We start from the raw sequence: 288,358 nt of genomic DNA, 5'->3' as shown, positions 1-288,358 counted from the left end.
GAAGATCACCGGTAAACAGTCCCTCTTGTGCTCATGGTGCCTTAAACTTACGTTTATGAGTGTTGGTCTTGTTGCACCCCCACCCCCCACCACCACCTCATTGGCAGTGCCATTGGAGACAACCTGCTGACTCTGCTGTCCTGTTGGCCTTGATGACCTTGGCGGCCGTCCTCTGGCCAGTGGAGCCTGTGCTGGCCCTGCCTGGGATGGAGCGACCAGTGCCACAGCTGGCATCTCCCCAGACATCGCAGCCTCATCCGATACCACAATCACTGGCAGAGGGGCAGAGGAGCTGCTGAGGAGCGCCCTGAGAGGAGCCCGCAGAGACAACAAGCAGGTCATGCGCCAACGTGATGTCAAGCTGGACCTCCCCGCTCACCATTGATGGACGGACACCTAGCTGGGATACTGGGTGCCTCAACCATCCCCCACACTGACACTGACCACTTGAGCTCTGTGCCTGTGTGAGGGCTGCAGGTCCATGCACAACCCCAGGATCCTGATTCTGTCCCTGGAGCTGTGTCTCCATGAGAGTCCTCACTCTCTCAATGGAGGAGGCAGTGCACTCAGCGATGTGGGTCAATACAGTGCCAATGTTACGCATGGACTCCACAGCAGAGACCATGGCACACATACCCTGATGGATCTCTGCCAGATCCTCCCACACATCCCACTGGACATCCAACATCTGCCGCCTAATGGACGACTCCAGAGGCTTATCATCAGCCTTCGACTCAGCATTGTCCTGGTCTCCAGCAGTCCTCCGACTGCTGGCGCCCTGGGCATTCTCTGCCTCTGCCTGCTCCTCAAGTGATTATGAAGTGCCCTCACTGCTGTGCACTGACATTTTAGCCGATGAACTAATGTCCACTGAGGTGCTGGTATCTGCGCTGGTGCTTGGTTCAGAGAGCGGGTGTGACACAGGTGTCTCTGAAGCCTGGCAGTCCTCTGGCATCAAGGGTGGCTCTTTGGGATCCTGCAATTGAGTGCGTGCTGGCGAATCTAAGGGAGAATAATGACGTCATTAGTTAAGGTCATCACACTGTCACTGTGCATGCCAGGCACCCTGGTGAGACAATGGAGATCTGCATCGTGATGCCATCATCTTTCAATGATCAATGGGTTTGAGGCTCCCATTAATGATGAGACTACACAAGAATGTTTGCACAATCAGACACTCACACCTCTGTGCACTGCACTCTTCCTTTCGTCAGAGGCCTCTGCCTCTCCACGCCTGGCTGATCAAGGTAGGTGGTGGCTCTCCAGCTCCAAAGTGTCCGTTTCAAACCTCATCATGATTAGGAGGTTTGGGGGCCTCCGCCTGTCCTTGACCTCACTATGTCGTTATGACTTCTTTTCTCCTGAAAGGACAGAGGAGCATGGATTAGTCCACTCTCTACCTGCAGCACCACTGCAGCCTGGCCAACCCCAGCTGAGGAACACCTCACATGGCACATCTGAGTCGTGGCCCTCAAGCCCCAAGGCACTCAGTCCAAGCAGCCAGGGCTCACCCCCTTTGACCAACTCCAGCGTCATTGAGAGTTGGCACTCAGACTCTAGCACCCCTGAGCTCCACGGGGAGGACGGCCAGACCTTAACACTTCTCCACACTGACCCATGGCAACACGGTATTCACCCTTGCCGAGCGCAGCAGGTCATTGAACCTTTTGCGGCACTGCCCCCATGTGTGCCTCACAACATCATGGCTGCTGACCTCGACTGCCACCTCCTCCCCAGCTTTTTTGGTCTGGTGTGGTAGCCTCCTCCTGCCATCCCTGGGAACGAGGGTGTCCCGCCTGACACCCGCTCCCTCCACGAGAACCTTAAGCCACTCATCCGAGAAACAGGAGGCCCTGAGTGCCCACCTGACCTGCCCTCCCGCCTGCCATTTCCTGCCGCTGGTGAGGCCACTGTTCCAGTCTCCGGACTAAATAAAGATTCTCCCCTGGCAGCCTTCAGGGAGCTGCCTTTGTTGAGTCGCCTGCCAGGTCACCAATGGACCCAGCGCCCGACAGGCCACTGCCCCCCGGCCGGCACTTCCCAACCATTCAGAAGGTGTGTTTCATGTTGGGCGGGCTTTAATTGTCCGGCCAGCGTGAAATCGCGGTCAGAGGCCGGTTTCCTGTCTACTCCCGGGCCCACCGATCGCGCGCGCCCGACAAGGGGACAATTCTATCTCTGCAACCCCTGCCAAACCTACAACCCTTCGAAATCTCTGCACTCTGCCAACACTGCCCTCTTCAGCATTCCCAATTTCAATTGATCCACCATTGGTGGCTGTGCCTTCAGCTGCCTAATTCCTAAGTTCTGGAATTCCTTCCCTAAATCTTTCCATCTCTCTACATCTTTCTTCTTTAAAGAGCTCCTTAAAACCTACCTCTTTGCCCAAGATTTTGGTCATCTATCCTAACAGCTTCTTATGTGGCTTAGTTTCAAATTTCTGTCTGCAAATTACTCTAGTCAAAGGCCCTGGGATGTTTTACTATTTTAAAGTCCTATATAATTGTTGTTGATTTTCTTATTTATTTATTTTTTAGGGGGTTGGGGAGGGTTTTTTTTCTCTCTTTCCTTGTTCTTTTTCTTCCTCCTACTTCTCTTTTCCTTTCCTTCTCTTTCTCTCCCAAATGTAAGTGTATTGAATTATTGCTGCACTGTAAGCTTTTATTTTTGTAAGGTTACTCGTTATGACTGTTAAAATATTTTTTCAATGAAGAATTAATTTTTTAAAAGTCCTATATAAAAACATATTGTTGTTGCTGCTGGAACATAACTCTTCTGTGAGCAATATCCTTTATTAATGTTTTGACAATACTAAATGACTTAGTGCATATTCAGGTTGTCCACAAACAATGGACAATAGTGGATTATTGACTTACTGTACATTCATGTGCACAATTCTACTTCTACCTGCACATATTTACATAAGATGAGAATTACCTTCCAAAAATTCAATGATTAGTGAGCTTTCCTCCAATCTTGGATCTCTTTATGCTGTTTTTCTCGATATCAGTTTGAAAACCTTTATTCGGAGATCATAAGAAGTACACAAGGATCTGTACCAGAAATAAATCTTCAGGAACTGAAAAGCCTTGATTGACCTGCAGTGTTGGCACCAGCACATACTTCTATGGCCAACTTTTCTTTTTATTTGATTGGCAAGCTGTTCTATGATTTAAAATGCAGAGGACTGATTGAATTGAATTGCCAGTGAAAACCATGTGGGATACCCCAAGGATACCAGCACAGCATGCTAAGGAAAACTGTAAGAGCAATAATCTTTGAGTACAGGGATAGCCTGCTGATTTATGCGAGGGTATGTAGCTCAGGGATATAAAGAAGCAGGACACAACTTATATAAATGCAGAGGCCTCAACTGTAACAACCTCACTATTCAAGTAACTGATGGATGCTTCAGAAAATAGCAGGAGCTGATTCAAAACTTGGGAAGGGCTATAATCTTAGACTGGGAATAGGAGAGAGAAGAGCTGCCCTCCAAATGAGGAGCTGTAGCACTCTAACTGATTAAAGAAAAAATTCTGGCACAGAGCACTCCTTTATTCTATATTAGAAAATTACAAATGGACACAGTCATCTTTCATATGTCAGCGATTGCAGGAAACATGTTTAAACTTGAAGACAATGAAAGAAGTGAGGGCTCCATGGGCGCTTGGTTTTATTATGTTTTTGGAAGACTGTTTCTGGCTTTGCAAACAGCGCTCAGAACAGAACAGTTATTTCAAAGATATTTGTGAACTGCTAATGCCTTTTATGGGGAGATTTTCCTGGCTCTATGCCCAGGCACATTGGATGGCCAAGGTGCAGCAAATATTCCATTCCAAATCACACAAGATCCCGGTTTGGAAATAGGTTGCTATTCCCTCATCATTGCTGGTTCAAAATCCTGGAATTCCCGACTTAACATCACTGTGGAATTCACCACATGGACTGCATTGGTTCAAGAAGGCCACCTTGGTGAGGGCAACTTGGGATAGGCAAAAACACTGGCCTCGCCAGTGTCACCTACACCCCATGAATAAACAGATAAGAGAAAATAACAACTTGTATTTATATAGCACCTTTGACATAATAAAGTTACCCAAGATGCTTCACAGAGGCATTATAAAACCAAACATGACACCGAGCCTCAAAAGGATGATCTTAGGTCAGGTGATCAAAAGCTTGGTCAAAGAGATGGGTTTTAAGGAGTGTCTTAAAAGGAGAAAGCAAGTTGAAGAGGTGAAGCGGTTAACAGAGGGAATTCCAGAGCTTAGAGCCCAGGCAGCTGATGGAACCAACACCACCACCAATGGCCTGGAGCAATTAAAATCAAGGATGCTCAAGAGACCAGAATAAGAGGAGCACTAATATCTCAGAGGAGGGGTGGAGGAAATTGCAGAGGCTGGGGGGCGCCAGACCTTGGAACGAGTTGAGAATTTAAAAATCGAGGCATTGTTTAACTGGGAGCCAGTGTAGGTCGGCAAACATGGGTACATGGGACCAGAATGTGTTGTGAGTCAGGTCACAGACAGCAGAGTTTTAGATGGCCTCAGGTTTATGGAGGGCAGGACATGGGAAGCCAGCCAGGAGTGTGTTGCAATATAAGAACAGTCAAGCCCGGAGGTAACAAAGGCAGGGATGAGTGTTTCAGCAGCAGAAGACTTGAGGCTTGGTGGGGGGGGGCTACTGGTGATGTCATGGAGGTGGATATATATGGTCTTTGAGACAGCATAGATATATGGTTGCAAGCTCACCTTGGGGTCAAATATGACACTGAAGTTACAAGCAGTCTGACTCGGTAAGAGACAGTTGCAAGGGAGAGGGATGGAGTTGATGGTGAGGGAACAGAGTTTGTGGCAGGGTCTGAAGACAATGGGCAGAATCATCCCAGATTTGCACAGAGTGCAGTAGTGAGCGGGAAGAAAGTAATTTTACCAGGTTTTCGCGCTGTATTGTCCCATTCCCGCATCATTAGTTATGCAGCCACAGGAATCAGGCTGTTTGGCTGGTGAGCGGCCTCTGATTTGCCCGTCACACCGTTACCTCACTGCTTCCTCACGCAGGGCGCCATATTTAAACTGCAGCTGCGCACACGCTTCTCAATGCTCGCAGCCCAGGAGGGCACTAGTGAGGACATGGCCGCAAAAGCCAAGAAGAATGCAACCCCCCCCACCGATTCAGTGACGCGTCCCTGGGATGCCTTCTGGATGCCGTGGAGGCCTGCTCCAATGTCCTCTACCCCTGCTCTGGCTGCAGGAGGCCTATCAGTCCCACCACTCCGGCTTGGGAGGTGGAGGCAGAGGAGGTCAGTGCCAATGTTGCACACAAGAGGTTGGCCATCCAGTACAGAATTGATGAATGATGAATGATCTCATCCGTGCCATCAGGGTAAGACAACCACCTCATCACTCTAAACTCGCACATTCACAAGGCCATCAAAGGCCATCACACATTCACTGGCATCTCAATCACTGCCAGCTTAAGGGACATCACCACTCACTCTCTCACACACACCCTCACATCTCCATCTGGCCTCATCTCCTCTGGCGACTGCCTTCTCAGACCTCACCAACTTGAGGCCACTTGCACAGATCAACATGTGCCCCACGCACACCCTGGGTTACCCCAATTTCCCAGTACAGTCCTCGCCCTGCAGCCTCTTCCCTTGCCTGAGGCCACTTCTCCCTCTTCCCCAAGCAAGCCCTAGTCCTGCAGCTGCTGAAAAGCCACCCCCGCCTTACGGCTGGTCTGGTAGGTAGGGACCTGCCTGGGAAGCCCCTTAAAAGTGACATGGTGCTGCCTGGGAAGCCTGGCGCTGATGACTGCGAGTGCTGCCCAAAGCAAGGTAGGCAAAGAAACCTCGAAGTCCCGAGCAAAGTGCAGCTCGTTAGGTGCATGTCGCTTGTGTACAGTTGTGAAACACGTCGGTGTGTCCAGATGATCCACCATGGGGAGATGATTCCAGTGAGTTGGGCTTATAATGAGATGCTAAAGTACTGAAATTAAGTTCCCAATTTGCGACATTGGGAAACACAGCCATTGATGGTTGGAGCGGACCGTTGCAAACCGGTTTCACCATGGCATAAAACCATTTTTTGGCCTTCTTGGCCTTCTTGCCATATTGTCCCTCCCAGCCTGCCCACCATGACAGGGCCAGGAAATCCTGGCCAATGGCTTCAATCTTCCTAATATTTAATTGGAGGAAATTACTGCTCCTCCAGTATGAATGCTGGATAAGCATTCTGAGAGGTTAGACACAGCAGAGGCGTTGGGATAGTTAGAGGTGAGGTAAAGCTGGGTGTCGCCAGCAACGCCTTGAAACTGACGTGTTTTCAGATGATGCAGCGTTAAGAAGAGAAATGGGACTGGTCCAAGGAGCTCTGCAATCTCTCACCATTTAGATAATAAGCTTCTTTTTTATTCTTCCTGCCAAAATGAACAATTTCACATTTGCCCACATTATACTCCATTTGCCAGATCTTTGCCCACTCAATTACCCTATCTATGTCACTTTGTAATCTCCTTACATCCTCTTCACAATTTACTTTCCTACCTATCTTTGTGTCAGCGGCAAATTTAGCAACCATTCCTTCGGTCCCTTCATCCAAGTTATTTATATAAATTGTAATTCTGGTGTGATTCTGTGAAAATCCAGATCACGGTATGAGCCTCGTTGTACCGTCGCTCTGCTGCAGTCTGAGCCTGCCACACGGGGGTCATCAGCCACGTCCTCTGTGGGTAGCCCTTGTCCCCGAGGAGCCATCCCTGCAGCCTCTCTGGACCGTGGAAGATGCCAGGGATCTGAGACCTGCTAAGGATGTAGGAGTCGTGGACATTCCCTGGGGACCGTGCGCAGACCTGCAGGATGTGTTTGTGGTGGTCCCACACCAGCTGAACATTCAGCGAGTGGAAGCCCTTGTGGTTGACATAGTTGACCGCTTGTTGCCACGGAGATCTAAGCGCCACATGAGTGCACCCTGCCCCTGTGGAAATCCAGAGAGCTGCACAAAGCCCAGCCTTCTTGCTTCCTGGCTTTCCTGATCCATGTGAAATGCACGAAGTTCTGTGCCTTCTTGAAGATACTGTCCATGACCTCCTGGATACACTTGTTCGTTGAGGCCTGCGAGATCCTTGACAGCTCACCTGTGAAGCCCTGGAAGGAGCCACTGGGGTAAAAATTGAGCACCGCAGTCACTTTCACGGCCACTGGCAGTGGATGCCCTCCATGTCCCCGTGGCACCAAATCCTGCAGCAGGTGGCATATACGTGACCAACCAGTTCCTTAGACATGTGTAGTCTTTGGAGACACTGGTTCTTAGTCATCTGCAGGAATGACAGGCGGTGTCTATAGATCCTGGGGCTAGCGAGGCGCCTATGAGTGGCGGCTCCCTGTGGATCTTCAGCTGCGTGCGCAGCAGGATCTGTCACCCCTTCATCTTGAGGGAGGTGCTCCTCCCTTTGCTGAGCCAGGTGCCTCTGCTGCTCTCTTCTTCTTCTTCTCTGCTCTCTGTAAGCCATGAGGCAAACTGCTAAATCACCAGGCTCCACGTTCCCGATGTTTTCCTCCTGCAGGATCAAAGAGAGAGACATGTGGGTTAGCATGGGTGTACCACGAACCTCTCTTGGTTAAATCTGAAAGCCCCTTCACGCATGCAGGAAAGCGCTGGCCACCACTTGGATGGCCAGTGTGTAGTGCGCCCATTGGCTGTCTGAAACCCCACCCACCTTCACCCCACTCCACTTGACCGATTGGCAGCAGCTTTGCCCACTGGACTGCAGGCTGTGCCCTCAGCTCAGGTGCAGACATTCTCCTAACCCACACTGCAAGGCTGCACTGTTAGCTTGAACCATGGGGGATACTGGTCCAAACCTTAATAAAGACATTGCAAAGGGCTCTGAGCACCTCCACCAGTGACTGCACCATGACCGCCTTTCAGAAGGGGATTGTACAACTTGTCCAGTCAGCCAATTGTTCTGCTGCCCCCAAAATAGACATTAATTTGCAGTCAGTGCCTGAGGGGTGAAATGTTCTGGAGCATTTGGTGGCACTTTCATACTTTTGTGTTGCTTGAGTTGGCAGAAAAGCTTCCGAGGCTCCGACTCCAATCCTGTCAATGGAGCTGCTGCTGAACGGTCTCAGCTGCGGAAGAACGCTCACTTTGGACCAGCTTTTCCAAGTGCGTGGACGCTTCCCTAAACCACCCCTCGCACCAGCCCACCCCCCCCACACCCACACAACAACTTGAGTATTTCCTTCAGTCTGTGCTGCCTTGCCCCGCAACCCCCCACCCCCCCCACCCCCCCCCCCCACCCCCCCGTGACCTGACCTGTACCGGAGCCCTTGCCCTGGCACCGCACTGAAAGCCAGTCTGGGAAAAGCGTCCTGCCTGTGCCCCCTGTGAATCTGTGGCACCTCTTCCTTGCTGTCCTATGGGCGATGTCTGCGAGCGCTGCACGAGGTTGTGTGCGCTCACCCCCGAGTTCCCCTCGAAGTTCAGGTCGCCAGGTTTAAAGGCAGTCGTGAGGCGCACCATTCTGAAGTCGCGCCAATGTGGGCAGTAAATTTGACGTGGGGCAATGATTCCATTGAGCAGAGCTTATAATTCGATGCAAATGTATTAACAGGGCGCTCCCAATGTGTGGCAGCAGGAAACGTGGCCCCACCACTGACGGGTGGAGCTGGGGATCGCAAACTGTTTTCACAAAGGTGTAAAACCGATTTTTGGTCTTCTCGCCATATTGCCACCCCCCTGCCTACCTTGACGCGAATGAGGCCAGAAAATCCCGGCCAGAGCGTTATCACCAACTTGCGCTTAGGTCTGGAAAAGGTTCCACCTTGTACTTCATGTTTATTCTTTTCTCTTTCGGGTCCTGCCACAGTGCACACTTCTCCCTTCCATGAGAGTGGCCGGCAACTGCTCTCAAACCTATACTTTTTTTGTGACCAGCTCCTAGGAATATCACAAAGGCAACTGAGAGGCAGTTAGCCAACAATCCTCCTCTTCAAATTTTAGGCAAGTTTGTATGCTCAGTGCTCGGTGACTCATGGACATGAAGCTACACGCTGCAGGTTGGTGATACAATGCATTGCTAAACCAACATGGTACACGACCCACAATGTTCTTTTATCCAATTTTCTCCTCTTTTTCCCGAACAGGATGATTCATGCTGAGGCAGCATCATGATGTGGAACGATCCCTGAATGCAGTGTGCCAACTTGCACATTGTGACTCAGACAGATCCCATTGTCCCCAGGCAGCCTGTATGAGAACACATCAGCGTGACGAACTGAACCTAAGACGTGCACAGTGGCAATGGTTATGCAAATGGAAAAACACAGAGAAATGATCAGGATCTCTAGTTCGTGAAAATAGTTTCAGTAAATCAGTCACTTTAATGCTGAGTTCTCACTTTGAGTGGAGTTTTCAAACTGAATTTAGCCCCACGTTCCGATTGGACAGCAGCAGGTGGCTCTAACTGAATTTAACATCCAAACTGATGAATTTGTGCCCAAAAGCAGAACTCAGAATTGAAAATTTAGCATTAATTATTATCGGGGACATGGAAAAGAAATGTATTCACTTCAGACATCAGAGCTTGAGATCATGACAAGCCTGAGTCTCAGTCCAGGAGCTGGATGCCAATTGACCATTGGCTAACAATGAACCCATTTGTCTAATCAAATATAATAGAACATTAATATCACTGTTTCACTCTAAAATGCCTAATTATATACAATAACATAAATCACTGAAGGGACATAAAGGACTCACTGATTTTACTAGCTTGCATGCCTCAATATAAAGCAATACTGAAGAATCAAGTGACTGCTAAGCAACCATGAACTAGGCTGGTGCCTGTTTAATTTGCAACAGGGGGCAACATTTAATGCGAGTGTTGCAGGTTCAGCCCACCCCACCGGTGTGGGAACAGGTGGGAAACCCATGTCACCTCTCCAAGGGGCACCTGCTGCTATTTCAATGCATTCAGGCACTTAAGTGAGCAGCATCAGGCATCCCTCAGAATTAGGTCCCCGGTAGGGCAGAAATTCGGGCCCCCGATAGCCAATCAGAGGTGGGCGGTTCTCCATCCCGGCAGTGCCACGGGAGGGTGGCTGCTGCTGGTGATTCAGTGAGTCTACACTCGGGATCATCGCCAGGTTCCTGGAGACAGGTGAGCATGGGTGAGTTGGGGGTCACAGCAAGGGGGTGGGGTGGGGGGCTTAGATGCAGGGCAGAGGGGGGTGGCTCTCAGCAGGCACCCCCTTCCTGATGCTGGGTTCCTCAATCAGGCACTAAATGCTTTTGAAAGAGGGGACCCCTCCCCCCACTCAAAGGCCACTGGCAAACCCCAACAGGGTTTGCCGAGCAACATTCATTAAATCCTGATGGGCTCAGGAATGATGGAGTGGTTCAATAATAGGACTAATTAGTCAACTGGTGGGTTTCCCCTTCCTCCCACTGACTAAATTGGAGTCAGTTTTCCGTCTGACAGGAATGAGTCCCACAGCATCTTCCTCATTTATATGGCCCGCCCATCACCTAGCCCACTCTGACGGACTCCATTAAATCCCAGCCATTGAGAAAGAATCTAGCAAGCCCAATAGGCAAGAAAAGAGAGAGAGCGAGAGTTCAGTCTGAGAGTCAACGAGAACAGCGGGGGATAAAAGCGAGAAGAGGGAGAGAGAGAGAGAGAGAGAGAGAGTGTGAGTTCACTCTGAGAGTTGGCAAGAACAGCAGGAAATAAAAGTGTGGAGAGAAAGGGAGAGAGAGAGAGCGGGAGTTCACTCTGAGAGCGAACGAGAACAGTGGGGGATAAAAGCGAGGAGAGGGAGAGAGAGAGAGAGAGAGAGAGCAGGAGTTCACTCCGAGAATTGGCGAGAACAGCGGGGAAAACTTCTAACCAGTTTCCGCATTCCAAAATAAAAAATCAAGGTGTGACATTACAGGGGAGCAGCCATTCCCTACAGCATTTCCTACACAGAGGAGAGCGCGAGAGAAGGACCCTGGGACAGGTAGTCAGCAGCACATAGAGGATCCAAGCTATCTAGAGGACCTAGCATCTAGTCCATACTCAGGTAGGAATAAGGGTCAAATAAAAGCAAGGGTTTATATTCTATTTAGTTAAGATATGTCTGGGGAGCTTATTCCTGTGATTTGCACATCCTGCGCTAAGTGGGAAATCCTAGATGCTCCTGGTGGTCTGGAATACCATGTCTGCAGGAGGTGCCTCTGACTGGAGCAACTCCAGCTCCGGGTTTTGGAGCTCGAGCAGCAGCTGGAGGCACTACGGTGCATTCACGGGGCTGAGAGGGTCGTGGATAGCACGTTTCAGGATGTGGTCACCCTGCAGCTTAAGGAAGTGCAAGAAGACAGGGAATGGGTAACTGCCAGACAGAAGAAGGGGACTAGGCAGGTAGTGAGGGAATCCCCTGAGTGCATCTCGCTCGCAAACTGTTTTTCAGCCTTGGAGAGAGCTGAGAGTGACGGTTCCTCTGTGGAGGCCAACCAGAGGCACTGTGGGTGGTCCAGCTGCTCAGGATGGGAGGAAGAAGTGTGGAAGGGCAATAGTGGTAGGGGATTTGTTAGTGAGGTAAGTAGACAGGCACTTCTGTGGCTGTAGACATGACTCCAGGATGGTATGTTGCCTCCTGGGTGCCAGGGTCAAGGATGTAACGGAATGGCTGCAGGGCATTCTGAAGGGGGAGGGTGAAAAGCCAGAGGTCATGGTCCATGTTGGGACCAACGACATAGGAAGAAAGAGAAATGAGGTCCTGCAAGCAGACTTTATGGAGTTAGGTAGGAAATTGAAAAGCAGGACTTCAAAGGTAGTAATCTCCGGATTACTCCCAGTGCCATGCAGTAGTGAGTATAGGAACAGAAGGAGAGAGAAGATGAACATGTGGCTGGAGAGATAGTGCCGGAGGGAGAGCTTCAGATTCCTGGGGCATTGGGACCGTTTCTGGGGGAGGTGGGACCTGTACAAGTTGGACGGGTTACATCTGAACAGGAACGGGACCAAGATCCTCACAGGGAGTTTGCTAGTGCTGTTGGGGTGGATTTAAACTAAATTGGCAGGAAGATGGGATCCTGAAAAGTATTTCAGAGGGGAGAGAAGCTAAGATGGAATTAGAAGTTAAAACACTAGTAAGTGAGTCTGGAAGGCAGAGGGAACAAAGGCTAACTAAGAAAGAAGTGAGTTTAACAAAGGCTAAATGGAATATATGTTAATGCAAGGAGCCCGAGTAATAAGACAGATGAGCTGAGGGCACAGATAGGCACATTGTAGTATGATATCGTAGCTATGACCAAGATTTGGCTAGAAGAAGGGCAGGATTGGCAGCTCAACATTCCTGTTATAGTGTATTCAGATGAGATAGAGAGAGGGATAGAAGAGGAGGTGGGGTAGCAATATTGATCAAGGGATCACTTATAGCAGTGAGGAGGGATGATATCCTGGAAGGATCATCAAATGAGGCAATCTGGGTAGAAGTAAAAAACACAAAAGGGACAAACACGCTGTTGAATGTGTACTATAGGCCCCCAAACAGTCAGGGTGAGATAGAGGATCAAATATGTAATCAAATTTCAGACAAGTGTAAGAATAATAAGACAGTAAGAGTAGGGGATTTTAACTACCCAAATATTAACTGGGATAGTTTTAGTGTGCAAGGTACGGAGGGAGCAACATTCTTAAGTTGCATCCAGGAGAACTTTTTTAGCCAGTATGTAGAAAACCCAACAAAGGAGGGGGCAGTTCTGAACCTAATATTCGGAAATGAGCCCAGGCAGGGGAGCATTTTGGAGATAGTGACCATAACTCAGTTAGATTTAGGATAATTATGGACAAGGATAAGGTTGAGCCGGGAATAAAAGTTCTAAACTGGGGAAAGGCTAGTTTTACTAAGATGAGATGCGATTTGGCACAAGTGGACTGGGAGCAGCTACTTGCAGATAAAACTGTGTCAGAGCAGTGGGAGGCATTCAAGGAGGAAATAGCAAGAGTACAGGGCAAATATGTTCCCGTAAAGACAAAGTGGGGGACCAAGTCCAGAGAACCCTGGATGTCAAGGGACATAAAGGTTGGGATTAAGAAAAAAAGAGAAGCTTATGACAGATACCGAGGGCTCAATACAGCAGAGTCCCTAGAGGAGTATAAAAAATGCAGAGGGAACTTAAAAAGGAAATTAGGAAAGCTAAGAGAGTGCATGAGAAAGCATTGGTGGGTAGAATAAAGGAAAACCCAAAGGGGTTTTTTAGATATATAAAGAGCTAGAGAATAATTAAGGAAAGAGTTGGGCCAATTAGGGACCATAGAGGTAATCTGTGTGTGGACCCGGCAGACGTGGGTACAGTCCTCAATGAATACTTTGCGTCGGCCTTCACAATGGAAAAGGACAATGCAGGTATAGACATCAGGGTGGAGGACTGTGAAATATTAGAAGAAATTAACATAGAGAGAGGAGGTACTAGCGGGTTTAGCGGCCTTAAAAGTGGATAAATCCGCAGGCCCGGATGAGATTTATCCCAGGCTGTTGAAGGAGGCAAGGGAAGAGATATCAGGGGCCCTGGTAGTAATTTTCAAATCTTCTCTGGCCACAGGTGAGGTGCCAGAGGGCTGGAGGACTGCTAACATTGTCCCATTATTAAAAAAGGGAGGAAGGGATAGACTGGGAAATTACAGGCCAGTCAGTCTAACTTTGGTGGTGGGGAAGTTACTAGAAAGAATTCTGAGGGACAGAATATATCTGCACTTGAAGAGGCAGATTAATCAGGGATAGTCAGCGTGGATTTGTTAAGGGAAGGTTGTGTTTGACAAAATGATCAAATTTTTTGAGGAGGTAACCAGGAGTGTTGATAAGGGTAATGCATTTGATGTGGTCTACATAGACTTTAGCAAGGCTTTTGATAAGGTCCTGCATGGCAGACTGGTCAAGAAAGTAAGAGCCCATGGGGTCCAAGGCAAAGTTACACATTGGATCCAAAATTGGCTGAGAGGCAGGAAGCAGAGGGTGATGTTAGAGGGATGTTTCTGTGACTGGAAGTCTGTTTCCAGTGGGGTTCCACAGGGTTTGGTGCTGGGGCCCTTGCTGTTTGTGGTGTACATAAATGATTTGGACTTAAAGGTAGGGGGTATGATCAAGAAGCTCACGGACGATACGAAAATTGGTAGAGTGGTAAATAGTGAGGAGGATAGCTGTAAACTGCAGGAGGACATTAATGGACTGGTCAGGTGGGCAGAGCAGTGGCAAATGGAATTCAACCTGGAAAAGTGTGAGGTAATGCACTTGGTCAGGGCTAACAAGGCAAGGGACTACACTATGAAGGGTTGGACCTTGGGAAGTACTGGAGATCAGAGGGACCTTGGTGTGCATATCCACAGATCCCTGAAGGTAGCAGGGCAGGTAGATGAGGTGGTTAAGAAGGCATATGGGATACTTCCCTTTATTAGCTGAGGCATAGAATACAAGAGTGGGGAGGTTAAGCTGGAACTGTATAAAATGCTGGTTAGGCCACAGCTGGAGTACTGCATGCAGTTCTGGTCACCACATCATAGGAAGGATGTGATTGCACTGGGGAGGGTGCAGAGGAGATTTATCAGGATGCTGCCTGGGCTGGAGGGTCTGAACTATGAGGAAAGATTGGATAGTCTGGGGTTATTTCCCTGGAGCAGCGAATATTGAGAAGGGACCTGATAGATGTGTGTAAGATTATGAGGGGCATAGATAGGGTGGCTAGGAAGGCACTTTTTCCATTACTAGAGGGATCAATAACCGGGGAACATAGATTTAAGGTAAGAGGTAGAAGGCTAAGAGGGGAGTTGAGGAGAATTTTTTTCACCCAGAGGGTGAAACTCACTGCCTGAAAGAGTGGTTGAGTGTTCAGAAACCCTCGTAACAGTTAGGGAGGATTTAGATATTCACTTGCGTTGCCATAGCCTCCAGGGCTATGGGCCAAGTGCTGGAAAATGGGATTGGTGTAGTCAGATCTTTGTTGACCAGCGTGGACACAGTAGGCTGAATGGCCTCCTTCTGTGCTGTAAACGTCTATGGGTTTATGAGTCTATAAAATAACTCTATTCACTTCGTCCCAGGTTTCACATACAGGGCTGGATTTTCACCGTCGAACCAGAATGGAGAAATTTCCCAACTCGGCATTCCCACTTCAGGAGAAAGTGCCCACAAAGGCAGGATTGTTGTTCTGGGGATGAGAGTACATGCTAGAGATTGGGCCTCTCATGCCAAGCTATGACACTTGCATGCCCATTTCAACCACTACCCGCTTTGTATAGAAACCAATTAACCCTTTAGTGACAATGGGTGTGTTAAAAAAAGCTTTTTAAAAAAGTTACCCATTCATAAAAAATGCTTTCACTAAAAATGCTTTCGGACTCCTGAGGTCTGACCCCCACCCCGACGAGGTCCAACCCCCCCCACCCCCACTCCTCCCACCGGCCCGAGGCCCCCAGCCAGTGATGTAAAGAAAGGGGCATGTCCCCCTTCACTTCGCAGAGCTGGACTTTGACACTGCTCCTCGGGGACAAACTGCACTGCCTGGATCTCGCTCGACCTGGGTCGGATGGTCGGATGAGACAGGCACGGAAGATATTCGATGTAAGTATTTGGACATGGAGCAGCAATCCAACACTGATTGCCACTCCAAGGAAGTTACAGCCCATTGTAATCTTCTAAACTTCATAATTGTAACAAAAATGTTGTCACCATCATCATGTTGGAAACACAGCAGCTAAATTGCAAACACTAAACTCTCACAAACAGCAATGTCATCAGTTCTAGATTAGACTGAGGGGTGAATATTGGCTAAGACACCAGGTATACCTCCTCTGCTCTTCTTCAAAATAGTTCCAAATGATCTTTTACACCTACCAGGGGAGTAGATGGGGCCATGATATAGCATCTCACCTCTGATAGTGCAGCCCTCCTTCAGAGCTGTCCTGAAGTGTTGGTCTAGTGTTTTGTGCTCAAGTCCTGAAATGGGACATGAACCCACAAGTTTCTGATTCAGAAGTGAAAGTGCGACTAACTGAACCATGACTGATAGCATATGCAGATGAAGCTGCTGAGCAGTGGGGACTGTAGGTCTCACCTTAGACAATGACTATAAGAAGCTGATGCATCACAACTGAGTCCAATCCGATCATCACTCAGCATTCATGTACCAACAGGATTCACTGGAAAGCAAATAAGGGTAGGAATCAGAGCTGATTTTGCCCTCTGGTTAACCTAGAAGCATGGCATATCTCACCACAGCCCTACTCAAGATCACCTAAATTGACGAGTGGCCATTGATTAAATCTGCAACTTTCTGACTGTAACCTAAGAAACAAATTGCAATTCATGTGTTCACCAAGGTGAGAGATGTTGATGCTGGGAAATTGAAAATTTCAGTATCAAAATCAGGTACTCCTGGGTCGGTTATTGCAGGATAAAGGACTTCCTCATCTCCAAGATCAGGAGATATTATTTCACAATATTTATCGTCTATACAAATTGTAGTTTTGTCCCCACCCTTTGTTGGAAACCCAGCTCTGAATCTCACCATTGTCTTCCTTAAAAACTGTTTCATGCCAGTGAGTTATGCCTTGAGGCTATTGATGAGCGTGCCACACACAAGTGAAGGGCCACATCTCATGGGGAGGAAAACTCAGCTGTAAAATTGCTGCCACCCCACATTGGACATTTCTTGCATAAATTAAGCCAGAATGAATTTGATGGCAATCTCGGAATAAGTGTTCAGAATATCCTGTCTTCCCAGCTGAACATCACCTGTGTGAAGATGGGGTGAAAAAGGAAGCATAGGAAACAAATCAACTAACGTTACAGATTAAGCCTAATAAACCAATGGCCATTGGTATCGGGCGTCTGGGCCCGATGAGCAGACAATATGGCGAGTAGGCCAAAAATTGGTTTTACGACGCTGTGAAACCAGTTTGCGATCGTCCCCTCCACCTGTCAATGGTGGACCGCCTTTCCCACCACCACACATCGGGAATTCATTTTAATTCAAATCATTTTAATACATCTGCATACAATTACAAGCTCTGCTCCCTGGAATCATACCCCCATGCTGGATCATTCAGGCATGTCGACGGGAGGTCACGTTTTGACCAGTGTGACTTGCAGAAGTCGGGACTTACCATTAGGGCCTTGCTCACATCGCAGATATCAGAGAAGCAAAAGATGCAGGAACCCTACAGCAACTGGACCCTCGAGGAACACGTGCATCGCGTGCTGGGTGAAGTTTCATGTACATGGCTCCGCTGTGAAGCAGCTCACAGATGGTGGAAGGGTGACCATTGATGTCTGGGGCCTGCTTCGGGGCATCAGGGTCTTGGCCATGGGCTGCTATGGATGATTATCGAGGGAGCGGAGAGGAAGGTCTAGGTTTGACTGGGAGAGGAAGGTGCATCAGGTGGGGTAGGAGGTGAATGCTGGGAGGGGAGGGATGATGGTGTTGGGGGATTGAGGTTGGGGGTTATGGAGTACAGAGAAGAAGGGTTTAATGGGGGAGAATATGGCAACTGAGGAGGTAGGTGGAAGGGGGGAGGAAAGTGTAAGAGAAGGGATTCAGAGGGGGGAAGGAGTTCGGAGGGGGACATGACTTTGGGGGGAGGAAAGAATTCTGGGGGGCAGGACTTCGGGGAGAGGCAGGAGTTTGGAGAGGGGCAAGAGTCCAGGGGTGAGAAGGAGTCTGAGAGGAGGAGCGAGCTCGCAGGGTGGAAGGAGTCTGGCGTGGGGGAAGGGAGTTTGGAAGGGGCAAGGAGTCTGGGGGGAGGAGGAAGTTCTTAGGGGGCAAGGAGTCCCAGGGGAGGAAGGAGTCTATGGGAGGAAGGAGTTCAGGGGGAGGAGGGAGTTCGGTAGGGGAAATGAGTCTGAGGGAGGAAGGAGTCCGGGGAGAGGAGGGAGTAAGCATGGAGGAAGGAGTAAGGGTGGAGAAAGAAATAAGGCTGGAGGAAGGAGTAAGGGTGGAGGAAGAAGTAAGGGGGGGTGGATGTCCAGGTGAGGGATCTCTAGAGTCGATGACTGCCTCCTGGGCAGTGAACTGAGGGTGGGCGTGGTAGGAGGGAATGGTGAGTATGAGCGAGGGCAGAGTGAGCCACTAGGGTAGGAGGGTAAGGGTGCAATGGGAGCGGTAGAAGGGATGGCGAGGGTGGTTGGTGGGGACTCGGAGGCAGACACGGATCCTGGGGGTGGGAAGGGGGGAGTCGAGGAGGTCAATGTAGATGGCGCTGGAATTCTTGGGAAGACAGGGAATGTTTGCCTGGAGATCCCGGATAGACAAGGGTTCTGGTTGGTAGGTGACAGCGGGGAGGTGGAAGGTGATGCCAAGTGGGGTCAACAGTGATGGGGGAAAGGACATGAGTGACTGGGGGAGGGGAAAGGACAGGGGAGCTGAAAACAAACTCAACAACCACCATGCTTCTCGAATCGAAAGAGAGAGGAGTCTCGTGTTGGACGGGCACTGGTGCTGTACGGGAGTGCAGTGGGTGGGCGGAGATACAGGTTGGCTCAGATGGACAACTGATAGAGAACCCGAGCAGGCAGCATTGAAAATGCTCGGGACAGTGAGGTGTGTGTGATGGATGAAAGCTCGGCGTGTGTGGGAGAGTGTTTGGCACAAGGCTTTGAAAGTCCCTGCCACACACACACTTCTCCCTCCAGAATCACTCCTGGTCCGGGTGCGTGCAGCTGAACTGCTAATGGTGGGGGGGGGGGCGCGCGCGGCGGGGGTGGGGGGTAGTTGGTGGAGGGCACGGTAGTTAATGAGGGGGGAGGACTTGCGAAGCCTGTAAATGAGGCTGAAAGACAACATTACCACTCCGCCAGCATAATTAATGAGGCGGGAATAGTACGATACTGCCTGAAAAGCCGCCATTGTGGCTGGCGGGTAAAATGTCCTTTTTCCCATCCACTACCGCACTTAGTGCAAATCTAGGACGATTCCGCCCAATGTTTATGAATCTCAGTGTGGTTAAGTGTTATAAAACGTTGAAAGAAATTGCTTAAATGTTATATTAAAATAAAGATTAGCATTTTTATTGTGTCTTTCACAACCTTTGGAGTGTCGTCATTGTTAACAATTTGTACACAGCAAGGTCCCACAAGCAACCCGATATTGACCAGATGATCTGTTTTTAGTGATGTTGGTGCAGAGATAAATATTGGCCTGAACACCAGGGAGAACTTCCCTGTACTTATTCGAACTATTGCCAGGAAATCTTTTCCATTTATCTGAGGAGGAAGGCGAGGACTCAAATTAATGCTTTTTTACCCCCTTCAAAAAAACTGCACCCCAGACTGTGCAGCACCCCCTCAGTGCTGCACTGAAGTTTCAGCCTAGGTTTTATGCTCAATTCTCTGAAGTGGGACTTGGACCCAGAGAGAGCTGCCCATTGTGAATGACTGATACCATTGGACAATTTGAAAAACATCACTAAAAAACACAAACTAGTAACCTTCTTTAAATCAGTGTAAACCTGTGTGACAAGGAGCGTATGACTGAAATCAGATTATGTTTAAATTATGTTTGTGGCATTCTAGGAGTTAAAGATAAGGCTAAACCTCAATCTTTTGCTTTTCTTAACTGGTGTTTTTATTAGATCTGATTAAATTAAACACTCCCACAGTGATTACGATGTTCTCATTTTACGCCCACATCATAGACGTGAAATGTGAGACCGATTGCTCAGGTTGTTTTCCATTATGGTTATTCAGGGCAATGAACTGCAGGGGTAACTCCCTGCAGTTTATATAGTCTGCAAGTTAAGGACTCAAGAGGGCCCATAATCCCATTAGAGAACATGTCAGAAATTCATAGGGGTCACTCTAATTTATAGGGTCACTCTAATTCATAGGGGTCACTCTAATTTATAGGGTCACTCTTATTAATAGGGGTCACTCTAATTTTCAGGCTTTAAAACTTGTTTGCATTTGTGGGCTGGGTCATTTGATAAACTCACAAGGTTGACTCAAGATGCCACGTATGACACAACTGCTGACTGCAAAACAATCATTTTACAATGACTCAATCATGATACATCTTCTACATTGAATTGTCGGGGTATAAATTATACATTGAGTTGAAGTTTTGACATTTATCGTGTGTACAAGTTCTGTATTGTGCAGGCACATGGGCTCTCCAGGAGGTGCAATTTTGGAGGTTACAAGCCCATCTTTATAGTATTTCTTCTCACTGTAAACAAGCGTCCATGATGCCTTTAGTCTCGCCTCACAGCTCAGATGCCCAATTACATTTATCAACTTTGTTACCCTTCCTTGGACTATCTCCAAGGCCAGGATGACCTCAGGTGGTACAATGCTGGGAACAGTGCACAACACTCAAGGTGGGGGTGGTGCAAAGCTTTTTGAAAATTAGCTGCTAGTTCCTGTCACCTGTGCGCTATCCCTCAAGCTATAAACCGTGGATCGTATTTTATCTTTGATTTTAATACTGCTGAGCATTGTGGTGATAACTTGAGGATGTTTTCTACTAAAACTCTGAGTCCTGATGTGTCTCATTACCTGTAAACTGTTCCCATTTATTTGGCATTCTCGTTGTTTCGTCTGGATTTTCCACTCCTGACCTCCCCAGTCTGCCAACGGAAATAAAGTGGCTGGGAGCAGAAAGTAAACAGCTTCCTTTCCTCAAAATGTACCTTATTCATTAAATATCTACAGGAGCATTCCAAAACATGGCAAATCGGTCATTACGGAAGGAGCAATAATATTCGCCTTTTCTCCACTGAGCACGTTGCACTCTGAGATGCCTCAATACAATTGCATTGATTATATACATTCAATGACAAGCATTCAGCCTGAGGGGTTCCACACGATCACCAGCCCCTTGGTGCACTCTGGCTGGAAGGCCTTAGACTGTGGCTCTCTCCATAGGAAATAGGCAGCAGTTCAATTCTGTCAAAACTGCACCCACTTGGCACCACAGTGAAGTTTCTAAAGGGTGTGACCAGGGGTATTGACTGCACCATGTCAAACATGTGGATATTTTAATTAAATATTAAGTTTGGGATTGGAGACATCCTGCTCATCATTGCTTAATGTTCTATCATGCAGGATGTTGCATGCAAAGCAAGCCCGTCTGAAATCGGCTTCCAGGTTGTTAGGTGGGAGTTGGCATATGGAAGGAGAGTGCTCATAATGTTATAAAAAGTTTATATCAGCCTCTTTGTCTTTTTCCTCCTGGGACACTGGTTCTCACGGGCCTTTGTGATAATGCTGTAAAAGAAATTTGTCTCCCAGGGAAACAATGGTCTCTCACTGTGGCTCCCCAGTCCAATTTAAGAATGTGAGAACCAAAGAAATAATGCGAGGCAGGTTGTGCTGTCTGTCAGTACTTACACCCCCCATGTCTGCAGACAGATGTGAATTTGACAGGCAATTAAAACACACTGAGGCTCCTTTTCTCAAAATCAAACTGACCCACTTGTACCACTGAATTATGTGAAGGCCAACCAACTATACTGTTACATGGTCCCTATGATGCAGCCTACAGGGTGTCATGCTTTCATTGCCACTTCATGAAAAGAGCCATGCCAGGGTGATCAACATCCTACTTGAATTGACTATACCCAGCCACAATATCTGTAGGTCTTGGCGCACTTACTGACCATGGGAACTGTCTTCACAGAGTCCAAGTCATTAGAAGCCAGCTGCTGTTAATACCATGAAGCATGGGGCTGCCACGTCCATCACCAACTGAGGATGGTCTGATGGCAGGTACAGAGAACCACATATAGTGGTTTGCTCGGATAACATGGTTGACTGCATTGAATGCCCTCAAGTCATCAGAGAGGACAAATATGGGCAAAGTGCCACACCTGCAGACATAGAGAACATCACTAGCGATTTTGACCATGGCAACCCCTGTGCTGGAGGAGGGTGGAAAGTCAGCCGAAGGCAGTTAGCAAAGACTTCTGGACAAGGTATGAAACTGCAAAGCAGCAAGATGTTCAAGGACCTTTGAGAGGAAAGGGAGGAAGGGGGTGAAACAGTCGTTAGAGAGGATACGCAAACCAGATAGTCATAATATTTAATTAAAAAGTTAAAAGAAGGAAGTTTCAAACTTTTATTTGCGTGACTGTCTGAAAATTGCCTGTTGGGTTTAGGTGCATGCTGATTAAGTCACTGGTATGATTAATCCTGAGAGATCTCAGTGAATCATTTTGTCACGCTGGGTTGTATTTTTTTTGGCAACTGCAGAATCTCATGTCCTCTAAACTGACATCGGCATGTTTTTTATTCTTGGAAATATAATGCAGTGAACTGAGGGTGACCTTACTATTTATTTCAAATATGACATTTGTACAAGAGTGGACTGGATTTGCCTCTGGCAATTGAACGGCACCAAGACAAACCATTTGAAAAAAGACAGCTGAACAGCTGTTACACCGACTTTAAAATGGAGGACTACAGACTTATTGCAGCCGCTGCAAGATTTGGGCTCCTATCCAAAAATTGCAAAGCATGAGTACAAATTGACAACTGTGGTTTCAGTTTCTGTCCTCAGCATCAAAATAGGTTTCTAGGAACATCCCACATGTATAACTTGCAATGAAGAAAGAATATCTGAAAGATCAACAATATTATATTGTGTCTCTTTGGGCTATAGGAGATTTATTATAAACAAAATATATCGTGATTGTATAACAGTGGCAATATTTATAGTGTACTGAATTTCATTTTTATTATCTTGGCACAGTTACTATTTGCATTTGGATGAAGGATCTCCATCCCACTGGGTATTTCAAGCATTTTACATTTTTAATTTAGATTTCCATCAATTATGTTTTTTATTTTGATCTAAGTTGCCATTTATGGTTATAGCTTAAGTTTAATCATTTCTTTTGTGTCCCATCCCTTCCTCCCACCTCATTTGACTCTCCAAGGCCCATATACCATTTCCTGGCCGGGGGGGCTGGGTGTGGGGGTGTAGGCGTTGTGTGTTGGGGTGTGGGGTTCAGTTGGCCTGTTCCCAGGACTCATGAACCAGGTGGGTTTAATCTCCCAAATTTACCACAGCCCCTCCGCCGCCCCGCTTGGGAAAACATTACAAATTTGTTTGTAGATTGTCACTTTTCTTATCACCTCTTCCTCATGTGGTTGTGCTATGTCAACCCTTCAGCCAGCACACCTGCCCACAGCATTACAAACTGCAGCTACTGTTCCTGCTGGCATCAGGGTGGGTCAGTACCTGCTCGCCACCCAACCAGATGATCTTGCAATTGCAGTGCTAGTATGTGCTGGTTCACATTATATTTTTCTGGAGCCCAAAGCTTCTTACAAGCATCCAGAATCAAGAAGGTTTTCAATCCTGACCATACCGTTACCCCATCACGGTTAAATGAGTCACCACCCCGCCTGGGACTACATTCCACTTTCTCCACTGCCGCTGTTTATATTGAAGCAGTATTCCAGATCTCCATTTCCAATGCCACTTAACATCTTACCCTTGTAGAGTGCTTACCCTTGTCCTGCAATGACCACATTCTGCTTTCTGACCTTAATGCCACCATCAGCACCTCCTTTAGCCAGTACCACTATCATTAACACCCCTTTGTCCTTTTGTTCATGACATCTTTGTCAACCTCTCCTTTGCCTCCACCCATCGCTGACCTTCTATCCAGCTTCACCTGCTCCACCCCCCCTTAAACAGTATAGATTTCATCACATTTTTACTTCTCTTTAGCTCTGAAGAAGAGTCATACAGACTCGAAACGTTAACTCTGTTTTTCTCTCCACAGATGCTGTTCGACCTGTTGAGATTTTCCAGCATTTTCTGTTATGTTTCAGATTTCCAGCATCCGCAGTATTTTGCTTTTATTCCACTTAACATCTTATCCACCCCTTTCAGGGGCAGCCAATGATTGCTACCTTTCAAAGCGAAAAAATCCTTCACTCTCTTCATTGCTTTGTCTTCTGGCACTGCAAATCAGGCTGATTGTTGTCTGTGCTTCTGTGGTGGAGTGCCATCCCAGTATGTCGGTGACCAGGACTGGACGCTGGACTTGAGATATGGTCTCACCAGAACAGTGTATGGTTCAAGTATGGCTTCTTCTAGTGGGTATTCTACTGCTTTAGCTATATAACAGGAGTGGCCAAACTTTCTGAACCTTAGAGCCACATAAGATAAACTTTTGACATTTGAAAGCTGCAAGACATGGACAATCTTTACAGACACATTAAGTGGAATTTCCTGTCCTGGAGACTTTGTCGGTCCTGGTGGTGAGAGCGGAAGTTGGAGTGACCTCTGCGAGATCTTGCACTGTTCAGCTCATTAATTATACATCCGCGAGGAGCTTGGCGAATCTTGTGGCCGGGTTGGGGGTGGGGATGGGGGTCAGTTAGTGGCCCACCTAGCCATTACCTCATAGGCTCCAACATCCAGGACACCATTTTTAAATGGCGCCCGGACAGCCATTCACTCACTGCAGGCCAGGACCTCCGGGTCACCCCCACCCACCCCCACCATCCCCACTCCCCACCCCCGCCCTTCCAGCCTTTGTCCGCATCCCCTGCCCAACCTCTGCTCCTCCCTTCCCCTGGGTACCGTTTCCAGCCTTGGCGCAGCTTTGGCTACCGGCACCCGAGAGCGATCTGCAAGAAGGAGAAAGCAGCAGCGGCTGACCTGAAAGCTCAGGATGACGTCTACCTCACTAGGTGCTGCCGCTCATGTACAGTCGTGAAACAGAACGTTCTACATTCCCACCGGCCGGCGCAAACTCGAAGGGCGAACCAGATGCTGGCGTGTTGGCCTTTTAATGAGTATCCGTGTGATGCAAATTGGATTCCCGACTAGCTCCATGGGACACTCAGCCTGTCTTTCAGCTGCCATTGAAAGCCGGGAGAAGTAGATTCCAGACTAATTCCCTGACGTCGGGAAATTGCATTTTGGCTCCTGCCGAATCTTGGCCCCTTTGCCCAACATGATTCCCGCTTCTGGTGGGAGCAGAAAATTATGAGGAAATATATTTAACAAAAAGTGCAAATAGTATAAAAAGTATACGTGCGCAAGAATGTTTACTAACGTATGAATTTTTTTATCTTTATGTTTTCTCCTAACTTCAATAACCATAAAGTACATTTGCCATAGCTGTAACTCTAAATTGTTATATTTTACCTGTATTCAATATGTTCATTTTTTAATTTGTTCATGGGGTGTGGGCATCGCTGGCCGGGCCCAGCATTTATTGCCCATGGCCCTTGAGAAGGTTTGCTTTGCTTAAATTAAAATGTTTGCTTAGATTAAACTCCACCTTTTAAAACTATAATAATAATAATATCCCGCAAGTAAGATGATACTTACAGGGCAGAATTTTCCTTCTGGCAGGGGGGGGTGCAGAGCAGGAGCGGGCGTGGGCGGCGGCGATCAGGTCCACGCCGCCATTTTGCGCGGGCGGGCCAATTAAGGCCCGCCCAGCGTGTTTCGCGGCTCCTGAGGACGGCGGGAGTGGGCGGGCGGCGGCAGGTCGGCAATCGCCGCCATAAGACCATAAGACATAGGAGCAGAAATTAGGCCAATCGGCCCAGCGAGTCTACTCCGCCATTCAATCATGGCTGATATGTTTCTCAACCCCATTCTCCCGCCTTCTCCCCGTAACCTTTGATCTCCTTACCAATCAAGAACCTATCTATCTCGGTCTTAAATACACTCAATGACCTGGCCTCCACAGCCTTCTGTGGCAATGAATTCCATCGATTCACCGCTCTCTGGCTAAACAAGTTTCTCCTCATCTCTGTTCTAAAAGGTCTTCCCTTTACTCTGAGGCTGTGCCCTTGGGTCCCAGTCTCTCCTACTAATGGAAACATCTTCCCCACATCCACTCTATCCAGGCCTTTCAGTATTCTGTAAGTTTCAATCAGATCCCCCCTCATCCTTCTAAACTCCATCGAGTATAGGCCTAGAGTCCTCAAACGTTCCTCATGTTAAACCTTTCATTCCTGGGATCATTCTCGTGAACCTCCTCTGGACCCTCTCCAGGGCCAGAACATCCTTCCTGAGATACGGGGCCCAAAATTGCTCACAATATTCTAAATGTGGTCTGACCAGAGCCTTATAAAGCCTCAGCAGCACATCCCTGCTTTTATATTCTAGTCCATGTCCAATGGCGACCCGGCACCCTGTTTAAAGGTCAAGCTGCAGCCGCTCCAAGGCCGCTGGACATGGCCGGAGGTTGGGGGCCAATGCAGATCCAGGCTGACCATGCAGGAGGGTAGAGCGGGTGGTCAAAGTGCGCCCTGGTTTTTGGACAAGTGCCTTGCTGCCCTCCTCGAGGAGGTGGCAGCACAGCAGGAGGTGCTCATCCCGGTGAGGAAGGGAGGGGGAGGCCACCCCACTTGACCAAGCGCGCAGGGGAGGAGGTAATAGAGGCTGTGAGCTCCCGCGATGTGGTGCAGCGTGCATGGACCCAGTGCCGCAAGCGCTTCAATGACCTGCTGCGCACGGGAAGGGTGAGTAACATGTTGGCATTGGTCACTTCACCCATCATGTAAGTTTCTCCCCCCCACCCCGGCGCCCCACCCATGTCTGAGTGGCCTGAGTGCAATGAGTCACTGACGGCCTGTGTCCTTAGGTGGGCGGCCCAGCAGATATTCCCTATGTGTTGGTCAGCCTGAGAGGGTGGTGATGGGATGGGTTCTGCACCCACAGCAGGTGGTATACTGAGACCCACATGACTGTGGTGGGGGCAGCCTGGAGGATCTGCACCCAGGCGCAGTGCTCGAACTCCAGGGCATGTGGAAGTCAGGGTGATGACACGGTGGGAGAGGGTCTTCAAGGTGGCATGGAGCAGATGGATCCGCTGCCCTCGGCACTCCACATCATTGTGCCTCCTTGCGACAGCAGGTACAACTGTGTGTTCCCAACTGTGATGAAGGCAGCATGTGGCCAAGGCTGGGTGGGGGGAAGGACACACCTGGTGTGAGTGTCCTGCAGCAGTGGGGTAAGGATGCATTGGACCCCTTCAATGGCCAACTGGGCTTGGGGTGGGCCGGCTGCGAGGAGATTGACGGTACAAGTATCACTTATCAATGCTCTTTTCTCATTTCCAGGAGAAGAATTCTCACCACACCGCTGAGTGGGTGAGGCCTGGTGGTGGACCAGCCCACGTAGTGATGCTTAGCCGTGTCGAGCAGGAGGCCCTCAACCAGGAGAGGCGGCACACGCCCAGGTGCGTCGGAGCCGGAGAGGCTGGGGTTCCACGGGCAGGTGGAACCAGCACTCACGTCACCCAGGAGTCTCCCAACATCCATGGCAGTGCTGGTTGTTGAGTGAGTGACGTTACCAACATGGCTTGCCCAGTGCGTGTGGAATGATGAGCACATGATGAGCCGGGGGACAGGCATGTACAGTGACATTGCCCGCAGGCTCACTGATCGAATTTCCTTTCTCTTCCTTTCAGCATCAGCAGCACAGGGACAGGACCCGGAGCAGCAGGGCCCCTCCGACACCTGAGGGCCATAAAGTGTCAACATCACAAGCGTCACATCATCTCTGCCAGGCAGGCACCAGCGCAGATACTGGCACCTCGGCGGGCATCAGATCTTCGGCTAGTGTCCCGGGACACAGCGGTGAGGGCACTTCACGGTCACTGGAGGAGCTGGCGGAGACAGAGAGTGCCCATGACGCCAGCAGTTGGAGGACTGCAGGGGCTCCGTCCATGGCAGATGATGAGCCTCTGGAGTTGTCATCAATACAGCCAACTCATGAGATGCGGGCGGGTGTGTAGGACCATCTGGGGGAGATACATGAGGCTGTGCTTGGCTCGGTGTCAGTGGTGGAGGAGTCTACGTGGGCTGTGGCCAATGCATTGAGCATCATGGCTGAGCGCCAAGCTTCCTCCACGGAGAGAGTGGCGACTCTCATGGAGAGGCAGCTCCAGGGGCAGGATCAGGGGTTCCTGGGGTTGCGCTCTGACCTGCAATCCCTCACAGGGGCATTGACCTCGTCTGGTCAGTGCCCGTGTGGGCGGTGGTTTGGCCACCTCGGTGCCCATCCATCTATGGTGAGCAGGGAGGGCCAAACGGACCTCACGTCGGCGGAGCAGCTGCCCTGTCGTCTCTGTTGGCGCCTCTCCGGATAAGGGCGGCAGCTCCTCTGCCCCTCTGCCAGTGACCACGGCACCCAATGAGGCTGCATCAACTGGAGAGATGCCAGCTGCTGAGTCATCGAGGCCAACAGGACAGCAGAGAGGGTAGGCTGTCTCAGGTGCCACTGCCAGCGAGGGGACACCACAAAGACGTAGCGCCAAAAAACGTAAAATTAAGGCACCTTAGGCACATCCCAGGTTCATCACTGGACCTTTTTTGTTAGCCCCCCCTATGAGTCCCTCCTGATTGTGTGTGAAGTGCGACACCATTTTATTTGTGTTATGTTAAGAGACTTTTGTGAAAGTATTAAATTAAGATCGTCTAACATGGTTAGGGATGCCTCTTTTCTTGGGCAGGTGGATGGATTCCTGAGATGTTATGAGTGATTTGTGTGTCATTTATATTTATTGACAGGGCCCATCGTCAATGCTCCTATTCTGACAGATTTGGCACTGATGTCTCCAGTATGGAGGCTGCAGTCCAGGCTTGTGTTGGAGGTCCATATGTGGTGTGTTAGCTGAAGGCTCCGTAGATTAGAGCGTCCCAGGTGACCCTGCCTCCCTGGAGTATGCCCGGGTCAGCGTTTGCCCCCTCAGCATTTCCCTGTGTGTGCTCATCCTCGGAGTCACTGCTGGACTCACCGTGTACAGCCACAGCCACTGCGTCTACACCTTCTTTGTCCACAGCCTCCCCCCTTTCCAGCGCAAGACTGTGGAGAGCGCAGCATGCAACCACTATCACCGACACTCGATCTGGGGGGTACTGGAGTGCACCCCCTGAGTGGTCCAGACATCAGAATCACATCTTGAGAAGACCGATGGCTCTCTCCACCACAGCCCTTGTGGTGCCGTAGCTCCTATTGTACCGCTGCTCAGCTTCTGTTCTTGGATGGTGGAGAGGTGTCATAAGCCACCTTCTGAGGGGATAGCCCTTGTCACCCAGCAGCCAACCATCCAGCCGGGCTGAAGCACTGAAGAGCCCCGGCACCTGGGAGTGTCTGAGGATGTAGGCGTCATGGGAGCTGCCTGGGCACCTTGCACAGACTTGTAGAATCAGCATCCTGTGGTCACGCACTATCTACACGTTCATGGAGTGGAAGCCCTTCCTGTTGACGAAGGCACCGGGCTCTCCCGCTGGCGCCTTGATGGCCACATGTGTACAGTCTATAGCACCCTGGACACGGGGGAAGCCAGCAATGGCTGCAAAGCCTCTGGCTCGCTGTGTCTGGCTTACCTGGTCCCAACTGAAGTGGATGAAGGTCAATACACGCCTGAACCTGCTTTACACAAGTGTGGACAGTTGATTGGGAGACACCACAAAGATCACCCACCGACCCCTGGAAGGAGCCAGAGGCATAGAAGTTGAGGACAGCTGTGACCTTCAGAGCCACTGGCATGGGGTGCCCACCCACACAGTTAGGGGAGATCTCAGGCCCAATAATCTGTCAAATATAGTTGACTGTCTCCTTTGACAGTCAGATCCTCCTTCGGCACTGCACCTCAGTCATATTGAGGTAGCTGCTTCCCCGCCTGTAAACCCTGGCAGCAGGATAGTGGCATCTTCTGCGGCCCCTTCCACCTTGGACTACCTCTTGGCCCTGCGCCCCTTGTGCCTGCGCCTGTCCTCCCAAAGGTGGCTCCCCTGGAGGCTGAATGTACACTCCTGGCCTCCTCCCCCTTCCTGCCCTCCCTTCCTCCTCAGAGGAGGTGCCTCCAGTGGAGAGATCACCTCCCATTCCCAGGCTGAGGGAGGCTTCCTAACACCTACAGGCCCTAAAACAAATCCTCACTGCAAAGTGCTGACCTGAAGGTTACGAGACCAGTCCAAGCAGCTGGTATGCGTTTTGAACTTTCCAGTTCACACAGGCAAGTTTCAGTTTTGTACAACAAGTTTTAAATCTGTAGAATTGTGACCCCACTGAGCCCTCTTCTTCCGCTTGTGGATGAGGTTCATGCAAATTTCTGCTACCCGCCTGCCCGTGTGACGAGCCGATGATCGCACAGGCGCCGGAAAATCCCCGTCAATTGGAGCCTCAAGGGCCTTTAGTGGCCCGTTAATTAATGGCGGGTGCGCAATGGAGATCGTCGTGCGCCCGCCCACCGAAATTTGGCGATGGCGCGCGGTGACGTCAGGATGTTCGCCCAATGTCACCGCCCATCATTTTACATGTCGGCGTGCGGGTCCCCACCCCCCCCCCCCCCCCAAGGTCAAACGGAAAATTCTGCCCAAAATTATCAGGGCTAATCATTGCTAGAGGTAGAGGCCTTATGAGTCTCCATCCTGGATACAAGTCTTTGAAAATCTAGCTGATATGTTATCAAGGTGGTTTGAAGGGGATTTTTTTTGCAAGGCTTCATGATGTTTTGATCTTATGGCCTTCATCACAGAGTACAGCCATTCACAGCTGAATGTCGTTCCAAAATTGAAAAAATTCGCACACTTATTTGAGTTGAGGATACTTCGCTTCTGGCACTTGCTTCCAGCACTTTATTGTAGGTGAGGCTTTATGCATCATCTTCCTGGTCCTCCTCTAATTCCAAAAGCTCCACTTCTACAGTAGCTGTTTCTGTAGCCAAGGGTTTGAGAATCAGACAACCATCGTTGATCACATCAACCATGAACAGGTTTACAAGCGAAGGGAAGCAGGATCTTGGCTTCTGCACATTATTAAACTTGGACTGAAAGTCATGAAGTAGTCCTTGCAATTTATCTTTGTATTCCTCCAGTCTGAAACCATTTACTTCAATTTTTGGAAATGCGTTTAGCCTAACCTCGAGATGGAGAAAGTGGCTGAAGTTTCTTGACAGTGGGTCTCTTAGAAACTTTACTTTATTCTGGAAACTGAAAAGTGAGCAAGGTCAGGAATAATCTTATCCTTCCCTTGGAGTGCCAACTTGAGAGTTTGCAGGTGTTGTATTATATCAATAAAAAACATCAGATCCGGCATCCATTTGTCACCTTTCAGTTGTGGATATGGACTTTTCTTCCATGAAAGCAACGATAGGCTCCATTAGTTCCACAAACCTATTTAAGATATTGCTGCTTGATAACCACCTCACAACGCAGTGGAAAGAAATATCCTTAGGTTTGTCTTCAATCTTTGATGAAATTTCTGAACTGTTGTTGTGTTTTTTCATTTGAACAGATAAAATTGACAATTGCTTGGGCAGTTTTCATAACATTTTATACTTGAAGTACCTGCTTGCTAAATGATCATGATGAATGATGTAATGAAGAGGGAGAAACTTTGGAAATTTGAGGTGACTTTTCAAGAGCTTGATAAGGTCGATCGTTTTTCCCACCATAGCAGGTACTCCATTTGTTGAAACGCTGATAGGTTTATTCACTGGAACATTGGCATCTGTCAATGCTTTGTTAAGTGTGTTCTTTATGTCAATGTTGAGAGTGGTTTTCCTTAGCAATACTAAGTCCAACATTTCTTTTTTAGTAAATAAATAAAAACAAAAAACTGCGGATGCTGGAAATCCAAAACAAAAACAGAATTACCTGGAAAAACTCAGCAGGTCTGGCAGCATCGGCGGAGAAGAAAAGAGTTGACGTTTCGACTCGAAACGTCAACTCTTTTCTTCTCCGCCGATGCTGCCAGACCTGCTGAGTTTTTCCAGGTAATTCTGTTTTTGTTTTCTTCTTTAGTAGTTGCATCCGCAGAAACATAACAAACACATTTTGTGGATTATCACGTATATTTGTGGATTCATCAAGAACTAAGGTGAATGCTAGGGAATTCTTCAGTTTGTTTTGCATCTTACTTACAACATCAGCACTAATCTGGGAAATACACAGTGTGGCACAAAATTGGAATATTTGCCATTAGTCACTGAAGTTTTGTGTTATTTGGATCTAAAATTGCAACAACTTCTGCTCTTCGTCTTTACAAATTCCCCATCAGAGTATGAATGCTTAGCATGAACGATATTCCACGACAGAGCAAAACTAGCTTCAGTCACTGAGTCAGCCTTCTTACTGAAAGTTCAAACTAGAGTCTGCCGACTACTTAGGCAAGATTTTAACATGGCTAGTCTGTTCTACCACAATTCTGACTCGGGAGGATATTCAGAAGAAAGGTTTTTGTAGTTCATTTTGTGCTGAAGTTTCAAGTCACTAGCTCTGTAGTGACTGAGTGAAAGATTGCAAACAAGGAACATAGGTTTCTCACCTTTAACAGTGAAGGCAAAATCTTCCGCCCATTCTTGTTTAAAAATTTGGTTTTCTTCTTCATGCTTCCATTTCTTACAATTTGACAGTGCTATTTGCATCCACAAAGTTTATGAAGGGTTTAAATTCAACTTACAATTTGATCAGAAATCTCCCTTTCCACTCCTGCCCAGGTTTTAAAGCCACTGGGAGCGATACACACATCCACAGCATTTGCGGAGGTGGATTAAGCAAGGATGCTGTGCCCCTGGTGTCCCAGGCATATTTAATCCATTGTCTCATTGTCAGGATCAGGGGCCTGTTACCAGGAAATGTCCGATCATAAAGGGGTGAAGCTGATCACAAGCCCACTCGAAGAGAACTTAACCCCTGAAAGCCGGAGCTGCTCCTTCTGCCTCCTGCTACTCATCCCCAGAGCCCTCACTTGCAGCAAGGGTTCAGGAGGAAGCGACAGGTGGGAGAGTAGGGAGCGGGAGCTTCGGCGAGAGCAAGGATCGGTGAGAGGATGAGTCAGGGAGCGACAGAGGCCACAAGTCGGAGGGTCAGCAGCAAGAGGGCAAGTTAGGGAGCTGGAGAGAGACCGCTCCAAAACGGCACTGATCAGGTCGCGTGGCCCTACGTCTGAGCAGCGGGGAACAACGTTAAAAGGAATCTCGCAACGCTGAACAGGAATACAGGCCCCATCAACTGACCGATGTTAAAGTGAAACAATGCACAGCGGGGCAACATTAAACTGGGGCTGCGATTTTCCAGCCCGCCACTGTCAAGCATCATCGCGGGTAGGGTTGGAAAATTTGGAGAGCCGTTTCCTGTCCTGCCCACGATGTTGCCCACTGGTGTCGGGGCTGGGAAATCCCGCCCTGGGGATTTACCGTATATTACTTTAAGTAAACCCATATTTCCGTGAATGAGACGGGGTAGTAGACCTGTCCTGTCCAGTATCTGTATAGCTCGTGGAGGTGGACACTGTGCGGAGGCTGAGGATGAGTTACACCCACGAGCTGCTCCTTACATGTTAAAGAACCACATGCGACTCACGAGCTGCGGTTTGGCCACCCATGGTATATAATTCAGCATTCATTTGCTTCATTGATTACTATTGCTTGGACGTATTAAGTATCAAAGCTGGTAATAGCCAGAGGTCTCTTTCAACTTCACATTTAGCTAATTCAATACTCATGTTGCCCATTTTTTTCTTCCTCCATGTAGTATTTGCATGGGTCCTTATTAAATTTCATGATCTAATTTTCCATTTCCATGTTTTTGCACCTGATCTTGTAATTCCAAGATTGCCTCCTGAACTGCCCATCCGACTCTGGTATAATTTACAAACTGATCAGTTTGTATTGAATTTTTTAATCTAAAGCTGCTTCTATATTGGTGCCAGGGGATTATTTGCTTCCAGTTTTCAACAACAGCAGCAACTTCAATATAAATTAGCCAGATTTTTTTGAAGGCTGGTGTCCTGCGTTTACTGAGTCTTCCTGCTTGTTGGCCTTTACAAATCTAAGAGGTTAATATCGGATTTTCCGTTGGTAACCTGTGCTTTGGAAATCAGGGTGCATGCATTTCACCGACACCAACACTAACAAGCTTTAGAACAAAAACAAAAATACCTGGAAAAACTCAGCAGGTCCGACAGCATCTGCGGAGAGGGATACAGTTAACGTTTCGAGTCCGTATGACCCTTCAACAGAACTAAGGAAAAATAGAAATTAGAAATAGAATATAAGCTGGTTTAAGGGGGAGTGGGACAGGTAGAGCTGGATAGAGGGCCAGTGATACGTGGAGATAGCCAAAAGATGTCATAGACTAATGCACTTTATTTCATTAATGTAAATCTCTCAACACTGATCTCTGCGATAATTCACTCAGCATTCCCCCTCCCCATTACGTGCTGACATAACTCTTTTAACAAGAACCTGCTACTTCCTATGCTTCAGCTATTTTTTACACATCCTTTCCAGTTTTATCTTGGATCTTCATTTTTTTTTTGAAAAATATACTTTATTCATAAAATATCTGGAAGAACATTGCAAAACATTTCAAAATCACAGTCAGATTCAACTTTTACACATGGATCACAAGGTGCATCAATACAGTAAATGAATATTACAATCATTTCAATCTGGTCAATACAGACAATCAGACAATGGGATTGGAGTTATCAACATACATCATGTTGCTCTCTGAGGTGCTTCAATACAATTATAATACAATTAGCATTCAATGCATACATTCATTTTGAGCTGTACAGCCCGAGGGGCTCTCAACAGTTCCCAGCCCCTCGGTGCACTGTGGCAGAAAGGTCTTAGACAGTGACCTTTCCCCATTGTGCCTTTGCGGTGGCTGCCCCAAGCTTTAGTGCGTCCCTCAGCACGTAGTCCTGGACCTTGGAATGTGCCAGTCTGCAACACTCGGTCGGGGACAGCTCTTTGCGCTTGAAGACCAACAAGTTTCGGGCAGACCAAAGAGCGTCTTTCACCGAGTTGATGATCCTCCAGCTGCAGTTGATGTTTGTCTCGGTGTGTGTCCCTGGGAACAGCCCGTAGAGCACAGAGTCCTGTGTCACAGAACTGCTCAGGATGAACCTCGACAGAAACCACTGCATCTCTCTCCAGACCTTCTTTGCAAAGGCACAATCCACAAGGAGGTGAACAATGGTCTCTTCCCCACCACAGCCACCTCGAGGGCAACGTGCAGAGGGGGTGAGAATCCTGGCGTGTTGGAAGGATCTGATGGGGAGGGCCTTTCTCACCACCAGCCAAGCTACGTCTTGGTGCTTGTTGGAAAGTTCTGGTGATGAGGCATTCTGCCAAATGACTTTGACAGTCTGCTCGGGGAACCATCCCACAGGATCCACCCTCTCCTTTTCCTGCAGGGCCTCTAAGACGTTACATGCCGACCACTGCCTGATGGACTTGTGGTCAAAGGTGTTTCTCTACATAAATTTTTCCACCAGGGACAGGTGGTATGGCACGGTCCAACTACTTGGAGCGTTCCACGGCAGCGTGGCCAGACCCATCCTTCGCAACACCGGGGACAGGTAGAACCTCAGCACGTAGTGACACTTGGCGTTTGCATACCAAGGGTCTACGCACAGCTTGATGCAGCCGCACACAAAGGTGGCCATCAGTATGAGTTGTTCTAAACCTAAGTACTGACCTTTTGTGTGCAAATTTGTCTACTGCTTTTTGATGTCAAGGTACGCCTCATTACAGGACTCTTTTCTTGGAGTCTAGCCGTGCAAATTCACTGCAATCCAGTCAAAATTTAATTAATATTCGCCATGTATTCAAGCCCTGGGCTGAACAGTATCTCAGGTGTGAATGCTACTGTGGTAAAGCCAAGTATTTAAATCATTATTTATCACACACATTGGAAAGCAGCACAGCACCAGACCTTGATTTATTTCAAAGGGCCGTGATGACTGTGCATTCAGAAATACAACCCATTCTTCCAGCCTGAAGCCCAGGGCTTGAATACACGGCGAATATTAATTAAATTCCGACTGGGTTGCAGTGAATTTGCATAGCTAGGCTCAAAGAAAAGAGCCCTGTAATGAGGCGTACCTTGACATCAAAAAGCAGTAGACAAATTTGCACACAAAAGGTCAGTACTTAGGTTTAAATACAACCCATTCTTCCCTCGGAAGATTCATCTTAAATTGAGGAAGCCACAGGTGAGTGACCTGCGCTTCAACACTCTACACCACGTCAGCAAAGTAAATCAGTTTGTTTCCCATCACAGAAAATATCTGATCATGTACCACATACTTCCTGTTCTCCATTTTTATCCCTGGTGACCTTTGCCCTCTTGTGGTAAAGGACAAGTGAGAGTTGAAGTTTCACCTTCAATGCTGATTGATCAGTCAAGGGAAAGCATCATTAACATAATAACTAAGATAAAAGCAAAATACTGCGGATGCTGGAATTATTTTATTTTAATTTATTTTCATTTTTATTCATTGGACAGAATTTCCCCCTCATTGGTGGCGGGGAGGGGAAGTTGAAGAGTGGGACACTGTCATATGGGTTGGGACAGGACCATAACTTTTTAAAAAATCTTTTATTAAATTTTTAAAAACCTACATGAAACCTCATCCCGCCCGTGGATGAGGTTTGATGCTTTTTCTAATTCCCGCCAGGGCTCCTGGCCTGCCCACCAAACCTTAAGGTTGGATGGGCAGGTCCATTAATCACTTAAATGACTCTGTCAATGGCCTCAATTGGGCATCGACAGGTCGGCGGGTGCACAGCTGATTTTGCTGAGCCCCTGCCTACCTGAAAATTTAAATGGGGGCGCGGTGACGTCGGGAGTTCTGCGTCATTTTACGCGTCGGCGAATGGGCCCCGGCCACTGCTCACCGATGGGAAAATCCTGGCCATTGTTTTATCCCCACCTTTTATCCTATTTTCGATCTTTTTTCCCACCACTGTCCCCTCTCCCCACCCCACCCCCACTCGGGCCATCTCTCACTTGTTCATGTTGTTCTTTCCAGGGTGCTTACCCTTGTCCAGTTATTATCACATTCTGCTTTCTACCCTTAATGTCACCATTAGCACCTCCTTTAGCCAGTACCACTACCATTAACGCCCCTTTGTCCTTTTGTCTGTGACATCTTTGTCAGTCTCTCCTTTGCCTCCACCTATCACTGGCCCTCTATCCAGCTTCACCTGCTCCACCACCCTCTAAACAGTATAAATTTCATCACATTTTCACTTCTTTTTAACTCTGAAGAAGAGTCATACGGACTCAAAATGTTAACTCTGTCTTTCTCTTCACAGATGTTGTTAGACTGAATTTTACCAGCATTTTCTGTTTTTGTTTTGAATAAGATAATAACATCACTTTGTGATCATCATGAATTTACACGAAGATTTTATTTAAATAGAAGAAGCGTTTTTTTAAACTGCATTGTTTTAGACAAAGCCAATAGCTGCTCTAACCCAATCTTTCAAACAGGCTTAGAAATGGAAGTAATGCCAAAAAACGGAAAAGTTACCAATGTAGAATTTCTGTTCAAGCCGGGCGTAAGAGACGGATCAGATAATTACAAGGCAGTCAATTAAACATCAGTAATGGCTAAACTTTTAAAGCCATACTATGGGATAAAACTAACACGGATTAATTAAGGACAGCAAGGAAGTGAAATGCAAGTGACTGTCAAAACTGATTAGGGTTTTTAAGACTGACAGATTTAGTGGACAGAGGAACCACAGTAGATGTGATGTACATGAACTTCCAGAAATCATTAGATAAGGTACCACAAAACTGACTATTGGAGAAGATTCGGGGAGTACTTCTCAGGAGAAGGCCGCAAATTGAATTAACAACTGTTTACTTGGGAGGAAACGGAGAGTAGAAATTAAAAGCATTTCTCACAGCAGTTGGAAGTAAGTAATGGTGACTTACCTTGTTCTGGAATAAGACTTTTCATCCTAAATTGGGGATTTCTGCTCCTCAGCCCTCAGTTGAGAACTGTTGTAACGTCAGCATGGCTTTGTTTGTTCTAACCAGGTGTACCTTGTAGAAACTGAGGCATGTGGAACCCACCTTTGGGTCTACGCTTGGGTGGTCTGGATCCCTGAAGATCAAGGTTGAGGGGAAGATTTTTTAACACAGGAGCAAAACGTTCAGCTACTTTCGGGGTGAGGCCCGGAACGTCCCGCCTCCCCAACACTCCCCACCGCGCCCTCCCCCATCCTGGGCTGACCAACCCCCACCTGCATCAGGGGCAGAATTTTACCTTCTGCGGGCGGGTGCACACCCAACCTGATCGGGAGTAAAATAGCGCGTGATGACAGCAGGCAAGCGTCCCGACGTCATTGTGCACTCGTGCCATATTTCGGTTGGTGGGTACACGCGCGAGAGTCTGCAGCGCGCCTGCCGACAATTAAGGGGCTGATTAAGGCCCTTAATCCATTAATTAAAAGCAATTTTTCGGGTGAATCAGCCAGGTGGCCTTTGGATTTTTTAGGGAACCTCGTCCTCAGGTGGGTGAGGTTTCCAACCGTAATTTGAAAAAGAATAAAAATGTTTAGACATCATTTTTATTATGTTTCTGCCATTGTTACTGAGTTCTAATTCAGGACATGTTTGTAACAGTTTTAAAAATCTTTCTTCTTGATTGTACAATCCTTCAGCTCCCTGAGGCAGCTCTGTGCCTTCAGGGAGCTTTCATGCGCAGATTTTTGCGCTCATCCTCCTCCCAGCACCCCCCAACCCCGACAGCACCGAGCTTCTCAGCATGCCTTTCATGCTGACTGGCCGTTAATTGGCCGGTCGGCGCGAAATCGCAGCCGGGGGCTGATTGCGGGCAGCTGACTGTTTCCCGGCCACTCACCGCGCCCACCCGGTGACCCGAAAATCCAGCCCCAGGAGATCTTCGTTGGGAGTTGCCATAAATATGCCCGTGAGCTATCAAAGGAAAACTTGAGCAGTTGACACAACCCCGTGTAACTGCTCTGATCATGCCCCTGGGGTTTTCTGGGCTTATAATGCCATAAATCTGAAACAAAATGGTATCAAGATATTCCAAGCGTCTGTATCAGGGGTTCTATGTGTTTAGGACACTTGGGGTTTTTAACTCAGGTCTTCTTCTGAAAAGGAAGTAATTCTTTTGTAACAAATTTGTGACTTAATTACAGAAACAGGTTAATTATAAATCATGTTGAATTATCTATTCTGATGCTAGATCATCCACTTGACATCACAGATGGCTGGGGTTAAGAAGCAGAGCATTTAAATCAGATTGTATAAAATAGTAACTGTCTCTTGGGAAAACATATGCATGTGCTAGGCAGGTAAATCAGTAACTTCTGTTGAAGAATTATATCAGTGCAGCCCTACTCATAAACCCCAGAGGATAATATTCACTTCAGCTCCTGACACAACTTGAGTGTCATCTCTCTGGGACTGATGATTTGTATGAGACTCATTGCTCTCAATTCAAATAAAGCAAGGGTGGGGGCAGGTGGCACAGTCTAATAGCACAACTTGTTTTTCACCTCTGGGACCGACATTTCAATCCAGCTCAAATCGAGAACATCCTGTCTGTGTTTCGACATAAGCCTACAATGTGACTTGTACTTGTGAGCCTCAATCCTCTTTGACTATATACAAAAAAAAACAATGTTAATTATGATTATTAATCAGCGAGGCCGCGAAATTCTCTGTTTGGGGCAAAGCTATATCTGGACTTTATCTGCACAAAACTTGATCAACGGGAACAGAAAAATGATTTTGCTTTCTTCAGAAAAATGTTTGTTTCCTGGAGTGCTACCTTACTGTCAGCTATTTCTCCACTCCTGAAGCACTGTGATATTTAAATAGCCACTCTCCTTTCCCACTTCTCTGTGTCACAAGGTTCCAGGTTCAACTCCCGCTCCAGGGCTTAAGCACAAAGAAGGCTAACACTCCAGTGAAATACTGAGAGAGAGAGCTGCACTGTTCAGATGAGATGTTAAACTGAGAACCCATTAGCCTACTTGGGTGGATGTAAAAGATCCCATGGCACTATTTCAAAGAAGAGCAGAGGAGTTGTATCCAGGGTCCTGGCCAACATTTATCCCTCAATCAACATCACAAATACAGATTATCAGGTCATTATCACATTGCTGTTTGTGGGAGTTTGCTGTGTGCAATTTGGCTGCTGCTTTTCCTATATGACAATAGTCGCTACATTTCAAAAAGTACTTCATTAGCTCTAAAGTGCTTTGAGACGTTTTGTGGTTGTGAAAAATACTATATAAATGTAAGTCTTTCTTTTTTTTTCATCACGTCTGACTCCTACTGCTGTTGTGAAACCTTCTCTCTCTGCATCCCCCCCTGCTGACTTGAGTCTGACTTTAAATCAGCAGAGGAAATAGTTCTGAAGTTGCAAATGGGAAAGGAGATTTAGCATGTAAATATTATAGTGCTGGAAGAGCCATTGTTGCTCCTCCAGCACAGTGAGATTTAAGTGACAATTCTCACTTCTGGCTCCTAACCAGAATCAGGTTACAGGGCTAAGAGATTTAGAATTAGCAGCAAGAGCCTGGACTGGGTCAGGATATATCACAGCACTGTAGAGGCAGATTTCATGTAACAACATACAACATCCTCCCATATGTACAAGGGCTTGGGTTGTAAGGTTGCATGTTGCCTCATGAAGAGTTCTAGAGGCTTGTATGGTTGAATAATAACTGTTTATTAATAACACTTAACTATATACATGTAAACAGGATACAGTACTGACCAAGGCGCTTTCTTCACATTGACCTCTACCGTACTCACCGCTACACTGTACTACTGCTGTGTGAATCTTTTCATCATAATGTGGGAGTACTGTTTCCCCAGTCTCACATTAACCCTTACAGTCCTGGCCCTAATATGACAGCTTGCAAGGCATAGCTCTGATTTTGGAATGGAAAGTGTTACACAGGAGCATGAGATGGTTTTCTTCTGCAGAGGCTGATTGTTGGAGTAGAATGCAAGAGGTTGCATTATATCTGAGCAGTCAGTCAAATGCTGACACGGGGGCTTGGATTTTCATGTAAGTCGCGGGAAAATGCAACTTGTGCACTTTGTGGCCTCCGAAATGCACACCCGACCTATGTGTGACTTTGCCTGAGATTTTTGTTTTTTTCACACAGGGTTCAGATTCACAACGCAATTTGTGAGCTGCAGTGGAATGAGGGAAGAGTGTGGATGCACAGGTGGGCTGGTTAGAAGGCCCATCTGTTCATATAGAAAGCAGTCCAGCTCTCAACATCGTTTAAAGGCCACCTAAACCTCACCCCTCACCCCTCACAACTGCACCCATGCCCCCTCAGGTCTCTCATGTCGCCTCCATGCCCCCCCATCCCATATCCTCCATAACCGCACACCCAGTATCCGCTATGTACATTCCTCAGGAGCCATGTTAAGCAAAGGAAATTATTTTAATTGCAGTTGGAAAAAAATTAAACCTGTGACAATCTAATAAAACTCACATTCAAACAAACTACCATTGATACTGCAAAAATATTTTTCCATGGAATAAAAAGTTAATCCTTTAAGAGGCCATTAAGTCGTATAAACAAAGAACCATATACTGTGAAACCACATCAAAGGCAGAGTATGTTATTACAACCTTGTAAAACTGTCAGTCATTCCCCCCAAGCAGCTGTGTTAACAAACCAGTAGCTTTTGGAACTCTGCCAAGCATTCATAATGCCCCCAGCTATCAAAATATTGGCTTCCAGCTCCAAAGCCTAAAATTAAAAAGCCTGAATGAACAGATGGTGTCTTCTCCATTTCAAAGCAGGTTGCCTGTCAATCAATGGAGGGAAGCAGGTGCTTAGAATTTCTTTACCTTTCAAAAGCAGGGGTATTTTTTTTTCACAGTAAGGGCTCTCTGTACATTTAGTTCCAATGCCAAACATGACAAAAAGAGTTTACCAACACATTTTGTTACATTTTTCGTGCATAATGGCTCATTCTCCAAAGGAAAAAGTACTGTAATGCATGTCAACACTTATACAATGGTAATTAATGTAATGGTCAACTTACCTTTGCAGGACAGAGCCCTATGATGAATAACTGCATTAAAACACATCTAAATTACAATATTGTATCTAATGGTGACATTTGAAGGTCGGAAAACATTTCTACTCACCTATCAGAATGTTCCCCACCCCTCAGCAGGCTTTCCCCAGTGACCATGGGCTTGCCAAGGAGGTCTGTCATTTAGGGCTTACAAAACCCACATCAGCACACGAAAATGGTGCGCAGGAAGACATACAATCTTCCAGTGGAAAAACAGAATTACCTGGAAAAACTCAGCAGGTCTGGCAGCATCGGCGGAGAAGAAATCAGTTAACGTTTCGAGCCTTCATGGCCCTTCGGCAGAACTGAAGCATAGTTAGGAGAAAGGAGAAACATAAACTGGTTTAAGGTGGGGGGGGGGGGCGGGGGGGGGAAGAGAGAAGTTGAGGGTGTGGTGATTGTGGAGATAAGCAAGCCGTGATAGGAGCAGATAATCAAAAGATGTCACAGACAAAACCATCAAAGAGGTGTTGAAGGTGGTGATATTTGTCTAAGAAAAGTGCTAATTAAGAATGGAAGACAGGATACTCAAAGTACAGCTCTAGTGGGGGTGGGGTGGACAGACTAACAAGGTTTTAGTTTTAGATTTAAACATAATGGAAATAGGTGGGGAAAGAAGAATCTATATAAATTATTGAAAAAAAAGGGGGCTGGGGGGGAGAAACGGGGTGGGGATGGGGGGAGGGGGAGTTTAAGATCTAAAGTTGTTGAATTCAATATTCAGCCCGGAAGGCTGTAAAGTGCCTAGTCGGAAGATGAGGTGCTGTTCCTCCAGTTTGCGTTGGGCTTCACTGGAACAATGCAGCAAGCCAAGGACAGACATGTGGGCAAGAGAACAGGGCGGAGTGTAAAAATGGCAAGCGACAGGGAGGTTTGGGTCTTTCTTGCGGACAGACCGCAGGTGTTCCGCAAAACGGTCGCCCAGTTTGCGTTTGGTCTCTCCAATGTAGAGGAGACCGCATTGGGAGCAACGAATGCAGTAGACTAAGTTAGGGGAAATGCAAGTGAAATGCTGCTTCACTTGAAAGGAGTGTTTGGGCCCTTGGACGGTGAGGAGAGAGGAAGTGAAGGGGCAGGTGTTGCATCTTCTGCGTGGGCATGGGGAGGTGCCATAAGTGGGGGTTGAGGAGTAGGGGGTGATGGAGGAGTGGACCAGGGTGTCCCGGAGGGAACGATCCCTACGGAATGCCGTCAGGGGGGGTGAAGGGAAGATGTGTTTGGTGGTGGCATCATGCTGGAGTTGGCGGAAATGGCGGAGGATGATCCTTTGAATGCGGAGGCTGGTGGGGTGATAAGTGAGGACAAGGGGGACCCTATCATGTTTCTGGGAAGGAGGAGAAGGCATGAGGGAGGATGCGCGGGATATGGGCCGGACACGGTTGAGGGCCCTGTCAACCACCGTGGATGGAAAACCTCGGTTAAGGAAGAAGGAGGACATGTCAGAGGAGCTGTTTTTGAAGGTAGCGTCATCAGAACAGATGCGACGGGGGCGAAGGAACTGAGAGAATGGGATGGAGTCTTTACAGGAAGCGGGGTGTGAGAAGCTGTAGTCGAGGTAGCTGTGGGAGTCGGTAGGCTTGTAATGGATATTGGTGGACAGTCTATCATCAGAAATTGAGACAGAGAGGTCAAGGAAGGGAAGAGAAGTGTCAGAGATGGACCATGTGAAAATGATGGAGGGGTGGAGATTGGAAGCAAAATTAATAAATTTTTCCAGGTCCCGACGAGAGCATGAAGCAGCACCGAAGTAATCATCGATGTACCGGAGAAAGAGTTGTGGGAGGGGGCCGGAGTAGGACTGGAACAAGGAATGTTCCACATACCCCATAAAGAGATAGGCATAGCTGGGGCCCATGCGGGTACCCATAGCCACACCTTTTATTTGGAGGAAGTGAGAGGAGTTAAAGGAGAAATTGTTCAGTGTGAGAACAAGTTCAGCCAGACGGAGGAGAGTAGTGGTGGATGGGGATTGTTGGGGCCTCTATTCAAGGAAGAAGCTAAGGGCCCTCAGACCATCCTGGTGGGGGATGGAGGTGTAGAGGGATTGGACATCCATGGTGAAGAGGAAGCGGTTGGGGCCAGGGAACTGGAAATTGTTGATGTGACGTAAGGTGTCAGAGGAATCACGGATGTAGGTGGGAAGGGACTGGACAAGGGGAGAGAGAAGGGAGTCAAGATAACGAGAAATGAGTTCCGTGGGGCAGGAACAGGCTGACACGATCGGTCTGCCAGGACAGTTCTGATTGTGGATTTTGGGTAGGAGGTAGAAGCGGGCCGTCCGAGGTTGGGCGACTATCAAGTTGGAAGCTGTGGGAGGGAGATCTCCAGAGGAGATGAGGTCAGTGACAGTCCTGGAAACAATGGCTTGATGTTCTGTGGTGGGGTCATGGTCCAGGGAGACGTAGGAGGAAATGTCTGCGAGTTGACGCTCAGCCTCCGCGAGGTAGAAGTCAATGCGCCAGACAACAACAGTACCACCCTTGTCAGCGGGTTTGATGACAATGTTGGGGTTGGACCTGAGAGAACGGAGTGCAGTGAGTTCAGAGAGAGACAGATTAGAATGGGTGAGAGGAGCAGAGAAATTGAGACGGCTAATGTCACGCCGACAGTTCTCAATGAAAAGATCAAGAGAAGGTAAGAATCCAAAGGGAGGGGTCCAAGTGGAGGGAGAATATTGGAGGTGGGTAAAAGGATCCGTTGAACGGGGAGAGGACTCCTGCCCAAAGAAGTGAGCACGGAGACGAAGACGGCGGAAGAAGAGTTCAGCATTATGCCGAGCCCGAAATTCATTGATATGAGGGCGTAAGGGTATGAAACTAAGTCCTTTGCTGAGCACTGAACGTTCAGCATCGGAGAGGGGAAGGTCAGGGGGTATAGTGAATACGCGGCTGGGGCTGGGATTGGAAGATGGGGTGAGGACGGAGGGACAAGCAGGGGTGGAGGGTCCCAGATGGGTGTTGGTGTCAATGAGTTGTTGGAGCTTGCGTTCTTTGGCACTTGAGAGAAAGAGAAAAAGTTTCTTGTTGAGGCGACGGATGAGGCGAAGAATAAAATGAAACTGGGGGCACGCGCAGCTTTGAAAAAGGGTGCGGCGGTGCTGCTGGAGGGAGAGGTCGAGTGTGTTCATATGGCGGCGCATGGCACTGAGTGTGGATCTCAGAATGCGATGGGAACAGCAGTCCGAGAAACGTTTTATGTCCCGGAGATACCTGTAATCCTGGGTGGGTTCGAAGCAAGAGGGATGGAATTTCAGTTGAAATCCACGTGGGGTGAGTCGGAGACGGAGACAGTCACTGAGAAAGGAGATATGGCTGTGAAAGCGGGTTTTAGTAAACACCTTGTCAAACACCAGGAGAGAAATGGAAAGCAATGAAGGTGATCAGGGCAGAAGAGACAGTCGGAAATCCTGTCGGAGATCAGAACCGTACTTCTTCAGAGAGGGCATTTCTTGAAGAGAGGTGGCAGTCAATTAAACACAGAGATAAAAACAAAAAGCTAAAAGCTACTGCGGATGCTGGAAATCCAAAACAAAAACAGAAATACCTGGAAAAACTCAGCAGGTCTGGCAGCATCGGCGGAGAAGAAATCAGTTAACGTTTCGAGCCTTCATGGCCCTTCGGCAGAACTGAAGCATAGTAATCTTCCAGTGGTCCTGATCTCGGAAGCTGTGCATGTGCATTTTGCAGCCAAGGCCTTCCCAAGCTGCAAAAAGGCCACATGAAAATGTTGTGGGATCTGGAAGGCAGAGGAAAATTGTTTCTCCAGCTAAAAAAAAACAACTAATTTCAGCCCTTCGCAATCTGGTTTGCAACTCCACGGGGAGATGAAAATCCATCCCTGAATGTCTGAAATGGAAAATGTTCCAATTCCCAGCCCATGCAGTACTCAATCTGATGACCCAGCTTTGCTTTTCACTGATCTGAAACAAATTTCCAGTGTACGACTGGAAAATGGAACTACTTCCCAAAATCACATGACACAAAGTGCCGCGAGCAAATGCACCCACCAAGCAGTTCTCTACAGAGGATCTTAAAATTAAGGAACCAAAATTAAGTTCAGGTTTCCATTGGCTTTATCATGATGAAACATAATTGCTTGATTTTTAATCTCCTTTTGCTAAAAAAGAAAATTGTGGAACAGCTAATGGACGCAGGCCTGCAGTTGATTGTTAGATGGAGTTTTGTCAGGCCTCCTAATGCTGACACATGGTATTTGTGGATTGTCTGGAGACTGGCTTTGCAAGAAAGGCTGCACGCTGTCAGGGTGACAGAATGCAGGAGTCACTTACGGCTGTTAAAGAGGCTGGGGGAAAGGGCCAGACCAGTGGGAGAAAAATGCTTGAAGGAAAATATTTATTTTATTATTTAGTTAGGCAACAAGTTGGTGAATGAGATTTCCCTGCGATTGTTAATGTACATAAAATCCTAGCCGGTGTCTTTGCTGCAAAATAAAGCAGAAAAAGTAACAACAGGGAGGAACAAAATGACAAAGCACAAATCTGCATGTAATGTGGTACGTGCATATTTCTATTCAATCTATTTTGTATTTGGCTGCTAAGGTTTCGAGCCCCATGTGATTCATATCGCACTCAAAATGTTAACTCTGTTCCTCTCTCCACCGCTGCTGCCAGACCTGCTGAGTTTTTCCAGCACTTTCTGTTTTTATTTCAGATCTCCGGCATCTGCAGTATTTTGCTTGTATTACTGCATTTGGCACATTGCTTATTTGTGCCGCAACACCAGGTGCAGCACTTTCTGCATATGCGCAGTTGCAGTGTCAGAATGTCAGCTGTATGCATTAAAACAAACAAGTTGGCCTGATACAGACTAACAATAAAGTCCAAGTTACCCATGTTTAGGTCCGTTACAGTCCTAAATCAATTGCAAGTTCTTGTATCTAGTCCACCTTTCATTTAGCAACATTTCCCCCTGTAATACATGCTTCTGATGATTCAATAAATGATGAAGATATATCATCAGGAATTTTCAGTAAATGAGATTCTCAACTTCCAATGCAGAGAATTACTTGTGATATTTAGTTTAAGAAAGCTATTTGATAAAAATCAATAGAAAAGTATTCTGACTTAAATATTTAAGGAAAAAAAAATCATTACCCAATCTGGAATTTAAAACAATGACCTTGGGATTAAGAGTCATGCCACAACACACTGGATCTAGTTTAAAGAGCCAGCCCTCCAAAATCGCATTGAGATTGCAATCCCATACAGATTGGGAACTGTGATGAATTGTTGCTGGGCAAATTAGATTTTTCTATGCGCTGCAGTGCTACAGTGAAATGCTACAGTGGAACTCCCATTATAATGCTACCTGGCAGTACTACTGGCAACATACACAGATGCAAGTTTTGAATTTTAACATTGGAATTCTCATAAGAAATGCTTACACTGCAGGTTCCAATGCAGTGTGAGATGACATTGGTATCTTGTTTTGATAGATCCAAACTCCTGCCGCCGACTGGAAGGGCCTCAGGTGCAGTTGCACCGAGTGTGTATGCGCAACTGGCCCTGATGCCTTTCGAGTCAGCGGCAGGAGTTACAGGGCGGAATCACCCCAGATTTGCACTAAGTGCCGTAGCAGGCAGGAAAATTACATTTTACCCGTCAGCCTCAATGGCTGCTTCTCGTGCTGCATTGTCCCAAACCCGCCGCATTAATTATGCATTCCCGGGAAACACACCATTTCCATGGCGGGTGGGCTCTGATTTGCCTGCCATACCATCGCCTCGCCGCTTCATTATGCCGGGCGTCAGATTTGAAATACGCACACACACCTCTCAGTGCTTCCAGCCCAGGAGTGCTGCAAATAAGACATGGCCCCGAAAGGCAAGAAGACTGCAGCCCCCAGGTTTAGTGACGCATCCCTCAAGTGCCTTTTGGACATTGTGGAGGCCTGCATTGATATCCCCTACCCCTGTTCTGGCTGCAGGAGGGGCAGCAGCATTACCACTCTGGCTTGGTAGGCACTGGTGATCAGTGCCAATGCTGCACAGAAGAGGTTGGCCATCCAGTGCAGGAAGAGGATGAATGACCTCATCTGTGCCGCCAGGGTAAGGCAACGATCTCATCATTCTAAACTCACACACTCAAGCCCATCACACATTCGCTGGCATCTCACTCACTGCCACCACTCACTCTCTCACACACACCCTCACATGTCCATCTGGCCTCATCTCCTCTGGAGACGGCCTCCTCAGTCCTCATCATCTTGAGGCCACTTGAACAGATCGACTTGTGCCCCCACAAAAACACTGGGATACCACCATTCCCTAGTACAGTCCTCACCCTGCAGCTTCTTCTCTTGCCTGAGGCCACTTCTCCCCCTTCCCCAAACAAACCCCAGCCCTGCAGCCGTACAAAGCCACCCCGACCTTATGGTTGGTCTGGTAGGTAGACACCTGCCCTTGAGTTCCCCTAAAACTGCTGTGGTGCTGTCTGGGAACCTGGTGCTGATGACTGTGAGTGCTGCCCAAAGCAAGACAGGCAAACAAACCTTGAAGTCCCAAGCGAATTGCAGCTCGCCAAGTGCACATCACTTATGTGCAGATGTGAAACACCTCAGGGCGCAGTCACAAGTGCCCCAGATTCGAAGACCTTCAGTGAACTAGTAGGCCTCATTAAGCGAAATTTTTAACCCAAGCCCTCAGTCACAATGCAGACGTTCAGGATCAATTCATGGAATCGAGCCCCAGGGGGAGACCATTGCTCCCTACGTGGCAAAATTAAAACAACTAACAGAATATTGTGATTTTGGAGAAACCCTGAATGACACCCTCAGGGATCGTTTGGTATGTGGCGTGCAGGAGGATGCTGTTCACTGAAGATTGCTGGCTGAAATGGATCTTGATTTTAAGAAAGCGTTAGAAATAGCACTTGCGATGGAAAGCGCTGTAAGGGATTCACAAGTGATTCAAGGTGCGCAAAATGGCGCCGTGTTCCTGGTTGGGCGGGAAAGGTCAGCTGGAAGTGGTGCAAAAAGCCAGGGCTAGTCCGTGAAGGGGGAAACAGCCCCCACTGACCGAAAATTTAGAGGAAACAGTTTAGCAGCAAATTCGAAAACTAATTTTTATCAATGTGGAAACAATAATACTCCTAACAATTGGCAATTTAAAAAGGTGGAGCGTTATTTTTGTCACAAAAGTGGACACGTATTGAAACATTGCAAACGAGTTTAAAACAGGCTTCCAAGGAACAAACAAAGTCCAATGAAGTATCTAGTGAGGAAGAGCCAGAAACAACCAACTCTGACATTCATTCCTTATTCAGCATGAAAATTGGGAAGACAGAACCAATTAGTGTCACATTGCAAGTGAGTGGTAAACCCTTAAAAATGGAATAGGCATGGGTGCTTCTACCACTGCAGTAGGAGAACACACTTTCAGATATTTAAATAAAGGTGCTCAACAATTAAATTTGGAACAAACGTTTGCCAAGTTGAAAATGTACACAGGCGAAGAAATCCAGGTAAAAGGTATCACCCGAGTAACAGTTTATTATAGACACCAAACAGCACAGCTACCAGTGATGGTGGTAGAAGGTAAAAGACCAAGCCATCTAGATCGTGATTGGTTGAAAGAGATTAAATTAAACTGGTTCGAAATCTTCCAGTTGCGAGCAGGGGGACTGCCAGAGCTGCCAAAAAAAATGACACCATCTTCAAGGGTGAACTTGGAAAAATCCAAGGCCTAAGGCCAAGATTTACATGGACCCAGAAGCAACTCCTCGCTCCTTGAAAGCAAGACCGGTGCCATACGCCCTGAGAGAGTAGGTTGATGCTGAGTTGAACCGACTAGAGAGGCTGGGTGTCATAAAAGCGGTTCAGTTCTCAGGGTGGGCAGCACCCACAGTTCCTGTCTTTAAACCAGACCAGACCGTCCAGATCTGTGGGGATTATAAACCAACGGTCAACAAAGCAGCCAAACTGGACAGGTACCCTATTCCCAAGATTGAAGACCTCTATGCCAAACTAACAGGAGGGACAACATATACAAAGCTTGACATGAGTCACACATATCAGCAACTGGAACTGGATGATGCCTCCTCAGAATTTGTGACCATAAACACTCACAAAGGGTTATATCAATACACACGCCTGCCCTACAGTGTTTCTTCAGCCTGTGCCATTTTTCAGAGAGTGATGGAGAGCTCATTACACGGACTACCTCAAGTTGTGGTCTGCTTGGACGATGTACTGATAACTGGATTTATAGAAAAGGAACACTAGGCTAATCTAGAGGAAGTCCTGAAATGAGTTTTAGAAGTGGGAGCGCGCCTAAAGTAGGAAAAATGCACTTTTCAGGCAAATGAAGTCATTTATTTGGGCCACCGGGTAGATGCCCAAGGGTTACACCCTGTTGAAGAAAAGGCTAAAGCAATCAGAGAGGCGCCTGCACTTAAGAAAATCTCTGAACTTAAATTATTTTTAGGAATGGTAAATTATTATGGCAGATTTCTACCAAATTTATCAACGGTTCTAGCCCCACTATATTCACTGCTAAAGATAATCCAGTGTTGGGTTTGGGAGTCACCCCAAGAAGGAACCTTCATGAAAGTAAAACAGCTCTTACACTCTTCAAATTTGTTAGTGCGCTACGGCCCAACAAAGGAATTGGTGCTAACCTGTGATGCGCCCCTCCTATGGAGTGGGAGAGGTACTATCGCACGAGATGGACGACAGCACAGAGAAGCCGATAGGCCATGTATAGGAGGACACTTACCACAGCAGATAAAGGATATTCTCAGATCGAAAAGGAAGGTCTGTTGATTATTTTCAGTGTAAAAAAATTCCACCAACACATGCACGGGCGACATTTCATGATAGTGTCAGACCACAAACCACTTTTGGGTCTGTTTAGCTTCTGCACGAATACAAAGGTGGGCCCTAATTTTGGCGGCGTACACATACACCTTTGTGCATAGACCAGGGATTCTTGTAGCCAATGCCAATGCCCTAAATCACCTTCCTTTGCAAGAGAACAACCACTATGTCCCAATTCCCCAAGAGCTCGTATTAATGATGAATCTCTTAGACTCCTCACCAGTCTGTGCCAGGCAGATAAGAAACTTGGCGTGTCATGATCCAGTCCTGTCTCAAGTGAGAGGCCAAGTGTTACACGGATGGTTCCAGGAACCAGTCTCTGATGAATTGAAGCCATTTTTCAACCAAAGACACGAAATGAGCAGTCAAGGTCAAAAGTTCAAGGTGAGGGGCAGGAGGTTTAGGGGGGATGTGAGGAAAAACTTTTTTACCCAGAGGGTGGTGATGGTCTAGAATGCGCTGCCTGGGAGGGTGGTGGAGGCGGGTTGCCTCACATCCTTTAAAAAGTACCTGGATGAGCACTTGGCACGTCATAACATTCAAGGCTATGGGCCAAGTGCTGGTAAATGGGATTAGGTAGGTAGGTCAGGTGGTTCTCACGTGTTGGTGTAGACGCGATGGGCCGAAGGGCCTCTTCTGCACTGTGTGATTCTGTGATTCTGAAGGTGGTATTCTATTATGTGGTGGACGAGTAGTAGTTCCTTCACAAGGAAGGGAACCACTCTTTGTAGAGTTACACAGTGCCCATCCGGGAACCTCCAGAATGAAGACAATAGTGCAAACTTATCTTTGGTGGCCAGGAATGGATGGCGGTATTGAGAAGGTGGTAAAACACTGTGTGCAATGCCAACAGCTACAAAAGTTGCCGGTGGCAGCCCCATTACACCCATGGAAATGGCCTGGTAGACCCTGGGTGAGATTGCACATGGATTACGTCAATCCTTTCCTTGGAACCATGTTTCTACTGATTATAGATGCTCATTCCAAGTGGTTAGATGTTTATGAGGTTAAGTCGCCAATGTCAGGCACTTCTATAGAAAAACTACACCAAAGCTTTGCTGCCCATGGATTGCCAGAGGTAATCGTCTCACATAGTGGTACTGTGTTTACGAGTGCTGAATTTCAGCAATTTGTCAGCCTAAATGGCATCAACCACATGAAGACTGCACCATACCATCCGTCATCTAACGGACTGGTGGAAAAAGTAGTACAAACTTTTAAGGCGGGAATGAAAAAGTTAACAGGTGAATCGTTGGAAAATAAACTAACTCGTTTCCTATTTCACTACAGAACAAACCCGCCCCACCCCGGCACTACGACAGGTGCAACACCTGCAAAGTTATTGTTGAGGCGCCGTCTTTGAACAAGACTAAGTCTGATACTTCCCAATTTGGAGGGGGTGGTGGAGAGAAGTCAAGGGAGTCAAAAAGCAACTCATGATTTGCATAGTCGTGAGCGACAGTTTACTGTTGGAGAAGCAGTATATGTACGGAATTTCGGTGGAGGACCGAAGTAGTTAGCTGGTAAAGTAAGCTCTGTGACTGGGCCATTGTCGTACCACATAGAAGTAGAAGGCCGGATCATCATAAGCGTGTGGATCATTTAAGAAGAAGGGAGATACCCCAACAAAACGATGTTCCACCTGTAACCATGGCTGAACCTGTGGTTTCTGTTGAAGTTGCTCAACCAAGCACATACATGCCTGATGTCTCTGTCGGAGTGGACAACACTGAACTGCCTGTGCCTAATGGAGGCACCTGATGTAAATGCAGTTCCTGAGAATGCCAAAGAATCGGAAGTCGTGGAGCTAGGACGTTTCACACGGATCCGGAAACCACCTGAAAGACCGAGCTTGTAATTTCATGACCTGTGTAAATATTGTAATGTCATGAGATAAATATCAATGTAAATACAAAATGTACAGAAAAGTTAAAGGGGGAGGAATGTCGTAATTATAGCTTTGATAAACATAGGACTGTAGCTTTAAGAATAAGCCTGTGTTATAAGATCACATGATCTGTGTAAACCAATGGGTTAGCCGTGCAGGGAACCTCTAGGGGAGAGTTCTTCTTTAGTTATAGAGTTAGATGTCCACATATAGGCCAGAAATCTCTGCCCACTGGGCGGGCGGGCCCGACCCAATCTCCGGCGGGCAGGGAGCCAATCCCCACCGGAGAAGTGGGCCCCACCGCCATTTTAAGTGGGCGGGCCAATTAAGGCTCACTCAGCGTGACGCCCGACAGGAAGAGCTATGCGTTCCCTGTGCGAGCCGGTGGGGGGGATTCCCCAAATGCGAGAGTGCGCTCTTTCATGCATGTGCACAAAAGAGCGCACATCTCCCTGAGGCTAAGTGCTGCCTCAGGGAGATCACTGACAGTTGTTCAAACATTAAAAATAGAAAAATGAAAAAATCCTTAACATGTCCCCCTCATGTGACAATGTCACACGATAAGGGACATGTTAATAAATTTCACTAAAAGTTTATTAAAGTTTTTTAAAACCGACATGAAACCTCATCCCGCCGGTGGATGAGGTTTTATGTTTTTTCAGAAGCCCGCCGGGGCTCCTGGCCTGCCCGCCAACCTTAAAGTTGGACGGGCAGGGCCTTTAATTGATTTAACTACCCTGTCAATGGCCTCACTTGGCCATTGACAGGTCGGTGGGCGGACAGCTGATTTTGCTGCGCCCCCGCCTTCCTGAAAATTTAAATGGGGTGGGATGACATCGGGAGTTCCCCCCAACGTCATCCGGTGTCATTTTGCATGTCGGCGAGTGGGCCCCGCCCCCAGCTCACCGACGGCAAAATTCAGCCCATAGTTGCTGATGCTGTCTTGTAAATAAAGTTCAATGTTTCCACCAAGTAAAGTTGCCTATAAAATCAACTCTATAACAGTTGACATCACCACAATATCACAGACTTAACAGTGTGTGGTAAAGTGGAGTGCTATGTACCTTTAAGAGAATGTAGTTGATTGACCACATGACTGCATTGACCTGTTGCTATACAGCATGGGCTATTTTGGTAACTTTAAGTCTAGAGCTGGGGGTGATTGAAAAGCACACAATGTGTCGGTGCTCTGTTCTTAGTTCCAATAAACCACCGGTGTTTGTCCAGTCAATCAATCTCTCTGCCTATATTGTATCAAGCACCAGCTAATGTGTTAATATCTAGGGTGCAACTCACGTTCGCAGGACAAAGCAAACTTGATAACCAAAAAAACATAAATCAGTGTCAACCTAGCTCATTTCGTAGCACTATCCCTTCTCAGTCAGAAGTTGTGGCTTTATAAGCCAACTACAGGCTTGAGCACATAATCAAACAAAAAGAACAACAACACCTTATATTTATATATTATCTTTAACATGATTAATCATTCCAAGGCACTTTAAAGGAGTGTTATAAAACTAAGTATGACACCAAACAAATAAGGAGAATTAGGTCAGATGACCAAAAGCTTGGTCAAAGAGGTACATTTTAAGAAGTGTCTTCAAGGATGCCAGTAAGATTGAGAGGCGGCAAAGTGTAGGAAGTGTATTCCAGAGCTTAGTGCCTAATCTAAATAAAAACAAAGACTTGCAATTATATAGCGCCTTTCACAACTTCACAATGTTCCAAAGTGCTTTGCAGCTAAATGAAGTTGTTTTGAAGGATTGTTGTAATGTTGTAACTAAGCTGGCATTTCAGTGCACTACTTAGAGAGAATGCTGCATTGTCAAAGATGCCATCTTTCAGATGTGATGTTGAACCTGCCCGCCTAAGTGGGCACAATAGATCCCTTGTCATTTTTAAAAAAAAACAGGGAGTCCTGGCATCCTGACTAAAATTCCTGCCGCAAGCAACAACTTCCAAAATAGGTTACTGGGCCTTTCATTTATTTGCTGTTTGTGAAAACCTGCTGTGTGCAAATTGACTGCTACATTTATGAATGTTACAGTGACCGAATTACAAAAGTAACCCATTGGTTGTAAGGTGCTTGAGGAGGGTACTTTACAACCAAAGATTATATGAAGGTTCTTTTCCCCTCCCCACTTTCTGTGCCTCTGTATCTGCATAAAAGCTGTGACATCGCTAACTTTTTCCAGTTCTGACACAAGATCACAGACCTGAAATGTTAACTCTGCTTTTCTTTCTTCATAAATGTGCCTGCCCTGCTGAGTTGAACCAGCTTTTTGTGTTTATATTTCAGATTTCCAGCAAGTGCAGCATTTTGCCCTTGGTAAATGAATTAAAATAATTGGCTATCAGCTCATTCGCTGGAGTGTGAGAGATGCCATCAAGAGCGAGTTTGACTCTGCCAACTTAAGTTTGTTTAATATCTGCATCCGTTGTTTTATTGGCCTTATATCTCCAGTGCCCTGCATAAACTTTATCTCTTGCTCTCCCTTCATAAATTAACGTATTTATTCCAACGTGAGAAAAACTGCAAATTTGCCTTGATTGCCCTTTAATGAGCCACGTCGCTTAACAAACATTTTCCTGTGAGCTAACTTTTGGAAACACATTTCAGCATGGGACCAAACTAAATAACAGTAATTGAAGTGGAAAAATCAGTTACAACTTTCTTACTTATTTACTCGCAACAACTTCATTGAACTTATCCACTAAGAAAACTTTCTAATTTATTTCTCTCATTCACCTATTCATTTTCAACTATTTTTTTCATTAATCTTCACCCACTTTTTACTTCATTCAGGTGATGCCAAGACCTTCAAGGCTTCAGGTTAATTTAGATTGCTCGACAACTGGACGTGGTCTGCGTGCTGCCTAATGAACATTCCTCAAAAGGGCCACTGGAAAACATCACCAAAAGGGTAAATTTGTTAATAAATACTTAGCTGAAAGCTTTTCGTTATTAATTCATGGGATGTGGGCATCGCTGGCTAGGCTTGCATTTATTGCCAATCCCTAATTGCCCATGAGAAGGTGGTGGTGAGCTGCCTTCTTGAACCGCTGCAGTCCGCATGGTGTAGATACAGCCACAGTGCTGTTCGGGAGGGAGGGAGGGAGTTCGTTCCAGGATTTTGACCCAGCGACAGTGAAGGAACAGCGATACATTTCCAAGTCAGGATGGTGAGTGGCTTGGAGGGGAGCTTCCAGGTGGTGGTGTTCCCATGTGTCTGCTGCCCTTGTCCCTCTAGATGGTAGCGGTCATGATTTTGGAAGGTGCTGCCTAAGGAGCCTTGGTGAATTCCTGCAGTGCATCTTGTAGATGGCACATACTGCTGCTACTATGCGTCCATGGCGGAGGGAGTGAATGTTTGTGGATAGGGTGCCAATCAATGCTTTGTCCTGGATGTGGTCATGCTTTTTGAGTGTTGTTGGAGCTGCACTATCCAGGCAAGTGGAGAGTATTCCATCACACTCCTAACCTGTGCCTTGTAGATTATGGGCAGGTCAGGATTATGGGAAGTCAGGAGGTGAGTTACTTGCTGAAAGATTCCTAGCCTCTGACCTACTCTTGTAGCCACAATATTTATATGGCTGGTCCAGTTCAGTTTCTGGTCAATGCTAACACCTCAGGATGTTGATAGTCGGGGAACTCAGCGATGGTAATGCCATTGAATGCCAACGGGCGATGATTAGATTCTCTCTTGATGGGGATGGTCTTTGCCTGGCACTTGTTTGGCACGAATGTTACTTGCCACTTGTCAGCCCAAGGCTCGACATTGTTCAGGTCTTGCTCATTTGGACAGGGACTGCTTCAGTGTCTGAGGAATCGTGAATGATGCTGAACGTTGTGCAATCATCAGTGAACATCCCCACTTCTGACCTTATGATGGAAGGAAGGTCATTGATGAAGCAGCTGAAGATGGTTGGGCCTAGGACACTACCCTGAGGAACTCCTGCAGTGATGTCCTGGAGCTGATATGACTGACCTCCAACAACCACAACCATCTTTCTTTGTGCTGGGTATGACTCCAATCAGTGGAGAGTTTTCCCCCTGATTCCCAAAGCCTTGATGTCAAGGTAAATGACTCTCACCTCACCTCTGGAGTCCAGCTCTTTTATCCATGTTTGAACCAAGGCTGTAATGAGGTCAGTTGCTGAGTGGCTCTGCCAGAACTCAAACTGGGCATCAGTGAGCAGGTTATTGCTAAGCAAGTGCCGCTTGATAGCACTGTTGATGACCCCTTTCATCGCTTTACTGATGATCGAGAGTAGACAGAAGGGGCGATAATTGGCCGGGTTGGATTTGTCCTGCTTTTTGTGTACAGGACATACCTGGGCAATTTTCCACTAGCTGGATAGCTGCCAGTGTTGTACCTGTGCTGGATCAGCTTGGCTATGGGCGCGGCAAGTTCTGGAGTGCAGGTCTTCAGTACAATTGCAGAATATTGTCAGGACCCATAGCCTCTGCAGTATCCAGTGCCTTCAGCCATTTCTTGATATCACGTGGGGTGAACTGAATTGGCTGAAGACTGGCATCTGTGATGATGGGGACCTCCGGAGGAAGCCAAGATGGATCATCCACTCAGCACTCCTGGCTGAAGATTGTTGCAAATGCTTCAGCCTTATCTTTTGCACTGATGTGCCTGGCTTCCTATTATTGAGGATGGGGATATTTGTGGAGCCTCCTCCCCCGGTGAGTTGTTTAATTGTCCACCACCATTCACGACCGAATGTGGCAGGACTGCAGAGCTTGAACTGATGCGCTGGTTGTGGAATCGCTTAGCTCTGTCTATCCCTTGCTGCTCATGCTGTTTGGCATGCAAGTACTCATGTGTTGTAGTTTCACCAGGTTGACACCTCATTTTTAGATATGCCTGGTGCTCCACTTGGCATGCCCTCCTGCATTCTTCATTGAACCAGGATTGATCCCCTGGCTTGATGGTAATGGTAGAATGGGGCATATGTCGGGCCATGTGGTTACAGATTGTGTTTGAGTACAATTCTGCTGCTGCTGATGGCCCACAGTGCCTCATGGTTGCCCAGTCTTGAGTTGCTAGATCTGTCTGAAATCCATCCCATTTAGCATGGTGGTAGCGCCACACAACATGAGTGTACTCATTCCACAAGTGGAATGACTAGGAGTGATTGTATCATCTCCACAGCAGTGTGAAGACACTGCCTTTCCCTCAGCCCCGTCCCAATCTCCAACGCGCTCTGATTGTCTCTCTCGCTCCCAAACACCGGCCTACTTCCCAATCACTTTGCCCTACATGGGATCCATCTTCTTACTTCCCAGAACATGTTTGGGAGTTACTGCTGGGGATGCAGCGGCCTAAAATCTAAAGTTGATTTGCCGGCAAGATGTGTGGGAGTTCCCAGAATGCATCTGCAGCTCACCAGTCTAACTTAAATGAGGCCCCAGGAACTTGCCGCTGCCCCCTCCGCATCCCACCCCAGACCATGCAGGCTTCAGGCCTACCCATTCCAGTGCAGGGCGTGTTTTCAGTGTCCAGTTCTCACTGACAGGCTGACGTGAACAAACTTCTGAGGCAAGATTTTGATACATTATAGATTTTCTTCAACAGCACCTCCCAAACCTGCGATCTCGAGCACCTGGAAGGACAAGGGCAGCAGGCGCATGGGCACAGTATCACCTACAAGTTTCCCTCCCAAGTCACACACCATCTTGACTTGGAAATATATCACCACTCCTTCATTGTTGCTGACTCAAATACCTGGAAATCCTGCCCTATCTGCATCGTAGGTGTGTCTTCATCACAAGGACTGCAGTTTTTCAAGAAGGTGGCTCACCACCACCTTCTTAAGGGCAATTAGGGATGGGCAAAAAATACTGACCTAGCCAGTGACACCAACATCCCATAAATGAATAGAAAAAAAATTAGAGATTCAACGTTGATTTAATTTTTTTCTATTGTTGATGATGTTCCGGTGAAACTGGAGAAATATTACAGAAAATACCCAACACTAAGCGAAAGAGATGCACTGAAGCAAATCTTTGAAAACTCACAAAACTATGATATAGGAAATCACTCAATTTCCAGGCAAAATTTGAGAATGATTTTAACATCTGGAACTTTATTGGATGAAACTTGGCAACAAAAACCTGAAAATGAAGTACCTTAAGACTAATATACAAGCTGAACATTGCCATTTTGAGGGGAGCGTTTAATGTCATCCCATTGAAAATGTAACCATCTGCTCTGTGTGTGCTGAGGGATCACATAACACATGGTAAAAGCCACTAGAGATGCTTTCTGATGTAGTGAAAATTGCTTGCTGCCCTGTGTAAATGAGTGGTTAATGTCACGTTTGTTTTAATATGGCAAGACATCTTTACGATTATGATCCTGGAATAAACCCGTACAGTTAGCACAGATGGCTTTGAGCATAGGAAATTAGGGCTTTGAGGCCTAGCTGGAGCAATACCAACTCCTGTCGCCACTCACCCCCGGTCTGCTGGCAAGAGGACTCATCTCCAAACAGTAAAACTGGCTGCCGCCACATGCAGAAACCTGGATGTGAACTGGAAAATCCCATTCTCCTTTAATATGGATTGGAAAGGTTCACTCTGTTTCTCCCTCCACAGTTTTTTACAGCATTTTCTATTTTTATTTAAGACAACAGGCCCCTTGGCAGACAACAGGACATAACATCTATCTCCTTAACCAAAGAGATTAAAGTGTTGAGAAATGGATTGAGACATAGGGTGAACTAGAGTATGTGAATTCAATGCCATATCAAATACAGAAAGAAAAAATAAACAGAGGAAAAGAAAGATTAGATTAAGGAAGAGAAAAAGAGGCAGAAAGGAAAACTAAGGAAAAAATTGTTTTAAATTTAAAATTTAACATTTTAAAAATCTCCAACAATAATTCACAATCTGAAGCGACTCCATGAGCAGGATTTTCCCTTCGTCGGGTGGGCACAGTGGGTGGACCCGGGAGGCTACCTTCTGTAGGCTGTCTCTGCCTCCAAACTCCCCATCCCTGTTCCATGTGCACCCCAATACTGCCCCTGTTCTCCCCCTCCCCTCCCGTGTTTCCCAACGCCCCCCCAGTCCTACCTCTGTCTCCCCCCCTCCCCACCCATATTACACACCCCGCCCCCCCCCACAGCTGTCTCCCCCCCTCCCCACTGGGCGAAGAGTGGAAAATTCCACCCCTTGTGTTCCCAGAAGAGCAGAATTGCCATTTGAGGGGTTGTTTGGCTTCCAAACTTGTAGACCCTGGCCTACCCCGATCACGTTAGAACCGTTGCCTGCACCTATCCCTGATCACCAATCGCCTCCAGGCCTGACTGCCGGAAACCATTCCCACGAGTTTTTGTTTGGCTTTCTGGGGCTGTGAAGGCCATGTTCGAGGACGCTGCATGTCTTGTTCCTGTTCTTGGGCTGGTGAAGGCCTTTCCATGCAGCGATGGTTGTGTACAGTATGGTGTGCAGGGCATGGTCTGCCTCCTAAAGATTTTGGTCCTGGGGGTTCGAGTCATGGTATTGTGAGGCAGCTGACACAGTCACAATCAGAGGAGGCATCTGTATCCCGTAAGTCGGTAGCTGAAAAGTCATGGGGGGGGTGGTATTGGTGGCCTCTGCAGTGGCGGGGGGTGAGGGGTTGGAGGGGGAGTCCGGGAAAGTCAGGGTGCATGTGGCTACAAGAAGGGGAGGGTCAGTTCAACAAAGGACATGGGGACATCAACATTAAAGGGTTCGGGGGTAGAACAGGAATATCCACATGGTTAATCGTGGGTTCAGGGGTAATGGGGGAGGCTGGCTAGTGATAGGAAGAAGGGGAATTAGGAGGCGGTGGGGATGCAGGAGAATGGGAGGAACTTGGTGGGTGATGGGGGAGGTTGGAAGTTGGTCTCCCAGACAAAGGACAGCAGCGCCATTTTCGAGCTCACCTTACATTGACGCTGTTCGAAAAACAGGCTAGAAAAGAATCGGCTGGGGAAGAGACTCAGGCCGTGTGTAGGGGGGAGGTCACCACAGCAAGTATTGGCCGATTGAAGGGGTACTCTCTAACTGTCCTGCTCAAACCATGGAGAGCTTGGCTCAGCTGAGGGCTGGGCTCGAGGGTCTAATGCACAATGAGTGAGCTTGGCTCCTTTCCTAATGGTGTGCATTCAGGGGACAGTTCATTATGTGAAGTTGCTGCGATGTATATGGTGTTAATTGGCCACTGACCCTCACAAAGGCAGGCCTGCCTCAGCAAAGGTCACCACTTCCTGAGGCAGCTGGCCCTCTGGTTGGACTGGCAGCTCTTGAGGTCGGGCCTGCAATCCCAGTCCTGGCAGCAGCCACTGAACTGGCTGCAGTCCACAAACTTCAGAGGGAAGGCCTGTGGCCGCCCGTCAGTGCCAGCGACACACCTTTTCTGTGGAGGTTGGGCAATCTACCCGGCCGGCAAATTTCAAACCAATATTATTTCAAATCTGGGCTGAGATCCTTTAGACTTTACCACTGTGATCCTATTAATGTCTATAAATAGTAACAAGCTTGCCTCAGTGTTTATTTGCTCGTGTGGTTTTCACAGAATTTGTCACAAAACAGAGAGCTATAAATGTCTCAGATGGGTTTTATAAATGTACCCTTTCAACAGTATGTTCTCTCTAACCTAACAAATACAAAATAAGTAACAGGATGGGTTCACATCCATTATGACTCATGTCGCCACTCTCTGCAACCCACGTATGACTTTAATTACAATAAATTGGCAGAATCCCAAAACTCTGTGGCCACACCCAGTAGTGAATGTGGCCACATGCATCTGCCACTCGGATTCTGCCAACTTCTCAGCTGGTGTAAATGTAGGGATCGCAAAACAAGAAACAAATAGGAATGAAACAGGACCTATTTTAAACAGCGTTTGATTCATGTGCACTATAATCTCATGACGGCATCACTGAATGATAAAGCGCTGCCACTATGAAGAGCGCTCCCATACTATTCCAAACCTGGGGATGCTATCCATCTTACGTCCCGCTTTTGATTTTTTACCTTCTTTCTCTCTTCCAAACATCAACTGCAGCTGGAGGATCATCAACTCGGTGAAAGACACTCTTTGGTCTGCCTGAAACTTGTTGGTCTTCCAGCGCAAAGAGCTGTCCCCGACCGAGTGTTGCAGACTGGCACATTCCAAAGTCCAGGACTACGTGCTGAGGGACCCACTAAAGCTTGGGGCAGCTGCCGCAAAGGCGCAATGGGGAAGGGTCGCTGTCTAAGACCTTTCTGCCACAGTGCACTGAGGGACTGGGAACTGTTTAGAGCCCCTCGGGCTGTACAGCTCACGATGAATGTATGCAAATGATTGTAATATTCATTGTTTGTACTGATGCACCTCGTGATACATGTTGTAAAAGTTGAACCTGATTGTACTTTTGTGATGGTGATTTTGAAATGGTTTGGAATGTTCTTCCAGATATTTTATGAATAAAGTATATTTTTCCAAAAAAAAAAGTACAATTAGCAGACATAAATGAAGGCCTCGATTTTTTTTAGCTGCAGAAGGCAATGGTGCGAGATGCCTGTGAGCTTGTGGCACACCCGGAGAGTTCAGGGACGGGGCAGCCGGGCCGATTTTGCAGGCAGGTCCTCATTTAAATCAAAGATCCAGGAGTCCTACCTGACACCCTGCTGATATTCCACTTGACTGGCGGGCGGGAGCAGGAATCTTTGGCAGCAGGAAGCCGAAGAAGGGGCTCATGCACTGGAATGGTTTCCAGGCCTGGGGAGGTGATTGGTGATCGGGGATAGGTGCGGGCAGCGGTTCTAATGTGATCGGGGTAGGTCGGGGCCTGTGGAGCCCAACAACCCCTCAAATGGCAATCCTGCTCTTCTTGGAACACAAGGGGTGGAATTTTCCGCTCCTGTCAGCGGCAGGAAGAGAGCTGGGCGGGGGCACTAAATTTGGTGTGATGGAAAATGTCAGTTTCCCACTGGCGGGAAATTAGTCTGGAATTTCGCCCTCCTGACTTTGATGGCAGGTTAAAGGCAGGTTGGGTTTCCCACTGTCGGGAACAATATTTGCATTAATTGGCATCTCATGAATGCTCATTAAAGGGCGAACTCAGCAGAATTACATTCCCTTTTTCAAATTAAGTGCCCCGCCAGCGGCCTGTTTCCCGAGTGTATATAAGCGGGATGCACCTGGCGAGCTTCAGTTCATTAGCGACTTCAAGCTACATAGATGTTGATTTTGCCTACCTTTAATAGTGTTGCTGTGAGATTTCGAGTGTCTGTATCACAAGCTGTGCCAAGGCTGGGCACAGGAGGCAATACCACCAGGGAGAGGGGGAGACAGAGGCAGGACTGGGGACTGGGGGCGTTGGGGAACACGGGCGGGGAGTGGGAAGACAGAGGCAGGACTGGGGGGTGTTGGGGAACACGGGCGGGGAGGAGGGGAGACAGAAGCAGGACTAGAGGGTGATCAAGGAACAGAGCGGGGTAATGAAAGACTGTCCTGGGGCAAGGGTTATAAGACTATCCAAGGAAGAGTCCGAGACTGTCTTGGGGCTGAGGCCATCCTGTCGGGGCATATTGAAGACATTGTCCTGGGGCTGTGTGGGCCATGTTAGAAGGCTTTGCATGGCACACATGTCTTGTTCCCCGTCTTGGGCAAGTGAAGGCCTCCCTATGCAGTGACAGTTGTGTACAGTATGGTGTGCAGGGCTTGGTCAGTCACCTAAAGATTTTGGTCCTGGGGGTTCGAGTCATGGTATTGTGAGGCAGCTGACACAGTCACTTTCAGAGGAGGCATCTGTTTTTTGTAAGTCGGTATCGGGGGGTGGTATTGGTGGTCTCTGCAGTGGCGGGGGGTGAGGGGTTGGAGGGGGAGTCCAGGAAAGTCAGGGTGCATGTGGCTATGAGAAGGGGAGGGTCAGTTCAACAAAGGACATGGGGACATCAACATTAAAGGGTTCATGGGTGAGAACAGGAATATCCACATGGTTAATCGTGGGTTCAGGGGTAATGGGGGAGGCTAGCTAGTGATAGGAAGAAGGGGAATTAGGAGGCGGTGGGGATGCAGGAGAATGGGAGGAACTTGGTGGGTGATGGGGAAGGTTGGAAGTTGGTCTCCCAGACAAAGGACAGCAGCGCCATTTTCAAGCTCACCTTACATTGACGCCGTTCAAAAAACAAGCTAGAAAAAATCGGCTGGGGAAGAGACTCAGGCCGTTTGGGGGGAGGTCACCACAGCCAATATTGGCCGATTGAAGGGATACTCTCTAACTGTCCTGCTCAAACCATGGAGAGCTTGGCTCAGCTGAGTGCTGGACTCGAGGGTCTAATGCACAATGAGTGAGCTTGGCTCCTTTCCTAATGCTGTGCATTCAGGGGAAAGTTCATTATGTGAAGTTGCTGTGATGCATGTGTGGTGTAAATTGGCATCTGATCCTTACAAAGGCATGTCAGAATGAATGTAGGGGTCCAAGAATCTTTGTCCACGTCTGCTCTACAAAGACAGCAAGGGCCCTACAAGGCTTCACGTTGTCAGTGCACTGGTCATGGCATTCAAAGCACAATATTTGCAGTCAGGATATAAGTGCAAATACTGGGTATCTATAGTTATTGTCAAGGCCACTGGAGGACAGCCAACACAAGGCTGACTGTGGCTCCTAGGACCTGGGTTTTTTGACCGAATTAAGACCCTTGTTTTGAATGTGCAGTCATATCTGAGGGGAAAGTTCAGCCACCTGTTGTCCCAGGACGATATCATCCTGCAAGGGGTATGCGATATGCAGACTAAGGGAAAGTCAAGGTTTGGAGACTGCATTCCTGTCTTGTATATGGAACTACCACAGGAACTACCACAGGAACTACCATTGTTTGCTCTATTATTCACAGATACAAGGAGGAGTGGAGAATGCAGGCTGCAGGCAATGCTGCCTTCTTGACAGCTTTGATTAGAATGAGGAGAAAAAGGGCCCATCACAATTGGCACAGCCCAGGAAAGACCCTCGCCCTGAGGAACAACAGCCAACGGGGCCCCAGGAAGACCTAGACGCTGATGACAAGGGGCCAAATGCATGAAGACATTTGGCGCGACCAAGAGTCTACGGAAGACGCAGCTCATACATGGAGATCAGTGAAAGACAGTGCCGCAGGTGCCTTTGTTTATCTAGGGATGTGGTAGCTTATATTTGCCATGTTCTCCATGAGGAACACACACTGCATGGGCTTGTAGGGCATCGGATGCTGATAGTTCTGAAGGTTACTGCCACACTGAGCTTCTTTGCCTGTGGATCCTTCCAGGGCTCCACTGGGAACCTTTGCTGTATCTCACAATCGATGACACACAAGTCCATAAGGGAGGTGACATATGTTTCAATAAAACTCACCATTGCGTGCAATTCTGCATGGATGGAGCAAGCCGGGGTTCCAGAGCTGTGGGACCCGCTGCGATTCTCAGGTTTTCTGCAAATGCAGGGTGCCGTCGACTGCACACATGTGACCTTGGGAGCTCCCTGGCAACAGCCTGTCAGATTCATGAATAGAAAAGGATTTCACTCTCTGAATGTGCAGCAGGTTAGTGCTAGCTACCCAGAAAGCTCATACGACTCGTACGTTTTGAGTCACTCCCAGGTGCCAGAGAGATATGAGGGAACTCGATGCTTAGAGGGTTGGCTCCTCGGTGATATGGGGTAATGCAACTTGTTTGTCATTCACAGAGTGCATCTGAGGAGAGGTACACTGCTGCGCATTCAGTCACAATGTCCTTAATAGAGCAGACTATTGGCTTCTTAAAGATGCGTTTCAGATGTTTGGAACACTCAGGCAGGGCTGTCCAATACTCACCGCAGAGAGTGTCCCACATTGTTGCTATTTGCTGCACCCTGCACATAGGAAATGCCTTTGTCCATGTCGCTGATGTGGAAATAAAGGTGATTCACTCTGATGAGATTGAGTTAGGCTTAATGAAAATGAGCGAGAAGATGGGAGATAATTGTGGGGGCTGGGGGAGTTCATGTTGTACACTTGAATGAATGCGGGTCATCGCATCACATCAATTATCCATTCAATTCCTGAGACTTGGAGAGGGATAAATGCGAAATATATGTTTACAATAATGCAGATTATGTCCAGTGAATGAACACTATTGCCACCATTGTGCATTCTAAACTTCCTAATTTTCCTAACTCTAACATCTAGGTGCAGTCCTGACATCTGCAGCAGAAGTGGAGGCAGCCTGCTGACTGCTATGCCCTGTTGCCTGAGATGGCCTTGGCGGGCTTCTCCTGGGGGCCTGATCCCTTGAGGGCCCTGGCCTGCTAAGGGTCTCCTGCTCTGGGCCAGGGGCACCCTCCTTGTCCTGGCCTGTTGGACTTGATGGGGTCACAGGCAGAGGGGATTTGATGCAGCTTGATACCCTTAAAGTATCTGGGCGGATGTCCACAGGTTGTCCTCCCTTTTGGTGCCTGAGGGCCTCTCCCTGACTCCTTAAGGAGAAGGGGCACCTGGAAGGAGGCCGAGGTGCCCCGTCCCTGTCTCGCCTGGTCACTGCTGGAACATACCCCTGGCTAAAGCGATGGTGTGCAGGGCCGAACATAAATCCGGTAAAAACTGTTGGACCTTCCTTCCCAGGGAGACTTCGATACGCTTACATGCCGGAGCTATGACATCAGGACTCTTCCATCCTTCATTCCAGTCTGGTGATGGCAACTCTGACAACTCTGTCTGATGTTCCTCTGCCTGTCTTTGCATCTCCAACACTTCTCTCAGGGCCAATTGCAGAGGCTTATCATCGGACTCTGACTCTGCAAGCACCTGGTAGCACGTGACATCTCTGTGGACTCTAACCCTTAGGCTGTCTGACACCCTTGGAGTGAATAGAAGTTTCACTTACCCTGGCGGAGCCCATCAGGTCATTCATTCATTTCCTGCACTGCAGGGCGGTTCTTTTTTGCGTGGCACAGGCGCTGACCTCCCTGGCGGACCTCCTCCCAGACCGGCATGGTCGGGTGGGAGGACCTCCTGCTCCCATCCCTCGGAAAGAGGACCCCTTGCCTTTCCCGGACTGCCTGGAGGAGGTCCCTAGCTAAGCCTCGCTGAACCGTGGCGCCGAGGGTTTGTTGCACTTGGTCGCCATGGTAATGCAGACGTTCAGTCCACATCTGGCTTGCAGTGAGTGAATGTCTGTGTGGGTGCTGTTTAAATGTGGCGCCAGGACCTTTGACCCCATGAGGTAATGGTGGGATGGATGAATCATTGCCCGTCCCACAATAAGATTCCATGAGTTCCGAGTTGATGCATAATTAAGGAGCTGAAAAGCAGAAAAGCGGGCACGAAAATCCACCCTGCCGCCAGAGGGGAATCACACCGACTCTCCCGCCTGCCACTGCACTTAGTCTCCAAAATGGAAAATTCTGCCCAAAGAGTTCAAACAGAAGCAAATTGCTTAAACTTACACTGGCCTCTTCTGGCCAGTCAGCTCCTGCTCCTGTGATTCTGCTGTCAGGCGTCAGGCAGTGTGGGACTCCACTTGGATTCAAGTTAATATTATGTTGGACGACTGCTGATGTCATCGGGCCACAGTTTCTGAAGGCCCCTGCCTGCCTTGTCTGTGGCTTGATTCATCATCATGAAAACCAGGAACACAGCCGGTTGGAGCGGGGTGCTTGGATTTTCTGAATTCAACTCTTCCTACAAACTATTGTCAATGGGGGGGAGGGTGGTTAAAATCCCAGCCAAAAAAATTTATCACACTACATTTTTAAGTCTACAAAACACAAAGTCAGACACACCCAAAACCCCACCAAACTAAAAACAAAACATATTAATGGTCTCTGGCGATGAAAGCAGAGAGAGTTGAAGGTTAAAATTATCCACCTAAAAGGCTTAACTTTGCTTGCATTATGTAGTTGTGACCTCGAAAACCAAATCATAATTTCATCATAAAAACAGTAAACTAATATTGCTGTCAGTCGGTACATTCTAACCGAGATCAACATTATAATGAAGCACATTTCATTCACTTCTTTCGGTTAAACATAAATTAGTTTTTTGTATTGACGCAGTTTCTGCATTTAGCTTACCTGCTCTGTGACTGGACTCAGTGGTGCTCTATCTGCAGGGGCAGGAACCCTGACAGTTGTGCTATGATTGCACCCAGTGATGCCATCCGGTGCTGATCCCAGCAGGGTATGCAGGGTTAGTGTGAGGACCATCCCATTGCAAGTGGGTCCAACATGACAGATGCATTTCATATGCCCACTAGCTCACAGAGCCTGAAAACCCCAGTGCCTGTTCCTGTCTGGTGGGGTGCCCAACAACCCTCGCCCACCCCCCCCCCGCCTCCATCCACCCAAAGAAATTATTTTCCCACCTCTTCAGTTCCCGAAAGTCCAATTCAAACGAATTTACTCATGAGAATGGGTCCACGAATGAGGAACTTCAGTTACGTAGACAGATTGAAGAAGTTGGGACTGTTCTTCTTGGGGAATGTTGAGAGCAGATTTGATAAAGGTGCTCAAACTCATGAGGGGTCTGGACAGAGTGGATAGGGAAAAATTGGTCTCACTGGTGGAAGAATCGAGAAGGAGAGGACGCAGACTTAATTGGCAAAAGAAGCAACGGCGACTTGAGGAAAAACTTTCAGGCAGCGAGTGGTTAGGATCTGGAATGCACTGCCTGAGGGTGTGGTGGAGGTAGGTTCAATCGAGGCATTCAAGAGGGAATTGGATTATTATCTGAAAAGGAAGATTGTGCAGAGCTATGGGGAGAAGGTGGGGTAGTTGCACAAGGTGAATTGCTCCTTCAGAGAGCCAGCACAGACATGATGGGCCAAATGGCCTCCTTCTGTGCTGTGACCATTTGTCATTCGGTGAAGTGCCCTCCCACTGACCCCAACTTGTAAGGCAGCTGAGAAATATTTCTCTTTAAAAATATGTCCCTCTCATGTGCCCACCTGGAGACTGAAGGTAGGGGGCCATGTTTAGGGCAGGAAAAGGTTCAGCCCTAGGCAATGCTCCCCAAGAAACTCCTAGTGAACTTACAAATTCCAGGGCCTTCCACTGTGTCAGAGTTACTGTGAGATAGCACCAAAAAGCCCAAGCAGATTCAGGGCCATTTTAATCATTTCAATGAGGCAGAGTTGTTGTAAACTCAGTCAAAATCCAAAGGTTGGCCATGAATTACAACTACTCAATCGTAAATCTTAAACATTAGAGTTAGCAATGTTTATTATAAGTATAATACTTTTTAAAAAAAGTTTCATCAAGGAAGTCTTGTTCTAATATCTTATAATCTTTTACACAATGCCGATACCAATTGAAACAAATTTTATAGAGCCTTAGAGCATAAACTTACATAGGAACTGAAGAATGGCTCACAAGCTCCACCCACCACCCTGAAGCAGAGTCGGAGTTGAGCTGACCTGCTCCATGCCAGCCCTCTCAGCAGCCATAATGCGCTGCGGGTGGGCTAAACAGGGCATTGTGGGACTTCTGCCCCTCGCTGGGGAGAAAGTCCCATATTCAAGAGCTGCCAATCAGCAGCTCCATCAGGCCCAGCGGCACCAAGAGAGCATTAGCGGGTACTGCCAGGACTACAACCAGGAAGGAAAAGGAGACCCAATGGATCCCACAGACAGGTAAGTTCGGCATCTTGGGCAGGGAGGGTTTGGGTAGGTAAGGGAGGGGTGTGGAGTGGTTGGGCATGTTTAATGCAGCAGATAGGTAGAAAGAAGGGGGGGTCTCTATTTTAGGAGGGCTGCCCCCATCTGCAAAGGGCAGCCCCTGGAGAAAGTTCCCCCTCTTCCTTCCCGCCCTTTGAAAGTTTTATATTAAAGAACAGGCTGCCGCCATTTTATGGTGCGGGCAGCACATTTTTGCAGTCAGCTGGCTTGGTAACAAGCCCAATTAACCCTTGATCATCTATTTATATATGGCGGGTGGCTGCCAATTTAGCATTATGGAGGTGAGCTCAGGGTGGCTGGGAAGGTGGTGGGGTGGGCACCCACCCGATTTTATGTGCCCCCTGCCGATATCTTGCCCTATGGGGGCAGGTAAAATGCAAGTCCCTTGTTACAAATTTCGGGTCTGGTGTAGATATTTTCTCAGATCAGTATCATTGATTTCTGCTTTGTCTCTCACAATCAGTTCTTTAGTCCGAGGTGACTGACAGCAAAATTCGGCGGTAGGGTTGGATGGTGGGCTGGGTGTTGATGGAAAGCGGGTATAGCAATTTGATTCTATTATTCTATGAGCTGGACGTTGTGATCCTCACACCTGTCCTCACTTGAACTTCAATCTTCCAGTGGATTAAACTCGTGAACACTCATGAGATTACATCGATGTAAAGACAAGAAACTGGCTTATTCTGCAGAGTTCACATATTTGAACAGGATAGTAATTCCAGGCTTCTTAAACTTCTTCTGTAATGCTTCGAATAATGTATAATGTGAGAAAGCACGCTACTTCATCCTTATTAGAAGAGAGGGTATTTATCTTTATTTTATTTTCCTTCTCATTAGCCCCCACTGTTATCTGACCGGATGACATTTTAGGGCAGGATTTTCCGGGCGAGCTCGTCGGGCAGGCCCGGGAGCGGCCGGGAAACAGTCCGCTGCCCGCAATCGGCCCCTGACCCCGATTTCATGCTAGCCGGCCAATCAACGGCCATCCAGCATGAAAGGCGCACTGAGGAGCTTGGCGCTGCAGGGGTGGGGGGGGGCGGGAGGAGGGCGAGCGCTGAAGTCAGCACATGTGCGGCAGAGCGCGCACTGTTAGCTCCCCCATGGCACAGAGCTGCACCAGGGAGCTGAAGAATTGTGGACTCAAAAATAAACATTTTTAAAAAGAGAGAAACATGTCCCCACATGTGACTCAGTCACATGAACAGGGACACATTAAAAATGGTGTGTAAAAATGTTTATTTCCTTTTAATTACTGCTGCAAACCTCATCCCGCCCATGGATGAGGCTTCATAAAAAATCCAAAGGCTGCCTGGCCAATTCGCCCGCCCGCCAACCGTAAGGTTGCTTTCAGTATAGCTTTTAATTATTCGATTAAGGGCCTTACTTAATAGGCCTCTTAATTGTCAGCAAGTGTGCTGCTGATTCTGGCATGCACCCACCGACCAAAGTATCACGCGAGTGTGCGATGACGTTGGGACGCTCGCTCGTGGGACGTAAAATGCCCTTAGTTTCCAGTCTACCCCCAACCTGTATCTTGCAGCCTTTGTTTGAACTGATCTTGAACATATGTCTGTCTGATCTATTTGAGACCTCCCAGGCTGGGTCATTAAATTTGTGGATCCATCTGGCCGAGCCCGAGGAGAGAAAATTAAAACACCTCTCACTCTACCACTCCACCCTTTCCCAAATGTGGGCTCCTTGATGCATAACTCCTGTTGCTTTCAGATAGAATACTGTTAATATTGTTATCTAGACATGGTAATGTTGGAATGCAATGCCTGAAAGGGCGGTGGAAGGTGATTCAATGGTAGCTTTTAAAAGGGAATTAGATATATACTTGCAAAGGAAAGTTTGCAGTTTTCACGGGGAAAAGATTGGGGATTGGGACAAATTGGATACCTTTATCGAAAAGCCAACAAAGGCACGATGAATTGAATGGGCTCCCTCTGTGCTGTAATATTCTATGATCCTACCCTTGATGAGTTGGGTGACAAGGAGTGGTTCCGTAACCACTTCCATTGTTCCAGAATGTCAGGTCAATGCTTAAATGGGTTTACTACTTAATTCTTTTTCTCTTCAGCCCGAGTGCTTGATTTTAACCTTTCCTGAATTCTTCAGTATAATTGACACTCAAATCCTGTTCATGCAATGTATTGCCTATCTCTAATTACCCTTGTGAAGGTAGTGCTGAGGCAACTTCTTGAATATAAGTGGATAGCTTACTAGACAATTCCAGAGAGCGATTTTGACTCAACCACATTGTTGTGGGACTGGAGTCACATATAGACCAGACCAGGTAAGAGTTGCAGATTGCCTTCCCAAAGGGACATTGTGAAGCAGATGGGTTTCTATGGCAGTCCTGTAATTTCATGGTCACCATAACTGATACTAACTTTCTATTCCAGATTTTATTTAATTAATTGAAATTAAATTCCCTAGCCATCATGCTGGGATTTGAACTCATGTCATGGGATTATTAGCCCAGTCTTGCTGAATTATTAGTCCAATAATTTAACCACAGTGCCACCATATCCTAGGCTAGTTCCAATTCTTGGATTCCATCACATTCTGATCCAGTGACAGTGCATCAAGGGCAAAAGGTTTCCTTTCTTCATTCATCTTACTTGAAACAGGCTTTTGCTAAGTTAACCATGGGCAGAATTTTCCCGTTGGCGTGCGGGGGGCGGGTCCTGCACACATGGGCGTAAAATGACGCAAGGCAACGTCAGGCGAGTGTCCTGACGTCACAGTGCGCCATCGCGATATTTCATTGGGCAGGTACGCAATGCTCTCCAATGCGCGCCCGCCATTAATTAACGGGCCACTTAAGGCCCTTGAGGTGCCAATCGATGCCGATTTTTCGGCGCCCGTGCAATCTTCGGGTCGGCGCAATGGGCAGGCGGGTAGGACACATTTGTATAAACCTCATCCACGGGCGGGATAAGAGATCCCAGTGGGGTCGCAAGTGTGCTCTGTCAAATATTGAGTTACTGTTACTTGCCTGTGTGATCTGCAATACTTCAAAACACATTCCAGCTGCTTGGTCTGGACTCACAACCTTCAGGTCAGCACTCCGCAGTGAGGAATCATTTTGAGCCTGCAAGTTTCAGGAAAGCTTCCCTTAGCCTGAGAATGGGAGCTGAACTGTCCACTGAAGGCCTCTCCTCTGAGGAGGAAGGGAAGGCTAGAAGGGGGAGGAGGCCAGGAATGCACATTCAGCCTCCAGGGGAGCCACCTTTGGGAGGTCAGGTGCAGGCTAAAGGGGTGCAGGGCCAAGAGGTAGTCCAAGGCGGAAGGGGCTGCAGAAGACGCCACTATCCTGCTGCCAGGGTTTACAGGCAGTGAAGCAGCTACCTCAATATGTCTGAGGTGCAGTGCCGAAGGAGGCTCCGTCTCTCAAGGGAGACAGTCAACTACATCTGTCAGATGATTGGCCCTGAGATCTCTCCTAACTGTGTGGGTGGACACCCCATGCCAGTGGCTCTGAAGGTCACAGCTGCCCTCAACTTCTATGCCTCTGGTTCCTTCCAGGGCTCGGTGGGTGATCTTTGCGGTGTCTCCCAATCAGCTGTCCACACTTGTGTCAAGCAGGTGACAGACGCTCTGTTCAGGCGTGTATTGACCTTCATCCACTTCCGCTGGGATCAGGCAAGCCTGACACAGTGAGCCAGAGGCTTCGTGGCCATTGCTGGCTTCCCCCGTGTCCAGGGTGCTATAGACTGTACACATGTGGCCATCAAGGCGCCAGCGGGAGAGCCCGGTGCCTTTGTCAACAGGAAGGGCTTTCACTTCATGAACGTGCAGATAGTGTGTGACCACAGGATGCTGATTCTACAAGTCTGTGCAAGCTACCCAGGCAGCTCCCACAACACCTACATCCTCAGACACTCCCAGGTGCCGAGGCTCTTCAGTGCTCCAGCCCGGCTGGATGGGTGGCTGCTGGGTGACAAGGGCTATCCCCTCAGAAGGTGGCTCATGACGCCTCTCCACCATCCAAGAACAGAAGCTGAGCAGTGGTACAATAGGAGCCACACCTCTAAAGGGCTGTGGTGGAGAGCCATCGGTCTTCTCAAGATGCGCTTCTGATGCCTAGACCGCTCAGGGGGCGCACTCCAGTACCCCCCAGATCGTGTTGCTGATAGTGGTTGCATGCTGCACTCTGCACAATCTTGTGCTGGAAAGGGGGGGACACAGTGGACGATGAAGACGTCGACGCAGTGGCTGCGGCTGCACACGATGAGTCCAGCAGTGAATCCGAGGATGAGCATGCACAGGGAAATGCTGAGGGGGTAGACGCTGACCCGGGCATACTCCAGGGAGGCAGGGACACCCGGGAGGCTTTAATCCAATGAACCTTCAGCTCACACACTACATATGGACCTCCAGAATAAGCTTGGGCTGTAGGATCCATATTCGAAACTAAGTGCAAAATCTGCCTCGTTAGGAACATTAACTAAGGTCCTTGTTAATGAAGCTGAATGTCACACAAAACACTCATAACATTATTGGAAACCATCCACCTGCAGAAGAAAAGAGGCTCCCACAGCCAATGGTGACATGTCTGAATTTCTTATCGCAACCAAAGAAACTTAATGAAACAAAGTGAAAAAGGTGTTAAAAATCACACCAACTCATAAAGACATCATCTCAGGCCAAAACAAAAGCCCCAGTGATAAACCCGTGGTGTTCCCAAGGTGTTTTATGTTTACGTTTTCGGGTGCTACGTCTTGGTGCTGACCCCTCGCTGGGACTGGCATCTGAGATAACCTGCTGGCTCTGCTGCTGTCCTGTTGGCCACAATGACCTTGGCGGTCGTCCTCTGGCCCGTGGAGCCTGTGCTGGCCCCGCCTGGGAGGGAGCTGCCAGTTCCACAGTTGGCATCTCCCAAGTCATCGCAGCCTCATCGGATGCTACGGTCACTGGCAGAGGGGCAGAGGAGCTGCTGCCCTCACCCAGAGCGCCCTGAGAGGAGCCCGCAGAGACGACAGGCAGCTGCTGCACCAACATGAGGTCACTTCAGACCTCCCTGCTCACCGTGGATAGATGGGCACCGAGCTGGGAAACTTGGTGCCCAGACCACCTCCCACACTGGCACTGACCAGCTGAGGTCAATGCCGATGTGAGGGCTTGCTGGTCCGAGCGCATCCCCAGGAAGCTCTGATGGGTCCCCTGGAGGAACCTCTCCACGAAAGTCGCCACTCTCTCCATGGATGACGCACGGCACTCGGACATGAGGCTCATTGCTTCAGCAACAGTCCATGTAGATTCCTCCACCACGGACACCAAGCTAAGCATAGCCTCATGTATCTCCCCCAGACGCTCCCGCACACCCGGCCGCATTTCCTGCATTTGCTGCATCGCGGACAACTCCAGAGGCACATCATCAGGCACCAACTGAGCATGTGCCTGGGCCCCTGCAGTCCTCCGACTGCTGGCGCCATGGGCACTCTCTGTCTCTGCCAGCTCCTCCAGCGACTGTGAAGTTCCCTCATCGCTGTGCCCGGGGACACTAGCCGATGTTCTAATTCCCATCGAGGTGCCAGTATCTGTGCTGGTGCCTGCCTGGCAGAGATGGTGTGACACTGGTGAGACTTCAGGGCCCTCAGGTGTGAGAGGGGGCCTCTGCTGCTCCTCCTCCCGGCCCTGCTCCGATGATGCTGAAAGGAAGAACAAGGACATTGGATCAGTTAACGTGGAGACGATGACAATGTGCATCCCTGTCCCCTGGATCATTATGCGCTCATCCTTCCATACGCAATGGTCAAGCCATGTTGCAAACTTCAATCACTGAACATTCAGCACTGCCATGGCTGTTGGGAGGACAATGCTGACCTCACTGCTGGGCAAACATACCTGCCCGTGGCACCCCAGCCTCACCGACACCAGTGGACCTGGGCGCATGGCGCCTCTCCAAATCTAGGGCCTCCTGCTCGAAATGGCTGAGAATTGCTAACTGTGCTGGCCCTCCACCAGTCCTCACCCGCTCAGCGGCATTATGTGCATTCTTCTCCTGAGAAGGAGAGAAGAGCATTGATTAGTGAAAATTGTACCTGGAATCTCTTCACAGACGGCCCACCCCAACCAGACTGGGACATTGCAGGGCTCCAGTGCCCCCTCACCCCGCTGCTGCCGAACACTCACACAAAGATGCCAGGCCTGTTCCCCCCACTTGGCCACATGCTGCCTACGTCACATTAGGCACTACACGGTCTAATCTTCCATAGCCAGGAGGCACCAGCATGTGGAGTGCAGAGGGCAGCAGATCGATCGGTGCCAACGCCACCTTGAAGCTCCCCTCCCAGCATCTCATCACCCTGACTTTGACATGTCCTGGAGTCCAGCACTGTGCCCAGGTGCAGCTCCTCCAGGTTACCCCCAAAACAGTCATGTGGGTCTCAGTGTACCACATGCTGCAGGGGCAGAACTCATCTCATCACCACCCTCTCAGGGTGACCTTGGCATGGGCAATATCTGCTGGCCCACCCAGCGAAGGACACATGATGTCAATGATTCAATTCAGTCACTACACTCAGACTTGCTGGGGGGGGACACCAGGGGGGAAAGCTGACCTGCTGGGTTAAGTGACCAATGCCAACATGGTCCTCACCCTTTCTGAGTGCAACAGGTCATTGAAGCGCTTGTGACACGGGATCCAGGTGCACCGCACTGCGTCGCGGGAGCTCACCACCTCCGCCACCTCCTCCCAGGCACATTTCGTCATGTGGGGGGGCCTCCTCCCCCCATCCTGGGGGACCAGCACCTCCCGCCATGCTGCCACCTCCTCGAGGAGGGCAGCAAGGCAATCATCAGAGAAACGAGATGCACAGTGCCCCCCTGCCCTACCCTCCTGCCCGGCCTGCTCACCAGCAGCGCTCCGGGGAGCACCTCCACTGGCCGTGATTCACAGCCTTTGAAAGGCTGCAGCAACTTTTTAAAACATTGCAGTCCCGCTGCTACCCGCCCACTCCCAATGTCCTCGGGAGCTGCGATTCACGGTGGGCGGGCCTTAATTGGCTCGCCTGCATAAAATGGTGGCGCGGACGCAACCGCGGGCGACGAATAGGTCCACGCCTGCTCCTGTTCCCTCTCTGCCACCACCCCCCTCGCCAGCCAGAAAATTCAGCCCCATATAAATTATTACTATTTTCTCCTTTTTAAAAATTCATTCATGGGATGTGAGCTTCGCGGGCTAGGATGGCATTATTACCCATCTCTAAATGCCCTTGAGAAGGTGGGAGTGAGCTGCCTTCTTGAACCGCTGTAGTCCGTGTGGTGTAGGTACACCCACAGTGCTGTTAGGGAGGGAATTCCAGGATTTTGACCCAGCGCCAGTGAAGGAACAGCGATATATTTCCAAGTCAGGGTGGTGAGTGGCTTGGAGGGGAACTTCCAGGTGGTGGTGTTCCCATGTGTCTGCTGCCCTTGCCCTTCTAGTTGGTAGCAGTTTTGGGTTGCAAGGTGCTGTTGAAGGAGCCTTTGTGAGTTCTTGCAGTGTATCTTGTAGATGGTACACACTGCTGCCATTGTGCGTCGGTGGTGGAAGGAGTGAATGTTTGTGGATGGGGTGCCAGTCATACGGGCTGCTTTGCCCTGAGGGTGTCGAGCTTCTTGAGTGATGTTGGAGCTGCACTCATCCAGGCAAATGGAAAGTATTCCATCACAGTCCTGACTTGTGCCTTGTAGATGGTGGACAGGCTTTGGGGAGTCCGGAGGTGAGTTATTTGCCACAGAATTCCTAGCCCCTGACCTGCTCTTATTGCCACAGTATTTATATGGCTAGTCCAGTTCAGTTTCTGGTCAATAGTAACCCCCAGGGTGCTGATAGTGGGGGATTCAGCGATGGTAATGCCACTGAATGTCAAGGGCTGATGGTTAGATCCTCTCTTGTTGGAGATGGTCATTGCCTCACACTTGTGTGACACGAATGTTACCTGACACTTGTCAGCCCAAGCCTGGATATTGTCCAGGTCTTGTTGCATTTGGACATGGACTGCTTTAGTATCTGAAGAGTCGCGAATGGTGCTGAATATTGTGCAACCATCAGCAAACATCTGCACTTTTGACCTTATGATAGAAAGAAGGTCATTGATGAAGCAGCTGAAGATGGTTGGGCCTAGGACAATACCCTGAAGAACCCCTGCCGTGATGTCCTGGAACTGGGATGATTGACCTCCAACAACCACAACCAGCTTCCTTTGTGCTAAGTATGACTCCAATCAGCAGAGAGTTTCCCCCCTGATTCCCATTGACACCAGTTTTCCTCGGGCTCCTTGATGTCACACTCAAGCAAACGCTGCCTTGATGTCAAGGGCAGTCACTCGCACTTCACCTCGAGAGTTCAGCTCTTTTGTCCATGTTTGAACCAAGGCTGTAATGAGGTCAGGAATTGAGTGACCCTGGCGGAACTCAAACTGAGCGTCAGTGAACAGATTATTGCTGAGCAAGTGTCGCTTGATAGCATTGTTGATGACCCCTTCCATCATTTTACTGATATTTGAGAGTAGACAGATTGGGCAGTAATTGACCGGGTTGGATTTGTCCTGCTTTTCGTGTGCAGGACACACCTGGGCAATTTTCCTCATAGCTGGGTCGATGCCAGTGTAGTAACTGTACTGGAACAGCTTGGCTAGGGGTGTGGCAAATTCTGGAGCACAAGTCTTCAGTACTATTGCCGGAATATTGTCAGGGCCCATAGCCTTTGCAGTATCCAGTGTCTTCAGCTGTTTCTTGATATCACATGGAGTGAATCTAATTGGCTGAAGACTGGCATCTGTGAAGTTGGGGTGCTCCAAAGGAGGCCAAGATGGATCATCCACTTGGCACTTCTGGCTGAAGATTGTTGCAAATGCTTCAGCCTTATCTTTTACATGATGTGCTGGTTTCCCCCATCACTGAGGATGGTGATGGTGGTACCTGGGACATTAGCTGTAAGGTATGATTCCCTGAGTATGGCTATGTCAGACTGTTGCTTGACCAGGCTGTGAGACAGCTCTCCCAATGCTGGCACAAGCCCCTAGATGTTAGTAAGGGTTGGAGGGTTGACTTGCAGGGTTGACAGAGCTGAGCTTGCCATTATCGTTTTTGGTACCTAGGTCGATGCCTGGTGATCTGTCCCGTTCCCTTTTGACTTTCCAGCGATATGATACAACAATGTGGCTTGCTGGATCACATTGCTCTGGATCTGCAGTCACATATAGGCCAGACCAGTTAAGGACAGCAGTTCCCTTTCCTTTTCTAAGGGCCATTAGTGAACCAGATGGGTTTTTATGACAATCAACACCATGGTCATCATTAGGCTTTTAATTCCAGATTTTTATTGAACCCAGGTCCCCAGACCCCCTTTACCCTGGGTCTCTGGGTTACTAGGCCAATGACCATACCACTACACCACCTCCTCATCCTCCTATATGCTTTGCACAATTTTATGATCCAGGTATTCTGCCACTTTTTAACTGTTGAGAAATGATTTCTGGAAAGCAATAACATGAAAGTGGCAGGATCAGGCCCTGACCTAACTCTCGAATGGACTAAGACCAACCTATGGAATACTGCACAACAAAAACAAAAACAAAAATACCTGGAAAAACTCAGCAGGTCTGGCAGCATCGGTGGAGAAGAGCACAGTTGACGTTTCGAGTCCTCATGACCCTTCAACAGGTTCTGTTTTTGTTTTTGTTTTGGATTTCCAGCAACCACAGTTCTTTGCTTTTATCTCTATGCAACACTGCAGCTTATTTACAGTAGTTTTGAATTTGACTTTATGTCATATAATTCCACTCTGATTGAAGATACATTTTGAAATTTTCCAAATGGATCAATGGACAGCCTACAAAACACAAGAACTCGATCTTTAAGAATTTTAATGTTAGTCATGGTGTGCCACTGCCATCTACTTATCTTAACAGACACAGAGCTCCAACCATTAAATGACAGTAATTCATTGTCGCTGATCAAAGTGCAACCTGCAATGATGTACAGTCAGCAGTTTAACTTCGGTCTACTCAAGGCACCTCACGCTCCACAGATATTGGTTTGGGAGCAGTAACCAAATAAAATCATATGTGAGCTTTGGATGTAATTTGGACAATTTAAAGAGGAACTTTAATGTTGGACTAAGTCGTCTGTAATGTTGACCAACAGTGTGCTTGTAATCTGTATCTCTGTTCTTAGTCTGTTTGTATTTTTATTTGCAGGTCCAAAAAAATATTTGCAAAAATACAACAAAGAGCACCAAGGACTGGACAGAGAATATGAGGAAAAATAATAGAATGTTTGCCTGTTTACTGATTATAAATACCCTTCCTAATGCTGTGGAATGGACACACCCAAAGTAATCACTTTGGCCTCTGTCACATAGTGGCATCCATTCTGAATTGAAAGGGGACAGTGCTGACCTATTTGTGAAAGCAAATATTAAAATGTTTCAGGAAAAGTAAAGATTAGAACAATCAATGATATGCCTCAATGCAGTTAAACAAATTTTACTATGAATGCTTATAAAGCATGGTAACAAGATTTTTGCATACCTTCCTGGCACAATTGTTAATAGAAAACAGCCAAAATACTTCAGTTTCATTTATTGAAAAAAATAAAATGTGGAACGTGTTCCAAGATAGTAGTACTTATCAGAGTTGGGATAATGATTAGCCCCTCAATAGACAGGCTGTTTAATCCAAGATTTAAAATAATGAAAGATCAGCTATTAACCATTTTAATGCCATTAAATGCCTGCTGACCAAATTTCGTTGAAAAAGACAAAGCAAAACAAGATCTTATTTTCAAAATGAAAAAGGATCAAATTAATGCACCATTCATTTTATAGTCACACAATGAAACAGATGTGATACAGGGAGATTTATCAGATTGAGGTTAATCTTGCAACCAGATGCCTTCACTGAGTGCTCTGTATGTTGTGCTTGTTTTACAATCATTAGATAAGCATGTTATTTTATTGAGATGATCATTTAGTTTAATTTACTAAAGTAATTTCCAAAGAAAACTTTTTAAAATGCTGACAAACATAGGTTTAACAAAGCCACTGAAGTTTAAAATAGGAAGCTAAAATTTCTTTCTTTCATTTCGGCTGTTCCTTCTCAATCAAATGAATTGTTTCAATAGGCGCCCACCTCTAACACCAGAAACTAAACAGATTGCTTTGAGGATCATGATCAACAGTCAGGATGCACATTGTTAAATGTAGAATTTGTGTTACTTGAATTGGCTTTATATCACACAGGATTAAAGGATGTATGTTCCTGAATTAGTTTTGACAAGAATATAAACAATCTTGCAGTATCTTGAGAATATCTAAAAGTAAAGCGATAACTGAGATTTTTCTATGTCAGCTGTAGGTAATCCAGTTTGTACGCTCTAGTGAAAAGTATGTTAGCCTCAAAGCTAGCAAATATACCAATAGTTCCTGTGTACAGAATAAATTCAAAGCACATTTTTGCTACCAAAACAGCATTGCCCACAGTTAGGAATCATAGGATCTATTACTAACAAGGTTATTATTGTACAAAAAGCTTTTTAAAAAGTTTCTAAAATGTCAATAAATATAAATTAATGTAGGAAATTGAACAATAATGGTTTTCAGTGAGGGATAAAAGTCTTGCTAATTTGTTTTAAAACTTTTCAATTTAAATTACCAATTTCTCAACGGCATTTTTTTCCATTCAGGAATGCACATAAATAATGTGCATGGTTGTACTTAAATTATAAGCAAAACTATTTTGTTGTTTTATAACTTTCAATACATTTAATTAGATGCAACCTGGGCTGAAAAATGTTTAAGAACCACTATGCTGAAAATACAGACCTTCCATATAAATGTCAATATTAAATCTACCACAGCATCTTCAGTTAATAATGATTGCCTAAGGAAGTGTGGTCCCGGCATGGTAAATGCAAGCGCTGTTCCTGACAACATCCCCAGCTAACAAGACTCTCAACTCTGAATTTTTGCTGCCTTATCCTGTGCATTGTCAAAAACCAAACCTAGCCTGAAAAATGTATGGAAACAGCTTAATTGCATCCTATTTTGCTGAATGATAAGTCATGTTTTCTTTGCGGTTTGTGAGTGCTCACAGTTAATTTAAGAATCCCAAAATATGCTTATTGCTTTTCTGTGGAATAGTGGTGCAATGAAGGCAATGATAAGAGGGATAGCTGCCTCCAGAATTGACCCAATACTGAAAGACAGCACAACCTGATGAGTTCGAGATGAAAAGCTTCGACAAAATGTCTTTTCCAGCAATACTCAAGTTCTGTACTACCAAATGACCACTTGTAAAACTAAATAAATTAATTTCCCACAAGCTTAAGAATTCTGCAGTACATCTGATACAGAAGTTAATCGTTAGCTTTGAACTTCTTGTACATACAGAGTTCCTTTTCTTTTGAATGCTTGGTTACAACATGCCAGCACTGACACAAAGAGCTGAACTTTCCCAGTCCCATGGAGACAGGGTTGGCGATAGAGGGAGTGGCTGGGAAAATAGGAGGTTGGCGCATCGGGATGGCTCCCTGACACACTCCCACTGTCGTGGAACTTTCCCAGGGGTGGGTGGGAACCTGCTTGGCTGCCTGCCTCTGCAATTAAGATAAGTAAGGCCCTAACTGGGCCGGATTTGTGACAGCGCATGTATTTAACCAACTGTGTGGCATGAATGTTACTTGCCACTTGTCAGTCCAAACCTGAATGTTATCCAGGTCATGCTGTATGAGGGCATAGACTGTTTCCTTGTCTGAGGGTTTCAGAATGGAACAGAGCACTGCGCGATCATCAGTGGACATCCCCACTTCAGACCTTATGATGGAGGGAAGGTCATTGATGAAGAAGCTGAAGATGATTAGGCCTAGGATAATGCCCTCAGGAACTCCTGCAGCGATGTCTTGAACCTGGGTTGAATGGTCTCCAACAACCGCAACTATCTTCCTTTGCTCCAGGCATGACTCCAGCCAGTGGAGAGTTTTCTCTTCAATCACTACTGAGTTCAATTTTGCTAAGTCTTCTTAATGCCATACTTGGTCAAATACTGCCTTAATGTCAAAGGTAACCACTCTCACATCACCTCTAGAATTCAGCCCATTTGTCCATGTTTGGACCAAGGCTGTAATGAAATTTGGGTCAAAATTTTACAGGACGGGGACAGGGCCATAACATGTGGTGAGCCATTCAAAACTCTTTTGACTTCAGTGGAACCATAAAATCCCAACGCTGTGAGGGGCCGTAAAATTCTGCCCTTGGAGTCAATTGGTCCTTGCCCAAACTGAACATTAATGAGCAGTTTATTGGCAAGTAAGTGCAACCACAATAGTACTGTCAACGACACCTTCCATCACTTGTTGAAGATTGAGGGTACAATGATGGGGCAGTAATTGGCCAGCTGGATTTATCTTGCTTTTTATGGTCAGGACACACCCAGGCAATTTTTCACTTTGTTGGGTAGATGTCAGTGTTGTAACTGGTACTAGAATAGCTTGGCTAGAGGTGCAACCAGTTTTGGAGCACAATTCCAGTACTACAACTGGGATGCTGTCCTTTGCTGTATCCAATACGCACAACCATTTCTTGATATCCTTTTGAGTGAATTGAATTGGCTCAATACAGGCTTCTGCAATGGTTGGCCCTCAAGAGGAGGCCAAGATGAATCATCTAACACTTCTGCATGAAAATGGTTGTGAACGCTTCAGCCTTGTCTTTTGCTTAAGTCCTGGGTTCTGTCATCATTGGCGTTGGGGATGTTTGTGGACACTTCTCCTGCCATTAGTTGTTAATTGTTCACTTCCATTCATGACTGGATGTGGCAGTATGGCAAAGTTTTGATCTGATCTGTTGAATGTGGGATCACTTAATTATGTCTACAGCATATGCTGCTTCTGCTGTTTATCATGCATGGAGTCCTGTGTTGTAACTACACCAGATTGGCACCTCATTTTTAGATGTTTCTAGTGTTGCTCCTGGCATGTTATTCTATACTCCTCATTGAACTGGTGTTAGTGAATTGGCTTCATGCTAATGGTAGAGTGAGGGATATGTCTGTCCAGAAGATACAGATTGTGTTGACATACAATTCTTTTATTTCTGATGGCACACAGATTCTCATGGATGCCCAGTTTTGAGCTGCCATTTTTGTTCTGAGTCTATCCCATTTAGAATCATAGTAGTGCCACAAAACACAGTGGAGGATGTAGTCAGTGTGAAGATGGGACTTTGTCTCCACAAAGGCTGCCGGGTTGCCACTCCTACCAGTACTGTAATGGACAGATGCATCTGCAGCAGGTAGATTGGTGAAGACAAGGTCAAGTAGTTTCCTTCATGTTGGTTATTTCACCACCTTCCGCAGGCCAAATCTGGCAGCCAAGTCCTTCAGAGCTTTGCCAGTTCAGTCAGCAGTGGTGCTACTGAGTCACTTTCAGTTTGAAAATGGAAGTCCCCTACCTAGAGTACATCCTGTGTCCTCGCTATCCTCGCTGTTTCTTCAATATGGAGTTGAAGGAGGACAGTAGGTGGTAAACAGCAGGTTGTTTCCATGTTTGACCTGATGCCAAGAGACTTCATGGGCCAGAGTCAATGTTGAGGGTTCCCAAAGCCACTCCCACCACCCCCCCCCACCCCCCCCACCCCCCCCCCCCCCCCCCCCCCGCCCCCTCTATACCACTGTGCTGCCATCTCTGATTGTTCTGTCCTGCAGGTGAAAATGGACAAACATAGCAACAATGATGGATTCTGGGACATCGGATGTAAGGTATGATTTGGTGTGTATGGCTATGTCTGGCTCTTGCTTGACTAGTCTGTGAGACAGCTCTCCTAATTTTGGTGCAAGTCCCCAGATGTTAGTGAGGAGGACTTTGCAGGATTGCTGACTGGGCTGGGTTTGTATTTGCTGTATCTGATGTCTTGGTTGATGCTGGGTGGCCAGTCAAGTCTGATTCTTAATTATAGCAGTTTATGTAGCTTAGTGACTTGCTAGGCCATTTTGGAGGGCAGTTAAGAGTCAATCGCACTGCTGTGGGTCTGGATTCAGAAATAGGCCAGACCAGGTAAATCAGATTTCCTTCCCTAAAGGGCATTAGTGACCAGGTGGATTTTTATGACAATCTGGTGGTTTCATGATGATACTAGCTTTTTCTTCCAGGTTTGTTTAGTTAATGTAATTTAAATTTGCTAGCTGTCATGGTGAGATGTGAATTCAGGTCTCTGGATCATCAGTCCAAGCCTCTGAATTCATAGTCCAGTAACATAACCGTTATACTACCAAACCCACAAAATCTAGCACGAAGTGTGATGGTCCTTTCAATTTTGTCATCTCCAGGTGCCAACGCTCTCAATGCTGAGGCAATTGGATCTCATAGTTCTCATCTTTGGTTATAAACCACTGCACATCCTTACCCTGCCATACTTTAGTGATCTCTTTCTGCTGGCTGTTTCTATTTATATTCTTCAGTTCTCAGTTGCTATCCTTATCTTTTTGCTGCTCTTTGCTCAGCTACTACATTCTGCCCTCTTGAACTCCCTACCCACTATCTACTTTCATGCCCTTTTTTTTTTGAATGGCTTTTCATGACTCGCTGAGAAACTTTGCATGTCACCACCAGATTTCACCTCTATTCACTTCTTCAAAAAAGTATATGCTGGCTATTTAGTCCACAAATTCCTCTCAATGATGGAATCTGTATTCCTAGCAGGTGACTCATTCCCATTTTTTCTTTGGCATGTTTAAGGGTCTCTCTTATCTTCCAGGTTCCAATTCCCATCAGTGATGTACCCCTGAAGCATTAAGATACCTACCATCTCTATGGGTACCAAGGGACTGGTATTATTCCACAATTTGCTCTTTTATTTTAAGGTTTCCAGCATTTGCAGTTTATTTTTTCATTTGACAGTAATTATCACGCTATGCGAAAGGGCTATTTTAAGATAACCACGTTTATTTGTCAGCAATATTTTACGTTTAACAATATGTTTCTATTCTATCACCAAGTTATTTATGCATTTCAGAAACTTCTTTCCATTAATAAAAATATAATGCGAAGAGGTGTAAAGTTATCAACGAAAGCAAAATACTGCAGATGCTGGAAATCTGAAATCTCTCCACAGATGCTGCCAGACGTGCTGAGTTTTTCTAGCATTTTCTGTTTTTATGTAAAGTTATCAACTTTGGTAGGAAAAATAAAAAAGCAGGATACTTTTTAAATGGTGAAAAACCTGGGGAATGTTGGTATACAGGGGGACCTGGGGTCTTTGTATATAAATTATAGAAATTTAGCATGCAGGCACAGCAAGCAATTAGGAAGGCAAATGATATGTTTGCCTTAATTGTAAAGGAAGTGGAGTACAAGAATAAAGAAGCCTTACTGCAATTATATAGGACCTTGGTGAGAAGTGCTGTGAACAGTTTTGGTCTTCCTACCCAAGTATGGATATGAGGACACAGTTGCCTTAGAGGGACCAATGGAGGTTCATTGGACTGGTTGCTGCCCTATTGGGGATTGTCCTGTAAGGAGAAACCAGGCCTATATTCACTAGTGTTTAGGCGAATGAGGGGTGATCTCACTAAAACATATACAATTCTTAAGGTTTTTTTTATTCTTTCACGGGATGTCAGCAATGCTGGCTGAGCCAGCACTTATTGCCCACTCCTAATTGCACTTGAGAAGGTGGTATTGAGCTGTCTTCTTGAACTGTTGTAGTCCATGTGGTGTAGGTACACCCACAGTGCTGTTTGAAAGGGAGTTCCAGGATTTTGTCCCAGTGACAGTGAAGGAATGGTGATATAGTTCCAAGTCAGGATGGTGTGTGACTTGGAGGGGAACTTGCAGGTGGTGGCATTCCCATGCAACTGCTGGCCCAGGTTGCGGGTTTGGAAGGTGCTGTTGAAGGAGCCTTGGTGAGTTGCTGCTGTGCATCTGGTAGATGGTATACACTATGCCACTGTGCATTGATGGTGGAGGGAGTGAATGTTTAAGTTGGGTTGCCAATCAAGCGGGCTCCTTTGCAGCGTACATCCCCACTTGTGACCTTATGATGGAGGGAAGGTCATTAATGAAGCAGCTGAAGATGTTGGGCCTAGGACACTACCCTGAGGAACTCACGCAACGATGTCCCGGGGCTGAGATGATTGACCTCCAACAGCCACAACCATCTTCCTTTGTGCTCGGTATGTCTCCAACCAATGGAGAGTTTCCCCCCTGATTTCCATTGACTACAGTTCTGCTAGGTGCCACACTCGGTCAAAGGCTGCCTTGATGTCAAGGGCAGTCACTCTCTTCTCACCTCTTGAGTTGAGCTCTATTGTCCTGGTTTGGACCAAGGGAGCAGGTTATTGCTGAGTAAGTGCTGCTTGCTAGCACTGTTGACGATACCTGCCATCACTTTACTGATCATTGAGAGTAGACTGATGGGGTGGTAACTGGCTGGGTTGGATTTGTCCTGCTCTTTGTGGACAGGGTATATTGTCCTGTCCACAAAAAGCACATTGCCGGGTAGGTGCCAATGTTATAGCTGTAGTGGAACAGTTTGACAGGGTAGATGCTGGGTGAATGTTTCTCCTGGTTGGGGAATCTAGAACTAGGGGTCAAAGTTGAAGAATAAGGGTTGGCCATTTAGAACTGAGATGAGGAAAAATTTCTTCATTCAAAAGGTTGTGAATGTTTGAAATTCTCTACTCCAGTAAGTTGTGGATGCTCAGACATTGAGCATATTCAAGACAGAGATTAATAGATTGTTGTATACTATTGGGATCAAGGGATATAGGGTGGTGCAGGAAGGTGAATTTGAGTAGAAGATCAGCCATGAATCTTGGTGAATGATGAAACAAGGTTTGAAAAGTCAAATTGTCTACTCCTGCTCCTATTTCTTATGTTCTTAAACTGAGCACATAAATTGCAGTAAAACTGAATTCACTACTGTAATATGAGCTTTGTCCATATGTTGTGGAGTATCACTGTTGTATTGCGTTTATGTACAATCTCAGATGACCAAGAACTGCCTGTGGAAAATATGAGCTGGCTGAATGGAAGATTTTCTCGATATCCCATAGAGGTGGTGATGTCATAAGCAACACTTTCTGTGTGGGTAGGTAGCACAACTATGATTCAGGTTAAGGAGAATCACTTTGTCATACTAATGTTACCATCAAAACTCCCACACCTTTGAATCACAGTAATTGCTGAAAAATATATTTTTCTTAAAGACAGGTGAGTCAGTGATCAAAATGATACCGCTCTGCAAATACCAAAATGATGCCTTTCTGTGACATCTGTTTGAACTGAAAAACTGTCATAAACGCTTGTAAATAATCTTACAAGTGTGAAAGTTTTGAAAGTATTTTACTATAATCTGATTTCCCTAACTAGCCAGCATGGATGAAGTTTTCCAATTATTTTTCTCTATTATGAAGCATTACTTATTCATGAGCAGTAGAGGCATGTCAATTATTTTGTTTATTTCGTATGAATGAAAAATGCCTGGCCTATCTTCACTGGCGAGATATTCTATTTATTTTATGAGCACTTTACTCTCAATATAATCCTCAAAGAAACCTCTCGAAAAAAATTGAGAATTAATCCGGCATGTTGCTGCTAACTATTAATCCTTATCTCATATGCATCTACTTTCACTTTCGCTTTTCACAAGTTAAATATTCATCCTTTGACTGGTAGATTTCTCTTCATAGTCCCAGAATAAATTATATGTTTTTAAATTAGATTATCAAGAAGGTATGTACTCACTCTTCAAGGTGGATGTGGTTTTTGCACCCATGACGTTGGCAGCTTAGACCACATACGACATGTCTCGCAGTTATATACCACACACTACATTAGAATTTTTCGTCATCTTTGTTTAAATCACGGTCTTAATATAAGATGATGCTTTTCCTTTGTGTGGTGCTTGCTGTGGTGGTTTTTACTTCCATTGAACAAGTGAATAATTTTTCCCTTCCAAAGATGGAGTGAAAGAAACTCCAAACAGGAGATGGGAAACAGAATTGTTGACATTGTGCATCAATAACCTTTTCCAATGACTACCTCACTGTGTCACACTAGTTAGGTTGGGTATTTTTCATCAATGGAACCATACAGGGGTTGATTTACAATGAAACACACTGTGCCATGGCACAGGGTCCCCAAACAAGGGGGCCCTAAAATGAATGAATTTCAAGTGTAAGGAGCAGAAACAAAAACAAAAATACCTGGAAAAACTCAACAGGTCTGACAGCATCTGCGGAGAGGAACACAGTTAATGTTTCGAGTCCGTATGACTCTTCATCAGAACTAAGGAAATATAGAAATGTGGTGAAATATAAGCTGGTAGAGGGGGGTGGGACAGGTAGAGCTGGATAGAGGGCCAGCAATAGGTGGAGGCAAAGAAGAGATTGCCAAAGATGTCATAGACAAAAGGACAAAGGGGTGTTGACGGTGGTGATATTATCTAAGGAATGTGCTAATGGGGACATTAAGGGTAGCAAGCAGGACAAGCTAGTGGCAGATGGCCCTAGTGGGGTGGGGAGGGGGGGAAGGGATTGAAATGGGCTGAAAGGTAGAGGTAAAACAGATCGAAATAAATTTAAAAATAGGTGGGAAAAGAAAAAAATATATATTTTTTAAATTATAAATTATTGGAAAAAGGGGGATCGGAAAGGGGGTGGGGATGTAGGAGAGAGTTCATGATCTAAAATTGTTGAACTCGATATTCAGTCCGGAAGGCTGTAAAGTGCCTAGTCGGAAGATGAGGTGCTGTTCCTCCAGTTTGCGTTGAGCTTCACTGGAACATTGCAGCAGGCCAAGGACAGACATGTGGGCATGAGAGCAGGGTGGTGTGTTGAAATGGCAAACAACAGAGAGGTCTGGGTCATGCTTGCGGACAGACCGAAGGTATTCCGCAAAGCGGTCAAGGAGCAGAGTCTGGTTAAGGCAGGCTTGTCCAACCCGGCCCCCAAAGTCCCTTGATGCGGCTCCTCCCGATCTAGTTTTCAAAATGCTGGTCAAACAGGTAAGCTGGATTGGAAGATTGTTCTCGCAGCCTTTCCTCCAATCACAGGCCACTCCTCTCCCACATTTGCTGCTGATAGGGGGTCTAGGGGGAAAAAATGAAGCTGAGCACAGGACCCCACTCACTGTAACTCTGCCACTCGAACCATATGTATAGAATAGGGGTGATTTTAACCCACTCAAAGTCATTTCACTTGCACAGTGAAATCAGGTCCAATATGACCTGATTTGCTATTTTACTAGTGGTAATTAGAAATAAAAAGACTCTTTATAAGTCAGTGATAAAACATTTGATACCTATGCCTGCTGCCAAATCTCTTTAATCACCTGTTCAAAACCTGAATCCCATTTATGCTGTTTTCCGGTTATGCACCAGTTTATCTTTAAAATATGTTTAACATCTGATAATCTAAAAATTTTGTTGTTGAAGTGCACCTATAATTTTTATGTTTTTGAATTAGTAGAATAATTTAGCAGGTGATGTTTGCATACAAAGTTTAAGCTGCTAGAATCTGTTTAACAAACATATAAAAGCAAAATACTGTGCATGTTGGAAATCTGAAGCAAGAACAGAAAATGCCAAAATACTCAATGTGTCAGACAGCATCTGTGGAGAGAAAAACAGAGTTAATTTTTCAGGTCTGTTGAAGGGTCATGGAATATAAGAGCTCGGAGATTCATCTGGAACTGTATAAAACACTAGTTGGACCACAGCTGGAGTGTTGCATGCAGTTCTGGTCATTACACAATAGGAAACATGTGTTTGCAGCAGAGAGGGTACAGAGGAGATTTACAAGGATGTTGCCTAGACTGGAGAATTTTACATGTGAGCAAAGATTGGATAGGCTAAGGTTGTTTTCTTTGGAACAGAGGAGGCTCAGGGAAGACCAAATTGAAGTTTATAAAATTAGGAGAGGTCCAGGTCGATTGGGTAGAAAGGCCCTATTCCCCATGGGTCAGGGTTCCATAACCAGGGGGCATAGGTTTAGAGTAAGAGGTAAAAGGTTTAGAGAGGATTTTTCTTCAGCCAGAGGGTGGTGTGGATCTGGTGCTCACTTTCTGAAAGACGGGTAGAGACAGAAACCATCATAACATTTGAGAACTATGTGGATATGCAAATGATGTGCCATGGCCTGCAAGGCTGCTGACTAAGAGACAGAAAGTGGGATTTGGCTGGATGGTGACTTTTTGGCCAACGTGGACAAGATGGGCTGAATGGCCATCTTCCATACTGTAAATTTCTATGATTCTATGATCTTAGCTGCTTATTGTAGGGCAGGGCTGAGCATTGCCACAGGACAGTAAAAATTAGAGTCATCGTAAGGCAATTTGAATACAATTCCAATTAACTCATTCAGGGCAGCATTGGTGGCAGCCTAGGAACAAGGTGTTCACCAGTCCCATCAGCTGCATTTAGTGTTTGAACGAGGGAGCTCACAGAAAAAGACAAGGGATTTGTACCCTTATTGATGCAACTCAAAAACAATACAGCGCTTCATTTCACCAAAAATTTCTACTGCATTTCAGATGTCAGCCTGTTCAGCAGTGGCACTCTTGCCTTAAGTCAGCAGATCAAAGGTTCAAGCTCCATCCCAGAAACAAGCAATTGATCTGGACTGACACTTCCATGTAGTACTGAGAGAATACTGCACTGTCAGAGGTACACAGGAGTATAGGAACAGGAGTAGACCATTCAGTTCCTTCCAGATGAGACATTAAACTGAAGTCCCGTCTGCCCTCTAAGATGGATCTAAAAAAATCCCATGGCATTATTTGAAGGAGAGCAGGTCTCTTGACCAATAATCACTCCTCAACAAAACAGATCAGCTGGTCATTTAAAACACTGTTGGACTTTCCTATGTGTAAACTGGCTGCTGCACTTACATTTATTACAATTAAAAAATACTTTATTGGCTGTGAAGTACTTTGGAACATCCTAAGGTCATGAAAGATACTAGGTAAATTCAAGCCCTTTCTTTTTGAGCAGTGAAAAATATCAACACAGTGGTAGGAAAGCCTAAAATTAACCTGCAAACAAATACACCCTATTGCTGTTAAGGCAAGAATTCCTACCTTGCATATAGATATAATTGGTATTTGGCATATTGATAATAATAGGAAGTACAATGGAGATTCTGCCAAATATATTATTTACAGGGTAAATGAGACATAACAACCTTTATGTTTTTTGCCTTCTTTCTTCTCCAAATTGCAGCAGCCTACATGATTAAAAATAGGATGACTGCAATGATGTAGAATATACATAATTAACATCTGATTGTAAGCATATCATATCTAATTACTTTCTGTATAGGCCAAGCCAAGTTCATTGACCCTCTCATCTTCCCAATGCTTATGAAGATCAGGTATTTTACACGTTATAAAGAAGCATGTGGACACAAGGTACTCACAACCTACTTTCTTTCCATAAACCTATCGCATAGCATGGGTCTGGATCTTGTACATTGGCAGAAAGATAGTGGAAACCACGAAATACAACAATTGGGATCAACATTCCTTTTATCTGTCATTCAATACTGTCAAGATCCCTATGACCCATGAAGAACTATAGAAATACACTTGGAGGTAACCAGCATATCACATTGGGTAACTCATTGTTCAGATGAGGTACAGAGCGTACAAGATGCCCAAGCAATTCTGTGAATAACATGACAGCAGAAATGCCTGAAATGGACAGCTGAATATTGTTCTTTATGATGTAATTCACAAAAGCACGTAAGATGACTGGGGATAATCTTGGTTCATTCGACTTTTAAGAAATAGGCATCTCTCTATCCTTATATAGGCAAAATTCAGGATTCAGCCATATAACTCTCAAACTTTCATACTTCCTCACGAGGGCTGCATGAGGAGATGGATTGAGAGTCTTCTGAAAATGGGTGAAAAATAGGTTTCTCTTGAGTCTTATGAACTTCATGGTCACAAATAAAATCACAGCTGCCTCTTGAATTCCCTGATAGTTTTCACTAGGATATTTCTTCTTATTAGTTAAAAACAATTACATTCTGGAACACCAAGGGAATTGACATCTGGAACAAAATCTAATATACTGACATCCGAAAGGCAGCTTCAAGATGAGACAGCTATTCCAGACACAGATCCCTGAGACTATTACCATCTCCCCATCATACTCCAAAGGCAAATAGCACTTAGGACTATCATTACTGAAGCAACACAGTTTGGAGTCCACTCCTCTAAACGGAATGGTTCATTAAAATTTGCTATGTGTGCAGCACTTTCCGCTCCACGAGTTTTTTTAAAAGAGGAGGATACACATTCATCATCGCACTTCTCCAGAAAGAACTCTTTTAGCCATGCATGCCTGATTGTTTTTGGCCAAAGGAATGATTTTGATGTAACTGTGGGTGAACTTAACCACTGATCTCCCATCTTCCCGATAATGACCCTCATGATGTGCTATAATTCACCCCTACAGATGTTCTTGTTTGGTCTAGAGGCTTTAAGTGTTGTTTTCAACCAACATAGAATCATAAAATCATCTCCACTTGCCTCCAAGTGAATTCAGAGCTTTTAGTTTCAGTTTTAACTTCAGTTGCAAAGGGAAGAAAATCACTTGTTACATCATCTGCCATTGAGTCCACTTTTTCAGCAGTCACGATAATCCCGTTCAAGTTTCATGAACAGCAATACCTTGCATGCAGTCGACTGCCTTGACATGATCATTTATAGCACTGGTGCCATCAGCCACTTTAACTAGGTGGTCATTCCTTGTCATGAGGACCAAGGTGCAGAGTTTTCTACTGACATCGAACTTGATTCTTCAAGGAATTCATAACCGCTTGATGCCGGCTTGATTCAAATCATACGCAGATACCAAGAATTTGGTTAATCTTAGACAGGAAGCTATGAAGACAGCTGCCATGGGGATTTACTAATTTTGACATTTCCCAATCCCCCTTTCAACCTTGATTGACAACAATACATTACACAACAGAACAATAATTTAAGATGATTTTTGTATGATTGTTAACCCTTATGGATGAGCTCAATGCACTAATTCCCCCTTCATCTGATTGATCTGATTGAAACTTACAGAATACTGAAAGGCCTGGATAGAGTGGACGTGGGAAAGATGTTTCCATTAGTAGGAGAGACTAGGACCCAAGGGCACAGCCTCAGAGTAAGGGGAAGACCGACGAGGAGAAACTTCTTTAGCCAGAGAGTGGTGAATCTATGAAATTCATTGCCACAGAAGGCTGTGGAGGCCAGGTCATTGAGTGTATTTAAGACTGAGATAGATAGGTTCTTGATTGGTAAGGGGATCAAAGGTTACGGGGAGAAGGCGGGAGAACGGGGTTGAGAAATTTATCAGCCATGATTGAGTGGTGGAACAGACTCGATGGGCCGAATGGCCTAATTTCTGCTCCTATGTCTTATGGTTTTCACTACCACAGAAGGCTGTGGAGGCCGGGGCACTGAGTATATTCAAGAAAGAAATTGATAATTTTTTGGATATCAGGGGCATCAAAGGGTATGGAGAGAAAGTGAGAATATGGCGTTGAGATGGAGGATCAGCCATGATCGTATTGAATGGCGGAACAGGCTCGAAAAGCTGAATGGCCTACTCCTGCTCCTAGTTTCTATGTTTCAGGAATTCACCTTCAACAGCACTTTCCAAATCCACGACCACTACCATCTAGAAGGACAAGGGCAGCAGGTAGATGGGAACACCACCACCTGGAAGTTCCCTCCAAGTCACTCACCATCATGACTTGGAAATATAGTACCGTTCCTTCACTGTCGCTGGGTCAAAATCCTGGAACTCCCTTCCTAACAGCACTGTGGGTATAACTATACCACATGGACTGCAGCACATGGAAGGCAGCTCACCACCACTTTCTCAAGGGCAACTAGGGATGGGCAATAAATGCTGTCCCAGCCAGCAAAACCCACATCTCATTGATGAATAAAAAATAAATTAAAAAAAAACCTGACATCGAGTTTACGCCAAGATGCCACTGCGGTGACTCTTGAGATGTCCAAAATCAGATTACACATCTTTTTACTATTGACTTCCAGATGCCCATTGCACAGTGTGATCCCAATATTTCGGGTGGAGGATGAAAAATTAGATTTGTACCTGGTGGGACCAGGAATTTGGGATGGGGCCTGCGTCTGCCAGGAATTTTCCTTTGTTACACTGGCGCTTTAAATTGCCATCAAGGGACATGTATGGGGAGTTCCCTTGCATCCTAGGGAAATTCCGTTCGTTCTTCCCTTAAAAGATCTCATGAGGAATCATGAAACAAAAGCAGAAAATTGCTTGAAACATTCAGCAGGACAGGCTGTGGAGAGAGGAAGGCATGGTTAACATTTCACGCTTTATGACCCTTTGTCAGACCTGCAAAAATGGAAAAAATTACGTCAGCAGCGAGTTAGCGTGAATCCTGCTGCTGAGTGTTTTCAGAAAACCCCAAACCTTTACTTAATTGGTTTTGAAGGAGGGTCTGCATCCAAACTGTGAAATGATCTGTTTTTTTTTCCCCCCACCACCAATGCTGACATACCTGCTGTGCGGTGCCAGCTTTTGCTCTAATTTCAATGATCACTACAGGATATATTTCGAAACCCAGATATGGGTCAGTGTCAGTGGAGACCTGCCGGGGATGGGTCGTTACTCGTTGGAAATGACCTTCACTTTGGGAGAGGTTGGGGCTTGGGTTAATGTCTGATGATGTGCACAGTCTACAACTCTATAAGTTCCACCCTGAAGGCTGATCAGCAAGTGTTGTGGTGGTGCAAATTAGATACTTTTAAGCTGATGCAAACCTCAGGGCTCTCGCTGCGAAACCTTTGCACATTCCAGAGCCCAGCACAGGAACACACCCTTCAGTTGTCTCCTGTTCTCCCTGCATCACGTGCTTGGAGCCCGCACCCCACCCCTCATACCAACCCCACCACCACTCATACCAACCTCATCCCCCTCATACCAATCCCACCCCCCCATACCAACCCCACCCCCTCATACCAACCTCACCCCGCACCACCCCATACCAACCCCACCCCCCACTCATACCAACCCCACATCAACCCCAACCCCCTCATACCAACCCCAATGCCCCCACCCCCCCATACCAACCCCAATGCCCCCACCCCCCCTCATACCAACCCCACCCCCTCATACCAACCTCAACCCCCCCCTCACCCCCCCATATCAACCCACCCCCCCACACCAACCCCACCCCTACCCCCCCCACACCAACCCCACCCCCCCACACCAACCCCTTCATACCAACACCGCCCCCCCTCCACCCCACCCCATCTCACCCACCCCCAAGCTCATTAGCATATAGTTGGGTGTCAAAACCCACCCCTGCCATCTCCGATTTGGTAGAGCCTCCGGTAGGGCGCAACGTGAGAAGGCGGGAGGGTGGGAAGAGAGAGAGGGGGGGGGGGTGGGGGCAACCGCACGATCGCTTCAATCCCCCTTTTTGGGGTGGGACGTTGGCTGCCGGCCTAATGGGTCCCCCCACCACCGGCAGCGTGCGAATCTAGGCGGAATAAAGCCGAGGAGGAGTGGGTGTGCGGCCGGAGAAGGGCCGGGAGGTTATGATAAACCCCCCCCCACCCCCTCTCCCTCTCTGCCAGTTGGTTGGGTCTGCGGTATAGCCGCTCTCGGTCGCTCAGTTGACGCCGGCCCAAGATGGCGGGGGTTTGGGGTCTGGTGACAGGGAGTCAGGAAAGGGAGATGATGACAAATTACCTTTGAACTTTTTTTTTGACTCATATCACATATTATTTAAAAAAAAAATCAACGCCCCCTTTCTCCCCACCCCCCTCCTCCTCCTCCTCCTCTCTCTCTCTCTCTCCTCCCTCCCTCCTTCTTCTCCCTCCCTCCCATCTCTATTTCGACTCTTAATTCCTTTTTTTTTTGGCCAAATCTTTTTCAATCCGTCAAAGACATAGCATGATAGTACCAGGAAGAAAATGGGTGAGAAGCACGAACTGCGTCTTAAAAGCCCGGTGGGTGCGGAGCCCGCTGTGTACCCCTGGCCGTTACCAGTCTATGTAAGTGAAGGGGGAGGGGGGGGGGGGAAAGGAAAGAAAAAAAATAAATAAGTAAAAATAAAATAAAAAACGCCGAGAGAGGTTTATTCGCGGGCTCTCTCGGGCGGCGAGAAGGAAGGCGGGAGGAGGGGGGGGTTGGGGTTGGCGGTGGAGAGCGCGCGGCTTCGGTGGGGCCCAAGCAGCGAAAACCTTTCCCTTCAGGAGAGAGAGAGAGAAGGAAAAGGGGGGGGTGGGGTGAGGGGATTGAGAGGGAAATTTTTACTTTGATCCCAAACTTATTGGTGTATATATATTAAAAAAATAAACCCATGTTCGGTGTGCCGCGTCGGAAATGTGAATTATGATGTGAGGGAATACGGCTCTTTATTTTTATTTTTTTGGGGTGGGTTGGTTGGTGTTGCTCATGGTGTGTGTTTGTGTGTTTTAAGACCGGTGCCGGCGGACGGTCTGTTTATTCTCTTTGTCTCGAGCCCCCCCATTTCATTGTCGGCTGGGAATTCATCAAAGAGTCGAAGCGGCCCCTGCTCGGCTCGAGTTTTCCTTGTTTTTATCTCATATGTATGTGTGTGTTTTTATATATATATATATATATATCTATGGGGAGGGGAGGCTTGTCGACAACAATAATTGCGAGAATTATTTCTAACCCTTTTGACTCTCCTCCACCCCCCCCCCCCCCAAATCATTCAATGACTTTTAGCCACTGCCCGGCTTCCCCAATCCGCCCCTAGTGTGTGTAGTAGCTTAAGGTGACTTGCTTCACTGCAAACCCCCCCCCCCCCCAGTACAGACTGGGAGGCTTAAATAAATAATGTTTGGCAGGGTATATATATTTTTTGAAAATTTGTTCGGTTAATTCCACATCAGTGTGTTTTCGGGATACGTCTACTTTCAGTTTGTAACAGTTACCACGTGCTGGATTTCCTCTTGTGTCTTGTCTGTCTGTCTATGATTATTTTTGTTGGGTTTGCGTTGAGCTGGAAGCAGGAGGGAAAAAAAAAAGCATGAGTGTGGAAAATGACTGTGTCGCTGTCTGACTTCGGAATGACTGGAATTCCTGAGGAGTGACTGCTTTTTATGGACGTGTGTCTGCGACGGCTACGTTATAGATGCCTACCCCATAGCCTTTAAGGCACCCACCCAGAAGTAGATGTTCTTCAAAAAAATATTGAACTTAAAAATTGGTGAAATATCGCCAGTCAGGCGTTAACAAGCTAGGCGTGGATGTTGCCAGTGTGTTTCTGATATAATGACCATGCGTTGTTATGGTTTGATAGTACACGGCCCTGTGCTGACGTTCCTCTGGGCTGTGGGAGGGGAAACTCATTTTGGCAGATCAGCATCAAACAGCTGTTGGCTCAAAACGATACCGTGATAGATTAGCCAAGGGAAAAGACGGGGATTCTTCCCTGAAAAGGTTGAGCATTGCCTTATCTGCGCGACTTGTTACCAGAAATGCCACATAATGTTACAAGCTTATTGACTAATTCGTTTGTAACCTTTATGTTCGCTGTAAAGTTCAGAAACTTCACTACTGTAACAATCAATGATTCGGCTATGAGTCACACTCACCAGTATGTTGAAGCGACAATTTTTACGTTTTTTCTACACATGATGTGCACATTCATCTCTATTGCCACTGAAGGAAATGTGGCAGAATAGAATATTTCAAACCATAGAATTCTAGTAAAATTTACGACTTCATATTAAAATAAGTTTTGAGGAAGAAAAGTAATCTTTCATATCTGAACGCATTGTAGTAAATATTCCTTTGATGCTTTTAAGCACAACTCATTTTGCTTGTGGAAAATGATTTAATAACTGCAAAGAATTGTTCTATTTATACATGTGTTTGGAAAAAACACATTTGCAAGGGCCAGTAGTGCCTAGTCAATTATTCAAGCAGAAAGCTAATTGGGTTTAGTACACTTTTGATTCAAAATAGCACATTATGAACTTTTGACTCTCAGAGTAACTTGTTTTATTTTTGGCCTAATGAGAGAATTTAATGTGTAAAATTGGATGCTTCAGTTCATAACTTTTATCTCCCACTTAAACTATTGACCTAAAACACTCAGCTATGGTCATCAATCAGAATAAGTTGAAGGATATTTTTAATGATGTTGTCATTGGTAAACAATGTTCTAATGTATGTTGAATTATATACTCTGTGTAGCCAAATTAAAGTTCATATAGGTTTTCTTGTGACATGGAGTGATGTGAATATGATAAATATAGCCACAAGCACAGCTTGCCAGAAAAAGCTGTAGGGTCACAAGTGAATTGTAACTGTACAAGTGAAAATAATTGAGGTCTCGCTGCAAATGATAACTGTCTTTTTATCAAATGTTACTATCAGGAGGGTGGAGCATTGTCAATATTCCAAATTAGTATAAAATTCTAATGCTAAAACAACAGCAACTTGCATTGATAGTGCATAAACTTGAGGTTGGCCAGGAGAACATTTTTGCAGAACTACAAACACCAATTTGGATTTAGATTGTGCCTGTAACATAAAATATTCCAAGACGCTTCACAGGAGTGATTATCACACAGAATTTAACACTCAGGCATATAACGAAACATTAGGACAGGTGCCTGAAAGGTTGGTCAAAGAGAGGTTTTAAGAACTCTGTTAAAGGAGAGAGGTTTGGAAAGGGAATTCCAGTGCTTCGGGCCTCGGCAGCTGAAGGCACACACTTCAGTTGTGAAGTGTAGAAAATTGGGCATGTGCAAGAGGCCAGTGTTGGATACATCATGAATGCTTTCTTTTTCTTTCTTGAAGACTCAGGTTATTGATGTTTGGTTTTAGAGCTATTTTACTGATACCCAGTCTAGACATTGAATTTTAGTGTACAATTAGCTGGAGTTTATCAATTAACTCTCAAATCTTGTTCGTGCTCAATAACTCATGCACTTTCTAGATTGCAGTTGGATAGCAACGAGGAGTGGAAATCTTGGCTTAATGCCTTTTTCCTCTTTATCTCCCCCCGCCAAAAACTGGGGCTTTGAGGCCATTTGGAGTTATGTAACAGTTGGTTTGGCTGATATCAACAGACGTCCATAGGGATATTGAACTGGGACCTTCTCGTCTGTGCAGCACATCAAGTTGTGGTTTTACTCATTCAACCATCAGGTGGAGCTGTCTCAGAAAACTGCTAATAATTTTGGTGTGGTTATTATTGGTTATGCAGGCTAATTTGGGTTTTGCCTCCAGTAATTGCTAATTTAAACATTAAAAAATATACTGCTTATTACTTTTACATGGTTGGATTTTTTTTCCACTTATTTACATTCTTCCATCTTTCATTGACCACCATAGCTAGTTGTTGCCGTGAGTGTTCTGCAATGTTCAACTTTTAAAAGAATCTAGTAACTAACAGTTTTCTGTTTACACCTGGTTGCTCAACTTCTTCGAATATGCAGGCTTTCATTTTTGCCCTTGACATTTTAAAGTCTTATGTTTCTATGGCTTGCCCCTAGAGTTCTATCAGCTCCATCTTTGATAAGCTGGAATGTGATGACACCTCCACTTGATTTTTTTTCCCTGTACTGCCTATGGCATCTTGGTGTTTTCCCCTGACTATCTGTGATTCAGTTCAGGCATTGAATGAAAAGGGAATTTGACCTTGTATACTCTCTACGAAGCACTATGTATTTAAAAATTTTAAACAGAAGTATGATAACTTGTGGCTCATTTGTGCCACCAAACTATTTCAAGAAAATGTGGCTCGAGGCTTTCATTGTTGCAGGATTCCACTGTAGTTGGACACACAAAAACAATATATGTAATTTTGCGCCATGTAGCTGTTTCTATGTCTTTGTTTGTTAAAGCAATGGGTCCCTTGTTAGTTTTGGGAAAGTCTGTACGAGCCGTTGAGTGAAAATTACATAATTGGCCGACATTGGATGTGAATTCAAATACTTAATACCCAGGTAAGAAGTTGGAAATGATTAACATTGTTGCTAGGGATGTTTCCTATCTGTTTAGGTGTTGGAAGTAGTGCAGTTTTGAATTTTATCGTCTTGCTGGCATTGGTAGCATGGCAAAGAGAGCATCGGTAGTTTGTACAGCATCCGTACGAGGAGTGGGTTTCTGTTATTCCTCAGGTGTCATTATTAGAAATTGAGAGAAGATGCAATTTGTAGCAAAAGTATATCCCAGAGAACTTCACAGATGAGTTAAATGATCATGGGAATGTGAAGATGGCCAGATAAAATGGACTTAAGGGGTAGAGCTGAAAAAGCAGCTGAAATGACAAGTTTTGTGCATACTATTGAAAGCAGGGATGGAGATGGTGAGGTTACAGGATTTTGGGAAGGAGTTACAGAAAGTGAGGATAAAATGGTTAAAATAGTGGCTGTCAATGAGGGAGTAAATTAAGTAAGGAAAACAGGGTACACCACTGCAAAGTATGATGTAAAGTATGAATATGGATGCACGATTGAAGATCAGTGATTGGGTAGGATAGATTGGAGACATTAGAATCATAGAAGTTTACAAGGAGGCCATTTGGTCCTTCATGCCTGTGTTGGCCAAAAGTAGCCAAACACCAGTACGCCACCTGTGGCCTCTTCCCACTTTCCAGCTGCTATTCTGTAACCTTGTAGGTAATGGCACTTCAAATGCATATTCATGTACTTTATCTCCCTTTCAGTCAGAGTTCCAGATCTGCAGAATTTCTACTCGAATCCCCTCTAAATCTCCTCTTACCCCCAATCTATGCCCCCTGGTTATGGACACTTAAACCAATATGAGTAGGGCCTTCCTATCTGTTCTATTTAGACCCCTTTTAATTTTGTATACTTAGGTCTCACCATCAACCACCTTTGTTCCAAAGAAAATGATCCTTGTCTATCCAATCCTTGCTCATAACTAAAATTCCCCAGTCCAGGCAACTTGCTCGTAAACCTTGTCTGTACCCTCTCTACTACAATCACAACTTTCCTGTAGTGCAGTAACCAGAACTGCATGCAGTACTCCAACTGTGGCCTTATTAATGGTTTATACAACTCCAGAATTACCTCCTAGCTCTCATGCCTCAGCTAATAAAAGCAAGTAACCCGTATGCTTTTTGGCCACCTTATCTACATCCTTAAGAGACCCATGGACATGCACCCCAAGGACCCTCTACACTTCTGAGTAGTTGCTCATTTATTGGCTCTTCCCTCCTGTATTGTTCTTCCCCAAATGCATTTTCTCTCACTTTTATGGATTAACTTCATTTACCACTGCTCTGCCCACCTAATTTGCCCATTGATGACTTCCTGAAGTCTACTGCTTTCTTCATTATCAACCGCACGGCCAGCCTTTGTATCATTTGCAAACTTCTTAGTCATTTCATCTAAATTCAAGCCCAAATCATTGATATATACAAGTGGAATTAAACACAAATCAGATGAAGGGCAATGGTGTTCATATTTGGACACTTATGCTACAACCCTTCAGAATTTAATGCAACCAGAATTTAAAATAAAACTTTCAACAGCTGAGCCTTGAATTCCTTGCAGAAGAAACTATTACCGACAGCAGCAATTTAAAAAGGCTTGCATAATTTCACCCCATTTGTTGTCTGTCATTGACCGTTTTGCATTATGCTGAGGTAGGATAATTGCAGTTCTCACCTCAAACATGTGTTTTTTTGTATTGTAGTTGCACTTTCTACATCACATTTCACTTAATTCGCCACTTCCAAAAGTGATTCAATTAAATAATTTGAAGTTACAGGACTGTTAAGCTGGAATCCTTGCTATCCTTATTAGCATCTTCATATTTTTGGAACTAAAATTGTTCTCCTTTATCCAAGCAACATTCCTAGGTTCCTCTTACGACTCTATCGTAAATCTTGATGTCACTGTTTTCTTCACTGCTGCCACAGTATCCCCATCTATAGCAAATGCCAGTGCCATTTGTTATGATTTGAAATAGCCAACCCTCCTCACTAAGTACTCAATCCTATTCTTCAAAACTCCTCCCCTGAAAATTTATTTGCGTGATGTGCGCAGTGTATCTGGGCTGCACTGCCATTAATCATGTTAAAAGGTCAAAGAATTGCACTCGTACAATAATGACCTGCATCACATGAGCTGTGTGTTGGACGCTGTTGAGTTATTCTGTCAGTCTACATATTTTGTGTGCACAGGAAAACTATAGATAGTGTTCTGCTAATGTTCAGAAATCTACTTGGAACCAAGATGTATATTTGCAGGACACTTGGTAATGCTAGTCTTTTAGGTTATTTTATTAAAATTTAAAACTGGTCCTGCTGTTCTGTTTACATGTCAAGATTGTGATTATCAGGCTCTTGAATGAAAGTGGTTGTAAATATAGCATACAGTAAAATCAATATACTGTGCATGGGTGTATCTTAGTATGTTCTAAAAGGAATTTTGTCCATGACATTTGTTTTCTCTACCTTCCTGTTGAGTATGTCAGAAAAGTTGTTTTGACTTTTTGTTTTTAAAAAAAAGATTGGTTCTTTTGAAAAGGAATTTAGAAATTTAAAGATTCTAATTTGTAGTTTATGTTGTGCATTAAAATACCAAAGAGATATTTCATTGGTTACACTTGAACCTTTCAGAGTATTACTTCATAAAATTATACAGTTCTGAAATGTTTCATTATTTGGATTAGGGTGATAGAATGATTTTGGCTATTGCGTTTTCCCACAGTAATGCAACAAAATATAGTATTCAGGTGCTGGGTTTCAAGTTCACTACTCAGCCAATTGTTGATTAAAATTTAATCTTGGTTATACTGCCTTCTCTGCAAGAAGACTGTCCTTAAAACTGAGCCAGATATAAGATCAATGGATATTGGGTCTTAATCAACTCTGAAATGGTGACACTGGAAAATAATCACATTACTTTGTAAGTCATGGACAGGGTGTTTAACTTAGTTTCATTTTCCAAGTAGGTTTTTTAGGGTAACGTCTTAATTTTTAATCTCTCTGCCAACTAATTATCTGTGTTGCTCTCTGTCTCCATCTCTTCTCCTACCCTGTTAGTTTATATTTTACATTTTGTTTGTGGCTGTAATGAGGCTTATTTTGTGATTTCAGACCGATGTGCATACTTTCCCTTATTCTTAGTCTGTCCCTGCGAATGTTTCTCTGCTTTCAATTGTTCCATTTGGTTTGATGAAATAATTTCAAACTATTCATTGTAAATGTATCATCCAATACTTCAGCCCATTGCTGCTGAGACCCATGTCCACACTGTTGTCACCTCCAAGCCAGACCTCAACATGATCAATGAACTTTCCAACTCATATCTCATGACTTCCAATTTTGCTGTTTCCATTCTTACCCATACTAACCCCTCAACTGATGTCCTGCCCCCACCAACCTCCATGTGTATCCTGTCCTCCAGTTTATTAACTTAATTCCAGCGCTTCATTATTCCTCAATTTATGTCTCCTAATCTGAATATTGTCAGAAAGTTTTGATATCCTGTCTTTGTACCTGTCCAAATCATTTTAATCATATGCAGATGAGAAGTATTGCAAAAATTGACACCTGGAAAGGAAGAGAACAGTCTAATTCATGCTGGCCTGAGGATTACTCATTTACCTGTACTTTCTATGCTTCAGCCATTCTTAACATTTTACCTGTAACAATGTGTGTATTAATTTTTGTAACAATATTTCCAATGCAGCTTTGACATACTTTTGAAAGGTTGCTTCGTTTCCTCTTATCCTTTTCCTCAGTCTATTTGAGGAACTGACATATGAGGAGAGATTGAGTCGGTTAGGATTATATTCACTGGAGTTCAGAAGAATGAGGGGGGATCTCATAGAAACCTATAAAATTCTAACAGGACTAGACAGGGTAGATGCAGGAAGGATGTTCCCAATGGTGGGGGAGTCCAGAACCAGGGGTCACAGTCTGAGGGTACGGGATAGACCATTTAGGACTGAGATGATGAGGAATTTCTTCACCCAGAGAGTGTTGAGCCTGTTGAATTTGCTACTACACAAAGTTGTTAAGGCCAAAACATTGTATGTTTTCAAGAAGGAGTTGGATATAGCTCTTGGGGTGAAAGGGATCAAAGAATATGGGGAGAAAGCGGCAGCAGTCTATTGAGTTGGATGATCATAATGAATGGCAAAGCAGGCTTGAAGGGCCAAATGGCCTACTCCTATTTTCTATGTTTCTATGTTAGCCAAGCTGTTCCAGTGCAGCTACAATACTGGCATCTACCTGGCCAAATGGAAAATTGCCCAGGTATGTCCTGTACATGCAGAGCAGGGGACAAATCCAACCCAGCCAGTTACTGCCCCATCAGTCTACTCTCGATCATCAGTAAAGTAATGGAAGGTGTGATCAACAGTGCTATCAAGTGGCACTTGCTTAGCAATAACCTGCTCACTGACTCCCAGTTTGGGTTCTGCCAGGGTCACTCAGCTCCTGGCTTCATTACAGCCTTGGTTCAAACACGAACAAAAGAGCTGAACTCGTGAGGTGCGAGTGATTGTCCTTCACGTCAAGGCTGCATTTGACGGAGTGTGGCATCAAAGAGCCCTAGCAAAACTGGAGTCAATGGGAATTGGGGAAGACTCTCCGCTGGTTGGAGTCATACCTAGCACAAAGGAAGATGTGGTTGTTGGTCAGTCATCTCAGCTCCAGGATATCACTGCAGGAGTTCCTCAGGGTGGCCTCAGCCCAACCATCTTCAGCTGCTTCATCAATGACCTTCCATCATAAAGTCAGAATTGGGGATGTTCGCTGATTGCACAATGTTCAGCACCATTCATGACTCCTCAGATACTGAAGCAGTCCATGTCCAAATGCAGCAAGACCTGGACAATATCCAGGCTTGGGCTGATAAGTGGCAAGTAATATTCGTGCCACACAAGTGCCAGTCAATGACCATCTCCAACAAGAGAGAATCTAACCATCGCCCCTTGACATTCAGTGTCATTACCATTACTGAATCCCCCACTATCAACATCCTGGGGGTTACCATTGACCAGAAACTGAACTGGACTAGCCATGAGGGCTCGAAACGTTGACTGATTTCTTCTCCGCCGATGCTGCCAGACTTGCTGAGTTTTTCCAGGTAATTCTGTTTTTATTTTGTTTTGGATTTCCAGCATCCGCAGTAGCTTTTAGCCATATAAATACTGTGGCTTAAGAGCAGGTCAGAGGCTAGGAATAATGTGACGAGTAACTCACCTCCTCCCTCCCCAAAGCCTGTCCACCATTTACAAGGTACAAGTCAGGAGTGTGATGGAATACTCCCCACTTGCCTCGATGAGTGCAGCTCCCACTACACTCAAGAAGCTTGACATCATCCACGACAAAGCAGCCCGCTTGATTGGCACCACATCCACAAACATTCACTCCCTCCACCACCGACACACAGTAGCAGAAGTGGGTACCATCTACAAGAGGCATTGCAGGAATTCACCAAGGCTCCTTAGACAGCACCTTCGAAACCCACGACTGCTATCTAGAAGGACAAGGGCAGCAGATGGGAATACTGCCACCTGGAAGTTCCCCTCAAAGTCATTCACTATCCTGATTTGGAATTATATCACAGTTCCTTCATTGATGCTGGGTCAAAATCCTGGATCTCCTTTTAACAGCACTTTGGGTGTACCTACACCACATGGACTGCAGTGGTTCAAGAAGGCAGCTCACCAGCACCTTCTCAAGGGCAATTAGGGATGGGCAATGAATGCTGACCCAGCCAACGAAGCCCATACCCTGTGAATGAATAAAAAAATAATTTATTGTGGTATTTGAAAAAAGTGCAATAATCCTGGTGTTGCAATATGGAAAAGATTTGTTATGTAGTTTGTGGTAATAGCTACTTTCTTCCCCTCTTTGTATTTGGACCATTTTTGAGTCTTTGTGTTATTTTTTATGCCTTTGGGTGTTTCAGGAATTTTGTTAAACAACTATTTTGATGAATTTGTATCACTGCACAGTGTCAGCCACATGTCTCAGAAGTTATAGTTCAAGTAATTTTGGGACTTTGAAGGTAAAGGAGAGCTAAACTGATTTAATGATATTGCCTGTGGTAGTGAAAGTTAGACTAGGCTTTACAAGATGAGCTGATTCTTTCATAAGATTGGAAGAATTCATTTCTAAGTACTTCTGAAATGAGTTGAATTATATTATAAATAATTCAAATGGTTTTGAGATTGGTCTTAGTTATGGAATATTGGATTCTGGCACCCATGACATCTATGATTAGAGCTGCAAAATGTGTGACTATCAAGCAACAGAATTTCCAATTTCCTGAAATTTCGCAAAATTAGACCGAGTGGACAACTTGGAATTTCCATCAATCTATCCATAATTAAGAATCTTAAGTTTGTGTGCTTCTTGTCAAATTCCTTTGTCCACACTTAGAATGGCAACTGCTTTTGAAATGTTCTCAGTCTGTACATTCTGCCCAGTAGAAAATGTCATCAGGTTCATGCAGCCATGAATTTTTAAATGTATTAATTGATAATATCAAATATTATGTTTAAAAGCACTGAATATGACTTCACAATGGGAACTGAATTATGTCTGTGCACCCTAGTCTAGGTGCTTTCTGCCCTGCCCACTACTTCACTTGAAGATTACACTTGGTCTTGATTCCCCGTGTGCCATACCACAGGAGGTGTTAGCCAATTTCTTTCATGACTTTGTTTGCCTGATCCCTTCTTTGAATTGAACTGTTTCATGTTCCCTGCCCCTGGCTCGATTTCAGTTATTGCAATGCACTTTTTATTTTCAATATCTGATCCATTTATACTATTCATGCCAGCTACAGTAACTGTAAACAATCTGTGGAATGAATGTGTTAATTAATGACCATTGATCAGAAGCCATACATTTGGACTAAAGGGAATCCCTTACATTGCAACACTTAAAGACTTTGGGATTTTGTCAAATAATTGAATAAAGAACCCCCTTTTAAAATGAACTTTTCTTGAAGTATGCCTACTTGAGGCTGTTACCTACTTAATTATTGATATGTTGTTTTGTAAGGTTTGAAATTTGTATTCCTCAAGTCACTAACATTGGTTCATCTGGTTAGAATGTGTAAATCCAAATGTTGGTTCTTAAACTAGTATTAACTTCAACAGACGTGATTAACTGTGGGGTGGGGTGCAGTCTTTCAGATGAGACGTTAACTTGAGGGCTTGGAAGGCTGTAACTAGTGGGGTACATCAAAGATCAGTACGTGGGCCTCGGCTATTTACAATCTATTGTTGATTTTGAGTCAAGCGTATCAAGTTTGTTGATTATACAAAGTTAGGTGGGAAAGTAAGTGGTGAGGAGGAAGCAAAGTGGCTGCAGAGGGATATAGACAGGTTGGGTGAGTCGACAAGAACATGGCAGATGGAATATAATGTGGTGATGTTACCCACTTAGGAAAAATAATTTTTTCAATTTTGAGTGGGAAATGTTTGCAATTACAGGGACTTGGGTGTCTTTGTACATGAATCATGGAAAGTTAACAAGCAGGTATAGCAAGCAATTGGGAAGACAAATGGTATGTCGGCTTGCCACTTTTACAGAATCACAGAATCACACAGTGCAGAAGAGGCCCTTCGGCCCATCGAGTCTGCACCGACACGTGAGAAACACCTGACCTACCTACCAAATCCCATTTACCAGCACTTGGCCCATAACCTTGAATGTTATGATGTGCCAAGTGCTCATCCAGGTACTTTTTAAAGGATGTGAGGCAACCTGCCTCCACCACCCTCCCAGGCAGCGCATTCCAGACAGTCACCACCCTCTGGGTAAAACAGTTTTTCCTCACATCCCCCCCTAAACCTCCTGCCCCTCACCTTGAACTTATGCCCCCTCGTGACTGACCCTTAAACGAAGGGGAACAGCTGCTCCCTATCCACCCTGTCCATGCCCCCCGTAATCTTGTACACCTCGATCAGGTCGTCCCTCAGTCTTCTCTGTTCCAACGAAAACAACCCAAGTCTATCCAACCCCTCTTCATAACTTAAGTGTTTCATCCCAGGCAAAGGGATGAATCTCCTTTGCACCCCCTCCAGTGCAATCACATCCTTCCTATAATGTGGCGACCAGAACTGCACACAGTACTCCAGCTGCGAACTCACCAAGGTTCTATACAACTCCAACATGACCTCCCTACTTTTGTAATCTATGCCTCAATTGATAAAGGCAAGTGTCCCATATGCCTTTTTCACCACCCCACTAACATGCCCCTCCGCCTTCAGAGATCTATGGACTTCCTTGTCAAATTACTCCTTCCAAAGTGTATCACCTCACACTTTTCAGGGTTAAATTCCATCTGCCACTTATCTGCCCATTTGACCATCCTGTCTATATCTTCCTGTAGCCCAAGACACTCAACCTCACTGTTAACCACCTGGCCAACCTTTGTGTCATCCGCAAACTTACTAATCCTACCCCCCACATAGTCATCTGTGTCGTTTATATAAATGACAAATAATAGGGGACCCAGCACAGATCCCTGTGGTACGCCACTGGACACTGGCTTCCAGTCACTAAAGCATCCTTCTGTCATCACCCTCTGTTTCCTACAACTAAGCTAATTTTGAATCCACCTTATCATATTATCCTGTATCCCATGTGCATTTGCCTTCTTTATAAGTTTCCCATGTGGGACCTTGTCAAAGGCTTTGCTAAAATCCATATAAACTACATCAACTGCACTACCCTCATCTACACACCTGGTCACCTCTTCAAAAAATTCAATCAAATTTGTTAGGCATGACCTCCCTCTGCTAAAGCCATGCTGACTATCCCTGATCAAACCTTGCCTCTCCAAGTGGAGATAGATTCTCTCCTTCAGAACTTTCTCCAATAGTTTCCCTACCACTGACGTGAGACTCACTGGTCTTTAGTTCCCTGGCTTATCTCTACAACCCTTCTTAAATTGCGGAACCACATTAACTGTTCTCCAGTCCTCTGGCACCTCCCCAGTTGTCAGAAAGGAATTAAAAATTTGGGCCAGAGCCCCTGCGAACTCCTCCCGTGCCTCTCTCAGCAGTCTGGGACCTGGAGATTTATCCACTTTTAAGCCTGCCAATACCTTGTCACTCCCTATATCAATTTGCTTAAGAACCTCGCAGTGTCTCTCCCAGAGTTCGATACCTTCATCCTCATTCTCTTGGGTGAAGATGGATGTGAAGTATTCATTCAACACTCTACCGATGTCCTCTGGCTCCACCCATAGATTGCCTCCTTGGTCCCTTATGGGCCCTACTCTTGGCCTGGTTATCCTCTCCCCATTGATATACTTATAGAATATCTTGAGATTTTCCCTACTTTTACCAGCCAGAGCTTTCTCATATCTCTTCTTTGCTCTCCTAATTGCTTTCTTAAGCTCCACCCTGCACTTCCTGTACTCCACTAATGCCTCCGCTGATTTGCTTCCCTTGTACCTGCTAAAAGCCTCTCTTTTCCTTCTCATCGTAACCTGGGAACTTTCCCACTTCAATTTTGCTGATTACACAAAGTTAAGACCTATACTCAAAAGGATTGCAGTACAAGAGCAAGAGAGCCTCACCAATGTCCTGAATAATTATAGTGAGGCCACTTTTGGTCTCATTACCTGAGGAAAATCATACCTACCCTAGAGGAAGTTCAATGTGGGTTCACCAGACTGGTCCCTGGAATGAGGGGATTGTGCTATGAGGAGAGATTGTGCAGATTAGGCCTATATTCCCTGGAGTTTAGATGAATGAGAGGTGATCTAATCGGAACTTGAAATTCTTAAGGGGATTGGCAGGGTAGATTCTGAGAAAATGTTCCCTGGCTTGGGAATCTAGAACATGGGGTCACTATCTTAGAATAAGGGGTTTCATTTAGGACAAATGAAAAATTTTTCACTCAAAGGGTTATGAGCCCTTGGAATTCTCTACCCCAGAGAGTTGTAGATGCACCTTCACCGAATATATTTAAGACTGAGCTAGCTCTTTGGTCACTTAGAATCGAGCGATGTTGGCGGGGGGGTGGGAAAGAGTGGAGGCAGAAGATCAGCCATTATCATGTTGAATGGTGGTCCAAGCTCAAAAGGCTGTATGGTCTGCTTCTATTTCTTATATTCTTATGGATGTCAAAGCCAACAGTTAAAGGCTATTCCTAAATATATTTATTAATGGATAAATGTGGGCCCATTAAAGGCACATTGTACAATAATGGGTAATAAAGAAATGGCAGACTTATTAAATGAGTACTTTTTACTGGCTTTCACAGTGGCGAAAGAGGACAGTGTACTAACGGAATATGTAAATGTTAAAATTAAGGTAATGAGAGGGACATATTCTATTTATATAAGTGAGACTGTGGTGAGGAAATTATAGAACTTAATAAGAACGTTACATAGGAAATAAGAGCAGGAGTTGGTCCTGCTCAGTTATTCAATACAATCATGGATGATCTTCTACCTCAACTTCTTCCTGCACTCCTCTTCTTCCGGCACCATCTGCATATTCCTTAATTCCCTTAGCACCAAAAAGTGTCTCAGCCTCTTACTTGAATATACTGAATAACCATAGCCCTCTAAAGTGTCGAGAATTCCAGAGATTCACAATCCTTTGAATTAAGAAATTTCTCCTCACCTCAGCCCTAAATGCCCAATCCCTTATTCTGAGACTGACCCCCTGGTTCTGGACCCCCCAGCCAAGGGAAATATCCTCTGAGCATCTACCCTGTTAAGTCCCTTGAGAATTTTATAGGCTTCATTGGGATTACCCCTCGTTCTTCCTAATTTTAGGGAATGTGGTGTGATGGCATCTGGCGGGCTGGAGCTAGAGCCTTTTTGTGCAAAGTTGTTGTGTGTGGAGGCTACAGAGCAAGTGCTGTCAGAATGATAGCTTTTGGCAGGACTGCTTTCACTCTGTTAAAAGCTAGAGTTGTCAGAGAGCTGGAGCTGCTGAACTAGGCCTGGCAGTTATGGGCCTGGGGTGATAGCGCAGGTTTTGGGCTATGGACTTGGTCTGGCATTGACCTTTGCCTTGTGAGACCTGCTGGAATTTCTGGTAGCTCATGCTAAGCATGCAGTTGTGACCTTGGGGATGGGTGTAAAAATGGGCTAGCGTGACCCTGGGAGTGTCATGAAAACAGGGCCAAGTGACCAGGCTTTGCAAGGGGGCAGTTGTAGTGCAGTTTTAAAAGAAATGAGCATGAAGGCTGGATCTGGGAGCAGAGATAAGGAAAAAATAAGGACACTGCTGCTGTTTGTTATTTTAAAGGAACAAGTAGACCAGAAGCAGCCATGGGTGTTGCCTGTGAGGATTTGGATAAACATACGCTGATGGATCCACACCATCAAGACCATTGTGATCAGAATTGAGGAGTTTTTGAAAAAAGTGTGCCATTTTGGTGAAGACCATGCCCGTGGAACTCTGAAGGGGAGCTGTGTTGATGAGAATTGGCTAAAACGTTTTTTGAAAAAGGAGCTGGACTTCTACCTGAGGAAGTTCAGAGTTTTGAAAGACTTTGCGGCTGAAATTAATGTCATATATGCTGAGTGGACTGCCTAGCAAATCAGTGAGATCTACCTTTTGTATCTGCTATTTTATGTATAATTTGTCGTATATTGACTGTGAGATGCCTGTGAATTCATGTTTATGTTGACTTTGGTTTTATAAAGAAAAAACTTTATTAAAAGTGAAATCTCGTCCATTTTTTTTTCATTGGGATTGTTTGGTAAATTCGTTTATTTGGTTTGTTGGCCTCCATGGGAATCATAATAGGCCTAGTCGATTCAAACTCTTCTCAAAGGACAAACCCTCATCCCAGGAATCAGTACAGTGAACCTTTGTTGATTTCCTCCCAAGGCAAGTGTATTTTTCTTGGGTAAGGAGACCAAAATTGTACAAGGCACTCTTGGTGTGGTCTCACCAAGGCTCTATATAATTAGAGCAAGACTTCTTTTTGTATTAAAGGCTAACATACCATTGCCTTCCTAATTGCCTGCTGTACCAGTGAGGCAGTGTGACTGCCATTTGATGTCAAGGCACCATTTTATGGAGTATGGCATCAAGGAGCCCTAGCAAAACTGGAGTCAATGGGAATCGGGGAAAACTCTCTGCTGGTTGGAGTCTACCCAGCACAAAGGAAGATGGTTATGGTGTTTGGAGGTCAGCCATCTCCGTTCCAGCACATCTCTTCAAGAGTTCCTCAGGGTAGTAGCCTAGGCACAAGCATCTTCAGCTGCTTCATGAATGAGCTTTACTCGATCAAAAGGTTCTGGGGATGTTCGCTGCTGATTGATTGCACAATGTTCAGCACCATTTGTGACATTTCAAATGCTGAAGCAGTGCGTGTCCAAATGCAACAAGACCTGGACAATATCCAGGCTTGTGCTGACAAGTGGCAAGTAACATCACCGGTACAGAAGTGCCAGGCAATGAGCATCTCCAAGAGAGAATCTAACCATCACCCCTTGACATTAAACAGCATTACCATCACTGATTTCCCCCACTAGCAACATCCTGGTGGGTTACCATTGACCAGAAACTGAACTGGACTGGCCATATCAATACATGGCTACAACAGCAGGTCAACGGCTAGGGATCCTGTTGAGAGTAACTTGCCTCCTGACCCCCAAAGCCTGTCCATATCTCCAAGGCGTGTGGAGTGTGATGGGATACTCTCCACTTGCCTGGATGAGTGCAGCTCCAACAACACTCAAGAAGCTCGCAACCATCCAGGACAAAGCCCACCCACAAACATTCACTCCCTCCACCACTGACACACACTGGCAGCAGTGTACCACCTACAAGATGCACTGCAGGAACTTCCCAAGACTTCTTAGCACCTTCCAAACCCATAACTGCTACCACCTAGAAGGACAAGGGCTTCCTTGTTCTAGATTCTCCCAAAGGATTACTTCTCTGTATCTAATAAGTCAAGTCTCTTATTTTAAATGTCTTCAGTAGATCACTCCTCAATATTCTAAACTCAAGGATACAACCCAAATTTATACAAGTCTTCATAATCATTTTGAGCTCTAGCATCATTCTGGTGAATCTGTAATATGCTCTAGTCCAAATCCAAAATATATTTCCTGAGGTGCATTGCCAAAGTCTGAATGCAGAGCTCCTGATGAAATCTGACCAAGGCTCTGTACAAATGAAGCATCGCTTCCTTTCCATGGTGTTCAGTTCCATTGAGATAAAGGGTAACATTCAGCCTTTTTGATGATTTTTCATACTCATGCACTAGGCATCAGTGATATATGTAGCTGGACACCCAAATCCTGTTCCTCCTTCACAGTTTCTAGTCTCTCATCATTAGGATAATATTACAATGTGTCTTTCTTGGATCCAAGTGATTAAACTCACACCTCTATGCACAATCAAAGTTAGATCTGGCCATTTAGGATTGAAATACGGAAGCACCTTTTCACAAAAATGATATTGCAAAACCTTAACTCCTAATTCCCCCAGCCTCCAAAAGGCTGTGTTAGATCAATTGAAATTTTGGAATACTGAGATTAATATACTTTTACAGCTGTCACAGGGAAATTGTTAGAATCATTATTCAGGAAGTTAAAGCAGGATACTTTAAAAATCATAATGGGATTAAGCAGGGTTAACATGATTTTGTGAAAGGGAAATGGTATTTAAATAATTTATTGGAGCTCTCTGAGAAAGTAATAAGCAAGGTGGAGAAAGGGGAACTTGTAGATGTGGTGTACTTAGATTTCTAGAAGGTGTTTGATGAAGTTCCACATCAAAGGTTGCTACACAAGATAAGAGAACATGGTGTAGGGGGTATCATGTTAACGTGGATAAAAGATTGGTTAGCTAACAGGAACAGGAAGCTAACGGATAAATGGGTCGTCTTCGGGCTGGCAAGCTCGAACTAGTGGAGTGCCAGTGGGATCAGTGCTGGGGCCTCGACTATTTACAACCTATACCAATGACTTGGATGAAGGGGCCAAATGTATAGTAGCTAAATTTGCAGATAACACCAAGATAGGAAAGTAAGTTGGCAAAAAGAGGTAAAAAGTTGACAAAGGGATATAGATAGGTTAAGTGAGTGGGGGAAAAAATTGGCAGATTGAATACAGTGTGGGGAAAATGTCCATTTTGGCAGGAAGATTAGAAAAGCAGTATACTATTTAAATGGATAAAGATTGCAGAAATTGGTGTAGAGGAATCTGGGTGTCCTGGTATATGGATCACAAAGATAGAATGCAAGTACAGCATGTTACTAGGAAGGCAAATAGAATGCTGGCATTTATTGCGAGGGGAATGGAATATATAAGGAGGGAAGTTTCACTGCAGCTGTACAGGGCCTTCGTGAGACCTCATCTGGAGTACTGTGTACAGTTTTTGTCTCTTTATTTGAAAAAGGATAAATTATATTCGGAGCAGTTCAGAGAAAACTCATTCAACTCATTCCTGAGATGAAGGGCTTATGATGAAAGGTTGAACTTATGCCCATTAGAGTTTAGAAGAATGAGAGATGATCTGATTGAAACATATATCAAGTCCTCTCAGGATCTTATAGGGTGGATACCAGAAGGTTGTTTCCTCTTGTGGGTGTAACTAGAACTAGGGGACACAGTTTAAGATTAAGAGGGCTCCCCTTTAAGACTGGGATGAGGAGAAATCTTTCCTCTGAGGATTATTAGTAAGTGGAATTGTCTTTCACAGAAAGCAGTGGAGGCTAGGTCATTGAATCTATTAAAGGCTGAGTTAGATATCTTTTTGATAGACAGAGGACTCGAGGATTATGGGGGGCAGACAGGAAAGTGGAGTAGAGACTACAACCAGATCAGCCATGACCTTATGGTGCAGCAGGCTTGAAGAGTTGAATGGCCCACTCCTGCTCCTAAGTCCATGTTCCTATGAGGGTTATGGGTCCAAGGGTGTTAGGTAGCGCCGAATTACAAATCAACCATGAAATCATCCAGTTGAATGCTGGTGCAGGCTTGAGAAGTTGAATAGCCTGCTCTTTTTCGTATGTTTCCATTACTGTCATCAATGCACTGGTCTAACTATTGGTGGGCGCTTAGAGTTCTTGAGGCAGATTTAGACTTAGCTATCTTGATTTAAAGTCTCTAAATGATGTGTACATCTGTAGTTCACTCTATATCCAGTTGATGATATAAGAGTCTGTTTCTATTAAGTAGATGTACAATGTACCATTTTTTTCTCTGGAGGACTTTCATTTCTTACACACTGTTTTAACAGAGCTGTATGTACCATTTGCCCTTTCAGGACAAACACCATGATGCTGCTCATGAAATTATCGAAACCATCCGGTAAGAACAGAAGTTCAGTTCTATTGGTTTTGTTGGTCAATGTGTTTTGTATTTTCTTTTTTACATATTGCCTCTTTTTTTATTGTTAGATATCTTTGTTTATAATTAGGTATTCTGACAATGTTCATAAAAGTTAACTGCTCAGATTTACCTAATATCTCGTAAATGCTCTTGTATTTAAGCATATACATAAATAATATATCCAGCCATAGTGGCCACTGATATTGGGGACTTGTTACATTTTTGCGGTCCAGTATTTCGGTTGTTCAAATCTTCAAATCCAAATTATTAAAATTTGCTGCATTTTTATACCTTTCTTAGACACTTGCTACATGACAGTTGGCATGTAGCTACATTTCATGATTATACCAGAAGTTTAAAATGATTCCATATAAGTAATTATAAAGAAACTAATACCATATCAATAACTTTGTTAATAAGCAGAATCCTGCACTAATGAGCTCCTTTTCTCTTGAGCTAATGAGATTGGCATAATTCTTTATTTTTCTTATCTTAACATACATTTCTTTCCTGTTGCACACAATTGCTTTTCAACCATGTGAATTTATTGTCCTGGCTCTGCACCCCCACATACCGACCAGTTCCTCTTGACCTACACAAACTTCAAATTAGAAGATAATATTTTCACAAACGTATTCTTTCCTGGACTAACTCATGTCTTTGCAGTCACTGATCAGTGCCTACAGTTCCCATAAGCTCAAGAGTCAGTATGCACTGGCACATATTCAGTAAACTTGTTCCTTTAATGCACATTCTCTATCGGTGTTTTCTTCACAAAAATATATTAAAACTGGTGCTTAAGGGTCAGTTCTCAGTTCAGTGGTCACTGTGCAGCTGTACAATGGTAGCATCAATTAGTTATTTTAAGACACTACTATTTAGAAGGGGTGGCTTTGCTCATTAAAGAGGACATTAGCACAATAGAGAGGGTGACCTAAGTTCAAAAAAGCTGATATAGAAGCGGCTTGGGTAGAGATGAGGAATGATAAAGGCAAAAAGTTGCTTGTAGGAGTGGTGTTCAGGCTACCTAACATGATAGGAAGGGGTTTCAAAGAAGAAATAGCGGAAGCTTAACACAGTTATGGCAATTGTCATGGGGCATTTTAACCTACATATAGACTGGAATAATCAGATGGGCAAAGATAGCGTCGATGACACATTAATAGAATGTTTTTGGGAAAGCTTCTGAGATCAAGTTCTGGAGCCAGCCAGGGAGCAGGATATGCTAGATCTCATATTGTGCAACGAGATAGGATTAATTAATGATCTCATAATGAAGGCACCCCTAGTTAGCAGTGATCATAATATGATTGAATTTTACATTCAGTTTGAAGGAGAGAAGAGTGGAACTAAGACTAGCATTTTAAACTTTAAAAGCAATTATGAGGGCATGAAAGCAGAGCTAGCAAAAGTGAACTGGCAAATTAGGGATAGGTCAATGGAGATGCAGTGTCAGACGTTTAACGGGGTATTTCAGAATTCACAGAATAGATATGTTCCAACGAGAAAGAAAGATTCCAGTGGGAGGACCCACCATCCATGGTTAGCTAAAAAAAGTTAAAGACAGTATCAAACTTAAAGAAAAAGCACATAATTGTGCAAAGCTGGGTGGCAGGTCAGAAGATTGGACAGAATATAAAACAGCAAAGGATGATTCAAAGATTAATGAGGGAAAAATTAGAGTATGAGAGAAAGCTAGCTAGGAATATAAAGACAGTAAGAGTTTCTATAGATATTTAAAAAAAAAGAGTTAACAAAGTGAGCATTGGTCCTTTAGAAAGTGAGTCTGGGGAATTAATAATGGAAAATAAAGAGATTGCAGATGAATTGAACAGGTATTTTGTATTGTTCTTTACTATCAAGGATACAAGTAATATGCCAGAAATAATTGTAAATCAGGAATTGAAAGAGAGGGACGAACTCAAATTACAATCACCAGGGAAGTGGTACTTGTCAACCTACAGCCCCGACAATTTAAGTCCCCGGGTCCTGATGGATTTCACCCTAAGGTCTAAAAAAAAAAGTGGCTAGTGAGTTAGTTGATGCCTTGATTTCAATTTTCCAAATTCCCTAGATTCGGGCAAGGTTCCATCATATTGGAAACTGGCTAATGTAACTCCTTTATTCAAAAAGGGATGGAGACAGAAAACAGGAAACTATAGGCCAGTTAGCTTAACACCTGTCATAGGGAAAATGTTAGCTATTATTAAAGACGTTATAACAGGGTACTTAGATAAATTCAAAGTAATCAGGTAGAGTCATCATGGTCGTGTGAAAGGGAAATCACATTTAACCAATTTATTGGAGCTCTTTGAAAAAGTAATGTGCTGTGGATAAAGGGGAACCGGTGGATGTACCATACTTAGAGTTTCAAAAGGCATTTGGTAAAGTGCCTCATCAAAAGTTATTGTGGAAAATAGAAGCTCATGGTGTAGGGGGTAGCATATTAGTGTGAATAGAAGATTGGTTGCCAACAGGAAGCAGAGTAGGCATAAATGGGCCATTTTCTGGTTGGCATGGTGTGATGAGTGGTGTGCCCCAGGGATCAGTGCTGAGGCCTCAACTCTTTACATAAATTATTTGGATGAAGGGACCAATGGTATGGTTGCCAAATTTGCTGATGGAAGGAAAGTAAGTTGTGAAGAGGACATGAAGAGGCTACAAAAGGATATAGATGGGTTAGATGAGTGGGCAAAGACCTGGCAAATGGTGTATACTGTGGGGAAAATGTGAGGATGTCCATTTTGGCAGGAATAATAAAAAAGCATATTATCTAAATAGAGATTGCAGAGCACTGAGATTCGGAGGGACCTGGATCTCTTAGTGTGTGAATTGCAAAAGGCTAGTATGCAGTTGCAGCAAGTAATTAGTAAAGCTAATAGAATGTTATCATTTATTGTGAGCGGAATTGAATACCAGAGTAGTGAGGTTATACTTCAGTTATACAGGGCATTGGTGAGACCACATCTGGGGTACTGTCTACTGTATTGGTCGTCTTATTTAAGGAAAGGTGTAAATCAGAGAAGGTTTACTAGACTAATACCTGAAATAGGTGGGTTGTCTTATGCAGAAAGGCTCGACAGGCTAGGCTTGTACCCATTGGAGTTAAGAGTAAGAGACGACTTGCTTGAAACCTTTAAGATCCTGAGGGGTCTTGACAGGGTGGATGTGGAAAGAATGTTTCCCCTTGTGGGAGAATCTAGAACTAGGGGTCACTGTTTAAAGATAAGGGGTCACTCATTTAAGACAGATGAGAATTTTTTTCTGAGGGCTGTGAGACTGGAATTTCCTTGCTTAAAAGGTTGAGGCAGAATCTTTGAATATCTTTAAGGCAGAAGCATATAGATTCTTGATAAGCAAGGGGGGAGAAAGGTTATGGGGGGCAGGCAGGAATGTGAAGTTGAGGTTATAATTAGATCAGCCATGATATTGAATGTTGGAGCTGGCTCGAGTGGCCCACCACTCCTCTTAACTCATATGTCCGTAAAGCACTTTAGGAGGTCTTGAGGTTGTAGGAGGTGTTGTATAAATGCAAGTCATTCCTTTGCTTCCCATTTGGATTGTTTCCAGTGTGAGGAAGCCATATCTAAACTCTAATTTATAAATGCCTCTTCCTAAACAGCTAGAGAACATTTGAGTGCTCTGGTAGCAGAATGCTTGCTTGTATCCTGTCTTTGCTCCAGACACTTGGCCTTGATGGCATTTCATAAGATCCATACAGATGAGGAAAGCCATTCAGTCCACTTGAATTCATCTAGAAAGGACCTGTCCAATTTTTGCTATTTTTTTTTGTTTATAAAGTCTAGAGTTTTCACTTTATCCACTCCACCTGGAAGTCCATTTGTTCATTTGCAGTAGGAACTACTTCTTGATATCAATCTCAAAGGAACCATTTGCCTGTCCCCATGTCCTAACCCCACAGACTAATTTATAGTAGTATTCTAGATTTAATTATTCCACCTAGTTTCCATCTTACGTATTTCTATAATTTCACCCCTCATGGCGCCTTCTTTCCAGGCTTCTGAACCAAGCTTCCAATCTGAATTATTCAAATGGACTTTAGAGCAATTTTGCAGGTAATTATAGTCCATCCAGAATATTAATTGAAATTAGCACATAACTGGTTACATAGCTTGAGATGCTGGGTTGCAGTCAGCTCTAAGATTCGAATCGAGTTCCAAAGGCTGTAGGTTCCAGCCCCCCTCCAGAAGTTGAATACACCTAATCTATGCTGACACTTGGCTGTTCGATATAGTATGAATTGGGCATTCAATGCTTGATAACATCAAAAGACCTCAACTTGCTAGATCTTCTTTTTCTGCCATGTCGCTTTGAGATTGTGCAGTTTGACTATGATTTTGCTTTGTATTTTATCTTGGCTGTTTTAAGGAAATTTAGCTTTGTTTTCCTGGTTTAAGAAAAAATGTTGGCATTAGTGAGAATGTACTTTATAAAAATGGTGGCCAAGAAGGAATGATAGTCATTCAACCTCTGATTTTCCATAAACTATGTTTGAATTTATTTCAGATGGGTTTGTGAAGAGGTCCCTGATCTTAAACTTGCTATGGAAAACTATGTGCTAGTGGACTATGATACCAAATGGTAAGATGTATTGATGCTTTATTAATAATTGTAATGAGTTTTATGAACACAAAGCAGTTTCATTTTAAAATCATCATTACAATGAAAGAGTAAACAATTTAGAAATCATCCCTAGTTTAGGAGTACTGGGAAAATTAGAGAAATGAAGGCTCTTGAACAAATTTCAAATATCTATGTTGTAAGATATTCAAAAAAGAGTTCAATTTATCCCATGTAAGGAATGACTATTTAAAGCTGTAAATTGAGGAAACAGAGTTGAAGGTCTGAGCTTATTGTGTCCTTGTTTAACTGTAGTGTGCCTAGTGCTTGATAAACAATTTTGTGAGCGTTCTCTGATTTGAAACATCTTTGTTTACTAAACTGACGGCTAAAATTGGTGTTGAGTCCTGAGCATTAAGAATGATAAAATCTAGTGTCCCTACAATTAAAATGTCCAGTGTATATTTCACGATTGCGTATTGATGTTTCCTTTGAAGGCAGTGGCAAATCATTTCGGCTGTTAGATATTTTTATAGAGTGAAGGTAATTGCATAGAAGCCGATGAAGAGAATGTAAACTATTAATGTAAAATATGCTTGCTTCATTTTTAAGGCAGTGTGGGTCCACACTGGATGCATTGGGTAGGGGAAGAAGTGCCAATGGTACTGGGATTGAACAAATGTACAAATGAGCCATTTAATTATAAATCCTGGTTTGATTCTATGCTAGATTTGGCTAAAAGCTTTTTATTTCTGTCAACAATGATGTGAAGTGAAATTTGTAATGCTCTGATAGCTTATTTGTCTTTATTTGGGCGAGGGCATGACTGTGCACACTGAGTCATTGAAGCTCTGCATGTAATAGTTTGTCAATGTCAAGGAACTTTAACAGGAGAAAGTGGAGTGAGGTGGAAGACTCTAGAATCATTTTAAGATGACTTCTGTGCTGGATAACAAACTAACTTGTGTAAGTCTTTTTTTTATTGAGGATGGGAACAATGTGTTCAGGGGCTTGGAACATGGACACATACATATATGGGTGTTGCAACAATACACTTATGTAATCATGAATGGTGTATGTAGAATTAAGCTATCGAGCAAGCCATATTAAACACTGATATTTTAGACAGCGTCAAAGCTGGAAAGGTTAGGTTATCCTGACCAAACTAAGTTTAAGTTTAAAAAAATTCATTTGTGAAATGTAGGCATCACTGTCAAGGTCGGTAATTAGTAGCCATCCCTAAATGCTTCTGAGAAGCATTTTCAATCACTGAACCAATGATAGCCATTTGATGCAATTGAGGCTTGATAGGTAGTTAAAGGTCAACCATGTTGAGTGGAGTCACATGTAGGCCAGACAGGGTAGAAGACAACAGATTTTTTTCCTTTAAGGGCGTTAATGAATCAGTGAACCAGTTTTTTTTTCATAGTCTGATAGCTTAATGGTCACTTTTTCAAACTTTTAAAACTGAATTCAAATTCTCAATATCCATGGTTGCATTTGAAGTCACATCCTATGGATTATTAGTCTGGTCACATAACCGCTATGATGCTGTATGCTCATTCTGCCCCGTTCCTAAATAGTGCACATTTATTTCGCCATCACTGGCTAGTTTGTTGTTTACACTTTTTAACTTAATTTGGTTTCAGTATTGTTGAAAACTTCAAAGTTGCACCTTGTTTTTTGGGCAAGATCATGTTTCTCCCATTTATCGGCATACATTTCAGTGGAATGGATAATCTATCTACTATTTTTAAAATTGCAATCCAAACTCCTCTGCCCTTATATTCTAATCTACCTATAACAGCAGTAGCAAATGAAAGGATGTACAGACATAGTTCAGTTGTGTTCTGACCAAAACACATACTTGAATTCAAATAGATGGTTGTAGTTTTGGTTTTCCATTAATTTAATTGAAAATTGCATTTGTGGAAATTCACTTGTAATTGCCAGAATGCCACCGGTCAAAGACATTTTTAAGATGATACAAATTTGCACATCTTTTCCTAGTTGAAAATTGACTTTAATTAGTTCTATACTTTGACTACTTGTTAGACGTTAATAAATTTGAAGATTGCTTGGGTAATTGGTAAATTAATTCTAGTATACCTAAGCATGAGGTAATGCATTTGGGTAGAAAGAATAAGGAGGCTACATATTCTTGGAGAAATAAGAGCCCCAATGGAATAGAGGAGCACAGTGAACTTGAGGTAAAGATAAACAAATCACGATATGTAGCGACAAAGGACCATAAACTTGTTTAGAACCATGCTTAAACCACATTTAAGAATACTGTGCACAGTTCTGGTTTCCATGTTCTGCAAAAGAGTTAGAGAAGCTGCAAAAAAGATCAACAAGAATGATATCAGAGTTGGTAGGCTATACCCATCAAAGTTTGAACAACTTGGTGCTCTTTTCTCTGGAAAGTGGAATGTAGTAGGGTAACCTTATATTGATCTTTTAAGGTTATGAAAGGGTTGATGAGATTTGATATAGAAAAAAAATGTTTGCACTTGTGGGGAAAGGCCAAAACTAAGCACTATAAATACAAGAATATTATGTATCCAACAGGAAATTAGGAGAAACTCTTTTATCCAGAGAGCAGTTAAAATGTAAAATCCCTGGGAGTTGTTGAGGAGACTAGCATAGATGCATTTAAAGGGAAGCTGATAAATGCACAAGGCAGAAGGGAATAAAATGATATGGCGATGGAATAGGATGAAGAGTGGGAGGAGGTTTATGTGGAGGTGAAACATTGGCATGGATGATTTGGCCAACTGGCTATATTTTGGTGTTGGGATGATGGTCCCTTTAAGAACTAGATTTCTTTGAAAGTGGATTTCTGGCAAAACACCTTGATTCCAGTAACTGATCGTGTGACCAAGTTTGCCTGGGAGAGAAACAAAAGAATAGCTATGGATCAACAAGGAGTTCATTATAGGGGTGAGTAGGTTCCTGGCTGTGGCTCTGGTCTCGAGCATGATTTTAGTTTTTAGATCAAGCTGCAGGAAACATATCTTCCAAGCAGGATTCAATTGAAATTCTGTGTGCTCTGGCTAAAAGAGTTTAAAACTCTTTTTAACGGACTCCTAACAGGGATAGCCAACCTGAGTGGGGAGAGAGAGAGAGACTCCAGAGTTAAAGATTGTTAAAATCGGGAGACTTATGACTAGAGGTGGCTAGACTTAAGAACTAGCGATGCCTGTATTAAACTGGGAGTCTACAATTGGGGGGTGGTTGGAGGAGATTTAAAGGGACAACCTTGCCATAAGTAAGTGGAAGGCCCAAGAAATCGTGACCCTATACTTGGACTAATTTCTGATAAGTACCAAAGTTTTGGGGGTGTAAGTCAAATGGGTGTAAAAGGAAATTTAAGAGTTTAAAGTATAAGTAGCTGTGTTCATTGTACTTTTAACATCCTTACTGTAACTGACTATGTAAGATAGTGTAATTATTAGTATTCATGTTCTTTGATTTTTGTGAAATAAAATTCTTTTGTGTTAAACTGTGAATCTTGTGGCTTCATTTTTAAAGTAACTGCCTGGGTTTATCAGATTTCAAAAATAAAAAATAAAAACATTACTGGTCTCTACTGGGATCATAGCAGCCTGTTAATGTGCTGTATAATCTATTTAATACTGAAAGATGTGTGAATGTGAAAAGCCAGTATTGATTTCTCCTCAGCAGTAATTACTCGTAATGGGTTTCTCTGCACAAAATTGTTTCCCTGGCTTTTTCCTAGGTTTATACATGCATTTGGTTTCGGAATCTAATTGCTAATGGCTCTATTTGTAAAGTTGCCATGGGTCTATAAACCATTCTGATGGTCATGTGGACTGCAGCGGTTCAAGAAGGCAGCTCATCACTGTCTTCTTGAGGGCAGTTAAAAATAGGCATATATACTGACATTGTTTGCAATGCATATGTCCCTTGAATAAATTTTTAAAAAGACTTCAAAAGTACTTCATTGACTGAAATGTTTTAGAGCACCCTGAAATGATGGAAGGCATGATATAAGTTTGTTCTTTCTACCTTGAATGAGATGCTCAACTATTTGCAAAAATTGATTGTATGTAAATTTTCCATTTTGAGCTTTTGGTTTTAGTATCTGGGACATGGTTTTCAATCCATTCAATATTAACGGGAATGCGTCAATAGTACTACATTCCATTTTGCCACCAGCTTACTGTTTAATTTTGATGTTGTATTTTGGACAATTTTGTGTCCTTTTTAACTTGTAAATAATTTTACTCGTGTATAGAAAAACCTAGAATTTAAAAAATGCAGCTACATATAAATACATACAATTGTACATACAAATTTAGTCAATTGTAAATATTTTCTACACCTAGCACATTTTGACAATACTATGGGGATCTCCACTATGACAGCATTGGTGTATATAAGCATTTTCCCTTGCTACTTGCGAATATTAGCTATAACTTAAAATTAATTAAAGAAATTTGTTACAAGTTTTCATTTTTGAATGCTTTTCTCAGTTGGCAGTGTGATCTTTTCCAGCTTTGAGAGTATGCAGAAGCTATGTGAGAAGTACAACCGGGCAATGGATAGCATTCAGCAGTTGGTATGTATGTATGTATGAATTACATATAGTGTATTGCAATTATGTGTTAGAAAAATGTTTTAAAGCTACTTAATTGTTCTTGTGTCCTCATTCTATTTTACAGTTTCCTCATGTATTCTCATCCACATGTATTGTGTGTGTTTGTGTGGATGTGTATCTCTATGTATCTCGAATCCAACAGAGGCCTGTATCCAGGTTTTGAATGTGATGTCTTGCCTTCGAGCTTTGAACTTGGCCTGTGCCAAGTCTGTACCTCAGCCCGGATCACTTTTATTTCTGGTGTTGCATTGAGTCTGAAACCGTGGCCAAATGTATTTTATTAATGTTGGTTTGATTTGGAAGTGGGGAGAAGGAAACAGCTGAAATAGACGACTAAGGATATACCAATGTCAAGTATTGAAAAGAAAACAAAATATCTTATAGGGTATGTGTTTGACTGGCTGAGCAGCCTGCTGTTCCAGAACAGTGGCGTCTCAGTGAGGGGAAGGAAGACTTCATTAGCTTCCTGTATTAATAAAGTAAATAATAAAATGGTCTTAGATTCAATACATTTTTGCACTGGCCATCTTTGCCCCACAGAGAAACCAACAGTGCTCACCAATGCTCACCAATTTCTGTATAGTGAGGGTCTCATCTTGGCTGAGCTAGTTGATGATGGAGCTCAGAAGATAGGAAGTTCATTTTTTGAGTGTGCAAATGGCCTTTTATTGGCTTCTTTTATGGCTTATTTACATGCATTGAGTGCTTTCAGCAAATGGGTTACCTTTTCATTTGGGAACGAATGGGAGTGTTGGGTACTAAAGATATGGTCGAAATTTCATAGCATTGTTACCAGCTCATATTGAAATCCATTAAAACATGTTAGAAAATAACTTGGTGTAGACTTGGTTACTTTCTCTAGTTTCTGGCTCCTGAAAGAAATAATGTTGGTTATAAATGTCAGCTTCCATTATAATTAGTACAAAATAGTGGTACTCATAAGTTTTCCTTTTGAAGTTCTTTTGACTGGTAATTCTCTTGTGAATATTCATTGTCTTTCCCAGGGAAAGAGAAACGCTTATTAACACAATTTATCAAAAACTTACATATTTTCAATTTGGGAATAAATTCTCGGTTGCTGGCAAGATTAATTGAATTCTTCAATAATTTATTTTGTATTGGCATCGCAGACCAACAAACTGTTTAAATGCCAATAAACTAAGTATCTTAATTGGACACTTGGTGCCTTTTTGACATGGAAGTTATTGGTTTTCTCCAAGTTGTTTCTAAAAAATCTTGGCCTGGATTTTGCAACAGTAATGATGGTGAAGCTGTCATTTGCTGCTGTTACTATGTGAAACTGACAATTTAAGGCGACTGCATATGCAGAGTTAAATGCAGAAATTCAGACGCTGCTGTCACTGAATCTCTGCTCCTCCACTGTATATACTATTCAAGTCCCTGGAAGATGGAAATCATTTAGAAATCACTGATTTGACTTGAACTTCTACTTTTTATGCAATTTGTCTCACTGCCTTGTAAATGTTATGCCTTGTTGAGTTGTAAATGAGTTTTTAATGCTGTACTAAGTTCTTGATTTTTGCTGAGCAAGCTCATGTGCCCTGACAACTAATTTTATATTTGTAGAATGGCAAATTTCCCCAGTCTGTTAAAGATTTCATAGATTTAAAAAAAAAGAGATCTTATCTTTCATCTACTGTAGTCTCTTGTATGTCCCAATCCTTATGTCACTTTCTGTAAAATTGCAAAAGGTGAATGCTGAATCCTGATTGTTCCTTCCAGGTTTGCTGTCTGAGAATTTTCCATGTGATTGATTGCTTAAGTTGTTTGATTGTATCATTTTTGTTGGGCACCAGAGATTCTCTATAATTGGCGCCAGAATGAAATTAACATTGGGCAAAGTGAAATCTACGTCACAGAGATCGCTACATCTTTGTGGGCAGCTTTCTTTGTCAGCAGTGAGCGCCTGTAGTCTCTGATTGCAAAATCAACCAATTTAGGTATCATTGCTTGAAAGTGCTGTTTGAAAATGTTGTTAGGAACCATGTCCCTATTATTATGTTCATAAATCTTGTTTGGGTATTGTCTATAATTTTCATGTCCCATGTATCATGGGGTTTTTCTGGATATTTCACAGCTCCATGTAAAATGAAAACCAAATTTTTCTCCTAATGCTTATGACATTTGCTTCATTTTCCCAATGCTAACAAGCTCGGAAATATCGTCTGAAGAACAGATAGTAAAATAGGGGAGAATTCGCATGAGGAGCAATCATTAACTATAAAAATATATTGGCCTCTGCAATTGGGGAGTGGGTGGGATTAGATGAAACATCAATTTCAGATATAATTCTTAAAGTTACGTGCATAGTTTTGGTTTGTAAATTTATTTGAGATTCCCTGTGTTGTGCTATCACTTAGGTGGTGGTGTTGTCGACAAATTTAATTGCTAAGTGGGTGCTGTTAGAAACACAATTTACTCAACTGAGTTTGCTTAATTGAAAAATACCTCCAATTTAATACAGTGGAAAGGGACGACACAGCCTATGAAACTGAACACTCGGCCTTGCAATGGCCTGCTACGACATATTCTGCAACAGGTCTACAACCACTCAGTGACTGACCCAGAGAAACTGAACAACTATGAACCCTTTTCCCCTGAGGTTTATGGTGAAACATCCTTCGATTTAGTCGCTCAAATGATTGATGAGATCAAGATGACTGAAGATGATACGTTTGTTGATTTAGGAAGTGGTAAGAAATTCAACTTTGTTGGCCAGTTTTACTGAGCTATTGATAGAAAAATAATTATGAATAAAAACTGAACTGACAAGCCTAGCTCATAATTAGAATGTTAGGTGACGTTTAGCCAATTGACCTGAATATTAGTGTAACAGTTGTGTTTTTATAAGGCAATAGAGTAATTTATATGAAAATAGGAAATTCTGGATTATGTTGTGGTGGTATAACTCATTTGTATTGGGTAGACGGTTGTATTGATTGATAACTTTCTTCCTTTCCCCAAGGAGTGGGTCAAGTAGTGTTGCAAGTTGCTGCAGCTACACAGTGCAAGCATTACTATGGTGTAGAGAAGGCAGAGATACCTGCAAAATATGCAGAGGTAAGTGCTAAATATTGTGAAAAATTCCCAATCAAGAAAAAACACAGTATAATTGTTTTTTGCCCTACACAGACAATGGACACAGAGTTCAGAAAATGGATGCGATGGTATGGGAAGAAATATGGAGAGTACACAGTAAGTTTGTTTTATGCAAAGCTTCAGACATAAACATTTTAAATCTTTTCATTCTTAGAATTAAATTACCAAAAAATGTTTTCTCTTTTTTTAAACCTCTGTGCATTTTCTGTCTTTAAAACATAACTATGTTGCATAGTTGTGGTGTCAAATTTGTCCCATGGTAAATGTATGCTCTGGTCTAGTTACCCCTGCGCTCCCACCCCATTTCACCTGAAGTCTACTCTAGGCCTGACACAGCACAAATGTGAGATATGGCTATATTTCTTTGTCACTTAGGTTCCCTTGTGCTCTGCCAGCTATATGCTGTTTCATGAACCTTGTTCGTATGTTTCCATACTTTGCTGTTTTGGTTTCTGTGCTCTATTTTCTCTTTCATCCTTTTGGTCGGGCGTTGTGCAGAGAAGGGAACTGCCTGGAACCAGATTGAATTTCCTGGTGGTATATGTATGGAAAATGAGCACTTGGTTGTTTCCATTCTAACTTGGCGCCTGCCTGTCTTTTGTACTCCACCCTTTATCCTTTCTACTATGACCCCCCCCTTCTTATCGTTTTTTACTATTTCCTTCTGTTCCTGTGTATACTACATTGCTTTATTACCTCCATCTCTTCCACTTCTGTTGCTACCCAGTTTCTCCTTTCCCTGTGCTCTTCTTCCACTATCCCCTCTTCTCTATTTTTCTCTATCCAACAACTGAAACTATCCATTCTCTGACTTCCCAACCTCCTCCCCTCATAAGCTCTACTATATTCTGTACCCTTGCCTACACTTACTAATCTACATGGTTCCCTGTCTTCCATGGATTAAATTTAAAATTTTTGTCTACAAGTTCCTCCTTTCCCACACTTTCTGAAATCCTTCTCAGCTATATCATGTTTCAGTATGCTATTTCCTCTGATGCTGACCTTGTATACACACCCCATAGCCAAGTCTGGTTGCACAGTCTTTGGAACATAGGAACAGGAATAGGCTATTCAGCCAGACGATTTTGATTCACTGTTCAATTAGATTATGGCTGATGTGCATCAACCACCTGAGTTATCTTGTCTTTGGAACCCTGATGCCCAAGTCTTAAGCCCCTCTTAACTCTTAAATATTTATATTTTATTTGATATTTTCCACTTATCCTTTGGACACCTTTTCTAATCTCACCCTCCCAGCTTGGTGTCAGCTTCCTTTGCTTACCCCTCTGTGAAATTGAAAGAAACTTGTACTTAAATAACACTTTTACCATGATTGTAGAACATCCTAAAATGCCTAATAACCAAAAGTTTTCTTTTGAGGTGCATTTTGTAGGTAAACATGATGGCCAGAATTGTGCACAGCTTGTGGTCCTGGAACAAAGAATGTTTTTGGTGGCAAATGTTGAAAGAGGAAGGCCAGCTAAGTTACCGTGAGATCTTTATGATCCTTTTTAGGTGTCTTTTGCGTCCGCCTGAACAGGTGGAATGGGCCTTTTTTTTTTAATGGCCTGCCTAGAAAATGGCATCCTCTCTCTCAATATTTTGCCCGCTTAGTACTGCACTGAAATGTCAGTTAAGTACTCAAGCCTGTAGTACCGCTTGAATTTATGACCTTTTGACCCAAAGAAAGCAGTGCTACCCGCTAAGTTGAGCTGACACCAAACACTCTTTTCGATTAGGTTTAACCTTGGAAGTGAGATCCATGTTTCAATTGTGGTGGTTTCACACGCTTGTTCTTTGTGCCATTTTTTAAAATCTGCACATTGAGTGACCAGTCTGATTATACTCTGTTGACAATTTAATATGAATTTTTAAATGTTGCATGTGTTTCTATTTTAAATTTAATTTTGTGCAACAGTATCTCTGCTTTTAACTTAGTGGTCATTTGGACTGTAGGGAGAAATCCAAATACTTATTCCACAGATACAATCCAGCCTTTCCAGTGAAGAAAGTATATATGAGACTCAGACTTTTCTATGTCTCATTGTGGTCATTGTTTGGAAGTAAGTGGTTTTATGATTGTTGAAGGTAGGATCATGCATCTTGTGCCCAACTATTCTGCATCAAGGTCCAGAATTGGTTAGCGTAGTGAGGTCTCAATAAGAGATTTTTGTACTTCTATAGTGGCATTGACATTTCTGATAAGTCTGAAAGGAAACCATTAAACTGTGGTGTGAATTAAGAATTTTGAAAGTGACTGATGACCCATGGTAGAGACCAGTTTGTACTGTACTAATAATGGCTATTGAATTTTGCAAAATAATGTGCAACCAATTGCATAGTTTTGAACTAAATGTTTTGTTTCTTATTCTTTATTTGATATGCATCTTATGGTCAAATATAAGAGAATTGTATATTGTGATTTTGAGCAGTTTCTATTTCTTTTAGCTGGAAAGAGGTGACTTCCTATCTGAAGAATGGAAAGAAAAAATTGCAAGTACAAGGTGACCAGTTTAGAATAATACGTAATTCAGTGTTTAGTACATTAATATTTTTTTGTTGGCTGTTGAGGTGGTGTCTGCATTTGACCCTTTGGGATTGATAATTTTACAAGTGGGTTTTGACAATTTGAGTATCAGTTATGGGCAAAAGTGGGATATAATCAGTTGCACAAGTATACATCCTTGCTGAGTCCAGCTGCAGCTTGTAAGACCTTATAGTACCTGTAGTTTCTTTTTTAGGGGAAAAAAAGAGCACAGCTTTCTCTAGCCTACAGATACCGTTCTTGTATCAATAGAAACATCAACATAGTGTTTCCACCGGGTTTCACTGGATATAGGCCAAACCAGCCTAAATGATTAAGGAATTTCAAGTCCAAATAGTTTCCAGAGTCTCTTATGCTATTTTTAAAAGCTACATTGCCCTGGAAACTGCCCACGTCCCTGACTGAATTAATGAGCTTGGTGAGTTTCTTCTGCTGGTATCTATTTGCAGCCCTTTGAGAAGGCTCTTCAAATTGAGTGCTATTTTTTAGGTGCAAAGCCACTCATAGGTGCTATTAAATGTTTTTAAATATTAAAGAATATTTAATTTACTAGAACTGTCTCGTGTACACCAATTAAGTTAGTAAATGGTTCTAGGTAGTGTTTTAAAATCATTTCAGTTATTTGAAGTCCTATTATTGACAGGTGGTGGACGCGTATTAAAAGGCTTTCTTCGTGATGAACTGAATTTCAGCTACATTAATACCATTCTTGCATACATCAACATTTTTTTAATGTTAGAGAAATAAAACAAAATTAGATAACATTACCTGGTTTACCTAGCTGATTTATGGAAGATTTTAGGTTTGTAATTATGCAAATGTGTTTGAGTAGAAACTTGAACCATAACTTCACTATGAAAAAGGAACACAATTTTGAGTGGAAATTGTGCCTGGATTGTTGTTTGCATCCACAACAGAAGCAATAATTTCACAGTTTGTCAGTGATTTTTTTTTATAAATAGATCATGCCAATGTGATACCAATGTGGTTATCGGGGGTAGGCGGGAATGTGGAGCTGAGATTACAATCAGATCAGCATGATCTTTTTGAATGGTAGAGCAGGCTCGAAGGGCTGAGTGGCCCACGCCTCCTAATTTGTATATTTGTACCAGTAAGCAAATAATTCTTATAGTAGTGCCAACTGTAATCAAGATAAGGTGAGTTGAAATCGCACCAAGTGAAAAGTTCAAATCAGATCTTTTTTTAAATCATGAAATGTAAAGCTGGTAGAAGTAGAAGTGGCCATAAAGCTGTTGGCTCGTCATAAAAACCGATCTTGTTTACTAACGTCTTTGAGAAGGAAACCTGCCACCCCTATTCACTCTGATGTGTCTCCAATCAGACACCATTTTGGTTGGCACTTAACTGCCTGCTGAAATGGCCCAGCAATCCACTCGGCTGTAACAAACTTCTTGTAGCAATTCTAAAAGGTCCGCCGCCACCTGCTAAGGGCAGTGAAAGATGGCATTAAATGCCAGTTATGCCCACATCTGAGAACTGAGAAATCATTTTTTAAAAAATGAGTAAAAGTCCTTTGTTCAATCCTGTATTCCCCCTCTTGTATGACCAAAACTTCAATTTTTGAAACTGCAATTGCTTGGCAGGAATTTCATCCTTTTTTTCCTTTGTTTGCTTTTTTTTACGGAATTCGCATGAAATAAGAATTTATATAGTGATTGTATGTGAAGGATAAGTTAGTATGGTTATGCACATGCTGCAAACAATTTTCGTTTGAGAAGTTTGTTTCACAGTTTAAAGCTAACCATATTCATTGTGTTTCAGCTAACTGTGACTCTAGGCTTTTTTACTCTCCTTCAAGTGTCTTAAATATCAGAAGTTTTAGCACAGAAGTCCAATACTTATGCTGCAGCAGAGTTACTGGCCTAATACTTTCTGTAATTTTTTTCTTTCGCTGTTTCTTTTCTGCTCTCCCCCCACCATTACATCTGCTGTCTCCCAAGGAACTTTCTTTGGCCCCCATCCTGTGTCGCATCTCCTTGTGACATCATCTGAAGGCACTGTCAGTTTCTCATGTACTCTGATGACACCCAGCTCTGCTTTACCACTACTTCTCTTGACTCCTGCACTGTTACTAAATTATCAGACTGTTTATCCGACATCTAGTACTGGATGAGCAGAAATTTTCCCCAGTTAAATATTGGGAAGACTGAAGCCATTGTTTTCAGTCCTGCTCCAAACTCTGTTCCCTTGCTCCTGACTCTGTCTTTTCTCAGGCAGCAGTCTGAAGTTAAGCCAATCTGTTTGCAACTTTGGTGTCACATTTAATCCTGAGATGTGGTTCCAACCTTATAGTGCCATCACTGAGACTGCCCATTTTCACCTCCGTATAAAATGACATGACTACTTTTTCTCTGTCTCAGCTTATCTCCTGCTGTAACCCTCATCCATGCCTTTGTTACCTCTGGACTTCACTATTCAACACCCTCCAGGCTGGTGTCTCACATTCTACTCTCTGTAAACTTGAGGTCATCCAAAGCTCTGCTGCCCACACCTTAACTCTCAGCAAGTCCCGTTCCCTGTGACCCTTGTACTTGCTGACCTACATTGTATCCCAGTCAAGCAACGTCTTAACTTATAATTCTTATCCCTGTTTTCAAATCCCTCTATGGATTTACTCCTCCCTATCTCTCTCAGCTGCTCTAATCCTCAAATATCAGCACTTGTTTAATTTTGGCCTCTTGTGCATTCTGAATTATAATTGCCCCACCATTTGTTGCTGTGCCTTCAGGTATCTGATCCAAGCTCTGGAATTTCCTCCCTACACCTCTCTGCTTCTCTACCTCACCACCTCACTTTGCTTCTTTAAGACATTCTTTAAAACAATCCTTTTTGACCAAGCTTTTAGTTATCTGACCTAATGGGCGGGATTTTCCGCACCTGCCCGTCACTGGGATCTTCTGGTCCTGCCGCAAGTCAGCGGACTTCTGGCTGAGTCACCGCCTCGCCTGCGACAGGGCCAGAAAATCCCGGGCAATATCTTCTGATGTAGCTTCATGTCATACTTGGTTTTATAATGCTCCTGTGAAGTGCCTTGGAGTGTTTTGTGTTAACATGAGTTTTCTGTAATGTCAGCCTTCATTTTATCATCATTATCCATCTTAGTCTTGGGTTAGACCCATCTCCCTAGCTGTCATTCCCTTTGCTTCTAGGTGAAATAATTTTTGTTTCTAATTCGCCCATCTTGAATTTAAATATTTCCCACTACTGGTTTATTTTGTCTAAATTTGATATGCTTCCTTCCATTTAAAAATTTTCATTTCTAGCTTAGCACTTTTTAAACACTTTTTTTTAACCCTTCCATCTATTCTGCCTTTAAACATAGTTGTTATTATTCCTGATCCTAAATATTCTACTTTCAGGCCTTTTTTGTTCCAGACCATTTTCCAAAACTAGGTCTAACAATTGTTATACTAGCTATAATTGTAACTGATGAAAAAACAGCCCTGAATGCATTCTGTGAGCCCTTCCCTATTTTGAGCAGTTGTTAGTGTTATCTCAGACTACATCTGGATAGTTTGTGCCTTGTTATCACAGCTCTATTCTGAAACCTTCTTTGAATTATGTGTACATCTCTTCCTGTATTTCTCAAGATTTGTTCCATAACATAAGCCCAATGATGTTGCAGTATCATTATTTCTCAATTCATTTCGGATAATTAGTGGAAACACCAATGTACAAGTTGAAGTTTTGTATAGTAATACCTCCATTACCTCATTGCCATGTTTTAAATATCCCCCAATTTTACGAACATATGAAATGGGAGCAGAAGTAGGCCTTTCGGCTCCTCAAGCCTGTTCTGCCGTTAAATAAGATCATGGCTCATCTGTTTGTTTTGAGTTCTATATTCCCATCCATCCCTGTTAACCTTAGTCGCTTGTTAAGCAAGGGAATCAATCTACCTCTGCCTTAAAAATATTCAGTGACCCCACTTCCACTGTCTTCTGAGGCAGAGTTCCAAAGTCGTACAACCCTCAGAAAACATTTCTTCTCATCTCTGTCCTGTAAGGGCGACCTCTAATTTTAAAACAGTGCCCCCTAGTCCTGGACTCACCCACAAGAGGAAACATCCTTTAAATGACCACCTTGTCAAGACCATTCAGGATCTTTTATACTTCAATTAAGTCACTCCTCATTCTTCTAAACTCCATGAAAACAAGCCCAGCCTGTCCAACCTATCCTCATAAGACAAACTGCTCAATCCAAGTATCAGTCTAGTAAATCTCCTCTGAACTGCCTCCAACGCATGATTTCCCTTTCACAAAACCATGCTGACTCTTCCCAATTACCTTGTGTTTTTTTTTGAGTGCCCAGCTATGACGGCTTTAATTATTGACTCTTAACACCTTCCCCATTACAGTTGTGAAGCTAACTAGCCTATAGTTTCCTGTTTTCTGCCTCCCTCCCTTCTTGAAAGGAGTGGTTATATTTGCGACTTTCCAGTCTGATGGAACTTTTCCAGAATCTAGGGAATTTTGGAAAACTAACACCAACACATCTACTACCTCATTAGCCACCTCTTTTAATACCCTAGGATGAAATCCATCTGGACCCAGAGACTTGTCAGCCTGCAGCTCCATCGGTTTGCTCAGTACTGCTTCCTCAGTGATTGTAATTTCACCAAGTTCCCCTCTCCCCACCACCACCTGCTTACAGCTATTACTATGTTTTTTGTATCCTCTAGTGTGAAGACAGAAGCAAAATACTTGTTCATTTCATCCGCCATTTCCTTATTATCTACTATTAACTCACCATTCTCACTAACTTTACCTACCCTTTTTTTGGTTTCAATACCTATAGAAAATCTTGCTATCCGTTTATACATTTCTAGCTAGCTTCCTCTCATACTCTTCTTTTGTTTTATTAATTCACGGGATGTGGACTTCGCTGGCTGGGCCAGTATTTATTGCCCACCCCTAGTTGTCCTTGAGAAGGTGGTGGTGAGCTGCCTTCTTGAACCGCTGCAATCCATGTGGTGTAGGTACACCCACAGTGCTGTTAGGAAGGGAGTTCCAGGATTTTAACCCAGTGACAGTGAAGGAACGGCGATATATTTCCCAAGTCAGGATGGTGAGTAACTTGGAGGGGAACTTCCAGGTGGTGATGTTCCCATCTATCTGCTGCTCTTGTCCTTCTAGATGATAGTGGTCGTGGTTTTGGAAGGCGCTGTCGAAGGAGCCTTGGTCAATTCCTGCAGTGCATCCTGTAGATGGTATGCACTGCTGCTACTGTGTGTCAGTGGTGGAGGGAGTGAATGTTTGTGGATGTGGTGCCAATCAAGCAGGCTGCTTTGTCCTGGATGGTGTCAAGCATCTTGAGCGTTGTTGGAGCTGCACTCATCTAGCCAAGTGGAGAGTATTCCATAACACTCTTGACCTGTGCCTTGTAGATGGTGAACAGATTTTGGGGAGTCAGGAGGTGAGTTACTTGTCGCAGGATTCCTAGCCTCTGACCTGCTCTTGTAGCAGTATTTATATGACTAGTTCAGTTCAGTTTTTGGTCACCCCCAGGATGTTGGGTGCAGGGGATTCAGCGATTGTAATGCCATTGAACGTTAAGGTGGACATGGTCATTGCCTGACACTTGTGTGGCGTGAATGTTACTTGCCACCTGGATATTGTCCCGGTCTTGTTTCATTTGGACATGGGCTGCTTGAGTATCTGAGGAGTCTCGAATGGTGCTGAACATTATGCAATCATCAGCGAACATACCCACTTCTGACCTTATGATGGAAGGAAGGTCATTGATGAAGCAGCTGAAGATGGTTGGGCCAAAGACACTACCCTGAGGCACGCCTGCAGTGATGTCCTGGAGCTGAGATGATTGACTTCCAACAGCCACAACCATCTTCGTTTGTGCTAGGTATGACTCCAACCAGCGGAGAGTTTTCCCCTGATTCCCTTTGATTCCAGCTTTGCTAGGGCTCCTTGATGCCACACTTGGTGAAATGTGGCCTTGATGTCAAAGGCAGTCACTCTCACCTCACCTTGGGAGTTCAGCTCTTTTGCCCATGTTTGAACCAAGGCTGTAATGAGGCCAGGAGCTGATTGATCTTGGCAGAACCCAAACTGGGTGTCAGTGAGCAGGTTACTGATAAGCAAGTGCTGCTTGATAGCACTGTTGATGAATCATTCCATTACTTTAATGATCGAGAGTAGTCTGATGGGGCGGTAATTGGCTGGGTTGGATTTGTCCTGCTTTTTGTGTACAGGACATACTTGGGTAATTTTCCACATGGGGTAGATGCCAGTGTTGTAGCTGTACTGGAACAGCGTGGCTAGGGGCACGGCAAGTTCTGGAGCACCAGTCTTCAGTACTATTGCTGGAATATTGTCAGGGCCCATAGCCTTTGCAGTATCCAGTGCCTTCAGCCGTTTCTTGATATCTTGTAGAGTGAATCGCATTGGCTGAAGACTGGCATCTGTGATGCTGGGGACTTCCAGAGGAGGCCAACATGGATCATCCACTTGGCACTTCTGGCTGAAGATTGCAAAAGATAAGGCTGAAGCATTTGCTGCACTGATGTGCTGGGCCCCTCCATCATTGAAGATGGGATATTTGTGGAACCTCTTCCCCCAGAGAGTTGTTTAACTGTCCACCACCATTCACGACTGGATGTGACAGGACTGCAGAGCTTGATCTGATGCGTTGGTTGTGGAATTGCTTCATTCTTTCTATCCCTTGCTGCTTATGCAGTTTGGCACACAAGTAGTCCTGTGGTGTATCTTCATCAGGTTGACACCTCATTTTTCGGTATGCCTGGTGCTGCTCCTGGCATGCCCTCCTGCACTCTTTATTGAACCAGGCTTGACCGTAATGGTGGATTGGGGGATATGCTGGGCCATGAGGTTACAGATTGTGTTAGAGTACAATTCTGCTGCTGACCCACACCGCCTCTTGGATGCCCAGTCTTGAGTTGCTAGATCTGTTTGAAACCTATCCCATTTAGTTGTTTGGTAGTGCCACACAACACGATGGAGGCTCACTTTGAAGGTGGGACTTTGTCTCCACAGCAACTGTGCACTGGTCACTCCTACCGATACTGCGGCAGGCAGGTTGGTGAGGATGAGGTCAAGTATATTTCTTCCCCTCTTGGTTCCTTCACCACCTGCTGCGGATTCAGTCTAGCAGCTATGTAATTTAGGACTCAGCCAGCTTGGTCAGTACTGGTGGTGTCTGGGGCATTATCTGTAAGATTTGATTCCGTGAGGATGACTATGTCAGGCTGTTGCTTGACTAGTCTGAGACAGCTCTCCCAATTTTGGCTCTAGCCCCCAGATGTTAGTAAGAGCTGAACGGGCTGAGGTTGCCATTGTTGTTTTCGGTCTGTCTGGTTTCATTCCTTTTTTGTGACTTTGTAGTGGTTTGCTAGGCCATTTCAGAGGGCATTTAAGAGTCACCACATGTCAGACCAGGTAAGGACAACAGATTTAATGAACCAGTTGGGTTTTTACAACAATTGAACTTTTAATTTCAGATTTTTATTGAATTCAAATTCCACCCTCCGCCGTGGCAGGATTTGAACCCGGGTCTCCAGAGCATCACCCTGGGTCTGTTGCTAGTCCAGCGACAATACCACTAAGCCGTTGCCTCCCCGATTAACCTTTTAGTCATTCGCTGCTGTCCTTTACAATCTGACCAATCAGCTGTCTTGCCATTCATCCTTGCGCAGTTATAAGCTTTTTACTTAAGTCTGCTTTCCCTAACTTCTTTAGCTAATGGGTCCTCCCTTTAGAATCAATCTTTCTAGTAGGAATACAGTTATTCTGAGTATTGTGAAAAATCCCCTTAAATGCCTGCTGCTGCTTCTCTATTGATCTATTCCCTAGCCTAGTGAGCCAGTCAACTTCAGCCAGCTTAGCTTTCATGCTTACATAGTTGCCCTTATTTAAATTTAAAATACCAGTCCTAGACCCACTCCTCTCCCTTTCATGTTGGATGTAGAATGCAATCATATTTTGGTCACTGCTACCTAGGGGTGCCTTTACCCTGAAGTCATTAATTTTATTTCTACTTTGCTTATTTGTACACAAACATTGCCCTTGGTTTTCTTTCTTTTCTACCCTGGTTTTTTTTTTGATGCCTCCCTCATCTTTAAGCTGAGATTTTATATTCCAAACTTTTCTGGCTAAGTTTTTACACAACACGTAATTTAAGCAGTTGCTTGTTGCATGATCCTTGGGGTTATCAAACACTAATTCAAAGCTGTTTTCTTTTCATGACCATTGACTTTGAATACTGTTGATAGGATTAGGGGGAAGAGAGAGCTTCAAGGTATAGATAGTGTGTTTAGTGCAAAATCTAGCTGTTGAAGTATACTAGTTGCATTTGATGTAGCTAATTTTAGTGATGAGCAAATTCTTCTCCATGCAGTTATTTTTAATTAAGAAACTGAGTGTTCTGGGTAACATTTTAGAACAAATGCTGTTTCAGGCATTGGCACATGATAGGTAGGATAGCCCCTTACTGCTTTATTATTCTTTGGTATTTATCTTTGTTTTGAGTATTGAGTTTGAGGTTTTGACTTAGTAGTGATTAACCGTGTATTGTATTTCATATAGTAAGATAATGCAGTAGAAACTGGATTGTATGAATGTGTGCCTGCAGTTTATGTACGAGAGGCTTATTGAGATCATTTTTGCTGAGGGCAACTCAGTTTCTGGAAGTTACATTTTCCCAGAAAGATTAAATTATGAAGTTAAATTATGTCCTGAGCATCACCTTTACATTGTTTCGAATCTTTTCTTAACTTATCAAAACTGTTTTCCTGTTATGACTCTAGGAACACCAACTTGTGCTTAAAAAATTAGAATTCTAAAAATTTAGCACACTGATATATGAGCTAATGTGATATTCACTAACATTTTTCACTATTTTGTTTACATTGAATCTGTAAGTCTGAAATTTAATCATAGGAGTTATATTGACACTTTAATTTGTTTATGGAACACGTGCAAGTAGGGGTAGTGTTAGATTTTTATGGTGCAATTGAGAAGTCATCAATTTGAATGCTAAAGCTATTGGGGGTATATTGTTAATTGGACTGTTTGCTTTGAATGTGTTCAGTTTGCTAACTGTAATGTATATTCACAATTCAGTCATCCTTCTTTCTATAGGAATTTGTCCATTTAGGACAATCGCACCCCACAATCCCCCTTAACCCCCTGTTCCTGCACTGCAGATAAACATTTCCTTATTCCTAACTGTAAACCTACCCTTAATAAATTGAGAAACTCATTATTTGAATGTTTGACTTTGTTAATTTTTAGTAAGGCATCATTATTAATAGCATTATTTTGAGTCCCAAAGTTAGTGTGGCAGAGTGAGACATAGATCAACCCTATGTATTTCAGCATAAAGATAGAGTAGGTCTTTCAGCTCACTCGAAGTTTCTATCGAAGATGGTCTCAGTTTTATTTGGGTCAAGAGATTCAGAATATTACCTGCTTTCCTGTCAACCAGTTGAGAATCATAGGTATCACTCTTGTAGTTGCAGGGTGTTTTAGGGATACTGCTTATTTCATGTTTATTAAACTCTTAGGGTAATATTATTTAGATTGTAGTAGATCAAAAAAAAGCAGGCTGTCGCATTTGAGTCCTATGCTGCAAGAGTGTTGTCCAGGAGTTGAGTTGAAAGGATTGGCTTGATAATGTCATGAGGTATGGGGGTGGGGTGGAGGAGAGTGACTGATGGAGATCATTTTCCCCAGAACCAGTCAAGGTTGGATTTGTTCCTACAGGGTTTGATGGATGTCATCAACGCTCCCGCTAAGCTGTACGGGTGGCGGCCATGCAGCAACCTGGAAGGTACTGCGCAGGCCTTATGTGATAAATAATGTGGGTGCGCAGCCACACACACAAATTTTTAAGGGACCATGAGCAACATAAATTTGTAAGACCACACTCGATGGCATAATTTGAAAGTGAAGACCTTACGGTATTTTTCCAGCCTGAAGACAATATTAGGATAGAACCTCAGAAGCGGGTACTGTAATCTGGGTGTGTTCATTATATTTTCCCATGTAAATGTACTGGAACAATGTAGTATTTGTTATGAAATAAAAATAAAATGCTGGCAATACTCACTGTCAGCTGTGGAGAGAGACATGGCGTTAACATTTCAGATTGATTTATTTCTCTTTCCAGAGATGTTGTCTGATCTGCTGAGCATTTCCAGCATTTTTTTGTTTTTATTTCAGATTTCCAGCATTTGCAATGTTTTACTTCTGTTTTAGTATTTATCTTTTTATGTATAATTTGAGTTTATTCCCTCAGACTTTATTCGGTGTGAAATTCTGCATTGACAATTGTTGACTTTTTATGGCACAATATACTTCAGGAATGCAAGTGTTTCAAATGACTGTGTTTTTAAGTAAGAAATGTTTTTTTCAGTGCTTAATTATGATGAAGAATGAACTTTGTCACAAGTATCAATTGACATAATTATTAATGCACCCTGTTTTATATTGCGGTTATTGGTGATGAGAGATTATATTTTCAGTATTTCTTTACAGTGTTGTGTTTGTGAATAATTTTGCCTTTGGTCCCGAGGTGGATCACCAGCTGAAGGAACGATTTGCAAACATGAAGGAAGGTAAGAGCACTTGATTTTTTCTTAACTTTTATTAGCAACAGAAATTAGCTACCTCAAACCAGCAACACTGTTGTTCCTACCCTGTTCAAAAAATTAAAATTATTAAAATGTGACTTTGCAAAGTAGTGGATCTTTGAGCTTGGATTGAATTTACATTATCAAATTGATATTCCCTATTGTTACATTACAGTACTCATTCAAGTAGTAATCAGTTTAAAACTGTAGTAGTTGGTGTTTCATAATTTCCAGCCAGGATAATACCATGGGTGGACATGGAACTTTCAATTTAAATTTCCTTAATAGAGCTGCATATAGTTGCTGAATACTGCCTATTTTGTTGGGCCAAGTGGTACTTGGTTACTTAAATTAGCATCATATGTGCATTTGTTTCCACCTTGAGACCTGTTCAGATTGTTTTGAGTGAATTAAAATTGGGAGCACATTATGCTACATTTCTTCCAATTATTTTATTTGCCTTTGCTTCCACATTCCATCTGAGTAGTTGAATGGTTGACCATGGGCTTGATGGGTAATACCAAATCATAGCTATTTGATTGGGGGAGGGTGTCGTGTTATGCTGTCCAAGGTTTGTCTTGCACTCAGTTGGACGATTAAAAGCAAGGCTGGCCCCTATTCCACAGCCTGCAATCACTGAAAATAGCCTGTTTCTGCCCACTCTTTCCCATTCCATCATAATTTAAACACTATCAAATCATCTCTTAATTTGATTAAAAACAGCCCCAGTTGGAATAGCTAAGTTATACAACTATCTAACTCTACTTGTGGCATGAAGCTCTACATGATGGGAGTGGGAAGTTATTGACCACTTGAGAGTATAAACCAGAATTAGCAATCCATGTTGCAGTCAAATAAGGCTTTCTACAAAAGCGCAATTTTATGGATGCTTTCTTAGTTGTGTACTTGACCTGTGTGAACATTTTGCATTTAAATTAAGATCAATCCATGTAGATTTCATACTTAAAGTTTATAAAATGATTTGAAAAGATGTGGAGTACAGCTTGAGGAATTTGTAATTGGCTATCATCATTTTTACAGGTGGCAAAATTGTCTCTTCCAAACCCTTTGCACCATTGAATTTCAGAATAAATAGCCGGAACTTGAGTGGTAAGTTTTCATTGAACTTGGGTTTTTACTTAGCTTAATATGGCTCTAGCATCCCAGCCCCACATTCCTTAATCAGTTGTTACAAAGTATATACATTTTTGATGAATTCATGACCGGTTTCTTGAAAACAATATTCAAAACCTTCAGAACTTATTTGGAGGTAATACATTAGGACTTTTGATAATTTTGTCTCTGCTCTTAAGATTTTTTACTAGACTGGTTGCGTGAATCGGTTCAAGGTCTTTACTCCCAAAAAGAAAACAATTTATATTTGCTAACTGAGATTTCTGTGCAGTCCTGTTTTACGGTTTAACACTGTTTCCACTGGCATTGATTTGGCAGTGGATCCAATGATTTGTTCTGTAGAATCCAAGTTGTTTTGGTTATGACTGATCAAAATTATTTTCATACTTGAATTCACTTTGTGCATTGTGCCCATTTTTTTATAGGTGTAGCTACACAGTCCTTTTCCAAATTGTCAGCAGAAATTTAACTGTATACTGGCATTGTTGCTCAGATGGTGCCAGTCCCGCTGCAACATGGTGCATTATTGCAGGAAATTAAGAAACATTTGAACAGGAAACTGCTCAAGTTTTTGAGAAGCATTTATTACTATGTTTTAGTATAACTGACAGCAAAATCTGGTATTTGTACAAACGCCTTTTCTTATAAGGTGTTAAAAAAGAAGAAACTGATGCAGGGTTAATAATTGAAGGGTTGAGAGAGGTGAATTGAAAACAGCGTCAGAAGTTTAGGTACGAAGGCTTTTTGAGGCATGAAAGTTAGCAACGTAGCTGAGGGAATTAGGAAAGGAGGCCTAGAGCATAGGGCCAAGATATTTGTAAGCTTGGCTCTATTGTGGAGATTGGAAGGGCAAAGCTGAAACATGGCAGGTGGAGGTTAGGTTAAGTCATGGAGGAATTTATACAAGAGGAGATTTTCATATGCACTGGTGGACAGGGAGTTCATGAAGGTCGGTACAGCAGAGGTTCCGAGCAGGCCAAATTTGGTATTGGACAGAAAACCAACTGTAGTTTAAGATGGGTTTTTGACAGTTTTTTGTTGGGGATTTTTTGAGTGTACGGGTGTAAAACATTTAAAATTCCAAATGTATTTTTTAAAAAAACTTTTCTCTTTGCAGAATCAATCTCTGTATAAATACAGAAACTACAATTAAATGGCGAACATAAAAATTTGCACATTGAAATTAGAATTTTGAAACATGCAATTTTGGATGTCCCATCTTTTAAGCTAGGGGCCATTTTTAGAATACTTTGAGATCTTGATGTTTTTTCAAGTACAGTTATAAATGTTGCAGATATAAATTTTTACCCTTTTCTGAAGAAACTATGCAGACTAATTTTATTCTGGTCATTGCTGGCTAGGCCAGCATTTGTTGCCCATCCCTAATTGCCCTTGAACCAAGGGGCTTGCCACACCATTTCAGAAGGTTAAGAGTTAACCACGTTGCTGTGGGTCTGGAGCCACATGTAGGCCAGACCTGGCAAGGATTGCAGATTTCCTTCCCTAAAGGGCATTAGTGAACCAGATGGGTTTTTAAAACAATCAGCAATGGTTTCATGGTCACTATTACTTAGACCAGCTTTTCAATTCCAGATTATTAATTGATTTTAAATTTCACCAGCTGCCATGGTGGGATTTGAACCCTTTTCCCACAGCATTAGCCTGGGCTTCTGGATTACTAGCCCAGTAACATTACCACTATGCCATCATCTCCCCCTGTTGGGGGAATTATTGGGAAATTTTTGATCAGATTGATCCAATGCGATTGGAAATTGTTGCAGTGATTGCTGGGTCAAAATCCTGGAACTCCCTCCCTAGCAGCACTGAGGGTGTACTGACACCACATGGACTTCAGTGGTTCAAGAAGGATGCTCACCACCACCCCCTCAAGGGCAATTAGGGATGAACAATAAATGCTGGCCTAGCCATCCCATGAGTGAAAAAAAAATTGGTAAAAGTTTTACACAGGAAAGCCTGCTCATTGATTACAATTGCAAACTTATTTGGAAATGCTTTCTAGTCAGCAATTGTTATTTGAAATTTAAAACCAAGCAAGTTGGTGAAATGTTCATGTAATATTGGATTCATGTATGACAAGCATGTATTTTTGTACTTCTATGTTCTTCAAAGATATTGGCACCATCATGAGAGTTGTGGAGTTATCACCACTGCGAGGCTCAGTTTCGTGGACTGGTAAACCAGTCTCCTATTACCTGCATACAATTGATCGGACCATAGTAAGTAGTGTGTTGTGTTGTCTAAATTACTGGGAATGTGCCAGTTATTGTTCATAGGGGATGGGAGGGAATGGTGTTATTAGTGACCTTTGCCATAGTTTTAATGGTTTTGTGTGATGAATGGAATTGCAGCTGAATGATTGTGTTGGTGAGAAGTGTGGTGCAAAAAGTGAAACATTGTTTAAAAAGGTAGCTTTTTCATACTTTTAAAGTCGCATTTTACTTCCACTGCAAGCTTCTATATTTTTAATTGATTTATATTTCCCACAAAGACACTTCTTTTTCCTCCTGTGTGCGTTATATTAGCTCTATGTTTAATTGCAATTCTTAAGTTTGCCATCTCTACTGGAGGAGATATCTCAACTATGTAGATGGGGGGATTTTGTTGGGCTGGATCAATGACGAGCCCTTGTTTCTGTTGTGTAGGTATTGGGAACTCTCATGTTGGTAGCACTGGCTGGACTGAGCTGGTTATGGGAGATTCGGGTGGGTTGGATACTGGCCTACTGAAAGGGGTCCCATTTCTCCCAATGTTTCTTTTGCTTGTGACATAGTCTGTTCATTACTCACTCTGACAAATATCTATCGTGCTTAGGTAGCATGATTGTTTAAGATGAGGGGAGAAGGTGGGAGAATGGGGTTGAGAAACATATCAGCCACGGTTGAATGGTGGGGCAGACTCGATGGGCCGAATGGCCTAATTTCTGCTCTTATGGTCTTATGTAATTTGCGTCACAGCAGGGAAATATATCTTGTTGCTAAGAGTTTGTGTTTTGTGCTCTTGATTTGGGGGTGGGGTGTTGTGAGGAGGGGAGGGCTCCTTGTTCTGCCAGTAGAATGACAGGTATGCCTAGGCTTGGATCCAGAGTAATGATTACATCTGCTTTGGCTTCAGTCAGCTCCAGAACCTCTGCCAGATTATTTAATTGCCAATCAACTAGTATACTGTTTTCCAAGCACAACAATAAGAAAGCAAAACCTTTTTTTCCATTTCAGCTTGAAAACTACTTTTCTAGTCTCAAAAATCCAAAACTCAGGGTAAGTCTTTTTTTGCTTGCTTACTAAAATTATTTCGGTCAGTATGACAAGCTTACGAATTTGAAGTCAAAGAAGATTACTCTTAATCGAACATGCTTGTCTCTACCTCCTGGTACTAGAAATATAATTGTCTGAAAATGTGCAGTGTATTGCTAATCTAATTTTTTTTTTTCTTCCCTCACCCCGTACCTGCACTCCGAATGATAGTTGTTTAACATTTGTTACAGGAGGAACAAGAGGCAGCTAGACGTAGACAACAAAAGGAAAATAAAGAAAATAAGAGTAGTACAACAACTCCAACCAAGGTACTGTGCCATGTTCAATTTTAATTAAATAAGTTTTAGCAGCCTATCTGATCTTAAAACCACTGCAGAAAACTATTTGGGAGTTGTAGCTTGCATCATTGAGAATATAATTGTCCTTTTATGATTTATTTCAAGTTGGAACTGAAATATTATGTATGTTGGATGTCTAGCACTGCTGTTGATATGTACATCATAGCTGACTGAATACTGGATTCAAAGATCAATTTAGCTTTTTAGTTTTCAATTTTTTTTCTGTATTAGAGTAAATTAAATATCGTCAATTTTGAGCCTTCCCTGAAGCGTCTTTAAACTGCTGATCCTGTTAAATTGTTAGAATAGTAGAAAATGTGGTAGGGGAAAAGAATATATATTTTACTCGGAAGCAAAAGTATGTCATGATTTTGGTTTCCTGTGGTATCAATGAATGGATGCTATTTTTTTTTTAAAAGTCTAGTAATTGTGACATTGTCATTGGCAGGATTCTGGTCCTGAGGAGGAAAAAACTGGGGTAACCGGGATTAAAAAAGCATCTTCACCTGCTAAACCACGTAAGAGTAAGATAATTAATAAAAGCAAGAGAATTGCAGTTAGAAAAAGAGGCCGCCCCAAGAAAATGAGCACTGCGATTTCAAAAAGGAATACCAAGAAAAGCCAATCTGCACTGGATCTTTTACATGCTCAGACTCTGTCGGCATCCTCACCTCAGGGTAAGTTAAACATCAGCTGTCGTTTGTTATACTTATGTATAGGCAATAAAAACCGGACATGCTGAGTATTTTCAGATTTTCTGTTTTTATACTGAATAAACAACCTTGTTTTAGCTATGCGTTGTCCTGCACACTTTGAGTTGCATTGATTAAGTTAGACTGTCACCAAAAAAGGCTTCTGTATTTAGCAAAAAGCTTGCTGTATTACCTTGGTGTTCATTAAACCAAATACATTAAATCTGCAATTGACATGCTGTTGTCAAATCGGAGGTAATTATTTTGAGTTGAGTAGTGTGATGCTTCATTTCTGGAGGTCCTGACAGTGCTGCTTAATTTCTAATAGTGAACAAATCTATCAATAGTACGTTGTTTAGGTGAGCTAATCACCTTAATAGCTTTTGCACAACTTAACCAACTAATTCTTGGAAGAAGTTTGTCTTTGATGTTTTGATTTTGAAAAAAGATGAATTGAAGTTTTCTTTTACTTAATAAATAGGCATTGTGCTAAATTTAACCTGATCACTCAGTGATTTATTCTGAGAGTCCAAAAGTGCCAATTTTATACAATTTGTGTTAATAGTCGTTTGGTAGTACAGAACTTGGGTATTGCCAAAAAAAAAAAAATATTTTTTGTCAAAGCTTTTCATCTTGCACTCAGGACAATTCGCAAGAAAACACCAATGTCAGGGGAAGAACATATACTGTATGAGAAGAGAGTGATGATTGATTGGTAAATGGACTCTGGTAGAGGTGTTGACATGGAGAATGCACCAGTTGATGGTGGCTGACAGTTAACTGCCAAGCATTGTTTGGATTTTAAACCAGGCAGCTTGACTCTGGTCAACCAGTGAATGGCTGTTACTTACTTTGTGTACAATTTTGTACAATTCATTTTTAAATGTCCATTCTCTCCCCAAAAATATGTGCAGATTTTTGGTCCCCACATGCAAGGATTTCCTTGTCAGAATATGGGATTTAACTTATTGCTGATAAAGATAATCGTTTTTGATTTTCTGATCAGTTAGTTGTGAATAATATAATTGGTGTTATATTGTTTTATAAGAATAAAGCAAATCTGGAAGCATAATACATGACAATAGGCACCACAAAATATTGATTGTGTATAATTTGGCTACTCATGGCCATATCCTACCACTTAAAATACTTACTTTGGCATGAAAAATACTTTCCATTTTGTATGTGTTGACCTTATTTCAAGTTTTCTAATTGCAGCAGTAGAGTTCAATACAAATTTGGCTTTGCCTGCATACATCAGTGATTTGCTTCTCTAGCCTTGCAACTACGTTTAGGAATATTGGATGATTTAGTTGAGAACACCATTTTGTCTTGAAGTCTGAATGATATTGGGTATTGCCATAAGGTTTGGGGTAATTGTAACTGAAAAACTGATAGTTTGCAAAAACCTTGAGTCTATTGCTTTTGTTTCTCAGATGCATACAAGTCACCTCATAGTCCATTTTACCAACTACCTCCCAAAGTGCAACGCTATTCACCCAATCAGTTTTTACTGGGTCCTACACCACCTGCACTACAGAAGCTGCTAGGTAAGTACAGCCGCATTTTGGCGTTTGTCTACATGTAATTTTATAGCTTTATTTATGTAAATGTAATTGCGATTCTTTCTGCTACAGTCTGTAAGCAGCACTGTTCTATGTAACGTCTGCTTGTTGCTGTTCCATGTCATGTTCCATTTTCTACCTACTGCTATTTAAGTTTGTTTTGAAAGATAGTCAAAACTCCCTAACTCTTGAGCCTTTATTCATTATTTTCACCTGACGCAACTGTCTAGTCCAGTTCTTGATTCAATACCTAACCAACTTGACATAGCACCCTCGCCTTTGAATGAGAGGGTTGTGGGTTCATGTCCCACTCCCGGAAACCAAGAACTGTGATTGTACTCGAAAAAGAGTTACAATCTGTGACTGTTGATAACTCGAAAGAGTTAAATGATCGTTTGGGTCTTCAATTCAGTGTAAGAATAATTCTTTCTATTTTTATAAACATTGGGCGGAATTTTACGACCCATCCTGCTGGTGGGGTCTTCTGACTTTTGAATGGTTGGCCTCATTTTACGGCCCCATCCCTCCATGACGGGGCCATAAAATTCAACCCATTGTTACTATCCAGCTGTAATAGAAATGCTGTTATTTTTTGCTTCCACTTTAATACTTCAAAATTGGAAATGATTTAATGATAGATCTGCTTGAATAACCCTGGAATTTTGTGTTTATTGTAACCGCTTTGCTCTTGATATGTGTGAGAAAATTTATTAATCAATTTTACATCTTGCGTTGCCCGCCTGTTGATGAACTCCAAGTACTTTGTAGTCTCCTCTCTTTGTTGGCATTCATGTTGGCCACTTAGCCTCAACCTGTTCTAACTTGTCCATTTGATTGGATGTTTTCAAAAGGCATCTTGGATCCCTTGCATGCAAATCTGATTGCAGGCATTTAATGATGCAACTTGGGTTTCGATAGGCACTGGAGCAGGTTATTGGTGTATGAGCAGTGCACTATGGATCCTAACTCTGCCCAACCATGGGACAAGAACTGACCATTCTGAGAACTACAGGAACATGTGGAACAGGGAGAGGTCATCAAGTATACTTGTATACATGTTGCGATGAGCAAAGTTATAAAGTAGAATTAAAACTTTACTGACTTGTCATTGTGCAGCAAGTGCGTAAAAGCGTACAGAGCTGATGTGAATTGCTGAGTTTGATCGTTACTCGGTTTTTTGGAAATTACTTGGAAGTAGTCAAAGATGCAAATTAAATGCTTGTGCTTTTTGGTCCTGCTTGTTTGAAAAATGCCATTTTTGGTTGGGTAATGTTTGAATTCTTGAATCTTATTTAGACTTAACATAGAAACATCTCAAGGTGAAATAATGCTGTAGTTATACTTGTCAGAGTGAAAAATTCTCAATAGCCAAGTAAATTCTTAACATTTAAGCCACTAGCATTTGTAAGGACAAATAACAATGGCCTACAGATACTGACTGACTAACTCTTGCCACTTTGACAGCAGATTGCGAGAAACCTAGTGTTTTAAACATTCTACTTGGAAATGATGCAGTGATTAGCACAGGGCTTCCCAAACTGTGGGTCGAGACCTTCAGTGGGGTCACATGATAAAATTTTGGGGCTGAGCTCTGAGGCAGCGATGGCTTTTGTGGAGCTTGGACCTGAATGTTAACAGCTGCAAGACCTCTTTAAATTCTTGCATTTATTTCTCATGGTTGGCATGGCCTTACACATCTTTGAAGCCTAAATGCTGCTGCAAAAAAGATCTGTGAAAACATAGGCATTTCTTTTAAAGAACCCTGCAGTTTAAGCACTTTGCACCATGCTTTCTTTCTCTCTCTCTCTCTCTCTCTTTCTTTCCCCCCCACCCCACTTTCTCTCTCTCTCTTTCTTTCTTTCTTTCTCTCTCTCTCTCTCTCTCTCTCTCTCTCTCCTTTCTTTCTTTCTCTTTCTCTCTCTCTCTCTCTCTTTCTTTTCTCTCTCTCTCAGCCTCAGCAAATGAAGCTCCTCCCCTGGCTACTCAACTACTTTTTGTATTCCTCATTTTCACTCTGGAGTCATGCAAAGCTTAAGGCATTAAAATGTGGCCACACCGAAGAAAAAGTTTGGGAAGCACTGGATTAGCATGTCGGATTGGCAGCCCATGTGAAATTTTTCAAAATTAATGGACTAAGTAGTATAGGTTGTAAATTGGGTGTACTGGTCTATGTGCTCTAATTTTCTGTGTGGATTTCTGTTGTTTGAATCACTGGACTGGGAACTGGGACACATGGAATGACTTATCCCATAGTAGTTTAGCAAAAATGAGTTTTAGTGCAATTTGTAGTAATGGCTCCTTGGCAGATGATACCAAGACAAAGATGAAGCCATTTAGACATGCTACTTCTGCGCTGATTTGAAATTATGTGGAAAGAGCTGGTAGAAATAAAATCCATCAGACTCCTAACACATTATTAACCAGAAACTGATGCAATGTGACAGGTCTCTGTAATGGGCAAATCAGCGGATAGACCTTTGAAGCTGAGCAACCTTCATTGACCTTGACTGAAGATTACAGTCTACAAGGCAAAAGTATCCCCCCTTCTGTATAACCCAACTACATGGGATGCTGCTGGTAAAATTGCGTTTATTTTTGACTCAATTACATCCACCTAAGTAAGGCTAGGATTGAGTACTTTACATTGCTCTCTTTTCACTTTAAACTTTTTACTAAAGCATGAAATGAGTGTAGGATGGGAGAGCAAAAACACAGTTCAAGAACAAGGTTTTGAGGAGATTGTCGAAGGATGGAAAGGCATATAGAACAAAAGTAGAAAATTTTACAAGACATTGTGGCTAAGTGAGTCGCTGCCGGTGGTGGATTGGAGGGATTCAGGAGCAAGTAGGTGTATCAATGCAAGGAATAGGGTGGTGGGGGGGTCACAAAGATAGGGTGGAGTGAGATTCTGCAGGAATTGGCAAAGGAGGATTAAAATTTTGAAATGGGAATGCTGCAGCACTTAGCCAGTGGAGTTAAGAAAGGATGGGGATTATGGAAATGCAAGAGTTGACATGAATGACCGTACAGGATGCAGTTGGGATGAGTTGATGCTTGTGGAGAATTTACGCTGGGAGTCCAGCTGTGAGAACTTGGGAGAAATTCAACTTTGAGGTCATGAAGGTGTGGATTTGGTATTAGAAGGGGAGAAAATGGGGTGCAGGTGACAAATATTGCAAAGTTGGAAGGAACTGGTTGAGCTGGATGCCAGTGGACTACGCTTGTCGCAGCTTGAGATGACTGCTGGCTGTGTTAATGGACCTGAGGCTGAAGTTGTTGATTGGAGATGGAGACACGACTTCAGTTTGCCGATCTTCAACTGGGGAGAGTTATAGCTCATTCATATTTTGATATATGTGCAGTTTAAGAGCATGGCAACAACCCTTGGATCAATGACACAGGTAGAGCAGAATGTTGTCATTGCATATGTTGAAGCTGCTTTTAGAGTTTGTCATTCAGATAGCGAACTGTAGATGGCTGAAGATGTACTGTTAATTATACCAGAGATAAATGTGCAAACAGAGGAGGAAAAGCCATTGCCAGGAATTAGTACTTTCTAATGGTTAGAGTAAAGCATGGGTCATTGTGTCAAAGATGGATTGCAGTGGAAAGATATTGGAGGAGGAAGGTATTTGTATCTGTGTTAAAAGTTGAGAGGTGAAGGAAAATGAGGAATGGTGAGCCATGGGTACATTCCACAGGATGCGATTTAATTTTGATTAATGGTAATTTGTGCCATGCATGAGGCAGAAGCATTATGGGATGGACATTGAAGGGGTTGTGAGGGAATTATTATAGTTAAAATGTGGTGATGCTAAGCAGATTCCTTTAAATCATTTCCCTTATCCATGGCTAAAAGTCAGGTTACCAGCCCCTTAGGTCTTGGACTGCGCCGCTAAATCCTATTGTTAGGAATATGGCTCAATGTGATTTTTATCCTCCAATTGTTTTACTTTATTTTGTTGTATCTGCTTAGCATGTCTTGTATGGAAAGTATGGAGTGGCCCTGTCACATACAGAGGCATAGAATAGTAGTATACCCACACACATTGTACTGTATCTCTTCTTAAAAGTGTGCTTTTAAGTTTAGTATTTATACAGTACTCTGAAATGTGACTGGATTTTGAATATTATTGTTCTGCTGTTAGACCTGTTTTACTTATCCTCTATTGCTAGAGTGTTATGTTACTATGTCTTTTCATCTGAAGCACCCATTTAAGTACTTGGAAGAGCAACTTCATACTCGTTATCTATTTAACCAACTATTTTATTGAAGAAATCCATCGCCAAGTGTTCTGGATTCACTAAAGTTCAAAATACAGTTGATGTTCTGAAAATTTCCCTCCCAAGTACACAATATTGTTTTTTTAGTTTAATGTATTTTGGCGGTAGGAATGTATTCATTTAAGAAGAAATTAAAAGAATAATGCATTAACTAGTCTTGACCAAATACAGAGTCTTTCAGGTTACAGTATCTGCAGTTCATGGCATATATGAAGACACCTCAGTACAAGACAAACTTACAGCAGTTATTGGACCAGGAAAAGGTACAATATTTATATCATCATTAAATTCTGATCGCAGTTAAACATTTGTAATGTAGTCAAAACAACAGGATAGGCTGTCAGTTTTTTTAGGTACTTTTTTTTCCAGATGAGATGTTTAACATTGGGGGTTGGATGTGGTGGTTAGTGAGAGGAGGGGCAAGAGCCTGCCCTCTATTGTGGATATAAAAAAAAATACCATGACACTGCACCAAAGAGCAGGGGAGTTATCCCTGGTGTCCTGGCCAGTAATTTTCCCGCAATCAACATCACTAAAACAAACTATTTGTTCATTTTCACATTGCTGTTTCTGGGAACTTATTGTACACAAAAAGGCTGCTATGTTTCCTACATTACAATAGTGAATCCGCTCCGCCACTTTCTCTGCTGCTCATTTCCCCCCCCCCCGCCTTCCCTCCTGCTCCCTGCACTTTCTTCCCCCCTTGCTCTGTCTCTCACTCAGCCCTTTTTGCCCCTGTTTTATTTCCCCCTGACTCTTGAGCTCTATGAATTTAATTATCAATTATGATTGAGCCTCTCTCAGGTACTTCCTGCAAAAGCTAAAACTCCTTGTTGTCAGATTTGATGTAGCGGCTGTAGGATGAACAATGAATCTGGTTTCCATTGGAATGTTCACTACAAATGACATTTGACATACAATTAGAGTTCACTCTTAAAATTATGGCATGAACAAAAATTGAGGATTTTTCAAAGTAAATCAGTGGAGGAACATTGTAGTTTCATTTTTGGGTTTAAAATAAAAGCAGTTTAAGTTTAGCACTAAACCCTTAACATGATCTCTAACTTGGAATAAATACATCGATTGCTATGCTAAGTTTGAATTTGAGAAAATGCATGCCTATAAGGTAGCTGTTAACGAAATGTAACCTCTTTGTTTGCAGTTGAAGAATATGCAGTTGACCGGAACAGCACAGCAGTTGTTTAGGCACTGTCAGACACAGAAAGAAGAAGTCCGCCTTCTTTTTCAGCAAAAACTTGAAGAGGTATAAACTATGTGGCCACATCTGTAAAACATAAAGCTACTGATTGAGGGCTGCATTCCTTTGAACATAGAATTTATTTTCCCTTTTATCAGTAAAATAGAAATTCATGTTTCAAGTGAAACCCTTCCTGGAGTTGTGAGGAAGAAGCATGGCCATGCATCGCTGGCATTTTTGTTATTGTTTGCTTTGTTTTCATTGTACACAGTAATTTACGTTGTGTTGCTGTTATCTCTGGTTTTGTGCCGTTGTTCTCTAGCTGCTCAAAAAGTGGTCATGATTAAACTGTTCAAGGTTAATTCGTTTGTCATTCACTTCCCCTTTATAAAGAAGGACTTGGAGTTCTTAGACAAGATATTGAATGCTTGCTAATATCGCAATTGAATGGTTGATGTGATGAGTGGGGTGGCATCCCTCTTTTTGGGGCACGGTTGTGAAATACTACACAGTAACTCAATGCTGGAAACAGTGGCCCGGACTTGGCAGTCACCGATGAAGGAATGGTGCTCACTGTTCACCTTCACGTCTGCTTGAGGGAGTTCTTGTGGAATTTAGAGCTGAGACGGCCTCCAACTGGTGCCTGTTTCAGCACAGCTCCCTCCACAGGGAATTTATGAGCAGGGCACTTCAACCAATCGGATTAAAGAATCCTGATTGAGGCATGTAGATTCTAAAGGAGTATTATTTAAGAAATAATACAATTTTAATAGTGTTTGTCTGTAATGTAAAGTGGTGTTCGCATAAAATCATAATCAAAGGAAAGCTGATTACAAAGCATTTTCCCTTAGTTGATTTTCATTTCAGTGGGGCATGAGTGATTTGCCTGGATCATGCCAGCCTCAACCATTTTTGTCAATCAAATGTTCTTTATTTCTCCATGCCCCCTCTGTATACACATAAGCCATTTTTAGTCCATTTATTTATTGACCATAACATGTGTTTACTGATTTCAATAATAAGGGCTACTAATTCTGGTTGTTGAGGCAGGGCATTTCATTGCCTCGTCTTTGGTCTTAGCCAGCTTTACTGTTAACTGAAATCGCTGATGTGTCAATTAATTACTGATCATCAGATATGTACAGATTTTAAACTCTGCCTTAATCGAATAATATAAAGTACAATTGAAAGACAGGGATTCCCTTAAATATTTTGCCAGGTGTTTCTGCTGTACTATGTTGCTTCAGATGTGTTTAGATTCACCAATCAACAAGTTAATTTTCAAAAAGTCAAAAATGTGATGCAGAATTTGAAAGGAAACAATTTTTTGTTTGGAAAAACAAACAGCGTTAATGTGCATGTGTATGAATTGTAGCAAGGAATTGACAATGGTATCCTAAATTGTGGAATGTTTTCATTTATATATTTTGGCCAACCTCCTTTTTATTTCCAGTTGGGTATAAAGGCCATGACATTCAATGATTTACTCCAAGCACAGAAAGAGATCATCGCTCACAACAGGCAGCTAAAAGAACAGACAAAGCAGCTGGAAAAAGATAATGGTGACCTCAGGAAACATAGTCTACAGCTGGTAATTATTTAATGGGTTTGGAATGGGGTGTAATTAAAAACATGGCATTTTTGAATCCTGCTGCAGGCTGAGCTTCTTGACCTCTTGTCAGTTGTAATTAGGCATGTTATAATAGAAGTTATTGCAAGATTTAGCTATGAAGTATTTTTTTTAAAAGTCTTGAATTTATTAATGTTTTTGCCTTGTGATTATGGTTTATTTAAGAATTTTTATTATAGGGTTTTAAGGAATGCAATGAAGTATCTATTTTTTTTCAGTTATGATTGTCATCAGTTTCTTATGAGCTGCTGAGTAGAGATGTGCTGCATTCCCTGTGAGGGGAAAAAAATGAACAAATTATTGTTCTATTCCCATGCAGCTCCTCAAAGCCAGTTAGTGGTCTAGCTAGAAATGAAGGATTGGTTTCCACATGTAGCATTTCTAAGGACAAGTGACTCAGAAGAAAGGCCTCAGTTAAAGCAGTTCGGAGATACTGTAATTTTCAGATTATGAAGAATCTTGGAATATGAACATTTTTACTTGCATGAGGGACAGTTAAAAGGTTTTTTACTTGGGTCATAAATGTTACAGCTGAAAGCACGATGTGAAGAGCTAAATTTGGATTGGTCTTCTCTGTCTTTGGACAACCTACTGAAGGAGAAGCAAGCCTTGAAAAGCCAGATCTCAGAAAAACAAAGGCACTGCTTAGAGCTTCAGGTAGGATAGCAACAAGCTATTACTCTAGACTAATTTTTAAAACCAGAAGTTTATGACAGTTTGGTTTCCTTGTGTAGGCAGAGTCTCCTTTAGATGAACCTAAAATTACACACCTGATTGTAAATTTAAATAAAGGCCACCTTTTAGTAAAGTTGTCAGTCAGATATGAGAAAGACGGACCTGTAATACATCAAGACACAATTGATGATTGATCAATCAGCTTGCCTCATTAATGTGCTAGGGAGGAAAGATGGACCTTTAGCTAGGAGATGAGATTTTTTTTCTATTCAACTCTGATGTACCCTTCAGGTATATCTGCTAGGGGTGCTTCTGGCTGGAGAAGCAGTGAGAAGCTTCACCTTGCTGTGTACATTTGATTTATATTAGGTTAAATGCAACAGTGCCCTTGCACATGCCAGTGGGTCCCAAGCGGTGACTGTTTTGAACCTGTTCTTAAACTCCTGGGCTTAGTTATATCCTTAAGGGGAAAGAGCACATGCTCAATAATATAGCAAACAAACTCTACCTTTATGCACTTCTCAGTACTTTTGTTTGGGGCCTGTTAAGCAGTTGTATTTTTTTGTATCTGCTAGACATGGGCTGACAAAAAAAGCTAATGGAAATTGGCTGAACTCCTATTACACAAACATGTTTTTATTTAAATTGAGATTTTGTACCTATTGGATTGGGAGGAGAATTTATTTTGTGTCTGATAGTGCTTGTCTTATAATTAAAATGCCTGAACCCTTTCCCTCTTCGCTAATCTTGTGCATGCAGGTTAGAATTTGGTGAAACTGTTTCTCTTGTTTTAATAGCCACCATTAAACTTAGAACCTAACAGGTTTAAGCTGAGCACAGAAGCAATAAATCCTTTATTTAAATGCATTGAGTAACTTCTTGAATAAATTACTCAATAGCTCAGATATTTAATGTTATCTAATGATATTTTGTGGTCAACTTGATAAGATTGCCAGTCCTGCAAATATTAAATTTGCCACTTTTTGCCCATCATCAACCACTCGATCATTGCATTGGCTAAGAAGCAGGTAATATTTTTGTATATCTCATTCTGTTAACCTGCAACAATGTAATTTCTCTGTGCAAGCCACTGCTTTGCAGTTGAGGCTAGCTGTTTTGCACTGTGTCATGTGAAATTATGCTGTGCACTTAGCCCAAATGAAAATTTATTGAACAGTGCTGAAATTCAGTTTGCTTTTGATTCATTTAGCTGCCAAAATAAAATATGGCTACTTTTATATTGGTATCAGTGGACAGTGTACACTATCTGTGAACCAACTGTTGCACAACTGCTGGCAACATCAATGTGAACCAGTTGGATTCTCAAAGGGTGGCATCCAGAAACACGTTTTTATTGAAACTTATGGATGTTGGCATTATCAAATCCAGAATTACCCAATATCAAGGCCACTGATATAAAATCAGGTTTTGTATCATTTGCTCGGAACTATCTTCCGGATGTAAAAGGATCATTTATTCCATTGCATTGTTTTGTGTGAAAGCATTTTTATTATAGGTTATAATAATTGACCTGTAGAGTGATTAAATTGCCTCTCTCTCTTAGGCATGTACATGAAATATGATTTTCAGATTGATCTGAAAATGAAATTCAGCATTTTTTTACAGTTCATTTCTAAGGAAAGAGTTTATGGGGCTGGTAATATGCCCCACATAAAGTGCAGCTGACAGTATCTGGATGCTGGTGGAATTTTGCTTGCTGTCCAAAATTTTTAAAAAAATGAAACTTCCTGAGTGCTTGCACAGACTTTAGATATGAAACTATACATTGTTAATTAAGAGTTTAGCAAGATGGGATTTAGAATATTACTGTTTTCCATCTTTCTTGCCTCCCTGGCATCTTTAGATAAGCATTGTGGAGTTGGAGAAGAGTCAACGACAGCAAGAGCTAATACAACTTAAGTCATATATGCCATCAGACGATGTATCTCTTCAGCTGCGCCACAAAAACAAAAATTATGAGATGGATACAGAAAGAAACAGATATCAGCTTGAGATCGAATGCCCTAAAATTCCAATGGCAAACCTGAATGGCCTGAGCCCCGAACTTTCTATTAATGGAAGTGCAACACCTTTTGAAATTCACAACTCTGTAAACCGCCCTCCTTCCAAATCACAGAACGTGTACAACACTCTGTTTCCAGACCAGGAGAATGGACTGTGCATCCCAAACCTTATGAGCAAACACAAAGCAGACAGATTACAAAGTCACACACTCCCTGACTACACCAGGTTTTCTCCTGCCAAAATTGCACTTCGTCGACATTTGAACCAAGATCATACTGGAGGTGAAAAGCTTGTACATGAAGTACAAGTGGCCTGTGCTCAGAGGTCAGTGACAGATGCTATTTCAAAATGTTAAAGCAAAGTAATGTTACAATAAAGTGTTTTGGACTCCTCCCAACAAACAAGTGACAAATATTTCCCCTGAGGGATATAATTATTGCTTAGCTGATACTAAAGAAATTTTTGTTTTTGCTTGATGTTGAATTGGCAAATTTAAGTGTTTATTGGGTGGATTTTCTAGTTATGTTTTGATAGTTTGACCATCTTGAAAACTGGCACTTAATTTCAATTTAAAAAATTTGCATTCTTGTTGCGCAATTCTAACAATATGGTAATTGTGGTTAGCTGTAGTCCATGAAGGACCATGGGTATCTCTCTCCATTAGAGAGTGACAATTGGTTTTTGAGGGGCAACACTCGACACCAAGTCTGGGGCAAGACAAGGAGGCAGACCTCCATAAACTACCAGAAGAATATGATCAAACAACAAAAAGACCCAGGTATAATTTATCAAGGAAACACAGATGAGTAGTAGTAGATAAACTGGAAAAATAATTTTATTCCTGGCTACACCCAGGAGGCCTCAACTTCATGCATTATGCTAGTGGTAGATTTGTCTGTGCACTGTTCAGTCCATAGTTAAAATATTTCATTCGCATGGCCAGCCCACAAAAAAAAGTACTGTTCTGTCATATTGTAACCCAGGGATAGAAGGAATCTAAATTTAAAATTCAAAAGAGAAATACATACCAGCTAGTGACCATCTTATTGGGCTCCAAGTCAACACTCATCTTGCCACAAAGCAAGCTGCTGCCAGGCTTTGGAATGCATCAGCTGCAGGAAACCTGTTGTTCTCAACCATCCTACATGCAAAGGATGGTGGAAATTTCAAGCTGTCTGTCACAAATTGCAGTTGATAAGTCAATTGTTCGTTTAAAATTTGAGATTGGTATATTTCTGTTAACTAAAGGTATTAAGGGGACATGGCAAAGGTGGGTGTATGAAGTTAGATTGGAGATCAGCCATGATCTCATTGAATGGTGGAATAGGCTGGGAAACTGAAAGGTCCAGGAGTAGGCTAATGTTATAGAGATTTAACCAAGGATATCAAATATAATTTATTTTGTTCCTTTAAGTGCATATTTATACAATCAGTTTAAACTCTGTTACATCAAAGTGAAATTGGCTGATGTATTGCAGGATTGAAAACCTAAAGGAAACTGGTCTCCCACATCATAGTCCAGGAGTTCCAAATGGTGTTCAGCATGGTTCAGGTGAACAACAGCAACCTTTGTCCCCAACATCCCAGCAGATGACATGTGAGAAAAGCGCAGAGAAGGTATTAAGAGTATGGTGTTTAGAATTTTGTTTTTTTTTGTTGCAGGTTTATAAAGTGTATACATTGTGAAGCAATTTATACTACCTGATTTTTTTTTTACAATTAACTCCATGTGGTATCTTCTGTTAAGCATTTGAATTCCATCTGTTTCTGCTTTGCCTATTATTACATCCTCGTTCTTTCAACTCCGTCTATATTAGGATTTAAACAATTCTCTCATGGGCGGGTAATACCCTGGTAAACCTGAATTTAGTCATAAAATGTGGAAGCTGATTCAGCCTGACCTCAGTTAAGAGGTATGTTGTTACATATAAAGGCATGCCACTTGAGATGAAAGGAGGAGGAAATGATGACGCAGTTCTTCTTCTTGAATAGTTGCATCATCTTTTCCCCTAATATGAGGGTTTGGTTGGTGATAATCTGTCTTAATCCGTTCTTAATGGAGAAAAGGTCAGGCATGACTGTTAAACCTCCTGGAAGGAGTATTGACCATGGCTCAAAACAGAGATCCTTGCTTAATCCAGGCCTGATAGACAATTATGCTCCTCTCTAAAGGCACTGCAGTATTATCGCAGGGAACAGCTATTGGCATCCTAAAGAAGTTAAATTGCTTGTAATGGCGTAGGGTTTTGGACAAGCCTGATTTGAACTGATTTTCAGTTGTTTGGTTTCTTGAAAACACATTGTCTTGGTGTGAATTTACAAACAAGTCAGAAAGGCAGCCTTTCAAGCAAGAATAGTTCTGTACAAAAGCCGAGTCCTTGTTCCATTAGGAAACAGACTTTCCAGCTGCAAGTCAAGGAGGAGGTAGGGTCTGCACATGCACAAAGTCATGTGGTACGCCAAACCTGCTCCCGCCTAGGCCTGGTGTGGCCTTGCTTATCATTGTTTTTTCCCTTTGGCCTTTGCTTCCTCTGGGAGAAGCAAAATAAAATCTTTGGCAATTTAGAAAAGATCACTAAGGAAATTCTTCACTGGTTCTTGATGACAATCAAGCAAGTTCTAGAAGCCCATGCTAACTCATATTTATAATCCCAGATACCTCATATCACACCTTATCCGTTGAGATGCTTTCCTCTTAGAAATTTGTTCATCCACCTTTTTGAAGGATTGTTGCGAATCCAAACACTAGGTGTCTTCAGAAATGTGGCAGAGGGTGATAAATCTGTGAAAATAATCACTTATTATCTAACTGTTCACCTATATATAATATAATCATGCCTCCTAGTTGCCCCATTTTTATCCATCTGAAAAAGCCTATCCACTGAACCATAATCTATTCCCTTCATAAGTTTAAATACTTTAAGCTTAACTCTTCTAAGGTGACATTTGACTAATGAGAATAGCCTAATCTTTTAAAGCCTATAAGGATAACTAAGAGCTCCAAGAGGTAGCTACTCCAGATACATGATTTTGATTACCCTCCTTTGTACTTTCTTTTGGACTACAAAATCACCACTAAGTGTGGAAATCAAAATTGGGCATGCTATTCCAAATGAGGCTCTAAAAGCTACCAAAACTACGTGATTTGCATAATAAATCTCCCTGTTCTTTCAGGACACTTGAGCAAATGTTAAGTCCAAAACCACAACCAGCATGGAAACCTACAGCCATTTCCTCATGTACTTATAATTTAGTTTCTAGCTACAAAACTGGCATCAGCTTCTCAACTGATTTCTGATTGGTAGTAGTTGAGCAATCTGGGATTAAGTTTTTTTTTGTTCATGGGAAGTGGATGTCACTGGAAAGGCCAACATTTGTTGCCCATCTCTAATTGTCCCTATGAAGGTGGTGTTGAGCTACCTTCTTGAACTGCTGTAGCCTGTGGTGTAGGTACACCCATGATGCTGTTAGGGACGGTGTTCCAGGATCTTGATCTAGCCATCGTGAAGGAACAGTGAAAAAGCTCCAAGTCAGCATGGTGCATGACCTGAAGGGGAGCTTGCAGGTGACGGTGATGCCATGCATCTGCTGCCCTTGCCCTTCTATGTGGTAGAAGTCGTGGGTTTGGAAAGTGCTGTTGAAGGAGCCTTGCTGAATTGCTGCAGTGCAGTTTGTATATGATGCACGCTGCTGCTACTTTGTTCTGGTGGTGGAGGGAGTGAATGTTTAAGGTGGTGGATGGGGTGCTGATCAAGCGGGCTGCTTTGTCTTGGATGGTGTTGAGCTTCTTGAGCTCAGGGGAAATGGAGAGTATTCCATCACACTTAACCACTTGTGCTTAGTACAAGTTACTTTCTAAAGCTAAGATACTTGATAAGTAATTTTTGCGGTTCCTCATACAACTTGCAAGTTTGTCAATAAACTGCAATAATCCAAAGTGCTCTTCGGAATTCCCATTTGAACCTTGAATTCTCGACTAGAATACATTTCAGGGAAATAACAGGTTGGGTCTATCCATTTAAAATGAGGTGAAGTAAAAGTTTATGGAAATTTAATTTTGTAGACAGACCTTGAGGAGTTGGGAAGTGAGTTACTTGCCACAGAATTCCCAGCCTCTGACTTCTTGTAGATGCAGTATTCATATGGCCGGTCCAGTTCAGTTTCTGGTCAGCGGTAACCCCGGCATGTTGATGGATGAGGAATTCAGCGATGGTAATTCCATTGGAATGTCAAGGGGAGATGGTTAGATACTCTCTTGCTTCAGATGTTCATTGTCTGGCACGTGTGGCATGAATGTTATTTGCCACTTTGCCACAACCTGAATGTTGTCCAGGTCTTGCTGCATGCGGGCATGGACTGTTGCAGTATCTGAGGAGCTGTGAATGGTACTGAACACTATGCTATCAGCTGCGAACATCTCCACTTCTGACTTTATGACACAGGGAAAATCATTGACGAAACAGCTGAATATGGACCTAGGACACTACCCTGAGGAACTCCTACAGCGAGGTTCTGAGGCGGAGATGATTGGTCTCCAACAACCACAACCAACCTCTTTTGTGCTAGGTATGCCTAAACCAGTGGCGAGTTTTACCTGATTTCCATTGACTTTAATTTTGCTAGGGCGCTTTGATGTCATATTTAGTCAAATGCTGCTTTGATGTCAAGGGCAGTCACTCCCATCTCGTGTCTGAAATTTAGCTATGTTTGAACCAAGCTTGTAATGAGTCTGGAGTTGAGTGGCCCTGGTGGAAACCAAACTCATCATTGAGCAGGTTATTGCTTGAATCGTGCCAATTGATAGCACTGTCAGCAACACTTTCCATCATTTTGCTGGCAGTAATTGGCCAGATTGAATTTGTCCTGCTTTTTGTTGGCAGGACATAGCTGGGCAATTTTTCACATTCAGGTGATGCCAGTGTTCAAGCTGTACTGAAACAGCTTGGCTAGAGGCATGGCTAGCCCTGGAACATGTCTTCAGTACTACAGTTGGGATGTTGTCAGTTCCCAAAGCTTCAGCTGTAAGCAGTGCATTCCACCGTTTCTTGACGTTATGTGGAGTGAATCACATTGGCCGACGACTGGCATCTGTGAAGCTAGGTACCTTGGGAAGAGGTAGAGGTGGATCATCCACTCAGCACTTCTGACTGAAAATGGTTGCAAATACTTCAACCTTGTCTTTTGTACTGATGTGCTGGGCTCCCCATTTGAGGGTGGGAATGTTTGTGGAGCCTCCTCCTCCTGTTCGTTGATTAATCTTCTTAGAAGTATGGCAAAAGAAATTTCAGCAGGAATACTATCTCTCGATGATGCCCTTGCTCCTTTCATGAAGATGATTTAATAATCCTAATGCAGCTCAGCAAAAAAGAGAGCCTATGATGGATAACATAATGATTCAATGTCCTGGTAGTCTACAAAAGCTTTTTTGAAGAAATAAGTTGTATGTTCCAGTTTTTTCAATTTATAAAGATATTTTAGATATGTTTCAATTAAGTATTTCCAGAGCTCCAAGTAATGCGATTTTTAAAAATGAACAATTTTTAAATGGCCCTGCAATATGTCACTCTTATGATCTGTAACATTTTCTTGATGTTGACTGCTTTCATACTTCATGATGCAAAATTCACTGAGTTTTAAGTGGTTCTAGCATTTAGTTTTTCCGTGTGGTCTGGATATTGAAAGGTAAAATTTGTTCCGCTTTCCATTGATGATAGTTATTCATACTCTGACCATGACCCTTGTTGAAAAGAGAATTTATTTTCCAGCCAAGATAGAACTGATAGTTTACCAGTCGTAATTAGTTATGAACCTAGTAATATTCCAGGTGTCTTTACTAGCTCATTCCCATGTTAAATGAACAGTGTATGCCCTAAATAGAACTGTTGAGTTGCAAACAGCCAAAACTGAGTGACTGGACTCCCAAGATTTAGTGCGTGCAGATCTGCAGTTACAGTTCAGTGTTGCCATCCCTGCTGCTTCAGCACTCTGTGTATTGATAAGCATTGAATTTGTACTAAATTGACCTTTGCACCCTACACTTAATGCTTTAATAAAAAAGTGAGGCAGGACTAATAGGAAATGTTTAATGTAGAATCTTTGAGTGCTCACTCCCCTATAATACAGTTAGGATCTATGGCTGCAAATCTTGAACCATCTATATAACTACTGACATAGATGCTGTATTTTCCAGAAGTGAGTGAGATGGTTCTATTACAAATATCCAGAGTCCTATTGTATTAATTTAATCCTTTACACATTCAAGGTACACAATTTAATCAAAACTGCAGCCATTTCAAATACTCAAATAGTCTTGCAAAACCTTTTCCATTTGCTATTCGTTTGCATGTTTAAAGTAGATCAGTGTTGATTGGTTTTATGAAAGGCTGTATTGTGATTTATTTGTATGTCCATTCTTTGAATATTGTTTTTTTTCCTGCAGCTTTCTAAAGATGGCAGCAAAAGTCCAGTTAATAATTCTGAAACCATAACCAGCCTACCAATCAGTATTCCACTGAGCACTGTTCAACCAAACAAATTGCCTGTCAGCATTCCTCTGGCCAGTGTAGTCCTGCCAGTCCGTGCTGAAAAAGTTGTAAGTAATATTTGAATAAATTTGCAATATTACAAGTGGTAGAATTAAGAATTTTTCAATTGGCTAAAATAAATTTCCATGTGCAGTCTCAACTTAGTAGTTCAATGTCCTGTCTAGTTTTAAAAACAGAGTAAGATTCCAGTAGCTGTAACATTATCACTTATCTTGCCTCCCATTTCCCCCATCCACCCCTATTCATTGCACCTATTCATGCTCAACTGCTGCTACTGTTCCAAATCCTGAACTGCTAGTTTCTTGTCAGCTTTACATAGCCCCATAGCTTCACTTTGGGCATTTTGAGATGAGCTCTATATGGAATGGATGATTGCTGCTTCATTCACCAGTCCTGTCTGTACCTCAAGCCTCCAGAGAGTAATTTCTATTTTCCTCTGTGTCTGTCCTTTCTCTGACTCAGTCTCTTGTGGTGACATCATCTACAAGCCTGGTTTTCATTAGCTAATAATGCATAACCCCACCTCGCCTCCATTACTGTTGACTCTACTGAGACTGCTATCCTTCCTAACAGCTTATCTGAGTCAACATTTCCTTTACCTGAATGTTGGCAAAACTGTGGTCATGCTTTACTTCACTTCAGCCACTGGCACCAGCTCTCCATCTGCTTTAATTGGTCCAAAAGATGTAAACCTTGGTGTGCTAACTTTACTGTGAGTTGTTCTTGCTTTTCATCCAGCGTGCATTTTCCCATCTCTGGCAATCCCTTCTTCTGTCCTGCTTCTCCCATGGCTGCTAAAACCCTAATTTGCACCATTAGTTAGAAAATTTAGTTTTCAAATGCTCCCCACTAATTTTTCATTTTTCACCTATCATGAATGTCAGTTATTGCAGAATTCCAACAAGTTCTTCCTTCTGCCGATGACCCTTTGTGCCCATTGCTTTAATTGTCCCCAAATGCTCTGGCTCTCTCCGATATTGATTTCTAAGCTTTTCTCTTCATTTTTTTATATCCCTGTGTAGCTTCATTCCACCTTACACCAGCAATTTTCTCCAGGCATTTGTTCTATCATTGGAGGTAGATTCAAAACTATTTTGACTTGTGCCTCTATGAAAGCTCATTGCTCCTTAGCTACTCAACCTTGTGTCATCTCCTCCTCACAATCACCCAATCTTTAACACACTGGTGTCAGTGCCCATCTTTTCGACTTTTCGTGTGAACCAACCTAAGCAAATGCAAGTTGTTGCCAATTTAAGTTATTTGTCCTTGGCCATCTCTCTAAAGGTTGCCTGTCCTGACCAGGTTATATTGGAGAAAAATGAGCATTTGTGAGTGTTGCTTCCAAAGGAACTAAATATATTTTTTATACCAAAGTTTCTCAAGTTTTTGGGGAGATGGGGCTGCAGTGGAGCCGAGTCCTGATCATTCAGGGAACGCAAAGAACATGCCAGCAGGAGGTATATCTTGCCAACAGGATAAGTTCAGAAAGGGCTCGATGGTCGGTTGAGAAACGAGAGAAAAATGCAAGTTCAGGACTCAGCAGGTGTAACCTTAGAGGAAGTCTGACCCTGTGGTGATAGGGGAAGGGAGGAAGTGGCAGAGGCAGCTGATGACAGTCTTCATTGTAATGGCAAAGCCTGTGAGCTCTTCGCATTTGTTGCCAGTGAGTGCAAATGATGTTGTTGAATCTCATCTTAAAAATATAAACGAGCAGAATTAAAACAGCCATAGTGACAAAATTGGTGAAGTATTCTGGGTTGGTGCTATATCTACAATGATTATAAAATAACGCTTGCATAGGAGCTTGGGGTGTTGGTGTGATCATTGGATATGAATCTTTAAAATGGGTTTTAGCAATAAGTTTGGAACCACCGTTAACCAAAACATAATACAGATGACATTCCGACTGAGCTCTCGACCTCATGACTCTAGAGAGCAGCATGGGAGCTTGGTTTAAAGACACCAGACAAATAATGCTTTTAAATCCTTCATTCACTCAATGAATTAAAACTCTGTAATACTCAACAATTTAGTAGTTCTTGCATTTCATGGTTCTTGGCTTTGGTGCAGATTGCTTAAGTTTTTGGCAGGAAGCAATATCAAATATTAATTTTCTTGAGTATTATTTTGATCCAATCATTTGCTTTTGTAGGAATATCAGTTTAATTTCATGTCTTTTACAGAGAAGCACACCTAGTCCTATTCACATTTCAAATCGTGATTTATCAATGCTTGACAAACAATATGGTGCTACCTATGGAAATGTGGCTGGAAATAAATCACAGTCTTTGGCTAACTCAGGTACTTGTATTTTCGATTTTGAATTGTAGTTTACGTGGAGCAGGTTACATTTACATTTGATTAAATAACCATTAAAATATGGTTGATAGGTTGGTTAGATCAGAACTTCTAACTTATCTTGAAAGTAATGTGAATGTTATACCCTTGATGTATCTTAACTACTTAGTCCATTTTTATTATGGTGCCTTTGTTGTATCTCATCATGCTATGGTTGTAATAAATTGTTGGCAGTGGGGAATTTCATAAAATTAAAATGTTACCTTTTCAAAAATATCATTTGAGGTGTTTATATAATGCCTGCAAATTTCCAAGTGTTTGAAGCCAAGTGTATTAGAATGTAAAATAGAGAATCTGTGAATGTCTAGTATCATATTTTGGGTCTTCTATGTGGTTGTGAATGAAAATGGATATACCATGTAATTGAGAAAAAAAATCAATGTTGGTATTTTGGAAAAGTTTTTACTTTGTATTAAAATGAAAAACACACATGCCGAGAATTAATAAAAAGTGGATGGTAAATTTTTATCGAAGCTAGTAGTGTCGTTACTGTGTGATTATTGTTTTGCAGGTTTTTGTTACTCAGCTGGCTCTGTGGCGGTCAATGGAGTCCATTCTGGCTCTCCCATCCAGTCAGCGCTCAATAGTCATGACAAGACACTATTAGAAGATTCTGATTCCACCAGTGTAGGTATCCTTGCCAACAGTTCAGTATTGCAGAGCATAAACCCACAGCATCCAACAATGCACCTGATGCACTCTCGAAATTCTGAACAAAATTCTCCAACCACTCAACATTCAGGCAGCCCAAGGCTGTCTAGCTCTCAAAATCCAGCGACCAGTTCTCCAAGCATGGGTGGGGTTTTACAGTATGCGGACACACAAAAGGCCTTCTCGGAGGTAATCAAAAAAGATTTACAGCCAGACCAAGGTGCCTCAGATCAGGAGAATGAATCCAAACGGAGAATAATATTTTCCACTGCTAATGGTGGAAATATAAAGCAACCTACTTTAAATAAACAGGCCCCTATTGCTTCAGCCATCAAGTTGGAATCTGGACAGACAATGTCACAAGAAGGAAAAAAGAAGGGCAGAAGAAAACGTTCTTCTTTGACGTCCAATTTAAATGCAGGCAGCTCTCCTAAACGGAAATCCCTCCTTGCTGCACAAGGACTTTCTTCAGGATCTCCTTTGAATATTAGTTCCATGGTAAGTGATTTGATTTATTCCTATCTTAGTGATTATTTTGGAAGGGAACAGTTGTTTTTGACTTCAAAGCCTATCTGAATACCCTTAGATATTGTACTGCAGTAAAAATGCCATAATATATTCCTCAGTGGATGTTGACACCTTAACATGGTTACTACAGTAAAAATAGGGCTGTACAGATGAGCCAGTTCATTTTTTTAAAAACTACACATATATTCATTCTTCAGCCTCTTTTGAAGTTATCTTGGAATACTGCCTTGTTTAAGAAAATTTGTGCCATAGTCAAATGCAATCTTTCCTCAATATGCTGTGTTATATCTCTGTCATTAAACGTAAAGCGACTGCATGTTTTTTGTTCGGTGAGACATTTTCCTCTGTTCCTTGCCAACTGAAGAAGTTCTATTTTGGAAGAAAAGTCGCTTTCTTGAATTTAGTGTAGGCTGTAAACCCATGTTCTCACAGTTTAGTAGATGCCATCCTGTATCACAGGCTGTTCAGGTACGCCTTGATCTCGACCTCTGTTGACTTGAGCCCTGCTGGTGTTGGTTCACAACCGACCACAGCTTTAAAATTTAATTAGAAATGTAGTTTGTCTGACTAACAGTTGGCTAAAATCTGATTGCTCATTTTATGTATGTATGAGGCCTTTTGATTTATGTTTTGGCTATAACTGTCAGTTACTACTGGTTCAGCTTTGGCATCACCAAGTGCAGAAGTCCCAATACTTGGTCAAGTTGCCTACAGTGTGTAGGTGTATTGCTGAAAGACAAGCTTATGCCCCTTGCTTCTGAGGACCACGAGGAAAGAAAGCTCATGATAGGAAGGATATCAAACCTAGAGACGTGAATGTATATGGATGCAGTGCTGACTTAGCACATTGGAGTGCTGCACCTAAATATGGTGAATACAGCTTCCAGTGAAACCCTGAGCATTTTCAGAGTCCCCAAAATATTGACTGCAACCAAGATTGTTCAAGACAATGTATTTGGGACGCGATTTTTATTAATGTTTTTTGCCTAATCTATATTTTTAGAGTTTTGTATTAAACTAACTTTAAAATCATCTTCGCTTGCTTGTCTGTCTTGTTCTTTGAGGTTCCCACTGTTCATTTTTGCTGCTGAGAATGGCATTTGAAATGAAACTTGTTTAGCTTCACTGAATAAAGCTGAGGTTTTTGAAGCCAATTAAATGAATGCCACAACAGTGATTGGCTTCATCTGCAACAATGTTAGAAACATTCAGCCATTTTCATTCAAACAACTCTAACCCCTGTTCCCTTCTTCTGTTTGTGAAGAAGAACTTCATGATATTAGTCCTATATCTGTCTTTTATTAGTTTGGACCTGAGAGCCCTTGGCCTACTCCCACTGTCAAATTTATAATGGTCTCCAGATTAACCTTACTATCCTATTAATACTAAAATCACCTCTCAACACATCAAAAGCCATGTCTGTACTGGTTTTTCTTGTAATTTGGATCTCTGACACTAGGGATACAAACATACAAATTAGGAGCAGGAGTAGGCCACTCACCCCCTCGAGCCTGCTCTGCCATTCAATAAGATCATAGCTGATCTGATTGTAACCTCAAGTCCACATTCCTGCCTACTTTCGATAACCTTTCATCCCCTTGCTTATCAAGAATCTATCTACTTCTGTCTTCCACTGCCTTTTGAGGAAGGGAGTTCCAAAGTCTCACTACCCTCAGAAAAAAATTCTCTCCATCTCTGTCTTAAATGGGTGACCCCTTATTTTTAAACCATGACCTCTAGTTCTAGATTCTCCCACAAGAGGAAACATCCTCTCCACATCCAAACTGTCAACACCCCTCAAGATCTTGCATGTTTCAATCAATTTGCCTCTTACTCTTAAACTCCAGTGGGTGCAAGCCTAGCCTGTCCAACCTTTCTTCATAAGACAACCTCCCATTCCAGGTATTAGTCTGGTAAACCTTCTCTGAACTTCTTGAAATAGTATTGTACACAGATGTGGTCTCACGAATGCCCTGTATAACTGAAGCATAACCTCCCTAATTCTATATTCAATTCCCCTTGTAATAAACGATAACATTCTATTAGCTTTCTTAATTACTTGCTTAGTACTTGCATACTAAGCTTTTGCGATTCATGCACTAGGACACCCAGATCCATCTGCATCTCAGAGCTCTGCAATCTCTCACCATTTAGATAATATGCTCCCTTTATTATTCTTCCTGCCAAAATCAATAATTTCACATTTTCCCACATGATATTCCATTTGCCAGATATTTGCCCACTCACTTAACCTATTTACTTTTCTAGCCTCCTTATGTCCTCTTCACAACTTTCCAACCTATCACTGTGTCATCAGCAAATTTACCAACCAAACCTTCCGTTCCTTCATCCAGGTCATTTATTTAAATTGTAAAAAGTTGAGTCTCACCAACTTTTGTTGGCGCACCACTTGTTACATCTTGCCAACCAAAAAAAGACTCATTTATCCCTACTCTGTTTCCTGTTAACTAGCCAATCTTCTATCCATGCCAATATGTTACCCCTTACACTGTGAGCTTTTATTTTTTTGCAATACCTTTGATGTGGCACTTTATCAAAAGCTTTTTGAAAATCTAAGTTCCCTTTTATCCACAGCACATGTTGCTTCTTCAAAGAATCCAATAAATTGGTTCACCATAATTTCCTTTTCTTACAAACATGTTGACTCTGTTTGATTACCTTCAATTTTTCCAAATGCCCTGCTGGAATGTCTTTTCCCTATGATAGATGTTAAGCTAACTGTCCTGTAGTTTCTTGCTTCCTGCCTCCCTCCCTGTTTGAATAAAGGAGTTCTAACCTTCCCCGAATCTAGGGAGCTTTGGAAAAGTAATACCAACGCATCAACTATTTCCCTAGCCACTTCTTTTAAGACCCTAGGATGAAGTCCATCAGGACCCAAGCACTTGTCAGCATGCAGCTCCAGCAATTTCAACGCGATCAGCCCTTTGGCACTATTTATTTTATTCATTCACGGGATGTGGGTATTGCTGGCAAGGCAGCAATTTATTGCCCATCCCTAATTTCCCTTGCGAAGGTGGTGGTGAGCTGCCTTCTTGAACCTCTGCAGTCCATGTGGTGTAGTTACATTCATGGTACTGTTAGGGAGGGAGTTCCAGGATTTTGACCCAGCCACAGTGAAGGAACGGCAATATATTTCCAAGTCAGAGTGGTGAGTGGCTTGAAGGGGCATTTCTAGCTGGTGGTGTTTCCATGTGTCTGCTGCCCTTGCCCTTCTGGATGCTAAGCGGTCATAATTTTGGAAGGTGCTGTCCAAGGAACCTTGGTGTTAGACATGGCAGGTGATGTTGTGCCATGCGGATTAAATCCACAAGGGAAACTTGGCCACACTATCACAATGGTTTTGCAATTTGCATTTATTACGAGAAGATTTGTGCATTGAATTCAGAAGTAATGAGTCTACTAACACCTTCAGAGCTTTTAAAAACTAAATTAAAGCATTTATTAGCAAAAAAGATTTCAAGCACATGCATAAGATTAGTTAGTTAATATTACAACAAATCCCAAAATTCCTAATTAACCTGACTCCCAACTACACACCCCCTTTTTAAGGCAACAGTCCAAAATAGATTTTAAATTTAAATAGCAAGCCAGCAAGTTTACCACAGCACCCACTGGAGAGTGGAGTTACAAAGGATTTCCTCCATCTTTTGGTTACTGGACACAGACTTTTGCTAAAGTGACTGGAGGCTTCGCCAAGGCTGTTTTACGTGGTCCTCTTAGATCTTACATGGACCAACAACACAGCATTCCATTCTCTTTATATATGTTTCTCTCTTCAATCTGTAAATTCCATTGTTATATATGTCTTTGGAACTTTACTTTTCCCATAATGTAAAAATCTTTCATGTTGCCAGTATGGTCACTACCTTTGGGGAAAAATAAATACTGCTTGGCCTTGCTTATCTTGTTATTTATAAACATCCTATCATCCCTTTGAAACCTAAAACAACCCCTTCACGTATGTAAAAATGCAAATTTCCTTCACACCCTACATGCTAAGCCCTCATCCATGTTTACTCATTAGCATTTCAAATGCCTATTACCCCTAACTTCTTTTGATAATTTAAAGTCTGCAGCCTATCTGACTCTTAATCAATTAAATCACAAGGACAGAACCATCTACACTCACACCCATAAACCTACTTCACAATAAACCACAATAATGTAATGAAAAAAAATGTTAGTTTCATGACACTTGATGAATCTTTGCAGTACATATTTTAGGTGTTGCCACTCTGCTTCATTGGTGGAGGAATAAATGTTTGTGGATGTGGTGCCAATCAAACAGGCTACTTTATCCTATATTGTGTCACGCTTCTTGAGTGTTGTGGGAGCTGCACTCATACAGGAAAGTGTAGAGTATTCCATCACACTCCTGACTTGTGTCTTGTAAATGGTGGACAGGGGAGTCAAGAGGTGAGTTGCTCTCCGCAGAATTTCCAGCTTGCTCTTGTAGCCACAGTATTTATATAGCTGGTCCAGTTCAATTTCTGGTCAATGGTAACCCCAGGATTTGATTTTAGGGGATTCAGTGATGCTAATGCCATTGAATGTGATGGGGTGATGGTTAGATTCTCTCTTGTTGGAGATGTTCATTGACTGGCACTTATGTGGCACGAATGCTACTTGCCACTTGCCAGTCCAAGCCTGGATATTATCCAGGTCTTATTGAATTTTGGACATTCGCTGCTTCAGTATTTGAGAAGTCTCAAATTGTACTGAAATTGTGCAATCATCAGTGAACATCCCCAGAACCTTATGATGGAAGGAAGGTCATTGAAGTAGTAGCTGAAGATAGTTAGTCCTAGGTCACTACCCTGAGGAACTCCTGCAGTGACTCCCTGGAACTGAGATGATTGACCTCCAAAAACCACAGCCATCATCCTTTGTGCTAGGTATGACTCCCACCAGCGGAAAGCTTTTTCCCCGATTCCATTGACTCCAGTTTTGCTAGTGCTCCTTGATGCCACACGTTCAAATGCTGCCTTGATGTCGAGGACAATCATTCTCGCCTCACCTCACCTCTGGACTTCACTTCTGTCCATGTTTGAACCAAGGCTGTAATGAGGTCAGGAGCTAAGTGGTCCCGGTGGAACCCAAGCTGAGTGCCAGTGAACAGATTGTTGCTAAGCAAATGCCACTTGGTAGCACTGTTGATGACCCCTTCCATCACTTTACTGATGACGGAGAGTAGACTAATGGGGCGGTAATTGACCGGGTGGGATTGTCCTGCTTTTTGTGTACAGGACATGCCTGGGCAATTCTCCACATAGCCGGGTAGATGTCAGGTTGTAGCTGTACTGGAACAGCTTGGCTAGGGGCTCAGCAAGTTCTGGAGCACAAGTCTTCAGTAGTATTGCGGGAATATTGTCATGGCCCATAGCTTTTGCAGTACTCAGTGTCTTGAGCCATTTCTTGATATTACTTGGAGCGAATCGAATTGGCTGAAGACTGGCATCTGTAATGCTGGGGACCTCGAGTAGGCTGAGATGGATCATTCACTCTGCACTTCTGACTGAAGATTGTTGCAAATGCTTCAGCCTTATCTTTTGCACTGATGTGCTGGGTTCCTCTGTCATTGAGGGTGGGGATATTTGTGGAACTGGCTCCTCCCAGTGAGTTGTTTAATTGTCTACCACCATTCATGACTGGATGGGGCAGGACTACAGAGCCTAGATCTGATGCGTTGGTTGTGGAATCACTTAGCTCTGTCTGTTGCTTGCTACTTCTGTTTGGCACGCAAGTTGTCCTGTGTTGTAGATTCACCAGGTTGGTGCCTCATTTTTAGGTTGACCTGCTGGCTTGGTGGTGATTGGTAGAGTGGGAGATAAGTTGGGCCATGAGGTTACAGATTGTGGTTGAGTACAATTCTGCTGCTGCTGATGGCCCACAGCACCTTATGGTTGCCCAACCTTGAGTTGCTAGATCTGTTCAAAAGCTATCCCATTTAGCATGATGGTAGTGCCACACAACACAATGGGGGGCATCTTCATCTCCACAAGGGGATTGTGCAGTAGTCACACTTACTTTTACTGTCATGGACAGATGCATCTGCCGTGGCTGTTTGGTGAGGGTACTGTTAAGACTGTTTTTCCCTCTTGTTAGTTCGCTTACCACCTGCTGCGGACCAAGTCTAGCAGCTTTGTCCTTTAGGACTTTGCCAGCTTGGTCTGTAGTGGCACTACTGAGCCAGTCTTAATGATGGACATTTGAAGTTCCCCACCCAGAGTACATTCCAAGTGGAGGAGCTCTGATCCGTCAACTGAGGTGGTGTGGTATGTGGTAATCGGCAGTTGGTTTCCTTGCCCATGTTTAACTGTGAGACTTCATGGGGCCCGGAGTCGATGTTGAAAACTCCCAGGGTAGCTTCCTCCCGACTGTATACCTCTGTGTCACCACCTCTGCTGGGTCTGTCCTGCTGGTGGGACAGGACATACCCAGGGATGGTGATAGCAGGACATTTTCTGTAAGATATGATTCCATGAGTATGACTGTGTCTGGCTGTTACTTGACTAGTCTGAGACAGCTCTCCCAATTTTGGCACTAGCCCCCAGATGTTACTTAGGAGGACTTTGCAGGGGCGACAGGGCTGACTTTGCCGTTGTCGTTTTCAGTGCCTAGGTCGATGCGAAATGGTCCACCAGGTTTCATTCCTGACATGGTTTGGTACAACTGAGTGGCTTGCTAGGCCATTTCAGAAGGCATTTAAGAGTCAACCACATTGCTGCGGGTCTGGAGTCACTTGTAGGCCAGACCCTAAAGGATGTTAGTGAACCAGATGGGTTTTTACAACAATCGACGATGGTTCCATGGTCATTGTTAGACTTTTAATTCCAGATTTCTTTTATTTATTTAATTCAAATTCCGCCATCTGCCAGAGCATTACCCTGGGTCTCTGGATTATTAGTCCAGTGCCAATACTACTAATCCACTGCTTCTCAATTCTCTTCATTGCTTCCTGCACTTGATGCCATCTCTTTTTTTATTTACATATTGGAGGCATGGTCTGACCAGAACACTGCTCAATTGTATCATGACTTCCTCTAATTTGTATTCTACTGTTTCAGTCATCAGTATGTTTCAGATATGACCGGTTCAACCTGGTATGATTTTTTTTGTCATAATAGGAAGGTGATCTGATGCATTGCTTGTTAAGTTTAAAGTGAATGTATAATTATTATGGTTGAAACCATCTGCTTCAGTTTTAAGTTCTTGTTTTTACATAGATTGAATTTTCTTGATTGGACTAAGTTGAGTATAATTGCCACACATGTAACCATATTGAATACCATGAATGTTTCAAAAGTGTATATAATGCATATAAAACTATTGAGCAATAATAGGATAGGCATTTAAGGTTCTGCCAGATTGTTTTGATACTTGTGACTAAGTAATAGCATCACTGTTGCTGAATAAAGGCAGTCGTTCACTATAATTTTCCTCTTTGATGAATTGCTGACCATTTTAATTAATTAATTACATCCCACCACATACTGCCCAAGCTTCTTGGCATATAGAATGTTTTCAAAATGCAGGGAACACTACTCCAAATATATAAATATTACAAGATCATAACGTTAAATTTGTTCTTTTAGGTCAATAACATCAACCAACCTTTGGAAATAACGGCAATTTCATCACCAGAAACTTCAGTGAAGAGCTCTCCTGTTCCCCATCAGGACAATGAAGGACCTCCAAGTTTGAAAAAGAAAAAGGTGTTTGCCTCCAATGGTGTTCATTATTCTCCACTTACATCTGATGAAGAGCAGGAGGAGGAAACTGAGCAGATTAATGGAAGGTGGGGCTCTTGTAAACAAAGGTTCATATACTTTATAACTTTGCAGGATTTATATTTCAAAATTGGTAATTTGTGATTGAAGCTAAGAAATATTCATTTAAAATTTCAATACAATTAAAATTGTAGCACTGTCTCATTGTACGTTCCTTGGAACGCGAAGAACACGATGAAGTTCATTGTAAGTGAAGGGAAATGCGCACTAATGGAAATAACCCATAATTTATTACTCATCAACCCTCAATTATTTTGCTGTACAACTGTTCTGCATTTAGTTACTATGACTATTGATTGTGTAGCTTGAGCATCTGCTGAGTTAATCCTATTTTAAAAATTTGCTAGTGATTGGCAAAGTGGGGTGGGCTGTAATTTGATTTTGATAAGTATTTGGAATAATAGTAACTATAATATAGAAATTTAGAATTAACGAGAAATGAATGCAGCAGTACTGCATTGAGAGTCCTTGATATTTAGAAGTCAGACTAATGGACTTATTGAAACCACTTCCTGGTTTCTTAACTATTTGTCAGTCCTTTGTAGGTATAGCTATTAGGGTAAAATATGGCATCTTGTAGTTGAAGTTTTCTATACCTGCGAGAGTACTGTACTATTAAGTGTGTTACGTGAAATCCTTAAGACAGCAAAGCATTGTTTTACTAGTAACATGAGTCTGAAAAGCAAAGGTGTGTGAAACTTGAGGTTTGTCTTAACTAAGTCCTCCTTTGGCTCAGTCTACATGTGAATACCATGTAACATCATCCTATCACAAGAAAGATGGAAGAAACATTTAATACTGTCCCTTCGAGAAGTGTGCTTGTAAGACCTTGGTATAAAGTCAGACATTGGTTCTTCTGCCAGGAGAAATTTTGATTGTTTATAGACACCTGAAAAGTTTTTTTTGAAAACCAAATAGTTTGCTAAGTTTCTGGTTCTCCTTGGAACCTTTACACTTTTTGAAAATGTTTACAAAGTTTGACTTTTGCTTGAAAAATTGACAGTATTTTACATACCTTGCCTTACTCCTTGCCCACCAAAGCCATTTGGCTCTAGTTGAGCAATCCTTGACCTCTGACCATTCCAAGATATGATTTTTCTGTTGAATGTCATGGATCTTCTGATCATACAAAATTGAATTACATTGTCAGCAGAAACAAGAGGCTTTATTTTCCATGTTTGCTGAGACTGCTGCTGATGGTCTGGAATTCAAAAGGTAAATTTGAGATGCAGGGAGGCTTTGTATTCCTGAATCTGTCAAGAAGCATTTATCATGAGGTCAGTTAGAGACTAGATGCAAGCACAAAATAGATTCATAATTGTTCCAGAGAAGCTTTAATAGCTGGCAAGTGTTCCATGTAAATTTGTATGAATGAGAGCAGAGCACTGAAGTGCTCTTGGGCTAATTGAGCTCTTATTAAACACGACAAAACTTTGGTCATGCAGAGCTGGCACAGGCTCGACAGACTAAATGTCTTCCTTCTGTGTTAAAACAATTCTATGATTCCAACACAGCTAATGCAATAAAACATCCCATGGTGCTTTACAGAATTGCTATCGAGCAAAATTTGACACCAAATCATATAAGGAAATACTAGGAAAGATTACCAAAGCTTGATCAGAGGTTTTAAGCGATATCTTAAAAGGAGGGAAGAGAGAGACAGGTTTGGGGAGAGAATTCCCAAACTGAAGGCTTTGGCAGCTGAAGGCAAGGTCACCAATGGTGGGGCAATTAAAAGCAGGGATACTCGAGGCCAGAATATGCCGAGTGCCAGTGTGGTTATTGGACTGGAGGAGATTAGTGATAGGATGGGACGAGGCAATAAAGGAATTTGAAACAGAGAATGAGAATTTTAAAGTTGAGGCGCTGTTTAACAGAGAGCCAGTGTAGGTCAACGAGAACAGGAATGATAGGTGAATGGGACTTGGAATGAGATACGACATCAACAGAGTTTTGGATGACCTAATGTTTACAAAGGGTTGAATATGGGAGGCCAGTTAATGGTGAGTCAAGACTGGAGGCAACAAAGGCATGGCTGGAGGTTTCAGCAGCAGATGAGCTGAGGCAGGGACAGAGTCAGGCAATGTTATAGAGTTGCAAATAGATGGCCCTGATGATGGTACAGATGTGTGGTTAGAAGCTTATTTTAGAACAAGACGGTGATACTGAATTCTTCTTCCTGAAATATGACACCAAGGTGCAAACAGTCTGGTTCAGCCTCCAGACAGTTGCCCAGAAGAGGGATGGAGTTAATGGCTAGGAACTGTATTTGTGAAGGGGACAAAGACAATTGCTTTGGCCTTCCCAATATTTAGCAAGGCTACTCGAGCATAATTAGTTGCCTATTATCAGTTTGAGCAATTGACTAGGACTAAACTTTCCACTGATTTAATTTTGGTACCAGTATTCTATCACTGATTCATGACAGGGTGAAGCAGCCAGAGATGTCGAACTTTTACAGATGCCTGGCTTGCAATAGGAAAATGAAGTATCCCCTGAGGTATCTGCGTCCCACTCAGATTTTTGAGGGATTCCCGAAATGCAATGTTTGTCTTTAGCCAAGCAGAGTATTTTGTAGCATATATTTTGCTTCAGGATTACAACTAATGTCTTCTCCAGTTGTGATACCAGTCCCAGCACAAATGCCAGTAACAGCTGTGGTGGTTTTGGCTTGGTGGCAGCATCCAACTGATTTAAGGTCCAGTGGACTTCAGCTGGACTAACAGATGTTGGTGACCAGCAAATTCCACGGTCACAGAAAATTACGGCAGTATTCCTGTGTCCTATGTCCTAAGTGCTCAATTAAATTGAGCATAGTGACCACTTATGAATGCAGGATCTTGTGTTAATAAGGATGTACTAATGAATCTGATGGTTGTGAACAGAGGCCATACATGCACGGTTCCTTCCTCCTCTGAGAGAAAATTAGAAGAATCTGAGTTAGAAAGTACCTCTAGGCTCAGTAAGTCGACTGGGTTCTCATGGTGACTGAAGAATGTTTACCCAGAGAAATTACTCAAAAGATAAGCTTGTGTTCACATGCATACATACACATGGATCTCAGATTTTCCTCTTGACCTTTAAAGTGTTACTTGGATTTGTTGTGGTCCAGAGAATTATTATTTCTAGTAATCAACTGGGAGCTTGAATAACAAAAAATCCGTGTCATTCTATAATCAGACCAACCCAACTCATGTAATGTTTGATCCATGGAACCAGGCAAAGGGAAGCAGGCTTTGTTTGGGAAACTGGATAATTTATTCAGGAGGTAAATCTCAACTTGGAAATTAAACTGTTGCGAGTAACCCGATATCCATCATTTGAACAAATGAATTTGTGTATTTTTTCTTGGGTATGAATCCTGTTGAGCTATTAGATAGTCAGAATCTAAGAATTGATCACACCATGCGTACTCTTGTCACAAGTTAGTATTCCCTGTTGCAGAAAATCTGTGCAAAAGCTTTTTTATCAACTCCACATTTTTGTCGGCCATTATTGCTCAAAGCACTTTCATCTTTCAACAACGTGAGAACCAAAATTTTTCAGTACTACTTCTTATGGTAACAAAAGATTAGTTTGCACATTGTTACAACTGGTCCCTGGGCGAGGTCCCCCAATTTGTTAACTTCCTGAATGAGACCTCAATTTTGTTGTGCTCCCGGGTGAGGAGGAATGAGCTGGCTCCCCTTCTTTATTCAGCCCCCTCAGATGGTGGCAACAAGGTTAATTTAAAAGGGATCCCTCCCCTGTGGATACCTTTACCCAGTCCACATGTATTTTTTTTTAGAAGGAGCAAATTTAACCAGGCTTTCTTGAGTCAAAGAAAGAATAAGTTTATTAGTTACTAAAAACCCAAGAAAAATAATAAAAAATGCAAAACACACACTGATCAGAAATGAGAAGTTAAGACTCCAAATAAAAGTTTAAAAGAAAATACTAATCAGTCTTTGGCTTTCCATAAGGCTTAGATGGCGAAACGTTGTGGCCATTAAGTTGGGTGATTCCGGTAGAGCTGAGTTTGGCAGTTTCACAATTGATTTGGAGACACTTGGTTCTGCAGGATAGCTGAAGAAGCTGTTCTATTTCCTTTATGTTTGTGGCTTCTGCTGAGCTTTGCCTCCAGCAACAGAGAGAGAGAGAGACTTCGCCTGCAACTGCAGGGGTAACTAGTTGGTCGTCTTCTCACTGTTACACACAGCACACCCTTTTTAACTGATTTTCCCTATGTATTCTCGAAGGGAAAATACTATGACTTGCACCCAGAGTCCATGTTCTTTTCATGTCAGACCACTTATACCATTCTGAGATATAAATCAACAGGACATGGATTTCAAACGTCTGCTGAGACATGCAAATAAGTTTTGTCCCTGTAACCACAGAAGATTGAAGTTCAGTCTTTTGCATCTTTCCTATCTCCCTTTCAAGTGTCTCTGCTTTAAGAAGGCCATGACACCTTTTCAGGTGTGACATTCCATGTTCTCTCAGGACAGGTCTGTCAATATAATCCACGTAAGAATTTTCCAGAAAGTGGTCACTTTACATTATCAGCCATCTTTTGTTCAGTGTCCTTGTTTGCATTTCTTTGAAACCAGGCAAGTCTTCCTTAAAAACTTCAATATGTCCACAAGTAATTTGTGGTGGTAATCAGCTTTTCATGACAACATCCCAATTGAAAATTACTGAAGTAAAGAGTAGAATTAATTATTTCTGTTTTCTGGCAGGAAAATTACAGACCACTCGATTGGGCAGTTACCATATCATGGACTCATAAGAACTAGGAGCTGGAGTAGGCAATTCAGCCCCTCAAGTCTGCCCCGCCATACATTACGATCATGGCTGATCTAATTTCAGCCTTAACTCCAATTTCCCACCCTCTCCCCATAAACTTTCAACCCATTAATTAAAAATCTGTCTATCTCCTCAAATTTATTCAGCGTCCTGGCATCTGCTGCGCTCTGAGGTCGTGAATTCCACAGATTCACAACCCTTTGAGAAAAGTAATTCCTCCTCATCTCTGATTTAAACCTATCACCCCTTGTTCTAGAATGCCCCAGAAGGGGAAATATCCACTCCACGTCTACTTTGATGGCCCTTTAGCATCTTAAATACCTCAATTAGATCTCCTCTCATCCTTCTAAACTCTAGCGAGTATAGGCCTAAACTGCTCAATCTCTTCTCATAAGACAAGCCCCGCGTCTCTGGAATCAATCTGGTGAACCTCCTCTGAACTGTCTCCAGTGCAACTACATCCTTCCTCAAGTAAGGGGACCAAAACTGTGCTCCAGGTGCGGTCTCACCAATGTCTTGTACAGTTGCAAAAACACTTCCCTATTTTTATACTCTATTGCTTCATCAATAAATGCCAAAATTCCATTTGCCTTCCTTATTACCTGCTGTACCTGCAAACTAGCTTTCAGTGATTCATGCACGAGGGCACCCAGGTCCCTCTGCACTGGAGCATTCTGAAGTTTCTCTCCATTTAAATAATAAGTCGCCTTTTTATTCTTCCAACCAAAATGGATAACCTCACACTTATCCACGTTAAACTCCACATTTTGGCCCATTCACCTAACGTCCATATCCATTTGTATATTTCTTCATTGCAACTTACTTTCCCACCTATTTTGGTGTCATCTGCAAATTTAGCTATAGTATCTCCTATCCCTGAATCTAAGTCATTGATCTAGATTGTAAATAGTCGGGGCCGAAGGACCAAACCCTGTGGCACCCCACTAGTTACAGCTTGCCATCCAGAAAAAGACCCATGTATCTTGACTCTCTGCTTTCTGTTGGTTAGCCAATCCTCTATCCCAGCTAAAATATTACTCCTAACTCTGTGAGATCTTATCTTGTGTAATAGTCTTTTGTGCGACACTTTATCAAAGGCCTTCTGGAAGTCCAGATATACTACATCTACAGGAACCCCGTTATCCACTTTGCTTGTCACATCTTCAAAGAACTCTAGCAAATTAGTCAAACACGATTTACTCTTCATAAAACCATGCTGACTCTGATGGATTGCATTTTGACTTTCCAAATGCCCCATTACTACTTCCTTAATAATAGATTCCAACAATTTCCCAACGACAGGTGTTAAACTAACTGGTCTATAGTTTCCTACTTTCTGCCTCTACCCCCCCCTTTTTTTTTTTGAATAAGGGCGTTATATTACCATTTTTCCAATCCATTGGAACCTTTCCAGAATCCAGGGAATTTTGGAATATTATAGCCAATGCATCCGCTATCTCCGCTGCCACTTCTTATAAGACCTGGGGATGTAGGCCATCAGGTCCTGGGGACTTGTCACCCATTAATCCCAATAGTTTGCTCAGTACTTTTTCTCTAGTGATTGTTCTAAGTTCCTCCTTCTCTATATCCTCTGCACTACCTGTTACTATTGGGGTGGTACTAGTGTCCTCCACTGTGAAAACTGAGGCAAAATATTGATTAAGCGTCTCTGCCATTTCTGCGTTCCCCACTATTAACTTCCCAGTCTCGTCCTCCAAGGGACCAACATTCACTTTAGCTACTCTTTCCTTTTATATACATGTAGAGCTTTTGCTATCAGTTTTTACATTTTGCACTAGTTTTCTTTCATCATTTACCTTTGTTCTTTTTGTTATTTTTTTAGTAACCCTTTGTTGATCTTTAATAGTTTCCCAATCTTCCAGCCTACCACTGACCTTTGCAATTTGGTAGGCCTTAGTTTTTGCCTTTAAGTTATCTTTAACTTCCTTGCTTAGGCATGGATGCTTTTTCCCCCTCTTACCATCTTTCTTCCTCATTGGGATATATTTCACTTGGGAGGAATTGAATACCTCCTTAAATATCTGCCACTGTTCATCAACTGTCCTACCTTGTAGTCTTCCTGCCCAGTCCACTAGGTCCAAATCTGCCCTCATACCTATGTAGTTACCTTTGTTTAACTCCAGAACACTAGTGTGGGACTCAAGTTTCTCGCTCTCAAACTGAACTTGAAATTCCATCATGCTATGATCACTCTTCCCTAGAGGATCCTTTACTATGAGATAATTAATTAATCCCATCTCATTAGACAAAACCAAATCCAGAAAAGCCTGCTCCCTGGTTGGTTCCATAACATATTGCTCTAAGAAACAATCTCTAATACGCTATGAACTCTCCCTCAAGGCTACCCTTGCCAATTTGATTAGTCCAGTCTATATTCATATTAAAATCACCCTTGATTATTGCCGTGCCTTTCTTACACGCTCCCAGTGTTTCCTGGTTTATACTGTGCCCTACTGCTAAACTACTGTTTGGGGACCTATAGATTACTCCCACCGGGGACTTCTTTCTCTTGCTATTTCTTATTTCTACCCAGAATGACTCTACATCTTGCTCTCCAGTGTCTATATCATTCCTCACTATAGCACTGATCTCTTCCTTCACTAACAAAGCTACACCACCTCACTTTCTTTCCTGCCTCTCCTTCTGAAACACTGAGTACCCTTGGATATTCAACTCCCAAACCTGTTCTCCCTGTAACCACGTCTCAGTAATCGCCACCAAATCACACCTATTTATCTCCATTTGCGCTGTTAACTCATTAATTTTATTCCAAATGCTACGTGCATTCAGATACAAAGCCTTTAAGTTTGCCCTATTGTCAATTTTCCCTACTCTTATATGATTCTTTGGGTGCAACATGGCGTTCACGCACACTGTTCCTTCCTTTCACTTTTTGATAGCAATCAGCCTCGTCACTAACCTGCACTTACCCTGTCCTTAAACTTTGATTTTTTACATTTCCATGCAACTGAATCCTCCCCCCCCAACTATTTAGTTTAAAGCCCTATCTACGACCCTAGTTATGCGATTCGCCAGGACACTGGTCCCAGCGTGATTCAAGTGGAGCCTGTCTGAACGGAATAGCTCCCTCTTTCCCCAGTACTGGTGCCAATGTCCCATGAATTCGAACCCACTTCTCCCACACCAATCTTTGAGCCACACATTTACCTCTTTAATCTTATTGACGTGAGCGAATTGGCTCGTAGTTCAGGTAGTAATCCGGAGATTACCTTTTTGGTTCTGCTTTTTAATTTAGCCCCTAGCTGCTCGTATTCCCTCAGCAGAACCTCTTTCCTCCTTCTACCTATATCGTTGGTACCTACATGGACTATGACAACTGGATCTTTCCCCTCCAACTCCAAGTTCCTCTGCAGCCCAGATGTGAGATCCTTAACCCTGGCACCAGGTAGGCAACACAGCCTTCAGGACTCTTGATCCTGGCTACAGAGAACAGTATTTATTCTCCTAACTATACTATCCCCGATTACAACTACATCTCTCTTTTCTCCCTGCACTTGAATGGCTCCTTGTACCACGGAGCTATGGTCAGTTTGCTCATCCTCCCTACAGTCCCCGCTCTTGTCCACACAAGGAGCAAGAACCTCGAACCTGTTGGATAAGGGCAAGGGCTGAGGCTCCTGCAGTGCTACTTCCTGGATCCCTCTACCTGCCTCACTCATAGTCACACCCTCCTGTCCCTGACCACTGGCCAAATTTAAGGTAGTTAATCTAAGGGGTGTGACTGTCTCCTGAAACATAGTGTCCAGGTAACTCTCTCCCTCCCTGATGTGTTGCAGTGTCCGAAGCTCAGACTCCAGCTCATCAACTCTGAGCCGGAGTTCCTCGAGCAACCAACATTTGCTACAGGTGTGGTCACTAGGAACCACAATGGGGTCCACCAGCTCCCACATCATGCAGCTACAACACATCGCCTGGTCCTGCATCTCTATTTTATTTAATTACTTTTTAAATTTGTTTTTAAATTTCCGACTGGTCTTTAGTTTATCAATTTGTAAAATATTTCTCCTATTTACCTTTAATCTGAAAGCAAGTTAGAATAGAGATTCAAAATACACTTTTTAAAATCAACTGGAACTCTCCCTCTCTGCTGAGTTGAAGCTGAAGTGTTAGGCCTCCGATCCTGGGCCCCAGTAGTCAGCCTTAATCTGAAATCAACTTAGAATAGGTAGTTCAAACTGGCAGTTACTTACCAACCAGTGAACTTTTCCTGTGATGTCACTTTTTTTTCACTTGGCAACGGTGGCTGCAGAGGGCACTCCTCTCGCTCTCTCCGCTAGCTGCTGCTGACTGCCTGTCCCAGAGTCCTCCTCTCACTCTCTCCGCTAGCTGCTGCTGATGGTCTGTCCCAGAGTCGTCCTCTCGCTCTCTCCTCTAGCTGCTGCTGACGGTCTGTCCCAGAGTCGTCCTCTCGCTCTCTCCTCTAGCTGCTGCTGACGGTCTGTCCCAGAGTCGTCCTCTCGCTCTCTCCTCTAGCTGCTGCTGACGGTCTGTCCCAGAGTCGTCCTCTCGCTCTCTCCTCTAGCTGCTGCTGACGGCCTGTCCCAGAGTCGTCCTCTCGCTCTCTCCTCTAGCTGCTGCTGACGATCTGTCCCAGAGTCGTCCTCTCGCTCTCTCCTCTAGCTGCTACTGACTGCCTGTCCCAGGGTCATCCTCTCGCTCTCTCCTCTAGGTGCTGCTGACTGCCTGTCCCAGGGTCCTCCTCTCACTCTTTCCTCTAGGTGCTGCTGACTGCCTGTCCCAGGGTCCTCCTCTCGCACTCTCCTCTAGGTGCTGCTGACTGCCTGTCTCAGGGTCCTCCTCTCGCACTCTCCTCTAGGTGCTGCTGACTGCCTGTCCCAGGGTCCTCCTCTCGCACTCTCCTCTAGGTGCTGCTGACTGCCTGTCCCAGGGTCCTCCTCTCGCACTCTCCTCTAGGTGCTGCTGACTGCCTGTCCCAGGGTCCTCCTCTCGCTCTCTCCTCTAGAGTTCGCTCCCGCAAGTTATTTGTAAAGCAGCTACAAAGAAACAGTTTGTATCCTTCCCTTTATGTTGCACTGACAGGAACATTAGTAGTTCAACACAATGCTTCAAGCTTGCCTGTAAATGTTGCTGTTCAGGGCTTAACCTCAGTATAACACTATTTGTGTCAAATTTGAACGAACAAGTTTTGTTTGTGGTATCGACTCAATTTGTAGACTTACTCTACCTTTGAAAGCAATTTCAAGTTTTGTATGTAGTTCCAAGCCAGTGCATCATTTGTTTCTTTTTTTGACTTGCAGTTGTGGAGCTGTATTTTGTCTTTGGGTTGGAGGAAGGCTGGGCCTGTATCCACTGGAGTTTAGAAGACTGAGGTGTGATCTTATTGAAACATATAAGATCCTGAGGGGACGTAACAGGGTGGATGCTGAAAGAATGCTTCCCCTTGTGGGAGAGACTAGGACCACAGCTTAAAAATGAGGGGTCTCCCAGTTAAGACAGAGATGAGGAGAATTTTTTTCTGAGGATTGTTAGTCTGTAGAATTCTTTTGCCCAGGGAGCAGTGGTGGCAGGGTCATTGAATATTTTTGAGGCTCAGTTAGATAGATTCTTGACTGACAAGGGAATCAAAGGGTATAGGGGGTAGACAGGAAAGTAAAGGCCACAATCAGATCAACCATGATCTTATCTAATGGCAGAGCAGACTCGAGAGGCTGAGTGGCCTACTCCTAATCGTATGTATGTATGTTCATGTAAATGTTAAATTGCCTTTGTTCTTGAAGCTTGATAATGCCTCTTTGTATTATAACCGTAGAATTCACAGCACGCAGGGAGGCCATTTAACCCACTGCTTGTGCTAGCTTCAAAGCTATCCTTTCCATCCCACTCTTTCTTACTCTCACTCTTTCCTACCCTTTTTAGCATTTTTTTTCAAATATTTATTGCTCCCCTTTTGGAAAGCTCATGTATTTTGTTTCTGACAGGGAATTCAATGCTAAAAGTAATGTGATAACATCCCTCTTAAATTTTAAAGAAATCATATTTTTGTTCTTTTGTAGCTGATTTATGTGCTTTAGTTAGCAGATCTCATTGACCAGCTGAAATAATTTTTCTCTCTTTACCTGATAAGTTTGAACATCTGTAAGTATCCTCTCTTAGAGACAGGTCTATGCTGCAAGAGGAAATGTAGCATGATGGATCAACATTTCCTTAGATGGATGTTGCTTGGACTAGAAAAGGTCAGAAGTATTGTACTCCGGGGTCAATGCTGGGACCAGATTTGTTTTCCTTGTATGTATAGATGATTTCAACTTGGCAACACCACCTTTTAAATTTGTTGAAGAGGTAAAGGTAAGAGATTTGGCAAGCAGCAGATTTCAGAAGGATGCACAGATTAACAGAACAGTCAAATAGGTGGTAGATGCAATTCATTGTGGGTAAGTATGAGGTAATATAGTTTGGAAGGAAAAACAAAGAGCGAGAATACGTATTTAATGGACGATTATAGGGTGTAAATGAACAGAGACTGAAAGGCTCAAATACATAATTCCCTCAAAATATGTATGTAGATAGTTAAACAATAAAGTGTAAAAGAATGAAGCCATTCTTGAGGTGTCAACGGAAAATACTGCAGCAAACTACTAATTTGAGAGAGCATCCATTAATTTTTGTGTTTTGTTTTTTAGGATTGAAAGAAAAATGACCCAAAATCAGTGCACTGTATCAATTGAAAGTAAAGAAATTCCAACCATTTGCGGAGAAAATGACCAAGGTAAGAAAATTGAGATGGTGCAATCAAAGTGAAATGAGCCTGAAATTTTCACAACTAATTGTTTCAAAAATGTATTTATTAGCAATTCCTCATATTCCACAGCAGAACTGGGCTGTGAGGTATACAGAGGACTACTTATTTTGAATTATAAGACTGAGCCAAGCTTGCCTCTCCTTCTACTTCTTCCTGTCCCCCTTTTCCCGCTTACTTCAGAAGCATGTTTATCAAAATTTGAATCAGAACAACACAGACATTTTTTTATCAAGAGATGAGCAGGCTATGTGAGGATATTCGTGAGGGATTTCAATCAAGCTAATATGAAAAGCTCAAGTAGTTTAGAGCCAGAAATGCTAAATGATTGCTTCATGATACATTTTGTCAGGGAAGCTATGAAACACTTTTCTAAACTTAACTGGATAATGCTAAGTGATGTGATTATATACAAAAAATAAAAACCATGGCACCCCAGGCTGATTGTAACTATAACCATACTTGGATTTGATGTCAGTTGGAGTTGAACACTGCTTAGGATCAGTGGTTGGTGGGCATCAATCATTAGCTGGAGGAGAACATTTGTTATCATGTCAACTGGGGACCAATGGTGTACCTTCAAGGCTATAATGAAGAGTATGCAGGATGCATATGTTTTTAAGATGGGCAGCTTGATATACATGACCCCCATGATGCCCACCCAACACTGATCCTAAGCGTCACCACTGAATAATCTACTGAAGAAGAATGCAAAATGGGATTGGTCACAAGTCTGTCAGGAAAGTTTCAAGGAACTCAAGCAAGCAAGAGCTCACTTCTGCTAAAGTCCTGGCACATTTCAATGAAAAGCTACCTGTCAGCCTGGCTTGCATCTGGATATGGTGTTGGAGTTGTCATCTCCACACATTTCCTGTTGGCAGTGAAAGGCCCATTGCATACGCCTCACGCACATTGTCCAAAGCAGAACTAAATTATGCCCAAATTGAGAAGGAAGTTCTTGGACTAATCTATGGAGTCAAGGTCCACCAATATTTGTATGGGTGTAAATTCACATTAATTACCGACCACAAGCCTTTGACCTGGTTGCTTAGCCCGAAGTCACAAACCCCGACACTTGCCACTGCACGCCTACAAAGGTGGACACTGATCGAAATTACATTTTGCTCTACTGAGAATCATGGCAATGTGGACACCCTTTCCAGACTTCCGTTACGCCACAGCTCCACAACCTGAAGTGGAGTCACTGCTTTCAATGTGAACCGAATAGACATGTTACCTGTTAAAGTGGATCAAATTTGACTTGAAATGCAGAGGGAATTTGTGCTCTCCAGAGTTTACCTGTACACACGGAAGGGTTGGTGTGTACCTCAAGAAGTGACTGCTGAGCTTAAACCTTAATACATGCGTAGATTTGAGCTGATTGTGCAAGATGGTTGTTTGTAATGGGGAATCAGTTGTTATTCTTACAAAATTGCAAACACGAGTGTTAGGAGAACTTCACCTCAGTCACATGGGAATTGTCAAAATGAAAGCATTAGCTCATCTACATGTGTTGTGGCCACACCTGGATAAAGGCATTGAAGGCATGGTCAGTGATTGCCTTCCATGACAAGAAATGAAGTCTTCTCCTGCTCCTGTCCTGCCCCGGTACATTTGTGGGCTTGGCCTGATCACCCATGACAGAGACTTCACGTGGACTTTACTGGACCACTGCTCGGACATGCATTCCGAATTGTGGTGGATGCCCGCACAAAGTGGGCCTCATTTTATTCCCATGAAGTCGGCTACTTGAACAAAGACCATTGATGCTCTCCGGTATGTGTTCATTACTTTTGGGTTGCTGGAGCAGATTGTATCTGACAATGGCACACAGTTCACATCATGTGAATTTCAAACATTCTTAAAAAACAGTGGGATCTAGCAGATTCTCATCTTGCCTTACCACCCATCCTCAAATGGTGAAGCGGAGTGCTTTGTCCAGACATTCAAAAGAGCAATACTGAAGGGGAGGATGCAAACAGACTGGAAGTTGAAGCTGAAGAACTTGTTGATGTATCACAACATTCTGCATTCAACAACAGGCGTATTTCTTGCTGAGCTGATGTTTGGAAGGCGACTGCTTACCAGAATGGATTTGCTGTGTCCGGGTTTGAAAGGAAAGATCGGTTCAAGGCAACTTGATCAGAAAAGGTCACATGACACAAGTAAACCATTTCAATCTGGATCAGTCTGTTTGGGTCCGAAATTAGTGTGGGACACCAAAGTGGCTCCTGGGAAGAATCGTCAAACGTTGAGGACCACTGACCTATGATGATGAATCTTCCTGTGGAATCTGGAAGAGAGACACTGACCAGATTAGAGAAGCCAAATCGAAGGAACCAAATTTCCAGGGATCTCAGTCACAGTGGAAGATTTCTGGGAAACATCTGCTCCAGTTGGTGAAACCCGACGTGATTCAACTGACAAACCTATAACACCTGTAGCGCAACTGTTTAACCTGAACTGAAATAAGTGGGACAGCAGAGCCTCCCAATTCTAAGCAAATAAACAGAGATATCTAAGCCAATATTCTTCTCTAGACCAAAACGAATCTACAAACCACCCGACAGATTAGTTCCTGGCTAAAGGGGGAAGAGATGTGTTGCTTGTGTTTAATGCTTATGGTTTTTTTTTTGTAAAAGGACAATTTAGTTAAAAAGAATTGCTATATAAAACCTGACAGGGTGTACTAAGTTCCAGATGTATTGCTCTCTGGTGGAGAATAAGGAGTAAAGGAGTTTTTCATTCAGGAAGTTGGAGTTCAGAAGCAGATAGCTGTGTGTGTATTAATTAAGAAGTGACAAAACACTTCAGAATCGATGCTAAAACTAGTTAGGTTCTGTAGGACCTTCCCCATCAGGAAAAAAAAATATTAAAACTTCAATATTGCTGAAAAGGGAGACGTGCTATCAAAGCTTTTTGCCTTGCACTCCATCAGAGCAGCTTGCAAGGTAAACCAACAGTTAAGGGAATTTCAGTTTATACTGTATGAGAAGGGAGTGCTGATTGGTTGGCAAGTGGGCTCTGGCAGAGGCATTGCAATGGAGAATGCAGCAGAGAACAGTTAACTGCCAAGCTTTTCTTTCAAATTCAAATCAGGCAGGTAAACTCTGGTCAGAGCATTGCCATGGGGAATGAACTAGAGAATGGCTGTCCCCCAAGCTTTTGTTTAGCTGGAAAAGCTGTAATGCGTGGACATGCTCCTTCAGTCTGCAAAGCAGGGCTGTGTGCGAATATATGTGGTTTCTAGCAAGTGTAAGTGAACTGCAGTGTAATTAGCACAATTAGGATTGTTTAGCAAGTGTTATCCAATCGCAGAATTACACCTAATGTTGAAAATTATTTGGAATTTTTCAAGCTCGCTGGTTGGGTACAGTCAGTACTTTGCTTGTTGCGAACAGCCAAAGGGAGCTGTTTGATACGACCCACCAGTCGTTGGGACTAAGGCCTATAATACCCGGCATTACACTGTCAGTGAAATTCATATATCACATTTGTGTAATAGGCAGAATGTCTTTTTGGCTTGACGGCAGCATCCTGTTAGTGGAGAAAACCACTCATGTTGCTACTGCATAGTAACAGCATGCAATGGCTAGTTTCACCTGCTGTTCAAATTTTAAGATACCCTCCAGGGTAACCTGAGATAGACTGGGCAGTTTTCAGGACCAAAAGTGGTGGCGCAAGGCCTATTCTTGAGTTTCTGCGGTATACAGTGAACAATGATCTGATCAGGGTAGCCATTATTCCACAGGATGGCTTTGATGCTCCCTATTTCAGCATCAAGCTTGCCTGGTGAGCAAATGTCTTGGGGCCCTCTTTATGTGGTTGCTGATAAGACCAGTCTTACAGCGAGTTGAACTGTAGGAATCCCAATGTGCATCTTGCCAGTGAAGGTAGGCTTGCGGTGGTCAGTAGTAGAGAACCCATTGGCAGATTTCTCAACTAGCATGTCGAGGAAAGGGAGCTCATTTGATTGCTCCATTTCAAAAGTGAATTTGAGCGCAGGATGGAGCCCATTTAGGAAGTTCTTATATGCAGCTGCGGAATCAAATATAGTAAATGTATCATCTATCTATCAGAAATATGCAAGGTGTAGGAAGGCTAGGTGTCATTCCACTGAATATGCACTTCTCATGAAAACCAACAAAGATGTTTGCAAGAGCTGGTCCTAGAGGGGATCCCATGGCAACGCAATCTATTTGGGTTTACGTGGTGCCATTAAATTGGAGCTCAACTGCACGAGTTGCTAAGTTCATAAGTTCAATGAATACAGATTCAGACATTGACGGTGCGTCAAGATCACCATGATATAGTGACATGGTGCAAATATCTATGGCTTCCTTGAGCGGTACATTAGTGAATAGGCTAGCAGTGTTGAATGAGCACATGGACACAAAATTGCTAACGATATGCAAGTCCAGTATGGCCCTCACAAAGGTGAAGGCGTCCTTCACCATGTATGTGAAAAATTTGCTCAAAACTGGTTCTGGCAGCCCGCCCAACCGTTTGGCCAGTTCATGTTGTGCAGAACCAGCCATAGATATAAAAGTGATGTCCCTTTATGCCCTATTTTGTGTCCTGGGCAGCCCATACATACCCAAACGCAGTGAGCCATGAGAATGAATCCTATCATGTGTACCACCTGGCAGCTTGTTACTCTTACACAAGTCTGAGTGTTCTTGTAACTTGCTTTCGAGCAGGGCTTGTCCGGTCATGCTTAGTGGCGGGTACGAATTTGGACCAGTCATTAAGAATGGTGTGAATTTTGTTGATATGGTCACACTTGATGACTATTCCAGTCCCTTTTTCAGGATTGCAGATGTCTATGACTGGGTTGGCCTTGAGGTCTCACAACGCTACCAGATATTCGTGTCACATGTGAAAATGAACCAAGTCATTTGGAATCCCACAATATGCATGCGCTAAATCAGCTAGGTGTGCTTTCAAGGATTTAGCAAGATGAAAAGCTTCAATAGCATGTTTCATTTTTCAGCAGTACTCAAGTTCAGTACTAGCAAATGACTAAATATTAAAACATTATACCCTCCAAGTTGAAATATTTTACATTGCTAAATTCCTACATTGGTAAATGAAATAACTTTCAAAATAAAATTAGTTTAAAAATATAAAAGTAAAATATAACTTTCTATTTACAGTACATCCTGCTCACCGCATGCTTACCAAACCTCCCCCTCACTGATCCTGCTAGTCGCTGCAGATCCTCCCAATTCCTAACCCTCCAAGTTGCGGCCTCTTCCTCCCCATGCCAACCGAGTTGTGATCTCACCCCGACCCTCTGAGTTGCAGCCTCTTCGCCCTACCTACCCTCTCACTGAAGCTCCTTCTCCCTGACTCACTCTCTCTCCTGGACTTGTGTTTCTGTTCAAGATCCAGATCTGATTGGCTGTGGAAGTGCCGAGCTGGGGCTGCTGCAATCCATGCTTTTATTTAAATGCTCCTGTTTGCCACTTCCCTTTCCTGAACCCTCACTCTGAGCGACAGCGTGGGAGAAGAGCAGCGAGGCAGGAACAACTTAGACAGTTGTTTTTAAAAGAAACGGATTGTTGCAGTCCCAGCTCAGAACTTTTGCACCATTGCAACTCGCACTTGCACAGCATTGGAGCTCAGGCTTTGGGTCAGACCTGGATCTTGAATGGGAATGCAAGTTCAGGAGAGAGAAGTGATGAGTTGGGGAACGGGAAAGGCTACAGCTCAAAGGCCGGGGAGCAAGGAGAGGCCTCAGTTCAGAGGTTGGGGAGTGGGCCTAGAGGGGATCCCATGCCAACGCCATCTATTTGGGTATACGTGGTGTCATTAAATCGGAGCTCGACTGCACAAGTTGCTAAGTTTATAAGTTCAATGAATACAGATTCAGACATTGATGGTGCATCAAGATCACAACTCAAAATAGGGAGAGGCTGCTCCAAAATGATGCCAATCAGGTCACATAGGAAATTATGTTAAAACAAATCACAGAATTTTAACTGCACAGAAGGAGGCCATTTGGCCACTCGTGCCTGTACTGGCTTTCCAAATGAGCATTATGACCTAGTGCCGTTGCCCTGCCTTTTTCCCAAGCCCTTGCACACTGTTTTTGTTCAAATAATAATCTAATGCCCTCTTGAATGCCTCGATTGAACCTGCCTCCTCCACACCACACCTCGCGACACTGAGATTACAGGCCCCATGAACATACCGACGTTAAAGTAAAACAATGTTAAACGTGAACTTGCTGCACTTAGCTTTTCTAATAGCCTTTTCTCAAACGGTTGCTACTGAGACTAAAAACAGGGAATTTCAATGTAATATTGGTGTGAATAAAAAGTTGGCTGAAAGAAAGGATTAAGTTGCAAGGAAAGATTAGAGAAACTGGGACTCTTTAGCCATGATGGAAGTACTTTAGGATAAACTGAGACCAAACCAATGCTAAACTAGAATTAACCGAAACTGGTGAAAGGGCAGTTTAATATATTTGTCATGAAGAGCTTTAAATAAAGAGTAATCAACACTTGGAATGCTGGAAGTAAAAAAGTTGTGGGGGATAATGTAAGAACATAAGAATAAAAGAAATGGGTACAGGAGTAGGCCATTCGACCCCTCGAGCCTGCTCTGCCATTCAATAATTCATATAATTCATGTGTGAGGAAGAGAGGTAAAGAGTGTTTATTTCTCTCTTGAATGAATGAGCTCAGCTGGGCTGACTGGCCTACTTGTACATATTTATGTTGTGATCCATTATTTTTATTTCTGTCTCCTTACTGATTTTCTGGCTTTGTAAGTCTTACTCTGTCAATATTACTTGATCATAGATTCTTTGTTTCCATCATGTATACCTTTTGCATGTCTCACTGTTTACTTTCTGAGAGTTTCTTTCAGCCTCAAGCCTGTTTAATGCTATGAATATGACTTATACTATATTATAGTACCAAACCACCCCCCAAATACTTCAGTGATTGCCATCTTGTGTGTTAGAAGTGAAGTTAAATGTGTATTGTTTCTTTCACTCCCAGTTTCTGATTGTTTTTAAATCTTTGTAGGTGGAAGTTTATCAATGCGGAAGCAAGGACCCGGTTCCAGTACTTCAGACAACAGCAGTAAATGGAAATCCACTTTCTCTCCAATATCTGACATCAATTTGACCAAGAACTCTGACAACGCATCCCAGTCAGCATCTGCTTTATGCCAAGCATCTCCTTTTGGCACCAGGCCTATTACAGGTGAACTTTCAGTCAGTGATGCTAAAATGGGATCCCATCAGAGGAAACACATCACCACCCCAGTCTCGGTGGAGGAAAATGGTTGTCATGCAGCCTCACCTATCACTTTTAATTACAATTCGGGACGATCTGCAGATATCAGTTTACATGATTATAATGAAGGTGCTTGTTTAGCTCGTAAGACTTCAGAGATGGTGGGTCTGAATTCCAGTGCACTGTACCAGCTGACCAGGAACAAAGCTGACTCCAGTATTGACTCAAATCTCTCTTCAAACAAGAAGCAACCAGATGGGTTGACTGGTGCAAAGGGCGATGAGCTGAGCAAGTCAGGGGTCAAAGGTAAAGAAAATGCGGGAGGAGTAAATTACTTGGGAGGCCAAATGGAGAAAATGCAATGCTATTTAATATAAAGATGAATAAATTACATGAAAGGGAGTAGGAAATGTAAACTAGCTAAAGCCTTTTTTTTTCATTTCAGTGACCATTATCATGTTGGGAGGAATATTGGGCAGTTAAAACCATGCTAGCTGCAGTTTTTCAGACAGCTAACCATGCACTATGTTCAATTCAGTCACAATCGCACCATTCTGTTGGAGGTTCTTTTCCTGGTCAGCTTACCACAGGATCACAGTACCCTATGGGATTGCAGGGAAACTCAAATTCCATTGTCTACCAACAGTATTGCAGTCTTTCTTTGGATCAACACCAGTTTGCATGGTTCCTGTTACAGCTGCTGGTGCTGGGTTAACTAATTCTTGCACTGTTGCTAGTTTCTCCACTACTGGTATTGCTGGTGGGACTGCAGGAGTTGGGTATGCCAGTGTACTGCAATGAAAAGGGTTGGATTAGCAACTATAAAGTGGGCTTTACGTTTTAATGAAATTCCTAGATTTTGAAGAGGAAGCCTAAAAGCTTTGCCAGAATACTAACAAGTTTATTAAACTTCAGAAATACTTGGAGTGGCAGGAAGATACTTTCAGATCAAAGCTCCCTTGCCCTGTTCCATAAACATTTCCTTCACTCTGACATGACCATTTGCCATAAGGCCACTCTCAGAAGAGCGCCATTTACTGTGTGGTAAACTGCTTGAATGAATACAGTTGTGATCATGGAGACATTTTTCTTAATAGTCAACTTTCTCTGACCTAATGCACAACGAGGGACAGTTTTGCATTGTAGCCTCATGCCCACATGGATTGAAACTGTGTTGAATTAATTTTCTGTAGGATGTTAACAGATAAAGTTTCATTAAAATAGGTTGTATTTGAATCCATATCTCAGATCAGAAAGGCCACTGTAATCAACATCAAAATACAGTTTCCAGTCTATACTATAAGTTTAAGACCCCACAATTCTTCTTGTGAATCCCTGGTTATAAATGATTTTATATGGTTTTGTTATGGTACAGTTGGAATTTGCTAATTATTTCTTTACTTGGTGTCTTTTGTTTCTTAAAGGACTAGAACATTGAGTTCTGCCTTTCTGCAGACACTGATTTGCACATTACTAGACCAAAGATTGCTTACTAAAAGCACACTTGCATGACTAATTCTTTCGGCCATTACTGCAGGACAACCTTATCATGCCTCAAGGAGCCATTAATGTGGTACAAACTTTGCATGATGGTATGTGGAGTATGATAGATAAAATTAACTTGCAGCTGATCCTCATTTGGGGGTCAGGGGGTGGTGGGCTTCTAGGAGAGGGAGAAAAAGTGAGAGCGCTGCTTTACCTACTGCTGCACAAGTTCAAACGTATTGAAGTTCAACCTGTTTAAACTGCATTACGCACCTTTGGCAGGACTTTCTACTTTGATTTCTCCCAAATTTAAAGATACTTAACCATAGAAACTAAATGTGTCAGTGCCCACAAAATAATTGTTGGAAACAAATCCATTTTCCAAGTACTTGCAAAACCCTTTTGACTCAACTGATAAATACTGCAACAAAATGAGCAATAGGTTTTAATTTAGATACATAACATTTAATGCGTTCCTTCATGGAACAATTTGCATTTGAAGCATTTTTTTTTGTTTCCTAACTGGATCTCCACAATAAAGATTTCTTGGTGAGATTTGTATATTCTAGCAGGATTGGCTGCTGTAGCTGATTTTTAAGTGATGATCAATACCTTGAACATTACTGTCATTTCATTAGAAAAATGATACAATTCTGTTAGTTAGCTTGTGGAGGAGATCTACTAATTTTGTACTGTGGGCAGTATATAGAGTTGACTAGCTATGTATTGCAATGCCACTCGTATTCATGAGTTCGCCAGCAATAATTAAAAATTGTTGATAAGAAAGTTACTTTTCCAAGGCTTTCTGTCTTACATTCATTAGGACAAAGGCAAGAATGTCAAATTTCAAATGATCACGACAGTTTATACTCTAGGACAAAAGCGTGGTGATTGATTGGCAGAGGTGTTGCTGTAGGTTCCCCAAGCTCCCAGGTAATTCAAAAAAAGTGCAAGGCTTGAACATAGTCCTTTGTTTGCAAAAAACGGGTCCCTTTGTATGTGTATGTTTCTTCTTCCAAATGTAAATGAGTCACCAGCTCAACTGATTGTCTTAAATTGGTTGTTAATGTAGCGATCAATGCACTCAGGATTGTTCAGCAAGTGCTGCCCAATTGCAGAATCATATCTAACAGATGTTTTGTTTTGGATTTTGCACACACGGGCTGGTTTAAGATGAGATAAGTAAGATAATGACTCTCCCGTATAAAACTGGATGACTGGCCACCCTAGTGAGTTGCGATGGGAGGAGGTGGGGAGGGTTGTAGGAATGGCAGTAGTGGGGATCTGAGGCTGGAAGCGGGCTACGATTGGCAATGAGAAGCAAAAGGCTTCCTTGGGTGCAGGGGCAGCACCTCTGCTGCTCCTGGCCCACAAGAAACGTTAACGCTGTTTCTGTCTCCACAGATGCTGCCAGACCTGCTGAGTTTTTCCAGCACTACTTGTTTTTACTTGCACTGTGGGACTTGGGTTCCATCTTTCTTTCTTTCACTATCCCAAGGAAACTCCTGCAGCAATGAATCTTGCATCGGGAGCCTGATTTAATTAGTTGCCCCCGTCTCTCTATGGCAGGACTCTGATGTCTTGACATCCACTGCTGGAAAAATGACATCAGCGAGTACACAATGTGTTGGAGATGTGTTCCCATATTTAAGTCTTTAATCTCCCTTGAACTGCTCCTGTCGGGTGGGAGGGTGGTGGTGGAGAGAGAGAGAGAGGTTCATCTTGAAATTATAGAGTTGCATGTACCATTGGATTTTCTCTGCATTGTGACTAAGAAGCTGGAAATTACAAAATTGAGTTGCTGTAGCACTATCAATAGTGGGAGAGTATAATTACAGTAAGACAAGTTTACATAGGCTATTTTCATCTATTGATGTGAACTTTGGAATTTATAGTGGGAAAATATTTATACCAAAGACTGACCATAAAAACAAATTTAGGTTTTAAACCACGAGTGCAGACATATAAAATTTCCACAATATTAGCAGTGATAGTACACCTAAATATTGGTGATTAGAACTAGGACCTGGTATTGGGGTTTGCAACAAATTTAACGCACAATATGTTCTGATTGCTATTGAAAATGGCAGGGCTAAAAATGTATTGACTACATGTCTAACTATTACAATTCCAGTTCTTTGTAATCTTTTTATACTGCAAGTCATTCAGAAAACCCAGTGTCATGGCCAAGCAGAATTATTTAGGAAAAATCTTGATTGGCAGATGATGATGAAATTGCTGTTGTGAGCAGACTACAAATCTCTTTACCTCGCATTCCACAACATAAGACAACACTTGTACCCTTTTTGGCAATTTTTTTTTTGTTGGGTATGTTTATGCTACATGTAGAGTATCTGAAACCCACAGGGCCGGTTGTATTTCAGATTTCAGATCATTTCGGTTTTCAGATACCACATATAGGCCTAGGCCTACTTACATTACAATGGCCGAAGCCTAGGCTAGTGATAGCCTAAAGTAAATAAAATGGCTAGAAAAGTAAGACATACCACTGAATAATAAAGACAGGGTACCTGTAATAAATTCCCACCCATGTTGCCATCTGTGATCCTGCATGTAGGAGAGGGTTCACAAAGTAAATAGTGCAGACAAACAACTAAAATTACTGTAATATTAAAGTTCTGGTGCGGTCGGCAAGGTTCATGTCGCTCAGGTCAGAGACTTCCCATGCTAAAGGTCGATGAGATTTTTAAAAAAATGCAGTTTTGGATGTGTTTGGTTTTCAGATTTACGGATAAAGGATACTGGACCTGTCTGTTTCAAGATGATGAGATTTGTCCATTCTGTCTTTCACAAATAATGATTTCTGATATTGCTTGAGGTTGTATCTCATATGGCAGTGCTGCTTTTAGTGAAACATCAGTGGCAAAAATTATCAACACATTTCTTTCATGTAGGTGACCATATACAATAACGTTTTTCCTAGCTGTAAATCTAGATTAACATTCAAATGCAGGAAACAGTATCGGGCACAAAAGTTTTCACCCATTTCGTATGTGATAACTTTTTGATTTTTTTTTGGTCCATTTGGTGTACCATACTGAGTTAAGTGCATTATTTTTCAAGTTCTTTGAATTCAGTTCCTCTGAATGTATAGGGATAAAAATAGTTGTAATATTTTGCCTTTCCTAAGGGCATGTTCGTTAGGGTGGGAGGAAGTGTTCGATTCCTTGCTTAAATAATTCAACTCCTTGAACAGATGTGGGGGGTATTTCTAAAACAACACTGATAAAGGCCTGGGATCAGTTTGCCTACACCATTTTGTGGTTGGGGGATATATCATTATCCATTGTATGCTGATCTTTTGGGAATAAGGAGAATCAATAATTTAGTGAATTTTCCTTTGAGACTGTTCAATTTTAAATGGTCAAGGATGTGTGTACAGTGACTTCCCCAAAAAAAGCAAGAATGAGTCACGGGCTGGAGAAGCTGTTAAAATTAATTTACGGGATGTGGGCATCATTGGCTAGGTCAGCGTTTATTGCCCATCCGTAATTGTCCTTGAGAAGACGGTGAGCTGCCTTCTTGAACCACTGGAGTCCACATGCTGTAGGTACACCCATAGTTCAGGGATGGAGTTCCAGGATTTTGACCCAGCAACAGTGAAGGAACGTCGATATATTTCCAAGAATGGTGGGATAATAGGGCGTTTTTCTCGTTGAAAATCAGATAAGTCAAAAGGCTGTCATCCAAATACATCTTGTGCTCTTCGCAAAATATAGAGTAAAACTTCTTCACTGTGGATTTCCTGGAATAATGCTGAATTTTATTTGGCATCTTTACTGATCACCTGTTTCCTACATTACAACCGTAGCTACATTTAAAAAGTACTTAATTGGCTATAAAGTGCTTTGAAATGTCCAGTGGTCATGAAAAGTACTATATAAATGCAAGGTTTTTTTTGTGGCTTACACTGGTAAATATTTTCCCATACAAAAGGATTGTTTTGTAAGGGTGTAAAATAATGTCAAGAAGCCTTCTATTATTCCTGGTCCAACTCTGACCATAGATCCCACTACCATCTTGTGGCGAGTTTTTGAAGTAACCAAAAGTTAGTGACACTCTCTGCCTTAACTAATAGTGGAAAGAAAAAGATGAACTATGAAGACAACAATTAGAAACTGCCTATTTCATGAATTTGTAGGATATAGAATTGTTTTCACTGTTTCCTGCACTGAATTACTGGCCTTAAGTGAACTAACATGATATGGACAGCAAATGCAAAGAGGAAAAGAGGACACTTCCAGAGAACATAAGAGGTAGTGGGGAAATAAATCACTTGGGTTTCTTCTGCACAACTGTAAACAGCCAGCTGCAAAAACTTGGCATAAGCCTGTGTAGTACAGAAAAACCCAAAAGCAGAATTAAACACTTCGTTATTCTCTGGAACCTCAGAAACATTTTTATACTGACCATTGACTGTGGAGAAACCATGTTGTGTTTCCTATGAATTATCATTACCATTCTTAGTGTGGATGATCTACAAAATTAATCATTTTATTGGATTGCACTGACAATGTACAGGTTGTGCTTGACTTTCCTTGCTCATAACAACTGATCATGCTTTTTTAATGCCAGTCTCATTTTATTGGATTATTGCAATTTACCTTCAGCTGCTTCCACAGTTGAATGAAAGAAACTAAATTCAGTATTGGACCTTGCATCCGAGAAAAAGAGAAGCCTGATGTCATGAAATCTTAGTATTGATCTTAGTGTTCCATATGAAGTATGTGATCAGTAATCAAATTCTACAGAAAGTGTTGATGGACATGACAGATGCTTGCACTATTGACCATCAAAGTATGATTTGGAGGGCGTGGCATTCTAGGTTTTTCTTGACCATGCTAGGTGGCCATCCTCCAAGAGCTGTGCTTAAGAAGACAGAACAAGAAATTGACACTAGTTATGTCCTCAACTAAAACTAGCACCATATCATCTTGTGCCATTGATTCTGGGGTTTCAAGATCAAATGTTTATTCAGCATTGCAGTTCCACCTCTGGTAACAACAGCCTCTCCTCGAGTTAGATCTGAGCACTGCAACCAACAGTGGTGTCAAAATTCTGCCTTTTTTTGGCAAGGATTGATGCTGAAATTTGAGTACGGAGTGTCGACAGCAGCCTTTATTGGTATCAATACTGCCCAGTTGCAAATCAAACATTATTAAGTAATATAAACTTGACCCCTGACAAAGTAAATCGCAATGATGCCCGTTGCTACAGTGTATTTTTCATTGATGCTAGCCAGCACTTAGTATTGATGCTTTAGGTATTGGGATCTTTTGTGTTCTAGAGCTGTATCTGGAAGATCTTCCATTCTTAGTCAACTCTGTATCCTGCAAAATATTTTCCTAATTTGTACTGATTTGGCTACCTGAAAGGGGAAAAAGAGGGGGTAAACCCAGTTCTCTTGTTGTATCCTTTTGAACTTCTGCCTTAGTTTCATGAAATAGGGCTTGGAAGGGTTATGTGACTAACTGTACTTCAAAATTTATTCTTGGATTGGCTCCTTAGGTTGCAAAGAATCTTGAGACCTGAACCAGCAGCAGAGAAGATGGGGAAGAAACTTACCTCTGTTGTTGTTTGAAGCCGCCACTCTGCCTATCCACCCTCTGTAAATTGAAAGATGCAGGATAAAGAATTGACAATGCTGGGGATTAATGCAATGTCTCATGCTGCAGATGGGGATAATTACTTTTGGGGTTCATTGTATATCTGTTCAATTCACCCAAGCTCCCTGAAGCATCCTGCTTAAGAAGTGAACACCTTTTATGTGATCTCAAAAGGGGATTGCAATGCTTTCTGATTTTCAAACTCTCAATTCCAACTTGTATTTGAAAGAATTTGAGCATGCTTAAAAATAGTTTGATATATCAGAGATTAGCTGGCTGCTATTGACACGACACACACTTCCACATGGCATTTCATCTACAACAATGAGATTCCATGCATAAGGGAAGAGTTACCATATTTTTGTCAACTCCCTAGAGCTTGCAGGACAAGGGGCCACAGGTGCTAACTGGTCAAAGACAAACTGAGACAAATATGCTTGAAGCCAAGACTGATCAGTAACTAGAACCGTCTGTAAGGTGGGGTAGTGAAAGCAAAATCATGAATCAAGGAATAGCTAGATGATATGACAGGGAGTCTAGATTCCTAAGCATGGATGTGCCAAATGGTCCCCTCGTTTGTACTTATTTGAAGCTAAGCGCCATCTTTAACTTCAAGAACATTGGAAGGGCAAGTGGACGACACCTAATGCCCTGAACACAGGGTGCACTTTTCTTAAAAAAGCAGATATAATTTCAACACAACCACTGAAAGCAAAGGGTATAACCATTTGCAAAAGGTAACTGATGTAGGATTAAACAGTGAATATAAATAATCACTGGGTTTTATTATACCTTAAAAGAAATTACTTCTTCCATTCCAATCCACTTTTGAATTCAATGGTCTTTCATGTGGCCAATTGAATAATCTAAAAACACAACTAAATAGTAAATGGCATTTGGTTTAATTTTGCCATTGTAGTATTAGCATTTAGACCATATTACTACAATTCAATGTCAGTGATTTTGTGAAGCGTCCCAAAATATTTTGACATGAAGTGCAATTTAACAAAATGTTTACAGTATAATATTTTAGATAGGAATGAACTCGCTAGAACGCACAAGGCCTTGGGAAATGATTCAGAACTGATTCACAGAGATAAAGGCTCAGGGTTAAAGGGAGAGCTACAGCATAGCTGGGCAAACTAACTAGGTGTGTAGGAGTTGATTTCTGAGCTGGTGAGGGGTTAAATTCTTCGATCATGGTTTCTGTTTCTGAATGCTGTCCAGAGGCCCCTTTCCAGACAATGCGTACATGTGGTCATCTGGTGAGATCAGGGATCTGCCTCAGTGGTGGTCTTCGTCGTTGAATAGTGCAGTAACAGTCATGATGTAGGTGCACTCGTCAAGAATAATCACGCTGCCAAAATATTAAAGGGATGCACGTGTTTAATTTTGGAGGAAAGAAAAATTTGGTGTATGGGCGCAGAGAGGAGGGAACAAAACTATTGCAAGTAACCAGTCTGGTTGATGCTATCATGCTTTAAAGTATTATTTACATTTATATTTTTATATAAATAGTGTATTTCTTTTCCTTACATGTACTAGAAATTGGCTGAAAAGGAGAGTTGCTATGCTTTGGGTAACCTGAATTATTTTGCTTTTTTATAAATCTATTTCCTTTTGTTGCTTTTACTGTGCTTGCTGAAAAATGCTGAAGGTGTGGGCTTAGCTGCTGTATTGATGCTTTGCTTCTTGCTGGACAAAAATCTTTGAGCTGTTTTTTTCTCTCCTATTTCAGGTATTTTTAACCATGTGGTGCCTTCAGTCTCTTCTCATCAGTTTGGAGCCAATTTCAGCAATGTTCCAGTATCTAGTAGCACGATGTTAAGCTTTAACCCACTACAGACTGTTCCTACTACTTCTCACTCATTTCTTTCTGTATCTTCCAGTACATTATCTTCCACTGAGAGCAGAGTGGCCCCCTACCTTACCCGAGCACCTACACAGTCTGTGCTTAACACACCTCCCCCTAATATTTCCTTACCGCCACCCCCTCCACTGTTAAATTCAAACAGTTCTGATCCTTCTCCTTTCCGTAATATGTCCACTGTTAGCGATGGGTACTTGCCTTCATCCATTTCTTGCTCCTCTTCAACTGCTTCTCTTCCATCTGCTAACACTGCATTGGCCATGAAACTTGCATCTTTGCAGCCCAAAGCTTCTCACCCTTCCTTCACAGTGCATCACCCACCTTTGCCACGTTCAGCGCTTGCTCAGTCAGCACCTCTCATCCCTCAGTCCAGCACAAATACATCTGCAATGTGGGTCACACTTGGCATGCAGTCTCCTTATGCTACACATTTCTCTGGGGTTAAGCCTCGATAAGAACTTGCGTACTTTATCAGTCTTATAAGGTAAGGTTAGAAAAATGTGCAAGGTTAAAACAATTTATCAGAATGTGTACAGCTATGTGAGAGATATCTTGGTGAAATATAAACACTAGGAGTGTATAAACTGAATAACTTTGCAAAATTAAGATATCTAGATAATCCCATTTATGGTTTAGGAATGTTGTATTTTTCTTTATGCAGTGTAGCCATATGCTTCAAATTGGAAATGCAGATATAGATATCTCCATTTTTAAAAAAAAAGCTCCCCAATTCAAAGCAAAGTTCCAACGTTAAGAGAAACAAAGTTAACAGACGGAATTTTACCATCCCGTTGTGGCTGGGGTGGGGCTGTAAAATACAGCGAGCCATTGAAAAATGCATTGGCTTTGGGACCATAAAAGCCCATTGGCATAAAATTTCGCCTGGCATTTCAGGTTTGTGACCTTTCATTAGAACTGGGAAAGTCACAGGCCTGAAATGTTAATTCTGTTTCTCTCCTCACTGATGCTGCCTGACCTTGCTGAGTATTTCCAGCATTTTCTGTTTTTATTTCAGATTTCCAGCATCCATAGGATTCTGCTTTTCCAACAATAATATACTGGCATAATAATTAATATGGCATTGAAAAATTCAGGATTCCAGCTTGATTATTCATTTGAGTTTCAGATGAAGACTTATCCACTGCGATATACATGCCTTTTTAGTGGAAGTTTTCTCATTAACATTAAAAACACTAATTTGCTGTTCAGCTAGTATTAAATTTACACCTGCGATGTGACTATCCAATCAAAATATTTAATCTGTCTCAAATTGTTGAATAGAGTTCGCTCATGTTGATGCTTAAAAGGTGAATAGAGAGTTTCTTTCTCCTTTGCCTAATCATCGTTTGTTTTTGAAGCTGAAGTATGGTGCAATTATTAATGTAAGGTAGATGATGTATTTTTTTCCCTTCTATTTCTAGGTAATTAGGAATTCTACCTCAAAACAATGTGACCTATGCAAGGACGATGTGGACCAACTTCATCCACTTCCATCAAACAAAAGGTGCTTGAGTGGCCTGCAAACATTGTTTTGCTTCTTTACTACTGGAAAATAAAAGCAAATACATTTTACTGTGAATTGGTTTTAGTGTTGCTGCAAAAAAAAGGCTCCTGTTGTATGGCATTTTAGAAACTATTTATCTTTTTCCCAAGTAATTGGGATTAGTCATTGTTCCAGCAAGCCTATAGAGGCTTTGAAGTGTGAAGTGCAGCGCACACCAGCATTCATTTGTTAGCCTGCTGTTGGTGCTATTTTAACCACCATAAACTGTGCCTCTGTGGGTTTTGATCCCTGGTGCTTTTATTCTGAAAGGTGGCATACTAAATTGTTAGCTGAGACTAGTTTCTCTGAAACAAGTGATATCTTTGTAACATTTTGTATCACCTGTTAACAGTTTGGTACTTGATGCAGATGTTGCTCAGCCGCCTTCAGTTTACTTTATACAAGTACAATCCTGCTCTTCTCTTCCACTGATTTGTCTCTGGTCTTTTGTATGTTAAGTGATTGTTCACGATAACACGGAAAAATACTGTCATCACTGTCTTTTTCTCATTAATTTAATGGTGTTTTATAGCATTGTAAATTGCAGTTCATACAATGTAATCTAATACCATTAGATAAAGATCTATTATACATTTGAATTATTGCTGTGTAATTTTAATTGTAAGCAATAGCACATTGATTTTTCTGGTAAACTTAGTATACAATGAAGTGTAAATTTTACCATTTTCTACACATTTTGTTCAAGAAATATGTATTATGTATAAACAACCCAAGAGAGCAAAATGTGAAAAGGAAAACTGAAATTTAAAATGCAATGGGATTTCATAGACTGTAGGTCATTTTAAAAATGTATTTTAAAAATTTCTTTTTCACAATGTTTTATACATTTAAGGTGGGACATCTTTACTAATCCAGTTTTAAAAAGTACCTCAAGTTTTTTAATATCCTTACAAAAGTTCAACTTTCTGGTTAAAGAATTCAACATTGGATTGTGCTTGAAGCTAAATGTTTTTTTTCTTTTATCAAATTATTTAAAGCTTTGTTTTTTTTAAAAAGGTCTGAAGCAAAGAAGTTGCAGTAATTTTTTATGTAATTATATTCACTAACCAAACTGCAGTAAGACCAATGCCAAGCATTTTTGTAAGTATAATGAAATGATTAACTAAGTAACTGAGGGTGACATAAAGGCTCTTAGGCCAGCAAAGAACTGTGCTGTTTGTTTCCAGGTGGAGCTGATTCATGTGCCCTGTATTTTTTGCAGTGCAGCACACGGGAGCCCATATATCTCTTTTTGAAAACAATATCCAGCATGTTAAGAAAATAAATAACCTATAAAATGGGTGAGGGTGGGGGGAGGGTGCGCTGGGGAAGGAGACGTATCCTTAGGTTCTGCTGTTTTGAAACCACATTGCAGTTTAAAACTGTTGTATTTTACCTGAGTGAATTAACTGTTTTTGCTTTTGGGATGTCCAGAAGATTGTTTAGCTATAGTGGTGGCTGTGGGAATTTTGAGTTTGTGACTGAGTAATTGTAATAAAATGAAAGCTTGTAAAGTGTGAGCAGAAATGTTGACTTTTTACAGTATGGAGGAACCATGGTTCTTGAAAAGTTGAGCTTGATGGTCCTCCAATGTGCATGCATCTTGATGCATGACTAGCGCTAAAATAGCGACACGTTTCCTACTTGTTCAGTGCTACATAATGCACAATATAGTTTAAAGTAGTAAGTGTTCAAGTGCAAACATTGATTGGACACCTTCCACTGACTGGTTGCCAGCTTCAGTGCTTAGTCATGTTAATTTTTTGACCTTTACTTGAAACTAATATTTATTCAAGTTTAAAAGACCATAACGTAGTACTGTAGAGAGTTGTACTTCCCTTTCTATATTCTGACATATTCCTGGGCAAGACCTCATAAAATGCGTCATAAGGTCTTGGGAAGAAGAAAGATTATTGGAATGAATCTTTTGTATTCTTCCTTTTTGAAATAGCTAAGAGGGCAATTGAACTAGGAAATAGTTGACTAAAATTAGACCTTTAGTCTGTTATTGGTACAGATGCAATAGTTATCAGGTATTATAAACTCTGCTTTTGAGGTGCAACAGGTCAAATAAAATAAAATTCAGAGTACTGTTCTATCGAAATAGACACTAAAACTGTAAGAAATCTAAATTATTCAAGAATATGGTGTTTAATTGGATTTCAGTCCCGTAGAACCTACTTTGTAGAGTCTGGTGATGTTGACTGCAAATTGAATATTCGGGTATTACATGCTACCAGAAATTTCATGGAAGCATATATAGGAAGATGATGAATCAATTATAAATTTGGCTTAATTTTTGTACAATGTGAAAATATTCATACTAGTACATGGTAGATAGTTAGCTCACCAGTAACCAAGTGAAACATCAAACAGTGGCAGGATGTTCTCATAAGTAGCCTTAAATTTATAGGTAGATTGAGGTGTAATTACATGCTGTGAAAACTGAGCCATATAACTTAATAGAAAAAAGGTGCATTTATGTCATTTTATGTTGGTTTATAGTAATCAAACAAACTGCTTTTCAGAAGCAGTCAAAATCAATTTGTACAATCCATCAGGGGTGCCTCCATCATGCAGAAACTGTAAATGAGATTGCCCCTTAAATATTGAACATCTATTGTGATCTGTACACTATTTATCAAGTTCAGTTTACTGTAAGGAAAATCTTCTGTACAAAGTAATACTATTATTTTAATATATATGTATATTACCAAAATGCCTGAGATATATTAGAAGCTATTACCTAATTTTCTTGAGTATTCCCAAATACTTTGGAGGACAATATTTTCTGTTTGTAACAAAATTGTACATTTTACTCGTTCGGAAAAAGGAGAAACCTTTTCCAAGTGTCCCTGAACCACCCCAAGGCACAGATGATATTTTTCAGCACTGAAAGGTAATGTCCATCATATGCTGGATTTTACATATTAATTGTATTTTGCATATATCTTTCACTCCCTCAACTGCACTTAGGGGTATTTGAACATAATTTTACATTTTAAAAATGCTTATGTTGGGAAAAACATTTGAGATACAAGTATATTTTAATCCTCATCGCACTGCATCCTGAATGAGCATTTAAACAATGTATATATAACTATCTAAATTCATATGATATAAAATTTTACAACTTCATTTAAATCAAGTAGCCAGTGAGTTGAGATTGCATGAGTGTTAGGTTTGTTTGAAATTAACCAGATAATACAAATTAAAAAGCCAGAAGTTCCATAAATATGAAGTGTGCTGTGATTGTGGAATATGATAAAGGGGAATACAATATAGTGTTAAGACTCCTGATTATTTCGGGCACATACTACCCCCAAAACATTTACAAACAGGAGTTAGGACTATTAATTCAGCAAATTTCTTGAATTGAAAACTGAATACCTTAGTTGTAAGAATCTGAACTTTAAATGTTTTTCCTCTGGACTCCTCAAACTCCTTATAAGCTTTAGACATCTCAGACATAGGTTTTCATCACTTTGTAGTATTTGACCAGAAGGCTACATATTATCCTGTGTAAGATGGACGTTATCTTTAAATACACAAGTGGAGGATGAATCATATATTCTTTGCACTTGTACCGTACAGTCTGTCTTTTTGTGGCTATAGCTTATATTGTACAATGCTGCTTGGTGTGGAAGAAAAAAAGCTGTCCTAAATAAACACAATGTTAAGGAAATAAAATCTGTGGTTATTTAAAAAACTCTGAATATACAAAATTTGTTCAATATGTACAGTTGCGAAAATGATATTGCTCAAGAATTAGCTTGTGACTATTTTGGCATGGCTGTAGAATTTGAAAGAGAGCTAGATATTGACATTGACAGCTGGTTCAGTTGGCTTTTTCAAATTTTTCATAATGTAGACTTGGTGCATATACTGTGTGGTAGGGAAAGGGATGTTTTTGTGATTACAGTTGCCTAGTGCTTATTACATTTTGTGAAATTTGTGAAGGTTAAATGGCAAGCATTCTAAAGATCTCATTGTTTTCTTTGTATGTAATGTTATAATGGAACTACTCTTTATTGTTTTTTTCTGCCATTCCACCCTTTTCTAAAGTACTGTAAATCCAGTTAAGTTGCAACTACTACTAAAATGTTATTTTGGAGGAATAAATTTTCTTTGGCCTGGCATTTTTGACATTTTACCCCCAAATTATTCTTGAATTTTGTCTCTGGTGTTTGCTTTGTCAAGCAATTATGCTTTTAAGGGTTTTTTTTTGCTTTTTAATAAAGTTGTGTATTTCTAAATGTAATGTTGTGTATTAATTGCAAAAAACATATCTTAGGAGCTACAAAACGTGTCTAAGTTTTCAATTCAACGTACGAACATACGAAATAGGAGCAGAAGTAGGCTATTCAGCTCCTCGAGCCTGCTCTGCCATTCAATAAGATCGTGGTTAACCTGTTTGTATTTCAAGTTCTTCATTCCCATCTACCCCCGATAACCTTAGATTCTTGTTAGGCAAGCGAACCTTAGATTTTTGTTAGGCAAGGGAATCAATCTACCTCTGCCTTAAAAATATTCAGTGACCCCACTTCCACTGCCTTCTGAGGCAGAAAGTTCCAAAATCACACAGCCCTCTGAGTGAAAAAAAATTCTTACCTCTGTCCTATAAGTTCTATTAGTTTCCTCAGTACCGCTTCCCTAGTGATTGTAATTTCACCAAGTTCCTCTTTCCACTCCACCTATTCCAGTTATTACTGGAATGTTTTTGTATCCTCTGTAGTGAAGATGGGAGCAAAATATTTGTTCATTTCATCCACCATTTCCTTATTATCTACTATTAACTCCCCATTCTCACTCTCTAGAGGACCAACACTCACTTAACCTACTCTTTTTTCCTATTAAAATAGCTGTAGAAACTCTTGCTATCAGTTTTTACATTTCTAGCTAGTTTCCTCTCGTGCTCTAATTTCTCCTGATTAACCTTTCAGTCATTCTCTGCCGTTCTTTATATTCTGACCAATCACCTGACCTCACCTTTGCACAGTTATTGACCTATCCCATAGCTTAGTATCCCAGTTAACTTCAGCCAGCTTAGCTTTCATGCCTACATAGTTGCACTTATTTAAGTTTAAAATACTAGTCTTAGACGCACTCTTCTCCCTTTCATACTGGATGTAAAATTCAATCATAATGTGGTCACTACTACCTAGCAATACCTTTACTCTGAGGTCATTAATTAATCCTGTCACATTACACAATACCAAGTCTAATAACCTGCTGTGTGGTTGATTTCAGAACATGCTGTTCTAAGAAACTATCTCAACCATACTACAAACTTCTCACCCAGGCTACTACTGCCAATCTGATTTTCCTAGTTTATCTGTAAATTAAAATCACCCATGATTATAGCCGTTCCTTTATCACAAGCACCCAATATTTCTTATATACTTTGTCCTACGTTGTGGTCACTGTTAGGGGGGCACTCCCACTAGTGACTTATTTCCCCTAATATTCCTCATCTCCTCCAAACCAATTCTACATCCTGATCTCCTGAATCAAGTTCATCTTTAACTATTGCACAAATGTCATCCTTGATCAACAGTGCTACCCCTCCACCTTTACCTAGCTTCCTATTCTTGAATGTCGTTTACCCCTCAAAATATTCAGGACCCAATCCTTGTCATAGCTGTTTGTAATCAACAATTAAGTCACCGTTACATCTGTTGTTTAATAACTTCATTGTCTAATCTACTTTTCCAAATTATTTTCATTGCAGTTTCAATTGTACCACACTTGCAGCAGCAGAAATTCTGTGCAGTATAATTTCAACATTTCTGAATGTGTTCACTTATACAGTAAAATGTATAACAAAAATATTTTAATATTGATAGTACAGAAACCCCATGCAGGAAGTTCCTAATATTGGGAGGATTCCAATATAATCACAGATAGAAAAGTCGTCTTGGACCATCCCAACTCATCCATCCAAAAACTAGTCCCATCACCACCCCCTCCATCAACCCTGGCATTATAACATCTATCTTGACTATCTCACCTGTCTATAACCAAGTGTTGATCACTTTGTATACTAAACCTCATGGTAATGGTGCTAAATTTGTCTTTCACTCGTTTAAACTTATGACCTCATCTTATCATGGTTTAAATTGTGATGTTCTAGTCTTAAATAATTTCAATACTATTTATTACTTGCACTTGAGACCTGTTCTTGCTTGTTAATCTCTGAAGATCCCACGAGTGTCCAATCATTCCTCAACTCATCATCTTGTGGCACAGAGGTTCAGCCTTGTAGTTTTCTGCAGTATTTTCAGAGTTTGTATGTTTTTCTTGTGACTCATTAACCAAAACTGGACACACTAATGCACATGTAGTCTAGTTTTAACATAGTTCCTGCAATTTGTACTCCACTGATTTATCAATATAGTTTAGCTTTAGCATTGTTCTTGCATTATTAATTACTGCTGCAGAGTCATTGGATATGTTGTGTGTCTAGTTTTATCACCAGACCTTTTTATAGTCCATAGATATTTCAACGCCATTCATGGAGCACATGCCAAGTTAGCTCAGTGGCTAAGGGGGAGTTGGTGGCATAGTGGTATTTTCACTGGACTGGTATTCCAGAGACCCAGGGTAATGCTCTGGGGACCCAGGTTCAAATCCCACCACGGCAGATGGTGAATTCAATAAAAACCATTGTCAGTTGTTGTAAAAACCCATCTGGTTTACTAATGCCCTTTAGGGAAGGAAATCTGCCAGACCCACAGCAATGTGGTTGACTCTTAAAATTCCCCCTGAACAAGGGCAATTAGGGATGGGTAATAAATGCTGGCCTAGCATATCCCATGAACGAACAAATAAAAAAAAAACCACTCTGAACGAGAAGGTTGTGGATTTGCGTTCCATTGAAGAACTTAAGCACTTCTGTGCCATTTTAGGGAATGCTATAGCGTCACAAGTGCTATTTTTCAGTTTTCCTACTTAGTAAGATGTAGGGAAAAGTAGAGAAGTAGAGGTATTGTGTCCTGACTGACTTCCATACCCAATAGCGGCAAAACAGATTATCTCTCATATTGTGTATGCAAATTAGCAGTCTGTGTAAATACATTGTGATTCATTGGCTATGAAGTGCTTTGGGATGTCCAATGACAAAGATGCTTTATAACTGCAAGTTCTTAACTGCATGGATTCCTGCAGGTTCAGCTATGACCTTTTAGTGCACTCCAGCCTGAGTTGTGGTTAAAGGCCCACTCCAGATTTGAGCACATATCTAGACTGACATTCCAGTGCAGCGATTGCAGGTGGTCATCTTTAGAATGAGCTGTAAACTGAGGCCCCTGTCTGATGTACATAAAAGATCTGATTGTTCACCTGTTGTTTGGGCCAATATTTATCCTTCAACTCACATCACTAAATCAGATTATCTGGTCATTTATATCACTGTTTGTGGGACCGTGCCGTTTCCAAATGGGCTACTGCATTTCCTACAACTGTGACTACACTTTGAAAGTACTTCATTGGCTGTGAAGTGCTTTGTATAGCTTGAGAACCATTTCTCCAATCCACACTCATGCACCGCTGCCCAAGATAAGCTGTGATGATGGGTGAAGTCACCAAAGTCGCACACTTTACATCATGTTTCTTCTATAAGTACCACTGGAAACCTGGTTGCAGCATTTCCTTTTCTAGGCAGTGAGCTGCCAATGTTGGATTTTGCCAATTACCTCATGCTGAATTGTAGGTGCACAGGATATGCATTTGTTACTGCAGTTAATGGCCTCCAGTTGTTCACCCTCTTGATGTTAGTGTCTTTAATTTCTCATTCTTTACAGGACTTTTTTGTACTTGAATATCATTGAGGTTGCTATTCGGACACTCATGTTTGTATATCCACCCAGGCTAAGGAAAAATTATTGAAACCCTTTAGGCTTTATTCTGGCACACTTTTTAAGGATGTGCTCCATTTGCAGGTGGTTTCTTTTGGAGATGTTAAACCAATGTTTGCCCTTGTCTGGATGTAAAAGATACCATGACACTATTCAAAAGAGGGCAGTTCTTAGTGACTTGGCCAATATTTATCCCTCAACCAACTCAGATTTTCTGGTGAATACCATACTGTTGTTTTGTGGGACCTCGCTGCATAAAATTGTGGCTACACTTCAAAAGTTAACTGGTTATGAAATACTTTGGGATGTTGAGTTTATGAAAAGGTGCTTTTTAAAAGCAATTTCTTCAAATAGCTTGATAATTTCCCATAACAGACCACACCTTAGATTGAGATCTGTCTTTCACACTGTTGAACTGACTTGAAATCACCTGGTTCTAACAATTTAGGGAAGGAAATCTGTCCTTATCTGGTCTGGCCTACATGTGACTCCACACCCAGAGCAATGTGGTTGACTCTTAAATGCCCTCTGAACAAGGGCAATTAGGGATGGGCAATAAATGTTGGCCTAGCCAGCGATGCCCACATCCCATGAATGCTACTTTGAGTTAATTAATTTTATTCAAAGTGTTTACTGGGGTAGTAGTCAGGAAATATACGTTTTACCTAGAGTAACAGAAGGTAATCAACCATTTAGTATAGGCTTAACTACTGAAAAGATTTATTTACAATATACATGATTTGCAGAAGCAAAACTCTAGATATAATGCTACACAGCATAGTGATGAGACAGACACTGATCAGGTAAAGTCTTGAAATGAGTTGCCTACATTGCACCCCACTTTATACTGGTGTTACTAATTTTAATGCTGAGCACTCAAAAGGTTCTTGTTTCAGACCATTTGTTGAACAGATTATTTTGAGATTAAAACACATAAGATCTCACTATCATAACATCTTTGTAAACAATGGAATAACTGCTTGGTATTGTCACAGTTTTCCTGCAAAATCAAACTACCTATCATGCAGATTTGTTTTCAGCATTAACATTACTATGTTACACTCAGCTCTTGACACCTTACAGATTTATTCCCCCCCCCCCCCCACCCCCGAGTAATCCTTATTTTGACTAATTGATCAAAAAATTATTTGAGACACACTTTCAGTACACTGCTTTCACTTCATGCATTGTGTTGAATTGTTTGGTGTTTGAGCAGTCAACAGACACAATCACTGAATAGTTAAGCCAGCGTGTGATGACTGAGAAAGAAACTAAACTGTAGGCAAGCAGCTGGAAGTGAGAGAGCAGACATTTTAAAGCAGTGAATAAAACTCAGGTTCAGACATTTAACCTGGTTCAGATCATCTCTGTATCCCTCTAAGGAATAAAAAAACAGGCAATTATTGTAGATCATGCCTGAATCATGACCTGATGCTTGAGCGAAGCAACACTAAACTTGTCTGGCGGGTATCAAAACTCAAGTCCTTAAGATCCCTGCAGGCTAACATAGAGAATGCAAGCGGCGTTGGCCAAGGCTGGCTAGCCTTCCAAATATGTGGCTGAACCTAAGGTTTAACTCTTTTAGAGAAAGTGTCTGGATTATAGGAAATGTCTCTCTCTTCACACTCCCGAGGGTGATATCTTTGGTTCTCACCTTCACCTTGGAATGTGGCCTTGCATTGTTTAAGCAGTCCACTCTGTTTCTTTGGCTGAACCTAAGGTTTATGTGGATCAAGTTAAATGGGATGTCAAACCCTTAACATCTACTGGGGCTTTAGACCTAAAGACTTTAACTTTCAAAATTTCCAAGTCCTTTTTTAATCTTAAACTGATTATTTCCAAATAGTCCCTGAAAACAACTTCCTTGATTGTCAATGTAAGAAATCAAAAGAATGTTCAAAGTACACAGGAGCTTCATCAGCATTTTAAATGCAAATGGTAAGTTAACATTGAGACACACTGCCAAGAATATAGGAAAAGCAGGTTTAAAGAACTAGGTGGTTACATCAGACAAAACCCATTATAGACTTCTTACTGATTCCCAATGGAGTTTGGTGAGAGAAGCTATTGAGGAATTTCTAGGTAGATTTGGATTGAGATTTTCAGTACAGAATGACAAATGCAGATACACATTTTCCACTCCCCCTTTAATTCATTTCTGAATTTTAAACTCTTACATTGGCGCTGCAAGTAGTTAAAATTAGCAGTTTTCTTAGTACACATTTGCTATCAAAATTAGGCCATTGAATGTAAAACTTTGAAATTTACTAATTGTCTTACAGCAGGAAAAGGCTTAAAATTAAAGTCAGAAAATGCTTCTATTTTGACCAAAGTAATCCATACCCCAAAACATGGAAAGTTGGTTTAGTGTGAGTTCAGCCTCTTAAGGATACAGGTTCTTATTCAAGAAAACAATATGCATTTAAAAAGTACCTTTAACATAAAACATCCCAAGGTGCTTCACAGGCTTATTCTAAAACAAAATTGCACCAAACCATGAGGTGATATTAGGCCAAATAACCAATCTGGGTCAGAGGTAGATTCTGAAGAGTGTCTTAAGTGCAGAAGAACAGTGGATGGTGGTTATCGAGGTGCAGAGAAGCAGGTACAGCCACCAACTGTGCAGCAATTAAAATTTGATGCACAGGAGAACAGATCATAGGTTGGTGGGGCTGGCACAGATTATAGAAACAGGAGTGAAACCATGGAGGAATTTGAAATAAGTATTCCTTAATCAGGAGCTAGTGTAGATCAGCAAGTGTAGAGGTAATGGGTGTATGAGATTTGCTGCCTGTTAGGACCAAGGGTGAGAGATAAGCTCAAATTTAGAGGGTAGAAGATGGGAGTCTGGACAACAGTACATTGAGATATGTATCTCTGGCATTTTTCATTGCACTTAAAAGAAATTAAAGGATTTGTGTACAACATTTTATTAGTGAGATCTGTTTCCAAGTAAAGTGACATCTGAATATCACGTTATACCTCAGAAAGACAATGGAACAGAAGCTGCCATGAGTGTTGCAATGAACGTAGTCAAGTGTAAAAATGTGCAAGAACATGAGATGATAATCTCCATATTGGTCTGGTGTCAGTATCCATAAATGGAACTTTCAGACAGACTGCTGAGTTTGTGTGCATGCATATAGCAGAGGTCAAATTGGCAAAAGGAGTTCATTTCAGCTTATGTTCCACTCTTCATGACTAAGTAATGCTGCAGGATAAAACCGGTAGACGTTAAAGGGTTTGACATAAAATTAAAGGGAAAAGTGAAATGATGATACCTGCATAGCTGGACTAAACACAAGGCTAACATTTCACTTTCTAGAATGAATTGAAAGGACTATTTCCAGTACTCAAAAGATTACACAAGGCAGTTTTCCCTGGGTCAAGGGGTTCAGCAGTAGATGGGCAATGCTATGGAGATGGAAATAGGTAGTCTTGGTGATGGTAGAATGCTGGAAATAGTTATCAGGAAGCATCCATGAAGAACAAAGCAGTTAATATTTCAAATCAATGACCTTTCATCAGAACTGGAAGATGCTAGGGATGAACAGTTTTTAAACAAGTAATAAGCCAAGGAAAAGGGATGTGTGCGAAGAACAAAAGGACCAGGTCATGGGGCAGGAGTGATTAAATGGCAAATGGAACATAAAATGAGTCCAACGGCTGTTTTGTCTTAAAAAAACAATAGCCATAGCACTTACCCCAGTTTCTACTTTGTTTTTGTCAGTTCAGGTTCAGCAGTGGGCTGAGTCCTCCTGCCACTGCTTTTATACTTGGTTAATTGAATATCTTTGAAAGCTTTATTGAGCGAAAATTGATTGTCTAAATGTTATTGGCGCCACACTTTTAGGGTGAGATGTATAGTCCAGTTTTCAATACCCTTTTGGTGCATTTTTTTCAGAAGAGTGTTCATGCATAAAAATAAAAGCTTTGTTTTATTTTACAATGTTGGAATTCAATTTCAATGGAATTTCATTTCAAAGTTTCTACATTCTGGCAGTACAGAGCACAAATCTACAAGTGAGGTTCAAAGGTCACAACTAATATACATACAAATTTAAAATATTTACAGTCATGGTCACAGCTACAAAGGAAGGTCCCACCTTTCTGGTAGAATTACTGTACATAACACCATGCTTACAATTATGAGCAATCTGTAATTATCCCTCAATTGTATACCTAGGTCTGCACATAAAATGAAATCTTTAGATAAAGTGATGCTTTTTCCAAAGAGAAATGCTGGGTTGTTCGGAGTCCATTGACCACTCCATGTATTTAATTTAGAGAAACCCAACAAAAGCACTTACAAACATTAACACTTTTCTCAAACTGCTAGAAACATAAATAGAATAATTCAAACCATTCATTTTTTAAAAAAACTATTAAAAACTGCATTACATTTACTCAAACCCCTATGAATAAGGGCACCACAGTTCACACATACTAAAAAAATAAACTACAAATGCTTGAAACCTGAAATAAAAACAAAACACCAGAGAAACATAAGGTCCATCAGAATCTGTAAAGAGAAAAAGAAAAGTTAGTGTTTTGGGTCTTTTTCAGAACTCATTTTATGCTCTGTAGGAATACACTTCAGTTTTACAACAACTGTCAGTTACAAAGAGGACAGGTAAGGGATGACATTCTGTCCACGTACATCACCTGTCTTTACAAACCCAGGTTATCCCAGCACAGTATGGAATGGTTGCTGGCTACAGTTTTGCTCCACTGTCCTACCTAGGAGGGCATTCTGGATATCTATGATGTTCTGCATGAAGTGCTTAAGACAACCGTTTTAAATAGGTTTTTAAACCAATTTGTAGCTTATTCCCTTGTTCAGTATTCAAGGTTCAACTCTTAAGTCCTCTGAATTAACCTTTATATTCCAGTGTCATATGTCTATATAATGGCCTTCACCCACCAGTGACCCTATTTTCAAGTCAGAAGTCAGTTTTTCAAGCCTGTCTTCATAACTCAGTCTTCTGACAATAAAATGAGCTCCAGGTCCTGGATGTTTCCTTTGTGTGTTGATGACCAGAATTGAAACACTAATCAAGGTGTTACCTGACCACACCATGACAGTATCAGCATGACTACTTCAAATGTATTGGGGTAGAAATTGGTATTTGTTATGCCCATTCTTTGACTTTATCTTCTGTGGACCCCCTCATGACTGAAGAGTCCCATGCCAGATTGGCACATTTTCAGAACTGGCAGTTCGTGTTGTTTTGATGTTTGGAACTTCTGCAGCTGTGCCACCACTGGCATTCCTCAATGTCGGAATTTGCAAGTTTGGCGTAGATGGTTCTCAAAGATGCTGAACCAAGTTTCAGTGCTTACCTCCACATGGGAAAACTGCAGCAGAATGGCCCAGGAGAGGTGATCTGTAACGCAGAAGTTCGCAAGTCTCCGTTTGTCCTGAGACTGTTTCTCCATGGAAGATCTGCTCGGGGATTCTGTAGTGACCTATGCAGGAGACATGATCTGCCCATCCAAGTTGAATTTTCTGGAGGGTGGTCTCCATACTGTTGAGCCTGGCACGATGAAGGACCTTGTTGTTTAGTGATTTTGTCCTGTCCTGGACCTCCAGAGTCTTTGGTGGAAGCTTTGCAACACCAAGATTCTGCACAATAAAGCAGAATGGCAAGGGCAATGGCCTGGTAAAGTTTGATTTTAGTCTTCAGCTGAAAACTATGCTGCTTCCAGACATAATCATGGATTCAGCCGTAGGCAGACTTGGCTTTCTGGATGTCTGCACTGATATCTTCATCAACAGCGACAGCCCTAGATGCCATCAACAGTTATCGCTAGTTATTCATAGTCAATGTCCGATGCTGGCTGAAACATAACCTTGGTCTTGGAGGCCAAAGTTTTTGGCAGCACCCCAGGCATAGTTTAGATGTCTTCCTTGTTGTGGCAGCTAGGGCACCAGTTATCTGCATACAGAAGCTCTAGGATTATTGCCTCTGACTTTGGTAGATGCACGCAGTCTGGAGAGATTTAAGAGCTCCTTTGAACGGAATCTAATGTTGATGCCTACAGGCATGTTGCTGGTAGCTTCCTTAAGCATTGCAACAAAGAGATTGAAGAGTCAAGGATCCACAATGCATACTTGCTTTACATTGCAGGTTACTGCAAAAAGCACTGGACATCTTGCTATGGGTGCAAGCATGTCCAGCCATGCCAACACACAGCAGACACCTGATTTTGACAAATTCATTTGAACATCCCAGCTTTGAGAGCAAGAGCTTTAGACCAGGCTAACTAAAGATTTTGATAGTATACATAGATCCCGATGTTGCTCTCTGCACTTTTCTTGTAGTTGTCTTACTGCGAACACCATATTGACTGTCCCATGGTTATCCCCAAAACCACACTGATTCCAGGAGGACATCATCTATAAGACTGTCTATTAGATGGTTTAATAGGATACTTCTAAGGATCTTTCCTGCAATTGAAAGACTTATCCCTCAGTTGTTGCTGCATTCATTTTTGGATCCTTTCTGCTGCCTATGTGGCATCCTTTAAATTCTGTAGAATTTTTTTCCCCAATCTGAAATACAACAGCTGGTAACAAGCTCTGTGCCATTATACTTCCAAATCTCTGCTGGAATGTAATCTGGGCCAGGGAATTTGCCTTGTTGATTGCCCCAATCAGCTTTACCATGGGAGGACGAGATGGGCTTTCTTTCTCAAACAACTGCTCAATTTGATGCAGAGAATCTGCTGAGTTGTGGCACTCTCCAAGGTGCTTGCCAAAGTTCTTATGGCACCTTTCCATTACAGCTGCCTTATCAGTGATTAGCTCATTTTCATCAGCTGTTAGGATAGGCGTGTGGGGCCATATACAGGCTCCAGCACATTGTAAAAACACAGATCATGACTCTCAGCTCAATGTTGCAGTTCATCAGCTTTTGTGTTCCACCAATCATTCTGCATTTCTCAAAGCACGCTGGAGTTTGTGTTTAGCGTTTTTATAGGCTTGATGCACAGGCCCTTAACCCAGTCGACAGCTAAACAATTGGGCCTATTTTTCTTTTCTTAGGCATCCCAGACATCCACCTAAAGATACTGGGCCTTTTATTACATGTGTAAAGGGCCTAAACCCAGGTAAAAAAAAACTTATGCTGAAGTTAGTTTACAATGAGCAGAGCAAGTATCAGGCCTGAGTGGTCCCTGGGTTTGTCAGCGAAAATGAAGCTCCCCTGCCCCCGAATTCTTTAAATAAAAACCCTCTCTGTGGAGCCAAGAATACTACCGATTCTACAGTCATTGCAATATGCTCCCCAACTAATTATTTCCCCAACTAATTATTTCCCCCACCCCAGATCTGGGCAGCCCAAAAGCAATTTATGCTGTGAACCGCCTGTGGGGTGTCCAAGAGATATCGGCAGCCCACTACTAATATGTAGTTGAGATTCAAGGGCAAATTCTAGGTCACCTCAAGCTTCTAAGTTTGGACTTGCTGCTGACACAGCACCAAGTCTATCAGGCTCAGGTGTAAATCTGCTCCATTTTCTGCTGATTCAGTAATATATCTCAGCATTGTGAACTTTGACAGCTGATGGGACAAGCTAAGTATTGAGTGTCCTATTACTCCCTGCTCTTTTTACCCTCTGGAAGAAAGAAGTGAGGCATATATATTCAATAAATGATTGAACTACCTACAGCAGAGTGCAACACTTGTCTACACTGAATTTCATCTTTTAGGCTCCCTGCTTATAAATTATAAACTAGGTCCTTTTCTAGTTCCTTGGCTGCCTCAGTTTCAATGGCAACCTAGAGTTTAGTATTGGCAAATTTGATTGAAATGCTTTGCATTTGGATTGTATATGCAGATTTGTAGCCAAGGATGTTCCCAACGCTTTGTTCCTGCACTTTTATTTATGCACCACTGAACAAGTATTTTATTTTGCATACTGAATCATTAGATTAAGAATTACACAAATGCAAAATAAGCGAGATCCACAGCCTGAACATATCAGGAAAGGCCATTTGGTCAGAAGTCACTGTATAACTACTGGTCTACGCTGATTAGAGGTTAAACTGCCACAACTAACCATTGCCCAGGTTTTTAAAAAATGGTCAGTTTCACAATCCCAGTGAGCTCCATCTGTAGTGGCTTCATCATCCTTATTAGTAATTATCATTTTCTCACCTATGGTTCTCACAAGGTACCGAATACTATATTTTCAACCTAATACTTCAAAGGGGCTGTGGGTGCCACATTTCACCCCTGTTGTAATTTAGCTTTGACATTTCTGTAGCTTTTACTATAAATCAAAAAGTCCAGGAAAGCTGATCATAAAAATAGCTGTAGTTATCAATCATAAAACATTGTACACCTTTTACCTACAGCCTCTGAGATCTGGTTTGAAATCTAGCTTCTTCTGAAATTCCATACTGCTCCAGTGGATCCTGCAGACAGTACAGGAACAAGCATTACTTAAATGGAGGAACAATCATTGAGGTGCTACATTACATTAATTTAACTTTTTACAAAACACTCTTACAAGGAATACTCATGGGGGTGGTGGGGGGAGAGAGAGGTTGGAATAGTGGAGTTGCAGGGTATTTCATTATATTATTTTCTAAAAAAGAAACTTATTTATTGCTGACAGCTTTGGTTATGGTGCAGTAAACATACTGAATTAAAACTGGAGGTGTTTATTTATGTAAACTTTCCTTCTGACTTATACTGAATTACAGGCACCAGCAATTCCTGATCCCTTACCCAAATCGTCATTCTTCATTCACATGTAAAGACATCGACAGTCAGAAGGCTCTGGTAAAGTGAAAATCAAAGCCAAGTCTGACCTGGATCTTAAGTCTACACGTCCTGATTTCCCAACTGGGGAATCACTGGATTGTAAGTGAGATTGGAGAAACTGACTCTCTCTTGCCCAGAAGCATCAAGATGCACTGTGGTATCCCTACCCTGATGAAACAGAGATCAGTTAAATCGTCAATGAGGACGGATTCAAACTGGGACCTTGGCCAGAATTTGAAAAGTCGGAGAGTTTGTCCACTGGCTTTGGGCAGGAATTTCCGGTCCTGCCTGAAAATCCTAGCCCTTGTCTATATTGTGCCAACAATTTCACATCGAAGGAGCTCTTTGTCCAAGCACTTGCTGGAATTTTCTGCACTGCTACATATTTCACTATATAAAGGATGAGACAATACATTTCCAATGTGACTGACAAGACATCAATATTTAAATATTTTCTTAACTTTTTTTTAAGAACTTAAGAGCCATAAGGAAGGCATAAAGGAAGATGCAAAGACGTGGATAAAGTAGTACTTTTAGGGTATTTTGAAGCAGGGATAAAGTGAGAGCATTAATCATGTTATTTTGGGAGATAATTGCAGGGGAGAGGGAGACACCTTGTTAAAGCAATGTGGAACATTTATAGCTCTCCACTTCTTAAAGCTGCCAAATCTGACAGTTATTAAGAAGGTCAAACCGCAGTGCACAGGATTCAGGCCTTGTGGAAGGACTGGAGTAGACTGTGGGGATAGGAAGAGGCTACAGATTCATCATATATGAGGATGAGGCTGGACGAGTGGCCCCAACATACCAATTGTGGGGGAGGAGGCAGTAAAGAAAACGTACAGACTTCAAACACTCCCAAGTTTTTTCCTCCTAAAGCTTCAAGGAATTTAAGAGTTAGAGAGCCAACACAGACATGATGAGCTGAATGGTTTCGTTGCACCCTTCTGTAAACTATATAAACTTCAAATTTTCAACGGCAGTTGGAAAGGTTTTGCTGTTCTAACTTTGCAATATTGCTTCATGGATGAATAAATCATAGGCACCAAGCCTTTCCAAACTTGCGGATTTATTAAATTTATACAGGACAAGCCAGCAAGAAATCTAACAGCCAACAGAATTGTTACCTAGGCTTTATGGAATTTGGATTGTTAAAGGCCTATGAAAAAAATCAGTGCACTAGTGAACACTCAAATCCTGCAAAATTCTGCATCCTCGACATCAACTCCACTTTCCTGCCAGCTCACTATATACCTTGATTCTCTGAGACACCAAAAATCTGTTTGTCTCAGCTTAAATACATTCAACAGTTCACAACCCTCTGGGGCAGAGAATTTCAAAAATTCACAATCCTGTGTGTGAAAAAATCTCTCATCTCAATCCTAAATGATCAGCTCCTTATTCTGAGACTGTACCCCCATGTTTTAGATTCCCCCGAAGGGAAATAACACCTCAGTATCTACCCTGAAAGCTCCTTCATAATCTTAAATGTTTCAATGAGATCACCTCTCATCCGTTGAAACTTCAGAAAATATGGACCCAATTTACTCAGCCCATCATAGGAGAACCCTCTCATCCCAGGGACCAACCTGGTGAACCTTCACTGTGTCACCCACAACACAGGCATATTCTTCCTATTTGAGACCAAAACAGCGTACAGTTTCCAGCTGTGGCCTCACCAAAACCCTGTGCAACTGTAGCAAGATTTTCTTATTTTTGTAATCCAATACCCTCGTAAAGGCAAACATGCTATTTGCCCTCCTAATATTTTGCTATACCTGCAAGCCAACTTTGTGTTCCTTATACGAGTACCCCCAAGTACCTCTTGAGCATCAGCAATTAAAAGCTTCATACCTTATTAAAAATTGCTTTTCTATTCATATTACCAGTGAATAATCTTACACTTCCCCACATTATACTCTATCCGCCGCCTTGTTGCCCACTCGCTTAACCTGACTATATCTCTTTGCAGCCTGTGTCCTCCTTACAGCTTACATTCGCTTTGTATTGAAATTTGTACATTACCCTCTATCTCTTCATTTAAGTCATTAATATAGATTGTAAATAGTTGAAGCCCCAGCACTGATCCTTGTGGCACTCCACTAGTCACAGTCCTCCAACATGAAAATGCCCCGTTTATCCTTCCTCTTTGCTTCCTGTCTGTTAACCAATCCTCTATCCATGCTGATATATTACCCCCAACTCCATGAGCCCTTATCTTTTTTATTAACCTTGTGTGGTGCCCAATTGAATGCCTTTTTTACCCACGGTAAAAGGGGAAGGAGCAGAATTTAAAATCTCTCCTCTTTAGACATCCTAGACAGAATTTTCAGTGCTGTGACTTCAATAGATTTTAAATAATGAATCATTTTTTGAAAGCTAAAGAACACTCACTTTTCCAGTTATTTTTTTAATTTCGTGTCTGTAAAAAATCAAACTTTGCCTCATGTACTCATAGCTGTAAAACAAAACAACAATTAAAATCTAAAAAAGTGAAAAAACAATGACGAACAAGTCATCAGCTGCTATTGTGTTTTATTCCTAAGGTTTTATTTTCATTGTCAAAACATGGAATTTATTGCTAATAGATTGCAGTTGAGTAAACCATATTTCTGTATGATACATGTTTTCATAAATATTGTTGCCATTGAAATATATAAAACACAATTTTATTTTTAAAAGAATCTTCCACCCACCCAAGTTCTCCTCACCTCTCCTTGAATCAGTAATACTCAGAATGGCTGACTTTTCTCCTCTCCTTACTCCCAGACTCTACTGTGACCCTTGCTGAGGTTAGCCAACTGAGGTCAAACTTAACACCTTCCACATGGTTCAGTTCCACAATAGACAGAAGCAGCACCTGCTTCACAAGTTTTATTGAATAAACTTTAAAATTAGTCAGCCTGCCCAAACATAGAATGATTTAGATTGTGTGAGGAGCTTCTTGTATATGGTGTGGGTTATTTTATTGAAGGCCTCTATAAAACAGATAAATGCCCAGTACTACTAATGACTTCACCTAGTGAGTACATAAAAAGATGACGACAAAAAGGTAATTATGTCGACATACCTGGCTTTTGTCAAGGCTTCAATCCACTCCTCACATTCATCTCTGTTTTCACACACAAATGAGTATTTTCTTTCTGGTTCATCCACAAATACTGCAACCAAATTTCAAAATCAACTACAATGGGACTAAATTAAAATATGCAATTTCTTTGGATCTACTCACAACCCTTCAAACATTATGACACAGCAGAAATATTCATAAGGCAATACTAAGGTAAGGCTGCTTAATTCAGGTTTTTCTTCAGTTGATCAAAGCACATTAGTTCTAACCTACTAGCCAGAGATATTTGTTATAGTAAATGCTACAGATTGAAACATAGAAAATAGGAGCTGGAGTAGGTCTTTTGGCCCTTCGAACCTGCTCTGCCATTCAATGATCATGGCTAATCCTCTATCTCAACACTGTACTCCTGCACTCTCTCCACACCACTTAATGCCTTTAGAGTCCAGAAATCCATCTATTTCTTTCTTAAATATATTCAGCGACTTGGCCTCCACAGCCTTCTGTGGTAGAGAATTCCATAGGTTCACCACCCTTGGTGAAGAAGTTTCTCCTCATCTCAGTTCTAAATGGTCTACCCCGTATCCTGAGACCGTGACCCCTTGTCCTAGACACCCCCAGGAGGAAGGACCCACTATCTTGCTGAATAGGGACATTTTAGCATTCCTTAAATATTGCATTTTCCTCTAGTTGCCCTGGTTTAACTGGGTTTCTCTCCACTGAGGACAATGGGTAGGATTGGACCACACAACATTACATTCATCTATGCAAGACAGTAGGCGTGTCACCGAAGACAGAACTGTTCTTTAATGTGAAAAATGAATGGCGATTCTCAAGTTCCAATGCATCTTTCCACACTGAATGAACACCCAAATTTAATTTCTTGGAGCTCAGCAATATCTCCCTCAAGATCCTAGGATGCAACCCATCTTTTTAATTGATCGTATCACTCATATGACTTTAAAATCACATCAAGGTTCATTTCTCTTTTGATATCCTTTTTGGCAAAGAACAATGTGTAGTACTCAAGTACTTTTAACCCTACCATTTCTTAATCAAAGAAGCAAAATTCCAGAAAATTCTTTCACAGCTTTCAAAATGAAGGGCACGGTGAAATACAGAAGAGTGTCAAAATACCAGGGTGTAGCACTTGTTACAAATGCAGGACTTTACAAGACAGTTACGTTTTAAAATGCCTCCTTTAACTTTAAGGTGAAACAGAATGTTCTGGATAGGGGGATGTTGATCATACTAAACCTCTGCCCAGAGAAAGGCTCATGTGATCTAGTTATCATGGGGCAGAAACCAAAACCTATTTAAAATCAAGTGGCAGTTTTCACACCTTGACACAGTAAAGGGGCAGTTGTTTTTGTGAGACACAGGCAGAGAGAAACAGAGCAGATACTGCTGTGTGGAAAAAGGATGTTAATAAGAACCCATTTTTCTGTTCAAAGGAAGGGAAGAGAATGGACAGGACCTTTGGTGATTTAAGGAACAAGGAATTGCTTAAATGGAAGTTGGATCTGCAAGACTAAGGAAGTTGCAACCTGGTGTAGCAGAGAAGAAGTAAGCCTGCTGGAAAGCTGGGTATAGCTTGGGACTTGGGGAGGAGATTGCTAGCATGGAATGGGAGAATGCAGGAAAATGTGTCAGTTTGAACTAGGAGAGCAGGTAGAGAGAAAGATGCCACCTTGAACTGGAAAGGGATGTGGGAAGGGGAAGGCAAATTGCCAAAACATTGAAGAGGAAAGGAATATTAAAAAAGCTGGGTCATCCTAATGATGGTAATGGCAGAAGTACTACGATAGCTTTATATATGCAAAATACATGGGTGTTCTGAAAAAAAAAAGTCAGGGATGTCTTAATATATTTGTCATTCCTTTCTTCAAAGGCAAGGGGTTAACTTGCACAAAATACAGCATCACTGAAAACTCAAAGAATATTACTTTGTTTGGTCATTTAAAGATTAGGTTAGGCAGGTTGAATTTGTGCTAATCTTAGAGAATGGCCTCCTCCTGTGCTGTATCAATTATGTGTGCGTGCTTCTGTGAAGAGGCTAATATATGATCTGGAGGAAAATAAGATAGTGGGCATAGGAATATGTAATTAAAATAGGATGAAATGCTGCCTCAATAAAAATATATTTCAGCTAAATATAAGTGAGTAAAAGCTGAAATTTGTCCTTATTTGGTCTTCCTTTGCCAATGCAATATTGAAAAAACCAAGGTACAACTTTGTCAATATAACATGCAAAGAAATTTCACTCCTCATTACTCATCATGAGCTTTCCTTAACTATGCATGATGGCAACCTAAAGCAGAGAATGAGCACCAATAGTTAATCAAAACCGTAAGAAACTGTGCTAATGTAGTGCTGTGGCACTGATATAAACTAAATAAACAAAGATTTAGCCTTGAACATTAACACGTACAGTGGTTCTGCACGTTCTTTTTCCACATGATAGATTTCTTGAAAACAGATGTCAGCTGAAATGATAAGTTATCAACACAAGGACAAAGAAAAAATGAACATTTTTTTTTAAATGAAAGAAGAGTCTTCAGCACCCCATCTTTCCACCCCCCGCCCCCCAATCAAAAGGCAGAGAAATTTTTAACTGCACAATATTTTTGTTTTAGAAAAGAACGGTTTGTTAGGACATTAGGAATATATTGTTGGGAAATGGTTGCAAATTCAGCCTAACCTGATACAAGAAAGTCTCAGTTCTTTGCTAATGGTAGAACTTCCATGATAAATGAATTTAGATGTAGTCCTACAGCACAACACCTCCTTAACCCAACAAGCCCAGAATAAAAAGTGACAATCTCCATGAAAGGTCACAAGGAAGGTTAGAGTAGGAAATAGAAAAAAATTAGTAGAGGATGTGATATTGATGTTGGGGTAGAGGAAGCTCTCCAAGTGAAGAGCTACCTGGCCTGACAGAGCTCGTCACTGGGTACTCAAGTGGAAATACGTTCCAATCTCTACTGCTGCCAACACATTTTAAATGATCAAAAATTCATCTAAACAAAAAAGCTTGCAGCATGCAAATTAAAATTATTTATCCAAAGTACAGGTATATAGCATCAGTTAACCGCCACAGTCACATTTCAAAAGAGAACTTAAAAATAATCAATTTCAGCTGGGGGGGGTCCTCATTTCTGCTAGAAAGTGGAGCACAAGTAAAAGTGAGATTACCTAGTGAGAAGCCAGTGTCATCCTCCTTTTGGATTCTACACTGTTCAAGTAATAAGGCACCAGCAGGCTATCAAAAAAAAGATAAAAAATTTAAAAGTCTTCCACATCATTGACAAATGTATTTCTCAAACCAGGTTACTTTCTAAAATTATCATATCTTTGTTACTACTTCCCTACTAAAATAAGATATTGTGCCCATTTCCATTCAGCTGGAAAGGTCAGCAGGCAAACAAGTTATCTGCTACTTCATGACTCTCAAAGTCTAGCCTACATTGAAATATAGGGCAAGGTGGACACAATGCATTTCTTTCCTGCAAGTTGTCAGTCAAAAACCAGGCCACAAACTGGCAAAATGCATCAATCACCATGTGTAATCACTACTGAAATGAAATGAAGCATCAGAACCTCAAATGTTGCGTTGATTCATTAACTTACCAGCATGATCCTACATTTTGTAATTGCATTTTCATTATAAGACATTCATTATCTGCATATTAAAATATGTACATAACTGATGCCTGGTATTTAACACATTCAAAATTTCGAGAGGGCTAGAGGGTATTCCACGATGTGGCTATAGGGAACAAGAAGTGGAAGCACATATATGGGCTTTGGTGTCCCAGCAGGGAGGGTGTACAGGGCAGAAGGGCAGTACTAGAGATATATAGGAGTCACAGCTGGCTGGCCACAGCATCAGGAATGCCCTGAAGAGTTGAATGGAGACGGGGGCCAGGTAGGATAAGTAGCACCATTCTGGGAGGGTGAATTTAAGAAAAAAGGTGACAGCAGAATCCCCCGGCCTCAGTCAGGAATCAGCCTCTAGAAGAGTCACCTCAGATACAGGGTTCACGAACAAAAATGCCCTGCTGCCTCTTGGCAATAACATCACCTCTGGAACGTACAGCCCCTCAATTCTAGCCCCCCATTCAATAAGATAATGGCATCAGTGACCAATCTCTATTAACCTGCCTTTGTCCATATCCCTTGACTCCATTGGTTAACAAAACAGATTTTAAATTAACAATTGACCTAGCGTGACTACCATTTGTGGAAGAGAGCTCCAAAGGGCTACCATCCTTTATGTGTGGGAGTGTTTCCTATCTTTACTCCAAAAAAGACTAGCACTAATGCTTTCTAATCTTTGACTCACCAACCAGCAGAAATAGCTTCTCTCCATCTTCTTGAAAACTCTGATAAATTCCAGGGAACCCAAACCTAGATTATGTAATGACATAAAAGCAAAATACTGCAGATATTGGAAATCTGAAATAAAAACAGAAAATGCTGGAAATACTCAAGGTCTGAAGAAAGGTCTTGACCTGAAACATTAATTTGGCCTCACTCTCCAGAGATACTGCCAGACCTGCTAAGAATTTCCAACATTTTCTGTATTTATCACAGTTTATGTAAATTAATCCTCAGATTTCAGGTATATTCTTGTAAATCTAGGCTGCATTCCATCCAAGGCCAATATATCCTTTAATTATGATGAATGGAACTAAACACAGTACTCCAGGTGTGATTTAACTAGTGCTTTGTATAGCTGTAGCATAACTTCTACCCTCCTCCTCTTCCTCCAGTAACATCAACTTCCATCAACAGCAGTAGATTATCCAGTGACAAATTTATATTTGAGCAAATTGACTTGGTTAACTCAACACATAGTAACTACTTTAAACAAATCAGAACATTAATGCAACCTAAATGTAAGCATTATTTATGATGCCAAATCATGAGTGTAGTGTACAACATTTTACAGTCTATGCATGCTGGAAGAAATACTTTTAGTATATATTAGTGCAGCTGCCAGGGTTTTTCCAAGTAAAGTCACAGCAAAGTAAATTTTCCTGTGTATTAATGATGCTGTATGTATAGCTATGGAGATCTGCAATTTCTAGAGTCTATAAAGCTGCATCTAGCAGTAGACATACAGGCGTGACCAAGTATCACAGAATGATGATTCCTGTTTATGGAATAAAGAATTCAAATCATAACAAATTAGGGAATCATACAGCACAGAAGCAGGCAATTTGTCCTGTCCTAAGTTACTGATTGGTCCCATGCTCCAACTCTTTCCTCTGAGCCCAGCAATTTTGTTTTAAGTGTATGTCCATAATTTCAAAAGGAAATGAATAATGTATCCCAAATTGTAACACTGAGTAAAATAAATTCTCAATTCCTCTTGGTTAATTTTGCCAATTATTTTAAATTGGTGTCCTCTGATTACAGACCTTCCTGCCATTGGAAACCATATCTTCCTATCTACTTTACCAAAACACTTCATTATTTTGGAGCTCCTCCATTAAATCTCCCCCAGCTTTATTTAGTACAAGGAGAACAATCTCAGCTTCTCCAGTCTCTCCATATAACCAAATTCCCTCATTCACAGTAGCATTCTGCTAAATCTCATCTGCAACATCTCCAAAACCCTTACAGCTTTTCTAAAATATATAATTTATTATTACTAATATATTTTATAGATACATAGACAGACATTTAGATTGCAAGCCACAGCCTATAATCCAGTACCACTTTGCCTAGATTTGTGGCAAGGGCATAAGTGCATCTAAATAAGGGTCTTCAGAGGAAAGCATGACAAATGGTTGGCTTAAATATTCAACTTTAAGTCAGTCATGAATAAATGGGTCAAGTGATATGCATACAAAACAAATTTGGAAATAGTCTTACCTCCTCTTCATCAATTCTGAAGTAGAATAGAAAGTTGACAACTAGCTTCACTAGACGGCATTTTGCAGCTGAAGAAATGGAAATGTGCAAATATTATCTTCTTAATACTCTATGCCGAGCTTGGTTTCAAAAACATTAATCCAAAACATTCTTGAAAGGAAATGTCCCCATATGGGGTCTGGTGCAGAATGCTCAATTGGGTGGGTAGGAAGGAGTGGATAAATTCTGCATCAGCAGCTCTCAAAAAGCCATTTTAAGTAATTTCAAGGCATTTAAGAGCGACCATAATTTGAAGGCAAAGATTGTTACAGCCTTTAAAAAGGTGACAAGTATTTGTTGTATGCACTTAAGTTTTTTCCAAAGGCTACCTAGGAGAAAGGAAAAAATAGCTAGCAATACTTTGGGGCTGGCATAGTGAATGCAGAGACAGGAAACAAGAGACAGTGTCTGAAAATGGAGGAGCAAAACCCAATTACAGTGACATCTAACACACAACTATTCTGCCCTGAAACAGTGAAAACTCTCTAGCACCAAAGCTCAATGTGAACTTGGACTCAAAACAAAATCCCTGATCACAATTACTTGAAGGTTCACTGCTAGCCTTCCATGGAGCCTTCTCTATCTCTGGAGTTGTGAAAGGTTGCTGAATTTCAGAAAGCCTGACCAAGTAATACCTCACAGCTAGTTTGAAATTCACCCAATTCACCGGAAACCAAATGCATCTCTCAAGGCTGCTTGAGGATGTCATTTATTTGTTATTTGCTGGCCAGAATAATTTCTTGCACTTACTAATAATCTGTGATGCAGCCCACAACAGTGATACAGATTGATATCAATGACACTTCTTGACAGAGCATGTTAACACTTAATATTCAAATGCATGTTTACTGCCAAAACCACCATTTTTTCAAAAACTGAAGCAGCCTACAGGTTGTCCCTATACTCATGCGCATCAGTGAGAACATTTCTTCACCCTAATATAACTTAGTCTATAATGTAATAAAGGAACAAGCAACAAAATACACCATAAACAAAAATATTTCATCTTTGTTGCAGTGTTTGGACATCCTGTAAAGTTTAGAATTTGCTCCATGGTGATTTAGCAAGCATTATAGACACGCCTTTTGGTAGTTAACACCAAAGTTGCTGTAGCAAGCAAATAAAAACCGTCTTCTCTTTCCACAACTTCACGATTGATCATAAATACTGAAAAATTAACATTACCAAAGAGATTATAAACATTAATTTTAAAAAATTACCTAGCCCCTACAAGAGCTCTACCACTGACTTTCCTTTTCAAAACGGGTATTATAGGGAAAGGTGTGATCCCTGTGCAAAATCTGAAAAAATTGTAATGGGTACTTTTAAATATTTTTGCATGCATACTAGGGTCTTAGGTTATACTACAAAATATATGCAAGTGCAAAAAATAAAGCTAAACAGAAAATCAGACAAAAGGGTTTGCATGCTAGACACACTAACCCTGATCCATCTACTTTGTTCAAAGCTGATATCCTTTCTGTACCTAAATAACCAGCTACTGGGTCTGTGCAGTTTGGAAGAAGGGAGACAACACAAGTATTTACAAAGCTCTGACTCCAAACTGACACCAGTAACTATGTTTTCCAGTTCATTCTGCAAGCCAACTCCTGAAACAGATGTTGAAATATTGTACTTAAAGATATTACAGCTATAAGCCAGGGAAGCGGTCAGGATGTGTCTCAGCCATATAATTAAAACAAACATCTGGTTTGTGGTAAGTGTACCTACTGTATTAGTTTAACAAATGGGCCTCAGTTAATTCTGGTGCCATCCCCCACATGACGTTAACACGGAGTCTGGTGGTTAACCGATCACATTAATGCACCACCTGATACATGAAGAAGCTTCACCAATTTGAACATGCTCTTCATTAGGAAATTATTCAACTCCATGGAGGCTTAAATCTTCCATTCTTTGGAACTGTAAAATTATTGACCCTGAATCCTACTTTTTTTTTCCTCTGGTATAGAATGCAGGAAACTATTTTCATGCTGATACATTTAAGAATCTTTGATAACGTGACGTTCCCCATGAACTTGTGAACATTTGCCGCTGATTGTTATCTTTAAAGCCTACTAAGAGGAAATTTGAAAAGCTTTGCATATTGCCAGTTCTGAAATTCAAAACCAAACGTCTCAGCATACTTAAACATCTTGAGCAGGATGAACACTCACTCATGAGTATCAATGAGTAACAATTAGTATCGTTGTTATAAACCATCATCAAAACATTTATACAGAAGGATGCTAGTTTGGGCCTTTTCTTATGACAAATATTCAAACAAAACTATCGTAATGACAATAAGTGTTATATTTCAGTTGATGAATATCTTGGGAATATTTTCCCTTCCTCACTATTTCAAATGTTTGGATCATTTTTTTGAGGAGGAAGCAAAGCGCAATGAAAAAATGTACTTTTACTCCATACAGTTAATTTCCCATACTTCAACTGAACCTGGAAAATGACAGACAGAAAAACTGGACCTTCCTGAATGGGTTGAGGAACTTTACCAGGATCTCACTTAGACTCAAACAAGCGACATCTGAAGCAGCAAACCTGAAGTAGCAAATCTCAAACACAGATTTAGGGCGCAGTCCTGTCCCACAGGAGATTCTGAGGCAAGTGCAACTTGTTCATAGGATCTGGTCTAGGTCAGTGACGTAAAATATCCCGTATAGTTAACGAGCTGACCAGGTAGTATGGTTATGAGATACAGTTTTTAATGTCTTTAGCATTAGTTATACACACCCAGTTTGCTAAAACGAAGGAAGAATGAAACCTAATACAGAAAGACTTTAGAAAACTAGAAAACTGGGCAGTTAAGTAACAAATGAACATTACAAATGTGAGGCAGTGCATTTTGCCTGGAAAACTAACAACATCACCTGCATCTTAGAAAATAAGAAACAGAATGGGATAGAAGAGCAAAGCCTATCAAAAAGTTCAACTTTCTGACTTAGAACTATATTGCTGTTCCTTCCCTATCACTGGGTCAAGATCCTGGAACTCCTCCTCGACAGCACTGTGGATGTACCTACACCACATGGGCTGCAGCGGTTCAAGGTGACAACTCATGACCACCTTCTCAAGGACAATTAGGGATGGGCAATAAATACTGGCCTAGCCAGTGACGTCCACATCCCATGAATGAATACATTTTTTTTTAAAAAGTATGAAAATACAATCTTGGCACATAAGATGTCTGTGAAATAGTTTTTTGTACTCTGAGAGAAAGATAGAATCTGGTTCAATTATTTTGCAGTCTCCAAGGATGGAAGGTTTAAGCCCATTCCAGACCTCCATAGGAGTTGAATAATTTCCTATTGAAGGAAATGGTCAAATTGGTGAACAAATCATTAAAAGCAACCTCACAGTTAGCAAAATAATTAAAAATTGCTAACAAAACACGGATTTATTTCTGAGGGTATAGAATTCAAAAATAGTGAAATTACGTCAAACTTGTACAGGATCCTAGTCAGGCTGTACTTAGAGTTCTGTGCACATTTCCGAACTCTCTGTACAAAAACATAGCAGTGGAAAATTGCAATCAAGATTTACAAGGATGGTACCAGAACTGAGAGATTATGGCTAATTGGGAAAGATTAAATAGTTCAGGCTTTTTAACTTTTAGAAAATAAAGACAGAGGTGACCTGATAGAGCTCTTTCAAATTATGAATAGGTTATATAGGGCAGATGTGGACAGAATGCTTCCACTTGTGGGAGCATCCAAAACTAGGAGCCTTAAGTACAAGATAGCTAATAATAAATCCAACAAGGAAATAAGGAGAAATTTCTTTACTGAAGTGGTTAGAATGTGGAACTTGCTACCACAGGAAGTGGCTGAGGCAATTGGCTTAGATCCTTTCAAAATCAAGTTAGTCAAGCATGTGAGAAAAGGAAATAAAAGATATGTTAAAAGACTGAGATGAGGCAGATGGAATGGGAGAAGGCTTATTAGGTAAACTACACCACAGCTAGTAAGGCTGAATCAGTGCTATATATTCTATTCAATCCCATATCAAAGGATTTTGTAAAGTATAAAGATGGACTTTCTCCCAGTTGGGAAATGTTCTAAAATGTGCTTACCAAACCTTTTTCCTGTGTGGCCCCATTTTAATGTCTCAGACTTCGTGTGGCACAAGAGTGAAAGCTTGTGGGGGGGGTGGAAATATGAGAGATGTTCAGCATGGGTGGAGGTAGGAGGGGGTGGGTGGGATCAAGCATTAAGCAGTGGTGGAGCTGATCAAAAGGCAGGGTTTCTACACCAAAATAAGTGAATACCTACTTTTTCACAAGCATTTTTGCAGCAGCAGTCGGGCTCAGACAGCAGTCCATTAGGCCACACCCACCAATAGAAAAGTGTGAGGATTTAACTGGGCCTCTCAGCTGTCAGAAATCAATCTGAGCTTCACAGCATCTGTTGCTGCCTCAGAGCTCGTGACCCCAAAATCTTGACATGACGCACAGTTTGGGAAAGTAGGCCACTTAGGACTGAGATGAGGAGAAATTTCTTCACTCGAGTGGTGAACTTGTGGAATTCGCTAACAAAGGCAGCTGTGGAGGCCAAGTCACTGAATATGTTCAAGAAGGAAACAGATAGATTTCTAGACACTCAAACAGTCAAGGTGTATGGGGAGAGAATGGGAGTATGGTGTCAAGATAGAGGAACAGCCACGATCATATTGAAGGGCTGAATGGCCTACTCCTGCTCCTATTTTCTATGTTTCTATACTGGGCTAGTCAGAGACTCCTTGGTAATGTATTGCCACATAAGTGAACAACTGTGTTTCAAGGATTAATTTTATGTGGAGGATTTTGTACAGATAAATTATTTTTGTTTTGACATGTTAAGGCTTGGCCTAAAAGCTGCTGCTGGTACAAATTGGATTCAGCATTTAATTCTTCATAAGCGACATGTTTGGGAAACACTGTTCTGCTTCATCATAATACTGAAACCAGTCTCTGGAATGTGATTTGTTTTAGAGCCCATTTAATCTTCCCTGAGAAGAATGTTACTAGGTATTCTTCCTCTCCTTGCGCTTGCAAGGGGGCAGCTAGTGTTCTTTGGATATGGTTTCTTCAATATTTTCTTCAAGATGTTTCACTGTTATTACATTACAAGTACTTCGCTGCACACAATTCTGCAAAAATGCGGTGGTCAAGATTAGTGATTTGGAAGGCATTAATAGAGCCAGAGCCTAGGCTGCTATATAGATCCTAATAACCAGCATGGCCTGAAATGTGTAGTTGTTATGATGGCAAAACTGTTATCATTCGGTGTCACCACTGACAGTAATAGTGTAAAACTGACAGCAGCTTCTGGCATCCACACACGTGCGGTTGATTGAATGCAGAAATTAAAAGTCTGCTGACAGAGAGTGTTATGGTCTTTGCAGATACAATCAACACAGAATCAGTGATTTGATGGGAACATCAGCTTTTTAGACTATTCTCAGTGAAAACCATAGAAAATGCTAAGCCTTGTTGAATGAGGCGCACTTGAGATTTTAAACAGCCCTACTAAATCATAATTACTTCTAAACAATTTCCCTGACCCTAGACAACTAATTTTACAAGTGTGGTGTGTTTTAAATTTTAAAAGTTTGATATTTTAGCTTCTACCCTAATCCCATGTCTATACCCAAATCTTTATTTCACTTTGTTAAATAATTAAAGTGCAAATTATAAGACCTGCTTATTTCCTGCTTTACTGTGTGAGAATTCTTCAATTTGATTGTGTTAGGAAATAGAGATAGTTTAAGTTAATTGTGTGTGTTTGGGTCTGTTAGGAATAAGGTATATCTTTAAGTTTAAGCCCAAGGCTGTGTGCCTGCATTCTAATGAGATTTTATGACTCTTGAAGGGAAGGCAAAACAAACAAGATAGAAAAAAAAACTGTTGTTGCCGAGCAGTAGGAGGCCCCACGGAGGCAGAAAAATAGTTTCAGTTTGGTTGCATTTGGTCAGTGGGCTCCCAAGGTTGAAAGAAGTTGCCAGCAGAAACATCATAAGAGGGACGGATAGCAGGGTCCCAAAGTTGGAAGCAGTGGCCAGCAGAAGCAGGACAGGAGAGAGAACTGCAGAGGAAGCTGGTTTCCCCAAAGAACAGATGAAGAAAGTCCCCAAAATCAGGGAGTGGAACAGGAAAGGTCCCAAGAGGACAGTTAAGTCAAATGATAAGAACAGGCATCTGGAAAAGGTCCTGTTAAGTGAAGTTAAGAATGAGGAGAGAAAGGCACCAAGCTTAAAGGGAGAAAGCTACAGGACTCAGGATTAAAGCAAAATAGGATTGGGAGAAATCAGAGATCCAAGGGGGCAGCCGAAGGTCTCTAACTCTTAACTATGGGCACGTGAAGCAGTGGTGTTCCATTGGCACAGCTGAGTCAGTGAGAGAGAGTGCATGGAAGAAAGCTTAAATGCACGTGGTGATCCAGGAAAGCTCGAAACCTTGGAGGTGGACCCTTGTGGAAGGCATCTGAGAGAAAGCGTTGTTTGGGAGAAGATTCCAAAGCAAATTCTTCGGAAGCAGAGGTTGGAAACGGCATGTAAAAGGCAGAGGCCAGTGAGACCAGTTGGGGGCTCATGGTGTAACAAGTGTCTGGCAGGAGTTGAGGAGAGATCCATAGCATCTGTTTGGGGTGGAATCTGTCACTTTGTTTCAGAGTGTGGTGTACCTGACCACAGGTCAGCTATTGGTTTACAATACTGTGTACTTACTGTGAACATTAGAGTATAAGATAGCTTTTGCAACTTGTTTTCCTTACGAATCTATATATATCTATCTGTAAAGGTATAGTTGTGGGTGAAGGAGTATTGTAATATAGTTCATCTTTTCTTGTTTAACGAAAGAATAAAATATTAAAAGTTCATCAGCTTACTCCTGTGACTCTGTTCAGTAGCCACTCTTCACGTATCTAAACAAAAAATAAAAGTTGGGATCTATCAAGCTGGGTTCCACCCCCAAGATCTGGCTTGTCCAGTAGTAACATCAGCTGGGATCATAACAATTGGCTAATCAGCTTACCTACTACCTCTACTATTGCTAAATGTCACAAATGGCACCAAATCCAAAATCATGCAGAATAGAGGGAATTCTGACTCTAAAGCCTGCTAAATCTTTTGGGTGGCTTTTTGAAGTCAGCAGTAAGTGCTGTCCCTTTGCTGCTGACCATAAAATCTGTTGTTGGTCTCAAGTGCCCACATTAGAGGCCAACAAACACAAACAAAAAAGGGATTGTTCACAAGAAAACTGAGCATTTGATTCAATTAAATGTTATTTAAACTATATTATACTGTGATAAAGTGATCTTCAAAACTTGACCTCAAACCAAAAACTGATTAACAAGGACAGGGACAAATTTAGTAAGACAAAAATTGAGGATTACAAACACAAAAGACATAGACCCCTTACCCCCACCCATCTCACCAAAAGCAAATATTGCTACTTTAAGTAAAAGACAATAGGCAGATTCCCTTGAATTGGTTTACATACAACACTCCTTGGCTATTGGCAGATGGGGTGCACTTTTTAATATCAGAAATAGATTTGACAAAGCAACAAATATCAAATCCATCAAGGACTAACATCACTCATTTAACAGGCATATCAAACGTTCATTGACAGTATGAGTTAAACTCAAATATATAATTTTTTTCTCTTCTGCTGAACTAAGAGGGCTGATTAGGTCATCAGTGTTTATATTTGCTCTGTCCTTATGCATTTCTTGAATTTGTGAGAACACTATTTAATATCAATTTCCTATGCTAGGTAGATTGCTGTTGTAGCTGGAAAAATTAAACTTTCTAATTAAGTTATGTAATATACAAATATGAAATGCAAAGCAAAAAGCAAGTGATCGTTCTGATGATTTACTGCAACGCAAGTTAGTTTGCAGGCATAACATCTTATTGTTGAACACTTACAAGCACAAGCAGGGAATGAGAATAAACAGGCCAAAGAAGTGAAATGGGCAATTAGTACCAACAGAATTGCTTTTAAATGTTGGTTATACACTGTCAGCATTTGTAGAGAAAATGACTAATGTTTCAGATACAACCTTTATCAGAACGCTGAGTTCTGATGAAAGGATCTAAATGCAAAATTAACCCATCTTTTTCCCTTTACAAAAAGCAAAATACTGCAGATGCTGAAAATCTGAAATATAAACAGAAAATGCTGAGATGTTCAAGCAGATCAAGCAACAGCTGTGAAGAGGGAAACAGCTAATGTTTCAGGCAAGAGGTCTTTCAAGAGAACTGAAAAATGTTACAGATGAGAGAGGTTTTAAGTAGAGGTAGGGAACGGAGGTGGGGTAGGGTGCAGAAGAAAGAAATTTCCAACTCATCCCCTTTCTCTGACTCTGTACTTGCTTAAAACCTGTTACATCTACAACATTTCCCACTTCTGGCAAAAGATCACAGACTCGAAACACTAACTGTTTCTCTCTCCACAGATGTTGCCTGACATTCTAAGTATAGCCAGTATTTTCTGTTTATTTTTCCCTTTACAGATGATGATAGACCTGTTGGCCCTCTCCCTGGCTTGTCTCTCAGATTGGGCCAGGTAACTACCGGCCTCAGCTTTTTGTTCAACCCCATACAGAGTTTCCATTCACACTCTCACCAATATAAACGCCGCCTAATTCCACCTCTATAATAACACCTGCTTCCACTTGTACCTTGGCCCATCTGCCATTGAGACCCTCATTCCTGCTTGTCACCTCCTGATTTCCTGCTAAATGACCTCCTGGCCAGTTACATACAAGGCCCTTCAAGCCTGCTCCGCCATTCGTTATCACGGCTGATCATCCAACTCAATAGCCTGCTCCCGCTTTCACCCCAAGAGCAAGATATAACTCCTTCTTGAAAACATACAATGTTTTGATCTCAACTACTTTCTGTGGTAACGAATTCCACAGGCTTACCACTCTCTGGGTGAAGAAATTTCTCCTCATCTCAGTCCTAAATGGTCTACCCCATATCCTGACTGTGACCCCTGGTTCTGGACTCCCCCACCATCGGGAACATCCTTCCTGCATCTACCCTGTCTATCCTGTTAGAATTTTATAGGTTTCTATGAGATCCCCCTCATTCTTCTGAACTCCAGCAAATACAATCCTAATCGATTCAATCTCCCCTCATATGTCAGTCCCGCCATCCCAGGAATCAGTCTGGTAAACCTTTGCTGCACTCCCTCTATAGCAAGTACATCCTTCCTCAGCTGAGACCAAAACTGCACACAATATTCCAGGTGTGGTCTCACCAAGGCCCTGTATAATTGCAGCAAGACATCCCTGTTCCTGTACTCGAATCCTCTGGCTATAAAGGCCAACATGTCATTTGCCTTTTTTATCATCTGCTGAACCTGCATGCTTACCTTCAGCAACTGGTTTACGAGGACACCCAGATCGCGTTGCACATTCCCCTCTCTCAATTTATAGCCATTTAGATAATAATCTGCCTTCCTGTTTTTGCTACCAAAATGGATAACCTCACATTCATCCACAATATACTGCATCTGCCATGCATTTGCCCACTCACTCAGCTTGTCCAAATCACACTGAAGCATCTCTGCATCCTCCTCACAGCTCACCCTCCCACCTTTGTGTCATCTGCAAATTTGGAGATATTACATTTAATTCCCTCATCTAAATCATTAATATATATATTGTGAACTGTGGTCCCAGCACCAATCCCTGCGGTACCCCATAGTCACTGCCTGCCATTCAGAAAAAGGCCCGTTTATTCCTACTCCTTGTTTCCTGTCTGCCAACCAGTTTTCTATCCATCTCAATACACTACACCCAATCCCATGCGCTTTCACCTTACGTAAAGTTCAGCTCATCTAAAACCCTTTGTTGAATCCAATCCTATACCAAGTCCAGTTCAACTATCACCCGTTCATGCCAACCCACCATTATCTCCCAGACCCCAACACAACGTTAAAATTCTGGTTTTCAAATACCTCTTGTTTCGAATACTTCTACAGTCTAATTCCTACTGCCCCCATCCCTAAAACTCTTGTTTTTCTCTTTCCAGGCTCTTGTGCATCTCTGACTTTTGTCCCTAATTATTGATGGGCTTGTTTTCAGCGACTAGGCTTCACACTCAAACTCCAACCCTAAATCCTCTTTCTCCAACATCCTCGGCTCCCTTATAGCTCTGCTTAAAACCCACTTCTTCCCCCAAGCTTTTGGTCACTTCCTCACGATAACTCCACCCTTGGTTCGGCATCTGCTTTTCCTTCTTGGCAGGAGCGGGTGGGGGTTGTGTATTGGCTACATTAAAAGCTATCTCAATACGAGTGGCTGTGTATGGGCCACTATTTTCCGGCTGCAGCATCCGCAGCGAATGTCTTTTTACAATTGGAACAGGCAGCTGGGTACGTGGGTAAAGAGGGTAACAGCGAATTATAACTGGACTGAAGAAGTGAGATGGCTTGAGTCAACTCTTGCACATTACACTCACTAGCTGTCACCATGGGGGTCACACATCAAGAGGGACTGGTTACAATACAAGACCCAGGGGTGTTTCTCCCCTCCCTTTCACCAGCTGGAATCCCTTTAACACCCCCTCTTGAGGAGCTGGGGGGAGCGGGGAAGGGGGAGGGGGTATGGATTGCAAGCCTTACCGTCGTTGCGTTTCGGGCCCCTCATGATGAGCTCGGCCGCTTTCTCGGCCGGTTGCTTGGAGAGACACAGCAGCTCCTTCTCATTGTATCTCATAGCAGCCGGTTAAAGAGCCCGCAGCCTCTCCTCGATCACAACCCAACCTTCCCACCCCACCCCAAGGGCTGGAGCAGCTCTTCCCCTCCGGCCACAGACTCCACCCTGGGCAAGCTGCCCGGTCCGACCAATATTATTTCTGGAAGTAAAGGCCTTGGAAGTGCTGCTGGTCTCTAACGTAAAAGCGAAACAAAGTCCGACCCGCGCAGCACATTGAAAGGTCAATGAATACGGGAAAAGGCCGGAAACACCCGAAGGACCGAGGTTTATACGCCACCCACAAAGGGAACAGCAGATAATGGCGATAAGCTGCTAACTCCCGCTCCGTAACCATCGGGTGACAGGAGAGAACGGGCTTCACACGAACGGTCACCTCCCTCGGGCCTTCACAAGCCTCACTTCCGGCGCGGCACACGCCGACCCAACCCGCTTCCGGTTTCCATTGTCCGCGCCCCCCCCCCAGCTTTCACCCTCACTGTCCGCCGGTGGCCGCTGTTAATAAAGTTATTGAAAAGAACCCACTTCCGGCGCGCCGACCCGCTTCCGGTTTGAGAGGCCGCGCGGCGTTTGGAGACGGTTTTGGGTCTCGGGTCCCAGGGATTGGAGCGGGCGGCTCGGCTCGGCTCCCGGTGGTAACGGCTCTGTGGCCGGAGATTGGTGGGTCAGGGTCAGGGTCGGGGGTGGGGTGTGATTGGTGTTGGGGATGGGAGTGTGGGCCCGGCCTAGGCCTAGGCCTAGGCCTATCCTGGTTGCTAACCCGGCCGCTGCCTGAGGCCGGTGATCCCGGGCGTTTATGGCCTTGGCTGCATTTTTTTTTTAAAAAAAGATATTCTCCCTGCATTTGCTTATTGTAAAGTTGCAGCAATTGGGGCAGCTTTGGTGAGAGGGAACAGAAACAGAAAATGCTGGAAAAACTCAGCAGGTCTGACAGCATCTGTGTAGAGAGAGAGAGTTAACGCTTCAAATCCGTATGACTCCTTCAGAGCAGCTTTGCTGAGAGGGAGTTTAAGGAGTAAAGTGCCTGGCTGGGCTGATACCGGGGGCTCAGTCTCAGGCTAAAGGGGGTCGATCGTTTAACACTTGGGATGAGGAAGAGCTTTCCTCACTCGAAAGGATTGCGAATCCTTGAGATTTTCTGCTGTTGCAGATATGATGTATTATTGAGTATTTTCAAGGCTGAGAACGATCGATTTTGGGTCTCTCGTGGAATCAAGGGATTATGGAGAATGGGTGGGAAAGTGGAGTTAAGGTAGAAGATCAGTCCGGTTTGTACTAAATGATGAAGCAGGCTCCATGGGCTGTATGTTCACGCTCCAGCGTTCAATGTAAAACGGGTGGGAAATATTTATACTCCATCTTTATATGAATGGTGTAAAGAGCCGGGGTGCTTTTCTAAAATTTAAAATATATATATATTTGTACTTCCAAACATAACTTGTCTGGAGAGACAAACTCCTGTATTTGTGGCTATGAATGCTGCTTCAGCTCTTATTGCATTTCATGCGATTGATCACATCACCCTTCAAGATTGTCTCTGTTCTATTTTCCAGCTCCATGAGAATGCCCTTCCCCAGAATAATATCCACTGCATCCACAGCAATTGTTTTTCTTTTTCTATACCTTGTGTGTTCTCCCAAGTTCAACCTTTTACCCTATTTTCTTAGCAACATTTGCGCCACACAAGTGTCAGGCAATAACAAAAATTGAAAATGCTGGAAAAACTCAGCAGGTCTAACAACATCCGTGGAGAGAAAAACAGAGTTAACATTTCGAGTCTGTATGATTCTTCAGATGAAGAGTCATACGGACTCGAAACGTTAACTCTGTTTTTTCTCTCCACAGATGTTGTTAGACCTGCTGAGTTTTTTCCAGCATTTTCTGGTTTTGTTTCAGATTTCCAGCATCCGCAGTATTTTGCTTTTATCTAAGTGTCAGGCAATGACCATCTCCAACAAGAGAGAATTCAACCATTGCCCCTTGATGTTCAATGGCATTACTATCACTGAATCTCCCTGTATCAACATCCTGGGGGTTACCATTAACCAGAAACTGAACTGGACTAGCCATATAAATACTGTGGCTACAGAGCAAGTCAGAGGCTAGGAATCATGCAATGAGTAACTCACCACCTGACTTCCAAAGCCTGACCACCGTCTACAAGGCACAAGTCAGGAATGTGATGGAATACTCCCCTCTTGCCTGGATGAGTGCAGCTCCCACAGCACTCAAGAAGCTGGACACCGTCCAGGACAAAACAGCCCACTTGATTGGCATCACATCCACAAACATTCACTCCCTCCACCACCGATGCACATTAGCAGCAGTGTGTACCATCTACAAGATGCGCTGCAGGAATTCACCAAGGTTCATTCGACAGCACCTTCCAAACCCATGACCACTACCACCTAGAAGGACAAGGGCAGCAGATAGATGGGAACACCACTACCTGGAATTTCCCTGCCAAGTCACTCACCATCCTGACTTGGAAATATGTTGCCGTTCCTTCACTGTCGCTGGGTCAAAATCCTGGAACTCCCTAACAGCACTGTGGGTGTACCTACACCACATAGACTACAGTGGTTCAAGAAGGCAGTTCACCACCACCTCAAGGGCAACTAGGAATGGGCAATAAATGCTGGCCTTGCCAGCGATGCCCACATCCCATGAATGAATTTTTAAAATATATACACATTGCTGATGGGCAACATTAGCCATGCATATTGGTACAGTCTACATAATTATGCAAACAATGCCCAGCACTTGCTTTCCTGCCATTTCCATGATTCTGTACTATCTCTGTTTATCTGATGTGGATGAACCAGAATTTCCTTTGGAATGACTTTAGCTCATGTTTTGAGCCTTTGCTAAAAACCTTATATACCCTTACCACTGGCTCCATCTCCCTCTTCAATTGCTCAGTAAGGCTCCACCACAAGCAACCTTGGTTTGCTGCTTGGCTCAGTTGAGTATTTGGCGCCCTCTCCTATGGTATCAGTTTGGGTTAGTGGTAACACTTATCTCTAAGTAAGAAGGTTGTGAATTTAAGCCCCATTCCGATACCTGAGCAAACAATCTACGTCAATATTTAAGCATATTATTGAGAGAATGTTGTCAGAGATGTCATCCTTCGGATGAAACACTAAACTGGGACCTGTTCAACAACAACTACAGCTTACATTTAAAATAGCCGCTTGTAGTACAGAACTTGAGTATTGCTGAAAAAAGAGACATGCTGTTGAAGCTTTTCATGTTACATTCATCAGGACTGATATTTGGCATTCTTGTGTCTCTCCTGATGTGTCTAAGATGAAAAGTTTCAACAACATCTCTTTCTTTCAGCTATACTCGAGCTTATGTTTCACGCCTTTACCATAATGAAATGTCCCAAGGCACTTCACATACACATTATCAAACAAAATATAACACTGATCCATGTAAGGAAATATTAGGTCAGATGTTTGGTCAAGAAGGTGGGTTTTAATGGTGTCTTAAAGGTGGAAAGCGAGGTAGAGAGGTATAGGGGAGCAGTTTCCAAGTCTCGGGTCTAGGCAACTGAAGGCCTGGCCACCAGTGGTAGATCAGTTAAAATCAGGGATGATCAAGAAGCCAAAATTAAATTAAATTAAAAATTGAACACAGATATCTTGGAGGGTTGTGGGACTGGAGGAGATAGGGATGGGCAAGGCCATGCAAGGATTTTAAAACAAGGATGAGAATTTTAAAATTGAGGCATTGCTTGACTGGGAGCCAATGGTCAGTAAGTGCAGAGTTGATAGGTGAGCGTGACTTGGTCCAAGTTAAAATATGGGCAGCAGAGTTTTGGATGACCTCAAGTTTGCAGGGTTAGTATGTGGGTGACAAGCTGGAAGTGTGCTGGAATAGGCAAGTCTAGAAGTAACAAAGGCATGAATGAGGGTTTCAGCAGCAGATGAGCTAAGGCGGGCCAAGTTGGGTAATGTTGTGGAAGTGGGCAGTCTTAGTAATGGCGCGAATATGTGGTGAGAAGCTCTTCTCGGGGTCAAATTCAGGGTTCAGGTGGATGTAAAAGATCATTGTCATTAGTAATTTTTTAAACAGACCATTTGGCAATTAATTTACTGTGGTGACATTTTTATTTTGAAGAACAGAGAGCCTTCCTGGTGCTCTGGCCAACATTGAATCTTAAGATAATTCATGATATCTTTTATTTGCTATTTATAGGACCTTACCGCATAAATATTGGCTGCCATGTTTGCCAATAAATCAATGGACTTCACTTCATACGTAATTCACTGTGAAATGCTTTGAGATCTCCTGAGGATCTGAAAGGTATTATATAAATGCAGGTTCTTTCTTTTGCCCCACTGATGCTTAATATCCATTTTTATTACTCTGTGAAGTGCTTGTGGATTTTTTTAAAGAGGCAAATTGAATGTAAGTTTAATTGACCAAGTATCTATGAGACAAGAAACAGTTGGACCGGTTGATGTTTGACGTCTAGTAGAGCTGAAGTAGCAGTTAATCTGGGACTCTTCCATTAAATACACGTAACACACAGTCCACTCTTTCACACTCCCTACTTCCCTGCAAAACATAACTCCTAATTTTATAGTGCCTTTAACGCCGTAATGGTCCTAGTGGAGAAACAGATACTCATCATTAGTAGAATAATTAGGGAAGATCATTGAAGTGTGCCTCAAGGTTGGTTTAGATGAGACTTTCGAAGAAAAGCTGTATAGAGGGGTTAATAACATGCTACGCTAAGATGATCAGAAGGCAGTTTGAACCGATAAATGAAGCTTGAGAGGTCAGCTAGGCCTGGGGGTGATAAAGGTTAGGATGAAGGTTTTAGGGGCGACTGATGATGTTGTATAGATTAAGGTAAGCGGCCTGATGACTGACTTCCAAAGAGGAAAGGACCAGCACAGACAGAAATAAGCCAAAGGCACCCAGTAGTTAATGCAAATAAGATCCTCTGTCCTCACAAGCCGCACAAATCCTCGGGTGTCAAAAATAAATACGAGGCTCAAACTGTCAAAATGTGTCATCTGCTAGGCCATGCACTGTCATGGTAAACTCCATAGTTACCTAGCAGTTGAGGTTTATAAAGCTTCAGAGAAATATCTACCAAATTTTTGAAAAATTTAATGCAAGTTATGCTAATATTTTATTCCGCACTATTTCCTAGAATTCAAGTGGGTAAAAAGACTTTGTGCATTACAATACATTTTCCTACTAGTTTGTTGCACTTGTGATATCTTGATTGATTTATGATGCCTCGATTGATGTGTGATCATCAAGAAAGGAGCTATTGGAAAGAATGGCAATTTCATGTCAAAGTGCCATCCCTTTTCCTGTGTCATCCTGATTGGAATTACAGCACAATTCTGTTTCATTTGCTTCAACACCAACTTCTGCTTACATTAAGGAATTAGATAAGTGACCATCTCAGAAGTTTACAAGGGGGAGAAATGGACAATGGAAGACTTGTGGTGTGGTTTAAAAGGTTGGCTTTTAAGTGGTTTTGGGAAGCAGGGAGAGAAGTAAGAAAGTTTGAAGGAAGCGTGAAAGCTAAGCAGTTGGCCTCTGGTGGAGCAGATGGTGTTGGGAGAAAGCAGCAGTACAGCTTAAAGAAATGGATGATAAGGGTTGGAGTGCAGCGTTGTAGAAGATTTTCCAGATTAAAATGAGGCAAAGAAGACCAGGGTAAGGATCTTGAAACTGAGTGGCTGGCACACAACAAGCCAATTCAGTTTGTTAAGGAGTGATGGCGGCAGGACGTTTAATGTGAGAGAGGCCTTGAGACCTCTTTCTGGATTAGCTGAAGCTGATTGAGAGCTTGTGAGAATTAAATCTTATGGGGACTTGAAACATCAATGAAGGTTTCAGCACTTGGGTGTAAAGTAACGGTGTAACTGGGCAATGTGAAAGAAGGCAATATTGTTGAAAGACCAAATGTGGAGTTTAAAGCTGAGCTTAATTAGACAGTTGAATTAGGAGCATTTAGCTTTAGTTTGAATGGGCATCAAGAGACATTACATCGCAACTGGAGTAGCTAATTCAGCCTGTTACAGATCATGACTAACCTGTACCTAAATTCTGATTGAGTTAGAGCTGGTGGAGAGTTTTGTAAGTGTTACCAAACTTTCACTTTACACTCTCATGCAATGTTGGAAAAGGCCAAATTTTACAATTCAGTTATCATGGAAGCTGGGTTTTAAGTCAGACCAAGCTGGCCTCTTTGTACTTTCATGTAGGAGTTTTGACTTCTATCTTGATTTCTGATCACTGCAAAAGTAAGTTCATATGTAAAGCTTAAAACTGGGGCTTTAGGACCTGCATCCAACCATCAGCACTGACCAGTCAAATTAGTAAAAGCTAAAAGTGAAGTAATTGTAACAAACTTGCACAAAAGGCTTCTTCAGCACTAGGAACTGGTTGAAGATCACCGAGCCCATTTCACTCAGAACTTTAATAGTCAGCAGGGAGGCATCAATAGCTACACTGGGCTGGATTTAAAATCAGATCCCAAAAATGGAAATTAGTGTCTATCCCACATTAATAGTCACCAAAATATGTAAGTATAAAATATATGCTAGGAATATTTTATGCTTGTTCATGAAACTGAATTCTCCCAACAATATATACACCAGATTTAAGATAGTGTTATTTCAGTAAGTTAGTAACCTCAAAAACTGAAATTGAAATTTTTGAGACTGTAGTAAGTTGGTATTTAAAAAAAATACGCAGGGAATCCCACAATCTGTCGTTCCAACTGCGGGGCAACGCTCACGTGTCAGGATACCACCAGATCATGGAATTATTATTTACACGATGGTTTACAAACATTTCTCATAAAGATGCCATTTTGTGAAACAAATGATAAGCTTCTGTGCAGAAAATAAAGCATTCTGGGCTAATATGTCTGCATTTTTGTTTTTAGATTCTTTCAGATTTTGTATTAAGATACAGTCCATCAAATAATAATGGATTTTCAACATCGACCAGGAGGGAAAACAGGGAGTGGAGGGGTTGCTTCCTCTTCTGAAAGCAATCGAGATCGAAGAGAACGCTTGAGACAGTTAGCTTTGGAAACCATTGACATAAATAAGGTTAAGTTCTGATCCATGCAATTTGAGTAAATAAATTCCTTGTAATGTTTCACTGTATTGCATTGTAATTGTTCTCTTCTAATTTTATAGGATCCCTATTTTATGAAAAATCACTTGGGTTCTTATGAATGTAAACTTTGCTTAACACTTCACAACAATGAGGTAAGCTTGAAATACTTTGGGTGGTTCTGTCTTGTCATAAAAGTGTAAAATATGTGCTGGGAGAGGGAGTTTCATTGCGTCTTCTGATGGCAGTATGAGGCAGTACAGACCTTTGTTTCTATTGCCAGCTGCCAGATATGTCCAATAACATTGTGAAAAATGCTGCAAAAAGTTCCTGCAGTTTTCTGCCCTTCCTCTTGCCCCTCTTTGAGGCATAAGATGTGGCACTCACTTTATGCATATTGGAAAAACAAAGGGCTCAGTGAACCCTGAGACCTTAAATTGCCGGGCCAAAATTCAACCAATTGAATTACCTGATGCACAAATACACAAGAGCATTGTGAAATTATTTTTGTGCTGTGCCTATCTTGCATTATACTTTATTTGCTTAGAAATGTTACAATGGGCCGTAACTTCCTTGGAGTGGCAATCAGCGTTGGATTGTCACTCCATGCCCAATTATCTGCACTGATTTTCTTCCATGCCTGTCTTGCCCGGCCTTCGGACTCAAGATGGGCTCCCTTAGCTGCCATAAACCAGGTCAGTTTAAAGTCCCATTGAAGTTGACAGGCCAGGGAGAAGATACAAGCATAAAAGCAAAAAACTGTGGATGCTGGAAATCCAAAACAAAAACAAAAATACCTGGAAAAACTCAGCAGGTCTGGCAGCATCTGCGAAGAGGAACACAGTTAACGTTTTGAGTCCGAAAGACCCTTCAACAGAACTAAGTAAAAATAGAAGAGAGGTGAAATATAAGCTGGTTTAAGGGGGCGTGGGACAAGAAGAGCTGGATAGAGTGCCAGTGATAGGTGGAGATAACCACAAGATGTCACAGACAAAAAGGACAAAGAGGTGTTGAAGGTGGTGATATTATCTAAGGAATGTGCTAATTAAGGTTAGAAAGCAGAACGAGCAAAGTACAGATAACCCTAGTGGGGGTGGGGTGGGGTGGGGTGAAGGAATCGAAATAGGCTAAAAGGTAGAGATAAAACAATGGATAGAAATACACTTAAAAATAATGGAAGTAGGTGGGAAAAGAAAAATCTATATAAATTATTGGAAAAAACAAAAAGGAGGGGGAAAATCGGAAAGGGGGTGGGGATGGAGGAGAGAGTTCATGATCTAAAATTGTTGAACTCAATATTCAGTCCGGAAGGCTGTAAAGTGCCTAGTCGGAAGATAAGGTGCTGTTCCTCCAGTTTGCGTTGAGCTTCACTGGAACAATGCAGCAGTCCAAGGACGGACATGTGGGCATGAGAGCAGGGTGGAGTGTTGAAATGGCAAGCGACAGGGAGGTCTGGGTAATTCTTGCGGACAGACCGAAGGTGTTCTGCAAAGCAGTCACACTTCTGCGTTTGGTCTCTCCAATGTAGAGGAAACCGCATTGGGAGCAGCGAATGCAGTAGACTAAATTGAGGGAAGTGCAAGTGAAATGCTGCTTCACTTGAAAGGAGTGTTTGGGCCCTTGGACAATGAGGAGAGGGGAAGTAAAGGGGCAGGCGTTCACCTTCTGCGGTTGCATGGGAAGGTGCTGTGGGAGGGGGTTGAGGTATAGGGGGCGATGGAGGAGTGGACCAGGTTGTCCTGGAGGGAACGATCCCTGCGGAATGCCGCCGGGGGGGTGAAAGGAAGATGTGTTTTGGAGAAGATACGTCTCGTAAGGTAAGGGGGTAAGATTTTGGGGGGTGGGGAGAATCAGAGTTCGGGGGGTGGGGTGGAGGGGTGGGGTGGGGTCAAAGATCGGGGGGCCGGAGTATGGGGGTGTCAGGGGTCAGAGGTCAGGGAGGTGGTTTGGTAGGAGGTCAGGGAGGTGGAGGGGTCGGGAAGGTAGGTGAACCTCGGGTTGGAGAAGGGTGGGTCCCATGGGGTGTTGGTGGGGGATGAGGAGTACCATGGTGGGGAGTCAGGGTTAGGGAACATCCCCTGGGGTTTGGAGATGTGTGGGGGAATCCTGTTGGGGCTAGTCAGTCTGGATCTTCACAATGGTTACTGAGAAGTTAGAAGAGGTTTTAATTTTTCTAACATTTTCTGGGTAACTATTTGTGTAACACGGCCGGAACTACCTGAAGTTTGTGATTTAAATCGCATTTTCGGATGGTTCGTGAAGCAGTGCAATTGCCCAGAGGAGGTTTGCACTCCTGGAAATTGCAGTGCAAACCCTTACTTGTGAACTTCCGAAGGGGATTTCCCAGCGCATCTTTTTGGTTCCCTAAAATCCGGCCTTCTCTCACTGTCACTCCATAATAGCACTACGGGTGTACCCACATGGACTGCAGTGCTACAAGGAGCTGACTCACCACCATCACTTTCAAATGCAATTAAGGATGGACAATCAATACTGGCCCTGCCAACCACACACATGTTCCATGAACAAAACTTTTTTAAAAACACAATCATCTTTCACAGTAATATATTAGCTGAATGAATAAATCTCAAACCAGTGTTGTATTTTAGGTTAGGGTGCTATCTTTGAGCGGTTGTGATTCATTTTTCAGATAATGATATGATGGGGCATTCATCAGGTGCAACAACTTATTACAATTTGTGTAATAGTGTTTAAACTGCCTGGGTTTGTAAATGTACATATTTTTCCTCTAGTGCATCACACACTTCTTCTAGAATCTTCTCATTTATTTTTTGGTAGAGTTGGGCTTAATTTGTTTTTCATCAAGATAAAAGCAATGCTCATAATAGAACATTTTCACGGGTTAGACATTTGAAGATGTTTGCATCAAGTTCTCCCTGCCATGTCCTCAGCTCAGAAGTTCACTTCTATGTACAAGTGGGGCGTACTTCTATTTGCTACACTAGCTGTTGTCACTGGTCTGAGTGCGTCTCCAAATTAATACTGATTCATGGACAATATTATGCATGAATTTGTGATCTATGGAAATCACTTTTGAAACTACTCAAAATGCATTTGACATCTTCGCCCCGGTAAAGGAGACATTGACTTATCCATTTGAACTCAATTTACACCCAGTACTCAAAAGCAGTGTTTTAACCCATTGTGTCATCTGATCTTCCTCTCCATACCACCAGCAACTTTTAAAAATCAGGTTTGCTGCTGATTAAAATGTTATAATCTTGGAGCTACCTTTTACATTGAAGTTCATTATCAATACTGAAGGTCATTTAGTTAATTCAGTTGTCTATTCCTCAACTGAATTTAAAATCAGGGATTGTTAGTAGATGTTTTAATTTGATTTGAATTTTTTTCTACAGGGGAGTTATTTGGCGCACACACAAGGAAAAAAGCATCAGACTAATCTGTAAGTTTAAGATCATGTTAGACATGAAAAATGTGTTTTTTGCAAATATTCTGTTCTCAGGCTATTGAGCTACTTCAAAAAAGTATACTTTTCTCATTAGAACAACGTAAAACTGTGCAATATAAAATTGTACAAACTGTTCACTAATGTCCTTTAGGGAAGGGAATCTGCTGTCCTTACCTGGTCTGGCCTACATGTGACTCCAGACCCACAGCAATGTGATTGACTCTTAAAATGCCCCCTGAACAAGGGCAATTAAGGATGGGCAATAAATGCTGGCCCAGCCAGCGACGCCCACATCCCATGAACGAATAAATAAAGGACGCAGCTTAGTGAGATTTGCTATTCATATTACGACCATTACCCTGCATCACAATGTTTACTATACTTGAATACTGATGTAATGATGAATGGAATCTTCCATTCTATGATACAGGGTTTTAGATATAAATTGTATGTGTGCAAGTGGAAAAGACTTGTTTTTGTTTTGTCATGTAATTCCCAGAGATCCAACGAAGAAACTAAGTGACATTTGTACTGTTACGGACAGGAGGGGAATTAATTTAAACAGCCCTGATTTCTCCTCTCACCACCTATCCATAACAGAAAGGTGTTTTGATATGCTTCCCCCTTTTATAAGCAGTAGCATGTTTCCCAACCCCTCAGTCTTGGTGTGATCCAATTTTCTATAAACAACCCCACAGCACACTCAAGATAAGATGAACTCAGAGGGTTAGTTTATTTGCACACATTCAACAGGGGGGTGGGGATGTGCACTGCTACAGTAAAGAGGGCTAGAGAAAGAAAGATTTACAGGGCAAAGACCACAGAAAAAAGAATCATTGTTTCACATGTGTCCAAAGTCCAATGGTGTATTCCTCCATCGAGGTCAGCAGGCTGAACTGATGCTGGCTAATTCACTTTTCAGTAGAATTGATTTCCACAATGAAATAGGCACACAGAGATGAATCAGTCTTGTAGGTGATGGTACAGAGGTTCCAGTCGAAACAGTGTAGACGGGGACCAGGCATTCAAACCTGGACAAGAGCCCCTTTGCTGTGTTGCTGCTTGGTAGATGGAAAAGTGGCAGACTGAGCTTTGCAGCTCCACAAGGCAATATTACAGGTTCCCCCAGCTAGGGGTTCATATCACATGACTCCTACCTCTCTACTCTGGCTTTAACAAAGGGTTTGTATCTCTTTGTCTGGCTCCCTGAGATTGTTAATGTTCCAACCATTAAGTCTTAAAGGGAGGTTGTGGGGTCCTTTGCCCTAGCAAATGAATCGGTTCCAGTTAGCCAGGCCTGGCTTATGAAATGTAGATGGTCTTTGCATAGTTCCCTTTGAATTTGGTTCACAGAGTTTGTTAGGATCTCTTCAGAGACAAAGAGGTGTCAGTTCCTGCGAAACTGCCATATTAGCTCTTATTATTCAAGGGCCACAGACATAGACTCTTTTTAAAATAGCTGAAGCTTTGTCCAGTTTTAAAAATTTTAGAAATTAGCCTTGAGGATATATATTTTTTAGAAAAATATAGAGTGTGAGGTGTAAGCCCCCTGACAATCACGTGGATACAAAACTGGATGTGTAACACAAGTGCAGGTGTCTAAGACACATGAAAGATTTTAGTATTTGCTAGGAAAGCATGTTTCCTTTCTTGCTGTTGCCTCCATCCCCCAGCAAAGTCTCCATGTTGTTCAACCACAAAGATGAGCTAAAAATTAATTCTTAGATTCCTATCAGTGTGCTGATTGTGGGTAAAGCCTTATACTGGAAAACAATGGCAAGAATTGAGCTTTGGACTCAGACATTCATCCTACCTGTCAGACAGTGCAATCTTCTGCATCACCCTTCCTTGTTGCTTTACTGATCATTGGGATGTCTGCCTAAATAACCTAGGGTAACTCTATCTCCAATTCTTGCCTCCTCCCCAGTGGAACAATATCTGGCTTCTACTAGACACATCCTATGACAATGTAACTAACATAAAGAGCTTTCCATGTGAGGAATCATGGAGATGAGCCTTTATCCCAGGATATCCATGCGCACTACGCTGCTGTGTTATCATCTATCATCATACTTGCTTTATGGAAGCAAGACAAATAGAGATTTTAATCTAGTACTTTGTCTGCTGGTTACTGAGTGCCATGCCCAGAAGCAATTAATGTAGCTCTACAATCCATTATATAGAAATATCTATTTAAACCCTCACTAACAGCACTCTGTACCTACACCAGATGTACAGCAGCAGTTCAGGAAGGCAGCTCACCGCCATTTCCTTAAGGGCAGTTATGGATGGGCAACAAATTCTGGCCTTGCCAGTGATGCTTTTGTCCCATGAAAGAATTTTTTTAAAACTTCCTCTGTTGGATGCGCCAATGAGGGGGCACTTGAGTACCATTTACAGGATGTTAGTAAATATGCAATGATTGGTCACAAGTCTACAATTTCAGGAACTGTGTCAACAATTAAGGTGAGGATGGGTACTGACCCGAGCAGTGTCTGGACAGAAAATATTGAAATTTCCGACCAAATGGTGCATTCTCTGTTTTGAATACAGTGCACGACGAGCAGCAAAAGAGGCAAAGGAAGCACCAGCACAGCCTGCCCCAGAGAAGGTTAAAGTGGAGGTGAAAAAGTTTGTGAAAATTGGCCGGCCAGGTTATAAAGGTATTTTTCAAACCTTGAGTTGTGTCACAATGAACTAGTGTAGCAATTGACTGTTATTTTTGACAAAAATGTATTAGGTTTTATTGTCAGTTAATTATAAACTTATGTATTTTGCTAACCATTCCACGATTTAGGGATATGAAGTGTGGAAAACACATTTTGAAATTTTTAGTAGTTAAAACAAGTATTAGTGTGAAACATTAAAGAATAATAGAACTACAAATTATCACTTAAAATTTAATCATTTGTGAGTTGGAGGCAAGGGAAAACAAGCTTGACTGACTCACTCCATTTAAATCATGCCTCCTGCTGGTTGAGCAAGGCTAGAGGAAAGTTTGTACTGAGAAATTGCCATTTTCACCACCTGTAAGACTCGGCACAAACTCAGCGTATTCAGTCTGTAAATCCCATTACACCTGGTAAATTTAGAAATTTGGCACTCGTCACAGGTATCTTATGCTGTACCAAAACAAGACATAATAATTAAAAACAAAAAACTGCGGATGCTGGAAATCCAAAACAAAAACAAAAACAGAATTACCTGGAAAAACTCAGCAGGTCTGGCAGCATCGGCGGAGAAGAAAAGAGTTGATGTTTCGAGTCCTCATGACCTTTCAACAATAATTAAAGTTCATGGAAAAGGTTACAATATAAACTGCCTCACTGTTTATCTGAGCAAGTGGAGAAGAGAGCGGCTGTGCTCTGCTTTAGAGGAGGATTTTATTGCAAATAAACTGATTTAAATGCATCATGATTTTAACCATTCTTTTTGTAGTGACCAAACAGAGGGATGCAGAGGTGGGACAACAAAGTCTTCTTTTTCAGGTAATGTACAGTTGTGCTCTCTGCACGTTGATTATAATGGAATCCATTCTGAATTATTTTCCCTTTCAGTCAATTTTCTACCCTCTAATCTCAAAGGCTCTTTACGCATGGGTCGAGTACGGTACAATGGATACTGGTTGTCTTTTGTCTGGTGTCTTGTGTAACTGGCCATTATTTATATATCAACTGGTTAGTCAATATAGTAGGCCATCACAAGCATCCCCAGTCTTGTCCATTTATTTCCAGCAAGATCACTGGGCACTGATGTGAAGCCGAAATCCTCTCCCTAGGGCTTCGCAAAGTCAGTTGTACCACCGTACAGCAAATATCAGTTCACTTAGTGAATTGAACAGAGCCCTTCCAATTCTGTATGACTCATTTAACTTGCTCTCTTGCGCACCACTTAAAAACACTTGACAGCTTGAAATAACATTTAATTCAGTTGTGCTTAATAAACCAATTGTTGTGGTCTGAATTTTATTTTGGCATTAAAATGTAAAATACACCAAAGTATTTGGACAACCTTTTACGTTTTTGAGTTTTGATGCCAGATATTTTCTTGGGTTCAGCATGACAGCTACTCCCTATGAAGCAGCATACAACTTTTATCTTCCCGTTTCTCAGTAAATATAATTAAACTCGGGGGTCAAATAGGGAACCTTTGTCACTATACTCCGGATTACTGGAATATGTGATACGCCGCCAAGTGATTTCCTTATTTTCGGTAGGTAGAAGAATATACACTTTCGGATTGTGGCTCCGGCTATAAAGCATTAGACACAGTTATTCAACATTAAACAGGTAATTGAACAGTGCTCGAAACAAACTGTATATTTGCAGTTATGATAAACTTTACCAATCTTCCCTGTCAAAAGTAGCTTTTCCTGTATTGACTCTTGAAACAAGAAGCTATCTGCTAGCGTGGAGACCTTTAACTCGCCATATACCTCTGGTAGTTCCAGAGTCATTCTGTTTGTTGTATTGTCACCCAAGACGTCCTTCCAAACTTCTTTGTCGCTATCTCCGAGCAAGAGGAGTTTAATCTCTTAGCTACCTCAGTCTCTCAGCCCCGCAGGATACTTGATAGTGAATATAATTGATCAATCCCAAACACTTTGAATGGTCTGATCCAGACACTCATTCACATACAACTGCGGTAGCAGTTGATCCCCACACATCTAGGATATGCACTCCCCGTATCTTACAGAAGTAGCTAACAGCAACCCATTTTAACCGTGTGCCTGCTATGACCAATAATGAAGAATGCAATAAATAATCAATTATGGACCATAATGCTTTTTACCCCGTACCTGTTGTTGGTGTATTGATGCTAATCTTAAGCATATACCAGGTGAAGTAGCAAACTTTATTTTTCATGTCAAAATATATATGGTAGTTTATGCTTGCTCAATATATATGTATTGTTTAGTGATTTACTTGTTTAAAATAAATCAATTTTATCTTTTAGATTGACTACCCTGAAATTGCAGAAGGTGTAATCCCACGTCATCGGTTTATGTCTGCATATGAACAGCGAATTGAACCACCCGACAGACGTTGGCAGTACCTGTTGTTTGCAGCAGAGCCATATGAAACCATTTCTTTTAAGGTATTGTACTGTCATAGACTGGTGGGCAACCTGGAGAGATAAATTAATTTGTTTGCGGTGGGAGGTGAAATAACTTTGTTGTTTCCACACGCAAAAATAACTGATCAAAATTGTGTGCTTTTCCTGATAATTCTAAGTTATTTTCTTGCACTGAAAATGGAATTATTTAATAATTTGATTAACTTAAATAACACACAGTGGAAATTTCAGACTTAAAATTGATTTATCACGTAATTTGAGTTGTGATTTTGAATTAAAAAGAATAGACTATAGTCCCACTAAATCACATATCATTTTGTAAAGAACAGAGTTCAGTAAAGATAATGTGAAATAAAATGCTGGTACTGGTTTTAGTTACTTGTAACAGTAGTCTGTTGAAACTATGCAGACTCACAGCAGCCACTCGAATGTGCTAGTATTGATGTGGTTACTCTGGGCTAGAAATCAAGGTGATGATCAGAGAAGGTCAGTGAGAAGAAAGAAAACAAATAAGGAGATTTGTTTATTGTGTTATCGCTGGAAAACTTTTACAAAATGGAAAGAGGAAGATGAGGGAAAAACAAAATAATTAACAAGGTCAGAATAGATGGACCGGATTTTGGAATAGTGCTTGGGTCAAGTCCTTGCATTTTATTTTGTTGTTGAAAAAATGTTTTAAGGAATGTTGTGCTAATTAAATATCAACTTTTAATGTCAATCTTTTGTCAGCTTGTGTTCAGTTTTCTGTATTATGCATATTTTGTTCAGATTATTGGATGAAATAGATGGGACACTGAAATATCCATAATTGATTGACTGTACTGAACTAACCATATATCTTAACACATCTCTAATTGCACTTAGGTGCCAAGTAGAGAAATTGATAAAGTTGAGGGGAAGTTTTGGACCCACTGGAATAGAGAAACAAAACAGGTATTCTCAAGTTTTTTAATTATTGCTCTAGATTAATCCAACACAAATAAGCTATGTCTGTGTTCTTTGATTGTGACTAACTCCTGTTCAGCAATGCAGCAGTGTTTTATTTTAAGGTCTCCAAATAATAAAACCCGTTAAAGTACTTGCATGAGGTCACATGTCAATACAGTAGAGACCTCCTCATCCACACAAAATAAGCTTAGGCGAAGATCTTTCAGTCTGTTTAACTCTCTCAGAATACTCAGTTGTAACACCTCTCAATTACAGAATCTAGCTGTTTCATAAGTAAGTCCCACTTCCTGGTCTTGATATTTTTGGTAATCAATTCCACTGTTAATCACCCAGTGTAAAGAAATAGTTTATTCACCACCAGGACTCTGCAGCACTGACCTATCTGAAAGTACCATTGTCTGTCTCACTAAGCATCTCATATACTTCAATAAGATGTTTCCTCAGTCTTTGAGGCTTAAAAGCCTCGCCTTATCTAGTTATTCATTATAGCCAATTTCTCTAATACTAGGATCAGCCTACACTCTCCTGAAACATCTGTGTAGCCTGAATTCTAGTTACCATTATCCTGTAGCCAAATCTCAGCTGCAGTTCGATCAGAGCATTGTACATCTTCAGTGTAACTTGTGGGAGTTTGAACGAAACTAATTTAGCAATATAATTGAGCATCTTATTTGCTTTGTTTATTGCCAGCTCACGTTGTTGGATATGTTGAGCATTGTTGGATATGGTGGGTCTCTTTCGGCTTCTGTTTGTTCTATATCTGTCAATCATGTGGGACTAATTTTCAGATACTAGTGGAACTCTGTCTTGAATGTTTAAGAACTGTTGCAGTTGTAGCCGCAACGATAATGTGTTAATAGCATACAATTTTCTGCAGTCTGCTTATTTGGATTGTTATTTGCAGCTCCAAGTGCAGATTTGATTATATAGGATCGTGGAATCCTTACAGCACAGAAGGGAGGCCATTTGGCCATTCAAACCCAGGGCAGCTCTCTGCAAGAGCAGTTTACCTAGTTCCATTCCCTTAGCCCTGAAATCCTTTTTCTTCAGGTGCTTATCAAATTCCTTTCTGAAAGCCACAGCTGAATCTGCCTCCAACATAGTCCTCAGGCTGTACATTCCATATCGTAACCACTTGTTGCCAGTCACTTAAACTAGATGTGTTTTCTGGTTCTCAACCCTTTCGCCAATGGGAAGTTTCTCTTTCTCTCTCTCTCTTCTGTGTAGGCCCCTCATGATTTTGCACACCTCTGTCAAATCTGCTGTCAACCTGTTCTCCTCCAAGGAGATTCCAGTCTGAAAGAAAACCATTCACTTCTACTCTCTGTATCTTATTACTAAGTCAACTTTGTATCTGGGCTGCTTATTGGCATGCAGAGACACAACTTAGAGTGTGACCAGAAATTGCTTGTAGCTGAAATTTATAAATTTAAAGAACGGTGAACTTAGAGAAAGTAGAGGGGCGCAAATTCTTGCATTACTATAAAAAGCATTTCAGCTTTCTGACAATCCTGCCAAGACTGAAGGGGCAAATGACTAAGAAGTGATGGGCAAAAAGGAGGAGGGAATATATAAGCTTGAACAGCGGAAACAGATTCAACAGTAACTTTCGAAACAAAATTGCATAATTATTTAAAGGGTAAATATGCAGGGCTATGGGGAAAGTGCAGGGGAGTGGGACTAATTGGATAGCCAGTACAGACAACATAAAAACATAAGAAATAAGAACAGGAGTAGACCGTTTGGCCCCTCGAGCCTGCGCCGCCATTCAATAAGATCGTGGCTGATCCTCTTGTGTTTCGATTTACACATTCCCATCTAACTCCGATAACCTGTGATTCCCTTGCCTAATAAGAATCGACCTACCTCTGCCTTAAAAATATTTGATGACCCCGCCTCCTCCACCTTCTGAGGCAGAGAATTCCAAAGTCGCACAACCCTCTGAGAGAAAAAAATTCCCCTCATCTCTGTCCTAAAAGGACGATCCCTAATTTTAAAACAGTGCCCTCTAGTTCTGGACTCACCCACAAGAGGAAACATCCTTTCGACATCCACCTTGTCAAGACCGTTCAGGATCTTGTATACTTCAATCAAACCACTCCTCACTCTTCTAAACTCCAGTGGAAACAAGCCCAGACTGTCCAACCTTTCCTCATAAAACAACCCTCTCATTCTAGGTATCAATCTAGTAAACCAACTTTGAACTGTCTCCAATGCATTTACATCCTTCTTTAAATAAGGAGACCAAAACTGCACACAGTATTCGAGGTGCGGTCTCCCCAATACCCTGTATAACTGAAGCACAACATCCTTATTTTTATGTTCAATCCTTCTTGTAATAAAGGATAGCATCCCATTAGCCTTCTTAATTACTTGCTTTACCTGTATACAAACTTTTTGTGACTCATGCACTAGAACAGTTAGATTTTGCTGCACCTCAGAATTATGCAGCCGTTCTCCATTTAAATAATACTCTGCTTTTTTGTTCTACCTGCCAAAGTGAACAACTTCATATTTTCACACATTAAACTCCATTTGCCAGATCTTTGCCCACTCACTCAACCCATCTATATCTATCTGCAACCTCCTCATGTCCTCTGCACAACATACTTTCCTACCTATCTTTGTTTCATTTGCAAATTTAACTACCATGTCTTCATGCCCCTCAGCTAAGTCATTGATGTAAATCGTAAAAAGTTGAGGGTCCGGTACAGACCCCTGTGGGACGCCGCTCGTCACATTCTGTCAATCTGAAAAAGACCCATTTATGCATACTCTCTGCTTTCTGCCAGCCAGCCAGTCTGTCTATGCTAATATGTTACCCACTACACCATGCGCTTTTATTTTCCGTAATAATCTTTGATGTGGCACCTTATCAAATGCCTTCTGGAAATCCAAGTACTGTACGTCTACAGGCTCCCCTTTATCCACTGCGCATGCTACTCCTTCAAAAAACTCCAATAAATTGGTTAAACATGATTTTCCTTTCACAAAATCATGCGGACTCTTCCCAATTGCCTTGAGCTCTTCTAAGTACCCAGCTATAACCTCCTTAATCATCAATTCTAATAACTTCCCCACAACAGACGTCAAGCTAACTAGCCTATAGTTACCAGTTTTCTGCCTCCCTCCCTTCTTGAATAGAGGGGTTATATTTGCTACTTTCCAACCTGATGGAACATTGCCAGAATCTAGCGAATTTTGGAAAATTAACACCAGCGCATCAACTACCTCATTAGCCACCTCTTTTAAGACCCTAGGATGTAGTCCATAAAGACCTGGAGACTTGCCTGCCTGCAGCTCCAGCAATTTGCTCAGTTCTGTTTCCCTGGTGATTTCAATTTCACCAAGTTCCTTTCTCCCGTTCACCACCTGATTTGCAGCTATTACTCCTCTATAGTGAACACAGAAGCAAAAAATGTGTTCATTTCTTCCTTCATTTCCTTATTATCTACTATTAACTCCCCACTGTCACTCTCTAGAGGACCAACACTCACTTTACTTACTCTTTTCCTTTTTAAGTACCTGTAGAAACTCTAGCTATCCGTTTTTAGCTAGCTTCCTCTCATATTCTAATTTCTTTCTCCTGATTAACCTTTTAGTCATTCTCTGCTGTCTTTATATTCTGTCCAATCATCTGTCCTGCCACTCATCTTTGTGGAGTTCTATGCTTTTTCCTTAAGTTTGATGTTTTCCTTAACATCTCTATTAACCACAGATGGTGGGTCCTCCCCTTAGAATGTTTCTTTATAGTAGGAATGTACTTTTTCTGAATACTCTGAAATATCTCCATAAATGTCTGCCACTGCTTCTCTATTGATCTATCCTCTAGCTTAGTTTCCCAGTTCACTTCAGCTAGCTCAGCTTTCATCCCCACATAGTTGCCCTTATTTAAGTTTAAGATACTAGTCTTAGACCCACTCTTGTCCCTTTCAAACTGGATGTAAAATTCAATCTTATTCTGGTTGCTGCTACATAGGGGTGCCTTTACTCTGAGGTCATTAGTTAATCCTGTCACGTTACACAATGCCAAATCTAATATAACCTGCTCTCTGGTTGATTCCAGAACATGCTGCTCTAAGAAACTATCTCAAAAGCATTCCAAGAACTCCTCATCCAGGCTTCTACTGCCAATCTGATTTTTCCAATTTATGTGTAGATTAAAATCACGCATGATTATTGCCGTCCCTTTACCACAAGCACACAATATTTTCTCTTGAATACTTTGTCCTACGCTGTGGCTACTGTTAGGGGGGCTGTAGGCCATTCCCACTATTGACTTGAAACGACAAATGACCACAACACGTGCTAAATGATTCTACAATTCCAGCCAGGACAACGGCAAAGTATTGTAAGTTGAAAGTAAAAAATGGGATGCACATAGATAATAATTTTTATCTATTAAGGCTCATGTGTGGTAGTGAGAAATTCAGCAAGTTCGATTCCACCAGATCTCTATCAACTTTGTGCTGGTTGTCTATTTCCAGTTGAACCGCACAGGAGTTTTGTTGTAATATTAAAAGTGATGTGTAATGCCACCTTGAGGAATATCCAAGTTTCCAACACAGTGCTTGTCACTTCCATAAATTTCTATGGGAAATAAGTTTAAAAGATGTTGCATTTACATTTTCATAACTATTATGTTCATGGATTTTTGATCACTTTAAAAACCTGTCTTCAGGATCTTTGTATGAAATTAATGGTATCAGGGTTAGTTTGACCTTCTGTTTTTTTCCTCCCAGTTTTTCCTTCAGTTCCATTTCAAGATGGAGAAACCTATGCAACCTCAGAGCTTACCTATTGGACCACCTGGAATAAAGAACAGACCACCACCTCCACCGCTCATGAATGGCATACCACCAAGGGCTCCCATGCCACCAGATGCTATGCCACCTCCACGACCAGCAGGCATGCCCATGCCACCAATGCCACCAGCTGGCCCGGTACCTCCTGGTCCACCACAGCTTCCTCCGGCTCCACAGGGTCCTCCCCCGACTCCCCAGGGTCCTCCCCCGACTCCCCAGGGTCCTCCCCCGACTCCCCAGGGACCTCCTCCGACTCCCCAGGGTCCTCCCCCAACTCCCCAGGGCCTTCCCCCGGCTCCACAGGGACTTCCTCCTCAGGGTCCTCCTCCTCAGGGTCCTCCTCCACAGGGTCCTCCTCCGCAGGGTCCTCCTCCACAGGGTCCTCCTCCGCAGGGTCCTCCTCCACAGGGACCTCCTCCGCAGGGACCTCCTCTGCAGGGACCTCCTCCACAGGGTCCTCCTCCGCAGGGTCCTCCTCCGCAGGGACCTCCTCCACAGGGTCCTCCTCCGCAAGGTCCTCCTCCACAGGGACCTCCTCTGCAGGGTCCTCCTCTGCAGGGTCCTCCTCCGCAGGGACCTCCTCCGCAGGGTCCTCCTCCGCAAGGTCCTCCTCCACAGGGTCCTCCCCCTGCTCCAGTTCCACCAATGATTAGGCCTCCACTGCCTAATGATTCTGCACCAGTATCTGCACCACCTACACCTCTTCCTCCACCAGGTGTTCCTCCTCCTCCTACTAACTGACCGTGGTGTTTTTTTTTTAAAGTAATTTATGTGTTTTGACATAATACAACTTTTTTAGGTTAGTCTTTAATTTGTTATTTTGGTGGAGTCATGTTTCTTTCAAATGTATAGTATCTTGCAGCACTTCATCTTTCATTAAAAACATTTTCCAACATTTTCAAGTGTGGGCCTCTTTTCTATCTTAACATTGTATTCTGCTAGTGCAATCATTCCTGTATGCCTCAGAAACCTGGGCAATAAGTAAAGACCTGTGGAAGAAAATAGAGGTAGGGGCCTTTGAAATGTGAACGCTAAAATGTATGCTAAAAATTCCATACACAGACTATGAGACAAATGAAGAGGTTCTGGAAATAGCAAGAATGTTAAGAACTCTAGAAAGTGACATCCAAGAAAGAAAATGTCAGTATTTTGGCCATTTGATCAGAGCTGAAAAGCTACAGGAATCTCTTCCAGACGGCAAAGTGGAGGCAGCAGATAAAGGGGTTGACCTGGTCGTAGTTGGATGATGGATGTCACAGAATTGCAGACAAGCTACAGTGGATGGGTGAGAATGGCACAAGACAGACGAGCGTGGCATACCTGTTCTGTTGAAGAGTCATACGGACTCGAAACGTTAACTGTGTTCCTCTCCGCAGATGCTGTCAGACCTGCTGAGTTTTTCCAGGTATTTTTATTTTTTGTTTTGAGCGTGGCATACCTGGCAGGAATAGCTACAAGCAGCAGCAACATTGTCTTTTAGTAATTGTGGTCTAACTCCAGGTCCAGTCGATCTAAACTGTTGTTAAATTGGACAGCAAAGGGTCTATATACACTTGAAATGGATACATTTCCATTAATAATTGATCTTTGTAGTTAATATTCTTTAAATTGGTAAATTTAGCTTAAGCAGCATTATTGTTATAAAATTAGACAATTCATTTACATACGGATTTGGTAGATGTTAACTAGACTGCAGCAGCAGCACAATATTACAGCATCAAAGCTTAATTTTTATGGGGAGGGGATCCAACATGTTGGCAATCGTGATTTTTTTCTAATTCTTATATTTCAAATGTTCTAAGAATTTGACGTTTGCATCTGTAATTGCATATGCCAAAAGTTAAACTGCATACTTAAGTTACAATTAAAATTCTAACTATTTCTAGAAAGAATGTAATCTGTTAACAAGATTGTGTTCTGTATCTTTCCAGTTAAACCTATGTGCCCCTGCAATTCACTTTGATAAGTTTCTGCTCTGATAACACTGCAGGTTCTGAAAGATCTTTTCCCATGTCACCTTGTGGAGCTTGAGTTCTTTGTTCTCATTAGCGTAGTAGCTTTGGTTTGGGGTGGTTTTATGTACCTAGTAATTGGATTACGGTGGATAGTATTGAAAGATACCTGAGAGTGTGATCTTTTGACTATTTTCAGCATTGTTGGTTTCTTCCTTTTGTCATGCCTAGTATATTCTGAACGTCAAACTAATTTTTAGATTTGAAAACGGCACACAAAGCTGGAAAAAAAAAAGGCCACCTGAGGATGAGCTGACTTCTTCTGTAGATTGAAATCACTCCCGTGTCTCAAGAGAGAACAAAAGGAACATTCCAGACTGATGTTAAATCAATGCCCTTCCCTGAAACTAATCCAAAAGGGTACTATCAATTTGAATGGGTCATTCAAACATAAAGATGGGTCATTCAAACTCTCAAGGTGTTAAACATTATCCTCTTATTTGGAAAAGGACTTTGAACTTGTGCAAGCCACATGAGGAAGCCTTTTTGTTGTCTGCTTTTAAAATCAGCAAGAAGCTGTTGGCAGACAGGGTTCCACCAAAAGCAATTGAACTAGCTCTTTTGCAATACCTTGAAAGTGGGAGATTCCACCCGAGAGAAGGATTCCCCAATGTGTTCCATTTAAAATTCAGCTGAGAACCAACCTGCTAGAAATTTGACTACAAGAAACTTCACAGCCTATTGAGAATCGCTTTACCAATCCCTCACTTCAAATTCAAAGCATCAAGACCATCCCAAGAAACTACAAGCCTGCCTCATAGGAGTGTAGGCTGGAGACTGAGATAATTATAACCTGTAACAGTATATTACCTTCATTTGTATCTAATCTGTGTGAGGGAGACGTCACGTTTTATTCGGGGCAAGTGTGTGAGAATAAATAACCTTTTTTAAACTCTCGAAAGATTGCTGCTTAATCATTAATTGGGGGACACACTCGAAGAGTAAAAAAAAAGACAAATCTATTACCTATCAACCATACTGTTCACAGGCCGTAAAGGGAATGCATGCATTCTGTCCATGACATTTTCTGTTGTTGCTAAGTCTTGTCAGGGCAATGCAGAAAAATACTCCACTACCTTTGGATGAAATTATATCATAATATTTCAGGATGATTTTTTATTATTTGCTTATGAAGTGTGAGTGTTGTTAGCAAGGCCAGAATTTGTTTCCCATCCCTAATTGCCCTCTAAGCTGGTGCTGAGCCACCTTCTTGAACTTTTTTTATTCATTTAGGGATGTGGGCATTGCTGGCTAGGCCAGCATTTATTGCCCATCCCCAATTGCCCCTGAGAAGGTGCTGGTAAGATGCCTCCTTCAACTGCTGCAGGCCATGTGGTGTAGGTACACCCACAGTGCTGTTAGGGAGGGAGTTCCAGGTTTTTGACCCTGCAACATTGAAATAATGGCGATATATTTCCAAGGCGGGATGGTGAGTGGCTTGGAGGGGAACTTCCAGGTGTCCATAGTCAATGTGGTATAAGTGTACACCCACTGCTGTTGGGAAGGGAGTTTCAGGTTTTTGAACCAGTGAAAGAATGAGAAAAATTGTTCTCAGTCAGGATGGAGTAGGGCTTGGAGGGGAATTTGCAGATGGTGGTGTTCCCATGTGTCTTCCGCCCTTGTCTTTTGAGGTGGTAGAAGTTGCAGATTTGGAAGGTGTTTTTGAAGGAGCTTTGGCGAGTTGCTGCAGTGTATCTTGTAGATGGTGGATACTGCAGCCACTATATGCCTCTGGTGGAATGAGTGAAGGCATAAGAATGGTGGATGGGGTGTCAATCAACTGGGCTGCTTTGTCTTGGATGGTGTAAATCTTTTGAGTGTTGTTGGAGCTGCATTCATCCAGACAAGACCTTGACCACAAGTGAGATCATTGAACCTCTTATGGCATTGCGTCCAGATCCTCAGGGTTTGACTCCTGCATTGACCTCCATGGCTATCTATTCCAACTGCCTTTTGACTGTTTGGAGGGCCATCTGCCCCAACCACCCCCCACCTCCGTCCGTCCATCCAATGGATAGAGGACATCATCATCCCTCCTCCTCCACGAAGACCTCTAGTTCAGCATCCCAAAAGATTGGAGCCTGCTCTTTCCCATGTTGTGTCATTCCATGTTTCCCAGGTCAGGTTCACCTCCTGCTCCTGCTATAATTGGTCTCCACTTTAAGAGGTACCTTTAAGCAGTGCTGAGAAGTTAGAATTTGCTATTTTGATATAAGGTCACAACCTGAAACGCTAACTCTGTTTCTCTGTTCACAGGAATCATCCTATTGACCTGGCAGCACAACATTGGCATGCCTGTATTTCAGGGCCTATCCAATTTAACCTCTTCCTCTCTCCACTGCACACTGAACTCAAAATCTAGAAGTCCGGGATCTGACAAAGGACCAGTAGACCTGAAATTTTACCTCTTACTTTCCTTTCTCCAATGATAATTTGACTAATTGACTACCGGGTGAATCTCACAATGCTGAAGGCAAGAGAGTTAAAAGAACAGAGGGTGTGCATTGGGCATGTAGGGTTAGAGAGGATTGCAGAGGTGAAATGTTTGCATTTCAGGGATGGGAGCCAATGGGAATTAGCTAAGGCTGGAGTGATAGAGAACTGGGACATCGTACTGCGTAAGACATATATGGTAGTTTTTGAATGAGTTGCAGTTTACGAAAGATGGGACTCTGAAGTCGGAGCAGAAAGTGTTGAAGAGGAAGGAATTGATCCTGGAGGTAATGAAGACGGTTTATCTTACACTGTGCATAGGTTTGTTGTGGGATTGGTGGGAAATGGAGAGAGAACTAGTTTGGATCTCCAGAAATGGAGTTCAGATTGCTTGCCAATTTCCTAGTTCTAGATGAAGGACATATGTCATAGGATTTGTTCCTACAGATGTTTAATCCACGTGTTTGTGATGGAGGATATGGGAACACCTTAATCATAGTTAGGAAGATGCAGATTTCTTTTGCTTCTGGCAGTGAGAGTTGTGCTGCTCTATGCAACTCAGGTGGTCTTTGCACAACTTGGTACAGAGCCAGCAAACAGATATACACACAAAACGCTTGAAATACACAGCAGGTCTGGCAGCGTCTGTGGAGAGAGAAACAGAGTTAGCGTTTCAGGTTGTGACCTTACATCAAAATAGCAAACAGGGAAGGATGTCCAACAGGATCTGATTATTGATCGCAGCCTTTGAAGTATCATGGATTGCTGAGCAGGAGCAGAAGTTGTGTAAAATCATGCCAGTCTAATCATATCATTTCCAGTATTCATTCAACAGGGAGGGGTGAAATCTGTGAATCTTATGTAGTGTGCCATTCACCCAGTGTTTAAGTTGGCTCTCATGCATTCTACAGAGTGAAATGCTTTTTTTTAACAAAAAAAGCGCAAGTATTTCACTATAAGCTATGGAATAATGATTTTGGATTTAAATCTGCATTTTCCAATGAGTTGGCGTCAGGAAAATATAATAATTTTCATAATGTTATTGGAATTTATTGTAAAGTAGGAATAGTGTGCGTGTGTGTCTTAATTGAATTAAAGACAGCTGGTTTGAACGCTTTGATGTATCAAGAAGAGAAGCTAGGTTTGAAATGTTAAATAGGTAAACATAGCTGGAGTTTTAGAATGTGAGGTATAAAGGGAACATTTGCATTTTTAAATAAACCAGATAAGCTTGAATTCAAAAGAGGAGGTGAAATGTTGCACCTAGCCAGAAGAAGTTAAGATGACTGGTAAAATTAGTCCTATGCAGATTTTTATTATTAGAGAGGTAAAGTCCAAAGACATAGTGAAACAATGGGGATATGCATTCAAAGGGGAAAATATGTATAAAGGAGAGAAGGCTGTGTGTAAGGGCAGGCATTCTAAGATCTAACAAGTGTGAAAAGCCTCCAGCTTCTAAGCCTCAAGTTGCTGTCTACACAAACTGAAGTGAAGAAAACTCACTTTGAATTTAACTGTTCAGGGTATTGTGTTACTTTGCCTGGGTTTCTTTAAAATCTATGTGTTTTACTGTTGTCTTAATGGAGGTGTAACTGGGAGTTGGATTAACTAAGGGAGCTAGGAGTTATCATAATATTAATTTGTAAACCTATGTATGTGCTTAAAATCATTTTTTTTATTAATAAAGGTTTAAGTTAGTTTTGTAAGAAACCTATAAGACCCCATGGTCTTATTACTACTGAATTCAAGGCATGCATCTCAAAATAAATACAAATTGTAAAATAGTTGTGGCAGTTGTTTGAAGTTTCCCTCTGGGATTTGAACAGCTCAGCATTTACCATCCACTGTGCCATAACAGTTGGACTATTAGGGAGAAAGGTAGAAAGATAAAATTGTCAAAAATATACAATAAAAGGTCATTGACCTGAAACATTAACTCTGTTTCTATCTCCACAGATACTGCTTGACAAGCATTTCCAGTGTTTTTTATTTTTATATTATATATATTTATGATTGTTTTCATTTATAATCTTACTTATTTTAAATTCATAGGAGGAATTCATAGTAATTGAATGATAAAATGGATGGTCCTTAATTATGCTGACCATATTTTGCTGTAATCAACAAACAGAATAAGACTCTAATGGGAACTGAAGGCTCTAACAATCATGTTTGCCATTGAATATGCAAACAATGCAATACCACCTTCCCACTCTGCATTTTTACTTTTCTGCCTTCTAGTTTTTGCTAAAAAATATTTAGTTCAGGTGTTGGTAGCTCATAGCATCATTAAAGATCCATTCTTATAAAGTATTACAATGCAATTCTGGTAAACTTAGTCCTGACTGTAGTGCAGAACAGAGGCCTAAAACTTGTACACGTAGTCCTGATACAAGCAAATTTCTAGCACTATCTTGAAATGAGCATTGCTGGGTCCCAGGTTTGCTCCTTAGACATTAAATAATGATGTAGCCAACCATGTTATGATCTGGTTATGATTTCCTTGTTCATCCCACTCCTTCAATGTATTAAAATTCAACTTCAGCTAATTTTGTAGATTAAAAAGGAATGTTGATCTGGAGCTTTTTGGCACGTTTTCCATTGTGTGATATCCGTGAAAGAGAATACAAGGTCTGCTTTTGTTCTAAAAATATCTACTAAACATTCCTTCACCAGCTTTAATGTAACACAATCATCAAGGCTTATCTCCACCAAGACAAAGACAACTCTTGCATTACATTCTTCAGTCTTCAACAAAGCCAGATCAATCATGGAAGCTGTTTCAATTTTTGCAGTTTTTCATCTATTCATTTTACTAATTTGCGCTCTCCCCGTGGAACAGAACGCCAGGAAAGAACACGAAAACATGGAGGAATCAGCTGTCAGCCAGCCAAATGATTTTCCTGATCTTCAGTCAGCAGAAGCACAAGAAAACTGCTCTGCAAACGGTGAATCTGTGTGCAATGGAAAATTATTTTCTGAGCAGGGAACAGCAACAAAACTATTACAATCATCAGATGAAAGTGATAAGGTTGCCATGAGCATACCCTCCCCTAAGGAGGCACAAGGAGAATCTCCAATTGCAAACAGAAGTCAAGAATTGTACACAATCTCTAATCAGAAGAATCCACATCCTTTTAAAGAACCGACTTGTAGGCTACAGAGAGATGAAGAAAGTGTTAATTATCTGGAGGTGATTGGTGCCATGACTGGATATGAACGCAGTTTCATTGAAGATGTGGTTAGGTACAGTGGCAGCCATATGGCTAAGTTTGGAATTTGTTCAGGTTCAAGAAAGAAACATGCTGCATTCCTTTTTCTTCAAAGCTTGGCACTTCGTATAAAAGCTGGTGCAGAAGTGGTGAGATTGATGGTGCTGCATCTTTCTGAAGGTAAGGTAACTATCTTTATTTTAAAAAAAAAGGACTAGTAGAAGATGTATAACCCAATGCTGATTAGATTTGTCTTTATAAACAATACCGACACTAGTTACTGGACAAATATTCCCTTCAAATAATGCTCAGTAGAAAGGTCACAAATGATGTGTGACTTTGGTTTATCATCCAAGATCATTATCATTCATTTCATTAAAAGAATTATATTTCATTAAAAGAAAAAAATACTAAATGTAAATTAAAATTGGGTAGAAAACTTAAATGCGAGTTTCACGGATAACTAATTGTGAATTGGTTACAATGCAGTTGCAAGCTCCTCTAATGCGAATTCTAGTGTGGCTGTTGCACATTTCAATTTGAATTGCCTCCTGTTGAAACTCCATGTTCAGATAAGTTTGTTTTAGAAAAAATGATGTAGATTGTATAATTAGATTCCATCTCTTTAAAAACTGCTGGCAATTAGTTTTCATATATGTAGTATCACTTATACCTCATTTGAATAAGATGAATCAGCGAGAGATATTGGTATATGGCTATGTTATCTGTGTATGAGCAATGTCCCCTTCAGATTATATTTATTTTCTCCTCAGATTGTCATAAATCGGAATCAATAGGGTCTGTCTCAGTGCATATGTTATATACATGTGTGTGTGTCTGCTATATGTAATACCTTATAGGTAGGTAGTTAAAATTATCTGGGAGACTTAACCTAAAGACTTCCCTTCTCAATGTGACTGTCTGCTATATTCACAAGCTCTTCTGAGCAGGAAACAAGGATTACTGCCCGAAACCAGGATGGTCTTTCTTTCTTCATGCAGATTGGGGTTGGTGAGCTCATAGGTCCCAGTTACTACCTTAATGGGTAACCTGAGTAGGGTAGACAGGAGGAAGAAGACCTGGGGCCAAAAGAGTGTCAAACAGGTAAGTTTAAAAATAAGTCTTTCTTTGTTGGGCCAGGATAGGCCTCACAAAGAAAGTTTGGGCTTCTGCTGCAGTAGGTTCTCCAACACCCTGAGTCTGAGAGTCTTACAAACCACTCTTCCTGTAGCTGAGTGCAGGCGACTGTTCATTTGGCAACTGGCTAGTGACTTCCTACCACCCAAAAATACACTCCCTTGCCCATTGGCCAACTGGGTCTGGGGACCTGCAGCTCAGGCCTGGGACTTAAATAACCCTGGCCTCTCACTGCTAAGTTCAGGGTGCTTTGGTGATCCTTTGCTCCTTCATAAGTGGCCTTAACTTGTTTTTGTATGGCTGCTTTTAACTGTTCCTCCTTTAAATCTGGAATTAAAAGTCTAATGATGACCCATAAAATCCATTGTCGATTGTTGGAAAAACCCATCTGGTTCATTAATGTCCTTTAGGGAAAGAAATCTGCCGACCTTACCTAGTCCGGCCTACATGTGACTCCAGACCCACAGCAATGTGGTTGACTCTTAACTGCCCTCTGAAATGGCCTAGCAAGCCACTCAGTTGTAACAAACCACTAGAAAGCCTAAAAAGAATGAAAGCGGATAGAGCACCTGGCATCGACCTAGACACCATAAACGACAATGGCAAACTCAGCCCTGTTGAACCTGCAAAGTCCTCCTTACTAAGATCTGGGGCCTAGTGCCAAAATTGGGAGAGCTGCCTCACAGACTAGTCTAGCAACAGCCTGACATAGTCATATAGTCATACTCACGGAATCATACCTTATAGATAATCCCAGACATCACCATCACCATCCCTGGGTATGTCCTGTCCCACTGTCAGGACAGATCCAGCAGAGGTGGTGGCACAGTGGTATACAGTCAGAAGGGAGTAGCCCTGGGAGTCCTCAACATTGACTCTGGACCCCATGAAGCCTCATGGCATCAGGTCAAACATGGGCAAGGAAACCTCCTGCTGATTACCATGTACCACCCACCCTCAGCTGGTGAATCAGTACTTCTCCATGTTGAACACCACTTGGAGGAAGCACTGAGGGTGGCAAGGGCGCAGAATGCACTCTTGGTGGGGGACTTCAATGTCCATCACCAAGAATAGCTTGGTAGCACCAGTACTGACCAAGCTGGCCGAGTCCTAAAGGGCATAGCTGGTAGGCTGGGCCTGTGGCAGGTGGTGAGGGAACCAACATGAGGGAAAACATTCTTGACCTCGTCCTCACCAATTTACCTGTTGCAGATGCATCTGTCCATGACAATATTGATAGGAGTGACCACTACACATTCCTTGTGGAGATGAAGTCCCATCTTCACATCGAGGATACCCTCCGTTGTGTTGTGTGGCACTGCCACTATGCTAAATGGGATAGATTTCGAACAGATATAGTAACTCAAGACTGGGCATCCATGAGGCGCTATGGGCCATTAGCAGCAGAATCCCCAGAAGGAAAAAACAGTAAAAACTGGGAAATAAGAGTACTGGTCTGAACTATTTTCCCCTCTGGGTTGTACTCAACCATAATCTGTAACCTCATGGCCTGGCATATCCCCCATTCTACCCTTACCATCAAGCCAGTGGATCAACCCTGGTTCAATGAAGAGTGCAGGAGGGCATGCCAGGAGCAGCATCAGGCACACCTAAAAATAAACAGGACTACTTGTGTGTCGAACAGAATAAGCAGCAAGTGATAGACAGGGCTAAATGATTCCACAACCAACGGATCAGATCTAAGCTCTGCAGTCCTGCCACATCCAGTTGTGGTGGTGGTGGACAATTAAACAACTCACTGGAGGAGGAGGCTCCACAAGTATCCCCATTCTCAATGATGGGGAGCCCAGTACATCAGTGCAAAAGATAAGGCTGAAGCATTTGCAACAATCTTCAGCCGGAAGTGCTGAGTGAAAGATCTATCTCGGCCTCCACTGGAGTTCCCCAGCATCACAGATGCCAGTCTTCAGCCAATTCAATTCGCTCCACTTGATTTCAAGAAACGGCTGAAGGCACTTGATATTACAAAGGCTATGGGCCCTGACAATATTCCGGCAATAGTACTGAAGACTTGTGCTCCAGAACTTGCCGTGCCCTTACCCAAGCTGTTCCAGTACAGCTACAACACTGGCATCCACCCGGCTATGTGGAAAATTGCCCAAGTATGTCCTGTACACAAAAAGCAGGACAAATACAACCCGACCAATTACTGCCCCCATCAGTCTACACTCGATCATCAGTAAAGTGATGGAAGTTATCAACAGTGCTGTCAAGTGGCACTTGTTTAGCAATAACCTGCTCACTGATGCTCAGTTGGTGTTCCGCCAGGGCCACTCTGCTCCTGACCTCATTATAGCCTTAGTCCAAACATGGACAAAAGAGCTGAACTCCAGAGGTGAAGTGAGAGTGACTGCCCTTGACATCAAGGCAGCATTTGACCGAGTGTGGCATCAAGGAGTCCTAGTAAAACTGCGATCAATGGGAATTGGGGGGAAAGCTCTCCACTGTCTGGAGTCATACCTAGCACAAAGAAGATGGTTGTGGTTGTGGATTAGCCATATAAATAGTGTGGCTAAAAGAGCAGGTCAGAGACCAAGAATCCTGCGGTGAGTAACTCACCTCCTGACTCCCCAAAGCCTGTCCACCACCTACAAGGCACAAGTCAGGAGTGGGATGGAATACTCCCCACTTGCCTGGAGGAGTGCAGCTCCAACAACACTCGCTTGACACCATCCAGGACAAAGCAGCCCGCTTCATTGGCACCCCATCCACAAACATTCACTCCCTCCACCACCGACGCACAGTAGCAGCAGTGTGTGTACTATCTACAAGATGGAACTCACCAAGGCTCCTTAGACAGCACCTTCCAAACCCACGACCATTACCATCTAGAAGGACAAGGGCAGCAGACAAGTGGGAACACCACCACCTGGAAGTTTCCCACCAAGCCACTCACCATCCTGACTTGGTAATATATCGCCGTTCCTTCAATGTCGCTGGGTTAAAATCCTGGAACTTTCTTCCTAACAGCACTGTGGGTGTACCTACACCACATGTACTGCAGCAGTTCAAGAAGGCAGCTCACCAGCACCTTCTCAAGGGCAATTAGAGATGGGCAATAAATGCTGGGCCCAGCCAGTGACACCCACATCCTGTGAATGAATAAAAAAAATTTAAAAATAGTAATTCTGAGCAAGAATGTAGATATAAGTCTGATATTTACTTTTAAACTGTGTTGCAGGTCACTAGTGAAGAATTGGTGTTCTTTAGTTGCATTGCAAAATTTAAAAGTGAATATTTCACTCAAGTATCACAAGAGACAGAAGTAAATGATAAAAATGAACTTTTGGTTCAAATGCATGGGTCTAGAGGCTACAGGTGGGTATATAAAAGTGAAGGAAGAGGAGGAACGCGTGTCAAAGGGACCTGATTTCCAACAGGTGCTATCTCAGGTAGAGTGTATCGCAACAAAGGCAACTTCCAGTCAAGATAGAGAAGCAATGCATGAAGAGCATTGGGCTCACCTGAGAGGCTGTAACTGAATTGTGACACTGGTTTCACAAAGACTTGCAGGGATAATTGGCAACGTGTCATGCTCTGTCAGCCATAGTGAAGTTCACGATTGTCCTCAATTTCTATGTCAAGAGATTTTCTAGTCAACGACAAAAGTAACCCAGTTTTTTTATCTTTTGAACACCTGTTTCATTTTCTGTAAATGAGGTTAATTAATATTTTAGTTGTGCAATAGTAGTAACTACAGACTTGATGTGTTTTTCAGTCATGCTCGGCCCAAGTGTATTTTCAGCTTCAGGTTTTTCCTGTGTTGTTACACTACTAACTGCTCCTTTGATTGAAGTGGAAGCACTTTATGCCTGTATAGCCAATTGGTAAGTTGCAGTGAATATCGAAAGCCTGCAAACTTGTCATCCAAAATCCTGCTGCCCAAGTCCTAGTTTGCACTAATTCCCATTCACCCATCACTCCTGTGCTGGTGATCTACCTTGACTCCTGGTTTATCAGCACCCCTTTTAAAATGTTCATCCTTATTTTCAAATCCCTCCATGGCCTCACCCCCTGCCCATCTCTGTGATCTCCTCCTGACATATCTCTATCAGTTGCTGTGGGCTTTCTGCTTTCAAAGACATTATCTAATGTCACTGACAGTGGCTAGAGTGTAATCAACTGCAGTGATGCAATGCTGTGCTTGGCGTGCCATAAAGCATCCCCTCATGATACCCACATAACTTTGAGCACAGAATAATGGACATCTATTAGCTTGTGGGACTCCTCCATATTGGTTGACTGCAGCAATCACTTGGTGAGTTGAAACTAGCCACAATAGCATCTTAAAATTTGGAACTCAAAGCCTCTTTAAAAAAAAAGCCTTCTTGAGAGATGCTCTTATAAGATGAACTCATAACCTAGATAACTAAGGGCTGCATTGGAATTACTATGTGCTCAATTGAAGATTGCAGTGTCTAGAGCCTATGCTCATTTACATCAGCTATATGGGAGATGGTACTGAATATCTGAACGGCCTGTTCCCCCATAGTACTTTCTGATACATTGTACATGGAAGTAGGTGAATTTAGAATTTAGTACTGCTGCTGTAATAACTTCTGTTTGAGAGCATTTCCATTAAAGTCAATAGCCTCCACATAACTGGAATTCTCACCATACTGGACAGTTACCTAGTATTAGCCGACCACCATTGCTATCACTTGCTCACTAATGCTCAGTGTTTCATGCTGTGATTTTTCATCAGTGTCACTATGTTCTGCTCATTAATGCATCTATGCTGTGGAAATTCTTAAAAATGTCTTACTTTTCCTTTGTCTCTTTTTCTCTCTCTCTCCCAATCTTAATCCAATCTTTCTTTCCCTCTCTTTATGTTTCTTTCTATACCTGATTTATCCCTGCTCACCTTTAACATGATTGACAACACCATCCACTCCAATGCCTCTCCACCGCCACCCAGCTAGATAAGACTGGACTTACCTGGTTCCATTCTTATTTATACAGTCTTAGCTGTAGAACCACCTGCAAGGGTTTTTCTTCCTCCTCTGCACTATTGGCATTCTGCAAGGATTTGACATTTGCATCCTCCTATATCATCTGGAAACACCGGGCTAAATTTAGTCCTACCATCGCAATGCCCGCCAGCGTGCCCGAAAATTGGCAGGGATCTGGTACAGGTCCGCAGTGGTTGGCTGAACCTGATTACATGGCGGCAAGCTCCTGAATATGGGTTACGCGGGCTTTCTGCTGGACCATGTGGCCTGGGGGGCGATTCTGGCGCTGGGAATCCCATATCACCTGATGGCTGTGCAGGAGATGGCGCCATGTTTAAAGGGCATCCAGTCCTGTGTTAGAGCTGGCAATCGTCCTGCAGGCTTTTTGAAGAAAGCTCTGCAGTTTTAAACACCCAGTGTCTAGATTTCTGATGTTCCAGCGCAAAACAAAGTTCCAAAGCCCAGAAAACAGATTCCTCCAGCATCACACAAGGTCATTCAGTGGCGTCAACTGGTTCAACTGAGGCCTGAGATTTCACAGTTCAACTGGTGCATCCCCTCCAGCACTCGAGGATGGAGGAGGAGGACAGGGTGGATAATTCCCATGCTGCCCCTACTCTCCCTTTCCTCAGCCTCCGAAGTGCCCTCCCCTTTAGCGACACAGATCTGTGATGCTACTTTGAGAGATGGCCCCTGTCCACCTCAGTTGTGCGCTGCCCCTTTAAATTTCAGACCCAGTACAACTGAGTTCTGAATTTCCTGCCTGAGGCTCCGCCCCTCAGTGTCAGCTCAGCAAGTTTTGACACAGAGAGAACGTCTCCAAGATTAATCCAGGACCCTAGCTGTGACTCAATCTGATGGAAGTCCATAGGGACCCTCACAATGAGTCAAGGCAGTTATGTATAAGTCACCAGCTTTCACTGGGCAGGTTACTGAAGGCACGAGAGACAGATGTGAGTTTCACTAAATCAGGGAGGCAGCATTAAATCATGTCGAATTGTATTTAAATTATATATAAGTGGGCAATTAAGCAAATCAATGAGCTTCCCACTGCTAATGGATGAGTTTCCCATGTTGTTACCTTCCCACCACTGAATTAATCACTTACAGTTATCCTGCCACCCGAAGTTTGATCCATGGTTTCCTGCACAATTCTCCGTGCCTGCTGCCATTTTGCCTGCTCCAGCAGACTGCAGAAAATCCGGCCTAAAGTATCCGTTTCCACGTGTATGCTGACAACACTGAATCCTTCCTCACCTGGGCCCATAACCTCCGACCTCCAGGCATCATGGTGCACTCAGGGACTCTCCCCCTCCCCACCCTCACCCCCACCGCCACCCCCACCCCCACCCGCCGCCAGAAGTCTCCACTTAAGGATTGCACGGCAATTGTCCAGGAAGTTCAAAGTTCCATTGGGCAATTTCCCTGCATGTGAACCATCCGATACTCCGATTTAAATCCCAGTCTTCGGGTGGTTCCGACTGTCTTACAGGAATTGTTACCCAGGAACAGTTAGAAGAATTAAAACCACTTCTAACTCCTGGGTAACTATCATATTTACGCCCCCCAGCTTCCCCCACACCCACCCCAACTACCCTCCTGATCCCCACATCAACCCCCCAGACCACTCCCCATGACTATCCTCCTGACCCTCCCCATGGAAACCCTCTGACCACCCCCCACATCCCAACTGCCCACCCCCTCCAACCACCCTCCCAACACACACGGGAAACCCCCTCCAACCACCCCCCACCCCTCCAACCACCCAGCCCCCCCACACTCCGGCTATCCCCCAACCCCCAACTGCCTTCTCGACCTCCCGACTACCCTCCGGCCCCCACAGGACACCCCCGAACACCCCCCACACCCAGACTACTCCCCCAACCCCCAAAAGCATTCTCAACCTCCTAGTTACGCTCCTGACCTCCATGGGAGCCCCCACCATCCACCCCCATCTGCCTTCCTCCATACTCCGACTACCCCCATACCCCCAATTGCCTTCCTGACCTCCCGACTACCCTCACACCCCTCCAACTACATCCCCACCCACCCCAACGACTAGCCCCCAACAGCTTTTCTCACTGACCAACTCCCACCCCCCTGACCACCTGACTCCCCAATCACACCCTCTGACCACCCAACTACCTGACGCCCACTGACCAACCGACACCCCCTGACCATCCGACTGCCCCCCACAGGGGGCATCCTACCCCCTCCCCCACAGCTATCCCAACCCCCCTCCTACCCCACCCCTGACCCACAACCCCCCTGACCTTCCACTCTCTGTAAACATGAGCCTTCTAAACTCTTCTGCCTATGTCCTAACTGGCTTCAATGCCTGTTAACCCACCATCATGATGCTTTTGGCCTGCATTGACACCCGATGCTGTCACAGCTCAGTTTTAATATTTTCAACCTCATTTTCCATGGTCTAGCCCCCTCCCTATCCCTGTAACCTCCTCCAGTCCTACAGCCCTCTGCACTTCTCCATTTCTGGCCTCTTGAACATCCTCTATTTTAATTGCTCCAACATTGGTGGCCGTGCCTTTAGTTATCAAGCTCGTAACTTCTGGAATTCTGTCCTGAAACCTCTCCGTCTCTCTTCCTCCCTTAACTCTTTTAAGGGACTCCATAAAACCTTGACCAAGTTTTTCCTGCCCTAACATCGCCTCATGCGTCTCAGTGTCAAATTTTGTTTGATAACCCGCCTGTGAAGCACCTTGGAACATTTTACAAAGCACCATATAAATATAAATTTGTTGTGTTGCTGTGTTAATATTGGACTCATCCACTAATTAACCCTTCTTCTATTTATCAATCATTAAATCCCATATATGTAAGAAGGTACACTGGCCTGAATAATACGCTCTGAAAATGGGAGTGAAATGTGTACCCGCCAACGTCTTATTGGGCACAAAGACATTGGGTCGCGATCCCCACAGTCATCACATCAGTCTGGGATCATATGGTTAGCGGGTGGGTCTGGAAATTGGGAGCTTGCCCACACTGTGCAAATTGGAGGTAATAGGCTAGTTGTGCTCATTAAAAAGACAAGCGACGGCCATAATACGTGCAGAATGGAATAAAACGCTTTCAGAGTGGGATTTACGCCAGCTGTATCTCCTGTTTTTTCGCCAGGCAGGCTGTGATGGTGGGTTGTCTGAGAGCAGAGTTAAATCTTGGCTGTTGTCTAGTGTCCTTTGGCCGCTGGAAGTACTTTGTGGAAGAAGTAGATGTATACTGACTTAAATTCACGACTTAACAACCTGAGACCTCGTGCAGAGAGAGGTCCATTTCTAGATTGTGCTGCTAAAGAGGCCGTGGTGGCCCTTTAAACTAGGGGTCGTGACCTCGATTTGGGTCATAGCCGACGAGCTCCAACGCTGGATCTCCTGCCCTGCTCTGATTGGGCGGGATACTCTCAGTCTGCAGCCCGGAACCCACCTGGCACTCTTCATTGGCGCGATATTTCGCTCGGCAGGCACACGTGGCAGTCACAAGCGTGCTCTCCGACAATTAGGCGGGCAATTAATCCCATCAAGGAGTCAATTGAAAGCGATTTTACACAGGCCCGTCCACTTTTTACAGTTGACGGACTGGACAATCGGCCAAGGCGGCCTTGATGTTTTTGCTACAGCCTCGACCCAGGGTGGGATGAAATGTCTGAGGTGAAATATAATTTTTAAAAAAAGATGCCTGGGGACTGAGTTTTTTGAGTTCTGCTGTCAGGTCCTTGAACGTACTGCATAGACACAGTTTGCTGCGTTTTTTTCTTCGTATTTAATTGTTGCGGGTCTGCAGCTCTCCGTGAGGCAGCTCCGCAGCGGCTGTCCACCTTCAGGGAGCTGGTTCAAAGCCCTGCCCACACCCTCACTTCTCTTGGCGCCCACCCTCTTCCCACCCCAACCTGGCAGCGCTGAGCCTAGCTCAGCGCGCGTTTCACGCTGGTTGCCTGTTTAAGTTGGCCAGCCGGCACGAAACTGCGTTCAGGGGGCGATCGCCAGGTGCACCTGCTTCCAGGCCCACCGATCGTGTACACCCAATGAGCGCAAGATTCAGGCCTTTGTGTCTGACAGTGCCCTGCGCTGCTAATTTACATTAATATGCATGTGTCTTCGCTTTTTAAATCAAGCATCTTCTTCAGCTAGGTCCTCCCTGCAAATAACACAGAGTTCATTCAGCCATGCAAGCACCTATTTTGCATTTCTGGGAATTAGCCTCCTCAGCAAAACAAAAAAGTGTCCTAACCAATGCTGTTGGGATTTCAGGGGCCTCGTTGTTAGATCCGGATTTTCCTGCTTGCTGCCTGCCTTTTGTATCAAAAAGCATGCACACTCTCATGCTTTACACACTGCGATGCACTGAGACAAAAAACAACTGCCTCTCTAAGGCTCGGAACCCAGTGAAAGGCACCCTTTGGCCTGCCTGAAACTTGCTTGTCTACCAGAGCAAGGAGCTGTCTAAGACCGAATTGCTATGACGTTCACTGGTCTTGGACTGTGTGTGGAAGCCTGCTACTACTGTTGTAAAACCCAAGGAGGGGAATGGACACAATCTAAGGCCTTCCCGTCATTGTTTCTTTTCCTGAGAGGCTGAAATCTGCCCAACTCCCTCGGAGTCTGAATGTTATATAAGAACTGAACAGGGAGACCAATGAACAAGCACATTGAGGGGCTCAAACGTTATCTGCTTTGGACGCACCAAACTGTGCAACTCAATGTACATACGTCTTTTATCATCCATGTAATAAAAACCGCACCATGGCAATGCTAATGGCGTAACACAATGAACGATGGAAATGTAGCATCGTCTGAAGTGCAATAATCCCAATGCAACAGTGTAAATGCTGCCTGAACTGGTGCCTTTGAAGTGTTTATGACCAGTAAAGAATGTCCTCTTGGATTAGATATATATTTTGAATGGTTTATGAATATATTTTTTTTAATTTTTGGTAAGAAATTGTATCCTCCATAGCTCAATTAACAACCATTTTGGGCTGGATTTTCCCCTTTTGGGGGCGCAGTGTGGCGAAGGGAACATTGTTCCTGGGTCCCGAACCTGCCTCTAGGGGGAGCAGTCACTCATCTTCATTTTGCCTGGGACGACCAATTAATGACGAGAGGGCAAGTTTGCCATCCAGTTAAGGGTAGCGGATGAGTTCTTGAAGCTGGAAGGAGGTCAGAGGCTTTGCAGCTTGAAAGGAGCAATGAAAGGTAAATAAGAGAGAGGATGCTTCAACCTAGGGGCTTCCTCTCTCCAACTTTCTACAGACTCAGCAGCCAGATCACCACTGTTGAGTTGGCCGGGGTCGGGCGGGGGGGAGACCCCTGTACAGGCCGGCTTGTGGCTGCCCTTGCACCCAGGCAGGGGGGTCCTCTAGGTCTGCTTGGAGCACTGGTCTCCCACCCCAGTCTGCTGCTGTGTACCCACTTCCAGGGACCTAAAGTTACCTCCCCCCTCCCCCCTCCCACCCCCCACCCCCCGGCTTGCAGGATCCTGGAGGCCGAATGGAAAATTCCAGAAGGCCTCCTTTACTTGGCCACAATTAGGCTGTCTATGAGTTGTGATTGGCTACCTCAATATAAAAGCAAAATAACTGCGGATGCTGAAAATCTGAAACAAAAACAGAAAACGCTAGAAAAAACTCAGCAGGTCCGACAGCTTCTGTGGAGAGAGGAAAACAAAGTTAATGTTTCGAGTCCGTATGACCCTTCTTCAGATTGGCTACCTGCTGTGTGTGGGCAGGGTTGCTGGCCCCCAATCCCATCGCCACAAAAATGGCCCCGAGGTGGGATGGAGCTGGGGAAAGCGGCGTGTCGGTCGACGAGGCTAATTTTAGCTCCCACCCGGCTCCGATTTCGGGCCTGGAGGGCGAATGAAAATCCAGCCCTTGGACATTTGTTTCTGTTCTAAGTGGACTCAACCGGCCCAAAATCTTCTGCTTGGCATCGGAACCACTGCGTCCGATAATGGTGATCAGTCAGAAAACTGCGCAGCTATCTACACGTTTAAAAAGGGTCTGACTTCTGATGCAGCATCCTGGAGAACTCCCTCAGCGCAGGAATCCTTGTAGAGGCCTGAGAAGAGGATCAGCGCAGAAGACACACCCCCTCTTTTTACAGCACCAGCCGCTGTATGGCAAGTTTAAATGTGCAGTTCGAATGCTAGTGGATAGGTGAGTGAGGTGAGGTGAGGTGGGTAATTGGGTGATGTGGATCAGGTAGGAAAATGGGTGAGGTGGGTGGTTGGGTGAGGAGGGTAGTGTGGTAAATGGGTGAGGTGGGTAAGTAGGTGATGTGGGTAGGTGGATTAGAAGGGTAGGTGAGCGAGGTGGGTGAGGTGGGAGGGTGGGTAAGTGGGTAGGGGGCTGAGGTGGGTAAGTGGGGAGGGGGTTAGATGGGTGAAATGGGTGAGTTGGGTAAGTGGGTAATTGGGTAGGTGCGGGTGGATGAAGTGGCTGAGGTGGTTAGGGGGTAAATGAGGTATGGGGTAGACGGGTGAGGCGGGTAAGTGGATAAATGGATGAGATATGTAAGTGGGGTGGGTGAAGTGGGTAAGTTGATGAGGTGGTAAGTGGGTATAGGGGTTGGTGGGTGGAGTAGGTAAGGTGGATAAGTGGGTAGGAGGGTAGGGACTAGGTGTTTAGGTGGGTCAGTGGGTAGTCAGGTCAGGTTGAGTCTGGGGGTTAGTCAGGTAGGGAGGGTAGTTGGGTGGTGGGAGGTTGTCGGTTCAGGTTGGCAGGGTAGTCGTGTGGGCATAGATGGGTGGTTGGGAAGGTGGTTGGGTGGTTGGGTAGCCAGGTTGGATTGGGGTTAGTCAGGGGGTACATGGGTGGGTCAGGGGCCGGGGAGAGGGGTGATTGGGGAATTGGTTTTGCCTTTACCCAGATGTTAGGCTAGGTTTTAACTAGTATAACATTTCCTGAATAACTATTCAGATAAGTCCCACAGAACTGCCCCAAGTCTCCGCCTCTAGCTCAGAGTCGGAGACATTCGCGGACAGTCACAGAGAATCAGCTACTGGAAGTTGAAAATTCCCAGGCAATTTCCACATAAGTCCACTCATCAGGACTTGCACATCTCAGCCGTATATCCGGTCTCTGATAAGCCCAAGGCAGGAAGATTTGGCTCAATATTTCATGACTGCTGGTTTTTTTACGCGTATGAAACACATCCGCAGAAATCAATTCTCAACGTTTTCAAACCAGGTTGTTAATTATCCTGAAAACCAGGTGCTTATGTTCTGTTTTTCATTAAAAGAGGAGCATCAAGTCTATGGCGTCATGCTTCTTATTACCATACTGTGTGGTATAATGCAATGTGCGGTATCAGTATATTTGAAGCATTATCTTGTGATAAATTACTTTGTATACAATGTGGAGTCCATGGAAACAGGCCTGATTGTGTGTGTTGTTATGACTGTATCGACTATGTTGTATGTGAGTGGTTAATAGTATACGGCCTAGGCTGCAACAAAGTCCTAATCTGGTTTCTCGTGTCTCAATGAATTGCTCATGGCTGTATCACCATTTTACTCAATCCTCAATCCAAGCCTGCCCTGCTCCGGATTGTAGACAGTATGGAAGCATTTCATGTCTTTTTAATACTGAACAGTATCTATCCTTGTGTTTTCTCTGATTTCTGCCAAGATTTTGCTGAAAAGCTAATAAACAATTGGCTGCGATGGTGGTGGGATTTCCTGATGAAGCAATGGTCAATCGCTTCAAAAGCAAGATCCACAGGCAATTAGTTATCTAATAAATATTGTCTTCTGTTTTTGAAAGTTAATCCATTTTACCTGGAAGGATTATTTGTTGTCCAATCATTTTTTCCCATGACTCCATTATGATTTACAATGATATCATTAAAAAAAAAACCCAGTGCAATTTTCCTTGTTCTGGATCACATGCTATACCAGTGCTTTTCTCTGAGCCATCGTCAGATCTCTGCTTTATATTTATTTCAAAAACGTACAAAACATAATTCCTTTTCCAAACAGTGAACTGGAAAGAGTACAACCTCCAACTGCAATTTAAGGTGGTGTATGAAAGGGATTTGCATCGGCTGTTAGAGAACTCGGAGATGTCTTTCTTGGTGTTTTACCTCGGTCAAAGCCAAGGCTATTTCTTCGAACGTGAAGGAGGATTCAGGTTCCATGAACTTCAATTGGAGGAGCATCAGGTGACCTTTTTAATTATTCAAATAATTAATGGAAATATTAAATTTTAAAAAAGACACAAGAAGTTTACTTAACCCACGAATGATGAGGATTCAACTTATGCCATAATTTATTTATGTCTGCATAGTATGATTTGCATTTGTTCATATTGACCCAATTACATTATTTAGGAGAAGTAATGAGACCAATAAAAGCCTTAATGGCACCTGTTATGTAAAAGTGAAAATAGTCACATTCAGCCAGTCATTCCTGACCCCTTTTAGTCTGGATCCTTTTAGCCTCTCACTTTTCTTTGAGTATTTATATCAATTGCTCCCATATCTTCTCCCGATCCACCATAATATAAGGAAACAGCTGCCTTAGATTTATTTTTAGCTCATATCTAGGCTGCTAGGCAGCCCGTGTTCAGTGCTGTTTTCCCTCATGATTTTATTTTTAAATCTCATTCGGTTCATTTGCACTTGATCCAAATTTGATTACCCTTTGTTACAGGGGTAATGATGTCTCAAATCCTATGAGCTTTACTATACTAAGCTGTGAAGCTGAAACTTTGAACAGAAATAAACCATGGTGTCTCAAATCTGAATTAATTTCAACAGGGCAAGAGAGAGAGAGAGAGAGCAAGAGACCCACATTTTTTTATCACTGTCATCCCACATTATTTTCTCTTTTTTCTTTCAAGTTAACCATTTGAGAACTACAGAATGTAATTTCTCTACTACATTAATATCAAAGCAAAACTACAGTTCCATGCAGAGAACATTAGGGTACAAAACAGTCTGCTGGTTTAATGGATAATTGGGTATCATTGAGAATTCATTTTGAGCTTAAATGATATCTTCTTTGTTTCAGTTCTCAGCTCTGTGTCTGTTGTTTTACTACATATTACATTACTGTGAACAATCTAGCTGAATAGCCCAGTCTGAGTCACACCTACATTGGACTGACACTAATACTAGTCAGTCAGGCTGTTTGTGGAGGCCTGCCTGCTTACCTTGCTTCATGCTTGATGTGGAGTGGTACACCTCAAGCTATATAACTAATGTCTTCCTTTAATGGAGAGAGATGGTCCTTCGTGGACTCTGGCTAATTACCTACCTACCTACCTACAAGCTCTTATCATCTTGACAAAGGGAGACATTTGAACGACTATTGTGTAATGAAGATGTGTGTGTTTGATTGCTGAAGCCGTATTTACGATAATTTAATGAAGTACTTTATCCTGTCTGCATTTCTTCTTCTTTCTACAAGTGCATTTCCTACATTACAGGGACATACTATGTATGGAAAGCCCCTTGTGGACCTCATTGTTGGAATCCATGAAGGGAGGATAGAATTCAGCAGCTTCAGGCAGGGAAACCTTTTGAAGGGCAGACTTCTTTCACCATTAAACTGCTAAGAAAAGAATTTTCTAATCAATTTGGTCAAATCTGGTTTAAACAAAGTTAGTGGACTCAGCCACTTACTGGTTTGATGTAGGCAACTCGCCCCTCATTCCTTCAGGCTTGAGCCGAGTGCAATTTTGGTGTAAGTAGTAGAATTTCTGGGATATTGTTTTTTGCTCTCTTTATCCTGTCCTTTATATACATGCCCCACTTTGGGGCCAGATGAACATTCTACTGGAATCTAGGGTATATTTTAGAAAGGGTGTAAATTTGATTTGGCTGATGAATGCCCCAAACTCTGGTACTCTACACTGTCTTTGTGTCCAAAATAATCTCAGACCCTATTTCTTTATCGTATATTTGGAAAAACTTAAATATATTCATAAGGCAAATATATTATTTAGTAAAATTAGCCCTTCCTGCCAGGAGAACTGAACCTGTTAAAAGTTGAAATGGTGCAACCTTCCTCTGTCTCTCTCTTGCATCATACAAAGGCATATGACAAATTATAATGGTGTAAGTTTGACGGTAGTACCCGAAAAATGCAAAGATTAATTTGAACAGCACAATTTGAACATAAAACTTCAGATATGATAAAAATATCATATGGATAAAAGATAATGAATTACTATCATAAATTATAATGCCTCACGTGTTAAAATCTATGCTTTATATAATGTGTGGCAACTAAGAGATTTTCCAGCATAATAGCAGCTTTAACTTGTCCGTACCATCAGCCATGTTATGTGATAGACCTGGAGATCAGCTGACTTTGTACCACTTATCCTTTTGCTTGAGAAGATTTTAATGACAGAAATAGCAGAGTACAACCCTGAGTCATACGCTTGAGTTTGTAAAGTTAACAACAGTCTGTGTGTGAGTACACCAGTTGCGTTCGAGTGTGTTGGAAGTTGTGACATGGTTTCTGTTTTCAGATGGAGTTTGGAGAGTTCTCAAGTTTGCTTTCCCAGTGATTGTGACCTGAATCTTGTGACTGACAGCTGTGACTCACATGCACCATATTTAATATGAAATATACTTATTCTTAAACCATTTATAGTTCATAATAAATATGTCAGCATAATCTCCATTATCACTGGACATACCACTGAGCAAAGATAAACATGGACAAGATAATTTCGCTTGATTATTTTGCCTTTTTTCTGGAGCTTTCTTTCAGCTATATTTTACTTCTTTGGTACCTTCACCGCTGGTGTTGTTTCTAATGGCTGTGCAAAATAAATACTGCAATTTGAAGTAGTGAAAGGTGGGGAGGATATTTTGGTGGAATTTGTCAATGTTTCCCATTAAGTCATAACATTGAATTCTTCTGTTCAGACTGTTTGCTTTGATGAAGAGACAAAGTATGTCATTCTAAGTATTCAAGGAATCCCTGGAAAATGTGCAGATGGGCAACTGTATATTGATGTATCTTTAAAAATCAGGCGTCTTTCAAATGGTGAGTCATTTGCTACTACTTATTAATTTTTATGTTTCTATGAAAATAGTAAAACTTGTAAAACATATTTACCTGTAAAAACATGTTTATTATGTGAATGATCATCTCCAACTCCACCAGAAATTTCAGACTGATCATATCCCCCTTTCTGGCCTTGCTCTGACTGAACCAAATGGTTTGTTACATTGACACCCTTTTTGACTCTGAACTGAGTTTCTAACTGTACATTTACTTACATTCACCTTCATAACCTGCTTCTACCTCTGTCTCAGCTGCTGGAATCCACATTGATAGGTTTATCACTTCCAGATTCAATTATCCCAATGCTCTCCTGGCTGGCTTCCTATTTGTCTTCCATAAACTTCAGCTCATCTAATACACTGCCCTTTATATCCTGTTCAAGTCCAACTCTCCCGTGACATAGGAACACAGGAAATAGGAGCAGGAGTAGGCCATTCGGCCCCTCGAGCCTGCTCCCCCATTCAACTAGATCAGAGGTCGGCAAGCCTATGACACGCATGCCCAAGGTGATACACAGGATGATTTTCAGTGGAACACGAGATGATCGTTCAGGCTGAGCAGCCAGAGCCACAGGTCGGCTTAAAAATCGGGACCAGCGCGTTCCGATTTTTTTAAAGCTGGTCTGTCAGTGTCAGTGCCAGTTTCACTGAGTTGCTGCGCTGCTGCTCCCAGCGGCATGGCTCCCACTCTTTTATTTGAAAAGAAGCCCACCAGAAAGTCGAAACTGCCCAAA

General features: G+C 42.6%; 3 protein-coding genes and 1 long non-coding RNA gene across 13 annotated transcripts; 3 read left to right on the top strand and 1 right to left on the bottom strand.

Moving 5' to 3' along the window:
* The first annotated feature begins 39,976 nt into the window (after nucleotides 1-39,976).
* Nucleotides 39,977-79,631, top strand: LOC144689241 (uncharacterized). Its single transcript, XR_013578605.1, has 4 exons — nucleotides 39,977-40,009; nucleotides 54,888-54,917; nucleotides 55,395-55,512; nucleotides 79,437-79,631. It is a non-coding gene; the product is annotated as an uncharacterized LOC144689241 (long non-coding RNA).
* A 16,239-nt stretch (nucleotides 79,632-95,870) lies between these two features.
* dot1l (DOT1-like histone H3K79 methyltransferase) lies at nucleotides 95,871-209,363 on the top strand. 7 transcript variants are annotated; one of them, XM_078555898.1, is made up of 29 exons: nucleotides 95,871-96,288; nucleotides 115,478-115,521; nucleotides 120,070-120,144; nucleotides 124,645-124,708; nucleotides 127,233-127,461; nucleotides 127,734-127,828; nucleotides 127,901-127,963; nucleotides 130,316-130,371; nucleotides 140,945-141,024; nucleotides 142,081-142,149; nucleotides 144,304-144,410; nucleotides 145,407-145,448; nucleotides 145,676-145,753; nucleotides 146,232-146,460; nucleotides 147,912-148,025; nucleotides 152,496-152,587; nucleotides 153,487-153,588; nucleotides 154,976-155,113; nucleotides 155,684-155,809; nucleotides 157,692-158,176; nucleotides 159,331-159,469; nucleotides 164,292-164,444; nucleotides 166,581-166,698; nucleotides 167,267-167,904; nucleotides 175,551-175,753; nucleotides 187,217-187,302; nucleotides 194,370-194,549; nucleotides 203,433-204,048; nucleotides 204,986-209,363. In XM_078555898.1, the coding sequence occupies exons 1-28, from the start codon at nucleotides 96,208-96,210 to the stop codon at nucleotides 204,017-204,019; spliced, it is 4,473 nt and encodes a 1,490-aa protein (XP_078412024.1). In that variant the 5' UTR covers nucleotides 95,871-96,207; the 3' UTR covers nucleotides 204,020-204,048; nucleotides 204,986-209,363. The 7 variants fall into 7 exon arrangements, with proteins under 7 accessions (XP_078412024.1, XP_078412023.1, XP_078412026.1 ...); XM_078555897.1 differs by having other exon boundaries at nucleotides 194,370-194,888; XM_078555900.1 differs by lacking the exons at nucleotides 203,433-204,048; nucleotides 204,986-209,363 and adding exons at nucleotides 201,376-201,477; nucleotides 203,213-203,251 and having other exon boundaries at nucleotides 194,370-194,888.
* A 7,519-nt stretch (nucleotides 209,364-216,882) lies between these two features.
* On the bottom strand, nucleotides 216,883-241,864 carry plekhj1 (pleckstrin homology domain containing, family J member 1). Of its 2 annotated transcripts, none has more exons than XM_078555895.1 (7): nucleotides 241,362-241,864; nucleotides 230,690-230,757; nucleotides 228,002-228,068; nucleotides 224,807-224,897; nucleotides 224,131-224,194; nucleotides 221,319-221,384; nucleotides 216,883-217,485 (listed from the first exon to the last, which is right to left on the bottom strand). In XM_078555895.1, the coding sequence occupies exons 1-6, from the start codon at nucleotides 241,453-241,455 to the stop codon at nucleotides 221,319-221,321; spliced, it is 450 nt and encodes a 149-aa protein (XP_078412021.1). In that variant the 5' UTR covers nucleotides 241,456-241,864; the 3' UTR covers nucleotides 216,883-217,485. The 2 variants fall into 2 exon arrangements, with proteins under 2 accessions (XP_078412021.1, XP_078412020.1); XM_078555894.1 differs by having other exon boundaries at nucleotides 221,323-221,384.
* A 118-nt stretch (nucleotides 241,865-241,982) lies between these two features.
* On the top strand, nucleotides 241,983-263,712 carry sf3a2 (splicing factor 3a, subunit 2). Of its 3 annotated transcripts, none has more exons than XM_078555906.1 (10): nucleotides 241,983-242,112; nucleotides 248,388-248,546; nucleotides 248,637-248,708; nucleotides 251,934-251,980; nucleotides 254,540-254,649; nucleotides 255,425-255,474; nucleotides 256,943-257,083; nucleotides 257,927-257,995; nucleotides 262,753-263,080; nucleotides 263,258-263,712. In XM_078555906.1, the coding sequence occupies exons 2-10, from the start codon at nucleotides 248,421-248,423 to the stop codon at nucleotides 263,554-263,556; spliced, it is 1,242 nt and encodes a 413-aa protein (XP_078412032.1). In that variant the 5' UTR covers nucleotides 241,983-242,112; nucleotides 248,388-248,420; the 3' UTR covers nucleotides 263,557-263,712. The 3 variants fall into 3 exon arrangements, with proteins under 3 accessions (XP_078412032.1, XP_078412031.1, XP_078412030.1); XM_078555905.1 differs by having other exon boundaries at nucleotides 262,753-263,089; nucleotides 263,192-263,712; XM_078555904.1 differs by having other exon boundaries at nucleotides 262,753-263,712.
* Nucleotides 263,713-288,358: the final 24,646 nt, after the last annotated feature.

Source organism: Cetorhinus maximus, chromosome 13 (assembly GCF_964194155.1).
Source record: "Cetorhinus maximus chromosome 13, sCetMax3.hap1.1, whole genome shotgun sequence".
NCBI lineage: Eukaryota > Metazoa > Chordata > Chondrichthyes > Lamniformes > Cetorhinidae > Cetorhinus > Cetorhinus maximus.
The sequence above is the reverse complement of the archived record's forward strand: the minus strand, read 5'-3'. Positions and strand labels throughout refer to the sequence as shown.

Coding starts and splice junctions, on each gene's coding strand:
- dot1l (XM_078555897.1), top strand. CDS start 96,208: ATGGGTGAGAAGCACGAACTGCGTCTTAAAAGCCCGGTGGGTGCGGAG. Junction 115,522..120,069: donor GAAATTATCGAAACCATCCG/GTAAGAACAGAA, acceptor AATTTATTTCAG/ATGGGTTTGTGAAGAGGTCC. Junction 120,145..124,644: donor GTGGACTATGATACCAAATG/GTAAGATGTATT, acceptor GATCTTTTCCAG/CTTTGAGAGTATGCAGAAGC.
- plekhj1 (XM_078555894.1), bottom strand. CDS start 241,455: ATGAGATACAATGAGAAGGAGCTGCTGTGTCTCTCCAAGCAACCGGCC. Junction 230,758..241,361: donor GGGCCCGAAACGCAACGACG/GTAAGGCTTGCA, acceptor CCATTTCTTCAG/CTGCAAAATGCCGTCTAGTG. Junction 224,898..228,001: donor TGACACTGGCTTCTCACTAG/GTAATCTCACTT, acceptor ATTTGGTTGCAG/TATTTGTGGATGAACCAGAA.
- sf3a2 (XM_078555904.1), top strand. CDS start 248,421: ATGGATTTTCAACATCGACCAGGAGGGAAAACAGGGAGTGGAGGGGTT. Junction 255,475..256,942: donor AACAAAGTCTTCTTTTTCAG/GTAATGTACAGT, acceptor TTTATCTTTTAG/ATTGACTACCCTGAAATTGC. Junction 257,996..262,752: donor GGAATAGAGAAACAAAACAG/GTATTCTCAAGT, acceptor TTTTCCTCCCAG/TTTTTCCTTCAGTTCCATTT.